General features: G+C 41.7%; 7 protein-coding genes and 3 long non-coding RNA genes across 31 annotated transcripts; 4 read left to right on the top strand and 6 right to left on the bottom strand.

The window, feature by feature from the left end:
- Positions 1 to 5,312: 5,312 nt before the first annotated feature.
- ATAD2B (ATPase family AAA domain containing 2B) lies at positions 5,313 to 138,971 on the bottom strand. 4 transcript variants are annotated; one of them, XM_036027701.1, is made up of 28 exons: positions 138,338 to 138,971; positions 120,005 to 120,156; positions 113,867 to 113,916; positions 113,167 to 113,317; positions 111,945 to 112,047; positions 111,002 to 111,110; positions 106,775 to 106,891; positions 104,465 to 104,540; positions 102,243 to 102,341; positions 97,755 to 97,866; positions 95,044 to 95,159; positions 93,508 to 93,682; positions 90,250 to 90,338; positions 76,520 to 76,679; positions 73,311 to 73,401; positions 67,882 to 68,193; positions 64,563 to 64,698; positions 56,571 to 56,757; positions 46,661 to 46,846; positions 40,135 to 40,270; positions 38,014 to 38,195; positions 34,212 to 34,371; positions 20,993 to 21,115; positions 18,040 to 18,177; positions 13,890 to 14,573; positions 11,246 to 11,373; positions 10,778 to 10,906; positions 5,313 to 8,696 (listed from the first exon to the last, which is right to left on the bottom strand). In XM_036027701.1, exons 1-28 carry the CDS (start codon positions 138,545 to 138,547, stop codon positions 8,655 to 8,657), a joined length of 4,353 nt encoding a protein of 1,450 aa, XP_035883594.1. In that variant the 5' UTR covers positions 138,548 to 138,971; the 3' UTR covers positions 5,313 to 8,654. The 4 variants fall into 4 exon arrangements, 3 of the variants coding, with proteins under 3 accessions (XP_035883594.1, XP_035883593.1, XP_028370332.1); XM_036027700.1 differs by having other exon boundaries at positions 18,046 to 18,177; positions 37,999 to 38,195; XM_028514531.2 differs by having other exon boundaries at positions 37,999 to 38,195.
- Positions 40,352 to 44,264, bottom strand: LOC118501032. The gene is made up of 2 exons (XR_004903599.1): positions 43,201 to 44,264; positions 40,352 to 42,977 (listed from the first exon to the last, which is right to left on the bottom strand). It is a non-coding gene; the product is annotated as an uncharacterized LOC118501032 (long non-coding RNA).
- Positions 65,139 to 66,185, bottom strand: LOC118501033. The gene is made up of 2 exons (XR_004903600.1): positions 65,923 to 66,185; positions 65,139 to 65,756 (listed from the first exon to the last, which is right to left on the bottom strand). It is a non-coding gene; the product is annotated as an uncharacterized LOC118501033 (long non-coding RNA).
- Positions 138,972 to 145,584: 6,613 nt separating the features above from the next.
- UBXN2A (UBX domain protein 2A) lies at positions 145,585 to 173,366 on the top strand. Of its 5 annotated transcripts, XM_036027704.1 has the most exons (8): positions 145,653 to 145,781; positions 153,607 to 153,661; positions 160,414 to 160,552; positions 161,211 to 161,317; positions 163,933 to 164,070; positions 165,472 to 165,630; positions 169,324 to 169,564; positions 172,475 to 172,487. In XM_036027704.1, the coding sequence occupies exons 2-7, from the start codon at positions 153,621 to 153,623 to the stop codon at positions 169,514 to 169,516; spliced, it is 777 nt and encodes a 258-aa protein (XP_035883597.1). In that variant the 5' UTR covers positions 145,653 to 145,781; positions 153,607 to 153,620; the 3' UTR covers positions 169,517 to 169,564; positions 172,475 to 172,487. The 5 variants fall into 5 exon arrangements, with proteins under 5 accessions (XP_028372183.1, XP_035883597.1, XP_035883598.1 ...); XM_028516382.2 differs by having other exon boundaries at positions 145,585 to 145,781; positions 169,324 to 173,366; XM_036027705.1 differs by lacking the exons at positions 169,324 to 169,564; positions 172,475 to 172,487 and adding an exon at positions 168,284 to 168,659.
- Positions 173,367 to 175,342: 1,976 nt separating this feature from the next.
- MFSD2B (major facilitator superfamily domain containing 2B) lies at positions 175,343 to 187,946 on the top strand. The gene is made up of 14 exons (XM_028514817.2): positions 175,343 to 175,823; positions 179,181 to 179,306; positions 180,393 to 180,517; positions 181,086 to 181,209; positions 181,486 to 181,564; positions 181,658 to 181,794; positions 183,295 to 183,385; positions 183,500 to 183,621; positions 184,076 to 184,159; positions 184,466 to 184,546; positions 184,773 to 184,882; positions 185,276 to 185,419; positions 185,809 to 185,985; positions 187,115 to 187,946. The coding sequence occupies exons 1-14, from the start codon at positions 175,737 to 175,739 to the stop codon at positions 187,137 to 187,139; spliced, it is 1,512 nt and encodes a 503-aa protein (XP_028370618.2). The 5' UTR covers positions 175,343 to 175,736; the 3' UTR covers positions 187,140 to 187,946.
- A 4,181-nt stretch (positions 187,947 to 192,127) lies between these two features.
- LOC114500014 (WD repeat and coiled coil containing) lies at positions 192,128 to 208,223 on the bottom strand. 7 transcript variants are annotated; one of them, XM_036027709.1, is made up of 4 exons: positions 207,905 to 208,223; positions 200,595 to 202,449; positions 196,953 to 197,070; positions 192,128 to 195,769 (listed from the first exon to the last, which is right to left on the bottom strand). In XM_036027709.1, exons 2-4 carry the CDS (start codon positions 202,428 to 202,430, stop codon positions 195,543 to 195,545), a joined length of 2,181 nt encoding a protein of 726 aa, XP_035883602.1. In that variant the 5' UTR covers positions 202,431 to 202,449; positions 207,905 to 208,223; the 3' UTR covers positions 192,128 to 195,542. The 7 variants fall into 7 exon arrangements, with proteins under 7 accessions (XP_035883602.1, XP_035883601.1, XP_028372383.1 ...); XM_036027708.1 differs by having other exon boundaries at positions 207,425 to 208,223; XM_028516582.2 differs by having other exon boundaries at positions 207,421 to 208,223.
- Positions 208,224 to 208,539: 316 nt separating this feature from the next.
- Positions 208,540 to 218,736, top strand: FKBP1B (FKBP prolyl isomerase 1B). 6 transcript variants are annotated; one of them, XM_036027715.1, is made up of 4 exons: positions 208,540 to 208,560; positions 212,574 to 212,621; positions 216,726 to 216,838; positions 218,122 to 218,736. In XM_036027715.1, the coding sequence occupies exons 3-4, from the start codon at positions 216,728 to 216,730 to the stop codon at positions 218,248 to 218,250; spliced, it is 240 nt and encodes a 79-aa protein (XP_035883608.1). In that variant the 5' UTR covers positions 208,540 to 208,560; positions 212,574 to 212,621; positions 216,726 to 216,727; the 3' UTR covers positions 218,251 to 218,736. The 6 variants fall into 6 exon arrangements, with proteins under 6 accessions (XP_035883608.1, XP_035883607.1, XP_035883606.1 ...); XM_036027714.1 differs by lacking the exon at positions 208,540 to 208,560 and adding an exon at positions 208,684 to 208,798; XM_036027713.1 differs by lacking the exon at positions 208,540 to 208,560 and adding an exon at positions 208,998 to 209,198 and having other exon boundaries at positions 212,574 to 212,669; positions 218,077 to 218,258.
- Positions 218,737 to 221,636: 2,900 nt separating this feature from the next.
- SF3B6 (splicing factor 3b subunit 6) lies at positions 221,637 to 230,399 on the bottom strand. The gene is made up of 4 exons (XM_028517276.2): positions 230,165 to 230,399; positions 226,916 to 227,034; positions 222,314 to 222,452; positions 221,637 to 222,161 (listed from the first exon to the last, which is right to left on the bottom strand). The coding sequence occupies exons 1-4, from the start codon at positions 230,192 to 230,194 to the stop codon at positions 222,072 to 222,074; spliced, it is 378 nt and encodes a 125-aa protein (XP_028373077.1). The 5' UTR covers positions 230,195 to 230,399; the 3' UTR covers positions 221,637 to 222,071.
- Positions 230,400 to 231,114: 715 nt separating this feature from the next.
- On the bottom strand, positions 231,115 to 238,321 carry TP53I3 (tumor protein p53 inducible protein 3). 4 transcript variants are annotated; one of them, XM_036027717.1, is made up of 6 exons: positions 238,025 to 238,321; positions 236,068 to 236,210; positions 234,689 to 234,956; positions 233,270 to 233,482; positions 232,210 to 232,433; positions 231,115 to 231,455 (listed from the first exon to the last, which is right to left on the bottom strand). In XM_036027717.1, exons 2-6 carry the CDS (start codon positions 236,203 to 236,205, stop codon positions 231,273 to 231,275), a joined length of 1,026 nt encoding a protein of 341 aa, XP_035883610.1. In that variant the 5' UTR covers positions 236,206 to 236,210; positions 238,025 to 238,321; the 3' UTR covers positions 231,115 to 231,272. The 4 variants fall into 4 exon arrangements, with proteins under 4 accessions (XP_035883610.1, XP_035883611.1, XP_035883609.1 ...); XM_036027718.1 differs by having other exon boundaries at positions 238,021 to 238,321; XM_036027716.1 differs by lacking the exon at positions 238,025 to 238,321 and adding an exon at positions 237,806 to 237,950.
- On the top strand, positions 235,729 to 237,646 carry LOC118501034. The gene is made up of 2 exons (XR_004903602.1): positions 235,729 to 235,869; positions 236,324 to 237,646. It is a non-coding gene; the product is annotated as an uncharacterized LOC118501034 (long non-coding RNA).
- Positions 238,322 to 251,040: the final 12,719 nt, after the last annotated feature.

The raw sequence follows: 251,040 nt of genomic DNA on the forward strand, positions 1-251,040 counted from the left end.
CTGGGGATGTGTTTAGGGACAAACGAGCAGTTGATACACAGAAAAGTAGGCAAACGAAGGCTGCTCTCATAAAAAAAAAGTGTACAGAAAAGGAAAACTAATCATTGTATACTAACAGCTCAGCTGTCAGCAGTTTTTCTAGTCAAAATAACGTGGTTCTGAGTAATGATTTAATGAAAAGTGTGACCAGCTGAGCGGGTGCGAACGACAGGAAGTGGGAGTGTGTGCTGGGACAGGTGCGACTCTCTTCCACGGCAGGGAGTCAGAAGGTAGTAGCCAAGTGAGAATAATATTTAGAGATACTCGGACTCTTACTAAAATAACCAGTTAACCAGTATAGAAAATAATTGGCTCTGGGGAGAGCCATGTATTTCTGACTTAAACATACATTTAAGTAAAAATAATTCCACTTTATGTGCATTTTTAAGCTCCCAAACCACTTTTATGGACACACACAAATATAATCATTGTGGTGAATGCAGTGGAAATGACTAAGATTTATCGGATACTTACTCTGTGTCTGGTCCTGTCCTAAGTGCTTCACGGGTGTTGATTCAAACACTCACAGTAACCCCCCAGGGGCTTGGAGCTATCATGACCCCCAACCTACAGGCACCCGGACGTGCAGAGCAGCGAACTAGCCTGCTGCCCGTCACGTAGCCACGAAGGGGCATAATTAGCATTCTGACTTGGTGTGACCTCAGCACCCACACTGTTACTCTCTCAAGTGAAGTATTCAAAGCACAGGCAGGAAAGATGCTACAGCCATCGGAGCGGGGGCCTCTGGGGAGGAAAGAGAAGCAATGGGACTGGGGAGGGGAGAGAGGAAACTTCAGCTCACCTAGAATTTCTTTTTTTTTTTTTAAGGATTTTATTCATTTACCTTCTAGAGAGGGAAGGGAGGGAGATAGAGAAACAACAATGTGCGGTTGCTAGGGGTTATGGCCTGCAACCCAGGCACGTGCCCTGGCTGGGAATCGAACCTGCGACACTTTGGTTCACAGCCCACGCTCAATCCACTGAGCTACGCCAGCCAGGGCAGAATTTTTTTTAAGGAAAAAACTGAAATACGGAAAACTGTTCTGGGTGGCGGGAATATGTATATTGAATCATTCTGTGTAGTGTTCTGTCGTTTAAAAAAATGCTTTTTTTTAAAGGAAGTTCTTTTTTTTTAAGATTATATTTATTTTTAGAGAGGGAAGGGAGGGAGAGAGAGAAACATGAATGTGGGGTTGCTGGGGATCATGGCCTGCGACCCAGGCATGTACCCTGACTGGGAATCGAACCTGCGACACTGAAAAATGCTTATTAACAGGAGAGAAAAACCCAAATAAGGGATAGTGAGTTTGTCAGTCACCTTAATGATAGATGGGTTAAAAATCCAAGCTTCCAAATCACAGAGAATCCTACCTAGCTCACTAGGGGCATAACCTTGGGCAAGTTGCTTCACCCATGCTGCTTTTCAGTTCCCCCTTTTGGGAAGTTGGGCTAACAGCGGTACTTATCTCAAAGGATGCTGTGATCCTTAAATTGTTAATTCTTTCAACGCTCCCCAGCACTCAGATTGGAGAAGGGCCTGTCCTCTAGATGGAATGTTCTGTTCTGAGACAACCAGGGCCTTGCTGTCAGGTCCTCAGCTGTAGCCCTAATGCCCAAGGACTGTGCTTGGCAAATGACAGTGGCTCAAAGAAATGTGTTAAGTGCTAACTCGCGGTGCTAGGGAAGATGCTATTTCACTTCCTGGCCCATGATCCTGCTGTTCCCACTGCCCAGAAGCCTTTTCCAACTTGATGCTTCAGCTGGGCCATCAGGTTTCCCAGGAAGGCTCCCCTGAGGCCTGGCTACATGCTCCTCCCCCACACACCCACAGTGCCTTATGCAGAACTCGGTCGTCTCAACACCTGCCCTGCTACGCTGAAGCGATGATGTCTGTGTGGCTACGCCGCTAGAAGCCATCAAGTGACTGAGAGCACTGACTCTGGGGCCAGACGGCCTGCACTTGAATCCCGGCTGTGTGACCTGGGGCAAGTTACTTTAGTCTCAGTTTCTTGGTCTGGAAAATGGAGATAACAACACCTATTTCATAAGGTTCTCACGGGGTTAACAGAGATTACGTTGGTCTTGGCGAAGCAATCAGAACGTAGCAAACTGGATCTCGTTGCAGGCAGTGTCTTGCCTGGGTCCGCATTCCCCCAATGGATGACTGGTACACCAGCCCAAACGAAAGGATTATTGCCCCAACTAAGTCAGTGGCGATGCAGACGGAGAAGAGGTGATGGGTCTGAGACGTGTGTAGAGGGGGAAAAATCAACAGAAAATGTGCTGTATGATTGGAATAAGATGTACCATGTAAAAAGATAAAATTTAGATGGCACCTAAGTTTGAGGATTTGGAAACTTGAGGGATTTAGTTCTAGTCACTAAAACAGGAAATACAGGAGAGCGAAAAAGAAAAGGGAGAGTTCTCGGCATATTGTTAACAACAAAATGCATCACTGAATGCCTAGAAAGAACACTTTAAAGAGATGACTTGAACCCTGATCAACCATGACAGAAACCCAGCACAGGACCCCTAAAAGTGTGTAAGCTCATGAAGACAGGGAATCTTCTGTTGTGTTTGCTTTTTAGTTTCCAGCACCTGCAACAGTACTTACTACATGCTTGACACATGGCATAGTAAATACTCGCTATCTGTTGAATGCATAAAAGGATGATTTAGGTAAATTTCAGCTTCCAAGTCAATTAAAACAAAAAAGAATTAAATAAGCATCTATGTGTCCAGCATTGTTTTAAATTCCTTCAGGGAATGTGGAAGAATGTACTTCCTTTGTACCCCTCTTTTGGCATGATTCCTAGGTTTTGCATAACATTAGTAACTTGCTGTTACGAAGCACAAAATGCAGACAAGTTCTGACGAAGGGTCGGCACAGGCTGTAACAGTAAGGAGATTTACTGGTGTTGAATCTAAGCCCAGCTGTGAAATGAGCAAGATTTGAACAAGATAAAGAAATTCCAGGATGGCTGGTATGAATAAAGTGATTATGATGCAAAAGAAAGGGTCCCAAGAAACCAGTAAGAAGTTTTGGGGAAGTGGGGCTAGACTCGGGAAAAGCCACGAAGAGGAAAGGCAAATACAATGTCAACTCTCTCTGAAACCCGATCTCTTTTTCCCAGTTCCCAAACAGACGCATCAGCTCAGAACTCCACACAACAGTGTTCCTTCCAGGCCAGCCTTTATCGCTCTGCATCATTAAGACTGTAGTGCACCGACCTCCCCTGGTGGACCATGCATAAGCTGGTTGAAGACAGAGAGTATGTCGTCTGAGCATCCCATATGCCTAGCAAAGTACCTAGGACATAAAAGACTTACAACTATGTGGGTAGCGGAGGGAATTCAGATATATTTTAAAAGCCAATAGATAACTTTGCAGGTGTTAGGGCAGACGGGTAACATGAAGTAGATATTTAAAGATTAGCCTCTCACTTCACTGTAATTTTGAGTTCAATGGAAAACTAAAGCCAGCAGAATAAACCCAACTTAATCTCCAGAGCCCTAAAAACTTGACTGAAATTCAAATGCAATTATAAACGCCTTATCGAAACATTCAAATAAAATTTGTTCAGAATGTTTCCCAGGTTTATCATTACCTCTGTTCTGATATACGGGCACACCTCATTCTATCGTGCTTACTTTATTGTACTTGACAGATACATTTTCTACAAATCAAATGCAAGGCCCTCCACCAGCAAAAAGGATACATCTCACTGAAGACTCAGAGATGGTTAGTGTTTTTCAGCAATAAAGTTTTTTTTTCACAGTTTTATTTATTGATTTTAGAGAATACGGGAGGGAGAGGGAGAGAGACAGAGAAACATCGATTTGCTGTGTCACTCATTTGTGCATTCATTGGTTGATTCATTGGTTGTATGTGCCCTGACTGGGGATCAAACACACAACCTCGGTGAATCAGTATGAGGCTCCAACCAACTGAGCCACCCAGTCAGGGCAGCAATAAAGTTATTTTTCTTTCTTAAAGACTTTATTTACCCTAGCTGGCATAGCTCAGTGGATTGAGTGCGGGCTGCGAACCAAAGTGTTGCAGGTTCGATTCCCAGTCAGGGCACATGCCTGGGTTGCAGGCCATGACCCCCAGCAACTGCACATTGATGTTTCTCTATCTCCCTCCCCTCCCTCTCTAAAAATAAATTAAAATTTTAAAAATAAAAAAAATAAATATTTATTTATTTACTTGTAGAGAGAGGGGAAGGGAGGGTGAAAGAGAGGGAGATAAACGTCCGTGTGTGAGAGATACATCAATCGGTTGCCTCTCGCACACCTCTTGACTGGGGACCTGGCCTGCAACCCAGCATGTGTCCTGACTGGGAACTGAACCAACGACCTTTTGATTCACGGGCTGATGCTCAATCTACTGAGCCACACCAGCCAGGGCAAAGTATGTTTCAATTAAGGTGTATGCATTGTTTTTTTACTCATTAAATGTACTATTGTACATTTAATAGACTATATATATATATATATATATATATATATATATATATAGTATAAACATAACTGTACATGCATTGGGAAACCAAAAAACTCGTGTGACTCATTTTCCTGCAATACTGGCTTTACTGCAGCAGTCTGCAACAGAGCTGCAGTATCTCCGAGGCATTCCTGTATACACATAGTCAGAAGTAAAAATTATACAATCCGTAAAACAAAACAAAGTGTTATTCAGTCGGCTCCTTTTGTACTGAGATTAAAAGTAAGATTTTATATTGAGGAAGGTTCGTGTGCTAATCTTGGAACGTAAGGAGGTGTTTCACGGTAGACAGCAGAACTATGGGCAGCCTGAATACAGGAACATTCCATTCACTGGAAGCAGTAAGTCGTTCAGATTCTGGTATAAAATCTCTCTCCGTATTTAAATTCCATGTATCGCTCAAAGTATACTGACAACTACATGATGATCAAAGAATAAACATCATAAAATGAATAAACCATACTACCCAATCATCTTTTGTAGCATAGTCTTTCAATTGGAAAAACAGACTTTAGAAGTAATCTATTTGCTTGTATACAACAAATTTTAGACAAGCTTCAACTTAAACTAAAGTCGCACTTTTTCGGTACAAAATCTTTTAGCTAAAAGATCTGAGGGCTACTAAAACCTGAAAGAAAGATAACAAATTTCTGGGTGCTTAATAAACATCAAATATACCCTACCTGCAAAATATGTGAGTTCAGCTAGAAAAGTAGAATTGCACTTGCAGCCAACAGTAATCATAATTAAGTTACAGGAAGACGTCGTTTTTCTTGTCATCTTTATTCAAGTATTTCACAGCAGTTATATTACAAATTACAGTAAATGTTCAAAATTCCAGAATTCAAAAATTAAATAATTTATTTCAAACTAATGTCAAATGAAGTCAAATGCAAAACATCAACTTAAGACAATTCTAAATTAAACTGCAAACCCAAAACAGACCATAGTAACGAAGTCTACTTAAACCTACAAAGTAGACACACACGACTGAAACCAAGGAGGACTCCCAAAGCCTAAGTAACTGAATGTACAAGGTACGAAAGATGCAGGTACAAGCCCAAATTCAAGCTTACAATGTGATTACAAATAATAATTATAGCAACAATGGCATTCAGCTACGGGACCTGACACGGACGAGAGCCACTGGATAGCACCATAGCTGAACCAACTGAATCAAAAAGTGGGAATATATTACCACCCCACTCCCTAAAAATAAACTCCAGTAAACCTACAAATACATTGGCATATGAGAAAAATCAAGTCATGAAAGGATGTAAAACAAAACAAAACAAAAAATCACAGGTGAGATTCAAGCTCAAAAACACAATTCCACAGCCATCAGTTCCGATCCGAGTGCGGTTCCGTCATCTTCACACGGCTCCCGCGGCCCCCACAGCCGAGCACCAGCCGTCGTTGGGTCGCGCCGCCACACGGCGCCACACGGCACGTGTCTCACTGATCTGAGAGCAGGCTCCGCAGGGAGCTCATCGTTTATAATGCTCACAATAGGAAGTAAGAACAGAGGTCAATTTGTACATAGTTTTGCCAATGCTATACAGCAAAAATTAAGAACTTACAGAAAAGTAAACACAATTGAGTCTACTTGGATCATTTCACAAGCTGCTTTAAACTATAGAACCACCAGATATCTGTAAAATAAGCGAACTGGTATAGTGTGCATCTTTGGGGGTGGAGGGGAACGGCAATGGAGGAGTTGGTACAATTTCAGCTCATTTTTCTCCCCTTGGCATTTGATTGGCTTTCTGTTTAAGACCTAAACTGTTCAAAGTGGCAGTTCCTATCATACTGAGGTTGCCTCCTCTTTCTCCATCTATATCAAGGTTAAAATTTTTAAAAACTTGATCTTTTGGAAGCATTTGAATGCTGAATGTAAATAAATTCCCCTTGTCAAACTCACTGATGGCTAAAACCTTAATAAACTTGTACGAATTTAGTAACCTACTAACAACATGTGCGCTTTTATTTTCCTTTCACAAGTGCTGCTGTTACTTGAACAGAATGCTTCTGAATTAGAGTAACTGGAATAAATATTTAAAAAAAAATAGTGCAGCAAGAACCTGAGACTTGCAAAAAACCCTTTTACCAGAAACTTGCTACAAAAAATCTGCTACATCTTATTTCTTCATCAAATCTTTAAATTCTGTTAACAATTTCCCTCAAAATACAAAATGCTAATATGTATTAGACAGTAAAATAGTCTAAACTGGTATGATGGTAATAAATACTAAAGAAAGCATGATAATCCTCCCAATAATCAAATTAGAGGCTTCAAATAACCTCCCTTTAAAATGGTTCATTGTTAATCGCACTTGCCCACCTTAAAAATACAGTGTGTCTACATGGGTAGCATCTTGAATCCTATGACTGAGTATTATGAAAATTTTAGACTATGTATAAAGGAAACAAGTGGCATTTTTCAAAACTGAAGCGAGAGCCAGAAGGCGTGGCAGGTCAGTGTGAATGCAGAGAAGCACTTGGGATTACTGCAGTAGCCTGCGGCCCCCGCGTGCCTGCCGCCCGGCACCGCGCGCTGCGAGCAGCCAGAGACAGGGGACAAGTACCTTAGCTTCAGCGTGTAAACGGTGGCAGAGTGATTACAGGGCTCTGTAAACACTGTTGGTAACTGAAATACAAAAAGCTGAGGTAGCTCAGTATCTCTGCAGTAGTCCAAGACCATTTGCTCCAATTAAAACCCAACCTCCATGTGTTGCATATACTGGAAAGACACCTGCAGCTAACTAACAGCTATAATGAATGAAGCTATCAAGCCAACTTGTCAAAATTTTCTACTTTTTTGTTTAAAAAATCATCTGATAAAAAAATGTCACTGTACTCCCTTTGCCTCTTTGTAACTGCCTAGATTGTGTCTCCAAATTTGTAGGTTTTGTAAATCTAGTAACCCATAATTCATTTTAGATAAGTACAACTCACAGAAATCACTCAACAAGATCCAAAATGGATTCCAATCAAAATGAATATTTGTGAAAAGGTCAAACTGATGGTAAGGGATTTAAACGTTTAATACTGTTATTCAAAGGACAATACCAGAGCTCACTTGCAACTGTGCATATAGAAAATTAATTTTGTGGAGCTTCTGACAAATTCCTCTCTGTCCATTTGGCAAGCCCTGGCTTTCAAACAAAACAGCAGTAATTTACTGTACGCGATCACCATTCTCCTCTAGGAACTCAGACACGAATAACTAGTCAATTGCCACTGACAGAGGAAAGGACATCTACTATCTATCTATTGTCTGGTCATCGCTGCCAGTGGCGCCAAAAAGCGTGTGGGGTTTTTGGTGGACTGTGGATTATTTTTGTTGTTGTTTTATTATGTGTTTTGATTGAGTTTTAAAAACAAGCTAGGCATTTTATTATACCCAAACACTGGTTGCTTCTTAACGACACAGAGTATCAAAACTTATTTTTAAGGTTCTGACCAAAGAAAACATTTTAATTCATTTGCTACAAACAAGCCCATCTTTTTGTTTAGCCTTATCTTCCTCAAATGAATAAAAAGGCACATTAAAGGCAGTTCTAAAGAGCCTAATCTAATTTCATCCAGTTTCTTCAGTTCCCCATCAGAATATACCATAGCCAACTCATAAACAGGTTTCAGTTCATTACCCAGAGGAAAAAATAGAAACAAATATGATAAAAGGGATAGAAAAGAGAAAAATATAACAGTTTGCCCACTGTTTAAACAATTCAACACAGTTAGAACTGCCCGCCATTTCCTCGCGTCTGCTGGTCCGCTCCCCGAGAGAGGGGTCTCCGGAGGGGAGTGCACGGAAAGAGGAGCAGTGAGAGCAGTTTCTGTAGCACCAAAATCTCCAATCTGTGGGGTTGTATTTTTTATTTGTGGAAAATACAACATGTTTTTGAAGTTCTGTTTGGTTCTTGTAGGCTGGTTGGTTTCAGGTACCTGAGACAATAGCACCAAATTCAACAGAGAGAAAGAATGAGTGAGCGAGCACTTTACACCAAGGCTCTGCACGTAATTGGTGCAATTTGAAATTGAATGGCTCAGAAGACTGCTCTGTCAGGAGCAGATTGGAGAGGATAAACCACTCATCTTGAAAAGTTCATAGGAATGTCTCAAACATATGAACTGTTCTTTCCATCTCCTACAAAAAGAAAAAAAAAAGTACATGTCATCTATTAAAGGAAAAACCAGTTATTATGGGAAAATTTGCTTTAACTTTTTAAAGAAAGCATTTTAGACACAAGTTAAGTATTTTCCTTACAACACCATAGCTACTCTGTAAGACTATCTGCCCTAGGCACTTCCAAATGCCTCCTATTTTACATTTAGGCTTATAAGGATGATGCTAGAACACTCCACAAGTACTTATTATGCCCGATATTGTGCTAAGAAATTCATGCATACGAATAATTTGTCAGCTAATAAACAGCAGAGTCGGGATGTGAATGCAGGTGGTCTCACTCCAGAGCCTGAGCCCTTTCTTATTCATCATATTCAACTAATTCCCAGCGCAAAATGAACACATCAGGTACGGTAAAACTTGTACCAGAAGTAGAATACACCTGATCCCACTGCTCTACACTCCAACCACAGCTGGAAAAAGAAAGAAACAAACAAACAAAAAACAGGAGCCGCTGCTATCACCACCCCCAGGAATGCCACTGGCTGGAGATTCTGCTGTAGACCACGCCCCTCCCTCAAGAAGGTCCCGGACAACCGGGCTCCAGGTGCCACACTGAAATGGGTTTCACTGCTGAAGAGCATTCAATGCATTCAAGCCAATCAAATGTGAACAATGTGAATAAGGAAGTTCTAGAATAAGTGGGGGGGAAGTAAAGAGCTCTACCCCATACATCTCATTCAGATGGACAAATATCAAATATATCTAAGACATTTGGTTTTCCACCTCCAGAGATATTATAATCTACACTCTGTATAACTAATAGGCTATACTAATAGTGTTATCGAGCAAAAAGTTCTATATGAACAATCAAACTCACTCCTGCTAAATGTTTCATTACATATTACTGGGCAGGAAAAAAACCAGGTTATAAGATAAAATATACAATACGATCCCAATTTAAAAATACATATTCACATACTTACACATGTTACACACATCTAGACATTTTTAAAGGATGAGATTATTCACAAAGATAAACACTAAGTAGTTTCCTCTAGATGGGAGAATATGGGTGCTGTCTTCATTTTCTCATTTGTGGTTTCCTATTTCTGTATGTTTTATAATGACAGTAGTATAGGTTTGTAAAACTGACTCATAAAAATGTGATTATAATTTTTAAACACTCTCTTAATTTGATTCAAATCCAATATTCTTATTACACATGGAAAATAACCCCATCCTTTACATAGACACCTTTAATATACTAGAAATGCTCCTTGGGAGCAAGGGCTTGTCCCGAGTTACTTCTGCAGCCCAGGCACACCAAGCACAGTGTCTGGTACTGTAGGTCCTTAATAAATACTCAGTAACTGGACCACCAGATAAACTAACAGGCACGTGAACAGAGACAGTCTCATTAAGTCACTTGGCCATACGGCGAGTAGATGAGGGATTACATTTGCTCAGATAACCTCAAAAAAGCAGAAGTCCACACTTCATGATGTAAATTATACAAACAGAGATATAAGCTCATATTTGTAGGGAAGCACTGTCTTATGTCCCCGAGTTGTTTAAAAATAGACCAGTGTGCCTCTGAAGGATCTAAACGAGAGGACGACGACTCCTCCACACGGCTATCTGGCAGAACTAAGTCTGTTTACCTGAGATACTTTTAAGTTTTCTCCCAACCCTTAGCTGGGAGCCACAGGCCTCACTGCCCACGCTCAGCAGCAGCTGCCCAGGGGCAACGGCGAACACAGAGAGGTCATGTCCACATTCAGAGGGACTCAGTGACACACCTGCTCAGTGATGTCAGCAATAAGGAAGGACGGGGAGAAATGCCATACGCTGTTTTGTGTACTTGGCACCCAGAACCATGATTTTCTGTGTTTTGATAAATAAAACATCCCAGATACTTCTCTCCTGAGACAAAATGGAATGACTTTATTCATCAAATTAGAAAATGATTAAATTAACCTAATCTTAAATCTCCAAAACATTCTTCAGTCACTTGGTAAAAGACGTAGGCTGAAACAACTGTTCTTTGGGAAAAGCGAAAGCACGTCCTTGTTTGTCCTACAGACGAACCAAGCACTTACCTCCATTAGTTGCGATTTGTCATAATCTTTACGGTGACGATAGATGCACTGACTAAGAAGAGAATACAATCTCTCAAGTTGATCAACTGCCAGATTGCTGCTTTTATCTACCAACAAATCAAGCAATTTCTAAGAAAAATTAGAAAGAAAATAAAATGAAGTTTGATTTCACTATTCAAACTGAAACATTAGATCCTGTGGCTAGGCAACAGACACTACAGGCGATGAAATAACAGTGACACTGAGCTTATGAGTTTAGAGGATTCTAGGGCTTAGTTTATTACCAAGACAATTCTCATGTTTCTAAATCCCCAAATGCACACATAACTTTTTCTACTGATAGCCCTAATGCACTAATAGTCCTTGTTGAAGCAAAAGATGATCTAAACTAGGTTTACTCGGTTGCCCACTGCACATACTTGAACCTCTTCCCACTCAATTGTGGCGGACTGGGAAGAGCGAGCTCACCTTCAGTCTCTCGTGATCAACCACGAGCGGCGGCACCGGCTCGGACGGCTCTTCAGGAACCAGTTCCAGGGTGGTGGTTTTTGTCTGCTCTAAAATTAACTTACGATATTTCTTTACTTTGGAAGCACCTACAATTGAGAAAAAAAAATGCACTGCAGCAAGTAAAAGTTAAGAAAAATCAGGCTTAAACAACTATAAATTTGGTTACCCACCATAAATCCTTTTTGGAATAAGAGTGTATTCTTTAAATGATAAAGGATTTTTTCTGTAAGAATAAGAAACCCAGATGAAAGAGAACTAAACCTCAACTATGAAAGCCAAGTCATACTAGAATATCTAATAAATACGTTCACCAGATGGAAGATAAAAGTAATCTTTATCTCTAAGCACTAATAAAAACAGCCATCACTCTCTTTATGACGGTAATCATTTTAAATTTGGAGCTTTCAGAATCAGAGAAAGGGAAGCAACCTAGAAAAGCAGATACTAACACAAAGTGAGGCCAACCTGTCTACATATCTGCCTCCTAAAGTAAAACATATTCCTGAACACTGACGAAATTTCTTATTTTTTCTCTATTACACTGCCTAGACTTCTATTATAAATTGATCTGGGTTATAACATCTTTTTCTTAAAAATCTGGACCTATTAAAAGTGTAATAGGACTAGTGATCTTTCCTAGCTTAGAGTGGATTAGTATAATCGAACTACTTTTTCCCCAACATCTTGCTGAGATAAAACACGTTAAAAAAAAAAAAAGAAACACAAAACACAAAAATCTTGAGGTGGCTGGGCATAATTTGACAGCACCAGGCACGTGAGCCCTGCGCTCCCCTAAGCAGGAGCACTGTAAGAGGAGGCCAAGGGGGAAGGAACGCAAAGATGAACTTGGACTACTTCAGAACTTTCATCCAGGACCTGGCCCATGTCGGGGACACTAAGAAGAACTACCCTCCCCCTTCCTGCATTAGTCCTCTTACTCCCAAGTCTTTAAGCAATTATCTTTCTTTAATGCCTGCTATGTAAAGAATCAAAATGTTGCCTTCAAAAAACACATTCCACACTACATCAGAGACATCTTCTATTTCAGACAGCCTTTAGAATGACAGCCTTGATTTACAGGTCGGTTAATGCACGCTAGTGCTGTTAAGCCCACACTGATGCTCACTACTACGCCCGTGGACTTCCAGGGGGCTGAGAACTTCAATGAGGAACCACTGCCCCAACAGTTACAAACGAGAGCTTCGGGTAAAGCGTGTACACGACAAATACCTTGAACGTTCCTAGATCACCAACTGAACATAACAGTAATGCAAGCCTTTCCTGCAAGCTCCCTTAAACCTCATGCAGCAGCAGCATGAAAACGGGTCCCCCCCACACCCATTCCGCCTCAGCACGCAGACCTCTCCCATTTTCCCGCTCCGTCCCATTCGTTACTTAACCTTGGCTTCACACATTTTAAAGTTCTGTCTGCATGATAACCCAGAATAAATACAGCTCTTAAAACTATTTCCTCTTATTAAATATTGAAAAGAAAATTATTTAAGAATAGTATTTAAGAACAGTACACCTCTTTATCCATTAAAAAAAATTCTAAGACTATGAATAATATCTTCCTAGTTCCTATTTCTGCTAGAGGGCTCAAAAAACTGGCAGCAAAAAACTTTTCCCACCTAACCCAAATCCCAGGCCAAGCATATATTCCATGCAATGCAGAGAGCACAAGTTATAGACATAACTTCAAGACAGGCTTGTGTAAGAAGAGCACCTGTTCAGGAAGGAAATATATATGGAACAGGGTAGATGTCTAACTCACCCCATCCCACTATGAGCTAAAGAACAATGATAAACAAACAGGGGCTAGGAATCCTCAACACCCCCTTTCTGCCGCTTCTTAAAAGAATCACAGAGCCATAAAAAGCCAGGAGTTGGCAGAGTGCTCCAACTGTGAGAACAAGGTAAATTTGACAGTGAGGGTTCTGCTGCTTTCCTCTACCAGTCGCCCTACAAAGCACCCTCAGATTCAACTATCAGCGACTACCTGGAATTAATATCCTTCGGTATATGCCAGATACCAGGCAGGGCAATTAATATACATGACATATATAATCCCTGCAGTGACACCATTCTCAAATTTAATTTAAAAGACGAAAAAACCAGGTTGGAGAGTGTAAGTAACTAGCTCAAAGTTACATGATTACAATGGGCAGGAGTGGTCATTTAATGGGGTCTGTATGGCTCAAATATACCACACTGCTACAGTATCCAAGTCTTCTCAGACCACCCTGTCCCGCCCCACCCCACCCCAGTAATTCTTTTGTTAGAATTCCATCTTCTCCACACCTGTGGGTGTACTCTATGTTTAGTCATAAACCCACTAGGATAGGGCGGATGATAAGGTGGGAGCCAGAAGGGCAAGTGGCCAGGGAAGCAAAGCGTTCTGGACAGTAAACCCTCTGAAACATTCACCAAAATTTCGTATGTATGTGTATGCTTTTCTACGAAAAAAGGATGAAAAATTTAACAGATTCTCAAAGGGGTGTAAGGTATTCGGCAACTATTATTACTGGAGGCCGAACAAAACATGCAATTAATTAACTCTGGGCTTAAACCTTCAGAAGATTTATTAAAATATTATCTCTACCTTCTTTATCCAGTTCTGCATCTTTAACCTCCACATCGGGGCCAGGCTCTAACTTCTCATTGCCGCTGCATTCCAGGGCTTCTGGCTTCTCGGGATCGTCTCCATGGCTCTCATTCAAAGCTTCCGGTTTTCCTTTTGACTGGTCCTCCGGAAGAATCTTTTGTCCAGAACTGCATTTATCTCCGCTACTACAGAAAGAAACTACTTCAGCTTTGCCGTCCTGACACTCGAGAACTGGTATGCCTTCAAAACTGTCAGTGGAGGCCTCACCGTTTAGACAGCTTCCTCTAAGGAAAGGCTCCTTCCTAGAAGCCTGTTCTGGGTTTAGAGAGCTGCTGCTGTTGACCAGTAGAGACTCGTTCGAGCTTTCCTCTTCGGTAGATGCAAAGTTCTCTTTCGTGCCGGCTCCACTGTTCAGCCTCTGCGCCTGGTCCATGTCCATGATGTCACACGAAGACTCGTCATTGGTCATAGATAAGTCTCCAGCATCCTCCCCGTTTTCTTCATGGCAGTCAGTGCTGACCTCGAACTCGCCGTTCTCCAGCGACTTCCTGCCCTCTGCGTGGTTCTCACAGTCTGCAAATTTGGTGTCTTCTTCGTCTTTTTTTAAATTGTTGACCTTCCTTTTCTTAATGATTCCTTTACCCCACTGTGATCGCCGCCTTGATTTTCTCCGAACTCGAACTATTTTACAAGGAAGAAAAAGAGATATGTAGAACTTGGAGTGCGACACTTGTTTCACAGATGTAAAGTAAGACTCGAACAAGAGTAAACCCGTCCCGGTGCAACACACAAGCACTAACTACTTCACTCCTGGCACCCGTCCTGACTAACCCTCACAACTCCAAGTGGAATGGATATAAAGTCAGGGATAAACTCTAAAGTGTTAAAATTTGTTAAATTTCTTTCCTATATACTACCCAGCATTAATTTTTTTTCTATTACCCCAGATTCCACTTTATCGCTGTTCCTAATCCCTAACGTCCAGGGTCAAGCACATAATATTCACATTTAGGAAATGAGCACATTACCAGGCCACATGGAAGGTTTGGGGTGACAGCCCTGGATTTACACCAAAAAGGTGGGGTGTTTTGCCACCAAGATAACCCCAAAGCACCTAAACCATGAAAATAAATTAAAGGCATGATCCAGTGTATCAAGACAGAATAGTTACAGGTACCCCCACAAAGAAATCCCCACTGCCTGTCCTTCCAGAAGACAGAATATCCCACAGTTAACATGGTCATGGACAGAGGCCCCATGAAGGTTACATGGACAATCTGGTTAGCTGACAGTGAGCCTTGACTGGCTCACCTTGTAGAATCAATTTCTTGCAAAGTTGTTATTTGAAAATATGTAGGAAAATTAAGCCCTCTGCTATTAAGGTGGCAGGCAACACCACTAACAATGAAAATAAATGTTTAGTCAGTTACATGACAATAATGACCTACCAAAGTCGTAGGGAGTATACTCTTAGGTACTACAAACTATCATAAGCTTTATGAGTATTTTATGAGCTGGTACTTCCAAGTAAAGATGGACCCAGGAATTTTTAATTCCCCATGTATGTATCAAAGACAGTTGGTTATGCAATTCTATCCTACTTTCCCTTAAATAAGTAAAAAGTTAACAATTATTTTGCAACTTGGAATAAATGCATAAAGAAATTGAAATATTATATAAAAGTTATTAAAGCAAACTAGTTAAACTAGACACCTATCACTTCTGGTGTCTAACACCAAATTCTATATATTAGCTTATTGAAAACTATCAGGGTAAAAATAATTCATTTTTCCCTAAGACCATAAAAGTAATGTCAAGTCTGGCTTAATTTTTAAAAAAATAGTATATATTTTTAATATATAAAAGTTGAAAAGCTTCCTTGGAAAGACATTTTAAAAAGGAAATACAAATATGAGAGCACTAAGTGCAGACTGTTTAATCCGCAGTTTAAAAATTGCTTTTGGAAGAGAAATAGAAGGGAATATGGTCTTATGACAATGCTTGTTTCTTATATTCTACTGCTTAATATAAACGTCTGATCTATTAACAGTGTATAGTGTGTTTACATACTTTTTTCATCTTTAATTTGTACTGAGTTTCTGTAAAGATACCAAAGTCTTCGCAAGAAATGAACAAATTTATTCTTAACTAAGAATAAATCTACTAAAGGTTTCCAAAATTCAAGTTAGTCACTTGGCTCAAAATACATTTTGCCTTCAAAACTGTAATATTAGAATCATCTCTCCTTTTTTTTTACCCTGTTAATTTCTATTTACAATTTATAGTTACAGGGAAGTTGGAGAAGAAAGTTCTGTATCAGTCTTCTGTGAGAAGCTGGACACAAGCTAAAGTGATGGATATTCATAAGCATTCCATTAACTATATGAAAAACTAATCTAGTGCACATAATGGACTAGTCCACATAATCTAGTCCACATTTTTTCATTAAAAATGAAAAAAAAAATGTAGATGCTCTTTCTCTAATAGGTGGAACTGTTAGGTCTTTACTTCCTAACAAGTCACTCGTGACATTGTGGCCTCACTTTTCCTCCAACCACGTAAACAAAAATCCAAATGGTTCCCCTTTTCTTTCCTCATTAAGCCATGGAGCTCCAGAGCAAGAGGCTGAACTCCGCTCAATCAAGAGCCAGACCAATTACTTGATATGTAGGTGGTACGTTAAGCAAAGGCCAAAAGCCCTACTGCAGCAAATTTACTTCTAACACTTTCATCCCAGCTAAGAACAGAAAAAATGTTCTCGTTTGCAGAGATGTCAAACTACAGAAAATTTCTACCTCTTTATATAACTACTTTTAACAGCTAGTATGATTTTACTAAAATAAGAGAAATATAAGCTCCAGAAGAATGGGGATTTTTGTTTAGCCACTGCTGAATCTCCATAGCACCTCGTAGGTGGTAGGAGTATATGTTTATACTACTTCCTTTCTTAGGGATGCTTTGTGCAAAAAGCCCTTTTAGAGGTACAGTCTTTAGAGTCCATTTTTATAGCATCTCTGAGCTTGTTTCCAAAACTAGGACCTTAGGAAAGCAACTCTGCCTTAGAAACATTTAGATTTAGATTAACTTACTTATGATTTAAGTAAGTTAACATAAAAAAGACATATGATGAGTCACATATGCCATCTACTGGTAAGAGAAAACAAGACTCATTTGTAGATTAAAGTAGTATTTTAATATTTAAAGGAACTTAGATTGCTTAAAGCCTATATTCATTTGTTTTAGTTAGAAAATATTTGTGTCAAGTGCAGAGAATGTAAAGGATTTTAAATTTTAGAGTGTTGTGTTACAGAATCCAGGTCATGACCGAGACACAACTAGGCCAAAAAACTTTAATCAGCTTCATGGAACCAAAGGCAGCACTAAGTGCTTCCAATTTCCTCATATATCAGTGCCTTATCACAAAGCGGACAAGCTAAAAAATAGGTATGGTTCATTCATTCAAGTTCAGTGCCACTGGGAAAGAACGTGTTACGGCCAGCCTCCCTGACAGTTGGAGTGGCATCAGAAGATGCGGAACAGCATCTATCTTCCAAGGATGGCTACCTTCCGTGAAACATAAGCACTGCATTAGAAAGATGCTATGTTTATTAACATTTGTCTTTTAGAGAAAAAACAAAACACTGAATATTCCCTCTCTAAATAGACCTCTTAAACAAAACTAGATGAAGAAGGCTATACTGATCTTTCAAACTGAGTACAAAATATTCTCTCAAAAAAATCAACCTCCTCCCATTGAATCAGCCACTCCATTCAGCCTGATTTTCCATTTTCCACCAGAAGGATAATATGCTGCATCGCACACAGCAAGGGGCTGGGGCTGGAGGCAGGTGGGAAAAAAACCTACTGGCTCTATATCTCTATCTTAACACCAGAGTTGAAAACTCAAGCTACTCAAACCTAGTTCGATTACAACAGCAAGTACTGAAGAGGGACAGAAAAGAGCAAACAAGGTGAGAGAAATGCATTTCTGATTCAGCCTTTTATCCCGCAGGCTCTTCACCTCTGGAGAGCGAGAAGAGGAAATGAGCGGTGGGCAACAGTGCGCCTGGTCTGTGGACCCGGTCCCCAGGGATCCACATCACTCGTGGTTGTCCCCCCACTGGACAGCATGACCTCAAACACTCACACGCACATTTATTGGCAGAGTTGTGCCAGGCATCCATTGGATTTCTTTGTTTGTGCCGAAATGCCTCTTCAACTCTAGTTTCTGTCTTCCGAGCCCCAGTACCATGAGGATTTATTTGTTCTGCTGTTACCGATAAGCCTGCAAGCAGAAGATAAGAAATACCTATTTAAATATTCCCAGTTAAATAAACCAACAAGGCTTTAAAAAAAGTCTAAAATACAGAACTGAGTTTTAAAGTCATTAATTATACTTAGACAGTTTGTAATTTGGATGAAAATAGTATCTTTTGTTTTAAGATGGGAAGGAAACTAGATACAAAATCATAAAAATAAAATAACCTAGCAGGTAATGCTTACATTTAATCCCCAAAGGGGCCCTATGTATATACTCATTTTAATTTGCAAAGGGACACATTTCACATTTTTATGACTGTGGGGTAATAGATTATATGTTGTCTAAAAGTTATGATTTCTGCCATCTTAGAATGTGTGTTTAATGGGCCAGCAAACCCCATGGAACTGTTTCCCTCTGATTCTAGCCGCCTGTCACATCCCACTGCAGTTGAGTTTGGTTTTCCTACATTGATCTTCATAAGAGTAACCATTCCATCTCAGTGTTCACTAGATTTCTTTGTTCTGTGTCACTCTTAAATGTTGATGTTTCCCAGGTGGTCTCTGGAATTGCTTGTCTCCTCACTCTGATCTACTTTCTACCACAAAGTATCATTCATGCCTTCAGCTTCCACTACCAATGTACAATGATTCCCACATCTACATTTTGAGCCCAAACATTTCTTGGGCTTTTCTAATCCATACAGCCAACAGCCTATGTGAGATCTGCAACTGAGTCTCCTAAAGACAGGCCAGATGACCTCTCCCCACAAAACACCTGCTCCTCCTTGTACTGGCGGTACTGGCGTCTACTAAGTCACTGACCCAGTAACATGGAAGTCACTCTCAACTCCTCCTTCCCTTCACAATGCCCTTCGCCCTGCAGCCACATCTCTTACATTAATTCTATTTTCATCCCCATTTCACTAATTAAAATTCTGAACTACTGCAACAGCTTTTTCTCCCAACAGCGTTAGTAAAGTACAATTTACATAACATACAACTCACTCTTTTTTAAGCACACACTTACATGATTTTTAGTAAATTTTCAGTGCTGTACAATCACTACAGCAACCCAATTTTAGGTAACTTGCCCGGGGAACCACCAACCGACAGTGTGTCTCGACAGGCTCACCTTCTGTGAGCATTCCGTGTAAACAGAATCATGCCTATGCAGTCTTTTCTGACTGGATTCTCACACTTAATGGATGTTTCTGAACTTCATCTATGTCGGAGCATGTATCACGACTCTGTTCCTGCTTGGTTCATGCCTGCTGAGTGGCATGCCAGCCATCATATGACACACCCTGTTTTGCTTACCATTCACCAGCTGACAGACACTCATGTTCCTTCTAGATTCTAGTTGTGAACAATGCTGCTACAAACATTCATGTATATGTCTTTATATGGGCATATGTTTTCCATTTCCCTTCAGTAGATTCCTAGGAGTAGAATCACTGGGTCGTATGGTCAATGTTATTTTTAACTCTTTAGAACTGCCAAACTGTTTCTAAACTGGATCCAACAGTTTTTAACTGGTCTCCCATCTCCCTACCCTTCACCCTGGGCCCTTGCTGTTTCCTGCTGCCAAAGCAATTGACTAACTTGTTCCCCTGCTTAAAACACTTCAATGACTTCTACCAACTATGGCAATGGTTCTTAAACTTTAATGTAATCAAAAGCCTCTTGAACAGTGTAAGTGCACAGTTCTCGGCCTTACTACTCTCAGAGAGTCACTAGGTCTACGCTGATGTGGGCAACAGGCACACCATTTTGATAAACACTGGCCTACGAGACAATGGCATCAACTCACTCAAGCACCGATAGAAACCCTGCTGTATACCAGACATGGTTCTGGGGACCACAGGAAGCCTATGGACAAGACATTCACAGCTCTAAACGAGGAAAGGAAAGACAACAAAAGCTACAACAAAGTGCCAAGTGACTATGATGACCAGAGCCTAAATAGAGTATGTGGCCAGGAAAGGCCTCTCTAAGAAAACAGCAGAAAAGCTTCTTCATAATTTCAGTCTCCTGGGCCCAGCTCACCTCTGGAGCTCTAGTTCTCACCATCTGGTACATCTTCAGCAATACCAAACAGTTAGCAGTTCTTCTAATATACCACATGACTTCACTTATACACACGACTGTTTGCTGTGCTCACAAATACCGCCTCCTTCCCTGTCCCTGCTACCTTCCTCTGCTCCACCGGAGACAGCTCCTCCTCTCCCCAAAGCCTGATCAAATCGCTGCGTCCCCACCAGGAGGTCTCCCCCTGTGCCATAAACACACTTCAGCCAGTGCGTATACCACACTGCACTTGATTTGTTCTACATTCCACTCCCTCTCCTACTGAAGTGTGAGTTCAAGGACAAAGTGTTTTAGTGAATGAAAAACCCCATTTGCTAATTCTGTGTTCATATTAAGAAAATTGTCCATAAAGTTCAATAGGGACAAAACTCAAATCAACCAATATTCCTAAAAACTTAAAAAGTACCAACACTGGGTATAAACTCATGAAAAATAAATCCTCTTCAGATATGAAAGCCTATCTAAATCCTTTAAGAAGAGAAATCAATAATTAACAAAGATAAATTCCTGCAAAAGAAATTTCAGTAAGAAACACTTTAACAATTTGTACCACTGCACTAAAACTTTCCCAGGAAGTAAAGTTTTTAAATATCTTTGAGAATTTACATGACACATACTAGTATCAGAAAGTAAAGTAAAGGCTATGCCTCAAAATCCATTGTTTTCCCAATACCAGGAACCCTAAAGACAAACCATTCAATGACATTAAGCGACTCTTGGTCGTTAACAGGCAGTTCATTTCTACAACTTACCTCTTTTTATTCTTGCCTCCTTAATTTCTTCACAGAGTTTATTAAATTCTGGATCCAGTTCAGCTGCAATGATGGCATGTGCAGTGTCCTTCAGGGTGCAAGCCCTGTGCCTAATTATTTTATCTGTTGAAAAAGTTGGTATACATTTATTATACATACAAATCAAATAGCATTAACAAGGGGCATCTTAAAAAGAGAAGTAAAAGAATACAAACATTTAAATAAAATTGTAAAAAGCATTTCTAGGTGAGAAGTTCATTTACTTGATGAGTAAAAATAAATACAATAAGCTACACAATCAAGTCCATGTTTTTCTGGAAACTATATATACTTCTAGAACTTCAAAGTACTAAGTCTATTTAATAGCTTATTGTCTCAAAGATACAAGACTTTATTTTACATTTTTGAAAACAAAAATGCATGTATTTCAATAAAAATTTTAAAAAGATTTAGGATAGCCCTGACCAGTGTGACTCAGTGGATTGGTTGGGTGCCGTCACACAAACCAAAAGGTCACTGGTTCGATTCCTGATTAGGGCACATGCCTGGGCTGCAGGCAAGGCCCTGGCTGGGGGCATGAGAGAGAAAACCAATCAATGTTTCCCTTGTACATCAATATTTCTCTTGTACATCAATGTTTCTCTCCTCTTTCTCCTTTCCTTTCCCTGTCTCTAAAAATAAATAAATAAAATCTTAAAAGAGAAAAAGATTTAGGATATTCACCATGTGCCCAACACTAGAGTTCTCACAAATAGATACTGACAATTCAGAAATTCTTTCCTTCATAAGTGAAAACTGGTCAAAACTATACTGAAGAGTATAATATATCCTAAGCAAGGATGGCCTTTAAAAACCATAGCAGAAACAGACAAATACAGCAAGATACTCTAACTAAAGAATGTGATTTGGTATAAAAATGGTGGGGAGATCCAGGAGAGAAGTATACACTCCCTTCTGGGTAAACTACACCTGACCGGCGGTACTAAAAGAAGGGTCTCTGTTTTCCACGAAGCCAGAGGTCCTCATTCATACACAACATTATGTAAACAGTGTCCTCTAGAGCTGTACAGCTGAGGTATAAAAGCCAAGTGAATGTATCAAATGCTCTTATTCTGTAACAGCATCAAAAACTAGAACCTAGAGTCTCAAAATAACATCTGCCTTTTCATCTTTAGTAAAGCCACAAAGTATAAAAACAAAGACATATTTTATTTATAATTTTCTTATTAGAAATTCATAGTTCATTGTGGAAATCTAACAAAAACAAACATGCAGTACTCAAAAGGCAACCATTGGTGTTTCCCTTCTAAAACATTTCTCTAAACATTCATTCAATACATATTGTCAACTGTACCAGAAACTGAGTCAGGTGATGGCTACACAGTGGTGAACAAAACAGACACATCTCCACTTTCAAGGCACATTTTGGACTAGTACAGGCAAGAGGTATTAACCACATAATCTCTCAGACAAACATACAAACGCCATCTCTACTCCCCACCCCAAAACCCCTGAACAACAGCTACAATGAAAACCTACGGGGTACTGGTGTGGGTGCCAGCTGAGACTGGGCAGGTCAGGAAAAGCCTCTCTAAGGCTTGAAGACCTAAGACTTGAAGTAGCCACTGGAAGAGCAGAGAAAAACCAGTGCAGGTTCATAAAATACTATGTGAGAAAGTTCCAGAGTAAAAAGATCTCAGAGATTTCAAGAAAATGAAAGGCAGCCATGTGCTTACAGCATAACAACACACAAATAGAAATTTGACCATAGTTAAAGGCTTTTATTTTAGATTTTATCCTAATAGCAATGAAAAGTTGTTGAAAACATCCATCCGAGCGGGAAAGTGATGACTTGAATGAACATTCAAGGTCTTCAAAAGGTCTTCGAGTTTAATTATGCAGGGTCCGGGAGAAGTAACCCCTGCCTGAGTGTGGTTGGTAGGGTAATAATATGGATGTAATAATTTATAGTTTTAATTTGAACATTTCACCTAAAATGGCATATGGTATGCTGGAATGTGGTAATGTTATATTACAGAGCTACGTGCTTTATGAAATAACCCTCTTTATCCCAGGTAATATAGCCATTGGTATGAAATCTACATTGGTATTTATATAACCATACCAGCTTTCTGTAAATCCTTGGTTATAAGACTCCTGTCAGCTAGTCCTCGGTTGGTTATGCAGGTTGAGTGCTCTGCATTTCAGCTGTAATTCCAGTCTGGCCCTGAGGGGAGGCGAGTGCAGCTTCCGTCTACTCTGCCACCACCCTGGATCTGCCTCGACCATTTACTTTTAGTATGACTTATGTGATTATCAATTTGGTTCCTATTTCTTCCCTTTTTCATCTTTCTCTTGCTTGTTTTAGATGGTATATTTTTTTAATGTTGCCATTTTATCTCCTTGTTGGCTTATTAGGTCTATTTGCTGCACTATCACTAGCCATGGTGAGCCTCAAATACCCCCTCTCTTTCTCAGGTCTCGGATAGCTTCCTCACAAGTATATACTGATGCTGCGGAAGGGTCTCCTGCACATCTCCAGAGCGCTCTCTCCACATAACTCTCTTCTTTCTGGTACTCTGCCTTGAAATCTCTACCACTTTGGCCTCCTTATATTCCCAGTTGTCTTTCTTATTAAGGGTGAATTCCAGGCTCCACCTGGGTTTTCCTTCCCATGCCATAGTCTGGGAACTTTCCAGGTTAACTATAGTGCTCACCTTGTTAGTTTCTCATCTTTTGGTAATGACTTTCCTTCATTTCCTGATATCCAATGTCTTTAAATCCATTGTTTTTTCACATATTTTCTTGTTTTCCTTTTCTTCATTCTTTGAAAACCAAACTTTAATGACTATGTAACAATCCAAAGTAGGATATACCTTTATTTTGAAGCCTTTTCCTCTACTGTTTTTTTAAGTATATTTTATTGATTATGCTATTATAGTTGTCCTAATTTTTCCCCTTTGCCCCCTCCACCTGGTACCCTCTTTCCTCCAGCAATGTCGCCTCTTAGTTCATGTCCATGGGTCATATGTATAAGTTCTTTGGCTTTTCCATTTCCTATACTATTCTTAACTTCCCCTTTCTATTTTGTACCTACCATTTATGCTTCTTAATTCCTGTACCTTTCCCCTATACTCTTCCTTCCCCCTTCCCAGCTGATAACCCTCCATGTGATCTCCATTTCTATGATTCTGTTCCTGTTCTAGTTGTTTGCTTAGGGCTTTTTTTTTTTTTTAGATTCAGTTGTGGACAACTGTAAGTTTGTTCTCATTTCATTATTCATAGTTTTGATCTTCTTTTTCTTAAATAAGTCCCTTTAACATTCCTTGTAATAAGGACTTGGTGATGATAAACTCCTTAAGTTTTTTCTTATCTGGGAAGCTCTTTATCTGCCCTTCCATTCTAAATGACAGCTTTGCTGAATAGAGTAATCTTGGTTGTAAGTCCTTGCTTTTCATCACTTTGAATACTTTCTGCCAGTCCCTTCTTGCCTGCAAAGTTTCTTTTGAGAAATCAGCTGACAGTCTTATGGGAGCTCCTTTGTAAGTGACTCTCTGCTTTTCTTTTGCTGCTTTTAAGATTCTTTAGCTTTTGGCATTTAATTATGATGTGTCTTGGTGTGACCCTCTTTGGGTCCAATTTGTTTGGGACTCTCTGTGCTACCTTGACTTGTATGTCTATTTCCTTTGCCAAATTAGGAAAGTTTTCTTTCATTATTTTTTCAAATAAGTTTTCAATTTCTTGCTCTTTCTGTTCTCCTTCTGGCACACCTATGATTCAGACATTGGCACGTTTGATAATGTGCCAGTGCCTTCTTATTCTCTTGTTGGTTTTGTGGGGGCGTTGAATTCTTGTTTCTTTACTTTGTAATGACTGATTGTTTATTTCTTCCTTATGTTCCAAATCCTTGATTTTAACCCGTTTTCTTCCCTTCACTTCACTGTTGATTCCCTGTGGATTTTTCTTAGTGTAGACTTCATTTTTTCCCTTATGTGTGTGCAGTACTCAGTTCTCTGAGCATCCTTATCACCAGTGTTTTGGATTCTGCATCTGATGGGTTGGCTATCTCCATTTCGCTTAAGTCTTTTTCTGGAGTTTTGATCTGTTCTTTCATATGAGCCATATTTCTTTGTCTCCTCAATTTGGCAGCCTCCCTGTGTTTGTTCCTGTGTATTAGAGCTGTTTTGACTCCCTGTCTTGGTGCACCTGCTACATTGTAAGGGGTGGAGCCTTAGGTATTCACCAGGGTGAGGCAACCCACTTCACCCGCTTTGTGGAGTTGTATGTGGGGGAGGGGTTAGAGAGGAACAATGCTACTTCCTCAGCGCTCGGCCACCTTTCCAGTCACTTTCCCCAGTTCCCATGGGCAACTGATACCCTTCTAGCTGCTGTCCTGGTGCTGAATACCGGAGTGCGTGGGTTTGCCTATGATCTAGGACTGTGCGGGTCCTTTAAACAGACGCTGAGAGACTGGCAGTTTCTTCGGCTGCCCCAAGCCCCACCGGTTTTTACAGCCAGGAGTTAGGAGGTTTTATTTTCCCACTGCTGGAACTCGGGGCTGTGCAGTCTGGCCTGGGGCTGGGATTGTTTGCTGCCCAGGTGTCCCTCACAGTTTTTATCTGCCACACGTGAATGTGGGACCACCTGTTCCACTAGCCAGCGCCACCACCTTGCTGCTACCGCCTCACCACCACCACACTGCATCCTCTCTGCTCCAGCTCCCCATCTCCACCCCTCCTACCTGTCTGCATGAATATTTCTTCTTTAAATCCTTGGTTGTCAGACTTCCATACAGTTTGACTTTCTGGCAGTTCTGCTTGTTTTTTAGCTGTGATCCTTCTTATGGTTGTGTGAGGAGGTGAAGCATGTCTACCTATGCCTCCATCTTGGCTGGAAGTTCTCTACTGTTAAATGTTTTAGTCACTACAAATAAGAGGGCTACAAATGAACATCTTTAAAAGTAGCTATGTTTTCAAGCTGATAGGGAAGTGGATGAATTTCCCACCACTCCTTCACAGGCACTATCCTCCAGCCGTATTACCTCTTTTGTGCCTTTGTGTACTGGCTACACACCTCCTCTCTTGACCTAGGATGAGTGCCGTTCCTGGTTTCATTCATCTCCAGGCAGCACCTTTGTCTCTGAGCTCCACTCACACTGTGTGCTGTATTTCTAATACAGACCATATGAGACTACATTACAGTCATCTGCTGCTACCTCAATGCTATCTCTACCCCTTAATAATCTTGCTATTATAAATATTAATAACTAGATATTTGCCATTACTATAAACAGTGAGTTTTAACAGCAGGGCCAGTGCAGTGTGTATGAGTGTGTATGTGTATAACTGTTACAGGCTAAACTGTTCTTTACCCCTTCCCTCAAAAATTTTGTATGCTAAAGCCCTAATCCCCAGTACCTCAAAATGTGACTGTATTGAGAACAGAACCTTTAAAGAGGTAATTAAGGTAAAATAACGTCATATGAATAGCCCACAATCCACTCTGATTTGTGTCCTTATAAAAGGAAGAAATCTGGATACACCAAGGGTGTGCATGCACACAGAGAAAAGACCATGTGAGAATATAGCAAGAAGATAGCCATCTGCATACCAAGAAGAAAGACCTCAGAAAAAAAACAAACCTTCCAATCCCTTGATTTGGGACTTTTAGCCTCTAGAACTAAGAGAAAATAAGTATCTGTTGTTTAAGCCACCTGTGACATTTTGTTATGGAAGCCCTAGCAAACTAATACCGTAACATAGCACAATGCCTGCCACACAGTAATTATTCAATATGCATTAGTGATATGAATATCTCTACCTCAAGGGGCAAGGACTGTCATATTCACCTTTATATTGCAAGCACCCAGCTCAGTAACTAGTACGTGGTACTCACAAATACTAAAGAAAATATAAATGAGTACAGCTAACATGTAGCCACAGAGGGCTCCAAAAGCTAGGGTGAATCAGGGAGCTTTCTTCCTAAGTAACGAGTGCAAAATAGAAGATTTTTAGAAGACTGCAAGATTACAGCTAAAATTTCAGTGAAATTAGTTAAATAATGATATGTGCTTGAGGGCTAGAGAAGGGATGCACTACAACAGTGGTCCCCAACCTTTATGGCACCAGGGACTGGTTTTGTGGAAGACAACTTTTCCACAGACCAGGAGTGGGAGGTGGGGACAGGAGACAGAGCTCAGGCGGTAATTCAAGTGAAAGTCCGTTCATTTGCCCGCTGCTGACCTCCTGCTGTGTAGCCCGGTTCCTATGGGCCCCGGTCATCAGCCCGGGGGTTGGGGACCCCTGCACTATAATACGAAGTATGAGAAAGTTAAACATCATATATCACATATCTATAAGACAACAATAAATTCAGATATCTGATACTGATCACACTTAGAACCTACAAGTTAAAATTCTCTGGATAACATATTTCATTTCTGTCCACATCATCCTCAAGGGAGAGAACCTGGGTGAACACATGATACTTATACTGCTCTCAAAATGCTGGCTTTTGTCTTCTCTGTGTATCCTAGGGTTTTTTTTTTCCCCCCAAATGGCCAAGTATTTGGCAAAACAGAACACTGTACGCTTTCAAATACTCATGGGAGCTTGTAAAAGTAATACAATATTCATGTAATTTCTACTTGCTACACAACAGACCCTGAGGTTGTTTTTCTAACACATAACAAGTGGTTCTGTTACTATGAAAAAAAAAAAAAAAGGCCTTTTGGCTAAGATATGAAATAATCTGAACAGAACTGAAATCCTGCTTTTTGAATTTCTGCATCTAAAACAGTGGAGGAGTAAAGTTACGAGTATAACATGTCAACTCTAACTGTGAGATAGAGCCATATTCTTTGATTCTACAACTGCATTTTGTAGTAAAAGATTATCATGCACCAGAAACCACTGCTTTTTTTCTTAAAGCAATATGGTTCAACGTGGTTATAATTAAGTTACAAGGGGGAAAACAGCTGGATCCATCACAACTGGTTTTCTCCAACCGCTCAGATTCGTTTTTCGCTATCAGTCCCAGGATTTGTTCCAAAACAGGACTGAATTTTAAATGTAGTTCAGGGAATAGATTAAGCACAAAGTATAAAGGGTCATTCTAAAGCAAGGATGCAGTATCCACTAAGAAACTAATCTGTAAAAATTAAAGTCCAATTTAAATAATATGATACTAACAAAAATAAAAATGTGAACCAACCTTTATGAAGCACCACATCCCAGGCACTATGCTCAGGGCTTAACACACTTAGGTTGAACTGCATGAAAATGGTGATTTCATAAAGTCTAACCTAATATATTTTCTCATTTAATCCTTACGACCACCCCAGTGAAGAGTACTATAATTATCCCTATTCTGCAAATAAGGAAATTAAAATTTAGAGGATTTAACGTGACTTGATCAAGTTAGAGAACTAGGAAATAGAACTGGGATTAAAGCCCAGGTGTAAACCCGAAGCCCAAGTTCTCAGTACCTGCGATACAGTCTCAGCAACCTCCGTGCCCATACAAACTGACGGGACGAGGGTGCAGGCACTCCATGCTCTCACACGCTGCTCAAGGCCGCTGCACAGCAACTGTGCAGGTGGTCCCCTCCCCCAGGACCTTACCAAGGGGATCCAATGAGACTGACATCAGCCCATTCTTCAATACCCAAACAGTGGCCCCTTGCAGGATGCCATCTACAATGAAGAAAGAGATTCTCTCCCTCACATAAAACTGCTATACTGTCTACCAGTTGCCGGGATACTGCTGGTAGAAGGGGAAAAACTTGTGAGAAAATTTTAAGAATATAGATTAAAAGATTTAAAAATATTCTTTTTCGGATCTAAAAGTTTCACTTTAAGAAACTTATTCTAAGGAAATAATTAAGTATATGCATAAAAATTATGTTATAAGCCCTGGCTGGTGTGGTTCAGTGGATTGAGTGCTAGCCTGAAAACCAAGGGATTGCCGGTTCAATTCCCAGTCAGGGCACATGCCTGGGTTGTGGTGCACGAGAGGTAACCACACATTGATATTTTCTCTCCCTCTCTTTCTCCTTTCCCCTCTAAAAATAAATAAAATAAAATCTTAAAAACTATATTACAAAAATATCTATTAATGTTATCATAAGAGGAAAATCTAAAAACTTCTAGTATGTCCAACAATAGGATGTTAACAGGACTTCCAGTCAAAATGGTGGTTTAGGCAGACATGGCTTTGCGCAACCACATCAAAATTACAATTAAAACTCAGAACTGTCAGAAATCTAGTTGAATGGAAGTCTCACAGCTATGGAATTAAAGAAATCACATCCATCCAGACTAGTAGAAGGGGCTCAAATGCAAAATGGGATGATCCCACATCCACATGCGGTGGATAAAATTCGGGAGGGATATCTTGGGAGTGAGGAGTCCCAGAGCCACATCAGGCCCCCTGGCCCAGAGTTCAGTGACAGGAAGATAAGTCCTCACAACTTCTAGCTGCAAAAACCAGTGGGCATGGAGTCAGTAGAAGAAACTTCTGGAGCCCCAAGCAGTTCCTCTTAAAGAATCCACACACAGACTCACCTACTCAGACTCACTCCCTCTGAGTTCCAGCACTAGGGTAGCAGTTTGAAAGACCAGTGGCATATAGGGAGGAACTGAAGTGTCTGGGCAGGAGCCGGGGGACAGCTTTCTCCCAGGCAGAAAGGCAGGCAAAGGCCACTGTCCTTTTCTAAACCCTCCCCCGCAAAGAACCACAGAGCCAACAGGGGGGTGCCATATCTGAGACTCCATCAACCTGGCTAACACTGTTTGAACCATCTTGGAGATCCCCAGAGATTCCACCCCACCCAACACAGGCCCTACCAAAGCTGCTTTTCCATATGAATGGCTGGTCTTGGCTCATGCTTCAAAACTTCTTAAATCCTCTCAAACAAGCAACAGCCAGCCTCAGTGAGCCTTGGACCCAGCACTAGCGGTAACCAGTCTAGATTCACAGCTTGGTTTCACCCAGGGATCTCCAAGCCCAGCACAAGTAGCAGCCACCTCAGACTGCTTTACAGCTCAGGCAGAGTGGGCCTGGGCAAAACACAAATGGGGGCTGACCTTGGCCTGAACCACCCGGGAAACCCCAGGGCCAGCATACCCCGTGGACAACTACAGAGCACATAAGAGCACCACCAACCTGCCTCTCCACAGCTTATCCTCCACAGAAAGTGGAAGTTGACAGTAAATGGTCACAGCCAATCCTTGCAGCTGACTGGCCTGGTAAATCCCCCTCATTGATCTTTCAACAGCAACCAAGGCTCAACTACAAGAGGAGGGTGTACTCAGCCCACACCAAGGGCGTGCCTCGAGTACCCAGTGTGGGTGATAGGGAAGGCTGCACCACTGTACCCTGCATGACACCTACTACATTAGGCCATGATACCACAACAGGCAGTTATAACAGCTCTACCTAATACATAGAAACAAGCATAGGAAGGCTGCCAAAATGAGGAGACAAAGAAACATGCCCCAAATGAAAGAACAGATCGAAACTCTAGAAAAAGTAACAAAACGGAGATAAGCAATCTATCAGATGCTGAGTTCCACACACTGGTTATAAGGATGCTCAAGGAACTTAGTGAGGACCTCAACAGCACAAAAAAGATCCAGTCAGAAATGAAGGATTCACTGATTGAAATAAAGAACAATTTACAGGGAAACAACAGTAGAGTGGATGAAGAATCAAATCAATGACTTGGAACATAAGGAAACAAAAAACAACTAATCAAAACGAGAAGAAAAAAGCACCTCTAAAAGCAAGGACAGTATAAACAGCCTCTGGGACAACTTCAAAAGGTCCAACATTCACATCATACTGGTGCCAGGAGAAAAAGCAAGAAATTGGATATCTATTTGAAAAAATAATGGAAGAAAACTTCCCTAAATTTATGAAGGAATTAGACATTCAAGTCCAGCAAGCACAGAGAGTCCCAGTTATGATGGATGCAAAGAGGTCCACTCCAAGACACATCATCATTAAAATGCCAAAGCTAAAGATAAAGAAGGAATCTTGAAAGCAACAAGAGAAAAGCAGACAATTACCTACAAAGGAGTTCCCATAAGACTGTCTATTGATTTCTCAAAAGAAACTCTGCAGGCAAGAAGAGATTGGCAAGAAACATTCAAAGTCATGAAAAGCAGGGACCTATAGCCAAGATTGCTCTACACAGCAAAGCTACCATTTAGAATCAAAGGACAGTTAAAGAGCTTCCCAGACAAGAAAATCTAAGAGAGTTCACCATCACCAAACCATTTTTAATAAGAAACGTTAAAGAGACTATTTAAGAAAAAGATCAAAACTATGAACAATAAAATAGCAATAAATACATATCTATCAACAATTGAATCTAAACTAAACAAACTAAACTAAACAAGAAGAAGAAGAGAGGAATCATTGGTATGGAGAGCATTCTCATGATTGCCAGATGGGAGGGAGGTGAGGCAGAATGGGTGAAGAGGTGAGAGGATTAAGAAGTACAAATAGGTAGTTACAGAATAGCCATGGGATGTAAATTACAGTACAGGAAATAGAGCAGCCAGAGAATTTATACACATGACCGATGGACATGAACAAGGTGTGGGTGCTGCCTGAGGAAGTGGAGGGGGTCAAAGGGGAAAAAATCAGGACAACAGTAATAGCATAATCAATAAAATATAATTTAAAAATATAGGGTATTAACTATTACAGTACCTCTGTATGATTTAAATACTGTGGTAGAAACATAAAATTTGTAAACTTTTAACCAAATATTATATGAATGACAAAGTTTAAAAAGTTATTTTTTTATTTTAGTACAAATATATATTATACATATGTATTCCACATATAATATGTGTGTGAAAAATAAAAAGAGGGAAGGACGGAGGGAGAGGGACAACACTAGGTAATAAAATTCTAGGTAACTTTAATTTTCTTCTTTGTAAAGTCAAAAAAAAAAAAACAAAACTAAACAAACAGTACAAAGCTTAAGAACTATTAGATACTGTTGGGAGCTGCCCCCTGCCTGGTTTCAGAAGCTGTAATGCCCCATGGCTAAGGCTGAGTAAAGGACCTTGGGACCATAAGCCACTGAGGAGACAAAGCTTATCCTCCTTGTAGGGGCACCACCTCTGCCCCTTTTCTCTTCACTCTGCTTGGCCCCAGGCAGATGACTCGTTAGCCAATGACAGGTAAGATTCCTCAAAAAAAGGGACAACCTAAGACAGGCACAGTCACCAAGGGGCCCTCGGGGAAGGACTTGGGGGGCTATAGAAAAAGGGGGTAATGGACCCTTGCCCCTCAGCTTTGACATAGCCTGAGTCCTCATTCTGTCTGCAAGAAGTCTCCTAACCTCTTGGCTGCCTTACTTCCCAGGCCTGACGTAAGCCTGAAACAATGCCTTAGGCCTGAAAGAATGCCGGTTGTGGGTACGACCCTGTGCTGGAAAGGGCAGGTTCCCGAGGGCAATCAGCCTAAGAAAGAATGCATAAAATCCTATAAAACCTACTTTGCTAATACCCTCAATTTAAATGATAAGGGCCCAAGCAGGAAGTGAGTTTGTACCCCAAAGTTTTATGGCCCTTTAACTATCTGACCCTGACTCAGAATAAGCCTTCAGAGTTCTCTGAATGTTATCTATTGTTTAATCATTTCTGGCCGACAATGATTGATGAGCTTTACATATACACCCTGTATTCCTATGCAAACTGAACCCAATAAAAGTCTGTCAAGGCAAGGGCCGAGGCACTCTCCTCTTGAAAGAGTGGCTGAGGTGCTCCGAGGCTTGCTCTCCCCTCGAGAGGGTGGCCACACCATCCCTTTTCCTCCACAGGACTCAGTAGTCCATGTGAATGTCTCATTTCATCCATAACACCACAGACCCCAGAAGCCGGGATCCGTGTCAAGATACCAAATGCAGCTATGTAAAATTTCATTCTGCCTCTTGGAATTAGGATTTATTATAGTCTAAACTTAGACAAAAATACCTAATTTTGTGTAGAAATGAGAAATCCAGGTCATTCTAACATGTGGCCTGAGTTGAGAACCACTACCCATAAATACACATATACAGCACAAACTGCCCTCTAAATATCTTTAGATAACTGAAACATAAAAGAACTTTTAAAAAAATAAAAAAACATTTTGCGTGTATATTACCTGTTAAAGAAATAGAATTCTCAGTAGAATGGGGAAAAAATATCAGTCCTTGTCAACTGGGAGCTGGCCTAGCACTATTAGCTAGGCCTTGGTCTACCCATGTTAAATATAAACAAATTTACAGAGCACCAACATCAGAAAATGGATCAAGATAAAAACAAGACCATCCCAAGATGATGCCTAAACCATAGACAAAAGCATGAATGTTGTCCTAACCAAAAAAAAAAATTACCAGATAAAAATCCTATGCTGGATAATATGAATGACTGGTACTTCTTTAACCATCATAGCTTCAGCCTTGCTCCATTCTTCTCACCTCCCAGGTTCTTACAATACCTAGTCACAAAACTACCCCCACTTCCTAAAAGCATCCAATCCACTGCAAGGCCCTTCTTTAACTCCTCCCCAAAATCACTGGTCACAAGTGTAAATCCTATAAGGTTCACCATGATATATATTTTCCCTTGTTACAGTGAATCAATACATTCATCTCGGTTCACGACAGATGTGTTCCTGGGAGTCTTCCCTGGAGGACATTGAAAGTGTTGGGGCCAAAAACTTGAGTACAGGGTGAGACTTGGAGTAAAACAATAAAATTACATAAAAATACTCACATTCTATAGAACTGATAATGTCTACCTAAAGGGATCTTTTGATATGTAAATTTAGCCTATAAAGAGTTCCCTCAAATTCAGAATTCCCAGTGTTTATCAGCACTGGTGATGCTAATTCATTAATAAAATTTTAATTAAATTCTCAGTGAGTCAGTTTTCCATCTTACCTAAACAAAATAGAAATATCAGTATAGCAAGTGAAAGGCAAATGAAGAAATTAAAGCCTGAACATAATACATTATATAATAAAATGCTCTAATTTAGGTACATTATTTAGTTTAATAAATTAACAATTTAGATAAATTAGTTCCTCATCAGGAGGAACTAAATATAATAATGTCATTAAAATTAATAATCTACCTGAAAAATGAGCATGCTTCAGTAGTATTTGAACTTTACCTTCTCAATCACCAAAGTGAACCCTGGCCAATGTGTCCTTACCTCCTGGGTCCTTGTCTGGATTGTACTCTAAAGCGTTGCTACAGATGAGGTCAATATCCTTCAGGAAATCCTTAGCAGTCAGGTAATTATGCTTATCAATTTTAGTTATTACTGTTGATAAATCCATCGGTTCCTTGATTACTTCAAGATAATCTGAAACCTAAAACAAATAGGATATTTTAATGAAAATTACTTACAGTATTTCATATACCTACTAATAAAAACACAGAAGAAAACCATGTAGTTATTTAAAAATTAGGTCTACATATCTAAGAAATAACTTGATAAGGATAAAATTATAGAGCAAATTATGCTACTAAAGGTACCATATCATACTTTCCATGAAAAGCTTCAGTTTCAAATCATATCTAAATCAACTTTGAAATGTTCTCATCTTGAAATATGAAACCAATTGTATCAGTTTTCTTTTAATCCTTTCAACACACCTGAGAAGAGAATGCATGGGTAAAAGCACTAATAAGCATCAATAAATGTTACCTCAAGAAAAACCTTTTCAAGGGAAAATAAAATGAAATAATGTGGGTTTTTTCACATTAAAACCAGTTCTCTGGTAAATCTCTTTACAATCTTTAAACAAAAACAAATTCTTTTCAGTTTAGAGTGAATCATTTCATGGAAAGTGTTTTCTGCTCCTTTGGAGTCATTACATTTTCACTCAATTTTATAATAAAAACAAGTATTGCTTTCATGACTAGTAAAAATATTTGCTGGACTTGTCTCTAAATATGAAAAAAAAAGCAAAAATATACATTTTGCTCTAAGTGTGGATTTTCTGGTAGATAACCCAAAAACCCCAAAATAGAAGATACTAGGTCATGATGTGCCCAATAAATTATATGTTTTATATCACTTGACCCTGGCGGGTGTGGCTTAGTGGGTTGAGCACCAGCCTGCGAAACAAAAGGATGCATGCCTAGCCTGCGTGGTGGGCCAGGTCCCCAGTTGGTGGCACGCAAGAGTCTATCAATTGATGTTTGTCTCACACATCAATGTTTTTCTCCCTCTTTTTCTTCCTCTCTAAAAAATTAAATAAAATCTTATTTTTAAAAAAAGCTATAGCAGCCCTGGCTGGTGTAGCTCAGTGGATTGAGCGCGGGCTGGGAACCAAAGTGTCCCAGGTTCGATTCCCAGCCAGGGTACATTCCTGGGTTGCAGGCCATAACCCCCAGCAACCGCACATTGATGTTTCTCTCTCTCTCTCTCTCTCTCTATCTCCCTCCCTTTCCTCTCTAAAAATAAAAATAAATAAAATATTAAAAAAAAAAAAAGCTATAGCAACTTAAATATCTATTGCCTTTCCCAATGCAAATCTCAAGTAATCAGGTTACAAAAGCAGTCTAAGAAATGTCTCCTTAGTCCAGGACCACACTCTGGGGATAGAGGGATTTCTGTTCTAAAGTATTACAGGCTAGTTTTCTGCATTGCAGATGGCACTGATACCTTGGTTTTTAAAAACTTACATATATAAATGTGCATATATGTGCATACATGTTTATATCAATATATATGCACATATACATATTTTATATATGTTTTTTAGGCAGGTGTGTGTGCATGTTTTAATTTATTTTTCACCCTCTATGAGCTGAAAAGCCAGTTACTCTCCTAGGGGAGGCAGCAAAGCTATATTGAAGGAGCAATAGTTCAGAAGGTATTAGTTGGATTCTTGGCTCTGACACTTAGCATGCCTTGTGTACTTGTGGAAAACATTTTATAAACCATAAAGCACTACAAAAATTCACATTACTACCTATGCTTAATTTTAAATTCAACATTTATTTTCTAAACCTTTGTGTGCTCTGCAGCCTCCTTTGGAATTTCAAAAAACTTTAGACACCTCACATTTCATTGTTTGAATGGAAATTTTTGTGTTTTAGGTTATCTAAATGCTATCTTGTTTTCCACCTCTATCCTTCCCAGAGACCCCTGTTTTTAGCTTTAAAAGCAAAGAACCAGAAGTAGAAAGAAGAACAAAACAGGAAACTAGAGAAAATATAGCCCTTAAATAAAAGTTTTACTTGACTAACATTTTCTATCCCCTTCCACTGTCATACCATCACTTATAAAATCTGTATCACAGATGGCATTTGAAATCTGATAATCTCTTCTGGTTAGAAGGAAAAAGAGTTTTCCCTGGCAAAGGCAAATTGTTTCCTCCCAGCATGGGAAGCTAACTTGGGGGCAGTCCTTTATCAATTAAGTGTCAAAGTGTCATACCCAATTTTAAATAAAAATTAACACTTAAAACAATCTCTAGCCTGGCTGGTGTAGCTCAGTGGATTGAGCACAGGCCTGTGAACCAAAGGGTTGCCAGTTCCATTCCCTGTCGGGGCACACGCCTGGGTTGCAGGCCAGGTGTCCGGTAGGGGGCATGCAGGAGGCAACCACACATTGATGTATCTCTCCCTTCTTTCTCCATCCCTTCCCCTCTCTCTAAAAACAAATAAATAAAATCTTTAAAAATAATAATAATAAAGTAATATTTAAAGTGCGCTGGTAGTTTTAAGATTATCTGAAAACACTAGGAAGAAAAAACTGCTCCACAAATATAAGATGGTACGCATTAGTTACAAAGGCAAGTTCAACAAGTCATATCATTCCAGTGGGAAAAAGCAGCTAAAAGATCCTATAAAGAATGTGGGCTTTAAATTTTTAGAAGCTTTTTAGTCTTGGCTATATCACTTGCCACACTGCCTCAGTTTCCTGAGATGTAACATAAGAATAATAATAAGGATCAAATGGATAAAACTGTATTGTAGATAAATATATGGATAAAATATAGACAGTCCCTTTATTCCAAAAATAAAAAGGTGAGGGAGTGAATAGGTATTTTCAGACTTGCGGGGGGATGTGGGGGGAGAAACATAATGCTAGCCCATTTTCCCAGTTATAGATGAAGTAATGGTTCCAAAGGAATCGGCTCACATCCAAATGTACAGATTTCACAACAAGGATGCAACAGAAAACTTTGAATCATTTCATAATTCAAATTTTTAAAAATGTGAAGAAAAATTAAAACTAAAACACCAGAACTGTTCAAACATGGAGTCTGAACTATAAGAAGGTCAGTAAAGATTATATTGTGTTCATCCACATACTATATTATCCCAGGATAAAATAAAATTTGATTTACAGTATTATAATAGATTCCAAATGGAAAATTTCTTTCTGAGCATCACAGACCATACTCCCACAAGGACACAAAACAATGCACATAGAAAGTGAGAAATTTTCCACTAGGAGCAGAAAAAATCCTTAGGGAGAAAAATAATTTTAGCTGCATATGATGTGCTTAACTTCAAGTAGCATCTTAGTCACAGGCATTTCTAAAATATGAAAGACACATTTCAGGCTTCTTAGCCACCTCTTTCAATAAAGTATACATAATTTGGGAAATGCCAGTATTAACTGGTATTGTTTAGTCAATGCCAATATATTTTTTTGAGAGTAGGATTTATCCTGGAATAAAAATAGCCTAGTACAGACATTTCACTCAAGTAACTTTTAATCCTCTTCTTAAATGGAAAAGAGATCACAAAGATCAATACTAATTAAGAGGACATAAACAAATTGGTCACTAATTTCATCCAAAAGTCACCAGTTATTTGCTGATGACTTCGGTAGTTACCACATGGATTAAAATTTTACAGGCTAGGGGTAATTATTCATCCATGCCTTTGCTTTTTTTCCTTCCAAAAAAAGATGTCAATATTTTTTTTCTTTTAGCCAGTTCAACTTCACTGTTTGCACACTACTGAAACAAGACCTCTTCAATATCCACCGGTTTGCTGAAGATGTTAAAGCGTTTATCTGTGGCCAGCCTCTTGGTTACATCCCTGAGAAACAACCGCAACTCTCTTAAAGTATTTTCCTCCTGGTCCTCCATCCGAATTTTTTCTGATTCTGATAACTGACGAGGTGGAGAAGGTAGGGCAAGAGGAAGCACTTCCATAGCACAAAGACCTAAAGAAAATTGAAGAAAATGTTGAATCCAACATGACAAGGCCAGGACCTCAATTACTTTTCTGGTTCTTTTAAGAAAAGGAGAATTCCAAATATAGGCGAACAATGCAAATCCAGCAAGTAAAAATTTGAATGGAAACCAGAAGTATGTTAGGAAATAGCTTCACTTTATAAAATAACTCACGGTAGGATTTCTTTAAAGGGCAAATGATATGATTTTAGATAATTTGATTTTGAAATAGTATTTACATAACTTACAAAAAATACTTCAAACCAAACATAAATATCTTCAGGTGAAGTACTGTATACTGATTTGCTTAAGTCACCTTGTTTAAAAACTGCTTCTCCAAATGGGGTTGACTTATATGCATGAAAGTGAAATGGGCAAGTAACAATCTTTGATCTTTCCTGTTCCTAAAACAATTCTGATTTTAGTCTCTGATCCTCGAAGTCTTACTACAACATAGTATGGATACTAAGTGGCACCTGCTGGGAGCAAAAAAAGAAAAAAACAAAGTAGAAACTAAGGAAAAAAAAAAACTTCCAAAGACACTGTAGGAAGACAGAAAACTGAGTCTAAAGTGTTATATATAAAATGTGTGGTATTCACTATCTATCCCCACAAAAAAAAATCTTAAAAGATTAAGTATTAACTTTTTAAATCACAGTTCTCTTATTCCTTAAAAGATTTTTCTGGTATCACACTGAAGCTCAGGATTAAAATTCTAAGGATTCTTGCTGATTTCAAACAGCCTCTAAAACAAAAAATGTAAGTCAACAAAGGCAATTCAAAAAGAGAAAGAATTATATTAATCCTTAACACAGAAAATTTAGGTCTATAAAACTAAAATATATCTAGAAGTATGCAAGATACCTTATTAAAATGAACCACTTTCACAATGAAATATTTTAATTACTGTTACTTAGAAATATAGAAGGCGACAACCAATAATCACAAGGTGTAAGTTCCATACTGAATTTCCCAAGGGTTCTGGGTGGGGGGAGAAGCCCCATGATTAAAGGCATTTGATGGGTGTTCACTTTTAAACACTAGAAAATGTGGAAAGAAGCCACTAAAGGACCATAAAATTATGAACGTGTTGGACAACATAACCAGCGAAAAACAAAGAAGTACAGAGAATACAGAAAAGCAAACACTTGGCACGGACAGGAAATGTACTTAACATCCTACCAGAACAGCTACAAGAAACAAAGAACAAGGGGAAAGAGGCTTGAATTTTTTTAATAAACAGGACTGTTATTTTCTAGAAGTTAAAATATTAAATGAAATATTAAGGGGATCTTATCTTTTACTCATCTTAAAGATGAGGAGAAACTCTTTTGAATGACTTAGAATGCAGTCCTTACTTAAGGCAAGGGATCAAAATTGGACAAATTTTGATGCCTCTCTTAATGCTATGAGCCCAAATCTAAGAAAACTCTAATGCTTAAAACAAAGCCATGACAGATTTCCAAGTGCCTGGTAGAATAAGATATCTAAAATAATAAGTAATCAATAAATATTTGAAAAAATAACCAATAAATAAAATAAACCAGAAAAGATAAATACTCTCATCACTCTTGACTCAGCAAACCTACCCTAGCCCACAAAGTAATCAGCACAACACCTGGTGTGACTTTATGACCCTCAGAAGGTGAAATCTACCAAGCGTATCTGAACTGAAGTCATAAGGGGGACTATTTCACTAACAGGCCTCTATGAGTAAAGCTTTAACAATGAGGCTATACTTCCCAATCTCAAGTCAGGTGAACACAATGGCCACTTCCACAAGAGCCCATTTAAAGAATAACAGAACCTGAAAAAACTGTCTTTGCTTTCACAAAGAAATGGTTTCTTTAAAAAAAAATGACTCCAAAATAAGGCATTTCTTAAATCCAACTCCCACCCCCATTTTTGTAAAGCCTTTGGGAACTTTACCAGTGTGTTTCCTTCGTGGTGGAGCCATTGATGCCTGATTGAGAATCAATTCTTGGAAAAATTTTCTTCTGTCTTCTTCTATAGGCCTTTGAATATACAAGACCTCTTCATATTGTATTCTGAAGATGCATTTAACCTACAAACACACATACAAAGACAGTAAATATAGAGAGAATTAAAACTTATTATACCAAATTACAATTTTTTCCATAACCCATACTGTTTGCAATCTTCATTTAAAATTCACATGGGGGTAGTGTCAACCTAGTCCTAGGCTATGCTGTTGAAAAGTTCAACATGGACTACACAAGAATGGAAGAGTGACTCAGTTGCCCAACTTACTAATAAATTGTACTATAGCTAGAAGAGTCAGAAGGTAATAGCAAAAAGAACAGTTGATTGCAATAGTCAGATGGCAACCATCTCAAAGGGTTTTCTGCCGAAGAGCTGAAGAGGAATTACCTAGCACCTACAGTAGACGGAAGGATGGCAACCAACAACACTGCCTCCTCTTATGCTGTTTTCAGGTACTTCCATCTGACCTCCCTTCCTGGGCTCATTCCACACCCAGTCTATTCCACTGTATCCTCCGGAATCCTGGTATCACTGCAGATAAACTGTACCTTCCGTCTCATCACAGAATGCTCCACAATGATACTGCCTTCCATGCAAAACTCACAAGTCAATTCAAGTCTGTTCCTTCCAGCTGGTGATTACCTACACCCTTCCTTTGTTCATTTGCTCTATGAAGACTTTAACCTCAGGTGTCCCCTCTGCAAGGTATGCTTTTATATCCTCTTCACATCATCCATATTTGTCTGCACACTTAATTTATGCTTTTATAGGTTTGTTTTCCACTTCTAGACACCAAACTCCCTGAGAACAGACCATTTCTTACTCATCTGTGTCCTATGCCTTACCACAGTACCTGGTACATAGTAACGAACAAGCATATACTGACTGAGTAAAGCTTGTGATTCCATTCCCCAGCTCACATCTGACTGGAAATTGCAATTAAAAAAGGAAGAAATCTGTAATACGAAAAGTAGCAGCCATGACAGTCCAGAAATACTGGATTAAAATTCAAGTCATCAAAATTTAGCTCAAACATGGCCACACATTTGTGGTAAACTTTGGATAATCCACTCAATTTGTTATGTCTACACACTTACTGAATTGAAGACTAAGAATTTCATAAATACATCAATCAATCTTTATAACAGTGAGGTATGAATGAGTCCTTCATTTTAAAGATGAAACTTGGGTTTAGAATGGTTTAAGTAACTGATTGAGGGCACAAAATTAATAGAGAAGACTAAATAATATAATCTCTAAAGACCTTTCCAAGCTCTAAAATTCTAAGACAGAGAAGAAACATTCAATGAAGAGTAAAAACTGGAATTCAAAATTTGGATGGGAATTATTTACCACAACCCAAAGTCAAACCCTTTAATAAGAATTTATAAAAGTTTACCTTGCATCCTTCTAGTATTTTTTTGTAGACTACCTTCATGTACAATTCCCTCCAACCTTTTGATCTGTGCTTTGCTGGCCCTTCTTCAAAAGTTCTGGCGAGCAAATGGGTGTTACCACTGAATACCCATTATGTGCCACATATACGACCAGACACTAGAGTTATGAACTTGAAGAAAATATGCTTACTCCCTGCTGTCAAGATCTTAAGAATCTCCTAAGAAACCATTATGATACCACAGAGGAAGAGACTAGAGCAGAGAAGTAGGGAAACACAGAGGAGGCCCTGCAAGAGTGAAGCGGCATTAGACAAGATACAGCCAAAATGGTCAACATTAACCATGTCTTGAAAAAATAAACAGAACACAAGACCTTAGCAGTACCTGGATTTTGTTCAAAGGTTGCAAAACATTTATTTTCACCTTTAAATATTCTTCCTTCACAACATTTTTCAACATTGTATAAAACTTTGTGAATACCAAGCATACCAAGAGTAAGGCTACATTAATCCCATGATATGCCTGCCAGGTTATTATTATAAACGTCTCAGAATCCATCATTTTATAAGTATACTAAATTATTTTTCTTTCAATTTACTCCTAACCTATTTTCTGACATTCTCAGCCTCAAACTTCATGCTACAAGAAGACAAACCTTGTATAATTCCCTGAAAAAAAAACCATGATGCTGTCTTTCACAGTGGTTCACACTGGTCTTTACATACACACTATTCACTCTTTCGTAAACCTTTTTTTAACTCTCCACTCAAGCCGATGCTTTCTGCATGACGCTTTCTCTGACTTGCCCAGATATACTCAAGCATACCTTCTAATGTCTCTCAACAAATATTTTTCAAACTCGATGATTTTTAGGAGATGAATTCAGTTGTGCAACCATCACAAACCAGTTTTAGAACACTTTCATCGCCTCCAAAAACTTCCCTTGTGCCCATCTGCAGTTAATCCCTACTCACACTCAAGGCTCCCAGCCTGACAACCAGTGATCTGCTTTCTGTCTTTAGAGATTTGCCTCTTCTAGAAATTGCATACCATACAACTGGTAGTCTCTTGTGTCCAGCTTCTCTCACTCAGGATAATATACTTGGTTCATCCACCCTGGAGACTCTATCAGTAGTTTACTAATTTATCGCTGAATAGTATTTCACGATATGTATTTACAACATTTTGTCTCATCATCCACCAATTAGTAAATACTTGGGTTGTTTCCACTATTATGAATAGTACTAGTAGGAACATTTGCATAAAACTCATTGTATGCACATATGTTTATGTTTCTCTTGTGTAGTTACCTAGGAGTAGAAATGCTGAGAGATACAGTAAATTTTGTCTAACATTTTAAGAATTGCCAAACTTCCCGCCCTGGCTGGCGTAGCTCAGTGGATTGAGCGCGGGCTGGGAACTAAAGTGTCCCAGGTTCGATTCCCAGCCAGGGTACATTCCTGGGTTGCAGGCCATAACCCCCAGCAACCACACATTGATGTTTCTCTCTCTCTCTCTCTCTCTCCCCCCCCTCCCTAAAAATGGATGAATAAAATCTTTAAAAAAAAAAAAAAAAAAAAAAGAATTGCCAAACTTCCCAGAGCGGCAACAACATTTTACAATTCCACCAGCAATATACAAAGACTCCGATTTCTCTACATCCTTGCCAACACTTGGTATTATCTCTGTTTTTTGTTATAACTATTCTAGTGGTTGTACAGTGGTATCTTATCCCTAAATAACTAATGATAGGGAAAATTCTTTTCTGTGCTTATTAGCCCAAGAGTACAAATGCTCTGGTGAAATGTCTGTTCAAATCTTTAGCCCATCTTTAAATTTGCAGTCCTCCTTTTTAAATTAATTGTGGTAAAACAGTCAGAACATAAAAGTTGCTGTTTTAACTAATTTTAATTGTCTAGCCTGTGGCATTAAGTAGATTCACACTTTGTGCAACCATCACTACCATCCAGCTCCAGAACATTTTCATTTTCCCAGACTGAAGCTCTGTGCCCATTGAACACCAACTCTCCACAGTCTCCCCTTCCCCAGCCCCTGGCAACCACCATCCTACTTTCTATCTCTATGATTCTGACTGCTCAGGAACCTCCTTAAAGAAGAATCATAGGATATTTGTCCTTCTGTGATTTGCTTAATTCACCTACCATAGTGTATTCAAGGTTTATGCAAGTAGCATGTGTCAAAATTTCCTTCCTTTGAAAAGCTAAATAATGTTATTCTGTAAGTATATGCCATATTTTGCTTAGCCCTTCATCTGTCACTGAACACCTCTATTGTTTCTACCTTTTGGCTATTTGAAGAACACTGCTACGAATGTGCCTGTACCAGTATCTGTTCGAATCCTTGCTTTCACTTCTTTTGGGTATATACCCAGAAGTGGAATTGTTGGATCATATAATAATTTTATTAATATTTTTAAAATCACCATACCATTTATTTTCAACCGTCTGCACAATTTTACATTCCCACTAGCAATGCACAAGGATTCCAATTTCCTTACATCCTGTCCAACATGTTACTGCCTGTTTTTATGATAACAGCCATCCTAATGGGTATAAAGTGGTATCTCATTTTGGTTTTGAAGTTCCCTATTTGAAAATATTCCCTCCAATATGTGCATATTTATTTAAATGCACTATTCTACTAATATTATTTATATTATAAAACATATACACATGAAATACTTGAAAAATAAAATGAATATACCAATGCATTGTCCTGAGTACAAATTTACTTTGGGGACTAGTGGATTAGGAGAAAGACGTATACAAACAAACATTTACAAGAGAATGTTAAAGGGGCTCTAAGAGTTGAGATTGTTACTTTGTCTCACACAGAGAAAGCAATATTATATTCCAAATAACACATTAGTCCAATGGTGACTAATCCTTTTTTAGTCTCAGTTTGTGATCTACACAAAGCAAGTCATTCTAATGGTTGAATTTAAATTAAAGCTTGAGGCCTAAGAACAATTAGTATAAAACATGTCATCAGTAGTCTAAAAGAATTCCCATAATCTTCATCCCACAAATGTGGACATCAATGATAGCTACTTGGTTAATAAGGGCAAAGAATACAGAAGACAAAAAGAAAAAAAAAAAGAGCTGAAATTTCAAGATTTAATGCTAAAAATGTCTAATATTTTAGCTACTAATTAAGGATACTGGCAAACAATAAAAATAAAAATTATGATAATACAGCAACATTGAAAATGTGCATGATGTAGTATGAACTCTAAAAAACTAAACGAACAATAAAATCACAATGCAAATAGTCAACAGGAGTAGGCAAAATTAAAATTGCTATATCAAAAAAATGGGTTCATGAGACTTTTATTTACAAATTTTTTAAATAATATAAGGGAAAGTTCAGGTAATTACATATTCCCAACCAGAACCCTTAATTATTCCAAATATTCTTTATCTCTTATAAACTGATAATAAAACTAACAGACAGTGAGGATCTAAATTTAAAAAGTAGCCCCTAAGTTATTTTCAGGTTGTCCATTCTTCTAAACCAATTTCAAGTACCTTCTTACTTTATAATACTAATAAAATACCAATCATTTTATAGCTCTTTGGTTTCCAAAATAGATTCACATATACTATTTCACACCAACAAGCCTGTTATTGTCCATATTTTATAGATGAGGAAACTGAAGCTATTCTAGGTTCAAACTTATCCAAGATCAAAAGACTAGTATGTCAATACCTTGGTTTTTCTCTTACTACATATAGCATTCTACTAAACATTATTGTCCCCTGTGATAAAAAACATTTTGATTAATGGTCTCCAAATTTTAGATTCTGAATAACCAAAAATGAATTTCAACATTTAACATACTTTCTTATAAGAGCAGTAAGTTGTGCAAACCCACTTTAATAGGATTACTAAAAAGCACTGAAACCGAATTAAAAAACTCAGTAAACAAATACCTTAATCATAAAATTCTACATAATTAAGATTTATATTATAGCATTTAAAATATGCAAACTCAGCCCTGGCTGGTGTGGCTTGGTGGATTAAGGACCGGCCTGTGACACAAAGGGTTGCTGGTTTGATTCCTAGTCAGGGTACATACCTGGGTTGCATGCCAGGTCCCCAGTAGGGGCCACGCAAGAAGCAACCACACACTGATGTTTCTCTCCCTTGCTTTCTCCCTCCTTTCCCCTCTCTCTAGAAATAAATAAATATATTTTAAAAAAATAAAAATAAAATATGCAAACTTTTTAAAAAAGATTTTCTTTACACAAAAGGGAAGGGAGGGAGAGAGGGAGAGAAACATTGATTGGTTACTTCTTGTACGACCCAACCAGCGGCCTGGCCTGCAACCCAGGCATGTGCCCTGACCTGGAAATCTAACCAGTAACCTCTCGGTTTGCAGGATGAGGCCCAACCCACTAAGCCATACCAGTCAGGGCAACATGCACATCTTGTATAGGAACTGTGTCGTCTGGGCAAAATATTCCCAAGGAGAATATTTCAAAATCTAGTAATCTCAAAGTGTTTAAAATAATTTTTAAAAAATCTATTTCATTTGTGTGAGTTGATCATATTGTTTCTAAAACAAACTGATTTTACCTTCGATTTTAATACATTACATGAGTTGAACTCAAAACCTAATATCAGATTTGAAAAATATACATCATAATAACAACATTCAACTTAGCATGATGATGCCAATGAAGAAGCTGAAAGGTCAAGTCTGACCAAATAAGCTAACCGATAAGGATGAGAAGGATAATTATGATGGAGCTGATAATGATAGAGCTAAAATCTTCTTAGTAGTTGCTGTATATACACACACATACTGAGTTCTGGTCTAAGCATGAATTATCTCAATCTCCACGACAACAGTGAGGAATATATCACTGTTATACCAAAAAAGAAACAAATTTGCTTAAGTCACACAGCTAATAAGTGGTACAATTAAGGCATGAATTATGACAGTACTGATATCATGGTAATTAAAATGTGTCAAATTTACAAGGTCAACTATTTTAAAACAATATAATAAACATTCAATCAGTTCTTACCTCTTCAGGCAGCTCACTGTACATGGTTTCAGAGGTAGACAATAAGAATATAGGTGAAAATGACGGTATATCTTGTAGCAAAGTTAGAAAAGTTGCTCTCACAGTTTCACTGACAGCATCCCACCAATCACCAATGTGAGGCATGTAAACAATACTAGGTACTGTTCTTCGAGCTTCACGAAAAATCTAAGAAGAGAATTGGAATTAAAAATTCAAACTGATATTATTCTAAGTCTACCCAGTAAGCCCCAAATAATGAAATGGGTCAGACCTGTTATGGTAATTATTTTCAGCCTAAATATTTAAGTTGTGCAAGATATGGTGCACAAGCCTTACATACAGCTCCTACCTCTACTCTTTACCTACCTAAAGTATATTTTGTATTTTATTATTCTTATTCAGTAAATATTAGTAGTATAAAGGCATCTAATTGTTCCACTTATCTGTCATATAAAGCAAAATACCACTACAAAATATGCTGCAAATGAAGAGATAAGTATGCACTTATATGTCACCTATGTCAGAGTGGTATCAGTAAGCACAAAGAAAGGGAAGACATAGTACACATGTTTGTGCACATTGCCTAAAATCACTAAATATATGAAATAAACATTTTAAACAAAATGTACCACCCTAGACTTAAAATTAATGAACTACCCACTCTTTCCCTCCCACTACCTTAACTCAATCTTCAATTCAAAACTGTCACAAAATAACCTTACATCTCTAAAGAGCAATAAATATATTAGCAATAAGCTCTGAGACACTTTACTGTCAGAAAATACAAAATAAATTTCCTCAGGTGTCAGGTAAAAAGAATCCTAACCATTGCTTCGGCCGCACTCTGCCAACACACACCCATAAGGAACAGGTTGGCTCTCAGTAAGCTACCAAGCAGAACTACTGCCCTTTACATACCTGTCAATAATAGCTCAATATCACACCAATAAATTCTCACAGGATAACACATCTCTTTAAGACTTTTAACAAATGTAGAAATAAGTGCAAAAATCTATCTTCCTTCAATTTAATTTGAGAATTCTATTTCTAAAATTCTCTATTTTTCCTTATTTTAAAACACATGTCTCAATTACCCTGTATAATGTACAAGACAAGAAATAAGAATTTAATATTTTAAATGATTTGGATTAACAGAAACATTTCTAAGAATTAAAAGGATTATTTTTCTTTATGAGGAAGCCTACCAGTTGCATGAATTTTTTAAATATTACAATTTATACAGCTTCAAACCTTCTGTGTAAAATAAAATATATTGCCAATTTAATAATGAACCAGATGGAAGATGCTCAAGTAAAATCCTTCCCCCAAACTGAAAATGTAGATGTTATGATCACTCACATCAAAAGTAATATTTGCTCCTTCCCTCCTTTAACATTTGCATATCCACCAATCCAGAACAGTTGTACAGTACAACTCCTTCAGGACTCAAATTTTGACCTTTTCTGCAAACACGCACCCTCTTATCCTGGATCTTGAAAATCCAAGGATTATTGTTTTCCAAAGCTCTTGTAGAAGATTCATAAGAGAAAAACAAGCATAAATATCGGCAAACGAAGGAACCACACAGCAGCACAAAGGCAAGTGAGGCATCTGAATAAAAAATATATATGCTACATGCCACCCAAGTCAGGCATGGCATGTGGAAGACAGTGACTGACACCTTCTGTCGCTTTCCAACTCCCACTCTGTGCTGGTTAAACTAGGGAGAGTCAGCAGGGAGAGAAAGGTGGTTATAGGAAAAGACTACTGAGCTACACAGCTTACTGAGAAATCTCACAGAACTAACCACCTAATTTCGTCATGCAAGTTACCACGTGCACAGGAAGAGATAAGAAACCCATGCCTTTTTTAAAAATGAAATTTTGCCTTTCATTCTAGTACCTGTAGGTTAAGTTTTCTCAAAATATGTGTTGAGAACATCTAGCTACTAACCAGTATCAAAGAGTTTGAGCAAAGCAACACAGGTTAAGTGATAATAAAAACTTGACAGAGCCAGAGAAGTTAAATGATGCTGTACTGTAGGTGATTTAAACTCATTTGCAAGACTGATCTAGATATACATAAGCATCACCAACTCTAAAGGAGTTGAGGGTTTTTCAGTTTTTCTCCTAAGCCTTTAGTGGAAAAACATCCTTAATTTCTAGAAGAACTTAAAAGCACCACTAAAACAAGTTTTCTTTTAAATTCCTTACTTGATGGTATCTCAGAGTATTAAAATAAACTTTCATATTCTCTGTAAATATATGGTCAACCTAATTCTCCAGTTTTCATAATGAAAATTCAAAAAGTCAAGTCCAGAACAGTATTTAAAAATTCAGAAAAAAGTTTAAACCTATTGTGATTTTTTATAATGAAAAAATAACTCTTCAGCAGTTTGCTGGTAACTTTTAAAGTTGTGAAATAAGATACACTCTGTGAAATCAATTAACCAGATAATTCCAATAGAAAAATAAAGCCTAGTTTTAGTGAAGCGGCAACTGTCTTGGGAACAAGTGATGCCATTTGATAACTAGAAAAATACTCACCTACAGGCTGTCTTGGATTGGTGGATGTGCAAGGTGTAGTAGAAAACAGAAAAACTGTTATAGAGAAAAAAAGACAGTAGGCCAAATTACTGAACCAACCGTTTCAAAACACCTCTGACATGACCAGCACTCTTGCACAAATGAAATGAACAAACATCAGTGTACGGGAACTGTTCATTTTGATTCTTTAAACAACATACTCTCTTTCCTTCTGGCCTCTTCTTGCCCCAGATATCATGGTTCCTTATATAACATATTTTTGTTTCTTTATTCTTTAAAAAAAATCACAAAATACTCCCTTGGAATACTGAAAGGCAAAAATCAGGCCACTGACGTTAAAAGTACCCATGTAAGGAAACACTAAAAACATAAACTGCACCTATATTTACAAGAGTTTTTGTCATCTCAAAAGCTATCATTTCTTTAGCTGCCAAATTAAAATGTTCAGGGCATAAAAATTTACTATATTTTAAAAAATGAAGAATATACAAGGGCATGACACTTTCTTCAGAACCTGAAGACTAGCACAATTGAACAGATGTAAATGAAGCAGAAAGCTCCAGGCCAGTACAGCTTTCACTTTCCTAAAAGGGACTGACTATATGAGAAAGAGGAAAACAACTTTTTGTCTTGATAAACTTCCACAATTTATCTTGATCACATTACAGTATTATGGATGTGCTAAATTTATAAAATCTAAGTAAAACAAAAAAGTCTTGGAAGCTAAAATATTCTTAATTTTTATAAAAATTTAAAAGCACCATTACAATAAATTTAATTCCTTACACCATGCTATCACAAAATATTATAAGAAACACCTATATTGCCGCTATCTTCATTATATATATATATATATATATATATATATATATATATATATATATAAAATCACTTTGCTCCATTTATATTCCATTTACCTAAGATTTATAGAGCATCTCTGTGAAAAGAAGTCACTGTCTGGGACATGAGGATTCAGGGATGAAGAAATAAAATGCCCAGTTTCTTTACCAGCATATAAAACCAGCCTGTTAGAAAACACAACTATACTACGATTTCTGGATAATGGTTGTAATACAAATCAACTTGTTATGAAAATTAAATCACCCAAATATCTTTTCTGGTATTTTCATTACCTAAGAACTTCAAGAATTTTCATAAATGTGGTACACTCTAGACCGGTATGGTTTGTTTACAACTCAAAAAAAAAATGGTCACCATGGTAAAGCACAGAAAGCCAGGCCCACAAACACAAGATTATGCAAAGTACACACAGACTGCTGGGAGGAATCTGGAGACCCTGGTGCACAAATGCAAGAGAGTCCAAAGTAAACACATCGGTAAGTCTCTTAGTGCCTTCATGCTACTCAATCAAAAAGGATTTCCTCTGAACATTTCCAGATACATTTTCCTTTTGAGAAACAAAAAAACCTAAAAATGTCACCAAAAAAATACCTTACTGACCATTTAAATTTATTCATAACATTATACAGGACCCAAATTCCAAAGCTTTGACAGGCTATATTATCAATTCAATCATACTTCTGTATTAATGAAAAAGATAAAATATTGCACACTCATCAATCACTTTTTGCCTAAGTCAACAAAAGAAACAACAGAAAAAAATACATTTGAAGATGTCAGAAAAGGGGAATCATAGTTGTTGTTATTGTTTTTAAGAGTGTTAATACAGATAGGTCTTTTACTACGGATACTAACATCTCCGGCCTTGTTATAGGGCTCACTTACCAATTGTGAACTTAATGAGAAAACTATAATCTTCCAGTCTACACTGGGGTTTTCCATTCTCCTTCCAGAGTTCTTAGAGGACTAAGAAATGCTCATTAACATGTATACACACACACACACACACCCCTACTTTATGAACTCTGGCAATTGTTTCAGTAATAAATGTCTAACTAGTGTCCAGTGATCGGCAAAAGTACTACATTTCAAAGTGGGATCTACTTCAGACCTGGAATGGTAAAACCTGGGATATTTAAAGTACAGCTTCCTAGGGCTCACCCCAAATCTAATGAATCAGAATCTATGGGTGTGGAGCCAGGGAATCAGAAATATTAATAAGCACCCCCAGAAAATTCTCATGCTCACTAAATCTTAAGAAACAATGAGAAAACCCTACAGCAGATACTAACTTCTCTACCATTTTTCACCCAATCAAAATTATTAATCAATAGCTGAGGCAGTTGGAAGGAGAGAAGGAACTTTTGTCATAAATATGCTTGTGTGTAGATATATTTTAAAGAATAGGAAGAGAAGTAAACATGATTCCCATAGTATAAAGAAATATCAAATAGTGTTCTTCCCCCTTTCCATCTTATCTCACATATCAATACAACCTTTTTAAAGGTGATGTAGGATTTCTTCCCCTTAAGATAAACTTTCATGTTCATGTTACAGAATTTAGTAACCAATTTTAATTTATATTAAGTATCTTAGAGACCAGGAAAAAAGAAGAGCACAGGATAACAATTTGCCACAGACTGAATCCTTATGTTCCACATCTATTTCAAGATAATCTTGCCTATAGGAGGACTAGCTCCAAAGAGAAGAGAAGAGAAGAGAAGAGAAGAGAAGAGAAGAGAAGAGAAGAGAAGAGAAGAGAAGAGAAGAGAAGAGAAGAGAAGAGAAAAGAGAAGAGAAGAGAAGGAAACAAATAAAAGTATAGACAGGTTTTTAATTTTCCCAGCAGTGCAGCACTTGACATGCACTTTCTTCCCTAGGACTCTTATACTTACTTATACCCAGGCATGTCAAGGTCTACAAATTAAGAATAAGTTCCTTGGTTTCATTATATAATAGCCTCTTTTTGAAGTTTTTAAAGAGAGACAGTATTATGTTCATGAATTTTAAATAATTTTAAATATGCACTTAAGATTCAAGTAGTCAACCCTGGCCAGGTAGCTCAGTTGGTTAGCATGCTGTCCCAGTACATGAAGGTTCAATCCTCGGCCAGGGCACATACAAGAATCAACCAACAAATGCATAAGTAAGTGGAACAGCAAATCGATGTATCTCTCTCTCAAGTCAATAAATTTTTTTTTTAAATATTTTATTTATTTATTTTTAGAGAGGGAAGGGAGGGAGATAGAGAGAGAGAGAAACATCAATGCGCAGTTGCTGGGGGTTATGGCCTGCAACCCAGGCATGTACCCTGGCTGGGAATCGAACCTGGGACACTTTGGTTCCCAGCCCGCGCTCAATCCACTGAGCTACTCCAGCCAGGGCAATACATTTTTTTTAAAAGATACAAATAGAGATTAACCAGGACAGTTCAACTGGTCTCTAGCCAGTGCTCACAGGAAGTCTGAGCTTCAGTTACCGGGACTACAGAACCTGACTCAGTTCCTCCGCAGACTGGACATCCAGATTGTGGTCACTAAAGAAGAAGCTCTAAGCTCGACTTCCAACCCAGATGCTTACAGGTGAAAGCAGAGAAGATGAGACGTCTTGATGTATTATAGATTCAGTGTAACACAACCAAAACAGTAAGTGGTAGGGTTTTGCTGTCTTCCACTACCAAGTGACACCTCTCACCATCCTCTCCACCCACGTGACCAAAAAAGTAGTAAAAGCCAAGAAATGTGGAAGAGACCAAGGAGTATACAGTTAGAATGCAAGTTTAGCCTGATGATCCAGCTAGGAATCAGGAAAAAAATTCTAGGATCCCAATAACATCAACATACAGTTTGCTACAATGCCTCCTAAGTATTTCCTTACCTAACTAAGCCAGTAATGTGTGAATATGGGCACATATTAGCCATAAGGAACAATGATAGACAGAAAAGCTTCTCACTTTGAAAATGTTCCTCTTTCAACATGATTCTGTCTTTATTTTGCTTGGTACTATCAAATATACATGTAACAAGAAAAATGCTATTTCAAACAGTATAGCAGAATATAAACTAAAATGACAAAGTTTACGTATTTCCCCAATCCTCCAAATCCCTCCCCCCAAGCCAAAGCAATGATTATTAACAGGTTTTGGGGGAGACATTCTTAGATAAAATTTCCACTTATATATAAGCATGAATATAAAATGTTTAAGTTTTTTTAACACAAAGATGATTGTATTTAGATAGACTGATTTAAAACTTGCTTTTTTCCCTAAATGGCATGCTCCTATTTTGCTAGTTTTAATATTATATAGTTACTATTTCTTCTTATTGACATAAACTTTTTTTTATGTTTAGGAAAACTGTCCTTGACATGTGTGTTACAAATATACTTCTTACCAGGTTATGACTATTAATTTTATTTAAAGAATGTTTTTGCCATGTGTAATTTAAAATTGCATAGGGTAAAATTTGACCCTATCTCAACATTTTCTGGATTTTGTTCATTGCTTAGAAATTTTTTCATATCCAAGGTAATAAATGTACTGACCTTGTGAATTCTCCTAACACTTTTAAATCTGTGCAATTTATACCTCCATTGCCAATCTAGATTTGTTTCTGGGCCACAGAAAAAGGCAGGAAACCTAGGTTGGTATGGTTTTTTTCTTTTCCCCTCATTGAGCCAGCCAGTTTTCCAAGACCACTTACTAAATAATCCATCTACTCTATCTACTGATATGAAATGTCATCATCGTCGTCGTCGTCGTCATTATCATCATCATCATCATCATCATCAGATACTAAATTCTCATTTCTATACAGGCCAAACTGAATTATCTCTTTTGTTTTATTACTTTGTCTATCCCTGCACAGGTACAAATTCTTTATTACTCTAGTTCTATTACATCTTTTAAATCCTAGCAGGGCTCCCTCACTACACTTTTTCCTCTTGAATTGGCCATGCAATGCTCATTGTTTATTATGTACAGGAAACACAAAGTCCTTTTTTAACTTTTCTTAAATCTGGGAAGAATTATCATTGAGATTGCACTTAATTCACAAAATAAGTTAGAAAAGAACTCACAGCATTCCAATTTTGAGTCTGACCAGCCATTAGTTGTGAGAGGAACTAGTTGGGTACTGCATGCCAAGCTACTGAATAAGCTTATTTTATTTTAAGATTTTATTTATTTATTTTTAGAGAGAAGAGAAGGGAGGGAGAAAGAGAGGGAAAGAAACATCAATGTGTGGTTGCCTTTCATATGCCCCCTACTAGGGACCTGGCCCACAGCCCAGGCATGTGCCCTGACTGGGAATCAAACCAGCAACCCCTTGGTTCATAGGCCAGCATTCAACCCACTAAGCCACACCAGTCAGGGCTGGATAAGCTTATTTAATAATCACAACTCCCACCCCACCCCCAAAAATACTATCACAACTTAGGTGGTATCATTATTTTCATTTTACAGATGACCAAATTAAGGCTCAAAGAAGTTAAGCAACTTGTCCAAGGCCACAACCAATCAGCAAAGTAGTTGAGATTTTTATCTGTGTAATTTAAGACCACACTTTGAATTGTAGTATATAATTAAAAACAGAACATGTCTTTCATTATTTCAACTGTCCTCCTCAAATGAATTTTTTAGATTTCTTCTTTTAGACCCTGCAAATTAACTGTTTAAGTTAATTCCTAGGTAAACTTAGTTGCTATTTTAAATGGGACCTCTTCTTCCATTATATTTCTAACTTGTTATTGTTTATATAAAAGAATACTATTGATTTTAAAACATTAACTTTGAAAGTGTCCACCTTACAGAATTCTCTTATTGTCCCTAATAATTTTTTTGGTTGATACTATAAGTTTTCCAATCATTTCACAAATAATTATCACTTCGATGGTCTTTCTCAATGTCTAAATGAATCAGTTTTGCAATCCTTAATAATGACATATTATTGATGTGCTACCAAATTCCATTTGTAATATTTACTTTATGACTACAATCTGCATGAGATTAGTCTACAGTTTTCTTTGTATTTCTTTCAAGTTTATCATTATTGTTTTTGTTGATTTTACAGCTTTCCCTTCTTTTTCTATGCTTTGGAACAGTTTAAATAACATCAAAATGATCTTATCCTTTAAGATTAAGAGAATTCACCTCTGAAACTATCTGAATTTAGTGCCATTTTTAACATTCAATTTCTTCTTCCACAGCTAGTGTCTTGTCTGTTTAGGTTTTCTCTCCTCTGAGGTTAATTTTGTTAATTTATATTTTCCTATAAATAAAACCACTTGGATTTATTTTAAATGGTCCTGACTAATTGTCTCACTTGCATACAAACTTTGCCTCACTAAATAGGAAATATATAAGCAAACATATAATTCAACATTATTAGAAAATACAGCAAGAGTGAACTGAATGTATAAAAATTGGAGCAAGTTACTGGTATATAGGGTTTTTTTTTTTTATTAAGTACATGAGTTTTGGGGAAAGAATTCCTTTAAATAGAGCTTTATATGTAGCAAAGTGCTGCTAGGATGTTCACACCCAAAGAACTAAGTAAAAGTGAGATGAAATCTAACTATAAACTTTTTGAAAAATATTTTTAAATGTTTAAAAAATATTTCTTGCTACAAAGTGGAGAATGGTTTTCAATAACATAGTATATAAATATGTACTAAGTACCTATCAAAGGTAACTGGAAAAAAACAATAAAATTATATACAATGATCTTAAGTGTTACTATTCCAGTCATCTAATCTCTGAAAGTAGGATATATACCAAAGTAAAAAGTGACATTCTTCTAATTTATTTATAAGAAACGGTATTCAGACACTCAGTAAGCACTTACTAGAAGCTGGGCACTGTGTCAGAGACACAGAAATGGTGAAGATGTGATCCCTTGGCTCAAAAATCGTATTCCCCTAACCTCTAGCTACCACATGACAAACTTAAAATAAATTCATAGCTATATATTAAAACCTCAAGAAATATAAACAGCCCCACTACAAGTCTGCTTCACAACAAGCAAATAAAGTTGAAAATCAAATATCAAACATACTTTCAATATTGATACTATTAGATATAATTTTTAAAGTGATATCATATTTCTATATAAATTTTAAGTCCTGGCATCTCAAATTGGATGCCTTTTCCCTTCCTATAATAAGTCTCTCAGTACAAAGAGAAGTCTAGAAAGGCTCTGAAACCACAGTTTTGAAAAGAGTCAGAAAAAGGCAAAGAAGCCCCCTTTCCACTGTTCAATTAACTGTAATATAAGAAACAGGATATTAAAATTCAGAAATGAACGAAGTATCATAATAAAAACAATGAGCTCACTTTGGGAAATGTTACACATCAAAAGGATCCTCTGACTTAATATTATGTTAACAAATGAACAACAAAAAGTTATTATTCATAATGTTGTTCTTTGAAAGAACTGTACCTATAAATACTACAGAGACACAAACAATAAGAAAGGTGGTAGTGCTCTGATATGGTATAAACCTACCTGTGCACATGATTCTTCAGGTGTTTTGGCACTAACTGAATAAAGTGCTGGGAGATCTAGTCTGTGCACAGAGAACTTTTCTAGAGTATGCAAAAGTGCTGGAGCAAGGTGAGAAGTTTGACCTGAGCCTCGTTCTCCAGACAGCAATAATCTTGGCCTGTAAGAGGTTGGCTGATGATATGGTGACCTGCAATACATGTAAGACATAATAATTATTTTGAAACCATACATTCTGAAGATGAATATGAAAACATTAAGCAACATATTTATATTAAAAGAATGTAACTAACTCCAAATTAATAGAACATTCCTATCTGATTAAGTACAATGAATCACTTTTCATTAATCAGTTTTAAAATGTTGAGGTCTCTTACCATATTAATAACTAAGATGTAAAAGTGTAAAAATCTCTTCTAAAAGAAAGTAAAAATACGTAGGTATCACACCACATACATGAACTTGGAAAATGCTTCAGTCACTAAGTGTGATTCAGTTATTATCAATAATTACTCATGGTCAAATGTTAAGAATCCCACTTCTCCAATAAGGAGGTACATCTGAAGAATACCCAAAATGTTGCACTTTAAAAAAAATGGTTAAAATGTTAAATTTTATGTATTTTAAACCATACTTTTTTTAAATAGAAAAAAAATGTAAGAATTTTTCAGTGGCAGCAAATTTTCTTTTAGGCTAATAAAATCTGTTTTTACCCTAATACATGATATTTAAACCCCTACACCAGAGAAGGTAAATATACTGATGAAACTTAAATAAGTGAAATAAATTTTATATATGATCACTATAGATAATTGAGGAAATTCTAAGCAATGAAATAAGAATAAAGCAAATAAATAGAACTAATGGAAAGAAATAGGGAAAACACTGTTACTTGCAAAGGATGATTATACACTAGAAAGTCCAAGAGAATGACATAGTAACTGTCAAACTCTACCAGCAACATAGTAAGACAAAAAAATGGAAATAGAGCCCCGGTTGGAGTAGCTCAGTAGATTGAGTGTGGGCCTGCAAACCGAAGAGTCACTGGTTCGATTCCCAGTCAGGGCCCATGCCTGGATTGCAGGCCAGGTTCTCAGTAGGGGTGGCATGAGAGGCAACCACACATCAGTGTTTCTCTCCCTTTCTTTCTCCTTCCCTTCCCTTCTCTCTAAAAATAAATGAATAAAATTTTTTAAAAAAAGTTACTTAAAACAGGAAATAGAGAAATCAAAGATTTCTAAAACACCATCAAGAACCCATATAAAAAGGAAAGAACACCCTATTTATAAATGCAAAAATACAAAGAGCAAAAGAACAAATATTAAAGAAAAGTATGAAACTATACAAGATATAACGTAAGCCTGACTATAAAGAAGTCAATTCTTTCTAATGCCTTTATAGTTAACTAAAGTTAAATATATATTTTATAATATTTTATTTTATACATTTAAAACAAATCAAAATCCCAAAAGAATTTGAGAAAGAGAGGGAGATTTAAAACTTATATACAGCATTATCTAAAAGAATAGTCAAGAAAATTTTGGAAAAATATGTTAGCTCCAATCTCAGAATATTTAAAACTGTTTTAGGAACAAGCATTTCATTAAAACCTCTTGTTTTACTTTCTTAACAATTCTATGAAATATATGGTTTCCACCTATTAAACATATGAAAAAAAACAAGATTCAGAGAGGTTATGTATAAGACTGTACAACTGATTTCAATTTCTCATTCAGATCCATACAATCACAAAGCTCAGGCATCATCATGTTAAGATGTCCCCCACTTTAAGTGAAACATATTATAGAACAGAAGAACAAACAGAATGTAGAATACATCAAAAAAAGAAACATAGATCAATGGAAGATAATAGGCGACCCAGAAAACAAAGTATAAAAACTGAAATGAAGCATAAAAATAAATGGAACAGGGATGAATTATAAAATCAATGTTTAAAATAGGGAGGATTCAACACGCTCTCCCTCTCAGGAGCAGATACCAACTTCTGGACACAATGTACTTCAAAATGAGGATGCTTTGAGGATTCCAGCCCACCCCTACTTTGGAAGAATCAGTAATAGCCTCTCAATTTCAGTCTCAGATCCACATTTCCACGTCTCCCTTAGATCAAGCAGGGACCGTGGTCCTTGTCAGCAGGAAGCAGTTACTGAAGACTGACTGTCCCCCTCATCACCCCTAAAAGATTTCAGGGATGGAAACCTCTGAGGGGGGAATGAGATAAGCTGGAGAGCCAGGACAAATGAATGTTAGTCCAAATGGCCAGTTTACACACATCCAGTAAATCACAAAATCCTATCTTCCCTAGTCAAGAACACTTAGAGTAAATGGTTCACACTTCTTACCAAAGGGTAAAGAGCTTAAATCACCCTACTCAGGGATATAGATAACAAAAAAACAATTCATGCCAACCACACCCAAGGATGGATAAAGTCAGGGGAAATCATCTCATTTGGGCATATCAGCATAAAGATGATGAATATTCTATTGAGATCCTCCCCTGAGACCTCTCCTAAACCCCCAGCCTGTAAAACCCTCGAGAAGGACCCAGCACGTGCTCTCTCTTGGGACGGAGAGCACGTGTCTGCTCCTTTCCCTTCCCCCTCTTCCTAAATAAGCTTTCTTTTCTAATTTGAAAATAAAATAGAGAGGATTCAAATTTTCATTTTGAAAAATAAGTAAAATGAATTCTAACACAGAAATAAGAAAAAGCAAAACATTCATGTATTTAATTCATAAAAATGTATAAACTTTTCTGACTCAAAAATTACAACTTTAACCAAATGGCAAACAAACAAATGAGACCAGGAATTTGCCTGTATAAAGAGCCGATGTGCATGGTGTTAACAAAAAAATGCCTTCAGGGCAAAGGACATAAGCAGCAATTAAAAAGAAAAAGGTATCAATAGACATTTTTCAAAATGTTCATTCATTTAACAACTGTAGAATGTTTCCTGTGCTGAATGCCATGGCCCTAGTAATCCAAAAATATCACTTTTATCACAGAGCTCATAACTGAATGGTATTTAGTGAAAAAAGGAAATAACACAAATTACTGCAATACAGTATGCTTAATAAGCAGCACTGTTTAAGTGCAGGGACTATGAGAGACCCCAACTAGAAACTCGTGAAGGCTTTCCTGGGACAGTGTTACTGAAACATAAACCCAGCAGACTGGAGGCAGAGAAGATAAATTCCAAGAAATAAAAACAGGATGTACAAAGCACCAGTGGCTAAAAAGGCCTTGGTCTTTGGGTCTAACAGATGTAGTTCATACATCCAGCTTCTTTGAAGGTTTTAGGGCAATAGAGTAAAGGTACTGGGGAGTTATGGAAGGGAAGCAGAAAGGAGAATCTGACTATGAAAGGCTATGAAGGACTTTGTTAAGCCATGTTAAAAATTTGGATGTTCACTGAAGACAATGAGAAAGTATTAAGGTGCTTAAGCAGAGGGAATGACATTATCTTATGGATGTTTTCAGAAGATAATTCTAGTTCAGTATGTCAGTACAGGTAGGGATTTTGAAAAAATGCAAAACAGGAAGAAATATGACTAGTTAGTGGTTTGCTGTAATAACCCAAGCATGAAATGTTAATGACAGTCTAGACAAGCAGTGTCAAAGAGGTGAGAAGGAACAACCTAAGATGTTTCTTATTTTATTTAGTCAGGATGTGGTCACTGACTAGATACAGAAGGAAGAGGAAGCTGAGGACGACGCCCAGTTCTAATTAAGACAACCAAATGAATGGTAGCTCATAGGATTCACAGGAAGAGAAGGGGGGCACAGTTCAGTATGTACTAAGAGATCTAAGGCACAAAGAAGGGAGATAGGCAGCTGGACAGGGTCTAAAGCTTAAGAATGATCTAGGCTTGAGAAAGATTTGGTAGTTATTAACAGACGAAAAATTATGAAAATATAAATAATGCAAAATGGGTTTTACATGTTAGATCGATGAACTAAAAATTAATTTTAATACCCATTATTAGTAGATGGTGGGAAAAGTATAATTTTCTAAAATTAAATTTGGCAACTATGTTAAATATATACCAAAATTCATACCCAAGATATCTGCAATTCGTCTCATTCCCAAGAACTCCCTTACCTCTTAGAATTCTCTACATTTTGTTCATAGTACTTGTCTTCTAACATTTTATCTATTACATTATTGCATTATTGTCTGTCTCCATCTAAAATGTAAGCTGAATGAGAACCCACTGCCCATCTTGCTCACTGATGTATTGTAGGTACGGTACATCGGACAATGTCTGGCACATGATGGGCACTTTGAAAAAATAACTGAATTAATTAATATGTGAAACAATAAGTGAATGATTCAAATAAACAGGAAGATGGTTCCTTAATATATCTGATTGTCAAAGATTTAAAAGACAAACCATGCTCTGAATTGACAAGCATATAGGAAAAATAATACTCTCCTACAATAGTGATGAAAATGGAATTGGTACAACCTTTCCCAAAGCCAAACAAAATCAAATCAATTCTAAAAACCAGTACAGCCCTAATTAAAGGCAGTTTAACAACTTGTATCAAGTTTTTAAATGTATATATACCCTTTGACACAGTAATCAGAGTTTTTTAACTTTACCCTAAGCTGATTTAGATCAGATAATGGTATAAGAATGTACACTTAGTCCTGGATGGGTGGCTCATTTGGTTGGAACATCATCCTGTATACCAAAAGGCTATGGGTTCAATTCCCGCTCAGGGCACATACGTAGGTTGTGGGTTTGATCCCCAGTCAAGGCGTGTACACGAGGCAAATGATCACTGTTTCTCACATCAATGTTTCTCCTATTCCTTTTCCCTTTCTCTCTCTCTCTCTCTCTCAAAATCAATAAACATATCCTCAAGTGAGGATGAAAAAAATATGTATACTTAGAAATATGTCTATCACAGCACTGTTTATAAAAGGAGAAAAATTGAAAACTTCAATTTTTATCAGTAAGGTTATATAAAGGAACATCCAAAAAATAAAGTACTGTGTAGCTATGTTAAAAGAATGATATCAAACATATTCTGACATGAAATAACAATCTCAACATAGTGGATAAAAAAGCAAGATATATTCAAAAACTTAAAAGGAGGATAAAATTTCTATAAAATAATATGTGGGTCTGTCTATATGCATAGAGAGAATATGGAAGTATGGTCACCAAAACTTGAACAAATATTACCTTCAGATGCTTGGGCTTTAATTTTTATTTTCTTCTTTATGCTCTTCTTTATTACTTGAATTTTCTACAGAGTATATCATCTTTCTAATTAAAAAAAACAAAGCTATTTTCATTTGGAAAACCTTGGAAAGCTGTGTTCCTAATCCCCTTATGGTAATATATAATAATAAAGAAAACTCATTTTCCATCATAAGGGTTCTCTGCCAGACTGATAGACCTTAAATATCTTTACTTATATTTCATCTTAAATCTAAATAAAAGGTTTCACCATTGTTTTAGGCAACTATTCCCAGAAACAGAAACCCACTGGCAATGCCCACGCCAGTGTTACTGGAGACCAGCATTAAAGTCATGCTTTCTATGTGTCTAGCACCTTGTCAGTATTGGTCTGGAAGACCAATAATGGGAGCCAAACCAACCCAAATCAAACAACAACAACAACAAAAAAAATGTGTAGCTCTTACTAAGGGCCTATATTCTAAAGTGTTTATTTCTTAGAAAGTGTAAAAACTTACTGTCCAACCTACCCCAAAAAGCAACAGATTTTCCTATCTACCTACTAAACTCAGAAATCCATTTGGAAACCACATAGAAGAGAGAGAAATAAAGTACGGGCCCTGGTTCTGACACCTGCTAGCGGCATGATCATGGACAATTTACTTAATTTAATGCTTCAGTTTCACTGTCTATAAAATCGCAATACTACAAATTTGCTATATGATTATTTATATATGATTATCACATATAAAGCTCCAACTTTTATATCATGTATTATACCACACGTCTAGTTTGTAATGAACATCAGATGCTAACTCCTATCCCTGCATACTCAAAAACACAGCAAATGTCACCGATTCTCCTGTGAAGCCCTCCTGGACTTCCCAATGAAAGCTTCTTAGTTCTGTTTTCATAACACTTCAGCCATATCACGTTTGTCACCCAATAACAAGAACTTCTCCAGTGTAAGAACTACATTACATCTAAATCACACTTATGTCTTCAACACCTAGTACAGTGCCTGCCATAGAGTAAACACATAAAAATTGGCAGAATGGGTAGATAAGTAAATAAATTAAATTTATCAAAACATCTACAACAAAAAAAGCTTATTCCAGGATATAGCTGTCTCAGAGTCAATTTCATAACTAGAAAGCTTATGTTAAGGAAGCTAATTTAAGCCAATTTCAGGAAGGCTAAAACAAACAAAATGAGGCATACGAGTGACACCCATTAAATCACTGGTAGAGAAAGTTCTTAACAAAAAGTCAAACTCGAAATTACATGTGAAGTTTTCTTACATCAAAATCTATTTCTGTACACTCTACTGAAAACAGAGCTACCTTATAAAATTGGAGCATAAATCTTTTGACAGTTCCTTAGCTCTGCATTCATATATTTCAAATCTAAATAAAACTGTCAAAACAAATCACACACACACACACACACACACACACACACACACACACAAACTATCCAGGTGGGGAAAACAATGACTATGGCTTTCTCTTAACCATCAATGAAACAGATCTCTAAAATTACTAAAACAGTCTAAGAAAACTTCCCAGAGGGCAAAAAAGAAAAGACCTAGAGTAAAAGGAAAAGTTTCTAATAGAAGAATTTGATGTTAAAGAAAAATAGAGTAAATGAAAATTTAGTATCATTTTTTAAATGAAAAACAAGCAAAAGTTATCAATGCAAATAATCAAATGAACATCTTACCAAAATCTACATGTGAGAAACTTAAAGTTGTTCAAAATATGTCAAAAGAAAAAGTACTTAAAAGTACACACAATTCCACATTTTCAGTAAAAGTGTGATTAGACCTACCTGACCGAAGCATTATGGTCCTTTAACTTTCATGATAATTATGCAAATGCAAGTGATGATGATATTAATATTTGAAAACTATCTGGTCCCTTAATTTAGTCTCTTAGATTAGCACTAAAATTGTTTACCTGTTAAAGTGCACAGCATATGCTGCTTTATTACAGTTCAGAGATTTTCAACCTTCTTCATCTCATGGCACAAACTACTAAAATTCTATGGTACACGAAAAAATATATGTATTTTTTTGCCAATCTGACCAAAAAAAAGGTAGAATTTTGATTCATTCACACTGGATGGCTATTGTTGTGTTGGCTGCTGTCATTTTTTTATTTGACAATCGAAGGGAAGAGATCAGTGCCCCTGGCTGAACAGCCAGGTACTGCATGTTTTAGAAATTCTTGTGGCACACCAGTTGAAAATCACTGATATAGATAAAGGTGAATGTAAATAGAAACACCATAACATCTAAATTAGGAAAGTGTAAGCTAATGGGAATTTGGAGAATCAAAAATTAATTTTTAATTACTGTGCAATTTCTAATCCAAAACCTTTTTAGTACCCTTAGGGTCCCTAAAATATCATCCAAATCTTATTATAAATTAAAATATTCTCAACCATGGTAAATATAATATTTCACTTCTGTTCATTATAGTTCAAATAAAAAGCAATAAAACTGGGTACATGAGTTGATTTTCTAAAGGGAACCCTTCCTTCCACCCTCATTTAAATAAAAATCACACAGTCAGTTGAGAAAAAATTGTTCCAGTTGACCAAAAAACCAATTTATTACAACACACACAAAATATATACACACAGTAAATGTTTCAGAATTGTACCCAAAGAGAAAATCAGAGTTTTCAATGTTAGAACCGTAAGTAAAAATATACCATAATTCTAACCATAAAGTAATAAAAATCATGCTGACTGGAAAGAAATTTTATATAAATTACTTACATTGTAAAATGAAGGTAGGATTTATGTACAGCAGCAGCTGATGACTGTTTCTTTGGTGATCCTGAGTGACAACTGGTCTCAAAAATTGATAAAGCATTCTCATCTTCACTATCATCTAAAATTAGAGTATCTATATCTGTTCAAAGACAAAAAATCACAAAGACTGAGGCTTATAAAGTCATTTAATATTAGTCAGTTAGCTCTACAAAAGCTAAAAACAATTGGTTTAAAAATCAAATGATATTAACTAATAAATTATTTATTAAACAATACAGATTGAGCAGGCAAACTGACAAACTACAATGTTTTGAGTAATTTATAAGTAAAACAAATGTAATTATTTCACCTTTACAAATTACTTAAGTGTTACAAGATGTAATTTAGGAGATTTCACTGATCACAAGGTGACTACAAAAGAAATGGCACTCTCATAAAATACCCAGCTACTTACTAAAAATCTCTAAGTTAACTTTGACCAAAACCAGTACATTTCATCTAAGATATCTGGTATAATTAATAGGGCACTTGCCCAGAACCAACATATCCAGTGGCTGGCTCCAGACCACACCAGGCAGGACCTGGTTAGCTGCACAAGTGGCAAACAGCAGAGGGAGATGTGGGCAGGCACCAGACCCCACTGGAGCAGATTCTGCTTCGTGGGGTCGCCCGGCACAGCCACAAGTTACCACAGGAGGGCTCACAAAACCCACATAGGGGGCATTCCTGGAGCACCTAGCTCAGTTTACCAAAGAGATTGCACCACTGAGCCACAGGACACCTACTACACAAGGTCACGCTACCAAGACTGGGAGATATAACAGATCTGCCTAACATACAGAAACAAATACAGAGAAGCAGCCAAAGTGGGGAGACAAAGGAATATGCTGTAAATGAAAGAACAGGAGAAATCCCCCCAAAAAGATTAGGGCATTTGAGTTATGGCCGGTTCTTACAAAAGTAACATGGAAAAAACTGACCCTTATTTTTTCACATGGTATACACACATATACTCGTACACACCTTTTTCAAGGAAAACCTACACTAGCTGAGAAAGGAGTCAGGAATTAAGTGGAAACAAAGACAATCTTTAAAACGCACTCACTCAAGTAGCATTAGTGTATGCGAGTCTTACATTACTGTTTAATAGATTAACAGAAACTGAAATCCCTATTGAGAGTTTACTTAAAAATTTACCTGGCGGGCTGCGAACCAAAGCATCGCAGGTTCGATTCCCAGTCCAGGCACATGCCTGGATTGCAGGCCATGGGCCCCAGCAACTGCATATTGATGTTTCTCTCTCTCTTTCTCCCTCCCTTCCCTCTCTAAAAATAAATAAATAAAATCTAAAAAAAAAAATTACCTGGACTACAACCTGAAATATTAATAGCTGAACTCCACACATACCTAACAAAAGTGCCATCAATTCATTCAATAAAAACCAGTACTACCTGTGTACAAGAAATGGGGAAAAAATTAAGATTCACAGAAATCATACTTTCCACCCCCCCAAAAAAGGGGGAAAAAAGTATACTTTTAAAAATAAGACACTGATTTATTCTGGCAGATGTGGATTTTCATGGCTTTCAAAAACTAAGTATTTGCCCTGGCTAGTGTGACTCAGTGAACTGAATACCGACCTGCGAACCAAAGGGTCTTCAGTTCAATTCCCGGTCAGGGCATAAGCCTGGGTTGTGGGCCAGGTCCCCAGTAGGGGACATGCAATAGGCAACCACACATTGATTTTTCCCTCCCTTTCTTTCTCCCTCCCTACTTCTCCCTCTAGAAGTAAATAAATAAAATCTTTTTTAAAAAATAGAAGTTAAATATTTAGTACAACTAATATTGTAAAAATCAACCTGAAAAATAATTATATTTTGAGTGATAATTTCATACACAAGGAAAGGATACTTGTCTAAGAAAAATATTAAAAGTCTAAAACAAACCAGAATAATATATGTAAATAACTAAAAACTTCTTATTAATCAAATACAATCTGACTTCTCTCTCTCCATTGGTACATAAAGAAAAATTTGAAGTAAAGCACACTCTATACTTATGAAAAAAATTTTAAGAAAAAAAATAATAATGTTGTAAAAAATGCTCAAATGGAAATAAAGGAACTATCATAATCTCTCAGAAGGGAATATAAGATTTTTATGATTTTCAAAAGGGAATGTGAGTTTTCCAAAAATTAAAAATTTGGGGGAAAAAATACATATCCTCAGTTATGAAAATCAGAGATAAAAAATGTATGATTTATGGCAAAGTACCTGGCTCAAACATAATAAAATACAGATTCCCTTCCCTATTTGACTAATTTAAGAAATTGAGTAATTCATGTGATAGTAAGAATCCATCCCTAAAAAATAAAGTTTCCAAAAAATAAATTTAGAATAGCAAGATTCACTGAATATTGATGGTTTTTACTATATATGGTATTATCAATGTTAGCATAATTCAGTGAACAATTTTCTTTTTGGTACACACCACATGCTAAACAGGGTAACAGGAACTGGGAAATGAAGATAATTAAAACACATTATTTTTTCCTCAAAGTTCATGGGCCTTACTTTAATTAGCATATGAACCTAAAGTTTTCCTCTAAATGAGTGACATTTTTAAAGGTAGCTTTCTGTTTTTTATCTCAGGTCCAAACTACAATACTGAGACTAGAATTCCATACCTTTTCTAAGCAGGTCCAATTTACTCCCTCACTAAAAATTTACTCCATTAGCACAGTAAACTGCAGACTGCCCTGCCAATCACAAAATATATTTGGTGAGTAGAATCCCTCTAGCACCACAGTGAAGAGCACGGGCCCTGAAGTCAGGGTCCCTGCATTTGCATAAGTCCTAGATCATGCTGAATGACCCTATGTAAATGACTACCTTCTTTAGTCGCCCAGTTTCCTCTTTTATAAAATAAGAGTACCTACACCACAGGATTATTATGAGGATTAATAAATGACAATTTGTGCAAGGGCCTTATAATAATAAAATAAATGTAAGCCATTATTAGTGTAGTCAACTTCTCAAAAGATTATAATACTCCTACATTAGGACAGTCACAACGTCCCAAGAGCAAATAAACAGAAGACACATTCATTTGTTCTTTTTATAAACATTCACTAGGCAACTATACCATATGCTAGGCAACATGCCCGGCCTGGAATACACAGTTGTGAATGACAAAGATGTATTTTCTAAATTCATGGCAAATATAAAAGAGTAACACATGAATTAGTTTATGAGGCAACTCAAAATTTCTTTATGCCTGTACTTATTTCATTTTAACAATATGAAAAAATAATTTATAGTACCTTCTTTCTTGTCACTCTGGCTAATTTCAGCATGAGGAAACACTTTTTGCAAGACTGCTAGGATGTTGTTGAAGCTTCTCTCTAGCAGTGGCCTTATGATGGGGGAGAGTGCATGTCCTGAAGACATGACAGCACGCTGGGAAGCAGGCACAATATTCTGCATTGCATGGTAAAAGTCTTGGGCGTGGAGCACTATTGAGGAAACATCTAGCTGCAGTTTATGACTGCTAGCATAGATCTGGGGGTAACGTCTCCGCAGGGCAATCAGAGCAGCTTCGGTGCACAGGGCCTTGATATCAGCGCCACAGTACCCTAATGCACAAAAGGAAAAGGACAACAAAGGTGAGTTCATTCTTCCAAGTACCAACTGTGTTTTGCAAATATAAAAAATCAATAATTATCTGTAATTTTATCAGCAAAATGAAATCTGACCATTTAAAATCACCTAATGAAACTGTTTATTCATTAAGACTAAAAATGTTTTGAATGTTTTAATGAACACATGAACTAATAATATTAAAACAAATCATATATTTTGTGCCATACTAACAATTATAATATGCAACCTTTCTTCAGGAAAGGTTTTAAAAGAATAATAGTTTCATCTCAATCCTTCATCAATATTCCCAATCATTAGTTTAGTCTTATAACATTACACTTACCTATAAATTTTTCCAATTATTATTAATTTCCAAACACATATAATAAAGTAGTACAAAGCAGTACATAAGCAGAAACTTCAAAAACAGAGCTATTCTAGTTATTATCTAATTGCCCCAAAAATTGTATTTTAAAGGTATGATCATCTCTGATAGTTCCAAAGGTATTAAAGAGAGTAAGAATTCATTAATTTTTACATTAACTTTATATATATATTTAGCTTAAAATGACATTGTCTCGTTCTAAGGGTCATACCAACAAGGGCATTATCTATTGCCAATATTTAAGTGATCATAATAGTTAAACAACATATCGAGGCCCCAGTGCTCTTAAGTCATTTCACTCATTTAGGCAACAAATGCATACAAAATACATGAACCATTAGGTCTTTACCACACACACACACAAAAAGAAAAAAACTCAAACTAACCATGGTGCTTTTTTACATCAGCAATTAAAGTTGCATCTGGCCACCTTTATCAATTATGCCAGCAGGGGGAACCACGGGAACTAGTTATAGAACATTAGTCCCTAAGATCCTCAAAAAGTAGTATCAGGTTTATCCTCTTATACCTCAAAATCACCTCAATGAATACTAAAATACTGAAATAAAAATAGTGGTTTGACAAGAACACTAAGAGGGAAGAAGACATGGCCCTAGACTAAGTGGTAGAAAAAAGAACATTAAGGGACACACCCGTATAAATCGAACTGCAAGTGATTCACACATCTACAGTGAACTACATCCCTAGTATCAGTAAGGCAAATGATCCTGCCAATCAAGTCGTACAAATAACAGAAAAATCCTCCTTAGCCTGGTCTGGTTTCCATAGCACTCACCGCCTAATCATTTACCTATTAGGTTTACTGTCTGACTTCCCTAACTGCAGTGTGAGCTCTGAGAGCAGGTGCTTTTGTTTTGATCACTACTGACTCTCAAATACAGAGAATGATGCCTGGTTTAGCATTCAGTAGATATCCAGTAAATATTTCTTGAGTGAAAGAATGAATGAAAAGAAAAAATAGTAACTCCAAGGTTATAGTTTGGGAAGGTAAAACTGTTAGGTTACCATGCACTACCAAAAAAAGTGGATAAATTATTTCTACTGAGCTTTTTTTTCCCCTAAGAATTTTAAACAATTTTAGTATTAAAGCAACTTAATCACTGTGAAACAATTTCAATGAAAATTATGAAAAAAAAAAACAGACAGTGTTGCATTATTTAAGAAATATTTACTCAAAGTTAGGGGGAAATTTAATATGACCTGTAAGAATTTAATTCACAGACAACTGTAAACAGATTAAACATTAACATGGTCCCATCATAGCAATCAATCTTCCAAATAATTCTGCAGAAAACAAAATTTACCATTACTCTCTCATTTTTTTCTATTTCTCAGTGAATAACCCTGAAAAAAGGTATCTTTCCCTGTGCCTACATAGCTGTTAAAATTAGCTCAATAAAACAACTGTAGAATGACCAGCTTATTTATAAATACTTAATGAAATAATCTATTTCAGAGGAAGTAAAGAATAAACTATCTTCAAACAATATATAAACAACCACATTTCTCTTTCTTCTTTAAAAGCATACTCACAGCTAGTGAACATACTATATATGAGCTAATTTTAAGTGTAAAACCCAAGTTAAAAAAACTTACTCAGAAAAAATGAAAGAGCCACTGAAAGGTATTTTATATAGGAAATGTCATTACATTTATGTTTGACATAATAATGTTAATAATATACATAATTATGATGTATTATTCATTTACTTAATTTATTAAAGATAACATAAAATAAAAGCTTCTCAATAATAATAGATCCCATTTAAAGAAGTAAATTTTCACATGGATGATCATAAACAATAGACTATAAAATATAGGATTTTTCTTCTTTACATTAGCTTGTGAATGAGAATATTAGTTTTTATTTGTGGTGCTCGGCCTTGACTACGCATCTGAATAAACAATGAAACTGAAACAAAACAGATTCCCAACAAACAGTAAATCAGAATCTCTCGTGATTCTGACCATGTTTAATATTATAAATGTGTATTTTGAGGCAGCTTTACAAGTGAGTCTGATACACACAAATAATAAGACCTACTGCATTAATAATATACTTCCATTATGAGACTCTAAAACAGAATTAAAAGTACATCAAAACTACGACTAAATAGGTTATATTTCAGGTGACCTCATACCCTAGTTTAAGCTTCATCTTGTCATAATTAAGAGCATATTTTTTCACTCTCAGAAGAGCCCTACTCTAGAAAAATAGATGATACAATCATTGCAGAAATACCAAAAATCCACTATTGCCTCTTGAAAGTTAAAAGTTGATGTTAAGGAAAAAAACCCAACATTTCATAACCATATTAATTCTACCACTACAATTGGTACTAATGAATTCTGTCATTACAATTCCATAACTATATTAATTCTACCATTACAATTCTAATACTCTGATGAACCCAAATATCTAGATACCAAAGAAGCATTTTTAAACACTGCTATTAAGATGGAAATTTGTCTGAAATTGAAAATACAAGCTATTCAAAGAGGGTATAGACTAGAAATAGGCAATAATAAAATTTTATAAGTTATTCTTTAAGTAAAACATCAAACATACTGAAGGCTCAAAGATAGACGGCTCAATGATACACTTCCGTTTGTTCTGGCCCTTTTAGTGAAAATGAATTGAGAAAGATGATTAGGTTTAAGCTCCTCATTAACCTTAAGCTCCTACTATTTGTGCACATGTTCTGGATACCAGAATTATTTGAACACTACTTAAAAATCACACCTATTATGCATGCAAACACCTCCAGGCATTTAGGAACTTATTTAAAGGTAACAGCTACCAAATCCACAACCTGTAACAAGAGGTCAGCCACCTTGGCATTTGTCCATCAATACTGCGTGTTCTTTGTTAAACACAAACTGAACCCATACGTGCTAAAACATGTTTGGGTTATAAAAAGTGATGAGTTCATGATGAATTTAAAATGTATTGCTATTTCATTTTTGTTTGAAGACCTGCATTTAATTTTTTCATTTAAATTGGTTTTTTTAATGGAATAAACATCACAAATCAAAAACTATAATGGACTTTTATGTCTTTCTCCAAGAAAAAAATGGTGTATATATAAGCAGATTCTAAACCACTACAACTACCACCCCAAAAAAGGCAAAAAGTATTTCAGTCCTATAGGAAATTATGTCTTAAATTTTTTTTAACTTAAGGAACTGACTAAAAGCCTAAATAAATCACTTGAAAAAATTATATGTAGTGGTCTTTGGAAATGAAGAAGGAAACTGAGATTCTAATATTTAGTATGAAGAATTAGAGAATACAGTATTTCACATGGTAGATAAAGTGATAGAAAATAATTTTAAAATACCTATGTTTTAGGGAGTTTCCAAAACTATTTGAAGACTTCTGCTTGTTTCAGTTAAGGACCATTCTGTGACAAACTCACAGAAGAATCTAAAAAGACTTTCCCAGTCTGCTCTGTACTCTAATACAATATCATAAAAATAGCACGAAATAAAAGGGGTCAAATTTCAAAATGGAAAAAGACTGGATTCTGCATCAAATACCACCCTCTCCCATAGCAGCACAGGGCTTTGTGAAGGTCAAGCCAAATGTACATGAAATGGGTTTGGCGCATGCTCTCTGATACCAGGCAAAGCTTAAACTGGAGTAGTGCTGGAGAGATTTACGTTTTCTCCTCACCAGAAGATGTCGAGGTCTTTGAGGTTCAAAAGCTGAGAGATGCTGCTTCGGAGATGGAGGTCCCTGTGGATGAAGAGGATAATTCGGATGTAGCTAACTGAATGGACTAATGTTCTATTTAAGTTTTAATTATTTGATGGTGGATCACAATGATTTTTTTTCACTAGGTTTGTTCTTTTTGGTTTTGGTAACTTTAAAGTTTTTTCCAAATAGGCTGTTAATTGTTAGTGGACTTATTTGGGGGATTTCTTCATAATGTTTTAAAAGTTCATGGAGAGAGGTCTTTTATTTATATCTTCGAGAAAACTAAGAGGAAAATAGACAAAAGATGGAAAAAGAATGAAGGAAAAAATACATATGTGTATACTCGATTGCTTAAATATGCATTTATTTTATTTTGGACCTGATTAGAGCCAAAATCCCTGAATTATATCTCCTATGTATGGTCATGTATGTAATAAAACACTCTCACCACACCCTTTTAAGACCGTAGTATTCATTCACTCTGTGGGGAGATCTTCCACTCTGTGAATAACTCAACATTAAATTGGAAAGTTCTGTATTTGGGGAAACACTAGAGGATGCCATTAAATATGTTTTCTGAAGACTCCTCTCACTCAACTTCATGAAGATGGTCCATTATGAAATCTGCAAAGTAAAAGACTACACAGTCCTACCTTAGATGTGAACCTTTACCTTTCAAGTTTATACTTACTTTTCTTAGTAAAATTTCTGAAAGGGACAATTCCTAAAAGGAAACACTGTAGTAATATTTTGAAAATCCAAAACTCACTGAAAGGAATACTACTACTGAGATTTGTTAGTCAATCACCTAATGGCAGCTAAAATCCTAATTTAGAAGTGTTCATACCTCAAGTAAAATGTTTAAAATAATTTTTACATTTAAAGGTAGAGCCATCCATTGCACAAAGATATAACTATACTCATTCACATTCCAAATATAAGGAGAGAGGAAGGCTGAACAGAGCAAACAATGACAATCAAAGAATTCAAATAGTAGCACTCACCAACACATTTTTCAGCCAATTCACCTAAAAAAGCATCTGACAATTTTGGATTCCAGTCCCTGGTATGAATCTGTAGTATGTGTTTTCTTGCCTAAAAAAGAAGAACACAGGTAAATAAATTTCTTAAGAAAAAAAGTACAAGTTAATAAAATATATCAACCCTTCAAATGTTATTTTCTGGAACAAATTATAGACTAAGCTGTATCTCAGAAAAGCAAATGTTTCTTTTTAAAGAATTTAAATATCTCGTCTTCTGCATCAACTCTGATTCCCATAATAACTCTGTGAGCTACGTAGTGGAGATCATGTCTCTACTTCACAAACTAAGACATTTAATACTCTGAGAGGTGAAGGACCTTGACACTTGACTAGTGGCACATATGACCAAGTGACTGATCTAGGACTAGACAGATTTCAAAACTAAATTTCCCTTTTCCACCACATCATTTTGACTATCTGAATAGATATGAATAAGAAACTTTGTATTATAATAACCATAACTTTTAGACAAACTTTATAGATTTCACAGAACTTCTGGTCCAATCATATGCATAAAGTATTATGACTGACAGTGAGCTAAACAAGTAATTTAAAATTTTAAAAAAATTTGAAGTCAAAAGTTTTCAATTAAGTAATAAAATATAATGCACAACACTATCTCGTGTTAGTTGATGCTTTGGCATTGAGAAAACAGTGAAGAAATAAAGTGGAGTCACTATGGTCAAGCTGCTAAATTACTAAAACCAAGCAGGCTGAGGCACAAGGAAGCTGTTCAGAAGTCCAGACCACTTGATACCCATTATCCACACCTCTGGATATCTGGAAGATTACCATCTCAGACCAATCCAGAAGCTAAAACTGCAGGACTGATTCTTCTCAAGCACGTAGCTTTTACAATAAGAACTCTCAGACTTTCTTTCTTCTTCAGAACACTTTGGGTGTGCTGCCTAGTTATATTTCTAATTTGCAAATCCTAGGGCCCTAGAGTAAATCTTTGCCATTCATTTCTAGCCAAAGCCTCCTGATTCCTTGTGCTTGATGGGCATCATTTAATATATAACAAGGTAAATATCAATGGAATTCATTGAAAAAAATTAAAGGTTTAAGCCATTTTACCATGATTTTTTCAAAATAGCATAACCAAAACTTTTAACACTTTTTCTCCAAAAAAGAAACACTGAAGTATAAAAATCCATAATCAGCTGATATCACCACCATGAAGGGTCATATCAGAAATATTTTTTTCACATTTGCCTTCTTTCAAGGAAAAACTTAAATACACTTGTTTCCCTCAACACTACTACTTGAGCTTTTTGAGACTATGAAAAAAAGACTATAACCAAGATTTTCATTATGTAATCTTACTGGCTTGATAAGAAATTTGGAGTCCTCCACCAAAACAAACAAACAAAAAACACAACTTTCAAGTTGTCCAGAAATATCTCGCTCAAAAAGTAAACAAAATCTGGAATCAATAGCTATCGCTTCAATTCCAAGTTCTAAGTTAGGTGTTCGGCTACCAAAAATAAAGCAATGATGTGATATTTATTTTCTTCCATCTTGAAGTATCTTAAACAGATACTAAGAAGTCAAGGTCCAAAAAAAGTATCCTACAAGCTTACAGATTCTAGACTATGACATTAAGAATCTATACAGAGTTCATTAACAGCACAGGCATAGCTTATACAAGACCTTTAGTGAACCAGAAACATAAGAAAAATTGAGCTGGAAGAGACCTCAAAAAAGATCTATTCTTATCTTTTTATTAATTTATTTTTTAAGGTTTTATTTATTTATTTTTAAAGAGTAGGGAAAGAAAGAAGAAAGAGAGGGAGGGAAACATCAATTGATTGCCCCTCACATGTCCCCAACTGGGCACCTGGCCCACAAACCAAACATGTGCCCTAATGGGGAATCAAACCATCAACCCCTTGGTTTGCAGGCCAACACGAAATCCATGGGCCACACCAGCCAGGATGGTCTATTCTTATCTTCTCATTCATAAAATAAGTACAAGTAGCCCTGGCTGGCGTAGCTCAGTGGATTGAGCTTGGGCTGCAAACCAAAGTGTTGTAGGTTCAATTCCCAGTCAGGGTACATGCCTGGGTTGCAGGCCATGGCCCCCAGCAACTGCACATTGATGTTTCTCTTTCTCTCTTTCTCTTTCTCTTTCTCTCTCTCTCTCTCCCTCTCTCTCTCTCTCTCTCCGCCCCCCCCCTAAAAATAAATAAATAAAATCTTTAAAAAAAATAAGTACAAGTTTAGAGAAACAAAATTAATTATCTAAGGTCAAAGTTATTGTATGGTCTCTAAGACATTTACGTGCCTTGCTCTTTTTCTCTATATAATCAATCAGTCTCCTTTCTTTATCATACAGGCAAGAAAAAGAATGAAGAAAAAACTATTTAAGTCAAGAAACATTTCATTATGTACCTTATTCTATACTGCATACAGAAGAGTAAGTCATATGGCTTCCCCTAACAGAAAAGGAGCCTCCTCTACTAAGAGTCAAAGGCAAATTCAAGCCCCTCATTTTTAAGGATTCATAAACACACACCTAACCGTTATAACAATAATTATAGTATTGTTGATGATAATGGAGGAGGAAAAAAACAAGAAATTAAGAAGCATTACTGCATAGAGGAAATATGTACTATTTTATGCTAATAATTAAGTTATATTATGTTTCTCCCCCTCAAACTTAAGTTCCCAGTGAAGAAACTGTCAATGATTAAACTGGTCAAACTACACTATAATGAATAGCATGCTGCTTTTAATTAAATATGATGTTATGGTCATTTCTAGGAAAACCTGCATATTGGGCTCTTAAATATAAACTGACCAATATTCTACAAATGTTATTTTTATGGGAACAAAGCTACTTTGGCTAACTAAAGACATATATTTGCCACATAAGATAATTACTACAATCTGGAGAACTAGTGAAAAGAGTAACTAAGCAACTAGAGCAACATAATCAAGAGTTTTCTTCTTATTCCCTAAAAGTCATAAACTTCTGATAACATTTAATGGAAAAAAGACTAAATTACCTAATAATTACAAGATTTTTTAAAATAATTAACTATGCTGCCCCATAACAACAAAATTTTAAAAATGAAAATTCATGAAATGCCACTCTCAAAGTTGATACGTGTTTTCATAAATGAATCACAAGTAAATCTCAATATATCAAAAACAGAAACTCTTACCTTTTGATCAGGCAAGTTGAAAAGAAATTCTCTGTCAAAACGACCAGGTCTCCTGAGAGCAGGATCTATAGAATCAAGTCTGTTTGTAGCACCAATAACAACAATTTCACCCCTATTGTCTAATCCATCCATAAGAGCAAGAAGGGTTGACACTATGGAGCTGTAACAAAATTTTCAGACAAAATTAAAAATTTTAAAAATAAAAGAAAAACTTAAAAACTGCTGTTTATACTTTTATCAGTCTTATGATATTTATAAAATTATGAATAGATCCTAATGCAAAAATCAAAAAATATGCAGAAATCATTTTCAAAAGTACTCAAACAATACACTGGTAGACACTTAACACATTGCAACAACAACAAATAAAAGATAAAATGGGCTGCATCAAAATTAAGTTTTTCTGCTTCAAAGGTACACTATGAAGAAACTGAAAAGGCAACCTAGAGAACAGGAGGAAATATCTGCAAATTACACATGTATAGGGTTTAGGGTCTAGAATATATAAGTAACAATTACAACTCAACAATAAAAGAAAATAACCTAATTTAAAAGCAGTCAAGGACTTCCAGTCAATATAGCAACATAGGTAAACACAGCTAGCCTCCTTGAAAACCACATCAACTGGCTGGTGTAGCTCAGTGGATTGAGCGTGGGCTGGGAACCAAAGTGTCCCAGGTTCAATTCCCAGCCAGGGTACATTCCTGGGTTGCAGGCCATAACCCCCAGCAACCGCACATTGATGTTTCTCTCTCTCTCTCTCTCCCTCCCTCCCTCCCTTCCCTCTCTAAAAATAAATAAAATCTTTAAAAAAAAAAAAAAGAAAAAAAGAAAACCACATCAAAATTACAAATAAAACACTGAACAATCATCACTCAGAACCATCAGAAATTGAGTTGAATGGAGGTCTGACAACTACAGAATTAAAGAAACCACATCCATCCAGACTGGTAGGAAGGGAAGAAACACAAACAGGCTGGTCCCACATCCACATGTAATGGATAAAAATTCAGGAGAAATATCTTGGGAGTTAGGAGTCCCAGCCCCATCCCAGGTCCACCAGCCCAGGGTTCTGGTGCCAAGAAGATAGGTCCTCATAACTTCTGGCTGCAAAAACCAGCAGGGACTGAGTCAGTGAAAGAAACTTCTGGAGCCCCAAGCAGTGCCTCTTAAAGAATCCACATGCAGACTTACTCAAGACTCACTCCCTCTGAGCTCCAGTACTAAGGTTAGCACCTTGAAAGGTGCCAGTGGCATATAGGGAGAAACTGAAGTGTCTGGTATCAAGGCAGGGACTGGAAGACAGTTTTCTACCAGACAGAATGGTGGGCAGATGCCATTGCCCATTTTCTGAACCCTCCCCCCACAGGGCCAGACAGCCAGCATGCAGGTGTCATATCTGAGATTCCATCAGCCTGCTAACACTGTTCGCTCCACCCTGGTGATCCCTTGACACTCCATCCCACCCAACTTATGGGCCCACCCAAGCTGCTTTTCCTACAAAAGGCTGGTCTTGGCTCATACTTTACAACTTCCTAAATCCTCTCAAACAAGCAACAGCTAGCCTCAGTGAGCCCCCAGCTCCCATACCACTTGCTAAGTTGCCCCAGGCCTGGCACTAACAGTGACCAGCCTAAATTCACAGCTTGGCTTTACCTGGGAATATCCAAGCCCAGCACAAGTAGCAACCATGTCAGACAGCTTTGTAGCTCAGGCAGGGTGGCCATGGACAAAATATAGGTGGGGGCTGACCTTGGCTTGCAGCACCCAGGAAACCCCATAGCTTCCCCACCCAGTGGACAGCTACATACCATGTTGGAATACCACCACCCTAACCCTACACAGCTGATCACCGTGGAGACAAAGGTTGGTAGATAGTGGCCATGCCAGTCATTAAAGCTCACTGGCCTGGGTAAATTTCTCCCACTGACCTGCCAACAGCAATCAAGGCTCAACTACAAGAGGAGGGTATACTCAGCCCACATGAAGGGCACACCTTAAGTAACCAGCTGGGGTGATAGGTGACAGTGTGTCACCGGCCCCTATAAGACACCTACTACATCAGGCCACAATACCAAGACAAGGAGTAAAAGCAGCTCTACCTAATACATAGAAACAAACACAAGGAGGCTACCAAAATGAGGAGACAAAGAAATATGCCCCAAATGAAAGAACACATCAAAACTCCAGAAAAAGAGCTAAACAAAACAGACATTAAGCAATCTATCAGATGCTGAGTTCCACACACTGGTTATAAGGATGCTCACGGAACTTAGCGAGGACCTCAACAGCATAAAAAAGATCCAGTCAGAAATGAAGGATTCACTGATTGAAATAAAGAACAACTTACAGGGAAACAACAGTAGAGTGGATGAAGCTGAGAATCAAATCAATGATTTGGAACATAAGGAAGCAAAAAACAACCAATCAGAACAAGAAGAAAAAAGACCCCCCCCCCCCAAAACGAGGGTAGTATAGACAGCCTCTAGGACAACCTCAATAGTTACAACATTCACATCATAGGGGTGCCAGAAGGAAAGAGAAAAAGCAAGAAACTGGAAATCTATTTTAAAAAAATAAAGAAAACTTCCCTAATTTAGTGAAGGAAATAGACATGCAAGTCCAGGAAGCACAAAGAGTCCCAATTATGATGGACACAAAGAGGCCACTCCAAGATACATCATCATTTTGATTTAATAATTTTAATTCAAAGTTAAAGAGAGAACCTTAAAAGCAGCAAGAGAAAAGCAGGTATCTACAGAGGAGCTCCCATAAGATCCTGAGTTGATTTCTCAAAAGAAACTCTGCAGGCAAGAAGAGATTGGCAAGAAATATTCAAAGTCATGAAAAGCAGGGAACTATAGCCAAGATTGCTCTACCCAGCAAAGCTATCATTTAGAATCAAAGGACAGTTAAAGAGCTTCCCAGAGAAGAAGAAACTAAAGGAGTTCATCATCACCAAACCATTATTTTAAGAAATGTAAAACTTAGACACATGATCCATGAACATGAACAATGGTATGGGTACTGCCTGAGGAAATGGAGGGTACTGGGTGGAGGGGGGCAAAGGAGGAAAAATTGAGATAACTGTAATAGCATAATCAATAAAATAACATTTTTAAAAAAATTTTTAAGTAAAACATTTATATAGACATTTCTCCACCAAAGATATACAAAGGGCCCATCATTAGTCATTAATGACATCCAAATCAAAAACAAATGAGGCACCACTTTAAAATCACTAGCATGCCTAGCTGGTGTAGCTCAGTGGATTGAGCCGCAGGCTGTGAACCAAAGGGTTGCCAGTTTGATTCCCAGTCAGGGCACATGCCTGGGTTGCAGGCCATGTCCCCAGTGGAGGCCGAGTGAGAGGCAACTACACATTGATATTTCTCTCCCTCTGTTTCTCCCTCCCTTCCCCTCTCTGTAAATAAATAAATAATCTTTAAAAAAATAAATAAAACCATTAGCATGGTTATAACAAAAAAGAAAAGACAGATAATAACAAGTGCAGATGAGAATGTGAAGAAAATGGAGCACTCATGCCCTGTTTGTAAAAAGGTTGTGCCTTTTAGAAAACAGTCTGACAGTTCCTTCAACTACTAAGCAGTTTCCACGTGATCCAGCAATATCCACAAAAAACTTGTACACAAATGTTCATAGTAGCCTTATTCTTAACCAAAAAGTCAAAACGGCTCAATATCCATCAAATGGATAAACAAATAAAATGCAGCATATCCATAAATAGAATATCATTTGTCAATAAAAATAAATGAAGTACTGATAGATGCTACAACATGGATGAACCTTGAAAACACTGCTGTGTTAGGAAGCCAGCCATTAAAGTCTACAAACTGTATGATTCCATTTATGTAAAAAGTAAAAAATGGGCACATCTATAGCAACTCAAATGATACTTCTGGTTGTCTAAGGTTCGGTGGGGAATGAGGAGGAGGTTGGAGAGTGATGGCTAAAGGGTATAAGGTTTCTTCTTGGGGAAATGAAAATGTTCAATAATTGATTATGGTAATGGTTACACAACTCTGTAAATATACTGAAAGCCACTAAATCACAGCCTCAATGAGTGGTCTGTATTGGGAACAGTAGCTCAATAAAGCTGTTTTTGAGAAAAAGAAATATTTAGGTTTTTTAATAGCAATCTTGAGGGGCAATGTCTGCTAATTTAAATTATGTTTAGAATTCCTAATAGCCAATTTCTTTAGAATGGCTACATTTTAACAAATGTCTACTCAAAATCATTTTATGCAGTTTAGATTTTTAAACTATGACTTTAAAAATTACTGAATAGAAATGTTTCATGTCTAATTATAACATAACCCACAGTTCTAGTAACAACAGTCTTAGTGTTTTCCAACTGTTCTCACTTCTATCCCTTTATTTTTAGTACTAACACCAGCCTGAAATAACTTCTCCAACACGTTTGACATGTTTAAAAAAATCATTCTCACTCCTAAATAAACTAACTGTTCTACCTGTGTTTCCCAAACCTATAAATGAAACCAAAATGCTAGAGACCCGGTAAACATGCAGAGGGAGGATTTGTACTCATTCTTTTCTATGGAATAACTGAAAATTGACGACGTAAGTGCCTCACTTGTGATACAAGGGGTGAGAAATAAGCATCCTTAAACATTTAACCTCAAACTTTTCCTTAATATTTTCCAATCCATGGGAGACATTTCAAATGTTTGTTAGAATTTATCAACATTTGTAAGTGTTTTGTACAAGGCTTATCAGAAGACAAAGTCTTAAACATGGCAAGAGAATGACACCATAGCTTAAATTCTACCAAAAGCTGCCTGTATTTTAAAAATTTAAATTCCCAGGACCTGGATCAGAATTCTTTAGTAACGCCTATTATGTTTAAAGTCCAAACTACTTAATACTATGTTTGAGGCTGACTAGCCTGCCCTAACCCTTTCTTTTACATTATCTTCTAAATGTATTTGTATTATCTTTCAAATACAGATCTAAAAATCCAAGTAGAATTGTTTTATATGCCATGAAGAATTCAGTTTTATTTTTTTCACCAAACAGAGACCCAGTAGTCCCAGAGTTATTTCTCAAAAAGGTCATCCTTTCCCAATAGCACTGCACTGCCTGTTTTATTATAAATCAAGTATTCAAATATGTGTGGATTTATATATGGCGCTGGGCTCTGTTCCATTAGTCTAGTTCAGTCATTTTCAACCAGTGAGCTGCAAGAATTTTTAAAACATGCAATTCCTGACTGTTTAGTCAGGGGCACTGAACTCTTTTCCCACAGATTGTCAAATTAAAAAAAAAATTACAACAGCCATTTGGTGTGAATAAATCAAAATTACACCTATTATTTTTGTCATATCAGCAAAAAACATATTTTTTGGTGTGCCACAGAATTTTAGCAGTTTATGTGGTCTGAGATGAAAAAAAGTTAAAAATCACTGGTCTATTTGTATAGTCTTTCACCAGTATCAAAATATATTAACCCTAAGAAGCCGTAATAACCAGTAAATAAAGTATTCCCACCTTGTTCTTCCAAATAAGACTTCACTATTCTTATACTTTGTATTTCCAAATAAATTTCACAATCATTTTATCAAGTTTCCACCAAAAAAAGTGATTTTGAACAGGTAAGGATTGAAAATAAAATTAAAAATAAGTAAAGGCTATAAATGTGTATTTAAAAATTAAGTATGTACTTACAGGATTTTTACAGATAATTTTAAGGAAATATTCCTTGTACTCTAAGATGAGGGATCTTACCATGAACAAATATTAAATTTTATATTTCCTCCACATTTATTGAGATGATCATATAATTCTCCTCCACATTTCCTCCACATCATATAATCATATATGATGATAATCATATCATCTTATGAGATGATATGAGATAATCATATAATTTTTCACTAATATAATAATGTGATGGATTTACCTCAATTGATTTTCCTTATGTTGGAAAAACCTTGCATATTTGAAATAAAATCAATTTGGTCATGATTTATGATCCTTTTTATATTTTCCTGGATATCATGCATTACTGTTTTGTTTAGGATTTTTATATCCATGATCACAAGTAAACTGGATTCCAATGAACTTTCTCATATTGTTCAAGACAGGTTTTTAGAAGTTTTTTCATGATATAATTGACATACAATACACTGAACATATTTAAAGTATATAATTTGATATGTTTTGAAGTGTGTATTGATATATAACTGTGAAACTATTACCACAATCAATAAGTAACATATCCATCATACTCTTTCTCATGTCCCTTTGTAATCAATTAATCCCTGCTGCTCCTCCTTAACCTCCACCCAATCCCCAGTCAGCCACTGATCTGTGATCTCTTATTACAGATTAGCTGCATTACCTAAAATTGTATATACATGGATCATACAATAAATACTCTTTTTTTCCTCTGCATTTTTTCATTCAACATAATTATTTTGAGGTTCACCAAATTGTTGGTTTAATAACAGTTTACTGCTAAGGGGTTTACCAATTTTATTAGTTTTTTCAAAGAAACAACTTTAGGATTTCTTGATATTTCTGTATGTCTTTGCAGTGCACATGAGATTTGCTTTAATTTTTTGTTTTACTAGTAACATAGGTTATTCAGAATTAAAGCAACAGTTTTTTTTTCTCTTTAGATTTCATTTATTTACTGTTTGAGATAGGGGAAGAGGGGGAGAAAATGAGGGACACACACATCAATGTGCAAGAGATACAGCGATCAGTTGCCTCTCACATGCCCCCAACTGGGACCTGGCCCAGAACCCAGGCATGTGCCCCAATTGGGAATTGAACTGGCAACCTTTCGGTTCGCAGGCTGGTGGTCAATCCACTGAGCTACACCAGCCAAGGGAGAGCAATAATAGTTCTTAATAACAAACATAAAATTCTCTGCTTAACTTCCAGTTGTTTCTTGAATTCTTTATATTACTAAATTTTAGAAATTAGTTTTAATTTAGGGCATAACGTAGGATCAATTTTTGAACATGCTGTATATGTTTGAAAAGTGTTCATTCTTTATTTGTCTTAGATAAGTATGCCCAGAAGATCAGATTCATAAAATATGATTGTTCAAATAATCTATAGAGCATTAACTTATTTTTCTGTTCATTTGGTCTGTCAGTTACTGACAGGCACATGATATCTCTCATAATGATTATCAATTTGAATCTTTGCAGTGCTATCATTTTTTGTTTCATATAGTTTGAAAAGTTACTAACTACATTACAAATTTTATATTATCACAATTCTAATAAATTGATGCTTTTATCATTTTAAATTGCTCTTCTTTATATGAATAACACTTTTTGTCTCATAGTCTATTTTGTCTAATACTAATATAGCTACAGCAGCTTTCTGTAAATATTTACTTGATATGTTTTTATACCATTTTATGAATTTGACTCTTCTGAACATTGTATATAAATAAAATATTACAATGTGACATATTGTGTCTGGCTTACTTCACAAAGCACAAAGTCTTCACAGTTCACTCATGTTACATATACATGTATAAGGTACTCCCATTAAATACTATAAAACTGTACATAATAATATATAAGCATATACCTGAAGGACCTAGTAAGTAAACAGAAACAGTCAGATTCTAGTGGGAGTTCAACGGTCATTTGGAGAAAATGACACATACAGAAAGCAAGTTCCTCTCTCTTTGGCTGTTAGCATGAAGTCAAAGAGAGCATTTAGTAAGGTGGGAGAGGAAGATCATGTGGGGAAATCCCTCAACTTTCCAGTCTGAGAATTCAGAAGGAAAAAGTAGAAAGCCGTTAACACTACAGAATGTGGGGGATCCCACAAGGGCAAGGATTAATGACATCTCTAAATTCTATCTACCCACATCTCTGAACGATCCCTAATAAAGCATAGGAAACTCAAAAGATGAGGCAAAAGACAAAATATCTGAAAGGAAACCAAAATTGCCAGCCAAGAAACAGTCTGCATTTCAAGCCTAAAACAGAAAATTATGTGCTCAAACAAAGGAAATACAGTGATCCTTAACCTATTGCAGGAGTTACATTCCAGAGACCACCATGACTGGTGAAAAGCTGTGAAGTAGTGGTGTTATATTTTATTATTTATATATATTTTAAGGCTTTACAAACCCTTCCTATACTCCTATAAACCTTTCCCACACTCTTATAAAGACTTCATATGCTCTTAAACACTTTCTACACTCTTAAACCTATGTAATTTTAACAACATATAAAATTCTATATGGGTACTCACCAGTGAAGTATACCGCAAAATCCCACGATATAGTAAAAACTCCACAATACAGAATTAAATTTTTCTTTTGAAAACCCGTGATATAGTGAAGCCACAATAAGTGAATGGAGACTGTACTATTGGGAACTGCCCTGCCTGGTTTCCAAAGCTGTAACCCCCAATGGCTAAGGCTGAGTAAAAAGACCTTGGAACCAGAAGCCACTAAGGACACAAAATTTATCTCACAGCAGGGGCGCAGATTACTTCATCCTGCTTGACTCCTGGAGGATGGGTAGATAGTCAATGACAGGCAAGAGTCCTCAAGGGAGGTACAACCTAAGACAGGCACAGTTTCAAGTGGCCATCAGGGAAGACCTTAGGGGACTATAGAAAAAGGGGTGATGGACCCTCACCCCTCGGCTTTGTCATAGCCTGAGTCTTCATTCTATCTGCAAAAAGTCTCCTAATCTCTTAGCTGCCCACATCCCCCACCTGATTCAAGCCTGGAATAATGCCAGAGGGTGGTGCAGCCCTGTGTTGAAAAGGAAAGTTCCCTGGAAATATCGGGCCTAAGAAAGAATGCATAAAATCCTGTGAAGCCTCCTTTGCTAAGAATACCCTCAATTTAAATGTTAAGGGTCAAAGCATAAAATGAGTTTGTTTTTGTTTCCCAAAGTTTTATGGCCCTTTGGCTATCTGACTTGGACTCAGAATAAGCCCTCATAGTTCTTTGAATGTTATCTATTCCTTGATCATTACTACCAGAAAATGATTGATGAGCTTGTATTCCTATGCAAATTAAATCCAATAAAAGCCCATTGAGAAACAGGCTCAAGGCCCTTCTCCTCTGAGAGACTGGCCACCTTTCCTCCCCAAGCAGATCCTGTCTTGGTAGATTTATTCTCATCCATGCCGGCCAGATTGGGGAGCTCTGTGGGTGGACCCTCCCCTGCGACAAAATACTATTCACAAAAGAAAAACAATAAAAGCCACAGCCTCCGCAAGCTAACATTAATAATGTCCAGGATATGCCCCTGACCAGTGTGGCTCAGTTAGCTGGGCATTGTCCAGCAAAGCAAAAGGTCACTGGTTCAATTCCTGGTCAGGGTATATGCCTAGGTTGTGGGTTTAGTCCCAGGTCGGGGTGTAGTCCCAGGTCAAGGCACCTACAAGAGACAACTGATTGATATTTCTCTCCCTCTCTTTCTACCTCTTTGCCCCTATTCATTCATTCATTCATTCATTCTAGGATGAAATCCAAAATTGCCCAACAGATAAAGAACCAAAACAGAGCATATTTTCAAGAGAAAAGAAAATCAAGCAGGCCTAAAAGTGAGGTGAACCAGATGTTAAAACTAACACAAAAAGATTTTAAAGCAACTATTAACTAATCTTGATGAACACAAAATGTTTAAATGCATGAAAATCATAGTAGAAATGCATAAATGATGAAAAAGAATTAAATGTAAGATCTACAACTAAAAAATATAATTTCTGAAATTAAAAAAGCATAGGGTGGACAAAATAGCAAAACAGAATGACAAAGAAAGAAGTGAAGACTAACTGAAGATAGATCAAAACAATTATCCAAGTGGAAGACAAGACTAAAAAAAAGATAAATTTGCTGATATATGCATCATAAACACCAATCAGAATATAAATCCTAAACTGAGGCATATCATAGCTAAACTGTTGAAAAACAAACATATAGAGCAAATATTGAAAGCAGCAAGAGAAAAAACACAAATTATATAGCATGGAAACAATGATCCAACTAATGGCTTTCCCTTCCAGGTTGCAATGTAGGAGAGATAGCATCCTGGTAGGGATCAGCTGAGGCACTGAGTGGTAGAGTCAGAGCTGAGATTCCACAGAGACTAAAAGGACTAAAGGCCACAGGAAAGAGTATCAGAGAGACCACTGCACGGAGAACACACTTAGGAAATATATTCAGAGCCCCTCAAGATTTAAGCTAAATACCCCTGACTACTGTGGCTCAGTGGGTTGGGTGTCCTCCCTCAAACCAAAAGTCAATCAGTTCAATTCCCGGTCAGGGCACTTGCCTGAGTAGCGGGCCAGGACCCCACTTGGGGGCACGCAAGAGGTAACTGCTGTTTCTCTTTCTTTCTTTCTCCCTCACTTCCCTTCTCTCTAAAAGTAAATAAATAAAATATTTTTTAAAAAGACAAGCTAAATATTAATCAGTGGTGCACACATAAGAAACTTACTCAAGTCACAGGGGAAAAAATACCCAGGATCAGAAGTAGCAGTATTTGCCCTGGCTGGTGTGGCTCAGTGGCTTGGTGCCGGCCTACGAATTAAGGATGACTAGTTTGCTTCCAGGTCAGGGCACATGCCTGGGTTGCACATGAGAGACAACCACATGTTGCTGTTTCTCTACCTTTCTTTTTCCCTCCCATCCCCTCTCTCTACAAATAAATAAATAAAACCTTTTAAAAAAGATGTAGCAGCAGTATTTTACACTCACAGAGAACCAAGAATATTGCCAGTTCCTATGAGCCAGATTAATAAACCTCATGATTAATGGGTCATTGTGTAATGCACAGAAGAATCTTACTTTATTATTGGAGAATTAGCCTTACACAGAAGACTATTCCAGATCAATAAATCTTCAAAGCAAGATTCAAAAGAATCAAACTGTTTTCAAGAAAGTTAACTGTGTCCCAGAAAAAAAAACTCATGAATATTTTTTTAAAATATCACATCTAGTACTCAACAAGGTAAAATTTATAATGTTTGCCTTCCCATAAAAAATTGCCAGGTACACAAAGAGGCAGGGAAATCAACCAAATAAAACCAGTTCAAAACTTAAGATATTAAAATAGGCAGATTGGAACACTAACATAGTTATAACCACATTCTATGTCACACAGTTCCTTATATCTTTGTATAGCAGATAGAAAACAGATCTTTTTCATCTCCAAAAGAACTTCTGGAGATGAAAACAAAAATATGTAAGTAAAAAATGTAATGAATGTGGTTAACAACAGATTAGACATTGAAGAAAAGGATGAGTTAACTACAAGACACAGTAATAAAAACTACCACAAATTAAATACAGAAATTACAGTTTTAAAGCAAAATCAACAAACTGTCAGTAAGCTATGAAACAGCATCAGTTAAACTACCATAAATGTAACTAGAGGACACAGGAGAGAGAGAGACAAGAAAGACAAAAACTATATTTTAAGAAATGACCAAAAATGTTACAATTGTGATGAAAACAAGAAGTTCACACACTTAAGCAGCTCAATCAAAGAATCAGAAAATTCTACCGAGGAACAACATTAAACAAATTGTACAAAAGCAGTGATGAAGAAGGAAAAAAATTAAAAGCAGTCTAAGGAAAAATATATATAACAAAGAAACAAAGATGACAGCAGAACTCTTTATTAAAACAAGATGAGGGAGAGGACAGCAGACCAACATCTTTAAAGTACTGACCAGGGGAAAAAAGAATAAAACTTAAATTCTATACCCAGAGAAAATATTCTTAAAAAACACAAGCTCAGCTTCTCAAAAACTTAAGCATAAAACTACTATGCAACCAAGCAATTCCAACCCTAGGTGATCTCCTCAAAAGAGAGGAAAACATGTCCAACCAAAGACTTGCACATGAGTGTTCAGAGCAGCATTATTTGTCATAGCCCAAAATGCCAACGACCTAAATATCTATCCAATGCGGGACATCATCCACACAATAGATACTATTCAACAGTAACAAGGAAGGAAATAACTAACGCATGCTAAATCATGGATGTTCCTCAAAATCATCACACTCAGTGAAAAGAAGCCCAACACAAGAGACTACATATTGTATGATCACATTTACTTGAAATGTCCAGAAAAGCCAAATGTATAGAGACAGAGATTACTGGTTGGCTGAGGGTCAAATTTATAGGCTGGATCTTTTAGGGGGGGAAATGTTCTAAATTAATTTATTCAGATGGTTGTACCACTAGGAATAGTTATTTTAAAAATCACTGAATTTTACATTAAAAATGAAGGGATTTTACAAGGTATAAAATATAACTCAATAAAATTGTTTTTTTAAGTTAAATAAAGGCTGTTTCAAACATGGAAAAGCCGAAAGAATTTGTACCCTGTCGATCCACACTGTAAAAAATGTAAGTAGTTGGTTAGAGCATCGTCCTAAAATGCCAAGGTTCCAGGTTTGATGTCCAATCAGGGCACATACAAGTAGCAACCAATGAATGCATAAGTGGAACAACAAACCAGTGTTCCTCTCTCTCTCCCCCCCCCCAAATCAATAAGTAGAAAATAGATAAATTGAACTTCTGGTTTAAAAAATTTAATCACTGATCAAAATTTAAAAGATAAAACTATTAATATTTTAGAAGAAAAGAGAATTGCTAACAAACTGATTTAAGCAATTCCTCTCAAGACAAAAATATATATATACACAAAAATGTCTATATAATGGGCTTCATCAAGACAAAATCTTTTGCTTTTCAAAAGTCGTAATTAAGCAAACCAAAGGCAAGCCAAGCTAACAGAAAAATTTTCAAAACACAGACCTGACAAAGGACTTGTCTTCAAAGGACATAATCTTACAACACATTAAGACATACAAAAGTGGTTCCTTTTTTAAAAAAAGGGTAAAAGACTTTAACAGTCATTTTATAAAACAAAATATCTACATGAGCAATAAGCACATGCGAAGATGCTCAGTATTATTAGTTATCAGGAAAACGAAAATCCACACCTTCTAGAATGTTTAAAGTTAAAAACAGTAATAATACCTAATGTTGGCAAGAATGAGGAATAACCCAAATTCTCATAATTACTTTGGAAAACAGTATCAATTTATACATAGGATCCAGCCTTTCTCTCTTAGGTATTTACCCAAGAGAAATGAGAACATATGTCCACATAAAAAACATGTATGCAAATGTTCATAATAGCATTATCATAATAGCCAAAACTAGAAGCAAATGAAATCTCCATAACATGGACTAACAAATAAATAAATTGTGGTATACACACATACACCCCAAGGAATATTACTCAAAAATGAAAAGGAACAAAATATGAGTACATGTAACATGAATAAATTTTTAAAACATTATGCTAAGTCAGGATTAGGCAACTTTTTCTGTAAAGAGCCAGAAAGTAAATGCTTTAGGCTTTGCAAGCCTTATGATCATTTTCCCAGAACTCAACACTGCCTGCTCTTGTAGTGCAAAAGCAGTCATATATAACGGAAACAGGAATAAACACAGCTGTGTTCCAATAATGCATTATTTACAAAAATAGGCAGGAGGCTAAATTTGGCCCACAGGTCGTGCAAGGTTTGCTGACCCCTGTGCTAACAGAAAAAAGTCTTCCTCAAGGACACAGATCACATTTAATAAGCTTCATCACACTCATCCAAGGGCTAAGGCTAAATACTATGTCAGTGAGTGAAAAGAATCTAACATAATCAGATTAGAAAAAATTACCTGTGAATCTGATCTTGTCTGCTAGAGCGAACTGGAGCTAATCCATCTATTTCATCAAAAAATATTATAGAAGGTCTCATCAAATATGCCTTGTAAAAAAAGAGAAATGTTATTTATTGAATTATATTCCATTTCTCATATTTAATTACTGTGTTAACATATTAACAGCTAAAATAAGCAAATGATACAACATGCAGCAGGTAAAACAGATTACGGAGACACCCCAGTCTCCAACCACAAGCATCTACTGCATCCCACAAGCATCCCAGTAAGCATCTACTGTTTTCTATTTGTTTATTCCATATATATCATTTTCACACATACACAGGAATATCTTCTTAAATACACTATTTTTATCTTATTTCATGCATTATAAACATACTATACACACTGTTCTTTTGTCATGTAACAGCCTATTTTTTTATGAAACAATGTATTTTAATTAGCTTCCATATAAGTACATAAATATCTGCCTAAATTCTTTTTTAACAGCTAGAAAATGTACCATAATTAAACTAGTCCCCTACTCATGGGGCATTTAGGCTGTTTTCAACCTTTCCCTATTATCAACAATGCTTGAACAAATATTTGTGTACATTTAACATTTTACCATAGCAATATAGTTAATTCTGAAAGTGGAACCACTGCTTCAAAAGGCATGTATCATTTCTAATTTAGACATTTGCAAATTGCCTCCCACTGATGAAATTTACCCTCTCACCAGCAATATTTAAGAGTGCTCACCAACAATGTATTATCTAACTTCTTCATCTTAATGTTATCTCATTTTCATTCTAATTTTTATTTCTATTATCAACATGAGTAAGCACTTTTCATATGTTTAAGAGACACATTGCTTTTTCTAAGAAAGTTCTATTTGTATTCTTTGCCACTTTTTCTATCAGATTATTGGCCTTTTGCTTACTAACTTCTTAGAGCTATTTATTTTAAAAATTAGACCGCTCTCTGTGAAAGGAAATGCAAATATTTTTCTGCAAGTGGTATCATTTATCTTTTTTTCTCTCTTACTGAAGTGACATTGGTTAATAAAATTATATAGGTTTCAGGTATATCCTACAATCCATCAATTCTACAACACATCATCTGCAAATTGCATGGTATGTTCACCACCTCAAGTCAAGTCTCCTTCCTTGACCATTTATCCCCCTTCACACTCATCTGCCTCCCCCACCCCCACCTTTCCTTTGGCAGTCACCACACTGTGTCCATGAGTTTTTCTTTTTTTCTTTGCTTAATCCTCTCACCCTATGATTTAGATTTTGGTGTTGCTTACAATATGTCACCATGCAAAATCTCAAAAAAATTTTATATAGTATATTTTTTCTTCCATAGTTACACTCTCCCAACTTTGAGAAATGAAATTCTCCTGAGTTTTCTTCTGGTAGTTTCACAGTGTCATTTTTCTCACTTAAATCTTAGATCTAGCAGAAATTTAATTTGATTTAAGGTGAATGAAGTTTACAAATGAAAAATCTTTATTATATAATTTACCCAATATAGTTCATATTTCAAAACTACTTTGTAGCAATATTAGTTCACAAGGTCAGCTTACTAAAGAATAGACACAATTTTTCCATTTTCTCCTGACTGACAGGAGACCCACTAAACTTCCAGCACTCTCCAATAATTTGAAATGAAGGACAATTCAACCATAAAACCTAGTTTTTGGAAAAAACTTTGTAAAACTAGAATTGTGTAGTAAGAGAAAAACTATAAAGACTTGATTGTTACTTTTACATACATGAAACACAGCTCTTTTTTAGAACTACAGCCTCACAAAAAAGCAAAAAGGAAGCACAGTATATTACATGCCAGTCACTGTAATAAGCACTTTACATACTTCCTTTTCGTAAAATCTCATAGTAGTCCAGTGAGAGAGGCATTATTTCCCTCATTCTTATGGAAGAGGTGACTAAGGATCAGAGGCTTTTATTTGCTTAAAGTTGTATGTTTAATAGTAAAGCCAGATATGAACTAACACTTCCCTGACACCACATGCCAAACTCAGAGCCAACATGTCACCCCTCCTTCCTTTCATTCAGTGCACACAGATCAAGTGTTTCATTTAGGAAGGCAGACGCCTTCATTTAAAAAGACAACACTATCAGTCATCTTTTCTGTAAGAGAAAGCAAACATTTCCACTCTACTCTTACCCACAAAGAAAACTATGGGACACAAATAAAGTAAATTTAGGTTTAAAAAGCATCATAATTTATGGTATAGTTTTAAATAAAACTAAGACACATTCCTACTCCCCAGCATGAAGCAGCTAAGAAGTTTAACTGTCAAAAATTTAAAATGAAGTCACTGGACAATGTCAGCAATTCCAAAGTGAATTCTTTCCTTGTCAACCAATGTTATCATACACCTGTAGATTTCAATTCTTATTAAGTTCTCTTGAAGCACACAGACTGCATATGTTTGGCTTCCCAATAGACACTGAGCACTCTGAAGGTAGGAATTTTGCCATATGCCTCTTCCTAGGTCCATCATCAAAACACAGCAGTTTTTCATGTTAATAACTAATAACTATATTTGAAGTGTTTTACCACTTACAAAGGACTGACACAGAATTCAATAATGGGTGCTCAAAGAATGCTTCTTGAAAGCATTGTTTTTATTTCATGTAAATTTCCTTAGCCACAATGAAACATAAGTTGCGTTGACAAATATGAGTGACTTCATTTACTATCTCAACAATCCAAAGTAAACTTATACCAGGACTATTTCTTGTACGTATTAGGAAATAATATTTTTAAGTAACTTATGTATAAATAGTAAAGATAGCTATACAATATTCACTCACCTAGTCTTTTAAAAGCATTCATGTATTACTGAATTCTTCCAACACATTTACAACTGATGAAAATAAGTAATATACTACTTTGTGAGATTTCATGTTAAACTTTTATACTTGTTCTATTTCCTCAATTAGATTACAATCTAATGATAAATATGTTATAACCAGGGTTCCCAAAAGCACCTAACATGATACTATGTCCCCAGCAGCCACCTCAATAAATGTGTTGTGAATCATCTTAAACTAGTACTAGCAAAACTGCTATTAAACACCTCTAAGGCAGGCATTCAAATTCAGATCGATCCGAAATTTGACATACTGATTGGAAAATATGACTCCTCATGAACAGTTCACATTTACAGACTAAATGTAAATGCTACATTTAGTAGCAAACATGCTACAGAAGATCATCTCATTATTAGCCGATTTCATTTACCTGATCAAAAAGAAGCCTAAGTTGCCGTTCTGATTCACCAACCCACTTGCTCAGACAGTCGGCTCCTTTTCGCATGAAAAAAGCCACCTTTTTGTCTCCTTGACTGCACTCATTGGCTAACGCTCTGGCAACCAAGGTTTTACCTGTGCCAGGAGGGCCATAAAACAAACAGCCCCTAGAGGAATAAAAAATTAATGAAAGTAAATTAATGTTATCACCATCACTAATAAACAATGTAAAAGGTTACATCTCCCATATAATTTTGTATTGACAGCTGTTATAATTATTAGATGTGAAAAAAGCTTTTTTAGTATATAGACAAAAGTTTCTCTTTGCTGAGAGTCCTCAAGTATATTCTCAAAGCACCAAGCTTTGGTAGGCAAAAAAATATATATATATATTAAATCAGAGTAGAGAGTAATTTGGAAAGACATATCAAAATTGTAAGTGTATTTATTTTCCCCGTGACCCTGCAATTTCACAGCTTAGAGTGTATCATATACAAATACTTTTAAAAAATGTTATTTAAAAAATTTTAAATGGATGCTAAACAGAGCAGTTTCTAATTGTGAAAAACTGAAAAAAAAACCTAAATGATATGTATTACTAAAGGACAGATACACTGTTACATCTATAAAATAAAACACTAGTATGCTGTCAAAAATAATAACATGTACATTACTAATATGGAAGGTGTCTAGAATATATTATAGAGTAAAAAAGTTATGTAAGAGTATTGTTGAATAACCTCATTTTAAATGTGTATAACATAGACAAACATAAATTTAATATACACATAAATGTACAAAAGAAACCTGTAAACAATATACAAAATTGTTCATCCCCAAGGAGAATTACTTTCTGCTTATGACACTTTCTCCTTATAACTGTTTTGTTTAAGTTTTTCTCAAACTATACTAAAAGTAACAATTATTTTTAAAATTTAACTTACACCATATAAAAAACAAATAAATTGCTATTATGATTTTAAAAAGCCAATGTAGGGAACATTTAGCAGTTTAAATCTAAGTCTATAAATATACATCTTCAAAATATTTGATTCTATCCAACTTCCTTTAACATAATTTCTTAGCCTTTTCTTATATTTAACTAGATAAACACCTCATTCATGATCAAACACAATTAAAAAATCATAAACAATAAATTATCAAGCTTACTACTTCAAAAATACCCCATCATTAAGTAAAAGAATCACGTTACTGAAATTGTGCTTCTGAAGACTAAATAATATAGAGCATCAAACTCAATGATATCAGGAAGCCAAAAAGGAAAATCTTTTTGGTCAATCCACTTGTATATTCTAGACCTGCATAAAGAATTTCATCCTGTGCCTGACCCTTAAATGCAGAAATGTAAACTTCAAGAACACAGTACTACAGCCTTAAGTGCCCTAAAAAAAAATTCTTTCCTAATTCTCATTGCTAGAACACATCAAATAAACACATGTGAAATATTTATATTTATAATAATTTACTAATTAAAACTTGATAAATTAACATTAATAACAATACTTACCTTGGAGGCTGAATTTTAAATTTTTCAAAAATTTCTGGATATAATAGCGGAAACACTACCATCTCCTTTAGTGCATGAATATGATGGCTCAATCCACCTATGCTATCAAACCGTACCTTGGAAAGAAAGGGGAAAGTTTAACACAAAATAATTTTAACTGTTCACTGATGTTTTTAAATATATAAGATAGTTTTATGATTCAGAAATACATGCTTCGGTAGGAACTATTGAACATAAAGTTCAAAAAATTACACTTTTGAAATAAGTGTAGAAACATAAAGTTGGTAGTAAAATTCAAGTATACATTTCAGTCCAGCCAAATAAAGCTATCATTCTTTAATCTCCTAGTAACTAAGGACCAAGATTAATGCCCAATCTAACATTTTAATGTTTATCCATAGGAGACATTATGTTGTGTATACACTCTAATAATTTAAATGCCTTTCAAAATATCATCTATCACATGTATTCTCAGCAAGGGCCATATCACCCTCCAACGGAGCAAAATTTGATCCAGAAGTAGAGTAAAAAAAAAATCTGTTATTACAACGGTTTGTGACCTTCCAAACCAAAATCTTAACCTTCGTTTTTAAAGATTTTATTTATTTATTTTTAGAAAGATGGGAAAGGAAGGAGAAAGACAGGGAGAGAAACATCAATGTGTGGTTGCCTCTCCAGTTCCCCATACTGGGGAGCTGGCCTGCAACCCAGGCACATGCCCTGACTGGGAATTGAACCAGCAACCCTTTGGTTCGCAGGCCCGTGATCAATCCACTGAGCTATACCAGCCAGGGCTCAAAATCTTAATCTTTAACAGTAATTTATCTAGATATAAATTTAATTTTTGTCCTTAGGAGACAACAATGAAAAACAGCTTGAGAATCACTAATCTATCAAAAGGAGCAACAGAGATTTTATATAGTTATAGTTTAAACATTCCTAATAGTTTAAATGTTTAAACACCTAAAACAGTTTGTAAATTTAAAAACTATATAAAAACTGTGTAAAGAAAGTACTTGAAAAAATTAGTATCAAAATGTTAACAATGACTGCCTCTGACCATTGGGTTCTGGAAGGTTTCTTTCCCTTCTTTATTCTGTTATGATTCTTGAAAATGTTGTACAATGAATATATCTATGAGAGACAGCATTTAAGTAATGTAGAAAAAGAAATAGTCTAAATAATGAACATTTTTAAAGTAGCTGAATTTTCTTGCATATGATCTCAAACCTTAAAGAAATAAGTTACTGCCCTGGCCAGGTGGCTCAGTTGATTGTAGCATCATCCCATACACCAAAAAGTTGCAGTGTGGGTTCAATCCCTCTTCAGGGCACATACCTAGGTTGCAAGTTAGATCCCTGACTGAGCACATACAAGAGGCAACTGATCGATGTTTCTCTCTCACATTGATGTTTCCCTCTCCCTCTCTTTTCCTTCCTCTCTCTCTAAAATCAATAAATATATCCTCAGACGAGGATTAAAAAAAAGAAATAAGTTACTCTGACTGGCAGACATGTCTAAAATTAACTAGATTCAAGAGAGTAAGGTCTTGGTAAACCAAATAAGCAAAGATCATTAAGTCCTCTGAGAATAAGACATGAGATTCTGAAATTTCCTTAGGTCCTCACTAATAAATATTTCCCCCTATGACTTCACATATAGAAGTAGGTAACATTTCATTTTCAAATATATACACAACTCTAGTGGATAACTTCAGTCTCTCACATGAAAATCAGTTAAATTATATTGAACAGAAAAGTTTATAGGACAAACAAAAATAATCAAATACATTCTTGGTTATGCAATAATACTATTCCCAAGTATTCCTCCAAAAAAGATTCTACTAACAGTAAGATTCTAACATGTCCTCTAAGTTTTCTCTCTTTTTCATGTCATATACTTTCCCAGGTACTATTATCCATTTTCCATAGTGACCTTAACCATCTTTATACAGGTGACCCATATATAAATTTCTAGCCCGGATATTGCCAAAACTAAATAACCAATTTCCTACAAGTTACTTCAGTTTGTGATGTGCCACAGATACCAAAACATGTCTAAGACTAAATCATCTTCACCCTCAAATACACATTCCTTGTCTTATGTTCCCTACATCAGAGAGTGAAGCCATTATCCCACCTAGTTGTTTAAGCCAGAAACCTGAGTAACACGTTCAGCTTGTTTCTCCCTCATTCTCAAAAAGCAATTAATTCATCAAATTCTGTCACACTGAATTCTCTTCTGAATTCTGCCAAATCCATATGCTACTTCCACCCATGGTTACCCTACTTTCTACCATGACCATTACTCTAGATTCCTAGATTACAACTGTGACCAAACCAGTCTCCCTAATGCCAGCCTTGCTGCCCTCAAATTCATTAACTACATCATAGACAGAGTGATCTGTCTAAAATGCAAATCTGATCTTGAAACCCAAGCAGCTTCAATAATGCTCCACTGCTTTATCATGGGGTCAGCCTCATTTCCTAACCATTTTTCAGTTTACACTCCAATAATACTACAATAGAGAAAAAAAAAAAAAAGGAAAAACTTGAGTGAACATCATATGAGGCCAGGTTCAAAAATATATACATCGAAACACTAATAATGGGAATATCTAGATTTGCTGCTTATATTGTATGTTGCTTTAGAAACAAGAAATGACTTTTTTTAAAAAAAGGACCTTCTAGAAAAACATTTACAAAACTTACTGATTTATCAATGTTCATTGGATCAACATCAGCCAAGCTTGCACCCACTTTGACACGTTCTCGAAGAATACCGCTAGCTAAATCTTCTGTTCTTAAATTCATGGGCAAACATCTGAAATTCATAAAAGTTCAAGTAGATAGCATTAAGTGTTTCACATTTTTAATGTCAAAATAAGTTTAAATCTTTGACACATTTTTACCTTTCTCCTTTTTATCATAAACCAGAAAATAATATCAAAAGATTTCATATTTTTAAACTACTTTTTCTAAATTCTTTTCGATGGGCCAAAAATAAATTTATTCACTATATAAAGAAAACAAGGTCAAGAGTCTATTTGTCCAGATTTCCAGCCAAGATGGAGGCATAGGTAGATACACTGTGCCTCCTCGCACAACCAAAGGGACAACAATTTAAAAACAAAAAACAACCAGAACTGACAAAAAATCGAACTGCATGGAAGTCCAACAACCAAGGAGTTCAAGAAGACACCCTCATCTAGACTGGTAGGAGGGGCGGAGATGGGCGCAAGCAGAGGACCGAGTAAGGCAGTGGCTGGAGGACCCAGGCGGGCAAGGCTGCGGCTGGCGGACCCAGCACCGGATTGTGGAGCAGGACGCGCAAGGCTGCAGCTGGCCAGCAAGATTGTGGCAGCAGCTGGTGGAGCCAGCAATTCTACATTCACGCACAGATAAACCTGGAGGAACAACTGGGGAGCAAGACATACTTCTCAACCCAGAGCTCCAGCATGGGGAAATAAAGCCTGAAACCACTGATTAAAAACACCTGTGGGGGTTGAGGCGGCAGCAGGAGAAATTCCCACCCTCACAGGAGAGTTTGTTGGAGAGACCCACAGGGTCTTAGAATATACACAAGCCCACCTACCCAGGAATCAGCACCAGAAGGGCCCAGTTTGCTTGGCGGAAGTGCAGGAAGGGACTGAAAGCCAAAAGAGAGCAGAGCAAGTGCCATTGTTCCCTCTTGGACCCCTCCCCCACAAACAGCATCACAACTAAGTGACGTGGGTTGCCCTGCCCTGGTGAACACCTAAGGCTCCGCCCCTCACTACGTAACAGGCATGTCAAGACAAAAAAAATGGCCCAAACAACAGAACAGATCAAAGCTCCAGAAAAAATACAACTAAGCGACAAAGCAATAGCCCACCTATCAGATGCACAGTGTAAAACACTGGTGATCAGGATGCTCACAGGATTGGTTGAATTTGGTCGCAAATTAGATGAAAAAATGAAGGCTATGCTAAATGAAATGAAGGAAAACTGACGCAGCCACTGGCCTGCAGTGACCAAGGAACGCTGCGGATGCCTCGTCGAAACACGAGAAAAACATACACAGAGACCACCAGGTCCTGTGGGGAAATAGGAATGGCCACTCTCTCCAGTGGAAAGCACCTCAGCCACCCTGCCTAGGGGAGAGTGCCCCGTTCTCCCGCTGGAGCAGGCTTTCATTGGATTCGTTTATACAGGAATTCAGGTAAAGCTCATTAATCATTACCAGGCAGTAAGGACCAAACAATAAATAACAAAGAACTCTGAGGGTCTATTTTGAGTCAGGGTCAGATAGCTAAAGAGCTATAAAACTTCGAGGAACAACTTACTTCTTGTTTGGACCCTTATCAGTTAATTGAGAGCATTCTGAACAAAGCAGGTTTCACAGGATTTTACATATTCTTTCTTAGGTCTGATCACCCAGGGAACCTGCCCTTTCCAGCACAGGGCTGTACCACCCTCTGTCATTGTTTCAGGCTTAGGTGGAGCAAGGGAAGTAAGGCAGCCAAGAGATTAGGTGATTTTCTCGCAGACCATGAGGACTCAGGCTTTGTCAAAGCCGAGTAGCGAGGGTCCACCACCCCCTTTTGCTGTACCCCTCAAAGTCCTTCCTTGGGGGCCTCTCACATGATCGTGCCTGTCTTAAGTGGTTCCCCCCTTGGGGAACCTTACCCATCATTGGCTAACTGACCAAGTACTGAGGGCTAGGCAGAGTGAAGTAAAGGAAGCAGAAGAGGGGCTCCTGCAGGGGAGATAAGCTTTTGTCTCCTTGCTGGCTTACAGTCCAAGGTCGTTCCCTCAGCCTTAGCCTTGGCAGGGGTTACAGCTTCTGAAACCAGGCAGGGCAGTTTGCAACAGAAAATGTACAGGGAACCAATAGTGATGGGAAGAAAACTGGGACTCAAATCAATGGTGTGGACCAGAAGGAAGAAAGAACATCCAATCAGAAAAAAATAAAGAGATAATTCAAAAAAATGAGGAGAGGCTAGGAACCTCCAAGACATCTTTAAACATTCCAACATCCTAATTATAGGGATACCAGAAGGAGAAGAGAAAGAGCAACAAGTGGAAAAGTTATTTGAACAAATAATAAAAGAACTTCCCCAATTTGGCAAAGGAAACAGACTCCCAGAAAGTCCAGGAAGCTCAGAGAGTCCCAAAGAAGTTGGACCCAGGGAGGAACACACCAAGGCACATCATAATTACATTACCCCAGATTAAAATTAAGGAGAGAATCCTAGAAGCAGCAAGAGAAAAGGAGACAATTACCTACAAAGGAGTTCCTATAAGACTGTCAGCTGACTTCTCAAAAGAGACCTTACAGGCAAGAAGGGGCTAGAAAGAAGTATTCCAAGTCATGAAAGGCAAGGACCTCCATCCAAGATTGCTCTATCCAGCAAAGCTTTCATTTAGAATGGAAGAGCAGATAAAGTGCTTCTCAGATAAGGTCAAGTTGATGGAGTTCATCATTACCAAGCCTTTATTATATGAAATGTTAAAGGGATTTAAAAATATGAACAGTAAATGTCAGCAAACTCACACAACCACACCTAAAACAAAAACAAAAGCAAACTAAGCAAACAGCTAGAACAGGAACAGAACCACAGAAATGGAGATCACATGGAGGGTTATCAACAGGTGAGTGGGAGGGGGAGAGGGGGGAAAAGGTATAGAGAATAAGTAGCATAGATGGTAGGTAGGAAATAGACAGGGGGAGGGTCAGAATAGTATTGGAAATGTAGAAGCCAAAGAACTTATAAGTATGACCCATGAACATGAACGAAAAGGGGGGAATGTGGGTGGGAGGGGTATGCAGGGCAGAAGGGAGTGAAAAATGGGACAACTGTGATAGATAATCTATAAAATATACTTAAAAAAAGAAGTCTATTTGTCCAAAAAGGATAATTTATTTCAACTTAGGAAACGTAACCTACCTGATATTCCATATTATACAAGTAAAAGTTATAGATTGACTATAAGTACTATAATATATAGCATTAAATGAAGTAAAGCTTTCTTATAATATTTAAATTTATCCTCAGGTATTGTGTGAACATACCTACTCAGTTTACATGACTGAAGAAACTTCTTTCCCTTTTATTCAAAGGAAACCAAGCCTAGGTCGCATTTTAAGAACTCAGTTTTACCTTTTGTGTAACTACCTTAAAGTAGATCTTTAGCTACCTAAAATCCTATACTGTATTATTCAAGTTTAATACCCCTAAGAAAACATAATCTACTCACTCTTTTTACCTTGGGTAAACACTAAAAAATGACAAACAGCTTTAAAAAATATAGCTTCTATAATGAATATAACTTTGATAACATTTCTGAGTGCTACCTTCTCTTAAAAATATATTTCCAAAGCAGATATCAGAATAGTTCAGATTAAACAGGCATCAAATTCTATTATTTAAACTTAGATTTTCCTCTTACATTTTCTTTCCACCATCTACATGAGGAATTCTTATCTGCATACAATCTACACCACTCCACACTTGTTTCCAAGACCTACTAAATTTCTACAACAAATATATAACACCAAATTATGGAAATGCTTTGCCAAATACAAATTTTCAAAATATAATCTATCTTCAGTAGTATGAGCTAGAAAATAAACTCAAATTTTAAAGAATTAATTATAATGGAAAGCTTTAATTACTTACTAGACAAAACACTGATTCTCTCTGCCCCAGTGAAAACTTTTGAGGTTTTAGTGGGCCATGTGGTAATCAGTCACTTACCCTAGTTAGGCAAAGACTACCAGAGGCACTCATTCAACCAAAACTTAAACAAATTTTCCAATAAAAACCCAAGGGCTCCTAAGATAATTCTGTTAGAAGCCAAATCTCACTCTGAGTGCTATCGTCATTACATGCATGTGAAATCAGCCTCACTGAACGAATGTGGGATAGAGGGAGAGTATGGAGAAACAGGCTGCCATAGAGGGTCAGCCTCTTCCCCATGGCTCTTCTCCCTTTGCCTTCCATACACTATTTTACCGAATACTTACACAGTAAGTAACCCAAGGTCAGACGTCTCCTCTAAGAATTAGTAAAAACCAAGTCAGTGCATTACTCTAGTCTAAAATATGCGTTGAGTATCAGTGTTAGAAAAATGCTAGTAAAGATAAAAACCACATTCAAAATATAAAAAGTGTTTTTTTTTTTTCTACAGGGGAAATAACGATAAAATTGTACTAACCTATTTCTTGCTCTTGTCATGCTCTTTGATTTCCTTCTTTCAAAGCGTTCTTCATCAGAAGAAGTTGTGTCACTACTATGAATAGCATGCTTCTTTCTCCTATTTAAAGACAGTAAAATCCTTAAAATCATCACAGCAGCAAATGGGTTTTAAAAACATATTGTAAGCATTGTATCCACAATTAGCTTAGTAGAAAATACATACATTCATCCATTCATTCAGAAATAGTTACTAAGCTCCTTGCACTCATTCAGTATACACCTAATGAAGTATAAACAGTAAGTTCCACAAAGAAAAAAAAAAAACAGGAGAAGAATAGGGAGCCTACAATTTTTTTAAAAAGGTACTTCAGGAAGGCACATGTTTCATGTAAATGACAATTATGCAAGTGTGTTTATTATATCATATTTTACAACAGCAAAAGGCTGAAAACAACCTTGTTCTCAATAAAGGACTGGTTTGAAAATTATAGTATATCTACAAATGTAATATTATGCAACTGGAACATAAATGTAAAATTTCACTATACTGAAAAGACAATTAAAATGAATCAAATGAAAAAACAAGGTGCAGAACAATGCACACAGTACATTAACATAAAAAGAAGGGGATAACAATCAACATTGTTGAAGAAAACCAAAATACTAATTTGAAAAGATATATGCATTCCTGTGTTCACTGCAGTGTTTACAACAGCCAGTGCATTTGCACATATATACATACATATATATAAACATATTCTCAAAGGATATATAAGTAATAATGTTACTATGAGAAAATGAGAGGCTACGGGAACTAGAAAAAAGCTTTTCAAGTTCATTTAAAAATAAATTTGAGCTATAGGGAATATATTACCATTTCAGAAAACATTATTAGACATAAAGTTTCAAAAACAAAAAACTCCTTTGTACCTACATGTAGAAGAAAGAGGGGAAGGGGGAAAAAGTAGCAAAAATGAAGTGAACCAATGCTTCAAATGAAAGCCATGTGTGTCACTTACATACAACTCCACTAAGAAACCAGAAATCTATGTCACTTTAGTAAACATAATTGTTAAAATTAACTATTCCAGGCAAACTAAATCAGGAAGATAACAGTCACATGTAGGATAATAACTAATAGTCACTACTTAAAGAAAGAAAAATGCTATGTACATATGGTCAATAGACATAGCAAAAAGTTCTCAACATCACCAATCCTCAGACATATGCAAATTAAGACCACAATGAACTGTCACCTCACACCTGTCAGAATGGCTACCATCAATAAATCAACAAACAAAAGCTGGCAAAGATGTGGAGAAAAGGGTAACCTTGTGCCCTGTCGGTGGGAATGCAAATTGACAGCCACTATGAAAAATCACATGGAGGTTTCTCAAAAAATTAAAAATGGCACTGCATTATGACCCAGCAATTCCACTTCTGAATGTAAGAGTATATCTGAAGAAAACCAAAATACTAATTTGAAAAGATATATGCATTCCTGTGTTCACTGCAGTGTTTACAACAGCCAAGATATGGAAGCAACCCAAGTGTCCATCAACAGATGAGTGGATAAAAAGCATGTGTACATAAATACAGTGGAATATTACTTGATGATAATGAAGAATGAAATCTGACCATTTGTGACAACATGGATGGACAATACAGGGTATTGTGCTAGTGAAAGAAGCCAGATCAAGACAGACAAATACCATGTGATTTCACTTATATGTGGAATCTAAAGAACAAAATAAACAAACAAACAAAACAGAAACAGACTCATAGGCGTAGAGAACAAACTGGGGGTTGCTGGAGGGGAGGAGATTGGGGGACTGCGTAAAAAAGGTGAAGGAATCAAAAAGTATAAATTGGTAGTCACAAAACTGTGACTTTACTATGTAAAGTACAGCATAGGGAATACAGTCAATAACATTGTAATAATTATGCATGGTGTTAGGTGGGTGCTTGATTTATCAGGAAGATCACTTGTAAATTCTGTAATTGTCTAACCACTATGCTGCACACCTAAAACTAATTAGATGATATCAAATGTCAACTGTAATAGAAAAAATAAAATAAAAAAAAAAAATAAAGATACTATTTACTCCCTCACTGGCATTATCATTTACAGCATCAATACCTATATTATAATTACAAGGCATCACATTATGAATTATTTAAAGGACATATCTAAATGACAGATATAAATATTTCCTCCTTTCAAAAGCCAACAAAACATACCGGATGTGGCTTCTTCTTGCTGGAGATCTGTGAATATCAAACAGTGTGTTCTCCCTCTTTTTTTGATGAGCAGGTACTTAAAGAAAAAAGAATAATATAGAAATAACTAATAATAAAATGATAATTTGATGTATTAAAGGGGTAGAAATTACTTCTGTTAACTTTCTGAAAGAAACTAGTCTTATTTGTCTTCAAGTTCCAAATAATATCTAGAAGGAGCACAACAAAAACAAAAACTTTGTGGTCTAAGTTGCAAGTGACCATTCTAAAAATGTGTTAAACTAAGTCTAGATACAACACCAAAAGCACAATCCATCTTTTACAAATTGATAAATTGAGTTCTTCAAAATTATAAATTCTGCTCTTTGAAAACCACAGAAAGAGAATAAAAAAACAAGTTATATATTGAGAAAATATTTGTAAATCACCTATTTGATAAAGGACTGACATCCTGAATAGATAAGGAACTCTCAAAACTCAGTAATAAGAAAATAAACAACTTAACTGAAAAAATGCATAGGAGATTTGAACAGACACTTCACCAGAGATAACACTGGCAAACCATCACATAAAAAGATACTCGACTTTACTAGTCATTAGGGAAATGTAAATTAAAACTACAATAAATACATATTAAAAGCAATTTTTAAAACTGACTATACCAAGTATTGGCAAAAACATGGACCAACTAGAATTCTCATAGTATCTTATTGAGAGTAAGCAGTACAATCACTTTGGAAAACAGGTGGCAGTTTCCTAGAAAGTTAAATATATACCTAACCGTAAAACCTAGCTATTTGACTCCTGGGTGATTAGAAGAAAAATGAAATTGTGTCTAAATAAAGACTTGCAGATGAATGTTCATAACAACTCTATAATAGCCAACACTAGAAATGCCAACAATCCTAATACCCATAAAACAAATCAATGGATAAACAAATTGTGATATATCCATACAATGGAATGCTACTCAGCAAAAAAAAAAAAAAAAGCACATCAGTATGTTCAACATGGATGAGTCTTAAAATCATTATGCTGTGAGAAAGAAGTCAGACAAAAAAAAAAGTATGTACTATTTACTGTGTATAATATTTGAGAAAATATAAACTCATCCATAGTGAAAGAAAGCAGATCAGATTTGCGGCTGCCTAAGGATTGGGAGGGGGGTAGGGCATAATAATGTTAGTAGATTATAAACCGGCAGGATGAAATGTGGGGGTCAATGAACATGTTCATTATCTTGACTGTGGTGATAGTTTCACAGGGATATACCTAAGGTATTTCAAACATGCCAGATTAAACACTTAAATATGTGTAATTGCAATAGACTATAATTCAGTTATACTGCAGTAAGATTTTTTTTTAATCTAGAAAAAGGATTCAGTCTTTTTTCTGTCCCAACACACCTCTCCAATTATTAACAGGACTTTCTGTGACAGTGACTCTTAATTAGAAGACGTATCTGCATACTTAGGCAAGTTTCTAATGAAATTACTCTGACAGACCCCTTTCAGAGAATCAATCATTCTTTTAGAACATAGTTTGAGTAAAAAGATCTAGGCTCTTTCTTGATAATATTATGCTAAGTGAAAGAAGCTAAACACAAAAGGTCACATATAGGCAAACCTACAGAGACAGGAAGTAAATTAGCAGTTGCCAAAGGCTAGAGCAAGGGACGACGGGGTGTGAAAATAATAAAATGTTCTAAAATTAGATAGTGGTAATGACTGTACACTCTTGTGACTATACAAAAAAAATCAATAAATTGCACATATTAAAAAGCAGCAAAAATGGTGAATTTCATGATATGTGAATTACAACTCAATTTTTAAAAATCTAGAGGGAATCAATAGTGATGAAACTTCCCAAGAGCTGGAAAAAGTCAATAAAATAGTATCTGTGAAATTAATACTTGTTATTAGATTTAAACTTTTTCCTTTAAAAAGAGACCCTGTGTTATTGGCCATGCTGCCCCCATACACCCCTTCTGTGACTAAATTATTCAACCACTGGGAACATAGATACTTGTCCTAAAGAACTGCTGTAAATGAAAGTGCTCAATAAACTATAAAGTAATATAAGAGCGGTATTTATTAAAAGTTTCTTTAAATAAAAATGCAATTCTACGTTGCAACTACATACTTCAAGTTTCTTTCCATTGTGTGTAAATAGAAGTACATATAGGAAAAGATGTATGAAACCTATAAGAGATTTCATTCTTTTAAATTAAGCAACACTAATTTTTTAAAGAGATGAAGTAGAATATGCTACTCAACTACAAAAAGAAAGAAATTCTTTAGAGTCTCCTACCTATTGGAGGTGCTTGGTATCGATCCACTGTTTTTCTTTGTCTCAAATTATATGGTCTATCGTTTTCTTCTCCTTCTGCTTCTTCAACTTCTATATCTCCATCCTCCTCTTGAGATTCTAGTTTCACCCATACACACACAAAAAAGCACTGTTTTAATACACAGGATTAGTCCACTCCAGAACTGAATATTTATATTTTATCTTTCACTTTCTACTCGAAGTGATATTTAAAAGTATCAGCGAGACTTCCGGCAAGATGGAGGAATAGGTGGACGCACCGTACCTCCTCGCACAACCAAGAACAGAACCACAATAATTTACAACAAAGATTTGCAGTCATAATATCAGAACTGTCAGAGGATTTATCTAAATGGAAGTCGGACAGCCAAGAAGTTGAAGTAGACCCGTACATCCAGACTGGTAGGGGACGACGAGCCGAGCGAGCGGGCGCGGGGCTGGCGCGGGTCGCAAGCGCGCGGAGGTCGGGGGAAATTTGGCGCAAAATCGGCGCGACAGCAATCCGGGGCGCAAGACCGCAGCGGTGCAGCGGTGATCCCTGAGTACGCAAGCAGCGGCTGGGGGAATCAGTGGGGCAGCGATTGTGGACCGGGGCAGAGCTCACAGCCCAGAAGCCCAGGGAAGTGTCTGACTCCAGGAGAACGGAAGTGTCGCCATTGATCCCTCCTGTCCCCGCTCCCGCCCCTGCCCCCACATATGACGTCACAAGCTAGCGACTGGGGCGCCCAGCCCCGGTGAACACCTAAGGCTCCGCCCCCCACCGTAAAAGAGCGACCAGACCGGAGAAAAAATAAGTAAATAAGTAAAATAATAGGAGAGACAGGGAATGACATAAGACATGTTTCCAGCAGAACAGATCAGTCCCCCAGGACTCATCCTTTTGAGTGACCAAGAAATAGCCAATCTATCAGATGCACAGTTCAAAACACTGGTGATCAGAAAGCTCACGGAACTGGTTGATTTTTGGATCCAAATTACATGAAAAAATGCAGATTACCATAAAAGGGATGCAGGAAGACACACGGAGGAGAGCCAATTGTGAAAGGAAGGAATCTGAGTCTCAAAACAACACAGTGGACCAGAAGGAAGATAGAATCAACCAAGCAGGAGAGCATGATGAAATAAGAATTCAAAAAATCGAGGAAAAGCTTAAAACCATCGAGGACACCTTTAAACATTCCAACATCCGAATTATAGGGGTACCAGAAGGGGAGGACCAACAAGTGGAAAAGTTATTTGAACAAATAATAAAGGAGAACTTCCCCAAACTGGCAAAGGGAACAGTCTTCCAAGAAATCCAAGGAGCGCAGAGAGCCCCAAAGAAGCTGGACCCAAGAAGAAACACACCAAGGCACATCATAATTACATTAGCCAAGGTAAAAACGAAGGAGAGAATCCTAGAAGCAGCAAGAAATAAGGGGACAGTAACCTACAAAGGAGCTCCCATCAGACTGTCAGCTGATTTCTCAAAAGAGACCTTACAGGCAAGAAGGGGCTGGAAAGAAATATTCCAAGTCATGAAAGACAAGGACCTACATCCCAGATTGCTCTATCCAGCAAAGCTCTCATTTAGAATGGAAGAGAAGATAAAGTGCTTTTCAGATAAGGTCAAATTAAAGGAGTTCATCATCACCAAGCCCTTACTTTATGAAATGCTAAAGGGACTTACCTAAGAAAAGAAGATAAAGACAAGACATGTATAGTAAAAGGACAGCAAACTCACAATTATTAACAACCACACCTAAAGCAAAACCAAAAGAAACTAAGTAAACAACTAGAATAGGAACAGAACCACAGAAATAGAGGGCACAAGGGGGGGCTAGCAGTAGGCGTGAGAGGAGGAGAGAGGGGGGAAAGGTATAGAGAATAAGTAGCATAGAATGTAGGTTGAAAATAGATAGGGGGAGGGCAAGAATAGTACGGGAAATGTAGAAGCTAAAGAACTCATAAGTATGACACATGGACATGGACTAAAGGGGGGGAATGTGGGTGGGAGAGGGGGCACAGGGTGGAGGGGAGTGAAGGGGGGAAATGGGACAACTGTAATAGCATAATCAATAAAATATATTAAAAAAAAGTATCAGCATTTCATAATATAACATAAATCAATATACTTAAAAATCAACATAGATATAAAAGAAAATGCCTTTCCTATAAATAATCAATATAGTTCTCTGCTAAGTAAGTCAATGTGGTCACATTTGAGCTCTTGATTTAATTATGATTCAGAATTTTACTACAGCAAAATTCATACAATGCCCAATTAACCACTGAATTAGGTTAGTGTTCAAATATGACCTGGTAGTTAAAAAATATATATGTTTACAAGATAATTATTAATGTTACAGCAAAAGCAATCTTGTTGGCAGTATAACAGTTTGTTAGCCTGTTGACAACAGGTAAACATGGATTAGTTACACTTGGTAGGAAAATGCAGATAGGAATTGGGAGGAAACATGAAGTACATTTCCAGGATATTGATAACCCTATAGTTTGCTTCTTGAACATTAGTGATTGCTTTATAATAATTCACCTAGCTATACAAGTAAAAATAAATAAATTATAATATACATAAATCCTAAAAGTTTTTCTTTAAGTGGTTTAAAAAATTGTTTGGTTACAGCTGTAATGGGACATTTATTTACAGTTTAAAATAACAGTCTAATAAAAACTTATAGGCTTAAGGTCCTCAACTGCAATGTACTTTATGATTAACTTTTTAACCATAAGAACTGTCAATATAACACAATCATATTAAGGCACAGGAAAAATTTTTTAATAGCCACTGATGCTGAGTGAAATAGGAGACTAAAAATGTGAAGGACTTTACATTCTACTTATGACATCTAAAAGTTTATTTTAAGTTTAAAAAAAATTATATTATTAAGTTATAGAGAAAAGCAGCAATTAAAATATTATCTGAATAATACTATAAATTACTTGTGCCCAAACAAATTTCCTAAACTTTTAAAAAATACTTTTTGAAAAAATGCCTGCACAATAACACACTATTTACTATGGGAAGAAATTCTGTACCTGTCAAATGTACTTTGGAAGCTCCACAAAGGTGTTCAGAAACACATTATAAATCTGTCTGACCTACACTGATTTTCTCCAAAGAAAGCAATATAGAGGTGCTAGCTATAACAACATTTTTCAATAAAGTACCTTCATTAGACATATCAGCTCTTCATAATTTATTAATATATTAATTATAGAATATGAGATATAAACCTTTTCTTATCCATCTAAGTTACACAAATCATGGGAACTAGCAATGTTTCTTGGTAAAATACAAGTACCCTGTATTTACAATACACCAAATCTTCTAATTCACTTCAATAAAGAAGATTAGTTCCTGCCCTGGTTGGTGTGGATCAGATGGTTAAAGTGCCATCCCAAGAGGCCACAGGTTCAATTCCTGGTCAGGGCATATGCCTGAATTGTGGGCCAGGTCCTTAGTCGAGTGCATGCAAGAGGCAACCAATTCACATTTCTTTTTCACATCGATGTTTCCCTCTCTCCCTTTCCCTCTCTCTAAACATCAATAAATATATTGAAGGAGAGGGAGGGGAAGAGTAAGAAGAAGATTAACATCTACAGAATTAAATCCTATAGTCATTCATTTATAATCCTTGAAGCAAACGTATTTATATCATGTTCCCAGTTTCAGCCCTACAAAGTTGGGGTTCTTCAGTTCAGAACCCAGACATGCCTTAGAAAAGAATAGTAGAACATGCTCCACTAGTACTACCAGTCCCTCTTTTTCTAGACTTCACCATTTACTCCTCAGTTCATAACTAAACTTGGGACTCAAATAATCAGAGATTTAGAAGCTATGGATAGAATGTACCTTTGGATAGAGGTTTCTGATTAGTAGGTACCTAAATACAAAACAGATATCACGTAACAGGCAAATCAGTTGGTGGCAATGCCAGATTAGGTCACTTAAGGACTACCAACAGCTACTAACAAGGGACATTATATGACAATATATAGTGTACACTAAAGGCTTTATTCCAATGCAGAAAAGGAAAACTCAGAATGTCAGTTGAATAAAAATTATTCTACATTATACAAAATATAGACCTCTACAGCCAAAATCACCTGCTCAGCAATATTACACATTTATTATTTATATATATTTTCCTTTCCTTCTACCTGAATTTTCTAGTATTTATTTCATAAAGTGAAGAAGGTTTTACATACCTTCTTCTTCACCTTCAGTAGAGACTTCATGATGATTTTGTATCCCGTAACTATTTCTTCTCAGTGACTTTCTTCGCCTCTTCACTCTTGAATACATATCCATATTTTCCTTTTAAAGAAAGAAATCTGTCAAATATTAACATAGGATTTATTCCTGGCTATAAGTATTATAATCCAATGGGACATGCCCATTCAATAAAAGTTACTGGCCATGTATTTGCAAGGCACAGATTCATGAACTGAAGCTTCCTGAACTCAATAAATGTAAGAGACAAGAGAATAAATAAATAAAACTTAATAAAATATTTGAAAATTGTAAACTATAATGCCATGGGATACTTTCTCTCTCAAGCAAATCACAGTCTAGTAGGATGGAATAAATCACAGTAACCATAAAAGAAAATAAAACAAGTTAAATGCCATAAAGAAAGGTACAAAGTAGAATTCAAAGAGACAGCCTCCTCTTGAAAGGCAGGGAAGAGAGGCAACATTTGATATGAACCTTGAAACAAGGTAGGATTGCATCAGCCCCTAACTGGAAGTATTAAGAGCAGTAAAAGATAGAAGAACAAGAACAACTTGTTTATATTTGGGCAATGGTGTGTGAGAAGATAAAGTTGAAACCAGATTATGAAGGCCAAAGTATTTTTAATCAATTCAGTACACAATAAAAAAAAATTAAAGAACTATATCAAAAAAAAATTACAGAATCAGAGCTCTGCTTTCAGATGACTCCTCTGGCAAAAGTATAGAAAGGATCTTTAGTGGAAGGTTGTAGCAAGCAGGGTATGGATAAAAGAAGCAAGAAAGCAATAAAATTCTACACTAAAAATGAAGAGGGAACAATTCTGTTAATCCAAGGAAATCCAAATGCTGTTCACTTTCCCTTTTTTCCTCAATAGAAACTAAAAATTGCAAAGGTTGTTAAAGTTAGTATACTCACAAATTCTGTATCTGTCCACATTCGAAGTCGTTCCACCTCTCCTGAACGACGATTCCGTCTGATGTTAATGTTGTCCATTTCCTGCAGCACAGCTTCAGCAGTACTATGATCATATCATAAAACGAGGGTTTAGACAGTTGTTGAAGTGTGCCATCCACATGAAAGAAATCATCACCAAAGCACAATTAAATAGTCTATGATATTAACTGTACATAACACCCCTTTCTGAATTGGCATCCATCAGATAATGCTTCCCCCAAAAATGGAACCAAAACATCTTCTACCTTAATATATTTGTTAAAGTAAAACTTACAAAGTAGGAAATTTTTGTTTATAAGGCTCCAAATACTTAAATCCATAATGCCGCTATAATTTACTACCAGGTCCAAGGCACTAAAAAGAATAACTAATTTAACTGTTGTATTTCAAGATGGTGTTAAGAATTATATAGGATAAAGAATTTGTAAATGTTTAAAACCAGTAAGATAATAGAACAGGTATTTTTTTAGAATTAGAGAACACTGCCATCCATCAACTATATGCTGACATTAGTTAGCACATTTTATCTTTTAAACACTATTTTTTCAGACACTGATCTAAGTATTAAACAAATGTACATCTGAAATTAATACAAAATACTGAATGTAAATTGTAATAGAAAAATGTCTTAAAAATTAGAAAAAAGTAAAAATAACAACTAATACCCAAATTTGACAATACCACGATAGAATATAATTTCCTCTCTATCAAATAGGCATTAAACTGACCTCCCTGTCCAGGCCATTGCAAAGATTAAGTAGGATCATTTATTATCTGCAAATAATGCTTCATTGCATGTAGATGTAAGCAATTAGCTAGGCTGGCTCACTGGCTACATCCCATATGCACCATCTCAAAAAGACCTTCAATTCAAAATCTTAACTAAGCAAAACTACCATCAATAATGAGAACTTAATGTTGTTTGAAAATTATTACAAATACAAATGTTAAATGAGAAAATATTAAATGACTATAGTGAAGACAGAATTACTTTTTATAGTATCTATGCACAGAGTTTAAATAGGATGACAGAAATTTAACTATTATATAAATTGTATTAAATATAGTAAACTGACTAGGAACTCACAATCACTGCTAACCATTGTTAATTCAAATAAACTTATAAAATAATGGCTTAAAATCAAACAATTAAATGAACTGCTTACTGCATAAGCATTCATACCTATTTACTAGTTGATCAAACAACAAACTCTGGTTCACACTTTCAAATCTGTTTTTCCTGGAACGACTTTTTCTGACTTCCATGTCACCATTTATACATGAAAGGTCTCCATCTCCCTTCTTTTCCCCTCGAAGGGGGTGACTTCGAAGGGCTACAAAAAGAGAGATTTTCAATTCAAAGTACAGAATATAACAAGAAAAAATTACTTTTAAAAGACTACAAAAAGTTTAATATAACCTCTTAAATTTAGATTATTTATCCAATAATCTAAATTTTCTATGAATGTTTACAATCTGCCATAATTTAATTTCCCTTGTACTAATTTCTCAACATTTAACAATTACATATGTATTTACTATGACTGAAATCCAGTCATTTCCAACTGTATGCTAAGCATACTAGTAAATCAATTTTACCCCACTTTAAGGCTTTAAATATAACAAAACTATAAGAATTTTAATACAGCCCTGGCTGGCGTAGCTCAGTGGATTGAGCACGGGCTGCGAACCAAAGTGTCGCAGGTTCGATTCCCAGTCAGGGCACATGTATGGGTTGCAAGTCACGGCCCCCAGGAGCCGCACATGGATGTTTCTCTCTCTCTCCCTCTTTCTCCCTCCCTTCCCTCTCTAAAAATAAATAAATAAAATCTTAAAAAAAAAAAGAATTTTAATACTAACCAGTTTCATAACAGAATACTCACATAAGCTACTATGTCCGTTTGGTAATGTAGCTCCAGGCTGAGAAGTTAACCTAGAACATAATTATATTCAATATGTAAACACATCAACATTGACTTAAAGAAGCAAAAAACACAATAGTGGTGGAATCATTTTAATCTTTAAAATGTCAGTAATATAACATTACCTTTTTTAAGAAAAAAGACTTTTTTCACTATAATATTGATAATATACCAATTAACAAAATATACTGAGTCATTTCATTACTTCAAGAACAGCTTTAATAATAGAACTTACTGTCTCTTCAATTCTAAGTTAAAATCCAGTAACAAGGCTTAAGCCTAACATGTACCATAAATTAACTGAGGTCATTAGTAGCAACTGTCGCAGACCTTTACTATAGATTTGGTTAACAACATAAAATTGAAACAACAAATTTATTCAAACAATCTTTTGTTAGAAGAAAAAATTACTTGAACACCAATATCATTTAATAATTTCTTCACATATTTTATTACACATTCTAAACTGATAATAAAAACTTGCTAATTTCCCAAAAACAGTCATTATGCAATTCTGCCTTTTGGGCAGAAGAGGAAAAATGTTAATGAGATATTTAAATGGTCACCAAAACAATGAAGACTTAAGAAAAAATCACCATTCACCTTACTATTAGGAAGTTCAAAAACTAAATTGTTGCCCTGGCTGGTGTGGCTCGGTGGATTGAGCATGGGCCTGCAAACCAAAAGGGTGCTGGTTCAGTTCCCAGTCAGGACACATGCCTGGGTTGCAGGCCAGGTTCCCACTTGGGAACATGTGAGAGGCAACCAATAGATGTCTCTCTCCACACATTGATGTTTCTCTCCCTCTCTTTCTTCCTCCCTTCCCCTCTCTCTAAATGTAATAAATAAAGTCTTTAAAAAATAAAACTAAACTGTTACATAATAAAACAGCTGTGAGTATAAACTTATCAAAGTATTTCTGAAAAATTCAATTATTATTTTCAAATATAAAAGAACAAAGGAAGACATTCAGAAAATAGTAAATATATACAATCGTCTTCTATTTGATTTGCATAAATTGTTAAACATTTTTTATTGATTGATTTTAGAGAGAGAAAAAGGGTGAGAGAGAGGGGGGGGACACACTGACTATTCCACCCATCCATGCACTCACTGTTTCTCCCTGCATGTGCTCTAACTGGGGATCAAACCTGCAACCTTCCTATATTGGGACAACACTCCAATTAACTGCACTACCTGGCCAGGGCTGTATAAATTTTTTTAGCTAAAAGACTCTAATGTTCCTGGTTATTCTGACACTTTTTGTGTTAAATCATAAATGTTAAATGTTATAACTGTTCATTATAAATATCCCTGCCTAATAAAGGTCACAGCTAGGATGATTAAAAGATATGAACAAAAACTCGAACTATTACACATCTTAAGACTGGAAAAAATACAAAAACAAAAACAAAAACTCCAGCCCTCCTTTCCCCAGGAAAACAACAAAACTATATTTTTCTAATACTATCTCTTCAAAAGTAATTCATTTTTAGCACACAACTACACAAGTACACAATCCTCCTGGCATTTGAATTTGACTACAAAGTAATGAAATAAGTATATTAACAGGACATTCCTTAGAAGATTATATATGTGAAATTCTCTATAATCATTCTCAAAATCCACTTAAAACCAAATAGAAAAAATCAATTTATATACTTTGGCTTTGAACCCTCTACAACATTAACTCAGTCTAATCCATTTATTCACAAGTCTTGGCTCCAAATGAATTTTAGCTATATGTAAAACCAAATAGTTAAAAGTACACATACTTACATTATTCAGAGTAAGGTGCTAACCCTAATGTATTTCTACAAAAACAATTTAAAACTTTTCTGAACAGTAGCACCATCACTGGGGGAAAAAGCACATAAGCATTCTGTCCCTCTGAAGACAGTGCTTACTTAGCTTTTATTTCTTTATTAATGAGGGGTATCTTATGGGAGCAGGGGGACACAAGTCCTTCAATCTAATATCTTTTGATCACAGATCATTGTCAGCATTTTACCATTATAATTTATCTTATAAAAAGAAGTTTTTTAAAAACAGACAATATTGGGGGGAGAAAAAAAACAGACAATATTAAATACTGTGTATATAAAAATACTGAGACTTTAAAGGTTGGCCTGCCTATACAATACTGTATGTGTAATAAGTCTCTTTTTTTATTTTTTCTTCTAATCCTTACCTGAGGACATGTTTATTGATTTTTAAAGAGAGGGAGAGAGAAATACCAATGTGAAACAGAAACATCGGCTGGCTGTGCCCTGACCAGGAATTGAACCTGCAACCTTTTGGTGTATAGGATGACACTCCAACCAACTGAGCCACCAGGCCAGGGCTTAAAAGTCTTTTGAATCAATGTTCCCAAAAGTTAATTACTTAAAATGTAACCAGGTGGGTTCACTGCTTAAATGAATCCTCTAATAAATCCTTTATGATTATAAAGTTTCCCTTGTTTATTTTAAAAAGGAGAGTTCAGTGGGAAATATCTCCCTATATCTGTTTCCTAAATTTTTTAAATGAAGACACTATCACTTTTTACTGGCCGACCATTATATTAGAGTTTTCTATACCACTAATTATCTGTAGCAACTAGCAATGCAATACCAAATTAAAAGTCATTACTTATTCTCCCTTTCCCAAATGAACCTAAGGCATGTAATGATTTAGAGGGTTTTAAAAATCAATTCAGCAAAAGCCTCAGTGTGGAAGGCCGTAAGTCCTACCACCCTTCAATTCCAATATGCCTCAGCATTCTAACGTAGGTGGTTGGTTACATTTAGCCAACCACCTCACTACTCTGTCATTACCTGACCACAAAAGTTTTTCACACAATACATTTAAGTTTACAGATTGTCTTATCAAAGATTTTTAAAGATTTTATTTATTGTTTAAAGAGGGGGAAGGGAGGGAGAAAGAGAGGGAGAGAAACTTCAATGTGTAAGGAATTGATTGCCTTTTGCACACCCCCAACTGGAGACCTAGCCTGCAACCCAGGCATGTGCCCTGACCGGGAACTGAACCAGCAACCATTCAGTTCACAGGCCAGCACTCAACCCACTGAACCACACCAGCCAGGGCTCAAAGATTTAACTTTGTATCATAGAGTATGCCTTTCTATTCTTCTAGAGACATCAAATGCACGCCACTTTCCACAGGTTGCCAACAACAACACACATAAGCATCCAAGTTAAATAAATGTACTGGCTAAATAAATGCCAGCTGCCAAAAGTCCATAAAATAGGATTCTGTACTCAAAATATTTGTAAGCACTAACATCCATCTAGGTTACCATGCATATTTGTGAATTTCTACATAAAAGATAAAGAATATAGAGTAAATATTTTGACCACACAAAATCAATCATTATAATTACATTGATGAACTTGGGCCTCAAATATATAGGCCCAGATTTCTCCCTAAAAGAAAACTGTACTTCATATTTTTTATGAAAACTTAGAAATTCTAGTTCCACTTTTACCTCTCTTCATCACTTACATCTCTCTAAGGAGAAAAGTCATTTTTACCAATCAACACTAATTTCTTTAAAGAATTTATCAGTCTTTGCAAAGTCCTTTAGGAATCATTATTTTTCATAGCTAATACTAATTCTTATCCACAGTCATTTTTTCTCCAAATAAACATTTGTAAGAATTGGTTGGTTGGGTGTTGTTCCACTAAGCAAAAGGTTGCCAGTTCCATTCCAGGTTAGGGTACATTCTGAGTTATAGGTTCAGTCTCTCTGGTCGGGGCGCATAGGAGAAGCAACCAACCAATGTTTCTCTCTCACATCTCTTTCTCCCTCCCTTCTCCTATCTCTAAAAAATAAATAAAATCTTCAAAAAATTAATAATTTACCTTCAACATTCACAAGAACTTAGATTACAAAATAAAGAAACCAGGATTCTCAGGTTCATAACATAAAAACAACCAGAAGCCTTCAGATAAGTCCTGATGTTTGTATTCATGCTATCTCAAAATCTAAAATATATTTTAAGTACAAGTTTTGCTTAAAATTTGACTCTGTTGTACCTAATAGGTCCAATGACATTTCACATCATACAAAACACCAAAAGATTCTAAGTATAGCACTTACATTCCTAGGTGAAAGTTTAACTCAAAAAAACTTTTTAAAATGTGAAATGCTAGCCCTACCTGGTGTGGCTCAGTGGATTGAGTGCCAGCCTGCAAACTGAGAGGTCGCAGGTTCAATTCCTGGTCAGGGCATATGCCTGGGTCACGGGTCTGATCCCGCTGGAGGCATGCGAGAGACAAACGATGGATGTTTCTCTCACACATCCATGTTTCTCTCCCTGTCTTTCTCCCTCCCTTACCCTCTCTCCAAAAGTAAATAAAGTCTTTAAAAAAATAAAAATAAAATGTGAAATGCTAAATATTATTCTTCTGCCAAAACAGAAACAGTAAATTTTGTTAGCATTCATTATTTAAGCTTTTTATTCTAAATATATTTAGTATTTTTTTAGAGTAGCACCTCTAAAAGACCTAAAAGGAAGCAAAACTATGTTTCTTCCCCCCCAAATTTTTGAGGTCTGTGAAAGACATCAATTTATATAAAGGCTGTCTGAGTGGATAAGACAGGGAAATCTAGTGTACTACACCCTCAGACTTGAATTAAACTGTTGAAATTATCTTAGAATTAAAAGTCAAACTTTAACACTAAAAGAACAGTTTTTAGAAACATTTATCCAGAAAAAGAAGCCTGATTCACACTCACTAAATAAATACCAGAGACAAACTGTAACAGGGATATAAAGTCTGGAAGTGTAATTAAAGGGCAGTACTCATCTTGAGAATATCGTTACAGCGATCTGCATCATTTCATCTCACGCATGAACATGAGAAAGGAGGGGGGAAAAGCAATAGACTGTAAGTCCTGTATTTTTCTACTTAGCTCCCAGACAATGCAAAATAAAAACTTTAAAATATGACTATGCTGTACTCCTGAAACTAATATAATACTGAATGTCAATTATAATTGAAAAATAAAAATGTTTAATGTTTTTTAAAAAAGAAAGAAAAAAAATTTTAAATGAAGTGGTACCATTTCTGGACCATACTGAAATAGGTACAGACGCTTTAGGAAGACTAGTAAATGTAAACTACTTTGTCCAAGTTTATATAACCCCAATAATTTTTTCATTAAAAATATAAATATATATACATAAAATCAAAATATTTTTAAATACTTCAAGGAGAAAGGAAACCAAAGAGTTTCCCTTTTATTTTCCTTTGCAGTTGGCTTATTATCAGCACTTCTCTATCAAAGACTTTGGAGAAAAGGGAAGCAGAAGATTCTGAGTTCAGAGTTTAAACCTTTTGTATATGTGTGCTTATCCTCTCTACATTAAATTATTACCATTTACTTTGGTAAGTAAAACTAAGTTTTCCTGCTACATATTAAATCAGACACAAGCAAATTTAAGTTGAAACAGGAGGTGAAAATGAAAAAATTTCTTTAAAAATTTAATTTAGGTTTTATTATATTTTAGTATGTCAATACAAGTGGAATATTTAATCATTTTAGAAAGGGGGTATTCTACCTATTTTCAAATAAAAAAAAAATAATTCTGCCCTGGCTGGCATAGCTCAGTGGATTGAGCACAGGCTGCGAACCAAAGTGTTGCAGGTTCGATTCCCAGCCAGGGTACATGCCTGGGTTGCAGGCCATAACCCCCAGCAACCGCACATTGATGTTTCTCTCTCTCTTTCTCTCTCTCTCTCTCTCTCTCTCTCCCTCCCTTCCCTCTCTAAAAATAAAAAAAATAAAATAAAATAAATAATTCTAACCATATGTTCTTACTTAAATTTTCAGGACTATACACATGTATATACATTTAAGAGCTATCAAAATCCATATTGTTTTAGTAATAGGTTTCTATTATATACTATTTTTATAAAACAAATATATTTTATAGCATATTTAGAGAAAATAAGATAAGGTAAATTTAATGCAATTTATAAGTATTTCTAGATATCAGGGGTTTTACAATTTAAGAAAATTAGCATTAACATTAGCCCTGAATCACATCAAACAATTCATGAAAAAACCATCAATGAATTCTCACTTCTCACCTGGCCTGTCCAGTTGATATGTTCCATTCCTCTCTCTGACTAGTAGTTCGTGACTTAGATTTGTCTTTGCAAACAGAATCAGGTTGTTTCAAAGTGCGTTTGGCTGGAGGAGACACGTGGCTATCACTTAAACTACCATCAACCTCAGATTTCTGAAAGACAAAGTTCAAAATGTATTTAGTACTCCTGCTGAAACACATAGAATTATTAAATTCTTGAGAAAGCAACAATATTTATTCAACCAATAAATATTGTATGAACCAGTCTATAAGTGTAGTAAAATGTAATAATCTGTAAATACAGAAACAAATGTTAGAAAAGTATGTTTAGCCTTGTTTCTATTTTTAAATAGTCCCCCCAAAAATAAAATAGTTTCAGCTTACAGCAAAGGTATGCATATATCTTTTTATGACATGATTCCACATTCTTCTCCGAAATACTCCACTGTCCACATCCCAAAACAAGGACACTCTGCTACATTACCATCACACAACCATCCCAATCAGAAATTAACATTGATATAACAGAGTCAATCCACAGACACGTGAAAATTTATCAATTGTCCCAACAATGTCTCTCCTTTGTGGTTCAAGATCCTATCCAGGAACACATAAACTGTATTTAGCTATAGGATCTCCTCAGTCCCCTTCAATCTGGAACAGTTCTTTTTAGTCTTTCCCCATCTTTCATGACCTTGATTGAAAAGAGTACAAAGCACACTGACTGGTTTGGCTCAGTTGGTTGGACAACTTCCCACAAAGCAAGGGGTGACTGGTTCAATTCCCAGTAGCAGCACATGGATGGGTTGCAGGTTCAGTTCCCAGTTGGGGTGCATATGAGAGGCCACCAAATGATGTTTCTCTCTCACACCAACATTTCTTTTTCCCTTCTTTCCCTTCTCTCTAAAAATTAATAAGTAAAATCTTTTTTTTAAAAAAGAGTACAAAGCCTTTCATTCTCCAGAATGACCTTCATTCCAGGTCTGTTTCATGCTCCTCATAACCAGATTCAGGCCACACATTCTTGGAAAAAATATACAGAAATGTTACTGTACATATTACACCTACCCATCGTTATCACCTTGATCACCTGGTCAAGTTGTTGTCGGCCAAGTTTCTCCACTGTAAAGTCTATTTTTCCCTTTGCATTTGACTATAGTATGTGGAATTATTCTGATATCAGCAATATCCTGTGCCCCATCAAACCTCCACCCATCAATCAGCCTTAGCATTCACTGACTACTCTTGCCTTTATCTAACACCATTATGATGATGATTGCCTAATCCCATCAGTCCTTCTACATGTTTTAGTTGACATTCTACTTTCCTCTCCCCACTAGTTTTCCTCTCCCCTCTCTGCCCAATTCATTTACTCATTTATTTATATCAATAGGCACTTGTGGAGCCTTATTTTATTCTATGGGTTATAATCCATTACTGTATTTATTTTATTGCTCAAATTATAAAAGATTTGGCCATTGGGAGCCCTTTCAAAGTGGTTCCTAAATCCTTTTGAGACATTCCATCATTTTTAATATTTCCTTACTTTATGGATCAAAAGAAATCTCTTAAGCTCATCTTCAACTTTCCCTCTTTGATCCTAGAATTAGCTATTTCTGCAAGAAGTTCTGGTAATTAGATGGTAATTAGAAACCAAGATCTTGGCAACTGGGGGTTTCAATGCTATTGAGTCCTCTTAGCAAAGAGAGCTAGGAGATGTATAAAATATATATAGATACTCCTATATCTATTTCTTAATCTGTGCCTAAATAAAAAATTAAATGTGTATACACAATGCTTCTAATTCTTATCCCACACATTGTTTCTTTGTAAGCCCTTCTCAGCAAGAAACCTGGTTTCCATCATCTTCAGACATTTATTTGTTATGTACTCTTCCAATTAAATTTTTAAGCTAACCAATCTCCCAAACAGAGACCTCAACCCATCCCACTTCCACTCCTGCCTGCCCAGCTGCATGTCCTCAGACTACAGGAAGGTCACTGCCTCTGCACAGCAACTCTCCTCCCCACTGTGCAATTCCTTGGATACTGGGAGGGAAGGACTTTGTGTTTAAAGATAATTTAATTCATATGCTAATACTTTAGTAAGACATTATAAATCAGTGTTTCAAAGGACTATATGATCATTTTCAATACGCTACCATATAAAGATGCTTGAGCCTTGGCTGGTGTGGCTCAGTGGACTGAGTGTTGGCCTGTGAACCGAAAGGTCAAGGCTTGAATTCCCCATCAGGGCACAAGCCTGGGTTGTGGGCCAGGTCCCCAGTTGGGCGTGTGCGAGAGGCAACAGGTGGATGTTTCTATCACATATGGATGCTTCTCTCTTCCTCTTTCTCCCTCCATTCCCCTCTCTCTTAACAATAAATAAAATATTTTTAAAAAACAATATTTGAATTTGGCCTCCTTTCATGCTACAAATTTCTTTTAAGAAATTATAAAAATAACTAGTCAAAATATAGCCACTAGCAAACAAACATAAAAAATACTTAAAATGTATGTTTAAAGGTATCCAAGTACAGCCTACAGAATCAATTCACTTACCAAAAAATGCTACTAATTTTGTGATTCAATACAATTTACCATGTGCTAGTTTTAAAACAAGACCACACTCATACTAAAAGGCACAAAGGGAAACACAATTAGAAGTTCAAACATCAGAGTTCAAAGTTTTAATTATTAGAATTAAGAATAATAAATATGTTAGCTGTTTAACATACACAACTTATTAGTTTAAGTTCCCCAGAAAAACAGGTCAGCTACTTTCAAACTATCCTCAACAGACTACACTTGTCACTCAAAATGTGCTCCACCCCAATCAGAAACCATTTTTGACAAAATGCCCAGGTGATTCTAATGCACATTAGAATTTGAAAAGCATTATTACATAACACATTCAACAAGTACTCCTTGAGGAAGCAATGTCATGTGTTCTAAGCTAAGGTATATATATTTGTGAACACAGAAGCTGATACCTATAAAACCACTTTACCAATTTCGATAGCCCAAGCCAGCATTACTCCTTCTAATCAAATCCCACCACTCACTCTTTAAGACCCATCTCTACCCTGAAATCTTATCTGAAGACTCTAACTTAATTGACCTTTTCCCTCTACTAGCTGCAACTTTAGAATACATTTTGACATTTAATTATATTCAATCTAGCATTATATAGTTATCTTTAATTGGTATCCAAGTCTTGAGATTCTAGCAAGATTTTAGGTTCTTTAATTTTTTTAAATTACCCTATTTCTTTTTAATTCCACAAAACAGCCAGCAAAAAAAAAAAAAAAAAAAAAGGCAAGATTTCCCAAAGTTTGTTCAATAAATTACTAACAGGAATTATTGGAAATAAAGGAAGGCTAATGGTCAAATAAGTTTGGGAAACAATGATCCAAGGTTTTTAGCTACAAGACTTCTAAGACTTTTTAATATGTTAATATGCAGTGTAAATCTCTAAGTATGGAAGACAGTATAGAACATTTCACAAACATTTGATCAAGCTCTTTTTTCATGAAGCATCTGTAGGTAATGCAATTTTGCACACAAACTCTGGGAATAAGTACTATGTACTTATGTACTCACTGAATTAAAGAAAAATAATAAAATATTTGAAGCTTAGTCGTTTTTGAAATAATTTGAGTTTTTATAATAACTATAACTTTAATTAACTATTTAAGTGAGGGTGTATGTTTATTGGCCAGTCTCTCATAATCTCTGGCTTTTTTCAGTTCCATTCGGAGCATCTCTTAAAGAGTTACCCACATAACTAGCTGAATCAGAAATCACCTGGACTTCTCATTAAAGACACGTAACCTGTTAAGCTAGAATTTCTGGAGGTGAGGTCTCTTCAACAAGAGCCTCCCAAATGAGTCTTGGTACACAAAAGTTTGAGGCCCTCTGGCACATAATGCAGTTTGAAGTATAATAAGAGGCACATCATCCTGCTGCACTAAACCACAGTACTTCTTTTAGGGACGGGTTTCAATCTTTCCCTGGCGCTGTGACAGAAATGTCAGAATAAACAGCATTACAAAAACACCCTTCCCTAGAGAAATCTAGATACTTAGGTAAAGCAAATGGGCAAGATGTAAATATATGCAAAATGATTACTTCGGTACCATTTTATTAACTTCAAGCTTTGGGAAAGCTTTTACCTACAAACCTGATACTAACAGTTTACCTTTAATAGGATAATCATAGGTTCAACCTTAAGTTTTCATCTTCAAAGTATTTTACTAGTTAATTACAACCTAACCCTTTGAGGAAAGGCGTTACCAGTTTCAGGCCAAAAAGTTGAAGAGAGATTATGCAATCTACTCACAGCCATTTAGCAATCTATGCCAGAGTCATTACAGTCCGGAAGTAGGAAAGGCACCTCAAACTAAGGGAATAATTTCATTTAACAAACATTTATTGAGAACCTAGTGTATACATAAGGCACGTGGGAAATGGTAAAATAGATTAAGACCTACTAAAACTCAATATACAATCTATTGAGTTGACAGTCACATGATGATATATAGTAAGTACTATCATAGAAGTATACAATTCTCTAAAACCAAAAAATAAAAATAAGAACTGCTAATAGAGATGAAGGAAGATATCATAAATGAAGTGGACTTTATTTTGTAACAACATAATAATGGAGCACATAGAATGGTCAGAGGAATATGATTCAGAAAAGACAGTCATTCAACCTAAATGACTTTTTTCTCTAAATTCTAATCTTCTAAAATTGTTAACTTTCCCAATTTGCAAAAATCATTTTCTCCTCAAGTCTCATCGGCTACCACAAAAACTGACCACAATTCTGCCACAAATCACATAAATTAGGCAAAAGATCTTGAGAATAATGAAGCAGAGATTTTATGCTGCTTTGATTTCCAGGGGAAGCTTCATGCCCATATAAGAATTTGTCAGAAATCCAGAACCTGGACTTTAATGTAAAGACAAAAAGAATATACCCAAGTATAGCATTAAAAATGAGAAATTCAAAGAAACAAGTAAATTAGCAGACCACTAAATTAATTCAAAACTTGATGATGGCCTCATCTGGAATTGTGAAAGTGGAAAATAAGAATTGATTCCTGAAAGCAAAATAATTAAGATATTAGTGAAATAAGTATTCAAATTAAGACAACAGGGCAGGTGTAAAAAGTAGTTGCTTTTTAGTGTTTATGAGGAGGCCAGGGGACAGATGTTTAAGGGAGAAGTGTTACACTGAATTCTGATTTCCCAAGTTAGGCTTACCAGAGCAGAAACAGACTCATAGAAACAGAGAACATTTTGACAACTGGCACATGGGAGAGGGGTTGGGAGAATGGGTTAAAAAGGTGATGGGATTAAGAAGTACAAATTGCCAGTTACGAAATAGTCATGGAGATATAAAGTACAGTATACAGAATACAGTCAATAATATTATAATACAGACTTCCGGCAAGATGGAGGAATAGGTGGACGCACCATGCCTCCTCCCACAACCAAGATTAGAACAACAATGATTTGCAGACGGAATATCACTCAGAACTGACAGAGGATTTATCTGAATGGAAGTCGGACAGCCAAGAAGTTGAAGTGGACCTGTACATCCAGGCTGGTAGGAGACGACGAGCCAAGCGGGTGCGGGGCTGGCGCGGGGCTGGCGCAGGGCTGGCGCGGGTCGGCGGCGCAGAGGTCGGGGAAAATTTGGCGCGAAATCGGCGCGACAGTCATCCAGGGCGCAAGAACGCAGGGGTGGTCCCTGAGTACACAAGCTGTGACTGGCGGACCCAGTGGGGCAGCGATTATGGACCAGGGCAGAGCTCGCAGCCCAGGATTCCAAGCAAGGAAGGGTCTGAGCCCAGGAGAACGGAACTACCGCCACTGTTCCCTCCTGCTCCCGCCCCCGACCCCGCCCCCACATATAACGTCACAATCTAGCGACCGGAGTGCCAAGCCCTGGTGAACACCTAAGGCTCCAACCCCCCACCGTAACGAGAGTGATCAGATCGAAAAAAAAAAAAAAAAAAAAGGAGGAGAGACAGGGAAAGACATAAGACATATTTCCAACAGAACAGATCAGTCCCCCAGGACTCATCCTTTTGAGCAACCAAGAAATAGCCAATCTATCAGATGCACAGTTCAAAACACTGGTGATCAGAAAGCTCACGGAATTGATTGATTTTGGGCACAATTTAGATGAAAGGATGCAGGTTACCATAAAAGAGATGCAGAAAGGTACGCAGAGGAGAGCCAATAGTGAAAGGAAGGAATCTGAGTCTCAAAACAATACAGTGGACCAGAAGGAAGATAGAATCAACCAAGCAGGAAAGCATGATGAAATAAGAATTCAAAAAATCGAGGAAAAGCTTAAGAGCATCCAGGACACTTTTAAACGTTCCAACATCCGAATTATAGGGGTACCAGAATGGGAAGGAGAAAAGCAACAGATTGAGCACGTATTTGAACAAATAATAAAGGAGAACTTCCCCAATCTGGCAAAGGGAACAGTCTTCCAAGAAATCCAAGAAGCTCAGAGAGCTCCAAAGAAGTTGGACCCAAGAAGAAACACACCAAGGCACATCATAATTACGTTAGCCAAGGTAAAAACGAAGGAGAGAATCCTAGAAGCAGCAAGAGATAAGGGGACAGTCACCTACAAAGGAGTTCCCATCAGACTGTCAGCTGATTTCTCCAAAGAGACCTTACAGGCAAGAAGGGGCTGGAAAGAAATATTCCAAGTCATGAAAGACAAGGACCTACATCCCAGATTGCTCTATCCAGCAAAGCTCTCATTTAGAATGGAAGGGCAGATAAAGTGCTTCTCAGATAAGGTCAAGTTAAAGGAGTTCATCATCACCGAGCCCTTATTTTATGAAATGCTAAAGGGACTTATCTAAGAAAAGAAGATAAAGAAAAGACATGTATAGTAAAAGGACAGCAAACTCACAATTATTAACAACCACACCTACAGCAAAACCAAATTAAATTAAGTAAACAACTAGAACAGGAACAGAACCACAGAAATGGAGGGCACATGGAGGGCTAGCAGCAGGGGGGTGGGAGGAGGAGAGAGGGGGAAAAGGTATAGAGAATAAGTAGCACAGAATGTAGGTTGAAAATAGATAGGGGGAGGGCAAGAATAGTACGGGAAATGTAAAAGCTAAAGAACTCATAAGTATGACACATGGACATGAACTAAAGGGGGGGAATGTGGGTGGGAGAGGGGGTACAGGGTGGGGGGAGTGAAGGGGGGAAATGGGACAACTGTAATAGCATAATAAAATACATTTAAAAAATAATAATATTATAATAACTATGTATGGTGTAAGATGGGTGCAAGAGTTATTGAGGTGATCACTAAGTTATGTAATATCTAATCACTGGGGTGTACCCTGAAACAAAAATAATAATGTTTGTCAGCTGCAATTGAAAAATACTTTTAATTATTTAAAAAAGAAAGAAAGTCTGACTTAGCATTCTAGCCAGAAATCCAGGGAGATGTCTATCAAGCTGTAGGAAATGCAGCTCTGAGTTACAATGAGTTGAGGACTAGACATAGATATGAAATGGTAATAAAGGAATTATAGGTAATATAAAGAATTAAAAAATGGACAGAAGTCAAAATCTTAAAAAATGCCTACATTAAAGGGATGAGCAGAAGGGATTTCATGTAAACTAGAGAAAAACAGTGTCTCACTTAAAAGAGGGGGAATGAAAATCTGTTCCAAAAAAACCAGACAGGAGGAAAGCTGATAAACCTGTGGATTGGTAATTTACTATGTGACTTAGTGATTGTAACTTCTGGTAGGGCAATTTCTGCAAAATGCTGAATGGAATTCTCTAGATGAAGAACTAAGTGGTGAGAAAGTACAGGTAATGACTACAAAGTTACTCATAAGTAGTCTCAAAATTAAGCAAGAAGATAATAGTCTGAGGAGGTCATAAAGTCAAAGAAGTCAGGGAAGGGCTTCCTTTCTAGAGACAATAAAATGACCTACTTTCTTGTAAAGAGAAGAAAAAGAATCACAGAAGAGAACAAAATAAAATGAAAATTTAAAGAGTAAGATAACTGATGTAAAAAACATCCTTGAAGAGACAAGAAAAAGAGAATAAGGAACATTTTACCCAGGTTAGATCAGAAAGTATACGGGTGCAATCAATGTTTTCCAGTTTCCTTTATAAGGCATACTTTTTCCTCCACCTTTTTAAAAATAAGTACTCCTATTTTCATGAGAAAGTTTAGAAGCACAGTCAATTTCTCTTTCTTTCATTTGTAAAACAAACACACAGAGGCAGCAGTTACCATGACTGCAGAAGACAAAACCCTCACTGCTCCTTATTCATTTAGGGCCAATATTATGCTACAAAGTCCTAAAACTCAAGGACACACACTATCCTAAATTTCCTCCAAATACCGCAAGAGTATTGGCTTACTAGTTTAACATTTCTGAACAATCATCATGAAAGAATATGGAAAGGGAAAATACATAGAAATAAGCTGAAGCATTGTAAAAAGATACAAATAGTCTATTATAATTTAAAATGCATTCTCTTCCTGGTAATCTTTTTTAACCTGAAAATATTACATAGTTAAAATGATAGAGAAACAATGTGGGTACTGGAAAATGCTACAGACCTAAATGTTGGACAGAACCAGCCTTATGTTGATGCTACAGCAACACTGCTGTAATTCAACTATTAACCTTGTAAGATTGTTGGAAGAACCAGTTGAGGTAATAAGAGTTATACAGTCTCAAATAAGGATACTTGTTTGGCTTTGTAGGATGAGTAGAACTTCATAAATTTATTAATTATCTTTAGTGATTCATTCCTTCCACGAAGAAAATTTATAAAGCACCAATTACTGTGTTAGATACTATAGATACTTGATAAGACAGTATCTTCAAGGAAGTTAAAGCCTAACTACTTAAATCAACCAGTAAAAGCTATAAAAACTTAATAGTGCTCAGAGTATTGGAAAATGGAGTGCATACTGATTTAGCCTGTTTATAGGACAATTTGACAAAACCAATAAAATTTTAAAACACATTTATCTTTGACCCAATAATTCCACTTCACCTCAAAGAAAAAGGCTATTTCCTGCTACACTGCTTATTACACTAAAAACATAGAGGTGCCCTGGCCAGTGTGGCTCAGCTGGTTCAAGCATTACCCCACAACCAAAACGTTGTGGTTTCGATTTCCAATCAGGGCACACATAGGTAGCAGGTTTGTTCCCGGGTCCCAGCGCAAACAGGAGGCAACCAATAGATGCTTCTCTTTCACATGAATGTTTCTCTCTCCAGTGTTTCCCTAGCTCTTCTTTCCTCTCTCTAAACTCAGGTGAGGATTTATACAAACAAACAAACAAACAAACATGGAGGCAACTTAACTGTGTGACAATCGGGAAGGAACAGTTAAAGAAGTGGATGATACAATTATACAAAATGCTAGAAAGCCAGCAAGAAGAATGGGTATTTAAGAATATACATAACACAGTCAACTCAGAAAAATTAATTATCATAAATAGTAGAGAGGGTACAATTCCATTTCTGTCAAAAATATACACATATAAATAACCCACACATATGTGTGCAATAGTCTGGAAACAGGTACACCAGCTTTAACAGTTTTTATCCCTAGGAAGAACAAACTGGAGGAATTAGGGGAGCACAGGAAAGTCCTTTATTTTTTTTCTATGAACTTCCATATTGTTGAAATATTTATTTCATAATTTTTAAATAAAAATAAAATATTTTTCCATATAGTAAAATAATCAAATTGGTGCCTTAGTAAAATTTACTGTTACTGAAAAAAAAAAAAACCCAAAGAAAAAAAAAAGGCAAAGCACTTATATCCATTTTTTTAAAAAATCGAATTTTAGACAACATAGGACAGAAAAGGAAGTAAAACATTACAAAAGCCTGTTTAAAAAGTATGTGGTTAGAGGCAACTTAATTTTAAAAAAAATGTAAGTTAAATTTTTAAAAAATACAGAAGTTTAGGTTTTAAGAGCAATCAACAACAAAAACAGCATATAAGGAACATTTACCAAAACTAACCATAAACAGGATCACAAATATAAATGATAACAAATCATATAAAGTATGTTCTCTGAACACAGCGGTATTAAACTACAAGTAAATAACAAAAAAGGCAATTAGAAAGTAAATGCCCAACTGTTTGGAAAAATAAGCAATATACTTCTAGATAACCAATGTATCAAAGAATAAAGCAAGAAGGAAATTAGAAACTATTCTAAAATTAAAAGTGTGTATGTGTGTGCGTATACATACATATATATGCTCACAGATTTTGAACAATAAAAATATAGAATCTTGGTATGGGACAAAATGGAAGATTAATCTGAGTAATCAAATTCATACTATCTTTTCCATCTCTTATTGTTTTCTACCATTTATTTATATTTTTCTACATCTAAGAGAAAATGCACATCTTTCTCAAACACACAAAGGACATTTACCAAAACTGACATTAGGTCACAAAGAAAGCACCAAATTCCCCAAGAGAAATACACAAATAAATTATGTGAGAGACATGCCTTGCTCTTGGACAACTTATTATGAAGGTGTCAATTCCCTGCAAATTAATCTAGGAAGTCAAATATATTCCCAATCAAAATTCTAGTTGGACCTTTTGAGGAGCTCTACAATCCTAATTGGAAAGGTACATGAAAAATATTAAGATCCTTGAATATCTAAGTCAACTTTGAAAAATAAAGAGGAATTTGCCTTTTAGGAATTAAGACATGTCTCAAAACGCAGTCACAGGAATAGTATGGTACTGCCACAAAAATAAACAAACCAACAAAAGAGAATAGAGAGATCAGAACAAAACATATATGGGAATTTGGTGTATTATTAAAGATTTATTTTTTTTATTTTTAGAAAGAGAAGAAGGGAGGAAGAAAAGAGAGGGAGAGAAATATCAATATGTGGTTGCCTCTCACATGCTTCCTACTAGGAAAGTGGCCCGAAACCCAGGCATGTGCCCTGATTGAGAATCAAACTGATGACCCTTTGGTTCACAGGCTGGCACTCAAACCACTGAGCCATACCAGCCAGAGTGGGAATTTAGTGTACTATAAAGTGGCCCTACAAAAGGATAGGTTGTCTAGTAGAATCAATTAAAAAAAATCAAAGACCTAAAAAAAGTAAAACTACATGTGCTACAGGGTCACAATGTAAATAGTATCCCTCACTATTTGAAGGGGGAAAAGATTAAAAGTCACTGATCTGTAATATATAATAATCTTGAGAAATAAAAAATATATAGCAAATCCTGTAGAAAATAGAAAAATGGGCAAAATAAGCATTTCAGAAATGAAAATATAAAAAAATGCCACAAAGAGTTGCTCATATTCATTAGTAACCAAAGAAAAGCAATTAAAAAGGTAAAAATAATCCAAATATTGGCAGTGGTGTGAAGATACAGGAACCTGTATACACTACTCCTACAAGTGCAGACTTGGAGCACCAAACCTAGAGGTAATATAGATTTTAAGTACATGTCCTCTACTCCACTCCAGGGTATTTCAAAGAAATCCCCAAACCAAGTCCCCAAGGGACAATGTAAGAGGATATTAACTGCACCACATAACATACAAGTACACATTCTATGCCATTCACATAGACTATAGTACGAATGGTGCCTCCTTGACTTTTGCAACATGGCAGCCCTATAACAGTGAACCAAAGAGACAAAAATGCTTGCCCACATGGCACTTACATTTTAATGTTCTATCTGCCTGATAAACATTTATTGATTGAATACAAGAACAAAGGAAAGAGCAAGACTCACCACCAAAAGTTAGGCTTCATTACCTCCCAAGTGCCTGTCTGGAAAATTTAGAAAACATATTTTATGAGTATCTGAAGCACCACTGCACCACTGCTTCAGAGATCCTCATTTGGGCCCTAATGATAGAATATAGACACACACTAATAATGCTAAACATATTTAATTCACTAGTATGTATCTTCATACATATGTATGGTATATAATGCCTTTTCAAAAAGTTTAAAGTATGAACATTTTTCTCAAGTGGAAAACACTCATCTATCCCCAGAGAGAGACTCCCAGAGCATCAAAGAAAATGCACACACTGATAAATCAATATTGCCAAGCAGAGGGAAAGACAGCAGCACAAACATACCTCTACTGGAGACCAAAAGCCCCGCACTTTCTCTCTTAATATGGATTTTTTCCCCAAGCCAGTTTTAAAATGTGGGAAGCAAAGATATTGCAAAATGATCTCACAATATGCCCGCTCCTCTCCCTATACCCATCCCCTGAAATAAGGCAGCAAGCAATTACTGAAAATCACTGTTCTGTATTTCATATCCCTACAGGCTACTGTTCCCACTTTCAGTCCCAGAGCAATCCTAGACACAACTCCAGATAGTCTAGTAAAACTCTGTCTACACACAGCATGTACAGTACTTTCTGACTCTACAATAGTTGCCTTCTTCACTTTTTCAGATATTTGTGGAAATCACTGATTGAACAGCATTAAAGAGTAGTGATGAATACAGATGAGACAGTGATATGCAAGTGGAGAAGACAGAACGAGATTTAGGTATTACTCCTACTACTTGGCCTTCTACTGGCCACTTAACCAGAACTAGATTTAGATATTATTGGTTCGCCAAAAAGTTCATTTAGTTTTTTCCATACAATGGCTCTAATAGTGCTTAGTTGTCTTTAACTTCATTCGAAACAATTTTGTTAGAACATACTGTGATAGCTGTCATATTAGTATGCATTAAAAAAACACCAAAATTGGTGAATTTCTGTGTAACTATTTTAATATTAAGGATGGAAGAAAATAAACATTTTTGGTGAATTATGCTTTATTATTTCAAGAAAGGTAAAAATGCAACTGAAACACAATAAAGATTTGTGCAGTGTATGGAGAAGCTGCTGTAACTGATTGAATGTGTCAGAAGTGGTTTGCAAAGTTTCTTGGTACTATTGACATTTTGGCAAAAAAATTATTTTCTGTGGCACTGTCCATGCATTGGAAGATGTTTAGCAGCATCCCTGGCCTCTACCCACTAGAAGCCAATAGCGGGAGATAGCTGACATACTCAAAATACCCAAATCAATAAACTTGTTGGTGAAGATGAAAAACATGTTTTTTATGGAAAAAAATAAAGAGACTTTTTGACCAACCCAATACATATTTGGTCTTCTACTGGCCATTTAATCTCTTCAGAAACTCAATTTCCTCAGCTGTAAAATGAGAATACCACCACCTGCCTTATAAGGTTGTTGCAGAGATTAAATGAGGCAGCATTAAACACCTGGCATGAGATGCTAAACAAACCTTAGTTTAACTCCTCTCTTTCTTACTAGGCCACTACCAAGTGGGCAGACAGGCAAAATGCTACAAATAAAGTGAAGGTTGTCAATATGAAAATAGTTTAAAATGAAGCATACTTTCCATTCATTCAAAATATATTTATTGAGCAATCTGGCAGGCACTATTGTAGGCACTCAGGATGCAGCTCTGAACATGACAATTTCTATCTTTAAAGAACATCAAAGAGTTCCACTCAAAACATTCAGTAAGTAAAGGATTAGAACTCTTACCTGCTGAGCATCTATATCACTCATTTAGTCTCAACCTTGAACCGACTTATCTTCTTAATTATTGCTCATATGTGTACCACTGTGAGTACTTACAGTCCTTAAAGTAGAAACTGTGTTTTATTTATCTTCTATTCTCAAAGTCCAATCATCATGATTTTCACAAAATAGGCTCCTTATACGCTATTTCATTCATTTATCAGATATTTACTAAGCACCTTCCATGTGTCACCTGCTGCACCAAACCCTGGGAATACAGCAGTTGGGTGAAAATAAGGGATAGTAGTGCCTGTTCTCATGGATCGTGTACCCTACTCTAATAGAAGAATCTATGGGAGAAAAACTTTAACCAAAAGCATATACATGCACCCTACCTCCAAATAAAACTACAATAACAATCTAAAAATGAAAAAAAATTAATACCAAAATACCTACTGTTCAAAAGCATCCTAAATTTGTAATCTTACAGCATATATCGAAAGCACAATACAAATTACAAGCTAATAACTTTAATGTGGATGTCTTTTCTATGTTTGATACAATATTTAACTTTCTAAAAATCTTTAGCTTGTATTTATTTAAGTAAATTTAACACATTTTATGTATGGTTTTTCCCCTGACTCTGCAGTGAATAAATCAGGGGTGTCAAACTCATTTTCACAGGGGGCCACATCAGCCTCGAGGCTACCTTCAAAGGGCAGAGTGTAACTTTAGGACTGTATAAATGTAACTACTCCATAACAGTTAATCGAGAGCTCAGCACTGCCGCCAGGTAGAAACAAGGTGCCGGGCCAGATAAAACAAGGTGGAGGGCTGAATTCGGCCCGTAGGCCTTGTCTTTGCCACCTGTGGAATAAATGCTTTTTACTCAGTGACTCATTTTTCATGAAAATCCTCCCCCAGCAAATAGGCATAACAGAAATAAAACATTCCTAGTACAAAACCAAAAATCCAAATAGCAAGAAATCAACTCAGTAATGGACACAAGTCACACTTCATTGTGTAAGTCTGAAAAGAAATGCCAAGTATACAAGTCGAAGTAATACAGCACTTTTCCGAAGTGAATCCTTGAGACAGATCACTCTCTCTATTAAGGTGCTGACACTGGTTGGGCTCCTGAGTTCTCAGAACAAGTTGTAATCCTACCACCTGTCTAGCTGGTTTCCAGAGGTTACTGGTTTATCTATGATTATGTATTTAGGAGACATGCAATCAAGGACCTATCAAAGGAGGGTTAAAAAGACTGCCAGGGAATGATTTCGGGATTCACCTCTACAGGTGTTGTAAGTTTCATCCATGAGTTTAAAAAACAAACAAACAAAAAAAACCCCCTGCAAGCTTGTATAGTACTTGGACCACAGAAATGGCCAGTAACTGAATTTCTAAAGTTGCATTTTCACTTGGCTATCAGAGAGAATCCTATGAACTTCACAGCTGCTATGGTTCAAAACTGTGACAGGGGACACTGCTTACCACATTACTCAATACCACCCACATGGTACTCCATGTGAATCTGATATAAGGAAAAACTTGCTCTGCTCCGAGGAACCTGTATTTTTCCCTGCTCATCTTAAACATTACTACATTCCTCTCTCAGGCTTTTCTATGTTTGAGCCTCAACTGTGACCACTCTGCTTGGGTTCTACTGGCAAATGTAGGAGTGCTGGAAAAGAATAAGTACAGGATGATAAAAGTACAGCAGGGGGTGGGGTGAAAGAGGGTGCAGGAGGATGGTGGAAACAATTACAGTAATTTAAATTTTAAAAGAAATAACAAAAAAGTGTAAAGTGACATTAAAGGACCCAGAGATTCTTCTAAGAAAAATTAAAATGAAGCAAGCTTAACCATAAAGTTACTCAAAACATTTTCATCTTCTCAACTAACATGTGGACTCAGAGTCAATGATCATCTCAAAAAGCACCAAAAGCCAGTGAGGAAGCTGAAAGCACAGGAAACAGGCCTAGGAAGGATGAAAGAGTTGAAGTATTTTTCAAAGACTGTTTTCCAATTCTGTGGATACAGTATCAGTTTGTTTGCTGAGAGTGACTCTGAGGTGGGGCAAATAAATGGTAATTACTGAAGGTCAGATTACCTGACCTAAAAGAGGTCAAACTTTATGTATGCTAAATAAACAAAAAACCCAAGTGCTATACAGAAATAATTGCAACTAACTGCAAAACAGAAGTCAACTCGACATCTAAAAGTGTGGGCACAAGAAAATCATTCCAATAACCTACAGAATGTATCACAGGTTGGTTTTCCCATCCTACACACACTTGGGGAAAAGACAAAACTATAGGCATAGCTCATGGTCCCATGGCTTTTTAGCTTTTTAGAGCAAATGCAATGTCTCTAGGTACAGTGGATGAAACCATCTAAAAAGAGTCAGAAGGGAAAGAGGAAGGGGAAAATCAGCATCAGGTGTAAAATGAAGAACATAACACAAAAGTGGAGAAAGGGGACCCTCCTTGATTATCTATCTCATAAAGAGGGCTGCATCTCTTCCTACAAAAGTAAAGCCTCCTACAGAAACAGCACCAGCAACCCCATTTCCCATCAAATCAGTCTTCACCGACACCAGCAAATGTGTGAGACCCCAGAGACACAGAGGGAGCCTTGGAGCACTGCTCCAGGAAGGGTAAGCCACGAGTGCTCAATTCTCGTGCCAGAAAACTAACTTGGGAGGGAGAGCTTACCAGACTCAAGTCAACCCACCTCAGAAATGTACAACCTGCTTCATAAATATGAAATCCATAAACTTTAAAAAGTCAGAATTATAACATCCCCTTCTAAAGGGCTACTCACACACAACACTGGATTATTAAATGTCTCAGAGAAAGCAATTAGATCATCCCATCATCTACCACAGCCAGAATCCAACGCTTAAAACCGAAAAACAAATATGTCAAAGTAAATCTTCATTAGCCTGTAATTTATGGTCTTTCAAAACACTTTAAAAGGATCCTCGAAACAAAGTTTCATTAGCATCCTTCTGGAAAGAGCTTGAATCTCTTTCGTTCTTCCAGCAATTTAAGAGCTACCAAATGTCCATTTCTACATTAGATTATTGATTCCTTGCCTTTTAACATCTCCCTAACAGCTGCTTGACAAATTACCTCACCTCATTCCCCAGGGGGCAGGGGCAGCACGACATCCGCGAGGCAGGAGTGGGACCACGAGCCGGGCAGCGACAGGCGAGCTCCCGGCGTCAGGCGAGTCGCTGCAGCAGACCAGGGGCAGCTCGGCGCGCTGCACCAGCAAATGCCCACCCTCTAAACGCTTTATCCGCCCTCACGCGGAGATGACAGACCTTCCTAAACTCACTTTCATCTTAAAATATACGTCAGCTTCAGAAAGTCAATAAGCTTGTACATGTGTGGAATAATTTCTACAGAAAGCCTAATTTTCAGAATAATCACTCTGAATAGTTTGCACAACTTTCAGGTTTGGCTCTATTGCAACCTAAAAGATCTGTAAGTCCCCACATTGTCCATTAACATAATTTAGAAAGTATTTCCCAGATTTTTAGCAAAATAAAAGTCAGACGCGTTTCCAAAGACACAGTAAACATACTTCAAAGTAGCAACGTAAACCAGGTCGCTGAGACAGAGAGAAGACACACGTAAACCATAAACTTGTCGAGTCCTGTAGAAAATAAAATATTGCTTTCCTCGCGTAACAACAAAATGGTGTGGATTCGAAGGCGCATTCTAAAAGAACTGTCATCTCCAGCCGAATTAGCCTGGGTAAATCAGCCTCTTTCCAAACACAGACAAAACCCTCTTCTGAAGTCAACCGACCTCACATAACACAGACCTACCCATTCCTCAAAAGTGACAACACATAATTGCTAACTTGAAGTTTTACGCTGCATTACAATTTCAATCACTTAAAAAAAAAAAAAAAAAACCCTCTACCGACGGCCTTGTTCGAATGTCACTTTTGCGACAGTGTGACAATGACGGCGTTACATAACCACCGTGTAAGCCACCGAGGAAACCCCACGGTTCGACACGACCCCCGCCACCACCGAGCGCGCGCGCGCCCGCCCGGCCCCGGCGGCGCCCGGGAAGCCCGCCGAGGTCCCTAACCAAACCCCGGCGGGCCGGCTCCCCCGCGGCAGCACCGCGTTTGATCTCTCCCGCCTGCCGAGGCGGCGGCGCCGACTCCGTTTTCAAAGTTGGTGTCAGAGCAACTGCAAACTTTTCTCAGCACCCCTGCCCGGCTGCCAGCCGGCGCTCCCCGCTCCCCGCCTCGCCCCCCGAGAACCGCCCGCGAGCAGCCGCGGAGCGAGCTGGAGTAGGGAACCGGCGGGAGCCCACACACTCACGGGACGGGTTTGACACCGCAGGAAACTTTCACTTCTCCGGCCTCCCGCCCGGGGACTCCCGCCCGGGAAGCCCTGGCTGCCCCGGCGCTCTCCTCTACGGCGGGACAAGGGCACGGGGAGCGGACCGTCCTGAGGTCCCCGAGAGGACCCCCCACCCCCGGAGCCCTCTCCCCAGGACTCCGGGGCTGCTCCGTACACAAAAGAGGCGGGCCGGCGAAGCTGTCGCGGCCCTATCCAGCCGGGTGCCATCCTCCACCGCAGCCGCAAGACCCGGTCTGCAGCCGCCCGAGAGGTGTCCCCTGGACGCTTCCTGCCCCAGCCCGGCCAGACAAAGCCCCGGCGGCCGGGCCGACGCTCGCAAGCCTCCGGACTCGGGCCGCCGCGCTCTTACCCGGGCCTCGTCCAGAGCGACGCCGGCGCCACCACTTCCCCCGGCCTTGGCGGCGGGGCAGCTGGCAGCGCGGGTCTTGGAGGAGCGGGTCCGAGAGGAGATGAAATGGCTGCTGCCTCCGGTCGTCCCAGGTTCTGCTCCGGCCCCAGGCCCGGGCCCAGGCGACTTGGACCCGAGAAGGCGCAGAGAACTCTTCCGGGTGTTCACCATGGTCGAGCCCGGAGGACGGGGTCTACCCCGCGCCCGCCGCGCCCGCCGCGCCCGGGAGAGCTGGGGAAGGCCGGCCCGCCGGCCGGGCAGTCGGGGCCAGTGGAGGCGGGCCGGGAGACGAGCCCACACGGACGCCGCGGAGCGCTGACGAGGACAGGCGACAGTAGGACAGAGAACGGGAAGTCGGCGTGAGGAGGAAGTAAGGAGAGGCGGGAGCACCGCGCCAGGCCGACGACTCAGACCCTCCGCCGGCTTCGCCCTCCTCAGCGGGAGCCGAGCGGAGCCGCCATTTCTACCCCTTTCTCTCCCGTTCTCGCTCTTGAGCTCCGTGCGTCAGGGCTCCAGCGCCGCAGGGCCGACAGGACCGCTTCCGGCCGTGGCCGCTGCGGGGCGCTGCGAGGCCAGCCAGCCTTTTCCTTGGCGGCTGCTCCCTCCTCTCCCCCCGCCCTTCCAAGAGGCCCCGCCCAGCGGCACGACGTCAGGCTCGGCGGCCAGGGAAGGGGCGCTCTGGGCTCTGTCAACTCTATGGTTTCCCGGGTCGGGCTAGCACGGGGGGAAGGGGGATGGGAAATACCCGAAGGCGTACTGGGCGAGCTCTCACACTCTGGCAGGCCCGAGCACCCCAGCAGCCCCACCATCACCCCAGGTGGCTTGGACGGAGCAAGGAGCTGGAACCGGGCTTGCAGGCGAACCTCGTCAACAGCATGACCAGGTCGCGGTGACCTGACTTGGAATCTCAGATACCGAAGGCATGACACTGAACTTGAGTAACACTTTTCATGGCTGTAAAAAGGAAAGTGACAAGTGTGATAAAATAGATCTGTGCGGTATCTGGCACATAGTAAGCTGGAAAAAGAACAAATGCTAAAACCCTGCGTCTTTAAACAAAGCAAGGCAGGATCTTTTTCGATAACCCTAGCCAGATGTAAGGCGGAGTCACAAAGACTGAATTCTTCCTACTGAGAGCCTCCTTTATCACTGCCGCCGCCGCCCCCTCCCCCGCCCCCGCCCGCGCAAGAATTAATACAAAAACTGAACGCAAACATTTTAAATGTGATTTGACTTTCAAAGGAAAAGATTAACACACACGATTTCTATGAAAAGCTCTGCTGTGAAGTATGAATTATGTTCATTTCAAAAATTTTCTGTACATTAGTCATTGAAAGCCTACTGTTTATTGGGCAGAAGATCTTCCTGTTTGCAACGCTTAAGAAAATTTGAAGACTCGTGAAAAGTCCTGGAAAGATAGGTAAACTGCATCAGAGTTGGCATATTCCAACCATCCAAGCTCCCAATGACCCTGGGAATGGACATAGTTTTTCCGTTTGGGGTACAGTGAGGATTCCAGGAAAGCTGACAAATCCCTCTCACACGAATTTACATACCACACCTTCCCCAAGGCACCACACTTAAAGTCGTTCTCCCATGGATGTGGAGACCTCATGATGACAATGGACCTGGGTTTTTCTGCATCACTTAGCTATAATCATTGAACAGAATAAACAGTTTCATTTCCAGCAGGGAGGGGGAAAACTGGCTTTAAGTATAATAGAAATATCCTGAAGGCTCCTCAAGGCATGCTACAGCCTACACCACCCACCCGAGCACTCTGTTGCACCAGGTCCCTGTCAGTGTCAGGCCCAGTCTCCCCACTTCTGCCGGTGTGGGCCCTGCTCAGTCCCAGCACCAGTTGGCCACCCAGCCCTACACTGGGTGGTCCCTAGGCTCAACTATTTACACTGAGCCCTACTAAGAACAGCCAGTATTCCTCTTTGTAGTTTATGAGCAGAGGGAGAAGGGGTCATGGCTGCCTTTCCCTGGCACTGAGTTCTTCGTAATGGGTATGATGAGCTTTTCCCCTCCTTACTGACCCTCAAAACTCCTTAGCCAAGAACATGCTCTGTGAGGGCCCACTGAAGCAGAAGGTTTTTCTCTGGGGACCTGTCTCCGTGTTGGCTGCACTGTTGGGATCTCCAAAGTCTGGCCTATTTTTTAACTCTTCATTTTTGTGACAACACTTGTAGTATCAGGAAGACTTCAGAAGCCCCTCTTCTGTAGTTACTAAGGAAGAGAGATCGTCCTGAAGCAACTCTTTGAAAAATATTTTCTCTGACTTTATTTCTATAAATGCTTTATTTAAAAAAAGGAAAAGTACCTGAAGAGGTGTATGGTATGCAGATTAGCATGAAAGGCTTTGGGTGCTTTCCTCCTTTGTTTTGTTTCTGTGTTTGCTTTTGTCCTAAGTTGAGAAAGCCAGGTGATGAGTTCGGTTACTATAACCTATACCATTCATTAACAGCAAATATTTACTCTAAACCCAAGGGGTGTTAAATACTATATCAGGTCGGGGAAACAGGGAGTTTTAAAAAACAACAACAACATAATTTCGGCCCTCAAAAAGCTCACAGACAAGGAGGAATTGAAGGAGACACCCAAAGAACCAGTAAACTGCAACGGGACGATTGAAGAAAGAATGAGCCCTAGCTATGTGGCTCGGTTTGTTGGTTGGAGCATCCTTGACTTCGTCCTGATGTGTCAAAGTTGCAAATTCAATCCCCAGTCAGGGCGCATACAGCAATCAACCAATGAGTGCATGGGTAGGCAGGACAACAAATTGATGTTTCTCCCTTCCTCTCTTTCGCTAAAGTCAATCAATTAAAATGTCTTTTAAAAAAAATGAATGAGCAGGGGTGTTAAGGAAAGCCTCTGAGAGCTAATGACTCCTGAGATGCATCTTGAACTACAAAGTGGAGAAAGAAAGCATTATGGACATGAGAAAGGAAGGCTTGAAAAAGATATGGAAGAGTTGCTTGTTTTCCACAGTGTGACCTGCCTTGCTTTCTCCTATTTTTCTATAATCTTTCTTAAATTCTGTCCTTAATTTCAAATGCTTGAAAGAAGCTGCAATTTGTCCTGGTCAGGTATCTCAGGTGGTTGGAACATTGTCCTGATATGTTGAGGCTGTGGGTTCAATCCCTGGTCAGGGCACACACAAGAAGTAACCACTGAATACATGAATGAGTGGAACAACAAACTGATATTGCGCTGGCTTGCTCTCTCTATATATATCTCCACCACCCCCACTCTCCCTTTTACTCTCTCTCTCCAAAATCAATAAATACATTTTTTAAATTACAAAAATAAAGAGCCCTGGCCAGTGTGGCTCAGTGGATTGAGTGCCAGCCTGTGGACCGAAGGATCCCCAGTTCAATTCCCAGTCAGGGCACATGCCTGGTTTGCAGGCCAGGTCCACATTTTGGGATGTGAAAGAGGTCACCAATCACTGCTTCTCTCGCACATCATGTTTCTCTCCCTCCTTTCCCCATCTCTAAAAGTAAATAAGTAAAATCATTTTTTATTTTTAAAGATTTTATTCATTTATTTTCAAAGAGAGGCGAAGGGGGGAAGAAAGAGAGGGAGAGAAACATCAATGTGTGGTGGCCTTTCACTGGGCCCCTACTGTGGACCTGGCCCACGACCCAGGCATGTGCCCTGACTGGGAATTGAACCGGCAACCCATTAGTTCACAGCCCACGCTCAGTCTACTGAGCTACACCAGCCAGGGCTAAACTTTTTTTTTTAATAAAAAAAAAAGAAGCTACAACTTGCTATTCTGCAGAGCACTTGGGATCTTGCTTCCCAGCAATTGTCAGTTTAGCTCAAGTCAACTCATAAAGATTCTCTGCAGGTCTGGCCATGTCTTACATTGATAGCATGACTTCATGTGTACACAATACTACAGAGTCTGTTTTAAAACATGCAATTATTCAAGCTAATAAATTCAGCAAAGATGCTGGATATAAAAATAAACATTAGTGATATTTCTATAGTCTAATGATGAAAAATCTAAAAAGGAAATTAAGAAAGCAATTCCTATTAAAACAGCACCGAAAAGAATAAAATACTTAGGATCAGAAGGTACAGGACTTGGGCAATGATGACTAAAAGACAGGGCTGAAAGAAATGAATGAAGACCTAAGTAAATGGAAAGACATCTGTGTTCATGGATGGAAAAACCTAGCATTGTTAAGATGTTGATATTCCTCAAATCGACATATGGATTCAATGCAATTCCTATCAAAATCCCAATGGCCTTCTTTTACAGAAATGGAAGCACTGATCCTAATTGCAAGGTACCTGGGATTTTTAATGGGGGAGTTAGACCTCAGTCCTTGAGTGGGCCAAGAAAGAATTCAGAACCAAGAACTCTGGCCTAAAAAATTTATTTAGAAGTCACTGCGGTAGAAAAAGTGAGCCAGCTATGCTGTGTGGACTCAGGAAATAAGTTACAGAGGAAAAAAAGGGGGGGGGGGGGGCTTGGAGCTCAGGACAAAGAAAGAAAAGATAATGTGCCTGAGAAAAGAAGAGAGGGAAAAGGCACTGACTTGTAAGAGAAGAGGGGGGAGGCACTGGGTCCTTTGTCTTAAGGAATTTTATCTGTTTTCCAAAGGGGAGGATTTCAGTACAGTATTTATGTACTTTTCCTGAGGACTTAACACTTAACAGAGTGGCCATGCAAGGGTTTGCATGGGATTCATAGGAGACTATTCTCTGCCCCCACCTTGTTCCTCCTCTAAGGGGATTTAAACCACACTACTAGCAATATGAAAGGTCAGAGGGTCTAAAGTGTGTGAGCAGTGGTATCAAAGTTTAGGAGGTCCACACCACATGACTAGCAGCATGCTAGGCACCTGGGACTTTCCTCCCTGGTGACAGGCCATATTTGGCCTGTCATTCCTGCTCTGCTCAATCTGCCTAACTGCCTACTCTATCAGAACAACCAAAACAATCTTGAAAAAGAAGAAGAAAGTTGGAGGGCTCATACTTCCTAAATTCAAAACCTACTACAAAGCTATAGTATTCAAAACATTATGATACTGACATAAGAATAGATCTTTAGCCCCGGCTGGCGTAGCTCAGTGGATTGAGCACGGGCTGCGAACCAAAGTGTTGCAGGTTCGATTCCCAGTCAGGGCACATGCCTGGGTTGCAGGCCATGATCCCCAGCAACCGCACATTGATGTTTCTCCCTCTCTCTCTGTCTCTCTGTCTCTCTCTCTCTCCCTTCCCTCTCTAAAAGTGAATAAATAAAAAATCTTAAAAAAAAAGAATAGATCTTTAAATAAATGAAACCGAAGCCTTGGCTGGCGTAGCTCAGTGGACTGAGCACGGGCTGCGAACCAAAGTGTTGCAGGTTGGATTCCCAGCCAGGGTACATGCCTGGGTTGCAGGCCATAACCCCCAGCAACCGCACATTAATGTTTCTCTCTCTCTCTCTCTCTCTCTATCTCTATCTCCCTCCCTTCCCTCTCTAAAAATAAATAAATAAAATCTTTAAAAATAAATAAATAAATAAAGCCAAATTTTGACTCCAGAAATGAACTAATACATTTATGATTAATTGATTTTTGACAAGGGAAGAATCCTCTCTATCACAAGGTGCTGGGGCAGAAAGGAAAGGAAGGTAATGGAGGGAGGAAGGGAAGGAGAGAGGGAAGAAGGAAGAAAGAAAAAAGGAAGAAAGAAGAAAGAAGGAAAAGAGAAAGGAAGGAAGGAAGGAAAGGAGGGAGGGAGGAGGGGAAAGAGAAAGAAAGAAAGGAAGAAAGGAAGAAAGAAAGAAAGAAAGAAAGAAAGAAAGAAAGGAAGGAAGGAAGAGGAAGGAAGGAAGGAAGGAGGGAAGGAGGGAGGGAGGGAGGGAGGGAGGGAAAAACCTCATATAAAGGTAAAAAAAAGTCTCTTTTGTTCAAAGGAATCAAAGTATCCTAGTAACTCCTCAGTGTAGGCTACAACAGACAGGATTTCGGGAGCACTGATTTGAAATTAGAGCTCACCACAGGATCCCAGAATCAGTCACAAAACAAAAGATGAATTTAAAATATTCACGAGATGCCTTTACTTGGGTGGGCATGGCAGGGGTCAGTAGGGGAGGCCCAATCTCATTTTGAATACTAGCATTAAAAACTGTCAAGTGAAAAACAAATCCTGATTTAGACAAATGAGGCTTTATTTGAAAACATCATTGCAACGGTGGGGGGGGGGGAGACTACTCCATTAAACTAAGGTAGGAGGACAATTACTGTGGGGTATATACTCAACTGTCAAAAACAAACAAACAAACAAACAAAATAGCCCACCTAGCTTTAGGTAAAGAGAAAATTTATTGTAAGAGATTAGTCCAAAAAGAAAGGAACTGTCACAATGGGAGGCTGTGGGAGGAGGGGCCGCTCTTGCTATAGGAGACTCTGACCATGCACAAGATCAAAACGATCTCCGAGGTCAGTGGGGCATTTCTTTTACAGGTAGCAGGGGACAAAAGAAAGAACTGGCTGTGGGGAAGTGGGATGGACCGGTGGAGGTGGCAGTGATCTCACTGCAGATCAGGAAGTCAGCCTATTTTCAGGAGCTGTGAATAAGAAGAGGTTGTATGCTGGCTCAGGTGGAGGCTGGGTCAAAGTTTAGGGGGCTGGAGGAAGGAGAGAAGCTTAACAAGTTTGGTCAAGTCAAGGTACCCGGTATTTTGTACAATCAGTTGAGCTAATCACGTATGAGGCCAAAAGAACGGGAATTGGAAGGGTCTGTCATAGGTGAACAAGGGAGCATCCAGGAGTCACATCTAAATCACACGGGGAAGGTGGTTCTTTGCTGTAACCTTTTCAGAATCCCAAAGAAGTGGGAGGATTTCTTTAAAACCCTTGCTTTCCAGAATCTCAGGGTTCAGGTTCAAGTTCAATATTTTCATAGTCACAGGGTTCAAGTTCAACATTTGTCAGCACGCAGGGAAATCTCTCCACCGATTCCACCAAAGTCTGAAGAAGTGCAGCGGGATGGAGACGCCGGGTTCTCAGGTGAACCCACAATTAGCTCCGGGCTTTTTCCGAGCACAGTGCAGTGGCACCCAGCAGCCGGGCGGCGGCAGGAAGCAGGTGGCGGCGGGTGTAGTCGGGAACGCCGAGGCCAGACGCGGCCACCGCCGCCAGCCCCGCCCCCACGCGCGCTCTCGGGGATGCGCAGAGCCCGCCAGGGCGCGCGCCGCGGCGCTCGGCGGCGGTCGCGGAGGGAGGCGGGCTGGGTCCCAGAGGCGCGGCCCCAGATCCGCAGAGGGCCCGCGGGCCGCCGTGCTGCGCAACCGAGGAGCTCCAGTCCGCGACGGCTGCTCGCGCAGCCCCAGAGAGAATTGTGGACGAGGCCGGGAGGAGACGGCAGGCGCGGCCCCCTCCAGCGGCCACGCCCGGAGGTAGTTTCCTGGCGCTGCGTAGCGATCGGCGGGGTGCGGGGCTCGGGCTGGCGTCTCCCGGGCTGGGCGGCGGGGGTCGTTGGGTCGGGCAGTGCCGCCGCGCTGGTCTTTGTCTCGGTGAGCCTGGTTTCTGCCGGGTTCGCGCCCTCGCGCCTGCGATCGCGAAAGGGCGCCGTCGGGCGGCGGGGGCGGGCGAGACTCCTGCGCCTCCCAGGTGCGCCGCGGCTCTCGGCTGCCCGCGGCCCGCCGCCCGCCGCCCGAGTGTGAGCTCCCTGGGAGTCCGTCGGTGGTTTTTTCCCTCCGAAGTTGCTCGTAAACTTCGAGTTAGGTGCGTGCGGTCAAAACGCCCCGATTTCCAAAGGAGATCGCTGCAAAAGCATAGTACACAAATCCAAGGCGTATCTATTTTGAGTCGTCGTCCTTTAACTTCATTACCAGCCTCCCACAACTCACTTTATTTTACGGGTTTGATGTTCTTCGCTGTTTTCATACTTATTTTCTCTTTTCTTTGTGTGTGTGTGTATTTCTTTGTACTCACATTTTATTGCTTCTCAGCAATAATGAAAGTCAGTGCGGTGTCTAATGTTGGTTCCCTTCGTATGTAATTTGAGATCATTGAAAATAAAGATAGGAAACTGACCGTCTGGGTCGACCTTAATGTGGAACTGTAAAGTGTGACAGATTGTGTAAGCAACATGAAAATCCACTTCCTTATTTCATAGTCGTGGCTCAAGTGTGTTTTGGGAGTGTTTATAAGTTTTTAAATTATAGTTTAGTTTTAGTGGGACTAACTTTAAAAGTTGGTGGTGTATCTTCTCTCTAAATATGCTAAGAGTCACAATGACTGAAAATGCAGTTTAATTCAGTGAAGACTGAGCATCTGTGTAAAGCAGTAACAGCGCTAGTGCTGGTGGAATCCAAAAATGAGTAAGAATTGTGTGCAGGATGAAGGGAGTGACGAAACACACAAATAATAATGATGCAGACAGAATACAGTATTAACAGACCCTACTGCTTATGACCACTGACTCCTATACCCACCCTGTGGTAAATACTTTACATGCATACTTTGTACTTAATGTTAATTACTTGATTCATCATTGAATATTTTTAGTACCTACTGTGCACTGAATGCTAATGATAGGGATATGGTAAGCAGTTAGACAGGTGTGAGCAGAGTAGGAAGGCCAGGCCAGGTACAGAAGGTCACCAGCGGGGGAAGCCCTAGGAAAAGACCTAGCAGCGGGCAAAATGGGAACACAGGGAGTCCATGCAGCCCAGCGGGCTCACTTCTTCTACCTCTGCGACGTTCTGAATAAATTTCTCTAATAGTTAGAGTCCCTGGCTCTGAATTCTTTCTCAGCCAAACAAAAGGACCAAGGTCTAACTTCACTGGTTACATCCTTGCCAGTACAACGGCAACCATCACAGATTTTGCCTTTAAGGACTTGACATTCTCATTGGGGGAAACGGATATGAAACAAATTGTCACACAAGTAAATGCCAACAAACCAAGATAGAAGCTAAAAAAAGAAGAATGTAGGTTGTTGTGATAGCAAGTAAGGGCTTGGGGAGGCACTTGTGCCAGTCAGGGAAATCGGTTAAGGTTTTCCTAGGAAAGTCATCTTCAGGCTGAGGTATGGGTGCGTAGGAATAGGTGAAGGTAGCTCCCCAAGGAGGGAACAAAGGTCCAGGCAATGGAACTAGGAACAGAGGCTTGGGAAGACTTTGGGAACTGACAGGTCAAAGAGATGGGATTGAATGTAGAAAGCCAAAGGAGGGTATGATTATGGCCAGAGAGACCATGTGGGGTGGGGCCCCTTAAACTGTGTTAAGGATTTGGGACCAATTTTTTTCTTTTTCTTTTTAAAAACTTATAGAGAACTTTTCAAGTCACTCAAATGTAGTGAGAGAACAGTACGGTGAACTCCCCTGTAATATTATCCAGATTTGGACCTTATTTGAAGAACAGTGAGAGTTCTTGGAAGGGTTTTAAGCAGGGAAGTCCCACAATCAAATTTGTACCTTAATTAAAAAGATCACCCAGATCCCTGGCTGGAGGAGCTCAGTGGATTGAGCGCAGGCTGCAAACCAGAGCATCACAGGTTTGATTCCCAGTCAGGGCACATGCCTGGGTTGTAGGCCAGGTCCCCAGTGGGGGCCATGTGAGAGGCAAACACACATTGATGTTTCTCTCTCTCTCTTTCTCCCTCCCTTCCCCTCTCTAAAAAATAAATAAATAAAATCTTTAAAAAAAAACTTATAAAAAGATCACCCTGACATCTGTGTAGAAATCGGATTGGATGGGGACATGAGTGCATGTGAGGAACCGGCTAGAGATGAGGGCTGTGTCTGGGAAGGTAAGGCAAATTCTCAGGGCATGTAACAATCTCTCCTTGCTGTTAGTAAATCTGTATTCATACATGCCTTTTGGAGAAGTCATGGCAAGTTTTTCTAAAGGAGATTGTGTTTGAGATGAGTTTCGCAAGATAGGTAACCGGTCAGGAACCCTAGAATGAGAATGTTCTTAGTGTCAAAGGATGGCTAACCCAGTGACCTTGAAAATCTCTGCTGAAGTTTCCCCTTTCCCTTAGGATTTTCTCATTTAAATTACTTGTGACACTATCATTGTGGTCCTTAGGAGCTTATAACTCACTATTCACTATTTTTTCTAGAAGACACAAACACATTTTTTAGTGATTACAGACAGCTTAGATAAGCTGAAACTTTCTAAGAGATTTCATGTTTTTTATCACTTAGGAGTTAGCAAATGAGAATTCATAAAATATTCAAATAAACTTTCTTAAAGCATCTGATTCTGATGCTACTATAAGTTGCTCTGGAGGCCTAATTCTGTCCCACGGAAGATCTAAGCGAAGGAGCCTCACGTGGAAATGTGATCCATTGGTTTCTTTTCCCTCGTGTTCGGCGCCAGGGATGGCTTCATTTTTAAAGATAAACTGCAGCTTCTGCATAAAGATAGCATACCCAGTGTTATAATACTGGGATTCAAATTCTTCTTTAAAAAAAAGTATCTGTTTAGGAAAATAAATAAAATTGGTAGCATGCAAATTTTCCCAGTGTATACGTTGAAAAGACTAAATCTATTTTGACTGGATTTTCTTTTCAGTGGATATGCTCCAAAAAGCTCAGTCTCCTCTGTCCTCCTGACTGATCACTTTAGCTCTGCAGTCGCTGGTAGTAAGTGGGAGAATATTCGGGAGGGTGTTTGGTCAACTGTGATGTGCAGTACAAATGTAAGATGGTGGTGGTACTAATTGGAGGTAAACTGAAGCAAAATGAAGAAACTTTGCGTCTGCCCATTCTGAGGCCCACCTGATGCCGGCAGCTTAGATGTTTGTCAGGTGGCTCTTTTATTCTCTGCTGTACGGGACATGACCGAGGCTCATTCATGTCACGTGACAGCGATGATTGGGGAGGTCACTCAATGGACATACATTTTACGTGGTTCGTTTACATGGTACTAATTTATGACAGAAAACACCTAAAGTAATGGTGACTTTACAGCCATGTTAGAACCAGTTTTTACTTCTACGCCACGTTCGCGATCAGTAATTTAGTACATTTTTCCTTGTTAGCCTGTAAACTTGCTGGTGATGATAGAGACTCTGGCTGTCCTGTTGATCCTTTTATCATAAATTCTAAACCAGCGCCTTGTAGACAGTAGTAAGAGGTTCAGTGAGTATATAAATGTTTTTAAAAGTTTAATTAATGACATCAAAAGTAAGCTTTCATAGCCCAGCCAAAATTCAGACTTTCAAGACTAAGTCTGGAGTTGTTTCTTACCAACCCTTGGAACAGAGGTTGGAACAGAGGGCCGGGAAAAGAGGAAGGAGCATAACACTGCATTCTCCCTATCTCCTCCAGTCCTCACGACAGCCTTGTGGGGAGGGTGACTGTCTCCAGGTCACAGGTTAGAAACCAGGGCTTAGCGAAGGTAAATAACATGTTTGAGGTCATCCCGCTCCAATACGATGCAGCCAGTACTCCGGTGCAAGTCAGTTTGAAGCCGAGGCCTCTTCGATCTCTTTTGTGGTTGTAAAACAAGCAGAACAATGTATCACTAGCCTGCAACTGTGAAATGATGAAAAATGTTAATATTGTCCCTTGCTCGAGAACAGTAACCTACCAGTGGGAAACAGAGCGGAATGCTTGAAGGGTGGCCGCTGTTCACTTCGCACGCACTGTGCACCGTGGAGGAAACAGGACACGCGGAAGTCGTGGTACCTGTCCTCCTGAGGGGATCAGGCTCCCGTGGAGAGGCCAAAAGACACAACGGAAACAATAGTCAAGAATATCAGGCATGACTTAAACACCAAAAATATACACGCTTTAGGAGGGGAGTATTCATGAGGGTTTAGCACTTCACCTTTATGGTAGAAATGGATCTCGGGTTGAGACTTGGAAGGATAGTTAGGATTTCAGTGCCTAGAAGGACAGTCACAATGTGAGCCAAGAAGTGGGATGAATGTTACATTTATGATACAATAAGGATCACATCCACGCTAAGGGATTGTTTTGGAGTAGTTGCCAATAATGTTGGAAAACTGTCCATTGAAAAAGCAAACAGCACCATCAAAATGTAATGTCCACAAGGGCTGTGATCTTTGTCCGTTTTGTTCAGTACGTACCCCAAGCACCTAGAATCATTCCAGGCATACAGTCATGGCCAATATACTTTTTAACATTTTTGAAAACTTTACCCAGGTATATTAATGTGCAGTAACATGCACATGTTTAAGACATACCATTTAATAAATATTTTAGTATTAAATATTTTTTATTTTGCATATTTCATTTAAATATTAGGTACTAGTAAATATTTTTAAAAAGATTTTATTTATTTATTTTTAGAGAGGGGAAGGGAGGGAGAAAGAGAGGGAAAGAAACATCAATGTGTGGTTGCCTCCTGTGTGGCCCCCACTGGGGACCTGGCCGGTAACCCAGGCCTGTGCCCTGACTGGGAATCAAACCTGAGACCCTTTGGTTCACAGCCCGCGCTCAATCCACTGAGCTATACCAGACAGGGCATATTAAATATTTTAAAATATTAAATGGTATTCAACTGTCTATAATTTTTAAAAAGATTTTATTTATTTATTTTTAGAGAGAGGGGAAGGGAGGGAGAAAAAGAGGGAGAGAAATATCAATGTGTGGTTGCCTCTTGCACACCCCCATCTGGGGATCTGGCCTGCAACCCAGGCATGTGCCCTGACTGGGAATGGAACTAGCAACTGTTTGGTTTGCAGGCCGGCACTCAGTCCATTGAGCCACACCAGCTTGGGCTATAATGTTTTATTTCTTAAATAAAAAGAAGCGAGTAAGTCAAAATGTAAATTTTTCTGAATCTGAATGGTAGGGTTGGGTGTTTATATTTTTCTCTATTCTTTTGCATATGTTGGAAAGGGAAGCAATTAAATAGTTTTAGAGCCCCAGCTGGTGTGGCTCAGTTGGTTGGAGTATCGCCAAATAAACCAAAAGGTTGTGGGTTAGATTCCTGTCAGGGCACATTGCCAGTGTTGCAGTGTGGCCAGGTGTGTATGGGAGGCAGTCGATTGGTGTTTCTCTCTCTCTCTCTCTCTCTTTCTCTCTCTCTCTCTCTCTCCCTTCCTCTCTCTCTGGAATCAATAAAAAAATATTTTTAAAAACTGGTTTTGGAAATGATGAGATTTCAAGGACAAAGTCTTAGGAGAAAATGTTAGTGAACACAAAATTCTGGTTTTTTAAACTGCATAACTTTATCAAAGTGCCATAGGTACATAGTTTAAAGGGATAGTGTGGCTTTACTCTTGGGCTAAAAGGTAGAGCCTGAGATTACCACTGGGAATGCTGTGGCAGGTGCCGTCCCGACCTGTACTCACTCCTCTGCCCCTTTGAATTGCCTCCTTTTTCCTTCCTGTCCGTTTCACCTAGTTTCTCAGAACGTCTCACAATTTCCTCCTGCATAGGCTAAGAAATAAATTCAGTATCAGTTTATATTCAAGTCATAATGAAAACAATAGAGGTATTTAAAACATTTTTAAAAGACATTTTCCAGAGCAGAATCCACTGTTCCACCTCAGTTCGTAGCAGAACAGGCTACTGGGGAACCAGTGCTCCCACCGCGCCGGCTGTGGTGGTGGGGCCGGCTCCCTTAGCAGCGGGAAAGGGAAGTCAGAACCTAAAATGCATCAGACTCTGACATCACCCGGTGAAGGGCTGCCACTGGGTGCTCAGTTGTGCGGGCCACCTTCCCCTCCAGACCCTTTGGAGACTTCCAAGAGGGGCCGGTAGGCTACTCCTGGTAGACTACTCATTTTCTTCTGGTTCTCATTGCTGCGGGATGGGTCTGGTGGACCTCCAGGAGCTATGACTGATGTCTGCTTTCCATTTAAATACGCTTAAAACTTACGTTTTTAAATAGTGGTACTGTGTTTGCTTTTTGTATAGGTACTCTCCAGGGAGAATGTAAGAAAAACGTTTTTCTTTGCTATAATCTGGGAGTTGAAATGTTTTTTGTTTTTTTTAAAGGTTTTTATTTATTTTATTTTATTTTTAGAGAGGGAAGGGAGGGAGAAAGAGAGAGAGAGAGAAACATCAATGTGCGGTTGCTGGGGGTTATGGCCTGCAACCCAAGCATGTGCCCTGACTGGGAATCGAACCTGCAACACTTTGGTTCGCAGCCCGCGCTTGAAATGTTTTTAATGCTTTGTAGAAATCTGGCTTGATTATGTCTCCTTTTGGGTAAAGTGTTTTTCATCCGTTTTAAATCTGTAGTATAGTCTCTGGGAGCTTGATGTTATAAGCAATCTGTTATGACCTAATAATAACATAGTCTTAATTATATTGTTTTGGTCCTGGCCAGGTAGCTCAGTTGGTTAGAGTATAATCCCCATATGCCAAGGTTAGGGGTTCGATCCCCAGCCAGGTCACATACAAGAATCAACCAATGAATGCATAAATTAGTGGAACAATAAATAGATATTTCCCTCTTGTTCTCTGTCTCTCCCCCTACTTCTCTCTCTCTCTCAAATCAGTAAAACTGTATTGTTTTAGGCACATATACAAAGAAGTTGTAATGTGGTATGTGGGTGACTAACATACAGACTTATTAAGGCATTGCACTCTAGTATTTTTTTAAGCTTATTTAATTTTAAAACGTTAAATTGTCATTGACTTCTTTTTTCTTTCTCTCCACAATCAGTTTGGCTGTGTTTCCCTTGGGTAAATAATCTGACATTCCAGATTAGATCAAACAGGTCTGATTGTTCCTAACTTGAATTTTGACAACGGACAACTCTAATTTTGCTCTAAGTAGGCAGCTCACACTATTGACCGTGTTTGACTTCACATAGCACATGTCGTGCTGTTACTCTTTATCTAAGAAAGAGATGGATGTGGATATAGATATTTGTTTATGTTAGAAAAAAACAAAAAGTAATGTTACCCATAAGCTGGGGGAGAGAGGACCAGGTAGAGGGGACAAGGATGGAAACTGAATATCTCTGAATGTATCTTGTGTTTTAGGTCCACTCGGGGACAATATAAATGTTTTGCATGCTTAAGAAACAAATTAACTGAACTGACTGTCAAGTTGGTGGTAACACCACACAGAAATTACTTCAAGTAACTTTGAAACATAGTCATTTTACTGTAAAGCCTAGTGACAGCTTTGAGTTGGGTTACTTGTTCTTAAGACCCCTTTAGTGCTACCTTAGGGATACAGAATAACTTACGGTGAAGAATATTAATGCACACATAGGAATGAATTTATTGAAAATAACAGATTTGCAACTTTAGCTCTTGTTTATTTTTGCCGTTACAGCAAGGCAGAAGAGAATGAAAGAAGTAGATAATCTTGAAAGTATAAAAGAAGAATGGTAAGTTAATTCAGTCTATGAAATTTCTTTGTTGTTAATGTCTTTGTTAGTATCTTTTCCTGTTTGTTCTGCATTTCACTGACTGGGATAGTGAGTGTTCATTATGATGATCTCAGTTAAATACCTATTAGTAATATATTGTAAAGTAATTTTTTTTACCATTAGTACATTGAATGGATCTTAGTGAAGTCACTAAATCTTACTATTAATTTACAAAAAATTGTTAGGACAGTTTAAGTGACAATTGCCAAAAAGTATTTTTTAAGAATTTAAGTGAGAGCCCTGGCTGGCATAGCTCAGTGGATTGAGTGAGGGCTGCAAACCAAAGTGTCGCAGGTTCGATTCCCAGTCAGGGCACATGCCTGGGTTGCAGGCCATGACCCCCAGCAACTGCACATTGATGTTTCTCTCTCTCTCCCTCCCCCCCCCCTTCTAAAATAAATAAATAAATAAATAAAATCTTTAAAGAAAAAAAGAATTTAAGTGAAATAAACACATTCTTCTTTGGTAAAAAAAAAAACTTTGTTAACTTTTTCTCTGTTCACATATTACTTCTGTCATATAAGTGAGAAATTCAAGCAACTGCTTCATTAGCCTCTCGTGTTAGAGTCACAGTGGAAATATAATGGTTTTGGAGTCAGAGATACCAAGGTTGAATTTCATCTCTGTCTTACTCTACCTGTCTGGCCTTTGTGCAGTTTAGGTAGATTATTTGAGCTTAAATATCTCATCTATAAACTGTGGCTATACCTAAGCCCCTGAAAGATATTCAGGGGAATTAGATAGCCAATATAAAGCACTTAGCTTAGTATTAGCATATAGAAGGCTGTCAATAAATGGTAGGTGCAAAAATCTATGGCTGTTATCAATATAGATTACTTTATTCTCACTCATCTGAGGTGAATTATATTTTGTATTGAATATTATGCTTTGTTTTAAATCCTTGAGGTAAATTTCTTTCATTCATAGTTCATGTAAGGAGACAGAAAGTATTTATTTCACACTTACAAATACTTTGTAAATGCTTCTGTACCAAACATTTGTTATTGTTTTCACTAAAGTGTTTATGGTTGTATGTATATGTGATATTAACAATGCAGTTGTGAGATTGTGTCAGGGGTCTCTAAGACCACCGCCAGGTTTGATGATTTGCCCAGAGGATTCACGGCATAGAATCATACTGACGGCTATGATTTATTACAATGGAAGGACCCAAAGCAAAAGCGGCAAAGGGCAAAGCACACGGGACACAGTCCAGGAGAAACCAGGCACAAGCTTCCAAGAGTCCTCGCCCAGTGGAGTCACCTGGGACACACTCAATTCCCCCAGTATTAAGTTATGACAACACATGCGAAATGCTATCTGCCAGGAAAGGTCACTGAAAACGAGCCCAGGCCCTTTACTGGGGGCGAGTCACAAACTACAGTTCCAGACTCTCACGAGGCAGGTGCGCAGGCCTTTGAAAGGACAGCAGTCGGGCCCGCTCTGTTAAGTCCTTCTACCCAGACACAAGGTGAATGACTGATTTGAAAGACTAAAATTAACGGAGGATTTTTAAAACAGTTTTACTGAGACCTAACTCACGCACCAGAGGATTCACGCATGCAAAGCATTGGATTCGGTGGTATTTGCTATGTTCACACAGCTGTGCGACCGCCAGCACAGTCGATTTTATGACACGGTCGCCACCCTGAAGAGAAACCCCGCACCCACTGGCCGCCCCACCCTGAGGACACCTCAGGGTGTCCCCCTGCACCCTGTTCCTGAGAGCCCCTACGCACGTTCTGTCCCTCCAGGTCTGCCTGTGCTGGGTGTTTCCTAGAAATGGAATCGTGTAATGTGTGATCTTTTGTGACCCGATGTGGTTCACTTAGCATGATGTTTCTAAGCTTCATCTCTGTTGTAGCCTGGATCCGTATTTTGAATATAATTAAATGATTAGTACGGTGTCTACATAGATATCAGCAGTAGAGTTCCTAATTTTCTTTGTAACAGCAATAGGTTTTGTTAGAAGCAGCAGTTCGGTGAAACATGAAAAGAAGACTGATTTTCTAAGTGTATCAGTTGTTCAAAGACGGTAAGTGGTGGAAATCCGTATCTATCGTATGTGCTGCCGAAGCGTACACAGGGGCAAGTCCTTCACCTGTTTGGACAGCCGCTCTCTGAAAACCTTTCACACGGAGCACAGTGGTGAATGAGAAAGTAAGCAAAACAGGTGTCCCAAAGTCCCCTTCTTGAAACTGGCGTGCTTTTTGTTACTAGAGAAACTCCTGAGACATCAAGACTATTTACTTAGCCATAACCCCTTGGTAATCTGGTTTCCAGATTATGAAGAGCAGTATTGATATTCGAATCATAAAATGATAGTGACAAGTAAGGAAAAGGCTGACAGGGTGGTAGTAGACAAAGATGGAATGATGAAGCTTCCGGGACATATTTAGTATTAAGGGAAGTCCATATGCAGCCCATATATTATAGCTTAATATAGTAAAATACGAAGGGGCTTCCTGAGTTATAAAGAAATATTAAATGTGGTGCACGTGCCACCTCTCTTCCTCTCTATCCAGGAATGTCTTTCATGCTCTTTTAAAATGACTGTATTATTAATAAAGCTTATTTTTAAGGGTAGTTTTACATTTATTAAAAAATTGAGCAGAAGATGCCCAGTTCTCTTATCCCTATTGCCCCGCAACACACACACACACACACACACACACACACTTTACTATTAACATTTTATAGTATGTGGTGTAATTGTTGCAACCAGGAACTGGTGTTGATACATTGTTATTAACATAGTTTACATTTGGGTTCACCCTTTGGGTTGTGTAGTTCTATGGAGTTTGACAAGTGGCGCTAGTATATATAGTGTTGTTTTTAATTCTATATGCCAATTGTTAATTGCTGGTATATGGGAAAGCACTTGGCTTTTGTATATTAATCTTGTATTGCGCAGCCTTGCTATAATTGCTTATTAGTCCCAAGAGTTTTTTGCTATTTATTTTCTGGAATTTTCTGTGTACACAGTCATGTCATCAGCAAGCAAAGGTCATGTTATTTCTTACTTCCTGCTCTGTATACTTTTCATTTCCTTTCCTTGTCTTATTGGTTCAGCTGGGATTTCCAGCATGGCACTGAAGAGGAGCGGTGAGAAAGGATATCCTTTCTTGTTCCTGGTCTGAGGGGCAGAGTGTCCAGTTTCTCACCATTAGATGTAACATGACCTGGAGGGTTTTTATAGATGTTCTTTGTCAGGTTGAGGGAGCCCTTAGCTGTTCCTACCTTGCTGAGAGTTTTGTGTTTTTGTTTTTTGTTTTTTGTTTTTTTATCATGAATGGATTGGCAGAGGCTTTTTCTGCATCTATTGTTAAGATCTTGTGATTTTTCTTCTTTAGTGTGTTGATGTGATGGATGACATGCATTGGTTTTCTGATGTTGAACCAGCCTTACATACCTGGGATAAATCCTACTTGGCTGTGGTGTAGGATTCTTTTAAACATATTGTTGGATTTACAATGCCAATATTTTGTCATTTATTGTTCATGAGAGATATTATCTGTAGTTTTTCTTTCTTATAGTATGTTTATTTGGCTTTAGTATTAGGGTAATGCTGTCCCTATGGAATGAGTTAGGAGTGTCCCCTTCTGCTTTTATTTTCTGGAAGAGATGGTAGAGAATTGGTATTTCTTCCTTAAATGTTTGATAGAATTCACCAGTGAAATCATTCATGCCTGGTGCTTTCTGTTTTGGAGTATTATTAATTATTGATTCAATTTCTTTAATAGATGTAGGCCTATCCATATTATCTATTTCTCCTTATGTGAGATTGTGCCTTTCAAGGAATTGGTCTATTTTGTCTCAGTTATCAAGTTTGTGAGCGTAGAGCTATTTACAGTGTGTCTCTATGCTCTGTGTTCTGAACCTTTTAAAAACCTAGACTATTTCTTCTTTTTTAAGCACTTAGTATTGTGCTTTTCCTTTTTAAAAATGTTTTAAAAGATTTTATTTATTTTCAGAGAGAAAGGAAGGGAGGGAAAGAAACATCAATGTGTGGTTGCCTCCGACGTACTCCCCACCAAGGACCCAGCCCTCAACCCAGGCATGTGTCCCGACTGGGAATCAAACCGGTGACCCTTTGGCTCACAGTCTAGCACTCAATCCACTGAGCCACATCAACCAGGCCTAAATTTTTATTTGTTTACTTTTTAGAGAGAGGGGAAGGGAGGGAAAAAGAGAGGGAGAGAAACTTTGAGGTATAAGAAATAAATTGAGTGGTTGCCTCTTGCACGCCCCCAAGTGGTGACCTGGCTTGCAACCCAGGCATGTACCCTGAATCAAACCAGCAACCTTTCAGTTTGCAGGCTGGCATTCAATCCACTGAACCACACCAGCCAGGACAAAAACCTAGACTATTTCTTATTTGTCTTTCTATCTCCCTATCACCTATCATGTAGTAAGTACTGAATAAATGTTTGAAATGCTTTGAAATAACATAATGAATTTCAGTAGAATTTATCTACCAAATACATATGATACAGGAATAAAACTTCAGCTACTCTGGATGATCATAGCTTTATTGCCTATCTACTTAGTAATTAGTAATTAAGTACAGACTGCTTTCTGAACAGAAGAATAATTAAAAACTGTAATGCATAAAGTGATTGCTGGGGGGAGAGGGGTACAAGGGGACTAAATGGTAATGGAAAAAATATAATAAAGATTGTATATTAAAAAATAATAAAGTAGTGTTAATATTACCTAATATTTAAGCACTTACTGTGTGCCAGTATATGTACTGGTCCACACTGCATACCAGGCATAGGCCGTATATAGATTTGCACTTAACCTTCACAACCATGTGAAACGGGTGGAAGTAGCTGCATCTTGCAGAGCAGGAAGCCAGATCACATAGAGGCTAAGTTTCTTGCCCAAAGTCAATGTGACTGTAGTGAAGGCACCTAAGCAAACACCAAAGCCTGAGCTTTTAGACCGTGTCCTCTACTGACACACAGCTCTACTGTTAAAGAAAGGGGAGAGTCACTCATATTGCGAGCAGTCGTCTTAGGGTGCAATTATTTTTGAATAGAAGTAAGCCAGTGCCTTGGAAAAAGCAGTTAGTACCTTATGCTAATACGGAGTGTCTTAGGAGTAGATCCAGAATTACTAGGAGAGTAGAAAGGATGCACTTAAAATACTGCCCTGTCAGCAGTTTGACAACAATGTAATAATGGCTGTTTCGAGAGACAGTCTAGCGCAATGATTGAGAGCGCAGGCATTGGTGACTGAGATTCAGTTCCCAGCCCCACCTCCCAATAGCTTTGTGATCTCGGGCAAATTGCTTGAGCTTTTTATTAATTAAATGGGGATAAAAACAATACGTGCCCTTTAGATCTTTGTGGGGATTGAATGAGATAACACATGTGAAGTACTTAGAATGGTTCCTAACATGTATTAATAAATGCTCAGTGAATACTAGCTATTGAGAGAGGCTTTATGGCATAGTATGGCTAGGAGCGTAGCTTGGAAGACTTTCACAGGGTTTAACTTCTGCTTCTGCCACTTACTACCTGTAACCTCAGGCACGCAACTTCACCTGTCTGTGACTCCTTTTTCTTCCTTACAGAATGTAGCAAGAGTATCTGTAGTTCCTGGCATAGTACAAGAGCTATACAAAATGTTGATTATTTCCTGAATCAGAGAATGTGTATCTCAGAACATTTATGAACCTTCTATCTGTATGGTTTCAAAAAAGATCAGCCAGAGATACTGTTGCCATCAAGGAAATCTTAGGTAATATTTCTTATAATATAAATACAGAATGAAAGCCAGTATTTGTAAGTGAGCAAAGTGGGCGAAGGGAATCAGAAGGGACAGATCTGCAGGTGTCCTGTGAATAAGTCTCGGGGATGTGCAGGGCAGCACGGTGACCGTCGTTGCTAATACTCTGTCGCACGCTTGAAAGCCAGCAAGACCAGCCTCAAAAGCACTTGTCGCTGTGTGGCGGCGGATGGTAACTAGACGTATTGCGAGGATTGTTTTGCAGGTTATACAAATATCAAATTAGTATTTGTACAGCTGAAACTAATACAATGTTGTATGTCAGGTATGCCTCAATGAAGAAAACAGAGTGGAGTATTAAACCACCAGAAACGGAAGTGTCCAGTGGGAAACCTCGTCCGAAATGTGTAAAGTCTCAAAGCTGAGACTGTGACAGTTCCTGGTGGGGTTCAATACCTTTAGTTTCAAGAGTGCTTTCTATCACCAGAAAGTTCCTCCCAGCCCCTTTGAAAGCCAGGTTGAGCCCTTAACAAGGAGCACATTTTTTCCTCTGGACCAGTGGTTTTCAGCCTGGTGAGATACCCCGACCCCCATGCACGCACACATACACACACACACACACACACACCCCTCGGAGATAGATTTGGCTGCTACCGCGCTTTGGGGGAGGAAGAGTTGCATGCTACTGACATCCGTTGAGTCAAGGCCACAGATGCTGCTGGACATCCTGCGACATAGAGGACAGCCTGCACAACAAAGACTGAACTTGAGAAAACCCTGCTGTGCACCAAAAGGGTTCATGACTTCCCAAGGTCACATACCTGTCACTAATGTCTTCACTGAGGAGAGGGTCTGGACGGCGGACTTAGCAGTGCGTAGCCTCTCAGCTCAGGACCCCTTACCTGGAACAACTCATGTAGATTTTTAGAGCGCGAGTAGTCGGTGACGCTTATTTTTCTCTTTTGCGGATATAGGGGTTGTGAAACAGGATCCGACAGCCGGCCTGTTAGTGAGAACCGACAAACGACTTGTGAATCTTTTGTTGACAGCCTTTTTGAGGAGGCTCAGAAGGTCGGTGCCAAATGCTTGTCTCCCAGCGAGCAGAAGAAGCCGGTAAATGCCCGTCACCTTTTTCTCTTCCAGTGTTTCTCAAAAGGTGGACCTGTCAGCGGGTCCGTGAGGTCACAACTGTTGTCAGAGCAGTAAGATGTCATTCCCTTGTCACTGTATTGACTTAGCACCGATACCGCGACAGCGGTGTTGGGAGTAAAGCCGTTGGTGCCGTAGAAGGAATCAAGGCAGGGACCCCAGGTCCTCGTAAGTCCTGTGTTCTTCGCTTGCACTTGCAGGGAGACAGTAAACACTGTTTTCACGTAAGAATGTGCTCGATGAGGCAGTAAAAATTACAAGCTCTAGTAAATCCCAAACCTTCAGTACACATCTTAGGAATATTGTGTGACAGAATGTGAAATACACGTAAAACATTTCTATAATATACAGAAGTATATACATGTATATATTTTAAGATTTATTTTATTTTTAGAGGGGAGGGGAGGGAGAAGGAGAGGGAGAGAGACATCAATGTGTGGTTGCCTCTCCCACGCCCCCTGCAGGGAACCTGGCCCTCAACCCAGGCACATGCCCTGACTTGGAATCAAACTGGTGACCCTTTGGTTTGCAGGCCGGCACTCAATCCACTGAGCCACACCAGCCAGGGCCAGAAGTATATTTTTAATTAACATGATGCATTTTGTTTCTTACTGCTTTCCAGGTAGATGTAAGTATAAAATTATGGAAAAATGGATTCACGGTCAATGACGATTTCCGAAGCTATTCAGATGGTGCAAGTCAGCAGTTTCTGAACTCCATCAAAAAAGGGTGAGCAGTCTGTAAATCGAAGGATATTTTCGGGCTATTTCATTGGGAAGAATCCTTTTTATTCTTGTTTACACATGCCTACACATTCATAGATACTTACAAATTTAGATTTTCGTAGGATGGGTTTTCTTAAGAGAGACACCGTTTTAATTTTGATAAAAAGTGTAGGAATTTGAATTCTGATCAATCAAAATCTGACCGAAACGAGTTTACTTTGCCAAGAATTACTTAATCCCACGTCCTAGTTGCTACATTTAATATTTATGTTTAAGTACCTTTATAGTCTTTGAGTTGTGATTTCTCTTGCACAGGTACCACATTTGTTTATCCATTTACCAGTGGAAAAACATTTGGGCCATTTCCACATTTCTACTCTAATGAATAATGCTGCTGTGAACCTTGTATGGGCATGTGTTTCTGTTCTCTCAGGTCTGCGGACAGAATTGTTGTGAACTCTGTGCTTAACTTTACGAGGAACTCCTGAGCTGTATTCCAAAGTGACAGTGCCATTTCACATTTCCACCCACAATGTACGAGAGTTCTCATTTTTTCATCGCCTCTTGTTAGTGTCAGGTTTTTTGTTTGGTTCTGTTTTCCAGTGATTTTTTCAAAATCCTCACAGGAGGACATGCATATTGATTGTAGAGGGAGGGGAAGGTAGAGAAGGAGAGAAACATCTATGTGAGAGAAACATGGATGGGTTGCCTTTCATATGCACCTCGACGGGGACTGAACCCACAACCCAGGCATGTGCCCTGACCAGGAATCGACAGCTTTGGTTTGTGGGAGGGCACCCAGCCAACTGAGCTACACCAGCTAGGGTTAGTGTCAACTTTTTAAAATTATTATTATAACCATCCTAGTGAATGTGAAGTGGAAGCTTATTGTGGTTTTGATTTGCATTTCCCTAATGACCAGTGATGTTGAGCATCTTTTCATGTGCTTATTAGCCACCTGAATACCTTCTTTCAACGAAAAATCTATTCAAGTCTTTTGTCCCTTTTTTCTTTCTTTGCCTATGCTTAAAATTGGTTATTTGGCTCTGGCTAGTGTGGCTCAGTGGATTGAGCACCGGCCTGAGAACCAAAGGGTTGCCAGTTCCATTCCCAGTCAGGGCACATGCCTGGGTTATAGGCCAGGTCCCTAGTAGAGGGTGTGAGAGAGGTAACCACACACTGATGTTTTTCTCCCTCTCTTTCTCCCTCCCTTCCCCTCATTTTACCTGTTTTTGAACTTTATGCAAATGTAATGTGTTTATTTTTTGTGTCTGGTAAGCTTACTTCTGTGGGATATTCATCCATGGTGTTGCCTATGGCTATACTTGGCATGAATTCCAGAAGCCATATAAGAAAGATGGATAAATTTGGTTATGTAAATATTAAAAACACATATGTGCCATGTAAGTGGACTATATACACAGTGCTTACAAATCAGTAGGAAAAGGTGGAAAGAATGTGTGTTTACGCCATCTGATCTACTGTAATACAGAACAGTAGTGTGCGTTTGGTAAAAATGAATGATTTATATCTGTGTGCTGACACAGGAAAATTTCAGTGGTATAGTGCTTTAAAAAAGCAGCTTGCAGGTGGTCTGTGTAGATTGATACCATCCACAGCAATAAATGTATATATATATATGTAACTATACGGAGAAAAAACATCAAAGTTTTTATTACAGTAAGAATGGTACTATAAGGACTGTCACTTTCAAGTTGATATGTGTTTACATTTCTTATGCGTTATTTTTTAGAACATGCATGTATTGTTTATTCTTAAATTTAAAAGTTTGAAGTATGACACACAGAAAAGTACGTAACTCATAAGCACATAGTAAATACATTTGTATTATTTCAGATGTCAGAAAAAATCAGTTATTTTGTAAAAGTTTGTTAAGATTCATAATTTGTTAAAAACTTCCCTGTGTAACTTCTTCACTTCTAATTAACCTGTGCCATAACCTTGTAAACTTTCCAGTGCCCCTAACAGATCATAGGATTCAACAGCTCTCTGCCCCCCTCCCGCGGTGCCCCAGGCGCTGCCCTTGGGGTTCAAGGTGCTCCAGTGACACAGGAGGGGCCCAGCGGTGTGCTGGGCCAGGCCCGGGGCTGAGTGCACACCTGTGTTACTTTAACCTCTCTGTTAGGGGGGATGACATGGGAAAACAATTTTTAAAAAGTTTAACATGTTTCACATTTTATTTTTATTTGTTATTTCCAGAGTAAATCTATACTTTTATTTAAAAATTGAAACGGGAACTTGATTTTTCTAGTACATTTTTAGCCTTAGTCAGACACCTGTAAAAATGATCAAATTGTTTAAATTTAGCAGCATGTGGTCATCAACTATCTCATGACTTTCGCACTATTCTAGGTACTGCTGAATAACTCAAGCTGTTCATGAATTTGTAGTCTTCAAAAACACTCCGTCTTGTTCTTCCTGGTTTTTGGTACTCGTACTATTTAACTATCATGTAAATGAGATGCATTCAGTTTTTTATTGTAAAGAGTATGTTTTATTTCTGTGAGTTTTCCAGTTCTTTGTGTACATAGAGTGTGTTTTTCAGAGGAAGAAAAAGCACCCTGTGAGCTTTGTCACTTTGCTCCTTTCCCTCCCAAGGGAACTGCCTTCGGAGTTGGAGGGGACTTTCGATAAAGAGGAGGTGGACGTGAAAGTGGAGGATAAGAAACACGAAGTGTGCGTGTCCACAAAGCCCGTGTTCCAGCCCTTCTCGGGGCGGGGCCACCGCCTGGGGAGGTGAGTGGGCTGCTGGCCTGTGCCGCCCGGAAGCAGGGTTTGGTTGATACTCAGCCCAGCGTTACTTTCCCAGGCAGACCACAAACGTGGGGTCCATTGCTTCCCTTGCTGGAAATAACGTTTCTCGAGTTGACTTTTGTGAGGACCCCTCTAAGTCGTATTTACCTTCGTGTAAATGCACACACACGGGCATGACAGTAAAAATGCCTGGGAGGCTTGTTTGACGTCATCAGATCTGTAGGGCCTGGCTCCTTGAGGGCATTAGGCCAGACTGGACGCACGGATCATTTCCTCCCCCTCACACCCACTGCTTGAGCTCGGCCAGCCGTTAAAGCCGGGGAGCCCGTGCTAGCTTTGGAACGCAGGGCTCTGTCCACCCTGCACTCACCACTGCCTTCAGCGTCGTGTCCTGTGTCCCGTCTCTGGATTTGGAGGTAATAACATGAACAGTGCCTGATACAGTTAGTGTCAGTATCAAGACCTGTATTTCTTTAATTTTTTATTTCTGTTAATGAAAATAAGCTTTATTGTCAAGTAACAAATATGTTACAAAGAGGTAAACAGTGTTAGTCACTTTCTTTCAGATGTTTGCAGTATCAAAGCCTTTAATTATTTTCAGAATTTGCCGTCTTCATGATGTCATTATATCATTATGTATTATGACAGAATATGCAAGGAGGTCAGATGTGGGATCACTTTTATTTTTATGAATTCTCATATAATAATTATCCAGATTGGCAAGGCATATACAGATTCATCCACATATATAAAAATATCTGGATGTGACTTTCAGAATGATCAGAAAATACTTTGTTTCTTTTTTAAAGACTTTATTTATTTTTAGAGAGAGGGGAAGGGAGGGAGAAAGAGAGGGAGGGAAACATCAATATGCAAGAGATACATTGATCGGTTGCCTCTCACTTGCCCAACTGGGGACCTGGCCCACAACACAGGCATATGCCCTGACTAGGAATCAAACCGGTGATCCTTTTGGTTTGCAGGCTGGCACTCCGTTCACTGAGCCACACCAGCCAGGCCTGTCTCCTCTCTTTTACCAAGGACTAATCTCTAGAGAATTTATAATTTTTTAGAAATTTTAATCTGGAGTGGGTGAAGTCCAAATTATTCAAATTATGTACTAACAATATATTTACATAGCATTTTCTACATGCCTACAAATTACTTGGATAGGCATAATTTTATTAGATTTCTATAATCATATATAATAGACATAACAGCATTAATATCTTTACATCATTATTGAGGAAACAGTGTGACTCACTGAAATATTCCCAAAAGCTATACTTCATGTTAAGTGTCTATAGTAATTGTGTAACAATAAAGCTTTGCTTAGTGAAAAAAAACCATGCACCTGACTTTGTTGTCTGGATTTTTTTTTAGTGCCACACCAAAAATTATTTCTAAAGCAAAAAGTATTGAAGTTGAGAAGAAAAATAATTTGTCTCTTGTCCCACTAAACCACCAGGAACCCATCACTAGTGTACAGATCTGGCTAGCCAGCGGGAAAAGGATTGTTCAGAAATTTAACATGTCTCATAGGTGAGTCTTTCACTTCATTGTCTCTGTTTTTTTTTTCCTAATTTTAATTTTACTTCTTTTATTTAATTCAGTCAAGAGTCATTTTAAGAATTAACCAAGCATCTAATAAACAGTTCTCAAAACATAATTTGTCATGACAATAGAAATTCTTAGGCATTAATGAAGTATTTTCCGTCTATTTCATGGATTCTCATTTCATTTGAATAATTTTCCAATTTAACTGGATACATTATTTTATTTCTTTTTTAAAAGATTTTATGTATTTATGGCCTGGCTGGTGTAGCTCAGTGGATTGAGTGCTGACTGCAACCTAAAGGGTCGCTGGTTCAATTCCCAGCCAGGGCACATGCCTGGGTTGCAGGCCAGGTCCCCAGTGGGGGCCATGTGAGAGACAGCCACACATTGATGTTTCTCTCTCTCTTTCTCCCTCCCTTCCCCTATCTAAAAATAAAGAAATAAGAAAAAAATTTTTAAAAGATTTTACGTATTTATTTTTGGAGAAGGGAAGGAAGGGGAAAAGAGAGGGAGAGAAACATCAGTGTGTGGTTGCCTCTTGTGCACCCTGTGCTGGGGACCTGGCCCGCAACCCAGGCATGTGCCCTGACTGGGAATCAAACAGGTGACCCTTGGGTTTGCAGGCTAGTGCTCAATCCACTGAGCCACACCAGCCAGGGCTGGATATATAAATGTAAAAGAATTCTTTTTAATGTTTTTAAAAATCAGTCATTAGCATTACATATATATCTTTCTGTTAACTGTAGAAGAAGAATCAAAATACAGAAAAGTATTAAAAGAAATTAAAGTCAAATTAAATCCATCACCCAAAGATAATCACTATTATCAGTTTGGTGAATTTTTCCAGTTGTTTATGCCTTTTTAATTTTTATTTTGATGAAAACTAGGAACATTGTATATATAGGTTGCCTTCTTTATTTAAAAACATTTAAAAAGTTCTGGGGGGAGTATTATACAGATGATCAAAATATATATGAGGTCTGTCCAGAAAGCATCCAGCCATGTAATATGAAAAATAGAGGCATTTATTGAAGAAAATATATGATATAAGAAACATTGTACATGGGACAAGGATGCCTCAGTCCCCTTCAAAGTAGGCACCTTGGGACCTCACACAGTTCTCCCAATTGCCATCAGCTGCCCTGTTGTATTTTCCTGAACCTCATCAATGGTCTGAAATCTCTTCCCTTTCAAAGGTGATTTTAGTTTTGGGAAAAGCCAGAGGTCACAGGGTGCCAAATCTGGGCCATAGGGAGGTTGAGTCACCTGGGTGATGTGATGTTTCACCAAAACACTCTACACGATGCCCTGGCTGGTGTGGTTCAGTGGAGATCGTCAGCGTGAGGACCAGAAGGTCACCGATTTGATTCCCAGTCGGAGCACGTGCTTGGGTTGCAGGCCAGTACACAAGAGGCAGCCAATCCATGTAAGAGGCAACCAACTGATGTTTCTCTCACTTCAATGTTTCTTTCCCTCTCTTTCTCCCTCCTTTCCCCTCTCTCTAAAAATAAATAAATAAAATATTTTAAAAATATTAAAAAAAAAACCCTCTGCCTGAGATGTGGTACATGAGTGAGCGCATTGTCATGATGAAGCTGCCAATTACCAGTTGCCCATGGCTGCAGCCTTCTGAATCAACCGAATAGTTTACCTGGAGGGATATTCAAGCTTAATGCAAATTTTGATCCAGATTCATTGCTCCACTCACTCGGTTATTTTGAATGCCACAGCTACATAGTATACACAAGCTCACTCGCCAGAGTCTACCACCCCCACTGACTAGTACAGTGAAGTCGTCATTGTTCACACATGCACATTCCAGTCCACTCTTCTTAGCTGCCAGTTACATCGATGTCGTGCATATCATTCTCATTATGTTAACAATGACTGGACTTTTCCTGGACAGACCTCATATATACATAGTTAAAACAATAATTAAATAAGCACATGGGTACCACCTAGCTCAAAACATACTTCTGGCATTTCCCATCACAAGTAGTCACCTGGATTCCTTTTCCCCAAGTGGCTAACTCATTTAAAAAACTTTGGCCAACGGTATATATTAAGTGACGATTATCAGGGTTTTGTTTCTAAATTGGAACGTTTAGTCCACTTCTTATAGTACACGCAGTACCCTGAACTAGTGGGTTTAACACTGCCTTCTCGCTCTGTGTTTCCTCCTCACCCGCGTCTTCCTGTTCTGTATTCCTTCTTGTTGCTTCCCCTTGAGCTTTACAGGTATTTTTTCATCCTCTTACAGCTTTTAAGATTTGCATTTTTTATTATCTTAATGTGATTGTAGAGATCATAGTATATACTTGTAATTTTTCCTGCACAGTTCCTTTAATCCTTACTGTCTTCTTCTTAATGTTCATATGGCTTGCCATAAATAGCCTTTAGTTATCCAGTTTTTGGTACCCAAATAAACACACAGGAACCATGTCCTAGCCTTTTTTGGTGACCTCATAGGTTTATTCGAGTGGCAGTTTGTGAGTTTTAGTAAACTGATTGAATGGGAGAATTTTGGCTTTTGCGATGTGCCGTGCATCATTCATTCTGAGTTGCACCATTTTTCCCATTTTCACATCCTTGCCATGGGGACGCACCCGTTGCTGGCCACGTGGCAATCCTGCCACAGTTGTCTCTGCCTTAGTCTCTGCCTCAAAGCCTGCAAACAGGTGTCAGGGGAACAAAAGGTATCCCAGGGACAGTACTAGAGCAGTTTCTGAAAGAAATTCTGTATCACCAACACAAGTGATGATTCAGAGGGCAGGTACCAGGTGGAAAAACGTGTGCACGAATGACCGAGTCTAAAGTGCTTCTGGGGACCCGAGTCTGAATGACGACATTCCAATATTAGGAATGACTTAGCCATTTTATTCGACGAAACACACGGGCGATTGGATAAATGTTTGTATGAAATTAGGGTAAAGGTACTCTTTCAATAAATACAAAATGAACTTCTGTGTTACAAGCATATTTTGTCATAGTCTGGATTTTTTAATAATACATAAAATGATGTGTCTTAAAATCAGCGGCATCTTGGTTTTAACGAACCACATGCATGCTCTCCCCGTATTAAACACACACACACTCTTAGGTGAATGTGAGTTGGAGCTAACCTCAAGACTGCAGTCATTGTTTTACACGGTGTTCACTGTACTCCGATCCCACGCGCTCTGGTAAGGATCTTCCTCCTTGGACCTGAGGCACAGCATGGGCTGGGTTTTAAGAGAAACCTGCCTGTCTGTGTAGGGTCATCAGTTGGACCGTTTCTGCTCCATTCAGAGCTAGCTTTGTAGACACGCAAAGTTTCTGTTACAGAAACTTGGAGATACATAAAAGAGAAGATAATGATTTATCACTTGGTTTCCACTGAACTATTTTTAAGCAAATCCCAGACTTCATGCAGTTTCATATGTAAATATTTCAGTACGTATCTCTAAAAGATACTCTTTGAAAATGTAACCATCACACCCTTGTCACACCTGAGATAATGAATAGTAATTCCTTACCATCACCACGGGCCACGCTTTGAAAGCCCAAATGATCAGTTCTGTCATTATAATGTGCGTGTTCTATGTGATAACCCAGGCAGATATCTTCACAAGTCACGACTTTAAATTCGCTAGTTCAGGTTTTCATAGAAGTGTGTTAATAGTTTGTGCCATTTTACAGGATAAGCCACATCAAAGACTTCATTGAAAAGTACCAAGGATCTCCGAGGAGCCCTCCTTTTTCCCTGGCGACCGCCCTTCCTTTCCTCAGATCTCTAGATGAAACACTCACGCTGGAAGAAGCCCGTTTACAGAATGCTGTCATCATTCAGAGACTCCAGAAAACCACCGAACCTTTTAGAGAACTCTCATAACATTGGTTTTTGAAACACTTTAAGTGGAAAGTTTGCAGAGAAATGACGGTTGTACGTGGACCTGCAAACCAGCATGGGGCAGAGTCGGGTTTGCTGGACTGTGGGTTCGAGTCCCATTTCTTTCCTTCCGGATGAGAAGATTTTCAAGTAAGTACAAGTGAGGAGAGTAAACTAACTGTGGCTGGAAACCGTATTCAGGGCACTGTCTCCCGAAGGCTACTCAGAAAAATATACTTATTTTTAAATACCAGTGACCAACATAAGATATATAAAAAGACTGTGTCATTTAGCATCTTAATGTGGTACAGATCAGCAGGTGTGTTCACAGTATCGTCCATTTAAACATCATCCCCGAACAGCAGTGATTTATTTGTTAGCTGTCTCCGAATTTTTGAATGGCCATACATTAGAAATCACACGTGGCGGGTGGAAAGCATCCGTGTGGTTACGTCACACCTGAGACGCAGTCGGAAGGCTGGAAGGAGTCGCTCTCACTGCACCTGTGCCTCACTGTGTTCTCGTTTGAATTCTCTGATGGTAAGATGTTCACCTGACAATCGTACCCAAGATGTTTTTTCCTGTAAGAATAAAAATCTGCAGCTTAGTAAAAATGTCAGTATTGATCCGCCTACTCACATTTCTACGTTTTTGAGAAATGTAATTTTTAAAAATCCTTTTCTCTCCAAGAACCCGTTTATCCCCTATTTTATTTTCCTTCAAAAACGAGAGACTTGTTCTTAGCTTACATGTGGAGTAAGTCATTCGTTTGAGACTAGTTAGAACCTCATGTGGTGTTGTCACATTGCTAGTTAATATTTTTAAATACATCATATACTGTGTGGTTTTTCTGTTCTGTACGTTAGAGTCAAACCTGTGTATGCATCAGAGGGTCATTTATTTCATTTTGATATCACCAGGGAAAACACCCTTTTTTCTTAGAATTTAAAACTGGTTAGACGTCCACTATTTCACTGTTGGATTGAATTCCCTCGCCCAAAAGCTAAGTTTAGGAAGCTTTTGTGCAAACGATGTGTCGAATCACATTGAAAGTGAAGAACCCCTTAGTGCGCCGAGGAACTGAGCAGCTGCAGCTGCGCCGGTCAGCAGCGGTGGTCACAGGGCGCCGGGTCTCTGCCGGGGAGAGTAATTCTCAAACTTTTTGGCCTCCAGACCTTTTGTGGATGTGGGTTATAAATATATTAAAAATTTTTATCAAATATTTATTCCTTTAAAAGTAATAAACATGTTCATATAAACATTATTATGAAAAAAAATTCTATTTTCCGAAACAAAACTAAAAAGATTTAGCGAGAAAAGTGGCACTGTATTCTGTTTTTGCAAATGTCCTTCCCGTCTGACGTAACGAAGACAGACGGACCCCTGCGTCTGCTTCTGCGTCCAATCTGTTCTGACATCACACGTCGCGTGGCTTCCCGTCAGCGCTGCCGTACGTTCATGAGAAGATGAGCAAAACAAGTAACGTCTTAGTGTGGCTGTGAAAATAGCTCTGACCTTGTGGACCCCTGAAAGGGCCATTCTGACAGAGCAGTGATTCTCAGGCCCTGGTGTAAGAATCGCTTGGGAAGCCGTTCAGAATGCCTATTCCCGCTTCTCACCACGGACACTCTGACCCATCGGATCGGGGACGAATCCCAGACCTCTGCACTTTTCATCGCACTTGATGCTTAGGTACGGAGTGGAAGAATGGGCCTCCAGGAAACCCTGCACGAAAGCCCCCCCACCCCACCCCTAAGAAAACAACGCCCTGTGTCACCACGGACCGTCGAAGACCCTCCCCTGAAATGGGGCTGCCCATCCTCCAGGTTTTATCTTCGTCCGCCAGTTTGTTCTTAGACCCGTTCCCCTTTGACTCTGAACTAATCATGAAGTAAACCTACACTTTATCTTCTAAAAGCACAGCCAAGACAAGGCCGGAACATTTACATGAGCTTTTTCTTAAAGGCCCAGGGATAACAGAAGGGCAGTGCTCACACAGAACTGGATGACCTGTTCCGTAAGACACATCTTCTGTGTGAGGTCCACCTGAAGAGTGCTTTCTTTCTCGCTCCCAGCCTTCGGGATGGCAGAGGCCTGTCTTTCTGTTAGGAAGAGAGGGAGGATAAAGGAAAGTCTTTTCCTTTTGTTACTTTCAGAAATGAACAGGCATGTAATTGAAAATAAATATTACCAGTGACGTTCACAGTTGTGGTAGAGCCATCTCTCCAATAAAACAAAAATAGTGACATTTTTAAAAATAATGAGGGGACAGTAAAATCCATGAACTTGTCTTTCATATAAAGTAACATTAAGGTGATTATTAATATATTTTCAAGAGTATGTGAAAAAATGTTTCGTATAGACCTATCATGAAGCATTTTATAATTTCTACTTGCATGATTGTAGTCATTATGTGATTCTCCATGTATTTCTATAAAGGGTCCTCTCATGGGGAATATTATTTGCCTTGCACCTATAGAAAAGCGTCTTTCGTGGGGTTCCAGTTTATGATTATGTAGCCAGAAGCCACATGGGAGGTTTGCCCGTGTCCATGTAGAAAACCCTCCAGTGAGAGGTTCAGTAGGGAAGGACCTGCCACCAGCAATAACCTTCATTTCTGTTACCTGCAAAAACGTTCATTGATGTGAATACTATCCTCAGAGGTTTTCTAAAATTAGAATCATCGGATGAAGCTTTTTACCTGAAATCAGTTGCCCATTGTAAAGGTGTTCATTAAATGTATAGAATATTCAAAACATGTTGATTTTAGAAAACATAAACTGAATTTATCAAGGGAAGGCGAAATGGAAAATAAACATCTTAGGTGTGAAATATAATTTGAACTAAGTAGTTCAAAACGGTTTTCAGTTTCTTGAAAATCGCTATTAAGGCCAATACATAAACATACATTTCTAATTTTGAGATTCTAATGTATTAGTTAAATTACTATGCATTATCCAGGTTATAAAAGTGATCTTATTTATTTTATATACTTCTCTCATTCAGAATACTTTTTACTACATTTCATTGTGCTGAAAATATGGTATTCATGCATCTATTTTAGTGCCTTAAAATACTTTGAAAGCAATCCTTTAGTAATGGTTAAAGAACTGTTGTCTTAAGGGTGAAATACTGTTTATTAAAGGATCTGTGAAATAATTTATACTTGTTTGGTCTAAAATAGTTACATGCAGGTGCATTTGTCATTTTTATTTGGCAAACTCGTTCAGTTTGAGAATCTACAAATATTTATCGGGTGCCTTCTGTTTGCCAGGTACTTTGACCAATGTTACTTTTGCTTAATACTCAGAGGTGTTAGAATGTGATATTTTTAATACTAACTCGGTGGTTGTGTTTATTTCTTATACCACCCTTTGTGACCCGAGTTGAACTAGCATGAAGACTCCATGGTAGGGTTTACTCATGTGTTCTTTGTCTAAGTGCAAACTGTTTAATTAAAAAACTGTTCATCACAGTAAATATTCCAACAGCAGTGCTTTATTCAATAGACTTGTATTTGACTGTTTGCTTTAAATGTATTTTTGCACAGGTAATTCGTACACATTGTAGAAATTATTAAATGCAGGTATGCTTAAATGATCTTTAAATCACTTATTATTCCACCACTCAAGATAACATTTTGATGTGCATCCTTTCAGATATTTTTAAGTATATCAATCTTTAGTTTTGTTTTCATTAAAAAACAGGCTTTTCGGTTATTATACTGCTAATTTTTGAAATCTAACATCCTTGTTTTTAACAGGAAATTGCATTAGGTACATCCACTACTTTAAGTACAAGAATAGCTGTTAGGGACAAATGCCTTTTATATTAATTACATTTTTGTGCAACAGAAAAAAGGAGAGATTTTTTTTTTTACCCAGTTCAAAATGAAAATTGTAGTATGATGTGCAACCAAGTTCAAATACTGGGAATGAAGTGTTGCCAGACCTGCTGAAAATGCATATAAAACATTTTAATTAAAAGAATATTATGTGTCTAAACAGTTTATGTTTAATTTTCAAGAAATTAAATATTTAGCACATTCATGAACTCATTATGCTTCCACTGCTGACAGGGCTGCAGTCAAGGGAACAGAAGGCACTCATTTCGTATATTAAAGAATTGAAGGCTATTTCACGATATATACAAATACTGACTCAGGTTGCACACCTGAAACTAACATAATGTTAATTGTCAGTTGTACCTCAATTTCAAAAAAAAGAACTGAAGTGTAGGAAATAGAAGGAATGACTTGCGCTAGACTAAGCAGCGGACACTGGAGGCTCCCAGACTCCTGTGCCGTTGACCTGCCCGTCTCGGCATGTAGCTCGAGGTCTCACGACCACATCGGCATTTCACCCAGTAGGAAGAAGCACACTCCTGCCCTTTACAAACAGACAGACAGACAGACACAAAAAAGACGCCTCACTGGGATGCGATGCACATACCTTACGACCCACCCGATCAGAGTGTTCGGTGTATTCACAGGATTGTGCAGCCATCACTCCGTCTAACGTTAGGACGTGTTCGTTGCTTCCACAAGAAGCTCCCCACCCATGAGCAGTCATCCTCCGCCCCCAGTTCTAGGCAACCGCAAATCTGCAGTCTATTCCTACACTGACCTGTTCTGGACACTTCAGGTCAGTGGAATCACACAGCACGTGGTCTTCTGTGACGAGTGTCTTTTCTTTTTATTCATTTATTTTAAAAAAGTGTTACATTGATTCTAGAGAGAGGGAAGAGGGGGGAGAAAGTGGTAGAGCACCATGGGTCCATGGTCTCCTGCACAAGCCTGGACCTGCCCCCCCCCCCCCCCCCCCGTGCCCCCCAGGCTCCGAGCTCACAACCCAGGCATGTGCCCTGACCGGGAATTGAACACTCCAACTTCCGGTTTGTGGGACGATGCCTAACCACCTGAGCCACATCAGCCAGGGCTGGTGTCCTTTCGCTTAATGTTTTCAGGCTTTATCCATGTACTTTTGCTGCTGCATAATAGTCATTGTATGGAAACACCTACCACCCTTGCTCATCTATCCCCTGATGGACAGCTGTGTCGTTTCCACATTCTGGCTGCCGTAAATAATGTTGCTATGGACGTTCTTGTGTGAACACGTTTTCATTTCTCTGCAGTATATACTTAGGAGTGGTATTGCTGGGTCATATGCTAATTCCACGTTTAATCTTTGAAGAACTGCCAGTTTTCCCAAGTGCCTGCCCTACTTCCCACTCCCACCAGCAGCAACGTAGGATTTCTGCATATCCTCCCCAACACTTGTCTGTCTCTTCGAGAAGAGCCGTCCACCTGGAGTGGTAGCCTGGAGTTTTACATTCACCTAATGACATGAGCATCTTTTTGTGTCTACATCTGGAGAAATATCAAAATCCTTCGCTCATTCCTAACTTGGGTTATTTGTCTTCTTATTGAGTTGGAAGAGCTATTTATATGGTCCAATACAAGTCCTTATGGTTTGCAAATATTCCATCTTTTTGTGGGTCATCTTTTCACTTACTTGGTTGGCGTGCAGCCCAAAGTTTTTCGTTTCGATGTATCGTCCGTTTGGGCTTGTGGTGTCCCATCCGAAAAAGAATTATGTAACTCATGCTTATGAAGATTTGCTGCTGGTTTCTTCCAAGAGTTTTTTTCGTTTTAGCCCTTACACTTAGGTCAGCGCTGCATTTTTCCCTTGCGTTGCATGTATGACGTAACCCCTTTGTTTGTAAGGACCTATCTGGGAAATTGTGTACCTCAGGCGGCCTGCCTTCAAGGGCCAGAGCATACGGGGCCACACCCCTGTTTTGTAGGAGGCTGGAAAACGTATATTGTGGGCATCCGGTATCAACTTTAGCAGCTTACAAACCTGCTCAGCCATCATCTTAATCTGAACAAGTCAATTCTATTGCTTCGTTTTTTTCAAATAAACTTCCTTGCTGACTTTCACCCTGGAGGATTTGGCGGAAGAGTTGAGCTCCCACTGCCTCCAGTTCTCACTGCCTGGCGGGACCACCCCAAGGAAAACAGCCCCCAGGGACTTCTCCCCCCAGCGAATTTGCTCTCTAGGTGTTTTTCCCTTTGGGGAAAAAGAAACTTTCACAGCTTCCCGGTTTCTGACCTTTCCCCAGCCGGCCCACCCCCCACCCCCTCGCCGCGCCCTCTCCACGAGGGATCCGCCCTCCCCGCGTGCAGATAGCCCCGGGGTCGCGGGCGCTGCGGCTGTGCAGGATGGCGGCTTCCGCCGGAGGGACCCAGACCCCTGCGGACGAGGTGCCAGCGCCCGCGGGGGAAGCGCACGCCCTGGAGCCCGGCTCGGTGAGCTCAGAAAAAGCGCGGCGCCACAGGGGAGCTGGGAGTAGCCCGACAGGTGGGGGGGGGGGGCGAGGGCAGAGGGGTCCCAAGGACCTTGAGGGAGCTGGGTCGCAGCCCTTTGACCAGCCTTGCAGGGTCCTCCACCTGAACTGCCCCTAGTGGGGTTTGCCACTTGAGAGGCGGGGGACTGAGGATACTCGGGAGCCGGGAAGAGAACAGCCTGCGAAACGGAGTCCTAGGCGAGGGAGTCCCTTGCTGGTTCCTTCAGGTAGCCAGGCAGACCCAGGGCCTGTCTCTGGCCTCCTGATTCCCATCCCGGGCGGCTCTCGCCCGCCACCCTCCAGGCCTTCCCAGAGGGATCTCGCAGTCGTGCCTGCGGGGGCGGCCTGCCTTCCCCCGTCCCCACCTTCTCAAACCCTGGCCTTGCTTGCCCAGGAGCCAGGCTCTCCTTCGGGAGATCGTCCCCAGAGATGTCCTTCCTGGCTCCCAGGCCCCAGCGTGATGTTGGAGGGCAGGTGGGAACGCAGGGCTGGTGGCGCTGGGACCCATGTCACAAGGGTGGGGGTGTTGGAGTCGGTGTCTGCTGAATGTAAGATCCCGTCGGCTTGTAGGAGGAGACATGTTCATCCTCTGTGGCTTCACCGCGCCGCCCGCTCAACTTCCTACGGCCTCTGCTGCAAAGCAAGAGCCCCTCAGAGCGAAGGACTGTGGCCCCCAACCCCGAACAAACTTCAATGCAGAGGCTCCCCGAGGATTCGCATTTTTCCAGTGACATTTAGAAATTCAGGGCGAGATGAACAGCAAGAAGGGAAACCAACGTGGCCAACAAATTGCTGGCATTTAATTCTCTCTTAACAACCCTATGAGGCTGTATTATCTCCACTTAACATGAGAGGACACTGAGGCAGCCAGGTCAGGCGACCTGGCCTGGGCCGCACAGCAGGAAAAGGCAGGTGCAGAATTTGGATTCGGGTGTGTCTAACACTAAAACTTGTGCACAGCCAACTGTGAAGGGCGTCTAATTCAAGCACATGAAACCGTCAAGACTCCAAGATCGCTATGTATCATAGACCTAGTTTCAGCAGGAATTGTCCCCCCTATCCTTCAAGTGCCTTCTGTGTGCCAGAAACTTGCTAAGCACATTTAGGGGGAAATAAGAACCCCACGATGGGGCGGGGCAGGAGGGCTATCCTGGTGGATCCTGCCTATTGTCAGAAGTCTCCTGGAAGTCGAAATAATGTTCGCACAATGTCAGAAAAGGAGACCACATCCTGCTTCGCGTGTGGTTTTCTTCTGTGTGTAGGGAGAGTGTGCAAAGGATACGATAAACCCTTATCTGGGAAGACCTTCCCTTCGAAAGAGTCCCTCTGGGTGTCGGGCAAGATACCAAAGTGGGTGAAGCCGTATGCTGTCCACTCCCCCACCCCCACCCCCAAGCACAGATGAGAAAGAATTCCCAGCATCTCTCAGAGAAAGGGCCCCTTACACAGTGTCTTCATGGCATTTGTTCTTCCAGTAAGTACGTGGTGAGCGTTACTGTGTATCGAGCACTGTTCTAGGCACTGGGGACACACGGTGCCGGACACATAGGTCATGCTCTCAGACGACGTGCCTTCTGATGAAGACAGGCAGGAGACAAGTAAGAGCACGTCAGTTGGTAGGCACAACTGAAAGAGAGACTTGGGTGGCCAGGGAAGGCCACCCTGAGAAGATGACCCTTAGGCTTAAACGTGAGTGACAAGGGGTCAGCTCGGCAAGGGCCTGGAGAAAGAACCTCTCAGACAGAAGGAACAGGAAGTGCAGAGGCCCGCAGGCAGCAGCAGGCTTGGCCATTTTGAGGACTAGGAAGGGAGACCCCGTGGTGGAGGAGAGCTGTCTGAAGTGAGGTGGGAATGGGGGCAGGCTGGGTGGGCTCTTGTGGGCTGTATGGTGAGGACTGGGAGGGTTTTTTGTTTGTTTGTTTTGGATTTTTAGAGAGAGCAAAAAGAAGGGCGGGGAGAGAGAGACCCACTAATTTGCTGTTCCATTTACTTGTGTAGTCGTTGGTTGATTCTCATGTGTGCCTGGACTGGGGATCGAACCTGCAACCTTGGTGCACCAGGACAATGTTCTAACCAGCTGAGCTACTCAGCCAGGGCAGGACTTGGAGTTTTCCTCAGAGTTCACTGGCGAGCTGTGGGAGGGTTTTAGGCAGAGAGGAGACACCACCTAACTGTTAGGGAAAGATCGCTTTGGCTGCTGGATGGACAGTGGATGGTAGGGGCCGGGAGCAGAAGCAGGGGAGCCACTAAGCAGGCTCTCATGGACAGATTAGACAGGGGGCTCGGGAAAGGGGAAGCGAGGCAGACTCCCGGGTCTGTGGCCTGAGCTGCTGAGTGGACATTGGGTCCCTTAATGCAATGGAGACAACAGGGTGAGGAGTCAGTTGAAACGATAGGATGGGATGGGAATCGAGCTGTGTGTTGACCCTGCCGAGATGAGACGCATGTTAGTCGACCACATAGGGGTGTGAGGAGGCAGTCGCGTATTTGAGACTGGGGTCTGCTGGGTAGCTTAGGGCTTGTGATACACGTGTACACACACACACATACACACACACATTTGGGACCATAAACATTATTTCGTTTCAGCGGTAGGCTGGTAAACAGTCTGGGGGGACGTAATGTTGGCTGATTTCAGGGTTGCACATACTCTCACCATGGCTGGTTTTAGGCTGCTAGTCATTCAACGCCTGGCTGCAGAAGTCCTGAACATCCAACAATCTGCTCCCAGAACCAGCTCCCCCTCTGCTCTTGGAAGCAGCCCCGTGCAGCCAGCTCTGGCTGGTGGGGCTCAGTTGCTGGGGCGTCAGCCCACAAAGCACACGGTCCTCGGTTCCATTCCTCCCAGGGCGCTTACCAGAGGCGACCCATCAATGCACCTCTCCCTCTCTCTAAACACAAAAAATCTCTAAAAAAGGAAAACCAACCCTGTGAAGCTGGCAGGACTTTTCCATTCGAAGGCTTAGCGAGAGAAAGTGGCTTTATTCAAGGTCACACAGGGACCTGGTGGTGAAGTTGGGGGCCCCCTGACCCCTCGTTCACTCAGGCTTGCTGACCCAGACAACACTGAAGCAGGAAGCCCTGAGGGGGAAATACAGGGAAGAACTTCCCCCTGGAAAAGCTTAGAGGTCATGTCTCAGGATTTTTTTTCTTTTTTCTGTCTCACTTCCCTTTAAGATGATTTGGGGCAAATTAGGACTGAGAGGTTGCAGGAAAAGCCCTGGAGACCTGGGGACTGGAGATGCTTCTGGAAGCCAGGGGCGTGTGGGACCTGCTGTGTGTCTGTGAGGGCGGGGCTTAGCTCCTCTGTCTCCCCCAGGACAGCAGAGCTGGTGGCCTCTCGTTCTGTACGAAGGTGTGCTATGGCATTGGCGGGGTCCCCAACCAGGTGGCCTCCAGTGCCACAGCCTTTTACCTGCAGCTCTTCCTGCTAGATGTGGCACAGGTAAGTGTGGGCATCAGCCCAGGACCCCCTATTCCCATCTTCCGTGGCCTCTGGTCCTTCCACCCCACCACGCTTCCCAGATAGCACTTTCCACCTAAGCTGTGGAGGGCAACCTCCTCAAGGGTGTTCGTTGTAGCCTGTTCCTAGTGGAAAACGGGAAACAATGTGAATACCCAACACTACAGAAGCAGTTGGGTAATAGCTTGTACTGTCTCCATAGAGTGGACAGTTATGTAGCCATTTAAAGAAGATGGTAGATCTACAGTGGTTGATTTGGAGGGATTTCCATGATGCACTGCCAAGTGAGAAAAGTTAGTCTTAGGGAAGAGTATGTAAAATGATCCCATGTTAGTAAAACAAAGACATGCCCCATACATGTGTGTACATGAGCCGTAGTGTGTGTGTATGAGTCAGTACATGATTGAAAATGAGCATGGAGAAAGTGTACAGAAAATCACTCCAGGCTGTTAACGTTGGCCATACGAGGCAATGGTGGAGGACAGAGAGTGAGCTAAAAAGAAATTTTTAATGAGGTATTAATGACTTTTTATATGACACTGATATGGTTGTATTTATAGAAGATTATAAGTTGCAAATGCACCTAAATGCATGAAAGGATGATCATCGAAATGCGCCTGGAAGTTGTCTCAGGATGGTGGGGTTTCAGATGAGCTTTGCTCCACGTTTTTCTGTAATGCTTGAATGTTTTTATAGTGAGTGTATCATTTATGTAACCAGAAAATCAATAAAACACTTCCATTATGAGACAGAAAGTCTAGCCTGTCACCCTGGGTGCACCCTTCTTGCACTGGGCCACCTCAGATGAGGGTCCCTCGTGTCTTCTCCAAAGGGACTCGGCGTGAGCCGACATGCGGCCGTCAGCTCCCTCCCGCGCCCTTTCTTCACTAGTACAGACATCCTCTGGGAGCCTGCGAGGGTGGCGTCCTGGCCAGGAGGCCGGAGAGACGTCCCACTGTGCCTCTGGCTCAGCCAGGTTGCCTGCTCACCGTCCTGGCGCACGGGCAGGCCCGGACGGCCTCTCCAACTCTGCCAGTGCTTGGCTCTTTCCTCCCCTGTCCATCTCAGATCCCCGCCGCCCAAGTGTCCCTCGTGCTGTTTGGAGGGAAGGTGTCTGGGGCAGCTGCTGACCCCGTGGCCGGGTTCCTCATCAACAGAAGCAGGAGGACAGGGTCTGGACGACTCATGCCCTGGTGAGCAGCCCCCTGGTCCTTCAGGTCTGGCACCTGCCCACAGCCTGAGGGCACTGTGTCTGTCACAGCCCTGCTTCTTAGTAGAAAACCCTGTGGATGGTTAGAGGACAGGACAAGATAGCAGGTGATGGGACTGACAGTAGGTGACAGCACCAGACTGGGACAGACCGAGTCATGCAGTGCAGAGCCATTCTTGGGGACTTTCCCTCACCATCTGGCTCAGGGCTGGACAAAGCCTCCAAGACTCTAGGGCCTGGCCCAGACGTCTAAGTGTGGCCAGGGTGGGCTGGAGGCCCTGGAAAGTCTCCCAGAGTAGGCACAACTCCTGTGCTCCAGGGTCCTTGACACATGGAACGGTACCACCAAGCACCCAAGGGTCCCAACCAGAGTCCCAGCCCTCACTCCTGGCTTCCTCCATGTCCCATTAGCCCTCCACGTCCGTGGCTCCCACCCAGAGTCTCAGTCCAGGGCTAGTCCAGGGGCAGAGGGGTGAGGTTGCCCCAGGCCCGCCCTTTCATGCCCCCACTCCTGGTGCGGTGGCCATTCTGTCTCCACTGTGTCCTCACAGGGTGCTGGGCTGCACGCCCTTCATCGCCGTGGCTTACTTCTTCTCGTGGTTCCTGCCCCCCTTCACCAGCCTTCGAGGCCTTTGGTACATGACCTTCTACTGCCTATTCCAGGCCCTGGCCACGGTAAGCAGGTGGCCCCCCTTCCTGGGCAATCCCTGGCCAGTGGCCACTCTGAAGTGTGTGTGTCAGGGATAGGTGTTCAGGAGGGTTCCGTCGCTGGCACCTGCTCACCAGTGCCGGGCCCTTACCTTTAGCTCCTCCCGCCTCCTGCCCCTCAGCCCTTGCCTCCTGGCTTGAGGGCATCTGTGGGGACTGCCAGCCTGGCACCGGGCGGGCTGGGACAGGTTGTCCACTTTGGCGGCGTGGGCTGAGGGCGGCCATCTAAACTCCGCCCCTCAGTTCTTACAGGTGCCCTACACAGCGCTCACCATGCTCCTGACCCCCAGCGCCAAGGAGCGGGACTCGGCCACCGCATACCGTGAGTGCCTGCATGGGTGGGAGTGGGGGGTGGTGCGGCCAGGGGCGGGGGGCTGGGCGCGAGCCGGTCACCGTAGCGCTCACTGTGTCCCAGGGATCACCATGGAGATGGCGGGGACGCTGATGGGAGCCGCAGTCCACGGACTCATTGTGTCCGGCGCCCACAGCCCCCACAGGTGCGAGGACGCGGACCTCGAGCTCCCGGGGCCGGTCACCATCTCCCCCGGCGCAGTGAGTGCCCATGCGGACGCACCCCACTCTCCCGCCAGACCTGCTTCTCCCCCACCCGGGTGCCTTCTAAACGTAAACACACAGCACCCCAGTGGGCCATCTGGAGGGGAGGAGGCAGAGCCCAGAGAAGGGGCGGGGAAGGCAGCAGGAGGTTTGGTGTCCTTGCAGAGCTCTGGGTAAAGCCCCTCCTGTGACGCCTCCCAGCCAGCCCCGATCACGCCCCACCCCACCCCCTCGTGAAAGGGAAACACGGAGCCACCCGGGCCCCTCAAAGCAGGTCCCTCTTCACCCACTGGGGCACACATCTACTTCAGCCATCAAGGTCACCTATTTTCCCCTTCGGCAAATGATGTCACCATCCCAGAGAACCCTAGGTGTCACCCTTTACTCCTTCCTTTCTCTCAGCCGTCCACTCCATCCGATTACGAGTCCTGCCCATGTTTCAGGACGAAACGCTTTTGCGTGCAGTGCCTGGCCTGGCCTCTGCCTGCACAAGCCCCTCCCCTCCACCGTCTGGGGGAGGGTGGAACTGAGGGTGGCAGTGGCCTTGAATGGGGGCGGAGGAGACCAGGCAGGGCCTGGGGTGCCCAGAGTGGGGAGTGGAAAGCTGAGAACCCACCCCGAAGGGTTCAACAAAGGTGCCTCTTTGAAGTTCCATCGACTTCACTTACAAAACAGAAATTCATAGATAAATGACCAAGCATTTCAAGACAGCGACAGCAGAGAATTAACCCCCAAGTGCAGGGCCCCGAATGGAATGTGGGGCCGAGCCGTTGTGCACAACCCACACCCGTGAGGCCCTGCCCATCCCCCCCTTCCCTCTCTCCCCAGAGGCAGCCTCTCTCTGGAACCGGGTGACTGTCACTCCTACACATGTCTTTATAGGATAGGTAGCACTGTCTGTCTTTTTTTTTTTACATTTATCTGGACACTCAGTAACTTTCTGCTCCTGGATCTGTCTTCCTAACCTCAGGGTCCAGCATAAAGAAATCAGCAATAATGGATTTCTTTTTTAAAAAGATTTTATTTATTTTTAATGAGAAGGGGAGGGAGAAAGAGAGGGAGAGAAACATCCATGTGTGGTTGCCTCTCACACACCCCCTACTGGGGGCCTGGCCCACAACCCAGGCATGTGCCCAGCTGGAAATCAAATGGGCGACCTTTTGGTTCGCAGGTCAGCACTCAATCCACTGAACCACACCAGCCAGGGCTGAACGTTTGTTTTAATAAATGAGACAGGGAGGCTGGAGAGGGAGGGAGAGAGAGAACACAGACCCTCAAACCTGCGGTGGCATGGATGCATGCAGGAGGCACAGGAGGACCATCATGGGCGCTTGGCCCTGCTTCTGCTGGGCTGATTGGGAGGAGTACCCAGCATTCTTGGACTTGGGCTGAGGGTCCCTCTGCCCCCACCGAGAGGTGCACCTGCCCTGCCCCTGGGGGACCTCACCCCCATGGGCTGGAGACATCGCCCCCACCCGAGTTCTGTCCGTTCCACAGGCTTGTCTGTACTCCGTTGCAGCCGCTGCGGTTGCCGTGACTTACCCTGTGTGCATCGGTTTCCTCCACTTGGGGGTGAAGGAGCGGCCAGGTACAGAGGTGCAAGCAGGATTCGGGAAGCAGAAAAGCTGGGGGCAGGGCTCCTCTTGGGAATGGGTTTTGGTTTGGAACTCGGCCAAGCCGATGTCTCCTTCCCATGTCGCAGACCCCTCTGCCGAAGCCTCCAGCCAGGGCGTGGGCTTCCTGGCTGGGCTGGGCCTCACTGTGCGGCACCCGCCCTACCTGAAGCTGGTGATCTCCTTCCTGTTCATCTCAGCAGCCGTTCAGGTACCTGTGGCCAGGCCAGTCCCCACGGGCTTGCCTCCAGCCATGCTGAGCCAGCACAGGTTCAGGTTCAGCCTCTCATGGCCCGGTGGGATGACACCTGAGTTTTAACCAGTGGCCGGCGTGTGGCTCAGAGAGGCTGGTGCTGGGAGGAGAGAGATCTAGATCAAGCTTGTGGGATTGAGGACGGTCAGGGCCCAGGCACCAGGACAAAAGAGCCTGGGGTGGTCAAGCCCACCCAGTCTTAGTCGTGCAAGGGGACGGGCGGACTAGGAAGGGTGTTTCCGCCTGTGCCGGGGATAAGCATCCTTTGCAGGGGGCGGGAAGTGCATAATGGTGACAGCAACCAGAGTTCAAGGTCCCGAAAGGGGGGCCAGAATTGAGACCCAGGCCTTGCTCTGGACTTCTGAGGTCCGGCCAGTCCCTGTGCACGCCCACTTCCTGTCACCCTCCGCAGGTGGAGCAGAGCTACCTGGTCCTGTTCTGTACACACGCCTCCCGGCTGCATGACCACATCCAGAGCCTGGTGCTCACCATCCTGGTGAGAGGACCTGGGGGGACAGGGCCAAGGTGACTCAGGAGCCTGAGTTGGGGACATGTGTGGTCCTTCACATGACACGTGTGGCCAGAGTTCTGGTGGTCAACATGCTGGACTCAGCCATGGCCTCGGTCACCTGCATTCCAGCAGTGGGTGGAATTGGGGCCAGATTCATCGAGTTCGTGGCCTCTGGTTCTAGCCAGGGGTCAAAGTCGAGGTGGGGCATCCCACCCAAAAGCCAGGGCTTTGTGAATCTGGGCCGAGGCGCTGGCAGCTCGGCCAGGCTGTGATGGTCCCGTCTGCTCACAGGTCTCGGCTGTACTGAGCACCCCGCTGTGGGAGTGGGTTCTACAGCGATTTGGGAAGAGGATGTCGGCCTTCGGGATCTGCGTGAGTGGGGCAGGAAGCAAGGCTTGGAGAGGGGCTGGCGAAAGTTGACCTTGGGGCCTGAGCCTCCTGGGGGCCAGCAGGGCAGACCTGTAATCACTTGTGTCTTCGGTGCCCAGCGCAGGGCCAGGCACGGGGTCACTAGTAACACTGGGGAGTGTGTGCGGGACAGAGCAAGGTGGGGAGGAGGAGCAGGTAGAGGGAGCAGCCGGTGTGTCTGTCTCCCCAGGTGATGGTGCCTTTTGCAATCCTGTTGGCTGTTGTGCCCACAGCACCTGTGGCATACGTTGTGGCCTTGGTATCTGGTGTGAGCATCGCTGTGTCACTGCTGCTGCCCTGGTAGGCTGGGCGAGGGGAGGGAAATGGGGGAGCTTCACCCCCTTCCTCAGGGGTCTGCCCTCCTGCACGTCAGCCTGTTGTCCCAGGTCCCCGGTGGCCAGCCTGTGCTCCGGAGCCGCTCTCCTGCTCGCAGGGCATGGAGGTCACCAGGTCCTCCATCCTGGGAGCCCTCCCAGAAGAGCACCAGACAGCAGGAATGGGGGGCAGCCAGCCGGTGGAGGGGTGGGGGAGTGGGGGAACAGGCACACGGATTGCCTGGCTCCCTGTGGGCCAGTTCTGGTCCCGGGCAGTGGGGCCTCAGGGACGACTCTGACTTGGTCTCTGCACCCAGAGAGTTTGCAGGCTGGTGGCTGCCAAGGGTTCGAGGGATAACTCCGCAGCCCCCGCCCCCAGGTCCATGCTGCCAGACGTGGTGGACGACTTCCAGCAGCAGCACCCGCACGGCCCGGGCATGGAGACCATCTTCTACTCCTCCTATGTCTTCTTCACCAAGCTGTCAGGCGCAGGCGCCCTGGGCATCTCCACGCTCAGTCTGGAGTGAGTCCCAGAGTGGGGCTGTGCCAGGGGCACAAGACTAGTGGCGGGGGACAAGAGCCAAGTCCCCCACCCCAGCCAGCCAGGGCCCAAGCTCTGCTCTTTGGAGAGTGTGGGGGGGAATCACCTGCCCCAGGTTACACTGTGAATTGTAAGGGGCCTTTCTTGAGGGCTGCACCCCATTGAAGCCTCAGCCCCCACATTCTCAGTTCTCTTGACTCCTCTCTGGCCAGCCCATTCCCTCAACAGTCCCATCCATGATGTTCAGGCTGGTCTGGCTGAGGAATGGATTCAAGTTTCAGGGTGGTGCAGAGGTGGGGGATCTGGGACCCCTCCCCCAGGAGCCAGGCAGGGGAGGATGTGAGCTGGCTGCATACGGGCTGTTTCTCCAGGTTTGCAGGGTATGAGGCCGGAGCCTGCAAGCAGACAGAGCAGGTGGTGGTGACCCTCAAGGTCCTCATCGGTGCCGTGCCCACCTGCATGATCCTCATGGGTCTTTGCATCCTCATGGTCAGCCCCACTCCACAGGTGCCAAGCCAGGACACCTCCCGCCGGCTGAGCCTCCGAAGGTGGGCACCCCACGCACTCGGGGGACACATGGCAGGGCTACCCACACCCAGGGAGGCGCACGCCTGTGTGCCTCAGTGAGGCCAACCAGTCCTGAGGTCTCATGGCGGTATTTACACCACCAGACAGTCCTGCTTTTGGAAGCTCTTTCCTTGGCTTCAGTGGCGCCATCTTCTGGACTTTCCTTTGCTACTCTGGTGGTCCTTGCTCAGTCCCCTCCCTTTGATAACCTGTGGGACGGTGGTAGCAGAGGGCACCCATGTTCACCGGTTCCTTGTGCTCTCCGTAATCCCAGGCACCTCATCTGCGTGCTTGGTGACTCCCATAGCTGTCCCCCTCCCAACCCAACGTCCCCCCACACTTCCTTCAAGTTCCAGATCTACACAGCTGGCTTTCACTTGGACATTCCCACCTGGCACCCCACGACCATGGCAGTCGGTCTGAGTGGGCCCCAGATGGAATTCATCTCCTTGTCCCAACCAGGTCCACCATCCTCCAGCCTGGGGGCCAGAACCTAGGCATCGACCATCTTCCACTCCCCCGCTGTGCCCCGCCCCGCAGGCTGTGCTGAGAGCTCCCTGAGCCTTATCCTTCCTCCTCCCACGGCACTGTGTCTGCTGCAGGGACGATCTCCTCACTGTCTGGCTTTCCCAGCAGATGGTGGGGACCTGGAAGGCTGCAGCTGTGTTTACTCATTTTATGTCCTAAGGGCCCAGCACGGAGCCTGAGGCCAAGCAGATCAGCGGTATCAACACGGCCCGCAGACTTTCACGTGTCCATGTTTTGCAGATGCTCATGCACTTAACAAACATGAGCGCCTGTACCTACAGAGGACCACACAGTGGGGGCAAAGGTGGCTTCATCATCGGCCCCCCTCGGCTCGGTGTGGCTGGTCTCACACTCCAGCCAAGTAAAACTGATGTCATGCATTGCACTCAGGGAGTGACGCTCGGGTGGAGGACTGCGTGGTGGGGCGCTGGGAAACAGGCTCGTGGTTGTGTTCACAGGGGTGCTGGAGGGGAGGAGTGGCCAGGAAGACAGGGAACAGCCACTGACCCTCCCAGGGGGGTCTGTGGCTGGACAGAGACCCCACTGCTCCCTCACCCTCTGGCTTCCTTCCCCTCCCTGCAGGAGGACCAGTTACAGCCTGGCGTGAAGCTCGAGACTTCCACGGGCTGGAAGAACAGCAGGAGCCAGAATCCTCTGGGCTCAACCGCCCCGTTTTCTCGGCCGTTTGTGACCCCTACCTCGCAGCCTACACAGGACCTTCTCCCTGGGACATGGGGTCTCCAGCGACCTCTCCGGAACAGACTGGCCTGGGTCCCACCTGTCATGTCTCGCCCGTTGACCGCAGACCACTTCAGATAGACCTGTGCCCTGACTACCCAGCTCCGGGCAACGCCTGACCTGGAAAGCATCCCCACAGCAGCCTGTCCTGAAAGAAGGACGCCCCCACTGGCCTGGCCTGCAGACTCTGCGTGGGAGCATCTGACGCAGCAACCTGCTGACCTGACAGGACAGACACATAGACAGGCCTCGTGTTCCCCCGACGCTCCAGTGGACATGTGACAGAGAGAGTGGCAGACACCACACGGATGAGCAGCGGGGGGACAGACGGACAGGCTGGGGTGTTCGGTTAGGAGAGACACAGACGCAGTAGGCCAGCAGACCCCGGGGGCGCAGATGGGGGCAGCGGTGGGGCCAGGAGGCTGCGCGCCTTCCCTCTGTTCAGACGGGTCGACGACAGTCTCTAGAGGTGGGCAGACTGCTATCGAGCCACCAAAGACCAATCATTTTTATGAAGAGTTATTTTTGTGGAACTATTTTTCCTGAACGTTTATAAGAAGTATAGGAACCACAGTCTTCTAGAAGCTGTATCTTTAGGGAAGATCCACTGAGGTTTGAATTTTTTTCAAAACAAATTAGCCCTGGCTGGTGTAGCTCAGTGGATTGAGCGCTGGCCTGTGGACCAAAAGGTTACCGGTTCGATTCCCAGTCAGGGCACATACCTGGGCTGCAGGCCAGGTCCCCACTTGGGGGTGTGCAGGAGGCAGCCAGTCAATGTGTCTCTTGCACATCGATGTTTCTCTCCCTCTTTCTCTCACCCCAACTCTCAAAACAAATAAAACATTAACAAAAACAAATTAAAGGATTTCTATTGAGTCTATAAAATGTGAGAGTGGCCAGCCCGCGATCATCCCACCTGCTGGGAAACTCGCACCCCAAAGAGGGCAGGGGAGGGTGCCTGACATCACCGAACCCGGCTGTGTCCGACTCCAAATTTCTTCCGACTGGAGGGAGGAAATGTGGGAGAGGGTTCCTTCTGTCCTTTGGGAGAGACAGAAAGCTGAGACTCCAGCAGGCCACAGTGGCTCTTGTGGGCTTGGGCTTACGGACCGGTTGGGAATGTGTGGGGACCCTGATGTCCCAGCAACTCCTCCTCCAGAAGTCAGGGCGCCCAAAGGGTGCAGGAGGCACAGCCTTGTGCCCTGAATGTCTTCCCAGCCCCAGCCCTGTCCCCTCCACGGGGTCAGCTCTCTTGACCCCACTCAGGGCTAGGCTCCTTTGCACTTCCTCTTGGGTCTCTGGCTGCCCCTTGGGTGTGAGACTCCCCCTGAGACTGCCAGAGCTCAGACCCACGGCAGAAGGGACGTGTGCCTCAGAGCTTGACGCCTCTGGCTTCCTGCGCAAACACTGTGGCACGAGAGGGAACTGACCTCTCAGTGGGAGTGCAGAACATGACCTGGCCTTTCTGATGCTTGACCTCTCAGGCCCTTGTGACACTGACATGGGTTTCTGATCCTTGAGGTCACAGGGCCCCAGAGAAAGAGCTGGGCTCAGCTTCTCTTCATTGTCCCTCTCTGCCCACCCCCTGCCATGCACGGGCACACACACAGGCAGGCACACACACACAGAGCAGTTTCTAACGCTGGTGAACCACACTGGCCGTGTGGGGACCATACCTGGTACGACAAGGCAGGGTCAAGTTTCTACCACGTTGGGTTACGTGTGCTTTGGAAACCTGGGCAATGCAGGTAGGATCAGAAGCTCGTGCCAAACTTGATGTCACCTGTATTCCCAAGGGGTGCAGTCTCAAGGAGCAGAGCTGTCCAGCACAGACAGCCACAGGGGGCCACCTTTGAGGCCAGGGGGTAGATCTCAGGGGTGGGGACCACCACGGGCTGGCCAAAAGGTATCCTACTGAGAGAGGACAGTAAGAAGCTAGGAAAATCCCTTGGCAAGTGGAATGGAAAAAGAGCCAAACAAACTGGCTGAAAAATTTACAGCCAGGTGCAGATGGTCCCCAGGGCGGAAGGAAGTGCCTGGCTGGGGGCAAAACTGGGGAAACAAGGACCTGGCCCCCAGGGTAACCTCTCCTCCCCGGGGCTTCTCTCCCTGGAGACAACATCTAGGCCTCAGTTGTGTTCCAGCTCCAGGCCTAGAGAGGCAGCAAAACCAGGTGGGTGATGCCAGAACCAACTGCCCTGCCTCTGGCCAGTCAGAGGAGACCACGACCCTCACAGGGTGCGCCTGCAGAACTGATGGGTACTCTACTGAAGCCCTCCTTGAGACTTCCCCCAGGGTTCCTGCCTGCGAGAGAGAGAGGAGACATATGAGAGAGAGGGAGAGAGACAGAGAGAGGGAGAGAGGGGGGAGATGAGAGAGAGAGGGAGAGAGAGAGGCCTCAAGACAAAGGACCCAGCACACAAGCGCTCCCTCTGGGGCGCAGCCACTCCCTTCTCCCCCGATTTCTTCCCCCTCAGGCATGTGTCTCCTACACTCTAAGGCAATGAGCAGCTGACAGCTTGTCCCAGGCTAACCCCCTGACCCTGTCCCCAAAGTCCCCCTTACTCTGACTTCCCAGTGAGCTAAGGCAGTGCAGCCCAGGCTCTCCCTTACTTCCTCTACGCTGAGCCCTTCCTTGTTTTGCTGTCCCCAGTTTTAATAAACGGATCCTCGGAGTCACCTGGTCTCGTGTTGTGACATCTTTCCCACACGGAGAACCCACACCCTGCAGCCGGCCCCGGGCAGACCCACTCAGGGCCAGGCCCCACCCGGTAACACCGCCATTTGTCCCCCACAGCCACTCTACCGAGTGGGCGCTATCGTTTCATTTTCAGGTGAGGAAACAGGGTTAGAGAGTTTCAGCAACTTGCCTAAGGTCAGCTGGTGGCAGAAACGGTCTGAAACCTCAGTCGGCCTGACTCCAAAGGTTGTGGAGGGAGCTGGTGCTTAAAGCATTTGGCATGCAACCGATCGCCAGCACCCCTGCCTGGCTCTGCTCCGACTCCTCGGTAACTCCCCTTACTCTACTCTCGGACCTTCGGTTCACTTGCCCGTGTCCATGCCCCTCTGCTGACACCCACCCTCAGAGCCCGCCCTGCATTTTCAGAGGAAGGATCTCTCCTTGTCACCAAGGCCAAACCCAAGGCCTATCACTGGCCAAGGGCAGGATCTCCCCTGGCCCCTTTCCCCTCCACCACCTTTTCCTTCCCCACCTACATGCAGGAGTGCATGCCTTCCACTTGCTCAAGACACTCAACAGCCAGCACCCCTGCCTCCGACTGAGGTCCCAGCCATGGAACTCCCTTGCCAGGCCTCAAGGCCTCACAAGATTGGATGGCTGCTAAACCATCACCTCCTCAGAGGAGCCCCCCCTGCTTTCCTGTTGGCTCACAGCCAAGCCCTTCCTCCTCCCCCAACACTCACTGAGCTCTACCCGCTTTGTTTGTGCTCAGTAGGATCTCCCTCCACGTACAAGTAGGTTTATCAGTGACTTGTTTATTGCTTGACATATCCATTAAAATGCACACTTTATGAGGGCAGGGACTTTGGTTTTTACTGCTATGTCCTCCGTGTCCAGAAGTAAATGTTCAACATGAATTAACATTTGCTGAATGAGCAAGTGTTTGCATTGCCCTCCTTCTCAAACAAAACAGCCTTCCCTACGCCCTTAGCTTTCTCCCCTCCACATAATCTGCATTACTCTCCCCCTACCCCGCCAGCCACCGTAGCGTGGTCTCCTCGTCCTCACCCGCCATCCCCCCACACCTGCCCTACCGTCTCTGTCTCCCCACCGAGGGGATGGTGGGGCCCGGCAGGGAAACTGCAGCATCAGAGAAAGGGGGGTGGGACTTTGTATGTTGCTTTCATCTTTTACACGTGTGATTGGTCAACTGAGTCAATAAATCTGCGCCTCTGTTTCTTTTTTGAACAAATGTCTACGCTACTGCCTACACCTCGGGATGGCTGTGAGAATTCAGTGAGATAATATGTGACCAAGAAAACCCTCTCTGACTGGCACTCACGAACGGTGACGGCTCCTTCTCAAAGCTCCTCTCTGGGCCGGCAGGCCCTGACCCCCCAGGCTCTCCTCCAGCACCTGACCATTCACTTCCTGTCTTCTCCTTTGTTGCCCTGCAGTGGCCGCAGGCTCCCCAGGGCCCTGGGTCTCATTCACCATCACCACCTATACACCTCTCAGTTTCTAGCCTGGAGCAACCCGCTGACCTTCAGACCCACTGAGCCGAGACCAGGTGCCCACCTGTGTGTCGTTCAGGCGGCAGCCCAGGTCCACAGTGGAACTCACCACCACACCCCTGCCCCTGGTCTGCCTCTTGCGCGTTCGGTCAGCTGCGTCAGCATCGGTCTAGTCCCTAAAACCAAAACCGTGGTCTCAGTTTCCTCTCTGTTCGCTCCACCGCCCACCCCCATCCACACCGAGTGTGGATTAAGCAATAGAAAGAAAGGGCTGCAGCTTGTAGGTTACTCTCCGATGGCAGAAGTTATCTGACACTGGGCAGAAAGTTTAGAGCAGACATGAGTGGGTGTGGCTCAGAGCACACCCTGTGAACTGACACAGCTGCTCGCTGGGTGGCTGGGATGCGCACAGGTGTCTGTGTGTGACTATGGCCTCAGCTCGCTGGGCGCTGCCTTCTGTGTCTGCCGAGTGTCACTTAAGGACGAAACCGGTGCACAAGCAACAGGACATTCATGTTAGGCTCTAACTGTTCCCTCATACAGTGATTGTATCGGAACAAACTTTTTTTTAAAACAAGCATAACAGAATGGAGTATAGATGTGTGTGGGTGTAAACACACAGAAATCCTTCATGGTCCCACAAATATTATAAATATTTTTAAAAATTCCTACAAAGAAAATACCAGATCCAAAGGGTTTTTACCAACTTCCATCAAACTTTCAAACAACGATCATTCCTATCTTATGCAAACCCTTCCAGGGAATAAAAAAAGTCAACTCAAAAAAAAAAAAAAGAGAGAGAGAGAGAAAAGAAAAAGACACACTTTGCCACTCCTTACATCAGGCCAGAATAAGCTTGATACCAAAACGAGACAAGGACGGTAAAAAAGAAAGGAAATTCACAGGCCGATCTCACTCAGGAACACAAAAGCAAGAATCCTAAACAAAGTATCAGTGAACTGAGTCTAACAATGCCTAAAAAATAAATATACCATGAACATAGTGGGCTTATTCCAAGAATTCAAGGTTTAACATTAGAAAAATCTATCAAGATTTACCACATTGACAGATTAAAGGAGGAAAAAAGTATAATCTTCATACAGAAAGAATAATTTGATAAAAGTCTAATAGCCATTGAATAATAAAGGTATTTATAGAACAGAAAAATGTTTAAACTGAGAAAGGATGTCTACTAAAAATCTATCAGCAAGCATCATTCTTGACAGTGAGCCAGCCCCTTTAAAGTCAGGAACGCAGGAAGGTACCCGCTATCACTGCTTCTAGTCAGCGCTTTGTCGGGGGATCTAGCCAGTACAGTAAGACAATAGTATAAGAAAGAAAAAAACCAAAGTTGTCGTTATTTGTAAGTGATGACTGCCTGCAGACATTCCAAAAGAATCTCCAGATAAATCGTTAGAATTAATAAAAGCATAGCAAGGTAGTTGATATAAAATGAAAATGAACTGCATTTTAACATGCCAGCAACGGTTATAAAACATAATTTTTGAAACCTATCATTAACAGTAGCAACAAAAAAATACAAAGCATCTAGACATAAATGAACAAGATGTGGAAAGACTTCTGCTTTTGGGCATGCTGGGGTAGCAGAGACCAGACCTAGCCTCTTGACCGAAGCAGTAAGAAAAACTGGACAAAATCCATGGAGAAACCCTTGTCGAGACCCTGGGCCTCAGGCAGTGGAGGAGTCATCATCAGAGAGAGGGGACACGAACAAGGCGACTCTCACGACTGCCCTGGCCTTGTGAGGTCCCAGGTGACAGGGGAGAGACTCTCTGGGGCACAGAGGGCTCCCTGGGAGGAGTCTGGGGACCAAAACGGCCAGTTTGCAGGACAGGATGCTGCGGAGGAGCGAGCTGCACAGAGAGAAAACCGGGGAGCCCCACAGGCGGTCCCCCGTGAGTACCCAGTGGACTGCTGATACAACGAACGTGGGTGCGCTCTTCCTGGAGCACGCCCGCACGCCCTTTCCTCGGGTGTGTCCTCTGCTTCTTCTGTCCTAAGCTGTAAGCGTCCCAGTGAGACCTGCACCCAAGGGAACAATGGACAGCGGCAGCTGAGGAGTCACTGTGACCTTGACTCCCCAGCGAGTCCCGGCAGCCCAGCATGGCCCACGTCTTCCCTGTAACGTGTCTAGAGAGCCAAGGCAGAGCACTGCCCAGGCTCTCTCCCGAGGCGGCCTCCACCCTCGGCCCTCCCTCCCTTCGTTTCCCTGTCCCAGCCTTAGTAAGCGTCCTCCCCAAATCACCGGACTCCTGGTGTGAGGTCTTTCCTGCACAAAGTCAAGCACCCACGCCCGACCAGCTGGCCCAAGGCAGACCCACTCCGGCTAACCCCTTTCTGGTGCCACGGCCACCGGAAGAAGAGATACAGAGACGACATACACACACAGAAGTGCAAGGACATTTCTGTAGACCAGCGATAATCACACAGGAGACGCCACCAAACACTCACAGCAGGGTGGGCTGGCAGAGGGCAAAGGGGCGGAAACCGGGACAACTGTAATAGAGCAACAATAACATATTTAATAACATTCACAATAGCTGCATCAGCCACGAGTGATTTTATTGAACATACTCACAGGATTCTGACCAGTGAAATGCTGATTACGACATACACCTTGAGGCACCCGCCTTGACCTTGTTACGTCAGGGTCCCCAGCCCCCTCTTTGGTCTTCAGAGAAGTGCGCTTTCATCCCGCCCGGAAAACAGAAAACGGAGCCAGGCCTCAGACTGGTCCGGGCCGCTGCTCTCGGGCAGCCGATCCCAGACAAGCGGCCTCCACTTCCATTATCCCAGCAGCTCTCTAATGCACTTGAACCACAAAATGGGCCCTTGTTTCTGCCCTAGCCCAGCTCCATCTTCATCAGCTGCAACAGACAGGGGTCCCCAAAGGCACAAAATATTTCTTTCCAGATAATTTTAAAGGAAATGGAAAAAATGCCTGTGCACTAATGTAGCGTCTACGGCCAAAACCACTGACCTGCGGGTGCGCTCTGGCCGCACACCGGCCGTTTGCCGGGCTGCAAGGAACCACACTTGCAGCCGTGCCGGGGGGCGGGGAGCAGCTGTGCCTGTCTGAGGTCGGGGGTCAGGGCTCTCTCCGCTATCCTAAGCTGGCCCTTCGGCCTGTAGTGACAATAACCGGTACCGTTTAGACCTACCTCGGATTCAGTGAAATTTCCAACTGCCTGAAATACTTTCTCTCACAGACTCTATGCTGGTGTCTAAGACTTGAATGAAAGAAAAATACCGAAATTAAAGTGACAATTTAAGAATTGATGGGGAAAAACAGGACACTTTTATAATCCCCAAACTGGAAAAAAAACCCAAAACCCTCATGGAGAAAATCAGAAGTGGCAAGAACACAAAATCACACCTTAGACCTCCCCCGTGCTTGGCAGCGCACTAGCAACATCAGCACGAGCTGGAGTGGGGGGACTTGAGGGGCCCCTCACAATCTGCCCAGGGCCACTTTTGAAGAGCATCTGGACCTTAGTCAGCCAGAATGTTCTAAAGAAGCAGGAAGGCCATGTTTAAACTGCGGGAGGTCCAGCCAGCATCATGACTAGCTCCCGCCCCAGGGAGCCCTGGGGGCGAAGCCAGTGTGTTGTGTGTCTGTCTCCCTTGGAGCTCTGGCGACTCCTGCTGGTTCGGGGTGAAGCGGGCACCCCTCACCCTCCCCTGAGCCCCTAGAAAGGTCTGCAACAGTGCCGCGGCACCTTTTAAGTGCTTTGCTTCTGAGACAGCTCTGACCCAGCTTCGGGCAGGAGACAGAAAGCCTCCGAGACACCATAAAACACAATCCGTACGGCACCCTCGTACTGTCTCGTTCTGGGAACTCTGCCTTCAGACAAAACCGGTCGTGAACACGTGAACAAGCACTTTGGGAGCCATCTGCCCTGCCGCAGGGAGCCTGGGGGGCAGGGGGCAGCCGGCCAGGGCGAGTGCGTCACCTCAGAGCAGGGCGCAAATCCCGGCCGGGGAGAGTCCACAGTGGACACAGGTCTTCAAAGGTCTCATCCGAGAAGCGGCGCAGCGAATACTCTACAAACAAGGGTCAGGCCGTACTGCCCAAATGGTCAGAATAGCCAGTGGAATCCAAACTCTGGGCTTGAAGGTCCCTACAGACGTCGAGACAAGGGCCAGAATCCAGGCTCTGAGACAGAGAGTCTCTGAAGACGTCTGACCTGGAGCTGCCGTCGCGCACGATTACCTCCTGCGCGGCCGTGAAGGTCAACGGGATGAAGCCTTCGCTGTCGGCACAGAGCAGGATCCAGTGGGAGCCTGCCGGGCAAAACAACCACACGGGCACTTTAGGGCACTTGTCCCCTCGCTCAGGAAAACCAAGTACCACCCTGTGAGGGGAAGAACTGAGGAGCTGGTAACGCGAAACCTGATCCCCACGTGACTTTGCAGGGAATGGGGGACGGAGGGGCGAGTATGACAGAGGGCTGACGGCTGGCCGGCAGGAAGGGGGTGTTGACTCCGTGCAGTCAGGGAGCACGCATTTGCACGCATTTGCACTCAGGCTCGGCAGCTATCACTTGGTGCTGCACCTCTGAGCTCCTGTCCACACGCGCGGCATGTGCAGGGGTCGTGCGCGAGTGTCCCCATGTGCGACCCCATGTGCAGGGGTCGTGCGCGAGTGTCCCCGCCTTCCCTACCAGTCATGGACCAGTTTGTCCAGAAAATACATGAGGCTGGGAACAGCCACTCCTACGGAAGAACCTTCTCTACTCTTCGGACCCATTCCGACCTCTACACACCCAGGGAGGCTGAGGGACTGGGGCTGGACTAGACCGGCCCAGATAAACGACCCCCAGTGGTTTCTTCCAGGGTGACCGAGGGCCACCGGCACAGCACCTGCCTGGGCCTTCTCTGGTTCTTTCCAGTCTATCATGTCTTAACTTTTTTTTTAATCTTCACCTGAGGATATGTTTATTGATTTTTTAGAGAGAAGGGAAAGGGAGGCAGGGAGGGGGGGAGAGAGGAAAATATCAATTGGTTGCCTCCTGGACGCACCCTGACCAGGGATGGAATCAGCAACCCAGGTACGTGCCCTGACGAGGGATAGATCCTGCAACATTTTTGGTGTACAGGATGGCGCTTCAACCAAGAGAACCACCTGGCCAGGGCTCAAATCTGCTGTGTCTTAACTTTTTATTTTTTAGATTTCATTTATTTATTTTTAGAGAGAGGGGAAGGGAAGGAGAGAGAGGGAGAGAAACATGAGAAATTGTGATCAGTTGCCTCTCCCATGCCCCCTACTGGGGACCTGAAACTCAGGCATGTGCCCAGAATGGGAATCAAACCAGCAACCCTTTGATTCACAGTCTGGCACTCAATCCACTGAGCCACACCAGCCAGGGCAGTGCACGCCATTTTCATTGCCAGTGGAAGTTATTGTACAAAACAGACGGTGGAAAGAGGGGTTGTTGGGTAGGGTTAATTTCTCAATTTTACCTACCATGCAGCATTTCGACAAGAGAGAGGCCAAAAGTCTGCTGAATGGTACTGAGCCTTAGTTTGCCATTGCAGAGAAGCATGTCTCTTGTTTCAACCACGGGACCCACACAGTAAGGTTTCTTCAAACACAAGAACAAAAGTTGTTAAGCCAACTGCAGAAGCAATGGAGTTAACATTTCTTAAGAAGAGAAAGTGCAAATAGTTGTTTTAAATCCTTATCTATTACCACTATCAATCAGACTCGAGTTTTATATAAGGAGCTTTTTGCTGTGTTATTTAACACAACTAAAGGGCAGAACAGAGCACGGCCCCTGCTTTTTCCGGAGGACTACGCCTTCACCACCTGGAGCTGGCTGTCCCGGGACATGACTAGGAACACTGCAGGATGGTGAACGGCAGCCCAAGAGGCACAGTCCGACGGTGAGGGACAGGTGCGTGGCTATTCTGGGTGGAACTGAGAAACGTCACGCGTCCTGTAGTGGGGGAAAAGGCCACGAAGGACCACCCTCAGCGGCAGAGGAGCAGAGGGTGTGCATGAGTAAACTGGTCAAAATTCGCTCACCTTAGAAAAAGGACAGAGAAAAATGATTTTTAAATTTTAAAAAGTCTTAGTAAACATTAACTCATCTTTAAAAATGGTTTCAAATATCCCTATAGGAAGGAAATATTAAATATAGCTCTAATTTAAGATGTATTAAGAGTCCGAAGATATAATCATAGAACAGAGAATAAAAAAATATAACTTCCCTAATTACACACGATTTGAAACAATACCTTCAGGTAAGCATCTGAAGAGTTTTATCAGCAAGTTATGTGTCTGACTTATTTTGTACTTGAAATTATCACTGCTCCTTTTCCGACTGCTGAGAAACACAACTTCGGTGATGAAACACAAGCCGCCCATCTGTGAAGGACGAGCAACTCAAAGAGCACGTGTACTACTAACGCCTTAAAAGATGTCACGAACAAACCGGAAGGGCCAGAAGCGGCTCATCACTTATTTGAACTCTATGAAATGTTGCTTCGGAAATCACAGGGGAAACTCTTCCTTGTGTTTGATTATCTTTTTTCTTTTATGTTTCTCATTACAAAAGGAACCCATGCTCACTGTAGAAGAGTCAAACAAAACTTTGTAATGCAGAAAGTAAGGTGCCCCCCCAGTCTACCCTCTAGAGGCAATCACTGCTAACAGCTTGGTTGGATCAGTTCATTATAAACTGAGGAACTGAAGAATTAGAAAGGCAAAAAATCCCACATTTCCTTTACTGAAAAAATGCATAATTTCACATTTACAAATGTGTATAAAAGAAAAAGATATGTTATTATTTGAAAGAAAAAATACAGATGTACTTACAACTAACTCTATCTGTGATTTTTCTCTAAGGTTTGGATTATGGAGAATTTTTACTTTCAACATTAATTATTCCTATATTGGTTATATTTTTCCCCCTCAATAAGCATATATTACCTTTGTAATTAGGGGGAAGGAAAGTTCTGCATGCTCTCTAAAATCAATAAAAAAATGTAAAAGAACAAAATGAAATATAGCAAGAAAAGCTAGACTATTACATGCATATTAATTTCTACAATATCAAAAACTTCTTGTAAACTGGTAACCAATAGGAAAAAATGGGCAATAGGCGATTTATTTACTGGACGCCAAACATGAAGACATATTTACTCAAATTCACTAATAGTAAAGGATAAATAAGTTAATAACAGTGAAACAACACTTCACATTTATCAGATTCACAAGGATGTGAGGAAAAGGCTGCTGATGAGCCTGTGATGATACATTGTTAAGGACAAATCTTTGAAAGGCAATCTGGCAAATCCTTAAAAGGAGAAACACATATATTTGAACTGTACTTCGGTTCTGGGAACCAACCCAACAGAAATAAAAGTGCAAATACAAACGGATACATACAAGAAAATATTGCAGCACTACGTGGAGTAGGCAAGAGCTGAAAACAAAGTGAATGTCCATTCACCACGGGAACACCTGAGTAAGCAGCACACTCTCTGCATGAAGTCGAGAGTGCACCACGTGACCCCATTTTTGTAAAACAATAACCACCTCTGAACCTATATATATCTTGTACCTATATATTGGGTTGGCCATAAAGTCCATTACATTTTTTTCCATAAGATGGCTTTAGTAGTGCTTAGTTGTCTTCAACTACAGTCGAAACAATTTTGTTAGATTGTGACAGCTGTCACATCAACATGCATTAAAAAAACATCAAAATTGGTGAATTTTCATGCAGCCATTTTAATATAGAAGATGGAAGAAAATACACATTTTGGGCATATTATGCTTTATTATTTCAAGAAAGCTAAAAATGTAATAAAATGCAAAAAGCGATTTGTGCGGTGTATGGAGAAGGTGCAGTGACTGATCGAATGTGTCAAAGTGCTTTATGGCCTGGCTGGTGTGGCTCAGTGGACTGAATGCCGGCCTGTGAACCAAAGGGTCGCCGGTTCAATTCCCATCCAGGACATGTGCTTGGGTTTCAAGCCAGGTCCCCCGTTGGGAGTGTGCAAGAAGCAACCAGACACTGATGTCTCTCTCACTCACTTTCTCCCTTCCTTCCCCTTTCTCTAAAAATAAATACATACATTCTTTAAAAAAGATGTGGTTTGTACAGTTTCTTGGTACTACTGACATTTTGGTGAAAGATTCTTTGCTGTGGGCTCTCTTATGTATTAGAAGCAGCACCCCTGGCCTCTACCCACCAGAAACCAGCAGCAGCTTCTATTGGAATAGTGACATACTCAAAATATCCAAATCAATAAAGTTATTGGTGAAATGGAAAAAAGTGCTTTATTTTACGGAAAAGATGTAACAGACTTTTTGTCCAAACCAATATCTACGTACACGAAGGCCTGTGCAAGGTCGTAAGAGTGTGAAGTACACTACAGGAGGGTCCACATTAAGCTAATTAAAGAAGGAAGAGGCAGAGCTCTGTTCGATCAGGAAGGAAAGTGCTCATGATAAAATGATATGATGCTATTTCTGCAATGCTGTGTTAGCATGTGCACACATAAACAGATGCATTAAGAAAATTTAAATAACCCTGGTTGGTGTGGCTCAGCAGACTGAGTGCCGGCCTGAGAACCAAAAGGTCACCAGTTGGATTCCCTGCCAGGGCACACGCCTGGGTTGTGGGCCAGGTCCCCAGTGCGGGGAGGGTGAGAGGCAACCATATCTCTCACACACTGGTGTTTCTCTCCCTCTCTTTCTCACTCCCTTCCCCTCTCCCTAAAAAGTAAATAAATAAAATCTTTTAAAAAATTAAATAAATACAACCTGTCTTACAAATGAAAGAGGGTCTGCAGTATGTAAGAAAAAAGTTTCGCAATGAAGTAGCACAATTAAAAATATTTTTTTCTAAATATAAGTTGGCAGAACAAGCATAACCATTTGTGTATTTTGCATATGCACATGATAAAAATCAGTGTACAGTGGTATGTGTATCTCTACGGTTGGCAGGCAACCAACCTGTAAAGGAGTAACAATCTGCCTGTAATATAATATGCCCAGTTCAATTAGAACACCATCTTTCTCATCTACTACTTTTTCTGGCAGTAACCACTAGCTGCAGTTTTTATGTACAGTGCGGGCCCCTCAAGGAGAAATTACCTGGTAAAAGATGTGGACATAAGGCAGATCCCGAGAGAGTGGATACACTGGCGAGGATTTCTTTCCATTATGCAGGAAGGCTGTGAGTTCAGTAAGACACTGCTGTACTTCAACCAGTTTCCTAGACAGAACTTCCAGTTCCTTAGACGGCCGGTAAGTTTCCTCTTCCCGCTGTAGGTTCTTTCTTTGAGGAGCATTCAGAGGCGCTGGGGTGCTGGTGTGGTCTGGTGCGTTGCTGGGTCTGGGCAGGGTCTCAGACTCGTTGGCAGGCCCGGTGTCTGGAGTTCCCAGGGCTACGGAGCCATCGCCAGCGCTGGACGGAGGACTTCTGATTTCTTCAATAAGGGCGCTTCCGGGCCTTCCACCTCGACCACGGCTATCAGCGGTTAACAAGAGCCCTCTGTTTGGGGGACAAATATCTGGGGAAAGACTTTCCATCAGCTGTCTCCCCTCTGCCTTATTTAACAGAGAACTGAAAGTAGAGTAGCCACTCTGGTTTCCACTCTGTGTTATTGGAAATTTCTCTTCCAACACTACTTCTCTGACGATCAAGTGAATGACATACTCGTCAGACTTGGAAGGAGGAGGGAATGTCGGATCATTGGATTTTTGTTTTCCTACCAAAATTAGTAATAATTTATCTGTCAAGAAACATATGCCTTTTGGCCTTTCACTACTCTCTAACTGAATTTGCTCGATGTTTGGCATAAACGATGAAATGACAGAATAGATAAAAATTATATTACAAGTATTGGAAGCCACCGCCACAACCTGTGCTTTAATACTAAACGCGATTAGATCAGGAGCCAGGATGCCCGGGATGGGGACTCTTCTGGTCTGGGCGACCTCCTTCTCAAAAGTCACCAGGACCAAATGGGAGGAATCCAGGCCCGTTCCTGTCAAGTAGTCCTTTTTTCTTACACAAATTGGGGCATTACCTTCAGACTTCGATCTGTTGAAAACTATATGAGTTAGATCCAGAGGAGCTGACGAAGAAGGAGAAAAGGGAGACGCTGATGTGTCCAAATCTGTTTGAGAAGGGACGGCCCCCTTATCCACAGGGAACACGTCATCGATAACGGTGTCATCAGTCGGACAAGCGTCTTCCCTAGGAGGTGGACCGTCGAGTGCTTCAGATGCATGTAAGCCGCAAAGCTGACCCAGCGGCAGCTCAGTGGCCACGGCGACCTGGGAGTCGCCGGTGGCTCTGACGGAGCGCACAGAGCTGCCCACGTCCAGCACCGAGCAGGAGGAGCACCTGCGAAGAGTCTTCTGAGCACTGTCCCAAATGTAAGAATGCAGGCTGCTGCCCGCTGCCACCACCAGCCTCTGGCCGTCCTGGGTCCAACACGCACAGTGAACAGGGCCCTGGATGCTGCTGTCCGCTCTCACTCGGGAACTGTCACGGTGGACATCATGGAAAACGGAGACGTCCTGTGCGGTCAGCACAGTCAGGACAGCGCTCTGTGGGTGCCACACACAGCCCTGGGGAAGGACGGGGAGTGACTCTCTGATCTCACAGGTCTCAGACATCAGCCACTTGCCGGTCCCCACGGTACTGGGGCACAGCTGCCACACGGTGACATGCTGCGTGTGCTGGACAGCGAGCAGAGGGGGCATGTCAGCCGCACCGAGTGGGGCCCAGGACACCCCATACACATGTTCGAACTGTCCGATGACCTCTGAGTCCCCGAACTTGGCCTCTCCCCCCTGAAGCTGTACGTCAGTCAGGACCACCTGGTTCCCATTGGTCCAGACGAGGCCGTGAACTGGGTGTACTGCCTGATACAATGCATTCAGCCCAGTCCTGAGCAGCCTTCCTTTTCCCAACTCCATCCTTTCTGACGAAGGTTATCTGAAATAATTAAGAAGAAAAGCTACATACACCCTGAGAACATAATCAGACAAATCCAGAATGTAGGACAGGGTAACTGGCCGGCACTGTTCACAGGCCGACACCGTGAGGGACGAAAGGACAGGGGGACGTGGCGGGTTTGCAGGGACGACTGAGCCATGACAAGCAAATGCCACGTAGACACTTTGGGTCTTAAATGGAGGAAATAAAATTTTCTAGCAAAAAAAAAAATTGTAGAACCGGGGAAATTAGAATGTGGAATGGATACTAAAAGACACTGCAGAGTCCATCATTTTCGTAGGTGTGACCGTGGAACCGTGGTTATGGGCACGTCCCTACTGCTGAAATGTGCAGGACAAAGTGCTTGGGGACAAAATGTCCCACCGCCTGCAACTTGCTTCCAAATGTCTTAGAAAACAAACACACCGGCCTACAAAATTTTATGTATATATATACTGTATCTATATTTTAAAAGTATAAATATGCGGAGCTAAAACAAATGTAGCAAATGTTAGCAACTGCTGAGTCCAGACTGAGGCTATGGCAGTATTTACGGGCCTTTCAACTTTTAAGCTAGAAAATTTTCAAATTAAAAACTGAGAGTCTTCTTCACCATCTAATTTCTGTTTTCCTTTCACTGCCAAATTGATAACTGATATTCACAGCTCTGCCTTTATTAGCACTTATTTCCTCAACTCCCTTAAAAATAGCCTTCACTTCCAAACTGAAACAACACTCAAGTCACTCTTGCTATCTCTACTTTGTCATACTCAAATAGCACTTAATTTTCAGAATATTTTCACATTCCCCACTGCATTTTCTCCCTGCAACAATCCTTCACAAAAATGTAAAGTAGGTTATACAAGTATTACTTTCATTTTTTCATTAAGTTTTTTTCCAGACATTTAGATTACTAGGTACATGTTCACTGCAATGGAATTCAAACAAACCAGGAGTCTAAAGTAAAGCAAAATGTTTCCTTCTACCCCATGCCAACTCCTCTTTACCACCACCACCCCACCCCAGCCCGAATCTTTTTAAAAAAATATTTTATTTACTTATTTTTAGAGAGAGGGGGAGGGAGGAAGGGGGAGAAAAACATCCACATGCGAGAGATACATCGATCTGCTGAGTAGGTCAAGGCCCCAACTGGGGGACCAGCCCAAAACCCAGACATGTGCCCTGACGGGGAATCTAACTAGCAACCCCTCAGTTCACAGGCCGGCACTGCCCTCCAAATATTAAGTCCTTGATAAAAGCACTGTTCACAGCTTGATGTAGAGCCTTTGAAACTGTTAAAGAGCCCTACAAATATATATACAATATATGTATATGTAAAATATATATATATAACATTTCATATGTGCTAAGTTTTCTCTTTTAGACAAAAAATGGGGTGTAAGTCAGAGTTCCTGGTTACTAACAGCAGAAACCACTCAGGTGAACTTAAGGGGGAAAAGGCTCATGAACCAGGCTCAGAAAACAAGCAGGAACCAAATGAGGCCAGGTGCAATAAAACACAGCTGCCACTCTTTCCAAACAGCCGAGAATCGAACTTCCCTGCCCCTCCACGTGATGGCAATTGCTTAAGATTCAGAATGGGGGGATGCCTCCCACCAGCTGAGCTAAGTTCAGGTACCCTTCGCGCTGGCAGCCAGGACAGGGAGCCGGTTTCCCCACAAAGGCTTCTGTAATAGGGGATGGGCTGTGCCTCCCACCAAGACTCACACAAAGGGAGGTTCTTCCCGAATTACGAAGGGTTTTCAAAAAAACGCCCGATTACCATAGGGATCGTACCCTCATATTATTCACTACTTTATTCTACAGCATGGGCACCTTCCCAAGTCAGTAAAATAGACCTGCCTCAATATTTTACGCAGCAGCATTAGTAGCAGCAAGGTATTCCACAGTTTGCATGGACCATAATGCATTCAATGGCTCCCCTACAGATGGGAATTCAGCTTGTTTCCAATTTATCTGATTGTGGATAGAGCCGAAAAGTTTAGTCCTCAGTTCTCATCACTCTTCCCTCTTTCCCTTCCTTCCAATGTCACCTACTCTTATGTTTTAAATCATCATCTACATTTATTACTCTCAGATCTGCCTCTCCTGGCCTCTTTGCTGAGCTACAGTACTATTCAAATATATATGAGCTTTACATTATGGTCGATATTAGCCCTGCCTACATTCATTTCAAACTTGACCTACCTCTTTGCAAGCTTTGTTTCTGCTCTTAAGAGTCTTTTTCTACAAAGAACAGTCTGTTATGTTTCTGTGTATGCTGCCAGATTAAGTGGTTCTGCAGTGGCTTGCTAAATACAGACCTAAGTTCCCTGTCATTACCAATGACGAAAACTGCCACCTCTAACTCACTGGTCTTAATTACTATGTTGTCCCCTAATATCTATGTCGGTACTTTTAAAAGACTCTAATTGATAATAATGCACGGTATATTTTCCTGGGCAGAGAAAATTCCTAATGGACCAATTATATCAAAGGCAATTTATATGGTCATGTTTTAAGCCACGCAAGTGAGGCTAACATCATTGAGGCTATAATATGGCCAGGGGTAGCACAGGTTAAGTATTTGTGAATAAGGAAAAAAACACAAGGTTACTAAAGTTTTTAAAGAAGAATTAATTTCAATACTTTCATCTTCAGCAACAAGAGGAAATTTGGCATTACCATTCTCAAAAACCTAATGACAATCACAAAACTCCACTCCAGTGCTTTCTGCCCCACTGCTGGTCCAGGTCCTGACCACCTCTTCCTTTTTGGATGGGCGGGATGAGAGGTCCTTGGACGCCCGTCTGTCCTTTCCCCCAGAGCCTGGATACTCTGTGCGGTTGGACAGAACTACCTCTGAAAACAAACCACAGTTCTGGCCATTCTGTACTTCCGCTCAAAAACCTTTGATGGGTCTCCACAGTCCACATATACAAGTTATTTCAAATGTCTTAAGCAAGGCAGTTAAGGCCTTATACTACCTGATACTGATTTACCTTTCCAACCTTATCTCCTGATCATAAAGAGCCTGCTGAGGAATTTGGAGGAGCCAGTACACATTAATGTGGCAATGTGCAGGAGGGACTTAAGAAGAAAAGTGACAAGTTCAATAAGGCACCATGAAATCGTTTGAATGTCACAACGCAACCGTGAGCCAAGTTTGCAGCTACTTCGGTAGAGAAAGAGGGGCAAATTCGAGAGACATTTCTAAGGCTGATGGAATAGATAATGACATCAGGTAGGATATGTATGGTGAAAAAGAAAGAACTAAGGATAACACAAAGTTTTTGCCTGGGAAATTGTTAAACTATTAATCAGAGATACAGAAGGCAGCACATGCTTCAAAGGTTAAGAGGAGTGTGTAGGCGCTGGCCGGGTAGCTTGGTTGGTTACTGCTGTCCTGATACAGCAAGGCTGTGGGTTTGATTCTCAGTCAGGGCACATACAAGAAGCAACCAATGAATGCATAAGTAAGTGAACAACAAATCAATGTTTCTCTCTCTCTCTCTCTAAAATCAATTTTTTAAAAAAGGCTATTTAGAGTGCGATCAATTTTGCATTAGATGTACATCGTTTAAGATATTTATAGGGCAGCAATGTTCCTTAGGCAGTCAGAGATGAATTTGGAAGTTAAAGGCAGAGCAGTGAACAGCAGCCTCACTGTGAAAGATCCAAGAGCCCAGAGGACAAAGGTTGAAATGACCTTTAGGAGGTCACCAATTACTTGGTATCTTTTAAAACATTTATTTTTGCCTAAAGCTAACTGTATACTTGCTGGCCTCTCAACCCTTCAGACTATAAGATAACCGAAAGCCTTGGGTGTTTTAGGAAAAGCCCACTCTATTGGTTCAGGGGAGAGGTGGTCAGAACACCTGGTGCTCACTCTAGACCACTTATTTCTTCTGTTTTTAATCTTCTTTAAAGACAATTCCTGGTGAGAATCAAAGGGCTTGGGTGAATGGGAGCACTCCAATAGTTTAAACAGATACACACCCCCTCCAACTTGTTCTTCTAAGTTTATTGTGTTTCCACTTTAAAATAAGTTCAAGTTCCTTACACTTATTTTTTAAAAAATTAATATACCTTTCTTCTGCACATCCTGCACCCTTCCCCCTCTTCTTCCCTCAAGGCACATACCTTTGCTCTCTCTCCCACTCTCCCTGCTTCTCTCTCTCTTCCTCTCTCTCAAGCTCCAGGGGACCTGCTTTGGCCTCCACAACCTGTCTCCTGAGCCCACGCAGCCCAGCTGCCTCACGTTTTCTACGTCTGAGACTTTTAAAACAAACTTTCGCTTGTATTTGAAAAACTACATTAGCATATACAAAAGGTAAATCCACACCAAAAAAAAATCCATCCAAAGAAAATTATGATTACATACCTCTAAACACTTTTTCCCCATGCAGTTTTGGTTAAACTTTTTCAATCGTACCATACAATTCCGTATCACCATTTTTTTTTTCATTTAACATTATATGTTAGCATTTCTCCATATTATTTAAAAGTTTTGTAGGTGACTTTTAGAGACCACTTAATATTCACACTGTGAAACTGCCTAATTTTCCTTACTGCTGAGACGCCTGGTTGTAGCCAACTTTATCCTATTATAAATAACGCCGTTATAAAGGTCTCTATGCATAAAGCGTTTTCTTCATTTTGGATAGCTTCGTTCGTACATATTTTCAGAAGTGTCACTCTTGAGTTACAGGGAATATACTCTTGTTTAAACCCATTCCCGATCGTCCGCATCCGCTAAACAGCGCCCACGGGCCCCCCACAGTTCTTCCCACGCTGGCCGCACACCTGTTTGTCTTCCACCCTCCCCCCCCAAGGGCCGGCTCTCCGCCTCCCACCCCGCCCACCCACAGACTTCCTACACCCACCAGACTGGGCAACAATGGAGACAAAACACCTTTGGACTCACTGTCGCACAGAAAAATCAATATTCCCAGAGCCGCCCCAACTCACCCACTGCGGATTCGAAGTCCGGAGCGGGTACCGGAAGCTTCGATTCCACGTCTCTGATAGGTGAGCGATGGGCGGGAAAGCTCAGCAATACTGTCTGCCTATTGGTTTCTGCGTGTGTCACGTTAAGAGAGTGTCCTTCCCACCGGCTAATAAGCTCGGGCTTTGCCGCAACGATCTCTGGGAGTTGTAGTTTCAGTGACACTCCCGACCGTAAGCCACACGCAATTCCTCCCTCTGTTAAGAGGTTTAGCGTCTCCCCGCTTTTCTTACCCGTTCTCCTAGTCTAAGAAGTCCAGGAGCCCAAGAATCAATACAATTTCTTAACTTTTGCGGGTGAGGGGGGATGTGGAGTCTGGGATGGGAAAGAGTCGAGGACCTCTTTAAAATATGATAACATTTTCTCAGAAAAATACAAAATATTGTGCATTCCACTGAAGCCACTCCATGGATCTGTTCCAGTTACACACCCCTGTTCTACACGTACCCCAAAAGTGTCTGCCCGCGGCCACAGCCCATGGACTAGCAGTGCATCGCTACGTTTCTTTAGACCCCGTTACACTCCTGGGAGACTCGGAGCCACCCCCTGCCGCGGCCAGTGGGGAATTTCAGGCCCGGGCGCTCGCAGTACGGCTGGTCCGCATCTTTCTGGACGGCACAGCCAGCCCCCCTGCAGCAATGCTGGTGGCCTGGAGTCTCCCACCTGGTCACCTGGGAGCACGGGGAAGGACATCCTCAGGGCCCACTCCGGACACCTTTGCTCGGGCTTTTGTCCCCACACCTATCTTCCAGCTCCACTTGTTAGAATCATACCTTCACGCGATTTTTGGGACAACGTAGGGAGGAATGAGAAACAACATTTAAGGAAGAAATGCAAAGTCCCACTCATTGTTCAAGCAAATGTTACTTCTTTGGAAAACCTTACTAGACTCCTGGATCTCTGTTGCGTGGCGGAGGAACACAAGGCCGAACCCATTCAGCCACCCCACAGCACGAACCCCTCCACGCAGGAGCTGTGGATTTACACCCCAGATTTACTTCCTCGAAGGCAGCGACTCTGTCTCCATTCAATCGTTTTTCCTTGATGTTACTGCCTTGAAAGGTGGGCATCCACCTGAGCGTGGGGCAGAGCGACCTGGGATGGTGAGTAGGGGCTTAGAGTGGGTGCAGAAGGGTCGGTAATGAACCTTGCCCCTCTCCCTCCCTAGCCTCCCGCTTGCTTCTGCAGACCCAGCAGCCCAGCTCTGCAGGTCGGGTCTCCGGCGCTTCCAGACAGTCTGAGCCTCCTGTCAATCAATGAGCGCGTCTAGTTAGAGCGCCGCTGTAGTTGCTGGCCTTCCCCGGTCTGTGGGCTCGAGTGGATTCCCCGGAGCAGTTAAACGTGTGTTGGACGGAGGGATGGAGGGAAGGATGGACGGGTGAGTGGGTGGAGGCGAGGAAGACTGCACGGCTCCCTCAGCATCCTCCCCAGCCGGCGGGTCCCTGGTTGCTAGCCCGCTCCGGCGGGTCCCGCTCCTTTCTCCCGAGCTCCGCCCCGGCCGACCCCACCTTTCCGCGCCGCTCCGCCCCGCCGCCCCCTTCCCCGCGGCCCCTCCCCGCGCAGGTCCCGGCCGCCGCCGCACCTCCTCCGGCTCTGCAGTGGCGGTGGGGAGGCGAGTCGGAGCGCCATCCGGGCCGGGGCCGGAGCGGAGCCGGGGTCGGGGCTGCAGCAGGGACCCTCGGAGGCGGGGCCAGTGGGATCGCGATGGGCGTGGAGATCGAGACCATCTCCCCGGGAGACGGTACCGGGCGCGGAGCTGGGGGACGAGGACGGGTCCCGAGGCGGAGCTGGGCGGGTGGGGGTCTGATTCGGGGGGGTGGCGCGGAGGGTGCCGGAACCTGCGGACGGCCTAGGCTGGCGGCACGGAGGAGACCCCAGACTGGATCGCTGGAGGTCTCAGAGACGATCCTTGCTGTCCGTTCCGCGCCGGCTCACCTACCGGCGCGCAGGCGGCGGCCGGGAGGCGGGGGTCTGCGGCCCGCCTTCGCCCCGGAGGCCGCAGGCTGCCGTGGCTGGAACCGCTCGGTTATCCGCCACTACTGGTTTCCCGGGGCCAGGTTTTAGCCCCGCTTTTCCTGCCCTGCTGGGCGAGCCCTGGAAAGAGGGGAAAGGACGTGCTTGGGGGGGCGGGGGGGAGCTCTTCCGCCCAGACAGCCCCTTCTAACGTGGCCCCCGCCCGGCGCGCGCCGGCCGGTGAGGCGCTGTAAGGACCCAGCGGGTCTGGGCAGGGATCTGCCCTCCCCCGCCCCGCATCTCGCTGTATCCTCCTGGCCCCACGCAGCCTCTCTGGCCATCCCGTCCGCTCGCCTGGCTGTCAGTATCGCCTGCAAACCGATGGCCTTCAAACTTCAGCCTCCAGCCCAGACCTCCGGTCTGAGTTCTGGGTGGTCCATTTATCCAGCCGCGGCTAAACCCCTGCCCGGGCGCCGACACCCCAAAGCCTGCAAGTCCACAACAGAACTTGCTCCCCTCTGTGTTCCTTGTTCTCTGCCTCTTGGGCTAGCGCCACTTCTTTCCCAAGCCAGGCGTCCCAGGCGTCGCCCTTGCATAGCTGGCCCTGGACGTGCGAGGAGTAGCTAGCTGTCTCTATTTCTTATCACACACACACACACACACACCTTAATTCAGACTGGCACCCCCACTTCCGCAGGAGTTGGCAGGCAAACTTTATGCCGGACATGACTGACCCCCTGACCCCACCCCAGGAGACTGGAGGACCTCTTGGTTCTAGGCCATCTATCTCCCTATTGAAAACCAGTGGTCCCTAAAGTCCCCAGCTTTACCCAGGTTTGCCCGTGGCTGCAGCTTCTCTGCCCACGATGAGAACCCTGGTGCTGGCTCCCTGAGGCACGTCCCTGAGGCCTTGTCACCTACCTCCAGGGCACTGCCCCAGAGCTCTGCCAGGGGGCTGGAGAGCTGTCTCCCTTCCCTGGCTCAAAGGCGCTTTTAGAGTTTTCTCTCCTCATCCTCTGTCTCTGTCCTGGGATGAGGGGCATTTTGGCCCAAGGAGAATTAGAATTTTAGGGAAAACCTGGAGGAGCCCTGGCCATCTGCTTCCAGCCCAGTTTAATACCCTGACTCAAGGAAGCACACATGGGCCAGACAGCCAATGCCAGAACCTAGAGGGGGAATATGCCAATCAGTATTTCGGCACGTGTGCTCAGGTGCCGGGGATGCCTGTCTTGGTTAAGCCCCACACCAAGTCCTGTCAGGTCCTCCTGCTGAGTATCTCTGGGCTCTGTCCCCTGCCGTGGCTCAGCCACCATCACCTCTCACCTGGATTTCTGCACAGTCTCTAAACTGGTCTTCCCACCTCCGGTCCTACCTCCCTGCCCTCCGTCTGGCCTCCCACCTCATTCCTATTCATTTTTTATACCACAGCCTGGGGACTCTTTCAACTGCCTTTTTAACCCTGTCCCTCCCCAGGCATAAAATAGTTTAGTGAATCTTCCAGCTCCTCCTCCAGACAGATGGTGAGATAACCTATTCTTACCTTCCACACTAGAGTCTCGTCTCTCCTTATCAGTCCCTACCCCCACTACCAACTTTTCCCCCAGTTTTAGCGAGCTGCCTGAAAGTTGTTAAACACACCCGTCATTCAGCAAATATTTACTGAGTATGTACTGTGTGCTGGGCCCTGGGGTTACAGCAGTGAAGCAGACGGCGGGACTCCTGCTGTGCTTGACTCGAGGCCTTTGACCGTGGTTTTCACCTTTCCCAAAGTATCTCCCTTTACTGCCCCTGGCAAACTACGCATCTCTTAAGACTGCAGTTTAACCGTGCTCTCCTGTCCGATGCGTTGCCTGACACCCGCAGTCGGTTGCTCCCCTCTGTGGGTTCGAGTAGGGTCCTCTAAATGTTGGCTCGCAGTTAGCCCGCCCAAGGCATTGTTACCCAGCCCGAGGCTTTAAATTCCACCCAAATCGATACCTTGAGCGCAGACTCTCCATCTGCCTACTTGCAGTATAAACTCAAATGTCTAATAGGCATCTCGAGATTGCCACCCGCACAGATCTCTCCTCCCCCGTCTTCCCCATCTCAGGAATTCACTCCACCATCCCCTCCTCCTGGACCCCATCTCCACGCCATTAGCATGCCCTGTGAGCTCCGCTTCCAGAATATATCTCCCATCTCTTTGGCTCTCTCCTCTGCTGCCACCAAGTTAATTCAAGCCATCATTGATTTCCTGTCTGGATTACTGCAACAGGCGCCCAACTGTCTACCCTACACACAGCAGCCAGAGTGATCTTATAAAATCTTAATTCAGATTAGGTCATTCTTTCTTAAAACCTTCCAGAGGCTTCCTGTTGCACTTAGAGTGAAATCCAGCTCTGCGGGGCCTGGCTTGGTCCAGCTCCTTCCCGCCCGTCTCTTCCTCCCGCTCTTCTTTCCCAACTCCCGGCCTGGCCTTCGTGCTAAGCTGCACGTGCACCAGTCCCTTCCCGCCTCACAGTCTGTGCACTTGCCGACCCCTCCTCCTCCACAGGTCTCAGCTCTGAGAGGCCACCCTGGACCGCCCTGTCTAAAGCGGCCTGCCCACTGCATCTCTCTTTAATTCATCTTTGGAGAACTTATCACAACGATCATTACCTTGTTCATTTGCAAGTTGTTTGTCTTCCTCCACTAGAACGTTAACTCCAAAAGAGCGGCATCTTGCCTGTGTGGTCTCTGCTGTACCCCCCAAACCAGGCCCAGGCCTCACACACAGTAGGTGATCAATAAATGTTTGTGAATGACCGTGTTTATGCATCTCTCATCGCAGCATCACCCTACGTTAGCATCTATTATTTACGTGTTGCTCTGTGTCCCTGGAATCTAGTCCAGGCCTGGCACATAGGAGGCTGTCAGTGGGTGTTTGGGAAATGGATGAGGGAGAGTAAAAGGAGCAACCAAAGAAAGGAAAAGAACCAGGAAAGAGTGGAGTTGAGGAACCCAAGGAAATAAAGTCAAACCAGAGAGGTGAAGGAACTTATCTGGCTTATACAAGGCACTCAGTCAGAACCAGAACCCCGGGCATCTTCCCAGCGTGGAGGGCAAGGTGGGCCACTCACACCTGACTGTCCCAGGTGACTTTCTAATACCTTATTTGTTCCTCTGCCCTCATGTCTCTTTGCAGGAAGAACATTCCCCAAGAAGGGCCAGACGTGTGTGGTGCACTACACAGGTAGGCTTTGCCCCACCCCCAGCCCTCATCAGACCTGCCCCTCCCAAGGTAGGTCTCTCCCCTGACACTCCTCTCCAGAGACATCGGCTCCCCTGCATCAGGCCCAAAGCCCAAGGCAACCGGATCTGCCTCTGGCCAGCCATCCCCCACTTCTCCCAGCCAGCCTTGCGGGAATGAGGAAGGGGCTGCAAGGTTAACCCCTCCCCACTAACACCAGCAAGAGTGCCTCTGGCAGAGCCAAACCCCTTCATTGCTCTCACTTCTGCGTGGGCGGAGTGGAGCCCTGCAGTCCGGGTTCTGCCTGGTATTTGGAAATCCCTTCTTGCAGCTTGGAGAGCCCTGACTATGCTGGCAGACTCCCTTTTCGCCCTACAGTGTTGTTAGAGAAGAGGAGAGTGGCTTCCTCAGAACTTCCTTTCTTTATTCAGGAATAGGCTGTTGAATCCAGCCTACAGTGATGGAGCCTGTACTGGGCGCAAGATGCTGTGTGGGGCACTGCTGGGGGCGCAGGGATGAAAAGGGAGAATTCCCACTTCTTTGGGGATGTGGGGGGTGGGTGGGAGAGGGCAGACAAGTCATCCAGAGGCTCTGGCGCGGTGTGAGGGGTGGGCAACGGCGGTGCTGTGGGAGCCTGGGAGGGTGCTGCGTCTCTGCCGACCTCTCTTGGAGGAGCTGTATCGGAAGGAAGGCCAGGTGGGCAGAGGATCATTCTAGATGGAGTTCTTGAGGACTGCTGGCAGGAATATCACAAGCAGGTGTTTGTTCCAAGGGGGGTGAGTGGTCTGCCTTGTGACCTGCTTCCCGATGTGGCAAACCTGCTGACAGCCACCTAGCAGGCAGCAGGGCCAGTTGAATTCCCAGGACCTATTGAGACGGGGCCATTTTTAGCGCTCTCTGGACCAGTGTGAAGTGCCAGGTTAATTCTAGGCAGATCGTGTGGGTATTTTTCTCAGCTGCTGGGTTGCTGGTCGCTGACGTCAGTGGGCTGGAGCTGTGCTTTATCTCCCGGTGATGTGGCCTAATTACCATGAGTCTTCTGGGGCCTCTGACCTGTGTAATTGATTTATCTGCTCTACATGTTGCAGACAGATCTGTACTTATCAAGTTACTGAAACCACAACATCCTTCTGAAAAGACTTTTCACAATACATGCAGAGAGCAGGCAACACGCATCAAACGCTAACGTCACGGGCGGCTCTGGTTTGCAGGGGGGCTGTCTCATCAGACGCAGCACAAGACTATACGGGACTTTTGGGTAAACTTTTTTATTACATATAAACGCAGTGGAGAACATACACCTAAGACAAACAGCTCCATGAAATTTTTCACAGTGGTCACACTTAGGTGCCCACCACCCAGAAGAACATATGCATTTCCTGCGCCCCCAGGAGTCCCCCCTTCTTCCTCCCAGGTACCACACCTCCTGAAGGTCACCTGCATTCTGACTTCTGTCCCATGGGTTGTTTCTGCCTGGTTTTGAACCTCACGGAAATAGAATCATAGAGCGTGTACTCGTCTGTGCTTGGCTTATCTCACTCAGTGTTAGGTCTGTGAGATTTATCCAGAGTGGTTGTTCTTTTTTTATTCTTATACAGGTCACTCTATGAATATACTACAAGTCATCCTTTGTACAGCTGATGACCATTTGGGTTGTTTATGGTTTCGGTTATCATGAGTCGTCTTGATTTGAAGAGTCTCGTTGGTGTCTCCTGGTGCACGTCTGTACCCATTGCGGCAGGGGCTGTGCCCGGAAGCAGAATTGTTAGGGCACGGGGTTCTACCTGCTCAGCTTCACCGGACACTGCAAATAGCTTTCCAAAGTAGCTGTGCCAATTTCCCCTTCCACCTGGGGTGTGTGAATTCCAGCTCCGCTACATCCCTATTAACGCTTGGTTTTATCAAGCTCTGTTTTGTTTTTAGTCCACTCTGGGTGTGTCTCATTGTGGTTTTGAATTGCATTGTCCTGAAGACTCATGAACTCGAGTAGCTTTTCATGTGCTTATTGGCCGTTTGAATGTCCTCTTTAGTCTGCTCAAATTTTGCCCATTACAAAAATTCGCTGTCTTTTGATTTACAGGAATTTGTATGTATGCTAGACATTCCCTTTGTTGGTTATACCTGTTTCAAACCTCTCCCAGGCTATGGCTTGTCATTTTACTTTATTGTTGTCATATTTTTAACAGAATGTCTTAATTTTCATGAAGTCCTCCGTGTCAATCTTTTCCTTTATAGTTAGTCCTTTTTTGTGTTCAGAAATCTCTGTCTACCCCCAGGTCATGGAGATATTCTTCTACTTATTATGCTGTAGATGCTTTAATATTTTATCTTTCATATTTAGGTCTGATTCATCTGGAATTGATTTTTGTGTGAGGAAGTAGGCGTCAATGTTTATCCTCCCCCCCCATATGGATTTACAGTTAATACAGCAACATTATTTTTTTTAAAAAACCACCCTTTCTCCCTGACCAGCCTGGCTGGGTGTCATTCCACAAAGTGAAAGGTTTCCAGCTCAACTCCGGCCAGGGCACGTGCCTGGGTGGCGTGTTTGGTCCCACCTCAGGGTGCATGCGAGAAGCCACCGATCAATATGTGTATCCTCTCTCACATGTATGCATTTGTCCAAGTGTGTGTCCATGTGAATATATATAGATCTGTGTATGTAAATATTTTCTTACCATCTGCTTGGCCAGCAGGAGTTTTCTTCTGAGTGCCTGTGCATACATGCACGTGAGCACACTGAGTATCTTATCTCTGTGTATCTGAACATCTTAGCTACCTGTGCATCATGAACTCATATTTGATCTCCTTAGTGTCCTTCTATGTAGCCATGGGTGTTTTCCTCCTTTGTCTGATTTCGTGCCCAAGGCAAGAGCCCAATTTATTCTGCACAGAAAGTAGGTAGTAAGACTGTCCCTTGTGTACAGCTGTAGGAATTAGGAAGAGGAATCCTAGATGCTCAGATACTAAGCTGGGCTGGACCTCCTATGTTAAACATGGCAAAGCTGAGACCATGGGAAAGGCAGTAACTTCACACAATGAGTTAGTGCCAGGGTGAAGTCCTAATCTAGTCTCTGTGTGTACAGGACAGGTCTTTCTTGGGTCCTCTGTTGCCTTTTGTTGTGGTCCAGGGGCTGCAGGAAGGAGTCTTTCTTGTATCACCATCATTTGCAGAAGGTCTGATCTTTGAGTCCCTCACCAGTGAGAATAGAAGAGTGGCTCTCGGGCCTTAGGCAGCTGGACTGAGATGTGTACCAGGGATAACAAGGCAGGTACAGCTGGAGGGAAGGGATGCTCCAAACTGCTGAGGACAGCATCTGGGGTGGTCAGGGTCAAAAAGTCCTATTTGTTAGGTCCTTGAGGCCACCACTGATTGGCTGGGTCACCTTATACTCTTCACTGTGACCTTTGGGTTTTTCATGTTGGGCGGACCTTGGAAAAACTAGGTGAGGATTCAACCTGAGGGGAAATGCCTGGGGATACATGTTCAGGATGAGGAAGCAGCCCCCCCAAAGTTGTAAAGCCCAGATGTATTTAAGAAAGGTGTGACCTGAGTAGGACATGATGGGGGGGGGGGGGGGCGGTGCGCAGGAGAGGGCTCGGAGGGAAGGGAAGGAAGGGAAGAGCAGAGAGAGGGTTATCAGGCAGGCAGGCAACAGCCAGATCTTGAAGTGCCTCTATGCCATACGGAACTTTGGAGTCTGCCATGGGGAGCTGTTGAAGTGTTTGAAGCAAGGGAGTGCTGTGATTGAATATGGGTTTTAAAAACAATCACTTGCAGAGCAGTGTGGAGAAAGGACAGGAGTAAGAGTGGAGCAGAGAGCGGTCAGAGGTGGTTCGTCTCCCACTGGAGACACGGTGGTGGCTTGGTGAGGCCTCAGGATGGTGGGGACCGAAAGGGAGATCGGTGGTTCTGAAGATATGTAGGCCTTGCGGAGGGGCTGTATGTGGGGGTCAGGCAGAGGGAAGAGCCCACGTCCCCTTGGGCAGCAGGACCGAAGATGGGGAAGATCGGAAAAGGAGTTTGTACGGAATAGGAACTCCGTTTGAGATGTGCCGATGGACCCACGACCACAGCCCTTTCCCACCTTCTTCTTGCTTCCACAGGAATGCTCCAGAATGGGAAGAAATTCGATTCATCCAGAGACAGAAACAAACCTTTCAAGTTCAGAATTGGCAAACAGGAAGTCATCAAGGGTTTTGAAGAGGGTGCAGCTCAGGTAGGATGAAGTCCCTGTTATGGGGGGTCTGGGTGCAACACCCTGCCCCGCACCCGGTCACAGACCACTGCTGCTTTGACTCTGCTGCCAGGGCATGGCCACACCATCTAGTCTCAGGCCTGGCTTTGGGTCCCCGCCCCTTTTGTTGCCAGCATGACTCCTTTGTCACCGGGGCTCTCATCTCAAGTTCATCTCCCCAGGTTTGCGCAGCACTGGCTGGGGAGGCTCGTGGGCAACCAGCCGTCCCTGACTGAGGCAGCAGAAGTGTTGGGGTCGGGTAGGCCAAGGTGGGGTTTCTTTGCAACTTAAAAAAAAATGATTTGACTTGCAAAAATATTGCAGGAATAGTAGAGTTCCCATATGTTCTTTACCCAGCTTCCCCAAATGTTAACATTTTACATAATCATAGTACAATGATAAACGCCAGGACATTAACATAGATACAATACTATTAACTGATCCATTTACATTTTTTTAAAGATTTAATTTATTTATTTTTAGGGAGGGAAGCGGGGAGAGAGAGAGAGAGAGAGAGAAAGAAACAGAAACATCAATGTGCGGTTGCTGTGGGTTATGGTCTGCAACCCAGGAATGTACCCTGGCTGGGAATCGAACCTGGGACACTTTGGTTCCCAGCCTGCGCTTAATCCACTGAGCTACACCAGCCAGGGCTTCCATTTACATTTTTGAGTCAGATATTCAAAATTGAAAAATCATTTATGCCAGTTCCCTCCCCTGCCCCCTCCAGTCTCACGAAGGCCAGGCTGGTTCTCCATGACGGCCGTGGCGAGCCCCCTTGGTCCAGGGTCAGGGCACTCCATCTAGTGGTCCTTCCAGCCCTCGCCACCTTGCTGTGGCTCGTCTCCAATGCACTCCCCTGATGAGCTGCACTGTCACCTACTGGATCGTGTGCCTGTGTACGTGCTCTTCAGACACCCTCCTTCGGTTTCTTGGAAGAGGGCAAGGAGCGACTGTAAATGAGGAGAAGTGTTTGAGCCACACAACAATGGAACAGGCAGCAGTGTTCGTTGGATGGATGCAGGAACTTGAGACTGCTTTGTGGCAGGAACTGTCCCACAGTCAGGTTTCTGCCGTTCTGAGGCAGGATCCGCACCGGTCACAGCTCTTAGCACAGCTTCGGTGTGCCAGGTATACAATGCACCTCGGGTTGGCAGGGTTGCCATGGGGATGGTTTAAGGAAATGCCATAGTTACCTTACCTTTTTCTTTTAAATCAAGCTGGGTCCTCTCTCTCCTCTCCCCATCTGCCCCCATCCCTGCTAGATGAGCTTGGGGCAGAGGGCGAAGCTGACCTGCACCCCTGATGTGGCGTACGGAGCCACGGGCCACCCCGGCGTCATCCCTCCCAACGCCACCCTCATCTTTGATGTGGAGCTGCTCAACCTCGAGTGAAGGCAGGAAGGAACTGGCGGCGGCTGCAAGACGGCGGCTGCTCCCCTCCTAGCCCGCTCTGCCACTGGGACGGCTCCGCCCGCTCGGGGCTCTTGATCAGTGCGCTCCCCTCACCGCCCCACGACACGATCCGTTCTCTCTGCCCAGCTCGCTCGCTCTCTGTGTTGGTCACTGTTCACGTGCATCTTTGCTTGAGGAAACTTTGGTTGCGATCGCAACATTTCGGGTTGTGCATCTTGCGTGTGCATGTAGTAGCCATTCCTGATCGCCGAACACGGATTTCTTGTTCGCACAATCGACACTGCCTTACCTTCACTGAAGCCAGACACACGAGGTGCTCAGACACGAGACGTACGCACGAGGTGTGCACGGGGGACTCGGGCCAGTTACCTTTGCTGCCACGTCCTCTCTCGGAAACCGTTGGCTGCTGACTTACGAGATGTCCTCTTTGGAAATGACACGTAAAATAAAGGCTCTGTGCTTGATGGGTTCCGGTCCGTCCTTGCTGCAGGTAGGGAGTGCTTTAAGGACCACGTAAGCCAGTCACCCTTGGGAAAAAGGAGGGGAGAGGAGCCTTCCGAGTAGCCAGGGGAGTGATAATAAATACCATAATTCCAATGTGAGTGCTATGCATGCTGGGCCTTGTTGTTTTTAAAATAAAATTACCACCAACCGTCTAAGCAGCCCTGTGAAGAGGGCGTTATTTGCCACTCATCGCACAGGCTCAAGTCTTCTCCAAATAACGGACGGAAGAGACCGTGTTCAAAGCCCTCAGCCCATGGGGCGTTGAGAGCACTGTGGTCTCGTGACCTGTAGCTGGTTGGACTTAAAGGGCTTAGCCACCCTCACCCCAACGGGAAGGAGCTTAGTGCGTCTGTAACAAATGAAGGCACAGCGGCCTGAGAACCAAAGGCTAATGCATAATGCACACTGGGAAGTTACTTTCCAAAAGGCTAGGATTCTGAGCTTGTCTTCACATTAACTGCCTAGCAGCATCGAGATCCACTCTAACTTACATTGGGGAATTACTTCAGAGAATAATGTATGATTTGTATTGTTTCCACTTATATTGCTTAATTTTTTTTTTAAAGATTTTATTTATTTATTTTTAGAGAGGGAAGGGAGGGAGATAGAGAGAGAAACATCAATGTGCAGCTGCCAGGGGCTGTGGCCTGCAACCCAGGCATGCGCCCTGACTGGGAATCGAACCTGCGATGCTTTGGTTCGCAGCCCGCGCTCAATCCACTGAGCTACGCCAGCCAGGGCTATACTGCTTAATTTAATCATTTACTGCAACTCATGGAAATCCCAGGTTAGGCTTTAAGATCAGCCCACTTACTGGTGTGCTCGTGCAAGGGGCCTGGGGCAGTGTGGCTGCGACTCCTCGGTCGGCACAGCTTCCACGCACAGTGCGGCTGCTTCTGTCAGTGGTGACTCTTGTGTTAAGATTGAGGAGGGGCTGGGAACAGGTGCCGTTTCCTTCCCAGACTCATGACGTCATATATGACATGGGGCCACATCACCTTGGCTACTTCGTCTGCCCCTTTTGTCTCCAGGAAGTCCTGGATGCACGCCTCTGCCAAGGCCGGAGAAGTGAGAAGGGGCAGCGCTCCAGGATGGAGACGGTGAAACGAGAAAGGGCTGCCTGGCTTTGGTCACCCAGTCCTCGGGCTCACTGCCACCGTAGACCTAGACCCGCCGCAGGGCACTGCACTCACTCCTTTCCGGGCTGTTTCCCTCAGAATGCCTCACTCCCCACTTTCTTCCACGACACAAATGTCTGTGATAATTTCTTAGAACCCAGCCTGTCTTCTCATGTGTTCTGCTGTGACACCAATAGGACAACTAAAAATGGCACCAAGGGCCACTGCAGGTGACCACTATGGAGCCATACAGGAGCTCTCAGCCTAGAGGATGTACAGCCTACCTGGTAAAAGGAGACACCCACTAAGAACCAGCACAAACAAATAAAAAAATGCAAATACCTACAGGCTAGTTCGTGGAGAGGACATATTCGGCCATGCAGCTCTGCTTTACTGGCACCCTTAAAAGATGACGCAGAGAACTATGGTGCAGTGTGCTAGCGAGTTTGAACTGTCCTGTGACAGCCACTGAAAGCTGTTAAGCAGGACAGTGATGAGCTGTCATATTGGCCATTTTCAAACTTCCAGCCGTTACATTCTCCAGTCATAGAAAATCTCAGAAACTCAAAACCTAACCTGGAAGCATGTAAAGGTGCTCTGGCACACGTGTGTGCACGTACACGTGTACAATCTTCCCCTGAACCCTAAAAGCAGTTGGAAAACTAAGCCTCACGTGTCTGGTGCAGGCAGCCGACGGTAGCTACAGCCTCAGCACCTCATCACACACAGACCTGGCACCAGTAGGTTCTCCATCTTCGTCCATTAAACTAAACTTCTTTTACCCTGACTGGGGCAGGCGACAGAGCCGCCAGACAATTACAGGGAATTTTTAAAAACTCTTTAGACATGTCACGCTCTAAGTGAGTGTCATTTGTTTTCCCCTTACAAAAAAGTCTTTTAGAAAATTCCTTTTTACACAAATTCCTTTTTACTTGTGTAAATACCTAAAGCACATCATGCATTACAAAAATTAATATAGAATTCACAAAAGCATTCATGAGAAAATTACGGCTGTGGCTCCTTTGTCGTCTGCCTGCCCTTCTCAGAAATGAATCTTCTACAGTGCTTTCAAAAAGCACTCAGACACAATAAATAAGACAATTATTTCATTTTCAATAGAAGGCTTTGAGAAGACAGTACAAAAGTATAAAATAGCCTATTTTCTTAAAGTAATAACAGATTTCAAAGCTAACTGTATTTAAAAGTAGAATAGATGTTCTTTGTCCATTTAAATGATTCAGTCCTTATACCCTTCAAGTTCTGGGTTATAGTTTCATATAAGTATACAGAAATAAAATTAGTCTCTGATTTTCTATTTGGCCCATGCCTCAACTACGAAAGGAAAATTATAGCTACCCCTCCAAGCTGCCAAGCTCTGATAAATGTGGTAATAACTGTGTTATTTCCATGCCATGGAGCACATGATTTTAAGAATAAGCACCATGTAATTTTTTATAGCAAAGATATACTATGAATAAAGGTCCAAAATATACATGACATTTATTAACTAAATGGAAAGACTACATTAATACAATCTTAGACAAGAAAAAACCACCAACACTCCCCAAGCTGCTTGCTCCTGAGTTGCTAGCCATGTGCTGCCTGTCGCCTGAATGGCCATTTCCAGAACAGACCTCTGTTCTAAGCACAGGGGCACCCACAGTGACAAGGGGGTTTTGTTAACTGTGAAGCAAGCACTACTCAAGTGCACTGGCACGGTCAGTGACTGGCTGATGCCACAGCAACTTTTCACATAAGCATTTTATTTACTGAACCCACGTGAGCCTCAGCCCCGTCTCTGCAAGGTGGAGCTGTCTTCCCACAGTGGGTCGTTAGGAAGACTTCGTCACTAACAGCCGACCAACGACAGCACTCGGGCACGCTCCCAGATGGCCCAGCCTCCAGGACCACCTCCCACCAAATAATTCCTGATATGGTTCAACTGTTGTTTTTCTCCCCCTGGGATCACACAGGAGAAAGTTGAACAGAAAACACTGGCATGTTTTACAAAAAGCTACATGTTTACTAACAATATCTTCTAACATGTATTAAAGTTTCAGGCAGGTCATTTGGAACATCAAATAAAAAATTACAAGATCTGTATCAATTAAAAACGAAAAAAGGCTAGTTGTGGTGATTCACGGGGGTTTCAGTCCAAAATGAAAATGCAGAAAGCATTTACTTTGGTGGATCTGTGTTGATGCCATATTTCTCCTTGAGAAGCTTCAACTGTTCTTCCTTCTTCTTTGTGTCCATCTTCTGAAATGCCTGAAAATGCGGCAAGCACCAAAGTTATGAGTCGCCCATCTCCAGCGAAACGAACTGCACCAACAGCACCCATCTCCCCTCTCGGTGCAGCTCGGCACTGCTTCTTACATGGGCTCCCGCCCGCCCCCGACAAGAACCGCGGCCACACTTACCCTGTTGGCATTATAGTACAGAACCACAAGGTATCTGTTACAAACGTTGAATCCCGACAGGTGATCACATGCATTCTTGGCATCAAAGATGTCTTCATAGACTACGTATGCCGTCCCTCTAGTTTCAGGTGTGTTCCCCCTGCAGAAGTGAATCAGACAATTCAGTACACATTCACCTGAAAACCATCAGCGGAAACAAACATTATGGGTAGGTATGCCGGGTAACCCTGGGATTGCTCGACTCAGGTAATTTTCATTTTTACGTAAAACTGCTACGGGTTAGACTTACTGTTCCAGCAAGAACACTAACAGAACTACTAAAGCAGTAATGACAAAGAACTAGCTTGAAACTTTGTCATGGTCTTCACGTTCTCATCTTCCCTTCTTCCATACCAAGAGCCAGTTTTCATCTCACACTGAAAGTAAGTACCGAGAGTGACGGTCTTCCCAGTCAGCGGCGTCGGACCGGGGCTTCTCTTGCTGTGCATTTACACCACAGAACCACACTCCGCTCACCGCACCACCACCTGCAAACCAGTACCTTGTCCCCAACGATTCAGATCTCCCCCCAATTTTAGTTTTAATTCTTAAAGATAAGACGATCTCCTCAATGCCAGAAACACGTTTCTGGGCAATAATTCACCAAGGTTTATTAAATCCATAAAAATAAAATCTATTTTATTTTGTGGGAGTAGGGGTGGAGAGGAAGTCCCTACATGAAGACGGCAACATTCTAAATGAGATATACGTAAGAAAACAACCAACCACCATCCTTTATGGCCAGAAAAGCACATCCTCCTAAGTGGAGAGAGTTACTGTAGTTTCTCCCACTTTTTCTTTTAAAAGCCTGCCTTTTAAAGTGCAATAGTCAGCTCCTTCCTTTCATATTCATTTTTAACACAGTCTGCATTGTCATGCATTAACCCCCCCACCCCCCCCAACCCCCCACTGGCTGGGGGAAAGGGCTGGGCTTCTGTAGAGACGAGTAGAAGCGTGCTTGTGGGCAGGGTTCCCCGAGAGCCAGGGCAGCACACAGAAAAGCTGCTGGAAGTGGAAGCTGGACCTTGCTCACCGATATGGGGCTGCTGTTCAACTCTTCCCCTCACCTCACCGGCTTCCATCAGGGGAGCAGGCAGGGAAGTATGCGGAGCAACGACCTGCAGGCAGCAGATGGCCACGTGCTTGTCAGTGGGGACGGTGGGCAGGCGGAGACCCGACTCAGCGATGCTCCGCTGTGATAGAGATGGAGCCCTTGCCTCCATCTGTGTGCCAGCCACCCAGTGCAGCTGAGAAACAGCGTTTAAGACTGTGGTCTGCCGCAGTCCCGCACAGGGTCAAGGAAACGGAGCGGGCCTCGGGAAGGGGAGACACCTTGCCCAGGTTTGATCTAGGATGAGACCCCTGTCTTGGGCCCAGGCAGAGCTTGTGCTTTCTGTGAAGGGGACAGGACAGGCACGGAGTGCCGGGGTGGTCGGAGGTGCGGTGTCCCTGAATGTGCTCCACTACCTGGCTGCGTGTGCTTGGGGAGGGGTTTTACGACACTCTTTACTCTGGGGAGTCTAACAACTTTTGGAGTTTTGGCTTTCAATCTTATGGAAACTGGGGACTGCCCCCCCCGCCCCCACCTGCCAAACACTGTCCCAAAGATTTTCCACTTAATTAGGTGGACAAAAAAAGTCCACCTAATTTTTCTTTGGAATGAAAACAAAAAATAACTTTAGGATTTTAAGTTCCCGAGGGCAAAGATCTCCCCCGTCTTACTTACCCCCCCAGTGCTGAGCGACTGCAAGGGCCAGTCAGAAGGGGGAGACGGAGACCTCCTCTCTCTCGCCTCCTTTCCCCAGGACGCCAACAAAGCAAAGCAAAAGCAGGTCCCTTTCTCCCTCTCACATCTTCTTAGGAAGAAGAGGGATAGGCACTAACCACATCTTAAAGACTCTTCATCTTAAGTGCACCAGCCCTAATTATCACCCTATCATCTCGAGAACCACACTATAATTTGAATTTTTAAAAGCATGTACTTGGTAGCTGCTATGCGTTCGGCACTAAGTCATCATTATTTTCTTGAATGGCGGTAAAAGTGGGAGCAGAGATAAGGATGCCTAATCATGTACCTTCATCTCACTGAGCTCCGGCTGCTTCGTGTGCCCAACAGCGACACAAGGCCCTATCACACCCCCATGCTACACGGGGATTTAAGCTCTAATAGTCAAAAGAGGCCACAAGTAAGAAAGGGCTTAAAAAGTTCAAAGCGCCATGCCAGTGTCTGCTACATGCCAGGCGAGGGGCCCATCACCCCAGTCTGCCCAAGGCTGTCCAGTTTTTAGCACTGAAAGTTCACGTCCTAGAAAACCCCTGGGTCCTGGGCAAATGGGGGAGGCCAGTCACCCTAGTGCTGGTGCCAGTACGCCACAAAGCCTGGGCACAGCAACGGGACAGAAAAACCTCTGTTCCTTAACCTTGAATTTAGACCCGAGCTCCTGCACACCAAACCCATCTCTAACTTTGCTGATGGAAGCATCTCTTAATTGTGTATGATCAATATATTTTGTAATACCTTCATAGATCAGTCACAGCCCCACTACCATTTTACATATTACTCACTCACTCACATACACTGGGTGGCTACCACACATCAGGCACGAGACTCGACAACAGAGAGTGCAAAGAATACACGGCACCTGCCCTGGAGGAGCTCGCAGGCTGGCAGGAGGAACAAGGGAGTGCACAGGCAGCAAAAGCAAGTGTTGACCAAGAAGAGATGTTTCTAGAAGGTGCTACGGCAACACAGAGAAGGGTGGTGAATGCAGAATGGGAAGGAGATACTCAATGACAGAGTGCTGTCACGGGCATGTCCAATTTGGTCCTCAATACAATTCTTTTGACAGATCAGCTTAGGAAGACTGTATTCATAGGTAACTGAAGCTCAAGGAGGTGGAATATTTTGTGCAGTTTTACATGGCCAACAGGTGCCCAGTCAGTATTTGAACCCAGGTCCTAACCAATTCAGGAACTTTAGGAAGCAGTACACCATACTGTCACGTCCGGAACGGAGTTTCTTAGCCTACAGTCTGCGCGCCCACTGAAACCAGATGCAGAATGCTGTGTGCACTGTTCTGTGGGAAGGGTCCAGAGCTTTTACCACATATTCAAAGGATTAAGACTTCCTAAAACGCACAGCTGGTCTGCACCACTTCACCCTCACCCCCATTTCAGTGTCGATGATGACACATTTCCAGCTGTTGGTTCGCTTCCTGGAGGGGCAGTGATCATTTTACAGGAGTGTCCTCAAGATCTGAGAGTTCTAAAAGAAAAGGCTCTCCAGTCATGAAAGTACATTTATTAAGGTGTTTTGGGAGCATCTGAGATCTTGCTTCCCTGTGGCATGGTGTCAGTCTGGCTCAAATAAACTCAGAGGAGGGAGGGAGGGAGGGAGGGGAAAGGAAGAAAGAAAGAGAAAGAGAAAGAGAGAGAGAGAGAGAGAGGAGAGAGAGAGAGAGAGAGGGAGGGAGGGAGGGAGGGAGGGAGGGAGGGAGGGAGGAGAAGGAAGGAAGGAAGAGGGAGGGAGGGAGGGAGAGATACTCCATCTAAAAAAAGCCTTAGCTCTTTCAAGTGGACTCTTACATAGCCGGCCCATTTATATTAGTGAGTGGGACAGTGCCTGTGTAGCATAGAAATTTAATTTAGAATCAGAAGATGTTCTTACTAAACAGCTGTGTGAAGCTAGAAAGCTACTTCTACTCTGTGGGCCCTGACAGTCCCATCTGGGAAACAGACATGGGACCGCCTCCACACAGGGCTGAGTGATGGAGACACACACAGAAGCAGCTATTACAACCAATGGCATTTGGTAGATAGTCCAGAAATATCACTTGAAAGTATGAGCCCTTCAATTTAAATGTGGATTTAGTTGACATTAAGACAAAACATGAATTGGTGTTATAATTATCCCCCCCCACACTTTTTTTTTAGCATTGTTTTTCTTTATATGGTAGCACTGTAATTAATATGACTTTTCCTTTATTTCTCCAAATGACACTATATTGCTTTGGGAAAAAAACAAACAAACAAAAAAAAAAAAACCAGAGACTTGCTGAGTAAGCATATTTTTAAAGAGCAGATTAGGGGAAGGGTCCCCTATACTTTTACATCTTCCACAGAAAGCTATTACTGGACAAAAAATCATTTTTCTCAGTTACTTCTATGTCCCTTTACTCAGTGTATTCAGAAATTCCGGAGTTGGTAAAGGAGACAATGAAGATTATTGGGAGAATCGGAGTTAATGCAAATAGAAAACAGAGCATAGTACGTGACTCTACAAATAGTAGGTAAGCAATAAAGTGTTAGTTCCTTCTCCTCCCTTCCAGTCCCCTCAAACCATTCATTTTCTGTAATTTCACAACCAGTTGGCTCTTACTGAGCTGGACCATGAGGGTCTCAAAAGGTCTTTTTCCCTTAAAAACAAAACAAAACAAACTCCCTGGCTTCAGTCTATTAGCCTCGAGGCTCTTGGGTAGGCCCTGCTGTCAGCTCTAATTCCTAGACCTTAGATCACACAATCATTTTATATAAATGACATTTCAAAAGTCTTAGTAAACTCACACTCTGATTTGACGAATTGGTCCATATTTCCCAAATATATCATACATTTCTTCAGCAGTGATTTTGTAAGGCAAATTTCTTATATACAAAATCCGATTTACTTCAGGTGGAAGTCGAATCTAAAATGAGAAATATGTATTGTCACTATAATCAGGAGAAAGTGCTACCATTTAATAAAATTCTCATAATAAACAAGAAATTCTTATAATAAAAATAAATTAATTAATTTAAAAAAGCCAAGCCCTGGCCCAGTAGCCCCATTGGTTGGAGCATCATCCTGTGCACCAAAAAGGTTGTGGGTCTGATCCCCAGCCAGGGCACAACCTAGGTCGCGGATTTAACCCCCAGTTGGGGACCGTATGGGATGCAACCAATCAACGTTTCTCTCTCCCTTCCTCTCTAAAAATCAATAAACATATCCTCAGGTGAGGATTTAGAAAGGAAAAAGCCAAGAATCAGAATCTGATACTACTGAAAATGGCATGCTTTCTAGAAAAGCAATGAGGCATGGTTTTAGGAAAGACTATTAGTAGGAACTAATGAGGGGCTACTACAAAAGCCAGGCTTTCTGTCAATACACTTATTACTTATTTCTTTATTTTTGATCACCAGTAAGGCTGGTTTCTTTTATTCCCCAGGCGAGCAGTTTGCTTATGTACTGCCATCATTACACAAAACAAAATACTTGGCTACCTTCTCGTTAATTCAGCAAGTATTTACTGAGCACCGTCTCTATGAATGCACCAGGCTAGGTAGCATCGGGGTTACACAGTGAAGGAACAAAGACCAGGTTTCCGCCTTCCCCAAACTTGCTAGCTCTCTCCTATCCTATCTTGCTTTCTTTTCCTCCTTCAGTCCAGCACCTGGAAAGAGGAAGTCTACAGTCACTGCCTCCTACTCTTCAGACACTGGTCCACCTACCACAATCCAGCTTCCAACCCAAAACTGATGGAAGTGCTTTTACACACTAAGACCTTTTACTCGCAGCATTCAACTCTCATCATACTTAACTTCTCTGAGCCTCTGACACTATTAACTGTGACTCTCTCGATCCTCTTTATTTCCTTGGCTTTCTCCTAATTCTCTGGCTAGTTCTTCCTACTCTTCTTTGGCTTTAAAATATGCTCTTCCAGCACTGGCCAGGTAACTCAGCTGGTTAGAGTGCCATCCAACACACCAAGGTTGCAGGATTGATCCCTGGGCAGGGCACATACAAGAATCAGCCACTGAATGCATGGATAAGTGGAACAACAAATCCATGTTTCCCTCTCTCTTTCTAAAATCAACTTTTAAAAAATATGCTCTTCCACATTAGACTTTTTGTCTTGACCCTTTGTATAAACCCCCCTTAACTCTACACTTCCACCCTCTGTCTCCTAACCACAACATAATTTCCACACTGAATTGATGACACTCAAATATGTATCTCCCATCCAGATTCTGGGCTCCTTATTAACATGTTCAGTTACATAATAGACATTAATTTGCTCACTATTAAACTAGCAACTATGCCAGGCATTAAGCTGTGTTGTATAAATGGAAGAATATTGTACTTATTCCTTGCCCCCAAACTAGTAGTGGTGACAAATGGTAAACAAGTAAGTATCATAAAGTTTTAGATTTTAAAGTTCAAGGGTACGTTCAAATAGATAATCAGATTCCCAGCCAGGGTACATTCCTAGGTTGCAGGCCATAACTCCCAGCAACCACACATTGATGTTTCTCTCTCTCTCTCTCTCTCCCTCCCTCCCTTCTCTAAAAATAAATTAAAAATAAAAATCTTTAAAAAAATAGATAGTCAACACTGTCTATCCCAGTATATTTCACTGGTACATCTGCTTTCTCATGCTGCAAGAACACTCTATCACACTGCCTCCTCACACCTCACCACTACCACTCCCTCTCATATCCGAGTTGGGCTGTATTCTCTACCCTGCCCATACTACGAGAATGACCTTAGCTCTTGCTTACTGGAAAAAATAAATATGACCAAATGCTAAGGGCCCTATATTCATATTACTGAACCTGCCAATCTGCATTCACCCATATGCACCCACTTTCCCTCTCAGTACCATGCCGACCCCTCATCTACTCCAAACCTCTCCTGAACTTAAGCCACTTTCCTCCTGCATCATCAGTTTTACCCACTTACTAGATCATGACCACTGGCATACAAATACACCTTATATCACGCATCTTAAAAAAAAAAGTTATCATCCGATTTCTCTTCTTCCTGTTTACATGAAAACTTGGGCGAATTGTCTCCACTTTTTCAACTCCCCCTGCCTTTCATCCCACCGCAAATAAGTTCCCTCCACTGAGATGCAAATCATCAAGGTCACCAAAATGCTCCACCTCACCATATCCAATATCCATCTTCATCTGATACTTCTCAGCATCTCAGAGTTAAACACTCACTTTTAAAATTATTTATTTTTAGAGAGAGGGGGAGAGAGGGAAAAAGAGAGAGAAACATCAATGTGTGGTCGCCTCTCACATGTTCCCCACTGGGGACCTGGCCTGCAACCCAGGCATGTGCCCTGACTGGGAATCGAACCAGCGACCCTGTGGTTCACAGGCGGGTGCTCAATCAATCCACTGAGCCACACCAGCCAGGGCTCACTTTTTTGAGACCTTTTTTTAGGTTTAGGTTTCCATAACGCCCCGCTATCTAACATAAAAATGTAAGCAGCAGTGCTTTTGTTTTATTCACTGCTGTATCTCCAATACCTAGACTAGTGCCTGGCACGTAGTAGCTGTTCAATAAATATAACTGATGAATTGTTTCCTATCTCGCAAGTCTGGTACATTGTAGGTGCTCAAAAATACTGTCGAATTAAAACATGAAGGATCCAAAAAGCTCCCTGATGAGGAGACTACCAGGCTCCACTTGCCTGTTGACCATTAAGTTATTTACTGTGGAATCATCTGCGCTATTGCCGTTTAAGCCGAGAAGATCCTTCCGTTAGGTTCTAGGTACAAGTGAAGCAACAAAGGCTGCAGTGTTAATAGTATCACTAACACCAAGACAAGACGCTGAAGGAACTCTCAAAAGGGCTGGGAGCGGAAAGGTGACTCAAGAATATCTTTAAAAAAACCGGGCCAAGCTGAAACCCTCTCCAACAGCCTAGTACTTCCGGATTTCCTCGCCCGGGGAACGGATCAGGCCCAAGAAGGCTGTGAACCCCGCCGCCGAGAAAGCCCAGCAGCGAAGTCCTTCCCTCACGGGCAGAAATCTCCAACACTCACGTTCGCTCTTTTAGCCGCTTGCATCGCCATCTTGGCGGGCTGATCAGGTTACCGCAGCAAACACTAGAATTCCTCCTTACTCCTCCGGAGTTCGCTCAGCTTTGAGCCCAACACGGCGACAAACGCAGGAAATCAACATCCAGACTCTGCCGGAAGCTGTCATACAACACGCCGGAATACCTCCCACTCTCGAGGGGTCGTGTTGACGCAGCATCCACGTCCGAAAAGAGTCCGGGGCAAAAGGAGCCCGGGTTAGCTATTAGGCCGGAAGATTGAAAGGCGACGGACCAGGACGCTTCCGGGCAACGGACGGAGAGGGGCGGGGCCTAGGTTTAAGAAAGGAAGGTGTTGCCCTGGCTGGCGCTCAGTGGATTGAGCGCGGGCTGCGAACCAAAGTGTCCCAGGTTCGATTCCCAGCCAGGGTACTTGCCTTGGTTGCAGGCCATGGCCCCCAGCAACCGCATATTGATGTTTCTCTCTCTCTCTCCCCCCTCCCTCCCTTCCCTCTCTAAAAATAAATCTAAAAAAAAAAAGAAAGGGAGGTGTTTCTGCCTGGGCGACCCTCAGAAGAGGAAGCTGGACGGAGGGGGCGGGGCCTGAGGAGAGCGGCTAGAGGTGGGGCTACTCAGGTGAGTTCCGGAAGGGGCGGGGCTTGGCGTGAATCCCTCGGTTGCTGGGAATGCGCGGCGGGTACCTAGAACCCGTGGGTGGCCCGGACCCCTGGTGGTTCGCGAAGGGGCATCTACAGGGTCGTTGTAATCACGTACGCGGGACCCTGGCGCAGCCCTGAAGATCGCGTGTCGGCTGACCTGGTCTCGCCTGTGATCCCCGCGTTCAATGCCCATCCCGTCCCGTCTCCCACCTCATCCCCGCCCAGTTGGCCTCAGTCCGCGCACTGGGATCGCCCATCGTGAGCCGGCTGCCTTTTGAATACACTCGGTTTATTTCCTTAGAACAGCTGTACACCGATCGATTGACGAGGCCCAGGGAGGCCCAGAGGGTTACATGTGGGCCTGGGGTAGCGGCTGGCCTCTTGTCTGCATACAGTGAATTTTCCACGAGCTTGCTCTGGGAAGGCCCGAGGTGCCGTTCCCTGTACTGTGCTCCTTCACTGGGGCAGCTCCAGGACGATTTTGCCCACGTTCTGATTACTCTCCATGTACTTATGGGCCTCTTGGATTTCGGCCACCGGGTAGACTCGGTCCACGACCGGCCGCAGACGATGGGTACTCTCCGTGGAGAAGTGGGGCACAACTTGTTCCGTAAAAGTCTTCACCAGCATTTGCTTGTACTAAGATAAGGAAAGGGAGACCGTCAGCCGGGACAGAGGCCTTACCTTGCCACTGCTCGTCGGGCTTAGCCTTTGCGCTTGCTCTGAAATGTGTACCCATCTGAAAAAGCACACAGGGGTACCTGACCCCTTCATCACCAGCGTGTATGTGCGTGCCCCCAAATGTGTAACTCTGTTCTGTACCAGGTAAAGGCTGAAGCCTGGAGTAAAATATTAGTGTTACTGACAGCCTGAGGAGTTTTGTGGTTTTTTTTTTTTAAATAAAGGGTTCAAGCAGGAGGCAGCCACAGACAGACCTTAGACAGGCTCAGTTCAAAAGGGGTGTTTAAGCTCTGCTCTCCCGGTTAGTGTGAAACCTTATGTTGGGAAACATTCCCAAAGCTGACACAGGGGTTTCAGGTTGCAGGTAGAGGCTTCTTTACCAAAGAGGCTTTCTTAGCCTCTTGAAAAGAGTCGTGCCTTTTAAAACAAAGTCTTGGAACTATTAAAAGTACTTCCTAATATGGTCAATGCTTTGTTCATTCTGTTAGCCCCGGTCTCATACATGCAGGGTTAGCTGCCCTCCTTCCAAGATGTCGAAGCCTCTATTGACCAATCGTAATTAGTTCTGTGAAACTGGCTAACTGTTCATCCACAGAGAGGCAGGTTTCTGCTTAGGCTTCCTCCCTTAGGATGTGGCATTTCTCCCATTCTTTGGGGTCATGGAAATGCATCACCCTTCTCTGGGGAAGTTTTCTTTCCACTCATCACTCACCTTCTTGTCCCTAGATCTCAGCAGACTGCTGATGAGGCTTCCTCGTTTAAAAAGCAGTTTGGAAAGTAGAGGCCCATTGACTTCGTTTCCTCCCAGCAGACCGTAGAGAACCCAGCGACCGTCAACAGCCAGGCAGTTGACATTTTTCTCCCAGTAGGATCCTCCTATGCAGTCTAGAATAAGGTTGATTCCAGCACCTTCCATGTGAAACACAATTTGTGATGCTAGTCAGGCACAGAAAGCTTGGGGCAAAATAAGGTTCCATGGTGTACTGGTGCACATACAGGTATAAGTAAATACAGGTACCAGTGGTACCTCTGTAGTTTGGAACTGCATATAGAAACATTGTGAACCTACGTAGGTTAGGTAGCTGAGCTCTGTCATACATACGTGAACTAGTTCATCTTTTATGATCTCTAGCCACAGCCAGTGGGAAAGGGGGCAACGATATGATCTGGTGCCCACATAACCCCACTGGCTCCTAGGCATGAGTGAGAACAGAACAGGGGAGGTCCACCCCAGGCTACAGGGCAGGCCAGGAGTTCACAGCTAGGTGATGAAGTGTCTGCACTGGATCGTTTGAATTGTAGCTCTGCTAGCTTCGGTGTCATCTCTCCTTTTTGATTCATGGAAAAGGATGTGCCAAAAATATTCAAATTTGGCTTTGGAATACAGAGGCTTATCCATTTGGGAAGCTACCACCTTGACCCTACCACACCACCTCCAAACTGGTCTCTACCCCATACCTCCTTTTAACTCACTGTGTGCCAGCTGGTTGGGATTAAGAGGTCCTGGATAATTCTGGGCCAGCTCTTGTATGGCCAGTTTCTAAAATGTGTGTGAATCATATTACAAGAATACACATGGAAACTGTCTTTGTCCTAAATACTGCCCGCCTGTTTCCAGAGGTCAAACACCAGAGTAGTAGAACTTGACCAGGGCAGCTGTTGTGCATTTGGCAGGGGCCAGACGGGTCTAGACTCTGGCTACTTAGAGGCTGGTGAGGATTTTATTTAATCATCTCTGAAATTCCTGCTGAGCTGCAGAAATGGCTGTTTACCTTCGGTGAATTTCATTGCTGCTTCAGAGAAATCCTCTTCTTTGTAATTGAATCCGGCAGCTGCTCCAAGTTTTTCTGCCATTTGAATCTTGTCTTGGGAGCCAACTGTGACCAGAGGAACGGCTCCAGCTAGCCGGGTGAGTTGGATGGCCGCTGTGCCCACCCCACTTACTCCTGCGTGGATTAGCACAGAGTCTCCGGCCTGAACATTTCCTGTGACAGAAAGGATAGGGAACCACTCTGTTTACTTTGCAACTGCTACACATGGTCCACATGGGCATATTCCATCGTGATTGCCTGGCTCTGGGACCACCAAATGCCACATGTCTTGCTCACTTTCGAGAACATATTGGTAGTTCTTTTTTGTCTTAGTGCCTCTGGTCAAAGTGGGAAAACATCTTTTGAAAGTTACTAGCAGTCACATCTCTGGGGTTCCTATGAAATAACACCAAAACGCCCATCTCTGACCTGAACCTGCTAAGTAAGAATAACCACCGTTCCCACCATCACTGCCAGAAGCCAGTCCCTCTTCAGTCTGAACTGGGCCTCCAGCCAACTTCACTAATCCAGGCACTCACCAGCCACCAGGCTCCTCTTTCTAAAAAGGAGTTTTCATTATGTCACTTTGTCCCCAAAATGTAATGTGGCCCTTGATGGGCTTTTGCATCAAGTCCACACAGCCTGCAGTTCAGGGCGACCACGATCTAGTCCCAGCCTCCTCGTGAAAACAAGTGATAATTGTCACCTTCACTTCTGAGCGGAGCAGCCAGACCCACCTTTCTCCCTCACAAAGGGAGGAAAACACGCTGCCTTAGACCACTGTGCCTGCCGTCCGTCCGTGACGACTCTGCCCCCCTTCAAGTCCTTCTCTCCCAGAAAGCCTTCTCTGACCACCTTTGCCCACACCCTCCTGAACTTGACGGTTGTCTAATTTTTGTGACAGCTTTGTCTTCCCCATTCCTCTGAGCTCCATCGGGAGTCTTTTTGGGCTCCCTCACATGGTGTCTTGGCTAGCCTCAGTGGGGGTGAGGAGGGATGACAGTCGACTGAACGGCCCTGCTGCTGTGCGGGGGCTCCCAGAGAGAAGCCCAGCCTGACTTCGAGGAGCTGGGATGACTGGGGGGCCAGCGGTGTGAAGATGAGCACAGGCCTTCTGCCAGGTGCTTCCCAGGCTTGTTTTCTCCCTGACAACCATGACTTTCAGCCTCACCTGTCAAGCAATTGCTAAAACGGAATGAGGACATGACACTCCTGGGGGTACAGCCGGGGGAGGTGCTGGGTTTAGGTACGGCTCAGTGGCCAGGACACAGCTGCCCTGGACGACTACTGGGTTTTGAGGTGGCTAAGACAGGAAGGAACTGAGCCGCGTTGTATGGAGTAAGCATGGCGGTGGGGGAGGGGGAGGGGGAGGCTCCTCACCCACAAGATGTAACAGCTGGAAGGCGGTGAGCCAGGCCTCTGGGATGGCTGCGGCCTGGGCCATGGTCAGTCCTGCTGGGATGGGCATGAGGAACCCCTCAGGGACAGTGGCATATTGAGCCTGAGCCCCACCAGGCAGCAGAGCCATGACTGGGTCCCCGATCTTCCAGTGCCCCTGGCAGCCAGGCCCCAGCTCTGCCACGTGTCCAGACGCCTCAACTCCCAAGATGGTGCTGGCTCCCGGGGGTGGGGCATATTGGCCCTGTCTCTGCAGAGAGAGGGGTGCACTGAGTGATGAGCACGATCAGAAATCTGTGTATCACGGTCCCTGGCCCTCTTCCGATGGCCACACCCCCTTTTCTCCAACAGAAAATTTAGAATAAAGTCAGGGCTTTTTTTTTAAGGCAGGAAAAGAGAGAGGAGAGGTCATTTGTTTCATGCAAATAAGAGACAGTAGATCAGATAATCAGTGGATGCCACAACTAGTAAGGTCTTCAGCTTTTCCCTTCATCTAAATCCCCTGTTGTACAAATGGAGAAACTGAGACCCGGGCAAGGAAATGCCTGGTCCAGGGTTGCAAAGTAAACTAGTAGCAGGACGAGGAACAAAACCATGGACTGCTAAATGGTAGGTCTCGAGTATCAAGTGCCGAGCTCTGTACTTACTCATCGGGATCCTCAGAGGCCTCTGACCAGGGCTGTGGACCAGAGGGGCTGGACGACGAATATGCACCAGAGCCATTGGAGGAGCTTTTTCAGAATACACATGCCTGGGTCCTGGTCATGCAAATTTAGAAAGAATGCCCCAGGTGATCCTGGCGTGCATTTCTCAGTCACTCCAGCCAGTGCCCGTTGGTTCAGTTTAGCTCTTCAAATAGCAGGCAGGAGGAGAGTTTGAGTACTGCTCCCTGCCCGCCCTGGGACCCTCAGAGTGGAGAGAGTGCAGACACAGAGGCCTCCCTTGGAATCACAGCCCCCAGGGTTAGCGGGGTGGTGGTCTTGGATGTCTCGCCTAACCCGCTGGGCTCTCAGTTTCTCAGTTCCTTTCCCCGTGGACTATGAAGGTGAGCAGGGCTGCCTGCTGGGTCAGTGAGACAGAGCGTGGCCTGACCCCACCCCCTCCAGCAAATGTAATCCCCTCTTCTTATCTGGGAGGCCGAGCACACTGTGGATTGACTCAGGGTGGGTTCTGCTTTGCAAATACCGCGTCCCTGTGTTTTGTGTAAGCAAAGGAGATTAAATGGCTGTAGGGCTCAGAACCCCCAGCACCCACACACGGCACACACCTCACAGGGGTGTTCCCGGCCGTGCCAAAGGTTATTCCTTATCTGCCGGCATGTTGACTGAAGGCTCTGGGGTCCCGCCCCGGTCCCCAAGTACCTGGAGTATGTCGGCCCGGTTCATGGCGCTGGCCGCCACCTTCAGGAGCACCTCTCCCTCTCCCGGGCTGGGCCTGGCCACCTCCTTCAGGTAGAGGTTCTCTGGTCCTCCTGGCTGGTCGAAGTGTACGGCTAACATGTTTCCTGGGGACTGCAGAGCAGAGCAAGGCAGGGGGCTCGAGGAACGTAGCGCAGAAACCTTATTTTCTTTAATCTGGCCTCTTAAATTTTATTTTTTTTCCTTTGACTCAAACTAGCCTCACCGAGGTCCTGGGTCTAGTGGCTACTGCGACAGAGTGACACTTAGTATCTTGGCCTCAGTTGTGCTCTGGCTCTGGACCCAGGAGAGGAGAACAGTTCCCCAGAACAAGCCTTGAGAAGTAGGACAGGACGTGGCTGACGTCAGGACCAGGTGCCGTGATTGAGGGCCGCACCCCAGCACCCACCAATCGCTCAAGACCAGGACCCAAGCTCCTTCAGTCACCATGACTGGTGACTTTTCCCTGTACAGGGTGGGGCCAGAGTAGGCTTGGGGTGTGGCAAAACTAGGGTTAGAGTCGTCCGTGTGGAAAATAATACAATAAGTAATAATAGTACAGGAATAAATTATGCTTTGCTTACTCAGAGCTGGAGCCCTACTGTTACCCTACCCTGTATGATCCACCCCCTGGAAGCCGTCGGAGGGTCAGGTTTGAGCACGAACTACTCTGGTGGGTGCAGGCCAAGGACCCCGCCAGTCCGGGACCGGGACCATGACCACAGTGCCCGGGCCCACATCGAGGGCCCCTGCCTGCCAGCCCCTGCCACCGGCCACCTTTCCTCAGTTTCCTCGGAGTCTGGTCCCCTTCCCCCCTTCTTCTGAGGCCCTGGGTGGTCCAGACGGACCCCGTGCAGAGGACACAGATCGGGACAGGGTGAACGAGGCGGGGACAGTGGCCCTACCAGGTGGACACTGCGGAGCAGGAAAACCCTGGAGAGAGCGCAGGGGACACGTTCCGCTCCCCCCGAGTTGGAGTCGCCACCCTGCCTGTGTCAACTGGTGTAACTGCCCAGGAACCTAATTTTCTTTAACCCTGACTTTTCTTTTTAGTTGTTTTTTTTTTCCTTTGACTCAAACTGGCCTCACCAGGCACCCTGACTCACCCAGCAATCTCTCCCTTGCTGAATCATGAAGCCCTCAGGACAACGAGGTTCTGGGCAAGCACCAGCAGTCTTAGGATCAAGGTCCTGGGTCTAGTGATTACTGAGACGAAGTTAAACGTAGTATCTTGGCCTCAGTTGTGTTCTAGCTCCAGACCCAGGAAAGCAGAACAGCCCCACAGAGCCAGCCCTTGCGAAGCTGGGCAGAACAACTCCAAGGCTGAAATCAGCACCGGGTGCAGTGATGTGTGACCCCTACCCCAGCCCCCGCCAATCAGTACAGACCAGGACCCAAACTCCCTTAGTCACCATGACTAACGACTTTCCCCACTAATCCATCCCCTGGAAGCCACGCGGGAGCCAGGTCTTTGCGATGAGCTGCCTGTGACTCCTGGCGTGGCACCACCTCCTTGATAAATCCTTTCTTTCTCGGCTGCAAACTCCTGTTGGTGTCTCATGGGGCTTTGAAGCGCGCAGGCAAACGACCCCCTTCCAGCCGGTAACAGGAGGAGCACAGCGGCCCAAGTCCACGCTGCAGGGCTCCTGCCCCAGGGGCCTCATTCTGTCCTCTTTTGTGCAAGGTGTGCCCCGCCCCTCACCCCTTCCTCTGAGGTCCCAGCCTGTCCGGAGGACCCTGCACTGAGGACACAGACCGAGACAGGGTGAATGAGGTGGGCACGGCCTCACGGGGTGGACGCTGCGGAGCAGGAAAACCCTGGAGAGCAGGGAGCACATTCCACTCCCTCTGAGTTGAAATCAGCGCCCCCACCCCATCCGCCACCGCCGGACGGTCACCGGCGCCTGTGTGAGTTACCCAACTATTGGCTGCTCCAGATCGCGCGGCGCGGCCCTGCGATCCCTGCGGACCCTTGGAGCAGACCCCCGGAGCCCTGGCACTGCCTGGCAGCGAGCCGTGGACCTGTGGGTGGGAAGCTGGGCAGCGGGGCAGCGCGCAAGGGGTGGGGCAGACCAGGACCAACCCCCTTCCTCCCTTCCGTTTCCTCCCTCCCTCCTTAAAATGCAAAGCCGGTGACAGCAAAGAGATTTCCTTTCCTCTGAGCCTCTGGAAACTAGTCTTTCTCTCGGTTTGGCAGGAAATGCTGTTCCCACCTCTTACTGCAAGAAGAGAAAACTTCCCTCTCTCTCTTTCGAGGGAACTGGACCTGAGCTCCGCCCATTTCCCCGGGTCAGGCCAGGGTCAGGCCAGGCTGTAGCCCAGTTACGCCGCGGGTCTGGCGTCCTGCCCTTCCTGAGCCCAGGCATCTCGAGTAGGACGGGCAAGGAGTGTGGTGCTCAGAGAAAAGGGGAGTAGGAGCAAAAAAAAAAAAAAAAAAAAAAAGGAAGGAAAGGCAGTCCCGGGCTCCTCATCGCTGCTGCTCTTCCTCCTCACTTCCCTGGGGAGGAGGAAGCGGCCCCTGGAAGGCCCTGCCTGGTGAGACAACTCGGACAGGTTGAAAGCTGTACCAACAGACTGCCTCAGGGTTTGTCAACCTGGGCATTATTGACACGTTGGACTAACGATGCTTGGCTGTGAAGGACTGGCCTGTGCACCATGGGATGCTCAGCAGCATCCCTGGTCTCCACGCACTAGCTATCCTACCAAGAGCATCTTCATCCAAGCGTGACAATACGAAATGTTTCCAGATATCCCCAGACATCCCTGGGCCGGGGGCGGGGGGGGGGGGGCACGCTGCGGGGGGTGACGGGCGTGCAAAACTGCCCAGGGGTTAAGAACCACTGGGCTAGAAGACCACACACATGTGTGCGCCTTACTCCTTTTGTAGTGCGGTATAATCTACCACCTCCTGACATACACTTTCTTATTTGATCATCATAACACTTTGCTAAAAAGGAGCCGAGCTAGGGATTGACTTCAAGGGGCACATATGTACTGAGCGCCAGAGCCAGGAATCAAATACACCTCCTGGGTCCTGGTCCAGGGCTCCTTCTACTATATAGCAGGCTGCCTTGCACAACGCTCTCTCCTATCAACTGCAAAGCCCCCTTTCTCTCTCTACATCCCTCTGCCGGGCACACCTCCGGTCAGGTTACCCAGGTTCCTGGGTGTTGCTGTAAGGCTCTCTGTCTTACAGGACTGCCTGTCTGCCACCCTCCCTCCCGTGCTGTCTAGTCCAAAGCCATCCTCTCAAGCAAAGGAACGGAGGGAGAAGTGCGTTCAGAGAGAAAGTCCACGTGAGGCCTTTCCCGGAACCTCTGTGGTGTGGCGGGTGGTCCTGCTGCTTCTGTGGGTAGACGCCAGTGTCCCAGAGGGACCACGTCCCAGGAAGGACAGAAACCCTCTGCTGCCGGCTCCCCGGTAGTTAGAGACCTGAACTCAGTGTCCCCGCACTAAGGTCACTCCCTCTCCTGTCTAGAGAAAACCTCCTCATCCTCAGCGCCCTGCTATGCCTCTCCTCCAAGGGGTCCGGAGGGTGTCTTCTCACTCACTCTCACCCCTCCGGTCTAGGTAAGCTTCTGAAGAACAACGCCAGAGTTTCTGGGCAAGGAATGGAGAACCATGGATCCCAGGGGGGAGCTAGACTTGTCGAGATGTACGGGAAGGTCAATATCTCGTGGGAGTGTGCCGGGTCCGTAGCTCCCGAGAAGCACAGATGGGCTTCATGGGTGGGCTCAGCCCTCCCTGCTCCTGAAATTGGGCAGGTACGGGGAGTCGAAACAGCAGGGAGTCATCCTGCTACCTTATACACCCCCTGCCACCTCCCCTTTCACCATCCGCGGGCCTGCTATAGCAATGTAAGGTGTTTCAACAATCAGAAAATAACTAATGTGAGCTAGCAGCCTGAGGCTAGATCTGTCAGAGTGAATAGAATATATGCCCAGCAAAACAGAGTAACTGTTTAACGTGAAAACTTGAATTAAGAATAAAAAAGCCGCCGAGAAGAATCAGGACTATCACAAAAATACTAGAATTAAAAATAATCCCAGTTAAATAATTTAGTAGGTGCACAGAATGAGATAGTCACTGCTGAGACCCGCATTAGTGGCCAGGAAGACTGAGGTCAAGATGTATCTCAGGCAACAGGTCAAAAACCTCAGGAGGCGGGAATTCATAAAAGGGTAAGAGACTTGCCCAGCTCATCCGGGAGACCCTGCTATGAGAACAATAGGGGTTTTAAAAGGAGGAGGAGGAGGAATGGATAAAGAAGACCCAGTAGGTAAACAAATGATAGAATAAAATTTTCCTAAGCTGTATCAGAGTCTACAAGTTGAAACGGTTCATTGCGTTAAAAGATGGAATGATGGGGAAAAAGTGCATACGTATATTGGGTAAAATTCCTCAGTCTAACGAATTTCCAGGTGGAACAATGTGATCTACATGAGGCTAAACAACTCAGAACAGCACGACTTCTGTCCGCGGTTTCGAAGTTAGAGGAGAGCAGACAAGCATCTAAAGACTAAAGGAAAGGACAGCAACCCATTGATCTTACACCCAACTAAAGCAGATACATTTCTGCATAGTCAGTGCAAAAATTATACATTCAGATTTCAGGGGGAAAGGGTGAAGGGTTTGCAGAAACAAGTATAAAGGACACATGGACAAAAGTGAAGGGGGGTGGAAACGGGAGGGAGGTGGGGAGGTTTGGGGGTGGACTGGGATGGGGAAAAAGGCAGAAAACTGTACTTGAACAACAATTAAAATAAAAAATATATGTATGTGTGTGTGTGTGTGTGTGTGTGTGTGTATATATTCGAGGCTATGCAGGAATCCAGAGACACATCGCTCAGACACCCACCAACACTTGAGGAAACACTCTAACCAAATAACAAATGTCCTAGAACAGAGGAAGATGGAGAGAAAACTGTTGTAAACAACACATTTTGCAAACTATAGAATTAAAAACGATTGTATTAAATCTGAATGGATAGGAATAGGTAGGGAATGTGTAATGGTAAGTGCTAAATAAGAACTTTAAAATATAACGCATGACTTTGAGGAGAATTCTAAGTAGAAATCAAGCCGTAGATACACTAAAGTATCTCTGCAAAATGAGGAGTTGGAGGCGCTTAGGTTCTGACTTTACTGGTGAGGGCCTCGGTGGGGAAAACAGGCAGGGGAGGAGGGAGGGGACACCCTCTTACGGGAAATAGGTTATATTTGTAGAAATGTGTCTGATTTTGAGCAAGAGAACTTCTGAATTAACAAGGGAGAAAACTAAAATTGACCACTTAATAAAATGAACAAAGGAAATGAAAGGGGAAAAGAGGAAACAACAATGTTTATTAATAAAATGAAAGAATAAAATCAAACGTATTAAGCCCTGGCTGGTATAGCTCAGTGGATTGAGCGCGGGCTGCAAACCAAAGTGTCACAGGTTCGATTCCCAGTCAGGACACATGCCAGGGTTGCAGGCCACAGCCCCCAGCAATGGCACATTCACGTTTCCCTCTCTCTCCCTCTTTCTCCCTCCCTTCCCTCTCTAAAAATAAATAAATCTTTAAAAAAATCAAACGTATTACTTATGACAATAAATTTAAACAGATAGATTCCATCAAAACCCAGAGATTTTCAGATGATTTTAAAATGATAGACTCTGTGAAAGAAATATAATTATGAGCCTGAATGCATAAAGCAACAAAGCAGCTAAATTAGAAAGTGAAGGATAAATAGATAAAAATGTAGTCACAATGGAAGACTTCAGTACTTTTCTCCCAGAATGAGTGATAGAATAACTTTAAAAAATAATAGGAACACAGAGGAACCCAGAAATGCAACTGATAAACTTGATAGAATAAACTTTGCAAATGGAACATACAATTTTAGGTCCATGGAACATTCACAAGATTAACCGAATACTTGTCACCAAAAAAAAAACCTTGACAGATTTTAAAAAGCAAGGATTTTACAAGCCACATTCCCTTAATCACAAGTCAAATAAAGATCCCTTGACCTCCCCCAAAACCCATTCACTCTTTCACAGAAACACATTCTGGGATAATGAATCCTTGGATCAAAGTGTATATTCAAAAGGAAATTAAAAGGTGGGAGAATTTCAAACTATGTAGAAATAAACAAAGGGAGAATAACTTTAAATGTGTTGTGCGGTTGCTGGGGGTTATGGCCTGCAACCCAGGAATGTACCCTGGCTGGGAATCGAACCTGGGACACTTTGGTTCCCAGCCCGCGCTCAATCCACTGAGCTACGCCAGCCAGGGCTACCAGATATTTAAGAAATCAGAAAAGCAACCAAAAAATAAACCCAAATAAACGGGTGGTCGGGCCGCTGAGTGCAGCCGCGTGAATGGCCAGAGGTGAGAGCAGCTGATCCCAGAGCCAATCACTGACCCACAAAAGTGGCTGCGGTTTAAGCGATTGTTGTTTTAAGCCACGAGCAGGTGGGGGTGGCTTGTCATGGAGCAACAGGTAAGCGATAGAAAGGCTGCCCAGGAAGAGGCTCCCTCTCCTCTGTCCCACCCTAACACCTGTCTTACAACACTCACTGCCCTTTATTAGCTGCCTTCGTCTGCACCAGCCTGGATTCCTAGAGGATCCTAGTGATCTCAGTATCCTCTGTGCTCGTCCGTTGAGGCTTGTTGACCAAATGAATGGTCACACATTAAAACGGGATATTGCAGAGTCTGAGCCATGGGCAGAGGCCAGGGAGGGAAGCACCAACATTTTAATAAGGGAACACCCACGGGAGAAGTGGGGGCAGCCGCATCCTCCTCTGATCCCCTCCTTCGTGTAGGCCAGGGAGGCAGGGGAACAGCCCGCTTCACTCAGCCTTTTTATGGTGACCCAACAATGATTTACTTTACGACCCCAAAACGATTCGCAAATCTGAAGAGGGGTGTGCAGGCTACCGAGAACGGGGTTGGGCCGATGCAGGTGTGGGCACTGCCTGGGAAACGGGTGTTCTCGGGCCAGACCTGCTCAGGGGCTGGGCCATTAGCATGGACTGGAACACGTGCACCCTCTCCAGTCTCTCCCTCCTCCTTCTTCCCTTCTTCCCCCCTTCTTACTGCCTCTTTACTTTTAACATTCGTCTAGTCCATTCACAGACAATAACTGCACGCCCACTGTGTGACAAGCAGTGCGCTAGGAGATGGAGAGGGCACTTTTTAATATATTTAAGTGCCGGGGTCCAGCCTCGCCAGGTCTCAGGGCCCCTGAAAGAGGAACAGCTCGGGTGAAGTGAATGGAGCGAGACACCAGGTGGGGTGCCAGAGGACAGTCGGGCATTTTGGGCCTGACTGACTCCCCGAGAAGAATTCATCTTTATTTGTATAGGGGAGGTTATACAACATTCAATGAAGTAGGTGCACAGTGTGATTATTAAGACAGAAATGGTTACCATAGAAATAACTTCGAAAAGTACAGGAGGTTTTACAGATCAATCATGTTAAACAAAGGTTATTTTGACCAAGAGGGTTATTAATTAGATAGCTAACGAAGCTATACGGGCACAAACTTTCAGGTGCCAATTAGTAACGAGGTGTCTATTAAGATTCTACGGATTGGTCTAAGTTAAAAGGGTACAAGGGGTGATTTATAGGTTATATAGAAATTAGCTATTGTCTGTTAGATTTGTCTAGGTTAGGTAACTGGTTTCCTGCCTAGGTCTCTTGATTTATACATCTTGGGGGGGGGGCTATGTTTTGTATTCATTTCCATGTATTGAGATTATTATATTCAACTAGAACTCCTTGCTTCTTTACCCACCTGTACCAGGTGGGTAATAAACATTCCTGTCCAGGGTATGGGAGGGGTAGTGGCTATAATAAATCTTGAGCTTTTAAGTGGTGACTCCTTATGGGACATTCCTAGCAACAGCTTCCTCCAGCGTTCTGGCAGCTGGTCTGCCCATAGTTTAATTTTGTCCTTAACTTCCCAGGTGGGGGAAGCAGGCAGCATTAGGGTTGTTAGGGATTTCTGTTCTGTGGTCAGCAAGTCATTTTGTGCAGAATCAGAGGCATCATGCAGATTTTTTGTTATAATGCTCAAGTATCTAAAAACCCCACCAGCTATCGCTAGCAGGGAGAGGCACACAGGAGGAGACAGACAGGAGATCTGGCCACAGTTGCCTCTGCTGTGCAGATGCGTCTCATCCGTCCCAGCTGTGTCAAGGGTCAGCTGTTGGTCGGCTCCCGACATTTAAGGAAACTTTGTGAAACTTCAGAGTGGAAAAGAATGAAGGTGAATCCTTCCCTTACCTGATGTGCGATGATTAACTCAAAATGGACCAAAGACCTAAGTTTGAAATAAGTGCAAGAACTAAAATGATAAAACTCTTAGAAGAAAAGAAGAAAAGCTTTATAACATTAAACTTGGCAATGATTTCTTGAATATGACACCAAAAGCACAGGCAACAAAAGAAAAAAAATAGGTAAATTGGATGATATAAAAAAATAACACTTTGTGCATGAAAGGACAAACTTCATAAAAAGGCAACCATTAGCATGGGAGAAAATATTTGCAAACAATGTATCTGACAAAGGGTTAACATCCAAACTATATAAAGAACTCCTACAACTCAATAACGACAAAACCCCAAACCCTCCAATTAAAAAATGGGCAAAGCCATTTGAACATCAATTAAAAAAGGAAAAAAATAGATACGAAAGCAGGATGTCCACGCTGCAGAACACTTAAAGAATCTGTACATGCCCAACAGGTCTTGGTTTTTAAATACTGAACACATAATCTTTGACTATCAACTCCCTTATAACTTTACATACAAACACTGGGTGTTCTAAATAAAAACATTTGGAAAAATTTAAAAAATCAGCAAAGGACTTGAACAGACATTTTTCTAAAGAAGATACTCAAATGACCCATAAGCACATGAAGAGATGCTCAACATCAGTAATCAGAGAAATGCAAATCAAAACCACAATGAGATACCACTTTATCATATCCATTAGGATGGCAATTATTGAAAACTGGAAAATAGCAAGTGTTAGCGAGAATGCAGAGAAACTGGAATCTCTCTGCACTGCTGGTGGAAATATAAAATGGGGCAGTTGCTTTGTAAAACAGTGTGGCAGTTCCTCAAAAAAAAAAAACCTCTATGATCTAGTTATTCCAGTTCTGGGCATGCACCCGAAATAATTAAAAGCAGAGATTCAAACAGATATTCGTACACCATGTTCATGGCAGTCTCATTCACAGGAGCCAAAAGGCAGAAACCATCCAAGTGTCCATTGACAGATGAATGGGTAACCAAAATGTGTCATAGGTACAATGGAATATTATTCAGCCTTAAAAAGAAAGAAAACATTGACACAAGTAGAACATGAATAAACCATGAATACATTGTGCTAAGTGGATATTAACCAGGCACAGAAGGACAACTACTGTGTGATTTCAGTTATGTGTGGTACCCAGAGTAGTCAGATCGATAGAGGTGGAGAGTGGCAGGCTGGTTGCTAGGGGCTGGAGGGAGAAGGGAGAGGGGAGCTAGTGTTGGATGGGGACAGAGTTTCAGTTTCGCAAGAGGAAAAGACTTCTGGAGATGAATGGCTGGTGGTGTTTGCACAGCAACGGGAATGTACTTCGTGCCACTGACCTGGATACTTAAAATGGTTCGGATGGTAAATTTTACATTAGGTATATTTTACAAGTAAGAATGTGTAAAAACCATATAAAAGTAGAGATGATAGTATAATTGCTCCCAACAGATATGACCTGTGAAACTGGCAGTGTTCTCACACTCAGGCCAATAACCAACACCTACAGAAAAAAGTTGATCAGATAATTCCAGTTGAAGAAGATCTCTTGAAATGAGAAAAATTGCTCCATTAACTCACTCCTCATTTTCAGCGTCTTCTGCCTAGTGTTCTTCAACAATAAAAGTAGGCAGAACTTTTTGGGGGGGATCTATATTTTTTTTCTAAAACAATAAAAGCTGTCTTTCATAGTCTTCTGATGACTTAATTTCCTTTCCTTTTTATTCTTCTAAAAGAAACAGAACATATTATTCATGAGCAGCAAATTATCACCACAACACGATTCATTCATTCATTCGTTTACCCGTAAACACTGGTGAGCACCACCAGGCGCCAGGCCCTGTGCTGGGGACTGGAGCTGCGAGGGTGATGGGTGGTTAGGACCCAGGCCCTGCCCTCATGGAGCTCCTTGTCTAGCAGGGGAGATGGAGCTAGAAAACATCCAGTATATTCTTAGAATCTCTCATAATAACATTTTAAAATAAGTTTTTATTTGTTGATTGATTTTAGAGAGAGGGAAAGGAGAGAGAAACATCGATGTGTTGTTCCACTTATTTGTGTATTAATTGGTCGATTCTTGCATCTGAGCTGACCCGGGACTGAACCCACAACCTTGGGGTGTTGGGAAATTCGCTACCCATCTGAGCTACTTGGCCAGGGCATAACAACATTGTTAATAGTCATAATTATTTACTTCCCAAATCTTCTACAATTACGTATAATTTTTTGATAGATACAAATATAACTTTAAAAATGTGAAGGAACTAGACGTGTCACTGGCTGCCAAGTGGCTATGAGCTCCATCCACCCTCAGGAGCACCCAGCTGCTGTGGGGAGAGCCCACTCCTGCCCTGGGCGGTGGGCCTCAGCGGCACCATGTCCGCTGCCTTCTTTTCACTGTGCACATCCTTTGGAGTCTTTTGTGGCTCTAAGCAAGGATATATAATTTCTAATAAAATTAAAAAAAAAGAACCTCACCCTGCAAAATATATCTTCTCTAGAACAGATCCCAATGTTTGGTGTTAGACCTTTAAATTTTGATTCTCCCAGGAGTTTTAACGTGATATCCTCGAAGCGTGCTCACTTCCTGCCTTGTTAGTGATGCAACATTATTGTGTGTCCTAGAACTCTTCCTAAAGCCTCAGAAATATATCACGTTTGTTCCATATGTTATTTGGGATGACTTCTCAATGCCGTTTTCAAAAAGACGTATTTATTTCTTTTTAGGGAGAGGAGGAGGGAGGGAGAAAGAGAAACATCCATGGGCAAGAGAAACATTGATTGGCTGCCCATCACACACACACCCAACAGGCGACCTAGGCAACCCAGGCATGTGCCCTGATGGGGAATCAAACCGGTGACCTTTCCGTTTGCAGGATGACACCCAGTCCACTAAGCTACACCAGCCAGGGCTCTCAGTGCCATTTTTTTGTGATGTGCTTACACAATAGGACAATGAGAGTAATAAAATGTGAGACCCTAAAAAAGAATATATAACTTGTGTGAGTACCTAGTTTCTCAATTAATCCTTTGAGATTCAGCTCTCTGGAGCCTTCCCTGACTGTGGTAGGCAGGGGTCATTCATTTATTTGTTCATCAAACATGTGGGACTTGCCTACTCAAAATTCAACGCTATCTCAGGCACTGGAGAAAGCAGAATGATTACGACACACTCCGTGCCTGCTAGGGGCTCCCTGTTTAAGTGAACTATAATGACAGTCATAGTAAAGATATGCATAAAATACATAGCACAGTGGGCAGGTGCTTAAGATCTGACTTGGGTCTTCAGTAGCTTTCAGGAATTTGCCTACTGGTTGTGAAGGGGCAGGAACAGAAAAGGAAGGCATCAGGAAGACAGGGCAGCATGTACAGAGGCATGGAAGGCAGAGGCTGCGTCTCGACCAGCTGCGGTTTCCTAGTTTATTAGGGCAGTGTAGCGCACACTGTGGGTCACTGCTGGGTTTTTGACGAAAGGATGAAGGAATCGCTGCTACCTTACTAGCAGAAGTAGAGGCTTCTACTATTTCAAAAGAGTGTTCAAGCAACCCAAAAATTTTTTTAGGAAATTTCAATTTAGAATAAAAATCTAAACACAAGCACAATTTATATGAGTTATTAAGCTCAACTCCCCTAGTTCTGTATTAGGTCTTTATTCAAAAAATGTATAGACATGGAAGGAGATTGCAGGAGATGCCAATAAGCTGGCTACCTGGCTGACAATAACTTCTTTTTTTTGTAAATGGTCTCTTTATATAGGGTGGCCCCGAGTAGCTACATCTCTTACTTTTTTCTTTTCTTTTTTTAAAACGATTTTATTTATTTATTTTTAGAGAAGGGGAAGGGAGGGAGAAAGAGGAGAGAAACATCGATGTGTGAGAGATACATCGACCAGTTGCCTCTCGCATGCACACAGCTGGGGACCTGGCCCACAACCCAGGCATGTGCCCTGACTGGGAATCGAACTGGTGGCCCTTCAGTTCACAGGCCGACACTCAATCCACTGAGCCACACCAGGGCACATCTCTTGCTTTTTTAACCTGTTGCCTCCTCATCCTCCCGCCCCAGCCAAATGATAGAAGTGTATGATCCAACACTGGTCAAATCAGGGTCTTAAGAGAAATTAAGAGGTAGAATGTGAGTCTTGGCCACAATACCAGCCAGGAAAGGAGGCAGTTCTCAGTGGGACAGAACAAACCCGGACCCCTTAGAAGGAGAGACCAGAGAAAAGTTCCAGTGGAGTCCCAGCCAGTCCCTGCAATCATTTTCCTTGTGGCTCCACCTTCCAGTGATCCTAGAAGAATCCTCAGTATCTGTCCAATCAATTCTCACGTTCCGCCCTGGCTGACGTGGTCTCTGCCACTTGCAGTCAGAAGACTCAACGACCACAGGGAACACAGACAGGCCCTGGCAGACAGACTTACCCAGTCTCTCTGTGGCCTCCGCACAGGCGCCAGGACACATGCCCTCAGTGTCAGCTGCCACCAGAAGACACAGATGGGTCTTCGCAACAACTACACTGGTGTTTTCCCGGATACGAATAAAACGAAATGCCTTTCTCTTGGTTCTCATCACCGGACTAGCAGTTACACTCCAGCCATGTTTTTCACCATTTCCTGATTTCCATTTTTTCCATACATTTGCTTTTGGACTCTCCACTCTGTCCCACTAAACTAGTTGTCTGTGCTGAAAAATGTTCAGACTGTTGTGATAACAGCACGGGTATTTTGAAGAAGTTCCCAGTTGATTGTAATATACCCCTATCCCGATGAGAAGGGCAATGCACTTTGGAACCGGACAGCTCTGGGATGGACCCCAACACATCCGTTTTCTGCTGCGTGACTACGGAAGAGTTATTTAACCTCACTTATCCTCAGTTTCCTCATCTGTAAAATGGGGCTACTTAGTTTATAGTGTGGATAAACTGTGCCTCATCCATAACATAGGGCTTCCAGTAAATGTGATTTCATGCCCTCAATTTCGTATAAGCAACAGAAGGTCAAGAAAAGTTTTAGGCTTGGGGTGATATCACTTTTTTTCTTTTTTTAAAAAAATTTATTGTATTTTTTTCCATCACCACTTATCCCACCTATAGCCTCTTCCACTGCCACTGTCCTCCCCCACCCCCCAAGCAATCACCACACTGTGGTCCATGTCCAGCAGTTCCTTCTTTTTGCTCAATCCCTCATCACCTTTTTTATTTTTAAAGGAGGATGTGGAATAGGAAGGATGGACTGTAGTGGAGAGAGACAGGCAAGGTCCAGCTGATAGATTCTGGAACAAACATTTCTCAAAACCAGGCTAGGCTCTCTGTTAGTAGTTTCTTTCGCACACGCTCTCCTGGTCGGAGACCGCTGTCTCAAAGGTTGCTGGTGCAATAACGGGCTTAGTCTGTTTTACAGGTAGGATCAGAAGAGATGCAGAAAACTGAAGTCAAATTCTCTTCTTAGGGTCTTTACCCAGCTGCCTTTAAATCTTCAGTATTCACATTCCTAGCGTTAACAATCATCTGCCAGGACACATTTGTAGTCCTTTTCCTTGAAATACAGCCCTGGTCTCTGGCCTTGCAAAGCATTCTTGGCGGATCCATTGACGAGTGGTCCCAAGTCACTGGGCATTTCCTGCAGGGGTTAAATAGACGGAGAGTCAGCAAACCGTGGCAGGCTGGCCACCTTTGTCCCACTACCAGTTTTTGTATGCCTGCAACTAAGAATGGTCTTCACATTTTTAAGTAGTGTGTGTGTGTGGCGGGGGGGGGGGGGGGGAATCAAAAGAATAATATTGTGTGATGTGTAAAACTTCACGAGATTAAAATTTCAGTGTCCATAAATGAAGCTTTATTGGAATATAGCCACACCCAGTCTCTCATTGTATTGTCTGTGGCTGCTTTCCTGTGGCCTGGAAACCTAAAGTGTTCGCTATGGCTCATTACACAAAAGAAGTTTGTTTAAAACTCTTAGGCCCAGACTTGTCTTTAAACTTTAGAACTCTCTGCCCAAACGTATGTTTCCTCCACTGAACCCTGGTGAGGACACACGGGCTGCGCCCGGGCGTTCGGTGCCCGGTGACAGCTGCACGGTCCCCCTGCTGGGTGCCCAGGGGCGGGTGGGACCCTGAGCTCCGCAGCGGCCCGAGCTGCCTCAGCTCGGCTCGGCTCGGAGCTAGGCTGCGGCGCAGAGGGTCCGCTCTGCGGAGCTTCCCAAAGGCCTGCGGGCACAGATCTCCCTAGGAGACGCTGGACAGTTTCAGTGTGAGCATGCGTCCTCTGAAAAGGTGGACAGTACAAGTGGCGGTCCGCCGCCCGGCGTCCACCGAAACTGAAAGACGAGAATAAAATCTGCGGGAACCCCAGCTCGCACAGTGAGTGTGGACGAGCACAGCGCGACCTCTTCTAGCTGTGCCGGCCGTTTGCATCACGGTCGTGTGGGATTAAGAAAGAAAAACACCCCTGGCTGGCGTAGCTCAGTGGATTGAGCGTGGGCCGGGAACCAAAGTGTCCCAAGTTCGATTCCCAGCCAGGGTACGTGCCTGGGTTGCAGGCCATGACCCCCAGCAACCGCACATTGATGTTTCTCTCTCCTTCCTCTATCTCCCTCCCTTCCCTAAGAATTAATAAATAAAATCTTTAAAAAAAAATAAAAAAAAAGAA

This window comes from Phyllostomus discolor, chromosome 6, assembly GCF_004126475.2.
Source record: "Phyllostomus discolor isolate MPI-MPIP mPhyDis1 chromosome 6, mPhyDis1.pri.v3, whole genome shotgun sequence".
NCBI classification, from domain to species: Eukaryota; Metazoa; Chordata; class Mammalia; order Chiroptera; family Phyllostomidae; genus Phyllostomus; species Phyllostomus discolor.

Excerpts from the sequence above, each read along its gene's own strand:
- LOC114500014 (XM_036027709.1), bottom strand. The coding sequence starts at position 202,430 with ATGGAGTTGGGAAAAGGAAGGCTGCTCAGGACTGGGCTGAATGCATTG. Across the intron at positions 197,071-200,594 it reads ATGTCCACATCTTTTACCAG|AAACCTTACTGTGTGGGTCC; the intron begins GTAATTTCTCCT and ends TTGTGTTTGAAG. Across the intron at positions 195,770-196,952 it reads TCTTGTCGAAATGCTGCATG|GCTCCCACTGGATCCTGCTC; the intron begins GTAGGTAAAATT and ends TTTGCCCGGCAG.
- SF3B6 (XM_028517276.2), bottom strand. The coding sequence starts at position 230,194 with ATGGCGATGCAAGCGGCTAAAAGAGCGAAC. Across the intron at positions 227,035-230,164 it reads AAGCGGCTAAAAGAGCGAAC|ATTCGACTTCCACCTGAAGT; the intron begins GTGAGTGTTGGA and ends TTCTCATTTTAG. Across the intron at positions 222,162-222,313 it reads TGTACTATAATGCCAACAGG|GCATTTCAGAAGATGGACAC; the intron begins GTAAGTGTGGCC and ends CCGCATTTTCAG.
- TP53I3 (XM_036027716.1), bottom strand. The coding sequence starts at position 237,941 with ATGTGCTCCCTGCTCTCCAGGGTTTTCCTGCTCCGCAGCGTCCACCCC. Across the intron at positions 236,211-237,805 it reads CTGGGACCTCAGAGGAAGGG|GAAACATGTTAGCCGTACAC; the intron begins GTGAGGGGCGGG and ends TGCAGTCCCCAG. Across the intron at positions 231,456-232,209 it reads TGAGATCTAGGGACAAGAAG|TACAAGCAAATGCTGGTGAA; the intron begins GTGAGTGATGAG and ends TCCTTATCTTAG.
- FKBP1B (XM_036027712.1), top strand. The coding sequence starts at position 209,162 with ATGGGCGTGGAGATCGAGACCATCTCCCCGGGAGACG. Across the intron at positions 209,199-212,573 it reads GACCATCTCCCCGGGAGACG|GAAGAACATTCCCCAAGAAG; the intron begins GTACCGGGCGCG and ends GTCTCTTTGCAG. Across the intron at positions 212,670-216,725 it reads TCAGACCTGCCCCTCCCAAG|GAATGCTCCAGAATGGGAAG; the intron begins GTAGGTCTCTCC and ends TTGCTTCCACAG.
- ATAD2B (XM_028514531.2), bottom strand. The coding sequence starts at position 138,547 with ATGGTGAACACCCGGAAGAGTTCTCTGCGCCTTCTCGGGTCCAAGTCG. Across the intron at positions 46,847-56,570 it reads CTGAAGAATCATGTGCACAG|ATTTTTCGTGAAGCTCGAAG; the intron begins GTAGGTTTATAC and ends TTCTCTTCTTAG. Across the intron at positions 14,574-18,039 it reads CTCTGCCAATAAATGTGCGT|TTCGAGTTCGGAGAAAATCA; the intron begins GTGAGTGTTTGA and ends CTTGTAAAATAG.
- MFSD2B (XM_028514817.2), top strand. The coding sequence starts at position 175,737 with ATGGCGGCTTCCGCCGGAGGGACCCAGACCCCTGCGGACGAGGTGCCA. Across the intron at positions 183,386-183,499 it reads GGGGGTGAAGGAGCGGCCAG|ACCCCTCTGCCGAAGCCTCC; the intron begins GTACAGAGGTGC and ends CCCATGTCGCAG. Across the intron at positions 184,160-184,465 it reads GCCTGGTGCTCACCATCCTG|GTCTCGGCTGTACTGAGCAC; the intron begins GTGAGAGGACCT and ends GTCTGCTCACAG.
- UBXN2A (XM_028516382.2), top strand. The coding sequence starts at position 153,621 with ATGAAAGAAGTAGATAATCTTGAAAGTATAAAAGAAGAATG. Across the intron at positions 153,662-160,413 it reads GAAAGTATAAAAGAAGAATG|GGGTTGTGAAACAGGATCCG; the intron begins GTAAGTTAATTC and ends TTGCGGATATAG. Across the intron at positions 160,553-161,210 it reads CCAGCGAGCAGAAGAAGCCG|GTAGATGTAAGTATAAAATT; the intron begins GTAAATGCCCGT and ends ACTGCTTTCCAG.